Consider the following 280445-nt stretch of genomic DNA (forward strand, 5'->3'; position numbering starts at 1 on the left):
TCTATCACCATGCACGAAACTTAATTCCAAGTGGATCAAAGACCTCAATATAAATCCAGTTACACTGAACCTGATAGAAAGTAAGTGGGATGTAGCCTTGAATGCACTGGCACAGGAGACCACTTCCCAAATATAACAGTAGTAGCACAAACTGAGAACAACAATCAATAAATGGGATCTTCTGAAACTGAGAAGCTTTGTAGGGCAAAGGACATGATCAATAAGACAAAATGACAGCCTACTTAATGGAAAAGGAGAGGATGTGGAGCCATGGGACCACTCCTCCACTGGTGGGAGTGAAAACTTGTACAGCCACTTTGGAAATCAGTATGGTGGTTTCTCAGGAAATTTGGACTCAGTCTACTTCAAACCCAATGATACTACTCTTAGACATATACTCAAGGAATGCTCAATCATACCACAAGGACACTTGCTCAAGTATGTTGTTCATAGCCACATTATTCATAGTAGCCAGAACTTGGATACAACCTAGATGACCCTCAACCAAAGAATGGATAAAGAAAATGTGGTACATACACACAATGGAGTGCTACTCAGCAGTAAAATTCTATGACATCATGAAATTGGCAGGCAAGTGGATGGAAAAAGAAAATATGCTGAGTGAGGTAACCCAGACTCAGAAAGACAAACATGGTATGTACTCATTCATAAGTGGATACTAGAAGTAAAGCAAAGGATAACTAGCCTACAACCCACAGCTTCAGAGAAGCTAGGTAACAAGGAGGTCCCTAAGAGGGTTACAGGGAATGCCTGGGAATGGGAAATAGATGAGATTCCCAGAGTAAACTGGGTTGTGAGAGGGAGCATTGGATTGTAAGGGGTGGTTGATATGAGCAGGGGGAAATGGGGTGGTTTAGGTGGAACATTGGCGGAATGGGAGAGCAATGAAGGAGATTTCTTGATAGAGGGAGATACCATGAGGATAGGAGAAACCTGGTGCTAGGGAAATTCCCAGAAATCCACTGGGATGACTCCAGCCTAGACTACTAGCAGTGGTGGAGGGGGTGCCTGAGCTGGCCTACCCAGGTGATTACATTGGTGAATACCCTCTCATCATAGAGCCTTCATCCAATAACTGATGGAAACAGATCTAGAGAGCCACAGCCAAGCACCAGGCCAAGCTCTGAAGTCTAGTCTAAGAAAGAGATGAAGGATTCTATGAGCAAGGTGCATAGAGACCATGACAGAGAAGCTTACAGATACAAGTGAGCCAAGCTAGTGGGAACTCATGAACTTTGGACTGACAGCTGTGGAGCCTGTATGGTTCTGGACTGGGCCCTCGGCATGGGTGAGACCATTGTGTAGCTTAGTCTGTTTGAGGGGCCCCTGACAGTGGGAATAGAATCTATCCTGGTGCATGAACTGGCTGTTTGGAGCCAATTGCCTATGGTGGGACAATTGCACAGGCTTGATCCAGGAGTAGAGGCTTGGACCTGCTGAATGTACCAGACACCCCATGGGAGGCCATATCTTTCAGATGAGGGACTGCACGGTGGCTTGTCGTGGGATGCCACACCAACTCCAGTGTCGTCCGTGTGACATGAACAATTATGTCAATAATAGCAGACAAGAGATACGTGTCCCACGGGACTAAGCTCCCTGGAGGTCCCTGGCAGAGTGCCCGTGTTATGTCTCCTTCTTGAAGGAGACGTGCTTCACAGATCATGAGCTCCCTGGGCTATGGGTTCTGTATAACTGCTTTTCTGATAATGTTCTAATTAATCTATAAAACACAGCCAAAATTAATGAATGCTTGGGTTGTGAACTGTGGAGGAAATGGGAAGCTGGACATGGACCTTATTTAAATATAGCAGAATGAACTATTCCTTAAGGACCTCAAGCCTCAAGCTGCTAGACCATAGAAAGTATAATAGTTCAGGCACTTCTAGGGAATGAACACTCACCCACTAGGAATCCTTTAGGAATCCCAACTAAAGTGATTTATGGCAGAAAACATTATCTCATAGGAGGCAGATGGTGGGCCCCTCTGTTCAGGAAGTTCAGCATGGAAAACTTAAGGACTACAGCAGAACCCCTTCCCCTTACATGTGTAAAAGTACAAGTGTCCATATTCCAGCAGGTAAAAAGATTTTATATTAGAAGAGATATATGGTAAAGAACTGAAGAAAGACTTAGGGAGGATCTGCAGCATCCAAATTGGCTAAATGGGTCATGAGAACCAGAAAAGTAAAAATGAATAATAAACTAGCGAGCGGCTGAGATAAAGATGAAGGACACAGCTGCAAGAAGCCTACACAAGTCTAGGAACTGTACTAAGTTTAAAAAACACAGACTGCTCTTTGGGTCATAAAGTTCTTGTGAGTGAAGGTATATGTCTAGCACCGATTAGTAACTGTGTGCTTGATGTTTTTTAAAGATGATGTAATTGAATTATTGCCAAGCTCTTGTTGTTCCCTGTATGACTTGATAGTTTTCTTTTCTGTATATAAACTACTGATTTGCAGAAGTAAAATTGCAGCAGATTCAAACCACTTTTGAGTGTGTTGTCTGTCTGTCAGTCACCGAATCCTTGCCTTCCTGACTACCCAAGCCCTGATTCTCCTACGGTCGTGGTACTCCCGGTGGGCTAGTCCTTGGCAGTGGGAGAAGGCTGGGAGGAAGTGGGAGGAGAGATGAGGGAGGATCTGTCATTGGTATGTGGCATGAATAAAAATTTCTTAATAGAAAATGAAAAAAATAAAATAAAGTTGCATAATGTAAATGGATGAACTGTACAGTATGTGAATTATGTCTCAATAAAGCTTGTATTAATAAAGAATTATCTATTGGACCCAGTCCCTGGGACATAGCCAGTCCCCAGGAACCCCCACCCAACTCTGTGCCAGTTACCAGCCAGCAGGGAAAACTCCTGTAGGAAAGTCCCCCCCAACCCGGAAACTCCCCATCAGACCCTGCAATCTACAAGTTCCACACTCCACCCCTATACCCACCTGCCTGTGACCCCAGTAATTTCCCGAGGTGAGAAAACCAAACCGCTAGTTCTCATTGGACCAAGAGAGGCTTCCTGAGACACAGAATCTGTTAGCTCTAACTGGACCAAGAGCCCCAGTAAGACCAAGAGTGGCTTTGTGAGTCACAGAATCAACTAGCTTTGGTTAGGCCAAGTGCAGCTCCTTGAGATATAGAATCTGCCAGCTCCAATTAGACCAGAGCCTAGATTGGATCCAGAGGGGCCCCATGAGACACAGACACAGCAAGCTCAGATTGGACCAATAGCAACTCATTCAGACACATGCACCTCTTATATGTATTAGAGGAGGAGATGGGCAGATGTAAAGGCAAAAACAGATACAACAACATGAAGAGCAATATGGCATCACCAGAACATAGCCCTCCTCCAACAGCAAGACCTGAACATCACAAGGTAGAAGAAGCAGAAGAAAGCAACCTTAAAAATAGCTTCATGAAGATGCTAGAGGCCTTTCCAGAAAAAAATGAAAAATAAAATTGAGGAAAAGACAAACAAAAAATTGGAAGAAATCAATAAAGAAATTGAGGAAAAGACAAAAAAATGGAAGAAATCAATAAATCCCTTAAAGAAAGCCAAGAATACCATGAAAAAACAATTAAACAGGTGAGGGAAACAGTTCAAGACCTGAAAATTGAAATAGAAACAAGAAATACAAATAGAAAATACAAAAGCCAAAAAAGTCGTAAAACAAAATGTCCAGGAAATCTGGGACACCATGAAAAGTCCAAATCTAAGAATAATAGGGATAGAAGAAGGACAAAAATAGCAACTCAAAGGCACAGAAAATATAGTCAACAAAATCATAGAAGAAAACTTTCCCAACTTAAAGAAATGCTTATGAAGATACAAGAAGCCTACAGAACACCAAACAGACTAGACCGCCCCCCACCAAAAGTCCCCTTGCCACATAATAAATAACAACTAAACATACAGAATAAGGAAAGAATATTGAGGGCAGCAAAGGAAAAAGGCCAAGTGATTTATAAAGGCAGACCCATCAGAATAACACCCAACTTCTCAATGGACACTTTGAAAGCCAGAAGGACCTGGACAGATGAAACACACACACTAAGAGACTATGGATGCCAGCCTAGACTAATATACACAGCAAAATTTCAATCACCATAGATGGAGTGAATAAGATATTACAAGACTAAACCAGATTTAAACAACACCTACCCACAAACCAGCCCTACAGAAAGCACTAGAAGGAAAATTCCAACCTAAGGAAGTCAGATACACCCATGAAAACACAGGCAATAGATAACCCCACAGCAGTAAACCCCAAAGAAGGGAAGTACACACACACTACCACCAAAATATAACAGGAATGAACAACCACTGGTCATTAATATCCCTTAATATCAAAGGACTTAATTCACCTATAAAAAGACACAGGCTAACAGAATGGATATGAAAGCAGGACCCATCTTTTTGATGCATACAAGAAACACACCTCAACTTCAAAGATAGATACTACCTTAGAGTAAAAGGCTGGGAAAAGTCTCTCCAATCAAATGGTGTTTGGACACAAACTGGTGTAGCTATGCTAATATCCAACCAAATAGACTTCAAACTAAAATCAATCAAAAGAGATCCAAAAGGACATTACATACTCATCACAGGAAAGATCCACCAAATTGAAGTCTCAATTCTGAACATTTATACCCCAAATACAAGGGCACCCACATATGTAAAAGAAACATTACTAAAGCTTAAAACACACATAAAACCCCACACATTAATAGTGGGAGACTTCAACACCCCACTCTCAGCACTGGACAGATCTGCCAGATCAAAACTGAACAGAGAAAGAAGGGATGCAAATGATGTTATGACTCAAATGGACTTAATCTATATCTACAGAAGATTCCACCCTAACAAAATAGAATATACCTTCTTCTCAGCACCCCATGGAACCTTCTCCAAAATTGACCACATACTCAGTCACAAAGCAAACCTCTACAGATACAAAAAAATTGGAATAACCTCAGATATTCTATCAGACCACCATAGTTTAAAGTTAGATTTCAACAACAACAAAAATTACAGAAAGTCTACAATCTCATGGAAACTGAATAATGCCCAGCTGAATCACCAATGGGTCATGGAAGAAATAAAGAAAGAAATTAAAGGCCTCCTAGAGATCAATGAAAATGAATGTACTACATACCCAAACTTATGGGACACTATGAAAGCAGTGCTAAGAGGGAAATTCATAGCACTAAATGCCCACATAAAGAAGTTGGAGAAATCTCACACTAGTGACTTAACAGCACACCTGAAACAAGAAGAAGCAAAGTCACCCAGGAGGAGTAGATGTCAGGAAATAATCAAATTGAGGGCTGAAATCAATAAATAGAAACAAAGAGAACAATACAAAGAATCAATGAAACAAAGAGTTGATTCTTTGAGAAAATCAACAAGATAGACAAGCCCTTATCCAGACTAACCAACAGGCAGAGAGAGAGAGAGCACATCCAAATCACCAAAATCAGAAATGAAAAGGGAGACATAACAACTGACAACAAAGAAATCCAGAGAATGATCAAGTTATACTTCAAAATCCTGTACTCTACAAAATTGGAAAATCTAAAAGAAATGGACATTCTTGTGGATAGGTACCACATACCTAAGTTAAATCAAGACCAGATAAACTATTTACATAGACCTAAGGAAATAGAAACAGCCATTAAAAGTCTCCCAACCAAAAAATGTCCAGGACAAGGTGGTTTCAACACAGAATTAAACCAGATCTTCAAAGAAGTGTTAATGCCAATGTTCTTTAAATTGTTTCACATAATAGAAACAGAGGGAACTTTATCATACTCCTTTTATGAGGCTACAGTTATTCTGCTTCACAAGCCAAACAAAGATGCAACAAAGAAAGAGAATTACAGACCAATCTACCTCATGAACATTGATACAAAAATACTCAATAAAATATTGGCAAACAGACTCCAAGAACACATGAAAAAATTATCCACCATGATAAAGTAGGCTTCATCCCACAGATGCAAATTTGGTTCAACATACGAAAGTCTGTCAATGTAATACACATATAAACAAACTGAAAGAAAAAAAACCACATGATCATTTTATTAGATGCTGAAAAGACATTTTACAAAATCCAGTACCCCTTCATTGCAAAGGTTCTAGATAGATCAGGAATACAAGGAACATACCTAAACATAATAAAGGCAATTTACAGCAAGCCAACAGCAACAACCAAGTTAAATGGAGAGAAACTCAAAGCAATTCCACTAACATCCGGAAAAAGACAAGGCAGTCCACTCTCCCCATACTTATTCAATATAGTAGTTGAAGTTCTAGCTAGAGCAATAAGACAACAAAAGGCGACCAAGGGGATACAAATTGGAAAGGAAGAAATCAAACTTTCACTATTTGCTGATGATATAATAGTATACATAAGTGACCCCCAAAAATCTACCAAGGAACTCTTATATTTGATAAACACCCTCAGTAAGGTGGCAGGTTACAAGATTAATTCAAAAAAAATCAGTAGCCCTCCTATATACAAATGACAAATGGGCTGAGAATGAAATCAAAGAAACATCACTTTTTTAAAAAAGATTTATTTATTAATTATGTGTACAGTGTTCTGCCTGCATGTATCCCTGCAGGCCAGAAGAGGGCACCAGATCTCATTACAGATGGTTGTGAGCCACTATGTGGTTGCTGGGAACTGAACTCAGGACCTTTGGAAGAGCAGCCAGTGCTCTTAACCTATGAGCCATCTCTCCAGCCTGAAACATCACTCTTTACAATAGCCACAAATAATATAAAATACCTGGTGTAACTGTAACTAAGCAAGTGAAGGACCTGTATGACAAGAACTCTAAGTCTCTGAAGAAAGAAATTGAGAAGATATCAGAAAATGGAAAGATCTCCCATGCTCATTTATAGGTAGGATTAACATAGTAAAAATGGCGATCTTACCAAAAGCAATCTGCAGATTCAATGCAATCCCCATCAAAATCCCAACACAATTCTTCACAGACCTTGAAAGAACAATACTCAACTTCGTATGGAAAAACAAAAAACCCAGGATAGCTGTAGCAGGAATCTTAGAAGGTCTTATTAATAAAATCAAACCTGAGGTCAGTTATTGGGGTGAATACTGGAAGATCAGAGAGACAGAACAAGCCACAGCTAACCTCACCTGGCCAACATCTCAGCTGATTTTGTTTCCTCATCCTGGAAGCCTCTGTGTCCTCATATCCGAATGGCTCTCAGCTGAACTGTGCTGCTCAAAACCTAAAAGCTTAACCAGCCAAAATTCTTCTATTTTCTGAACTTCACACCTTATATACTTTTCTGCTTTCTGTCATCACTCCCTGGGATTAAAGGCTCACTTTCTGGGATTAAAGACGTGAGTCACCATGCTTGGCTGTAACTTGAACAGATGGATTTCTGCCTCTGGAATGCTAGGATTAAAGGCATGTACTACCACTGCCTATCCTAAGTATCTAGTGGCTTTTCTGTTCTCTGACCCCAGATAAGTTTATTAGGGTACACAATATTTTGGGGAACACAATACCACTACTGATAGCTAAAAGAATCATATACAATAAAGCAACCTCTGGAGGCATCATGACCCCTGACTTCAAGTTCTACTATAGAGCTACAGTAATAAAAACAGCTTGATAGTGGCATAAAAACTGATTTGTGGACCAATGGAACTAAACTGAAGACCCTGACATTAATCCGCACATGTACGAACACCTAATTTTTGATAAAGAAGCCAAAACTGTACAATGGAAAAAAGAAAGCATCTTCAACAAATGTTACTGCTATAACTAGATGCCAACATGTAGAAGATTGCAAATAGATCCATATCTGTCAACATGCACAAAGGATAACTGCACTGCAACCCACAGCTCCAGGGAAACTAGCTTGTAAGTAGAATAGACACAAGGATCGCCCAGAGATGGGAAATAGATGAGATCTACATGAGCAAACTGGGGGTAAGGGTGGGTAATGAGGGCAAGGGATGGGGGAATGAGAGCTTAGGGGAGCGGAAGGTTCAAGCTGGGTCAGGAACAGAGTGGGAGAACAAAGTAGCACACATTGAGAGCAATGATTAATAAATGGGACATCTTGAAACTGGGAAGCTTTTGTAGAGCAAAGGACATGATCAATAAGACAAAACAACAGCCTACAGAATGGGAAAAGATCTTCACCAACCCCACATCTGACAGAGGGCTGATATTCAGAATATATAAAGAACTCAAGAAACTAGACATCAAAATACCTAAAAGTCCAATTAAGAAATGGGCTATAGAAGCCAGGCGGTGGTGGCGCATGCCTTTAATCCCAGCACTTGGGAGGCAGAGCCAGGCGGATCTCTGTGAGTTCCAGGCCAGCCTGGGCTGCCAAGTGAGTTCCAGGAAAGGCGCAAAGCTACACAGAGAAACCCTGTCTTGAAAAACCAAAAAAAAAAAAAAAAAAAATGGACTATAGAACTAAACAGAGAATTCTCAACAGAAGCATCTCAAATGGCTGAAAGATATTTAAGGAATTGCTCAACATCCTTAGTCATCCTTAGTCAGGGAAATGCAAATCAGAACAACTCTGAGATACCATCTTACACCTGTCAAAATGGCTAAGATCAAAAACACTGAAGACAGCTTATGTTGGAGAGGATGTGGAGCAAGGGGAACACTCCTCCCTGTGGTTGGGGGGATGCAAACTTGTACAGCCACTTTGGAAATCAGTATGGTGTTTTTTTTTTTCTTTCAGAAAATTGGGAATCTATTTTCTTCAAGAGCTAACTATACCGCTCTTGGGCATATAACCAAGGAATGTTCAATCTTACCACAGGGACACATGCTCAGCTATGTTCATAGCATCACTACTTGTAATTCCAAGAACCTAGAAACAACCTAGATGCCCCTCAATTGAAGAATTCATCAATAAAATGTGGTACATATACACAATGGAGTACCACTCAGCAAAGAAAAACAATGACATCATGAAATTTGCAGGCAAATGGATGGAACTAGAAAATACCATCCTGAGTGAGGTAACCCAGACTCATAAATACAAACATAGTATATACTCACTTATAAGTGAATACTAGATGTAAGCCAAAGGATAACTGCACTGCAACCCACAGCTCCAGGGAGACTAGCTTGTAAGTAGAATAGACACAGGCATCACCCAGAGATGGGAAATGGATGGGATCTACATGAGCAAACTGGGGATAAGGGTGGGTAATGGAGGGCAAGAGATGGGTGAATGAGAGCTTAGGGCAGTGGAAGGTTCAAGCTGAATCAGGAACAGAGTGGGAGAACAAAGAAAGAGATACTATAATAAATGAAGGCACCATGGATCTAGGGAAAAGCAGAGTGCTGGGGAGGTCCCCAGGAATCCACAAAGATGACTCCATCATAGACTACTGGTAATGGTCAAGAGGATGCCTGCGCTGACCTACTCTGGTGATCAGGTGGCAGAATATCCTAACTGACATCATAGAACCCTCATCCAGTGATTGATGGAAACAGATGCAGAGATCTATGGCCTGGTCCCAGGTGGAGCTCCCGGAGTCCAATTGATGAGAGAGAGAGGAGGGATGCTATGAGCAAGAGATATCGAGACCATGAATGGAAAAAGTACAGAGACAACTAGCCAAACTAGTGGAAACACATGAACTGTGGACCAATAGCTGAGGAGCCCCATGGCACTGGGCTAGGCCCTCTGGATAAGTGAGACATTTGTTTAGCTTCAACTGTTTAGGGAGCCCCTAGGCAGTGAGACTGAGACCTGTCTTTAGTGCATGAGCCAGCTTTTTGGAACCTAGTGCTTATGGTAAGACACTTTGTATAGCCTCGGTACAGGGAGGAGGGGCTTGGATCTGCCTCAGCTGAATGTACCAGGCTCTGCTGACTCCCCATGGGAGACCTTGTCTTGGAGGCAGTGGGAATATGTGGTGGGTTAGGGGGAAAGCCTTGGGGGTGGGAGGAGGCAGGACAGGGGAAATCTATGGTTGACATGTAAAACGAATAGAAAGTTTCTTAATAAAAAAAGAAAAAAGTTAAAAGAGAATTATCTATCAATTAAAGAGTGTGAACTCCCATTATATCCTGATATCTAAGCAAAGATCAAACTATTGAAAGTGAAAGTTCAATAAGCATAGGCTGAAATATCAGTGAACTGGAGTATTGCTGGTTTTTATTGATCTGTTTTTAATTGTATACATTTATTGATTGATAGAGTTGTGTGTGCATGTTCCCATCTATGTTTTTGGACATGCAGTGCCAAAGCACTATGTAGAGGTCAGAGGATAAGTTTGAGAAGTCAGTTCTTGTCTCTAATCACATAGGACCTATAGATTTAATGGGGTCATCAGGCTGCCTTTACTTGCTAAGGTCCTTAGTTATTTTTTTTTTGTTGTCTTTTAGGCTTCAATATGGGAATTATGGTTGTGTTAGAAAATTATACTCATCTGTTGGAGTAACAGAGTTTAGAATTTGTCTTCTTACCTGAATATATCTTTTTGGTATGTATAAATTGTGTGTGCATGTGCGTGTGTGTGTATGTGTTAGTGTGTGTTTTTGTGTATGTGTGTGTATGTATGTGCCATGGCTTGTGTGTGGAGTCAGAGGATAACTTTGTAGAGTTGGTCCTCTTCTACCTCTATGTGGGTTCTTAGGATCACACACTGGTCATCAGGTTTGTGTATCAAGTGATTTTTACCTGAAAACCACTGTGGCAGCCTTAGGATTTGTTTTCAAATGACAGAAAAAAGGTCTGTCGCTTGGGAGGATTTCTCATGACTCTACAAAGACATGGATATTTGTTGTTTTCTACTGGTTGTTTGTTTGTATGTCCAAATTATCCATGCTAAACTACTCTAAAAATTCTTTAAGGAACAGCAAAGATCACCCAGAACATAGAGTATGAAAGAAATATTTTACTTCAGTCACTGGGCTATTTGTTTCTTGTACCTACTTGGTTCTCTCTGCAGAACAGTGCCCCGAGGACAGATGATCTTGCAATTGCAAGTCCCACAAGAGACAGTCAGACGTGTTGTTGCCCTTCCTGTAGTCTGCAGATGATGCTCAGAGCTGTGACCTTGAATGCAGAGAGGCCATGAAGCCTCAGGAGAAGGGGATAAAACTTTTCACGTCTCTGGGATTTAGTGGCCACCCACCTCCACCACCTCACAATCAATATTCTCCCCACAGCCTAAAAGCCCAGGATCCCAGTGTGGTCTTAGCCTGAGGTCCTTGATCAAGGCCAGTCTCCCAGATAAAAGCCCCCTTCACTGCTAGCCACTGCCCTATGTGGGGCTGTCCTGTCACTGACTGCCTGGCCCCCAGCAGGCATGTGGCTGTGTACTCTCCTTCCTGTTCTCTTTGGCTGTCTCTCTGGGTCTACCTTTTCTGCACCAAGAACCTGGCTGTTTCCAAGTCAGAGGCCTCGTTTTGATCGTCCTGGAGATGTAATAGTGGGGGGCAGCTTCTCCATCTTTTACCTCTCTATTGGTAACCTGTCTGACTTCACTGCCCCACCATCTGGACTTGTGGCTTCAAGGTAAGAGCTGGGTGTGGGATAGGAATCTCTAAAATCCAGAAGCAGCTTTACAAGCTTGTGTGAAGTCTTTGATAAGGGATGATTCTTATAGTCTCATATAGATGGCCACCACTTTTCTCTGTGTATACTTGCAGTACCTCTGTTTTTCTCCTTTTATATCACCTCTGTGTGTCTGTCTTTCTTATTTGTACCAGACTGAAATATAGGCTGCTCAAGTACTGGCTGTAATGTATGTGCTCCAAAGGTCAGGGGCGATTCTTGATTCTTTTGTATATCCTTGGTTCCTAAAGTGGTGTCTAGGTAGGTGTGGTTGTTGAGTGCTTTAATGTGTAAATAATAGATTTTTCATTATTTATCAGCCTCCCCTGATTCTTCTGTATTATATTCCTTTTGCTTTTTATTTTTTCTAAGCCTCCTAAGCCTCTAATTCACTAGGTAGTCAAAGATGACCTTGCATTTCTGATGCCCCTGCCTCTACCTTCTGAGTGCTGAGATGATTGAATCATATCACCAACTCAGTTTCTTAGGTGCTGGAGATCAAACTTATGACCTGAGCCATCCACATTCCCACTTTAGGATATTTTTCCCCCAGCTTTTCCAAGACACTGTTGCACACAGTAGTATTCTAAACTATCATTTGGGATATTATTTGTTTTTTTATGTTCGTATTTAGCTTTATTGCTTTTTAATTGCTACAATGACTGAGCATAGGGCATATGGCTGCACTCCTACCTTCAGGAAGCTGAGGCAGGAGCATTATTAGTTACAGGCAAGAATGTGGTATGTAATGAGACCTGAGTCATAAAGAGTTGGTAAGAGAGTTTTCTAAACTAAGTACCAACATTTTTTGTTTTTTCTTTTCATTTTTATTAAGACATTTTCTATTTACTTTACACACCAACCACAGATTCCCACCTCTTCCCTCTTCCCATCCCCTAGCCTTCCCTCCCAGGCCACCCCCCCCCATTCCCATATTTTCCATATCAAGGTCTCCCATGGGGAGTCAGCAGAGCCTGGCACACTCAGCTGAGGCAGTTCCCAGCCCCTCCCAGCTGCACCAAGACTGTTCAAGGTGTCACACCCTAGGCACTGGGCTCCTAAAAGCCTACCCATGCACCAGGGAGTAGATCCTGATACCTCTGCCTGGTGTCCCCGAAACAGTTCGCACTCAACAACAGTCTCCCATATTCAGAGGGCCTAGTCTAGTCCTATGGTGGTTCCATGGATATTAGTCCACAGTTCATGGGTTTCCAATAGTGTGGCTGGTCACCTCTGCACATTTTTCTGTCATGATCTTGACATCCCCTGCCCACAGAATCCCTCCTCTCTGCATTCACTTGGATTCCTGAGCTCAGCCTGGTGCCGTGCATCTGCTTCCATCAATCACTGGATAAAGGTTCTATGATGACAGGGTATTCACTAGACCGGTCACCAGAGTAGACCAGACCAGGTTACCTTCTCAGTCATTGCCAGTAGTCCAAGGTGGGCTCATCCTTGTGGATTCCTGAGTGCTTCCCCAGCACTCTGCCTTTTCCTATTCCCATGATGTCTTCATTTATCATGGTATCCCTTTCCTTGCTCTCCCAATCTGTTCCTGTTCCAGCTTGATCCACCCATTTCCTTATGTTGTCATCCCCCATTCTTTACCCTCCATTATCACCCCCCCACTCCCAGTTTGCTCATGTAGATTTCATCTATTTCTCTTTCCCTGGGATATCTATGTGTCTCTCTTAGCGTCCCTCCTTGTTAGTTAGCTTCTCTGGAGCTGTGGGATGTAGTTTGTTTATCCCTTGTCTTATATCTAATATCCACTTATGAGTGAGTATATACTATGTTTGTATTTATGAGTCTGGATTACCTCACTCAGGATGATATTTTCTAGTTCCATCCATTTGCCTGCAAATTTCATGATATCATTGTGGTTTTTTTTTTTTTACTGCTGAGTAGTATTTCATTGTGTATATGTACCACATTTTCTTTATGCATTCTTCAGTTGAGGGTTATCTAGGTTCTTGCTATTACAAATAATGCTGATATGAATATAGTTGAGCATGTGTCCTTGTGGTAAGATTGAACATTCCTTGGGTATATGCCCAAGAGTTATATAGCTGGGTCTTGAAGAAGACTTATTCTCAATTTTCTGAGAAACTGCCATACTGATTTCCAAAGTGGCTGTACAAGTTTGCATTCCCACCAGCAATGGAGGGTTGTTCCCCTTGCTCCACATCATCTCCAACATAAGCTGTCTTCAGTGTTTTTGATCTTAGTCATTATGACAGGTGTAACATGGTATCTCAGAGTTGTTTTGATTTGCATTACCCTGATGACTAAGGATGTTGAGTAATTCCTTAAATGTCTTTCAGCCATTTGAGATTCTTCTGTTGAGAATTCTCTGTTAAGCTCTGTAGCCCATTTTTTTTAAATTGGAATGTTCAGTATTTTGAAGTCTAGCTTTTTGAGTTCCTCATATATTTTGGAGATCAGCCCTTTGTCAGATGTGGGGTTGGTGAAGATCTTTTCCCATTCTGTAGGCTGTTGTTTTGTCTTATTTACTGTGTCCTTTGCTCTACAAATGCTTCTCAGTTTCAGGAGGTCCCATTTGTTAATTGTTTCTCTCAGTGTCTGTGCTACTGTTGTTTTATTTAGTAAGTGGTCTCCTGTGCCTATGCATTCAAGACTACTTCCTTTTTTTCTCTTCTATCAAGTTCAGTGTAACTGGATTTATGTTGAGGTCTTTGATCCACTTGCATGGTGACAGATATGGATCTATTTACAGTCTTCTGTATATTGACATCAAGTTATGCCAGCACCATTTGTTGAATATGTTTTCTTTTTTCCATTGTACAGTTTTGGCCTCTTTGTCGAAAATCATATATTCATAGGTGTGTACATTAATGTCAGGGTCTTCAGTTTGATTCCATTGGTCCACATCTTGGTATTTATGCAAGCACCAAGCTGTTTTTATTACTCTAGCTCTATAGTAGAGCTTGAGGTCAGGGATGGTGATACCTCCAGTGGTTGCTTTATTATACAGGTTTATTTTAGCTATCCTAGGTTTTTTGTTTTTCCATATAAAGTTAAGTTTTGTTTTTTCCAAGTCTGTGAAGAATTGTGTTGGTATTTTGATGGGTATTGCATTGAATCTGTACATTGCTTTTGGTAAGCTTGCCATTTTTAATATGTTAATCCTACCTATCCATGAGCATGGGTGATCTTTCCATTTTCTGATATCTTCTTCGATTTCTTTCTTCAGAGACTTAAATTCTTATCATACAGGTCAGTTTACTTGCTTAGTTAGAGTTACCTGAAGATATTTTATATTATTTGTGGCTATTGTAAAGGGTGATGTTTCTTTGGTTTCTTTCTCAGCCCATTTATCATTTATATGTAGGAGGGATACTGATTTTTTTTAATTAATCTTGTATCCTGCCACCTTACTGAAGGAGTTTATCAGCTGTAGGAGTGCCCTGGTAGATTTTTTTTGGTCACTAATGTATACTATCATATCGTCTGTAAATAGTGAAAGTTTGAATTCTTCATTTCCAATTTGTATCCCCTTGGTCGCCTTTTGTTGTCTTATTGCTCTAGCTAGAACTTCAACTACTATATTGAGTAAGGATGGGGAGAGTGGACTGCCTTGTCTTGTTCCGGATTTTAGTGGAATTGCTTTGAGTTTCTCTCCATTTAACTTGGTTGTTGCTGTTGGCTTGCTGTAAATTGCCTTTATTATGTTTAGGTATGTTCCTTGTATTCCTGATCTATCTAGAACCTTTGCAATGAAGGGGTATTGGATATTGTTGAAGGCTTTTTCAGCATTTAATGAGATGATCATGTGTTTTTTTCTTTCAGTTTGTTTATATGGTGTATTACATTGACAGATTTTTGTATGTTGAACCATCCTTGCCTCCATGGGATGAAGCCTACTTGGTCATGGTGGATAATTTTTTTGATGTGTTCCTGGACTTGGTTAACCAGTATTTTATTGAGTATTTTTGCATCAGTGTTCATGAGGGACATTAGTCTGTAGTTCTCTTTCTTTGTTGCATCTTTGTGTGGTTTGGGTATCAGGATAACTGTAGCCTCATAAAAAGAGTTTGGTAATGTTCTTCTGTTTCTATTGTGTGGAACAATCTGAAGAGTATTGGTATTAGCTCTTCTTTGAAAATCTGGTAGACTTCTGTGCTGAAACTATCTGGTCCTGGGCATTTTTTTTCATTGAGAGAATTTTAATGACTGTTTCTATTTCCTTAGGGGTTATTGGTCTATTTAAATAGTTTATGTGGTCTTGATTTAACTTTGTTATGTGATACCTATTCAGAAAAAATATCCACTTTTTTCAGATTTTTCCAATTTCATGGAGTACAGGTTTTTGAAGTACAACCTTATGATTCTCTGGATTTCCTCATTGTCTGTTGTTATGCCCCCTTTTCATTTCTGATTTTGTTAATTTGAATGCTTTCTCTCTGCTGTTTGGTTAGTTTGGATAAGGTCTTGTCTATCTTGTTGATTTTCTCAAAGAACCAACTCTTTGTTTCATTGATTTTTTGTATTGTTCTCTTTATTTCTATTTTATTGATTTCAGCCCTCAATTCGATTATTTCCTTGCCTTTGTTTCTCCTGGGTGAGTTTGCTTCTTTTTATTCTAGAGCTTTCAGGTGTACTGTTAAGTCACTAGTATTAGATTTCTCCAACTTCTTTATGTGGACATTTAGTGCTATGAATTTCCCTCTTAGCACTGCTTTCATGGTTTCCCATAAGTTTGGGTGTGTTGTACATTTGTTTTCATTGAATTTTAGGAAATCTTTAATTTCTTTCTTTATTTGTCCTTGACACATTGGTGATTCAATTAGGCATTATTTAGTTTCCATGAGATTGTAGGCTTTCTGTAATTTTTGTTGTTGTTGAAATGTAACTTTGTTCCATGGTAGTCGGATAAGACACATGAGGTTATTCCAAATTTTTGTATCTGTTGGGATTTGCTTTGTGACAAAGCATGTGGTCAGTTTTAGAGAAGGATATGTGGGGTGCTGAGAAGAAGGTATATTCTTTTGTGTTTGGGTGGAATATTCTGTAGGTATCTATTAAGTCCATTTGAGTCATAATGTCTGTTAGTTCCCTTATTTCTCTGTTAAGTTTCTGTCTGGTAGAGCTGTTTATTGGTGAGAGTGGGGTGTTGAAGTGCCCACTACTAGTGTATGAAGTTTGATAGGTGGTTTTTGCTTTTGTAACATTTCTTTTACAAATGTGGGTGCCCTTGTATTTGGGGCATAAATATTTAGAATTGAGTCTTTATTTTGTCGGATTTTCCCTGTGATAAATATGTAATGTCCTTCCTGATCTCTTTCGATTGATTTTAGTTTGAAGTCTATTTTATTAGATATTAGAATAGCTACACCAGCTTGCTTCTTAAATCCACTTGATTGGAAAGTCTTTTCCCAGCCTTTTATTCTGAAGTAGTGTCTGTCTTTGAAGTTGAGGTGTGTTTTTTTATGCAGTGGAAGGATGGATCTTGTTTTCATATTCATTCTGTTAGCTTGTGTCTTTTTATAGATGAGTTGAGACCATTGATATTAAAGGATATTAATAACAAGTTATTGTGAATTCCTGTTATTTTTTGGTGGTAATGTTATATGTTTCCCTTCTCTGGTATTTGTTGGATTTTTCTTTCTAGTGCTTTCTATAGAATTGAGACATTCTCAATTCTATAGAAATTATAGGGCTGGATTTGTGGAAAGATATTGTTTAAATGTGGTTTTATCATGGAATATTTTGTTTACTAAATCTATGCTGATTGACAGTTTTGCTGGGTATAATATTTGGCATCCATGGTCTCCTATTGTCTATATATTGTCTGTCCAGGACATTCTGGCTTTTAGATTCACTATTGAGAAATCAGGTGTTATTCTTATGGATCTGCCTTTATATTCATGTTTCTTGGCCTTTTTTCCTTTGCATCTCTTAATATTTTTCTTTATTCTGTGGTTTGATTATTATGTGGTGAGGGGACTTTTTTTGGATCCAGTCTATTTGTTGGTCTGTAAGCTTCATGTATCTTTATAGGCATTTCCTTCTTTAGGTTGGGAAAATTTTCTTCTATGATTTCATTGAATATATTTTCTGTGCCATTGAGTTGGTATTCTTCTCCTTCTTTTATTCCTATTATTCTTAGGTTTGGTGTTTTCATGGTGTCCCAAATTTCCTGGACATTTTGGGTTACAACTTTGTTGGCTTTAGTGGTTTTTTTTTTGATGAATCTATTTCCTCTATTGTACCTTCAATGTCAGAGATTCTCTCTTCCATCTCTTGCATTCTGTTGGTTATGCTTGCATCTATAGTTCCTGTTCATTTACTCAAATTTTCCACTTCCATCAGTTCCTCAGTTTATTTCTTATTTATTTCAATTTTGTTTTTCAAATATTGAACTGTTTCTCTCACCTGTTCAATTGCTTTCTCTTGGCTTTCTTTAAGGGATTTACTGATTTCTTCCAATTTTTTGTTTGACTTTTCCTCTAATTCTTTAAGGGAATTTTTCATTTCCTCTTTAAACATCTCTATCATCTTATTAAAGTTCTTTTTAAGATCGATTTCTTCTGTGTTGGGATGTTCAGGTCTTGCTGATGTAGGCTCTGATAGAGCAATATTGGTTTTTATGTTGTTGAGTATATTTTTACACTGGCGTCTACCCCATCTCTTTCTCCACTTGGTCTTAGCAGTGTGTGTGTCTTAGGGAGCATCTCTTGGTCTGATTGATATTCTTGGTCTAGTGGGAGCTCTTGGTCTATTCGGTGTTGATGGATTCTTTGTCTCAAAGAACAGCTCTTGGTCCAATTGGCGATTGTGGGCTCTGTCTTAGAGAATAGCTGCAATCTCTTAGTCCAATCTGGTGCTGGCCGGCTCTGTATACCATCATTTTATAAAAAGCTACATATACAAAAAATTTTCACTACTGATTTTTCACTTTTATCATCATTTATATTACTTTTTTTTGAGACAGTATCCTACTTTGTTCTCTGACTAGTTTGGAACTCCTTGTGGAGTTCATACTAGCCCTGACACTCAGGATTATAAGTGGGGGACAACACAGTGGCCACAATGACTTATCCTTGAGGTTTTTTGAGAGAAGGTCTTACTGTGTAGATGATGTTAGCCTAGAACTCACTATCTTCCTGCCTCCATAAGCTGATTTCTGGACTCACAAATGTGTGCCACTATACCTGGATCCCATGTTGTATTTTAAGAAAATGCATAGTAATTATATGTGTGTTTTGGGTACAAAGATGTATTTAATGAGCATTTACAATATAGAATATTTCATTAACTCACCAACAAACCCACCACTTTGCATACTTATGTTTTGGTGATGTGAATATTTAAAATCCAACCTGGGAATTGGAGACAGGCGAATCTGTAAGTGAAGCTCTTAGGTTCTGGGGAAATTTCTGTGTTGTTGACTTGTCTGCTGTGTAAGCCTGAAGACCTGAGATTGAATTTCTAGCACCCATGTTTTCACATGGTGAGCCCAGCATGTTGAGAATCTGTAACCCTGGTTAGCAACAGTGAGACAGGCAGATTTCAAAGGTCACTAGCTGGCCAGTCTTACTGAATGGATGAGGTCCAGATTCAGTGATATAACCTGTCTCACAAAATAAGGTGAAGAGGGGCCCTTGAGATACCTTATGGGGTAAAGTGCTTGGCATGCAAGCTTCATAGATGAACTAAGCCCTCTCTGAAACCCACATAAATGAGGAAGGAGAGAACTGACTCAAAAGGTGTTTCCTGACCTCCATATGTTGTTGCATGTTTTGGTCTGCTGACACATCATATACACACATGCACACAGAATAATGTTTTTTAAAGGTGGAGAAGCAATTGTGAAAGATATCCTGACATCCCATCAGCCTTTACCCCCCTCGGCGATATACCCATGCACACACATACTAACTCTGACACACACACACACACACACACACACACACACACACACACACACCCCATGCTTGAAGACAATGCTAGAAGTCTTCTGTCTTGTACATGCATGCATACACATATACAGAAGATGATTGGGGTCATTTTTGGCTAAATAGTGAGTGTGAGGTCAGACTGGGTGTTGTGGAGACTCTGCATCAAAACAAAAAAAATCTACTCTCAACATTAACAACTAGAAAAATTACACCAACATCAGCTGCATGTGGCGGCATTTTCTTTAATCCCAGCACTCAAGATTCAGAGGTAGGTGGATCTCTGTGATGTCCAGGCTAGCCAGGGTTAAACAGAGTCTTTTTGTCTGAACAGCCCCATATTTGTGTATGCACATATATAACTCCCTCTTCTCCTTTCAACACGTCCCATGTGTCAGTTCATGGCACTTTATTCTTTAATTATTTAGTTGCATAAATATGCAAACAAATATATCAATACATCAATGTGACCTGTTGAGTTAGTTTAGTGTTCTGTGTATGTATATGTTTGAAAATTTTATTGCATTTTTTGTTGCTTTCCTATGTTTATAATATGCATTTTGTTTAATTCTCACCCCCCTGCCTTTCTTACCTTCCTTTCACACTTGCCCTTCCTTCCTCCTCTATACAGGTCCCTTACCCACATTCATGGCTTTTTGTTTCATTGACCATTGATTTTTATTCTTATTTTGTTTTTCTTTTTTTTGTTTTTTTCAGACAAGATTTCTCTGGTAGCCCTAGCTATTCAAGAACTCACGTTTGACACCTGGCTGGTCTTGAACCCAAGAAGATTCACCTGCCTCAGGCTTCCCTGTTCAGGGATTAAAGGTGTGTGCCACCACCACCAGGCTGTGACCAGGGCTATCTCTGTGGTTGTAGGTTTGGAACTGTCCTTGGAGTTTGTGGGTTCACCTATTGGGTACATGACTGAAGACAATGAGTGTCTTCTTCACAAAATACATTAGTTGACAATAGTTCAGCAGGGAAGAGTAGGGCCACACAAGGAATTTTCCAGTGCATGATTGGCTGCTGACAGGCTCACAGGTCTGCAATGTCTGAGTCATGTCCTAATGGCAGCATTTCACATCTATTCTCCCTGTATTCTGGGTCTTGGATTCAGTACTTCTGAAATAGATGTTAGTTACTATAAATTGTAACCAGCCATACAATGCAATAGATTTTTACTTTGTTTTCATAACACAGAGTTTCTTTATGTACATTTGGTAGCTGAGTCTGGCTATGTAATCCATGCTGGTCTCTAACTCAGGAAGATCCACCTGCCTCTGTATCCTGAATGCTGGGATTAATAAGTGTTCTACCACACCAGATTATTTAATACATCTTCACTTATCCCTCCTGTCTTCTGAAACTGCCCCTCTGATTACTGTCTCCACAGTCCCTCTGGCTTCCCTTTATGCGTTCTAAACTGTGTTTATCTGCACATCTGTGTACAAGTATTTGTGGAGATGTAGGTTTTACATGTATCCCTTGAGTCACTGTGTTTATTCTTGTTCCATTTACCCCATCATGAATGATGAATGTGGGCTTCTCTTTCCCTCAGAGTTTCCAACTGGGGCTACCGGGTGGCCCAGAGTTTTGTCTTTGCCATCGAGGAGATTAATAGGAGTGCTTACTTGTTACCCAATGTGACCCTGGGCTTCTCTATTCGAAACTCTGGGGACTCAGTGCATGGAGCCCTCCATGAGACAATGAGCTTTCTCACGAGGCAGGAGGAGCCCATCCCCAACTATACATGCCAGCATGGCTCTCCTCAGGCTGCCTTAGTTGGGGACACGCGGTCATCCCTGTCTGTCTCCATGGCCAGACTTCTGGGACTGTACAAGTTTCCCCAGGTGAGTTGCTCAAGCCTTCTTCCTTCCTAAATGTAGTGCAGTCCCTTAATGATGATAGTGAAAACGATGGTGATGGTCACAGTAGTGAGCAGCTCTACTGTGGAGCCAGTCTCCCTGCAAATATTCTCCATGTCCAACATGGTTCTCCTACAAGTGTGGAAATGTTGGAGAGAACTATCCTCCCTCTCATTGATGAGGAAACTGACAATCCTTTTAAAAAATTCTTTAATGGTTTACTTATTATTTATTTATTTTTTAATTTATAATTTGATTTAATTTTACATATCAGCCATGGATTCCTCCGTCCTCCCTACTCCCACCTCCCCGCCCTTTCCCCCAGACATCCCCCATTCCCATCTCCTCCAGGGCAAGGTCTCCCCTGTGGATTCAGCTCAACCTGGTAGATTCAGTCCAGGCAGGTCCAGTCCCCTCCCAGTCTGAGCAAAGTTTCCCTGCATAGGCCCCAGGTTCCAAACAGCCAGCTCATGCACTAAGTACAGGTCCCGGTCCCACTGCCTGGATGCCTCCCAAACAGTTCAAGCTAATCAACTGTCTCACTTATCCAGAGGGCCTGATCCAGTTGGGGGCTCCTCAGCTATTGGGTCATAGTTCATGTGTTTCTACTAGTTTGGCTATTTGTTCCTCCTCTTTCTTGCCAATTGGCCTCCTGGAGCTCTAAGAAATGGGCTATAGAGCTAAACGATTTACTTATTTTTATTTTTTATGTATGTGTGTTTTGGTTTTATGTATACATATGTATTACATGTGTGCCTAGAGTCCATAGAAATTTGAAGAGGGCATTGGATTTCCTAGAACCGGAGTTTCAGATGGTTTTTAGCTGCCATGAGATTCTCAGAATTGAACCTAGATCTTCTGAAAGAGTAGTATGGACTGCTAGCTACTGTACCATTTCTACATATTTATTATTATTATTATTATTAATAGTGTGTGTGTGTGTGTGTGTGTGTGTGTGTGTGTGTTTACCCAACATCAGTACTGTTCTGCTCATCTTTATGTCAGAAGACAACTTTTAAGAGTCAGTTCCTTTCTTCTAGTATGTTGGTTCTGGGGATTAAACTCAGGTTTCCAGGCTTGGTGTCAAACACCTTTACCTGCAGAGACATCTTCCCAGTCCACAGAGAAAACAAAGCAACCAACAAAACCAAAAGCACAACTTAAGAGTAAGCTCTCCTGGCTGTAGGTACTAGAGCTGGGATTTGAGTCTAGGCAGTTGGGCTCATGCCACTTGCTCCCATCTACCCCCTGGATGTTCCCGGTAACCCAGTCATCAGTGTCATTCCCTCAAGGTTGGCCATATATGACAATTATCTCTTCAGTTCATAGGTTTAAGAGGTGAGTTGAGAATAATTTCTCCATTTAAGGTGAAGAATTCAATGACTTTTATCTTAGCGTGATTACCACAATTGATTTAAGAATGTTTTCATCTTCCTGTAAGAGGCTAACCCCTTCAAGCCCATTGGTACCACATCCCATTATTCCTACCCAGAGACAACCTCTATTCTCCTTTCTGTCTCTATGGATTTGACCATTTTGGTCCTTTCAGATGACTAAATCACAGTCTCAGCAGCTATCTGGCCTGGCCTCTTTCACTGAGCATGTCTCCAAGGTTCATCCATGTTGTAACAAGAGCAGCATTTCTTTCCCTATTAATAATTATAACAACTTGTATGCAAAGGCCATGTTTTGCTTATCCACTTATCAGTTCATATACCTTTGATTATGAAATACGTTCATGTGTTTGAAGACTTAGCCCTCACCCCAAACTGTGGGCCTGTATTATAAGGTTATGCAACCTTGAGGAACATGGTCAGTGCACATGGATGGGCCTTAGGGTTTAATACTATGGTCCCACTTCCTGTATGTTCTTTGCTTCCTGCTCCTGAAGAATGAGAATTCCCAAGTCCATATCTACCTCCACGGAACCATCTGCTGATATGTGTACACTGTCACATGGCTTGTACTTTTTTAATCCCTGAGCCTAAAGCTACCCTTCTTCATTAAAATTGCTTCTTGTCAGGTATTTCTCTCACACCAATGAGCAATCACTACTAGAACTGGTTCCTCTTTGGGGCCCTCATGTGTGCTGTTTCTATGAATATTTGAGTATAGGATTTTTTCTGTCCATATAATTTTGGTTATCATAGGAATGTAGATAGAATTGCTGGGTCAAATGGCAATTCTGTTGAACTATTTAATCAACCATTAAAATGTTAATTAGCTTTTCCTTGCTGTGACAGACATACCTGAGAGAAACAGCTTAAGAGAGGAAAGATTTATTCTTGCTTAGTTTCTGAAGTTTCACACTTTTGTGATTTGATGTTATTGTTTGTGGGCCTGTGGTAATCCAGAGCTTCATGGCAGAAGTGTGTAGTGGGACAGACAACCCAGTGGTCAGGAAGCAGAGACATAGGGTGTGGGAGACACACTACATCCACCAGGACACAGCTCCAGAGATCTTGTTCCTCCCTTCTATTTTCCATGTGGTCTATAAAATGCCACCAGTATAACACCATTAAAGGACTAACCATTGATCAGGTCAGAGCCCTTTGGATTCTATCACTTCCCACAGCCCATTGGCTGGGAACTATGTCCCCAACATGTGAACCTTCTGGTAACATTGCAGATTCAAACCATAATAGTCACTTCAGGGGCTGGTATGTGGCTCTGTTGCTAGAGCACTTGCCTAGCACACACAAGGCCCAGGTTCTAAACTCTAGTGTCCCTGTAATATAGCAGTTGGAAGGTGGAAACAGGAGGATCCAGTGTGCCATGCTATCCTTAGCTATACTGAGATTGAGGCCAGTTGAGACCCCCCCCCCTCTCTCTCTCTCTCTCTCTCTCTATATATATATATATATATATATATATATATATATATATATATATATATATGTGTGTGTGTGTGTGTGTGTGTGTGTGTGTATGTGTGTATAAATATACACACATACACACATGTATACATACATACACAAATGTATATATTCATGCTTTACATTAACATAAGTATTGTATGAAGATTCTGATTTAAATCCATTTGCTTTTTGCTATGAAGTCTCTAAATTTGAGTAAATTCCAGTCTCTTTGAATGTCTCACATTTGTTAATTTTTTTTTGTAAGATGGGCTTTCCTCTGTCCTTTGAAAATGGATTGTATAATCCACAGAACTGTATCCAAGGACTTACCTATCACCACTTTAGTGCACATTCTCACTAAAGTGCTTCTGAAGTTGAGGTTTCTATAGTTTGTAATTTTGTTTCTTGAGACACAGAGTCTTACTCTAAAGACCTAGGTGGTTTAGAACTAATTATGTAGAACATGCTGGCCATGAAATTGCATTTACATTCTCATGCCTCAGCCTCCCAAATGTTACATTATAGGTATGTTTCACCATGCCCTGCTGTAAGGCAGAATTATTTTTTTTGAAATTATGGAATAATCAATGTATGTGTATGTGTTTCCATGAGTGTATGCTTCTCTCTCTCTCTCTCTCTCTCTCTCTCTCTCTCTCTCTCTCTGTGTCTTTCTCTCTCTCTACATCTATGTGCATTCATGTGTCTGTGTGTGTGTGTGTTTGTGTGCAAGTGTATGAAGCTCTGCATAGGTGTGGAGGCCATTAGAGGCCATCTAGTGGCCTGCTTCGTCAATCTCTACCTATCATTTTGAGGTAGAATCTCTCCATTAACCTAGGGCCCATGTTTCCTTGGCTAGGGTGGAAGCAAGTAAGTTCCATCTAGCCTCCTACGTGCACCCTTTTTGGAGCTGAGGTTACAGCCATTAAAGGGATGCCCAATTTGTTATGTGGGTACTGGGATCTGAGCTCCTATCCTTATGATTTTGCAGCCAGTGCTTTTAACTTCTGAGGCATGTCTCCATTCCATCTCATTTAGGGATATTTTAATGATTAGAAACCTCATTTCTTACTCTGGGTATGATGACATACACAACATTTATGTCATTGGTGTTGTGTGTGTGTGTATGTGTATGTGTGTGTGTGTGTGTGTGTGTGTGTGTGTGTGTGTGTGTATGTGTGTGTGTGTGTGTTGAGATAATTCTCCATGTAATCCAGGCAGCCTGGAACTCTTGTTCCTTTTTTTGTGATTCCTAAGTGCTGTGAAATAGCATGACCAGAGCAGAAACTTGATGTATTGAACATACCTTAAGAACTTCTAGTTTTTGAACTTGTTGGGCTGCCCGATAAGATTTAGTTGAATTTGAATTTCAGGAACTGTAGAGATGTTTCAGAGGTTAAGAGTACTCACTGGCTGCTCTTCTAGTGGATCCAAATTCAATTCCCAGCACCTACATGGTGACTCACAGTTATGTGTAACTCCATTTCCAGCAATAGTACTCCTTCTGTCTTCCAAGGGCACCAGACACACATGTGATGCACAATCATACATACAATCAAAACATTCATGCATGGAAAAGAGTAAATATTTGAATATCAATGAGACAATGAATTATTTATAGTCAAACTTTATTCTTAATATTTCCATTAAACTATAACTTGTCATTAGTTAAAAATGTGTGTGTAATTGGATATGTTTATAAAAATGATCATTGTTTGTAATCAAACTGAACTGGATATCTTCTATTTTATTGGAGAGCCTGGCAGGACCACCTGCATGAGATTGAGTCAGCCTTATCCCTCCATATGAAGCAACATGATGCTAGGGCCTCTGTGTTAAGACAATAAAACTTTTACAGATCTTGTAGAGGCAGGAGAAGGGTTTGCATTCACACCCTGAGGCTGTGCAGCCACATTCTCTGCCCCTTAAAACAACACAGACATAGGTTCCCTACTTGTCACATCTCCAAGAACTCTCTCTTTTGAGAACATGGTACCATCTCTTCCTTGACAACATGTCAAATCAGAATCCTATTTGTCTGAAAACTGGAAAATCTCACAATGGTGGTGTTATAAGAGCTGATTGTTATTCTTGCAGGTTGGTTCCTACCATGAACTGATTGTTTCATATCAGTGACAGTGAGATGGCTGATGGGGTAAAGCTGCTAGCCAAGCATGATGATGTGAGATTTGGCCTCTGTGATCGACATGGTGGAAGAAGAGACCCGGTTCCCACAATTTGTCTTCTGACCTCTATACATGTACTATCTCACCACAAACTACAACACACACACACACACACACACACACACACACACACACACACACACGAAATTACAAAAGAAGAATATAACAGTTGGTTGCAAAGCAGAGAGTCAGACCAATCCAAGCTGAGGTGCAAGAATGAAATATTAGGGGGCAGGTGAAGGACAGATGTTGAGAGCAGAGGAGGTAAAGCTATGGTTCCGGGCTTCATTGCAGAAGTCACAGGGCTGTGTCAGGAATGATCAGCCAGTGAGGGGCACACAGTTGCTTATAGAACCAGCACAATTCTCAAATCAGGATGCTCAAGTCCTTCCCTGAAAATTATTTAAGTTTTAAAATTTAATACACATTCATGTGTATGTATATGTCTGTGTGAGTCTGTGCTACAGATGCAGGAGGAAGCCAGAAGAGGGTATCAGATTTCCTGGAGCTGAGTTACAGGACAATGTGAGCCCTCTGATATGGGTGCTAGGAAATGAACTTGGGTATTCTCCAAAAACAATAAGGGCTCTTAACTGCAGAAGCATGTGTCCATCCTCTTCCTTCCCCTATTTAAACCAGACAATCAGCCCATGCTTAAGTCCAGATCTCATCCATTTTGCTATTACCTTGCTCTTCCTTGACAGGTAAGTTACTCAGCCTCACTACCCATCCTCAGTGACAAGATCCAGTTCCCATCTTTCCTGCGAACAGTGACTAGTGACCTCACATCCTGCCTTGCAGTGACTCAGTTGATAATTCACTTTCAGTGGTCCTGGGTGATCATTCTGGCCCATGATGATGACTTTGGGCAGCAGGCCAGCTCTCTGGCCACTCAGGAGCTGAGTACAGCTGGTGTGTGCATTGAGGTCATCCTCCATGTTCCTTCCCATGAGTCCCTGGAGAAGATTGAAGACATTGTCCAGAAGATGCAAAAATCCACAGCCAGGGTTGTTCTGGTTTTCCTAAGCAATGCAAATTTCCAGCTCATCCTGTATGGCTTACTGGATGTCCCTGTCTCAGGCCAGATCTGGGTCAGCAAGAACATTCTTCACATGGTGCTCACCATCACCATTCCAGGCATTTCCAAGGTATTGTACAGCACATTTGGCCTTCTGTATCACAGCAGCAGGGCAATTGGCTTCCCTGAGTTCCTTGCTAACCTGCGCCCCAGCCAGACCCCAGAAGACATGTTTATAAAGAAGTTCTGGGAGTTCACCTTTGATTGTACATGGCCCCACCAGAGCAGCACAGTGACAGAGGGTGTCCAGTTGTGCTCAGGGAATGAGAGTCTGAAAAGCAAGCAGTACCCTTTTGCAGAAGTGAGTAAAATTGATGATGCTTACACAGCTGTCTACAGCATTGCACATGCCCTGCAAGACATGATAACCCATGGGCACCAGCATGGGAAAGTTACAGACTCTCAGGACTTCCAGCCCTGGCAGGTGAGAGAGGCATGTGTGGAGTGGGTGATTCAGGTATGTTTGGGGAAGAGGACAACTAGGGTATAGAGGTGAAGCTGACTGCATGCTTCAGCAAGGATGCCTCCTACTTGCAACTGAGAGGCATCTTAGAAGGAACAATGGACAAGGATTCCATGCTATGTGTGTGATCTCAGATGAGTTCTGTCCCTGTGGCTTCCCTAACTTTGCAAATACAGGATGCCTAGTAAAATTAATATTTCACATAACAGTAAATAGATTGTTTAGTGTCACAAATTTAAGCTTTGGTAAACAGTGGATGACTTTTAGCATAGGCATGCTGCAAAATCAGAATTTTTAACAGATATCCAATGCCATTTATTTATTTTTTATTTTTTGATATATGGTACATGTATGTAGGAACATGTGTGTGAGCATGGAGACACATGTGATGGGGAGCACACTCATATGTACAATATGTGGGAAGGTCTAGGATGATGAGACCTTTCAATCCTCTTCTATCTTGCTTTGGGGCAGAGTCTTTTACTCAAACTCAGAACGTGTTGATGTGTCGAGTCTTGCTAGCCACCTTGTTCTGGGCATCTCCTGTCTCCACCTTCTGAGGATGTAAGTAGAGATTGGCTGCCACATTCACCTGACATTTACATGCATTCTGTATATTTGAAGGCTGATTCTCAAGCATTTCTGACTTGTTTTTTAATCATGGAGCCATCTCCTAAGCCCTTATTTATTTTTCTATTTTAGGAATATTGATATTTTCATACATTTATCTATTTTGGCCATTTTGCCCTGAGTCTTTATTTGTCTTTAAATTTGTCTGGTCTGTCTGTCTATCCATTCGTCATCTATCTATCTATCTATCTATCTATCTATCTATCTATCTATCTATCTTCATCATCATCTATCTATCAATCTATCAATCTATATATCTGTTTATCTCATCCAAGGCACTCATGTTAGCAAAAGTCATGATGTGTAAGAGGCCCCCTGGAAGACATGTTGCTCACTGATGAGATAAACAGTGAGAATCATAGCCAAGGAGGGGGTATGGTTTCATTACCGAAACTCGGATGACCTGAATTTCCTCTATGTGCCTGGTGAAGATCCATATAGTTGTAAACCAGAAGGAGAGTGATAGTTGTTGGCATTTTGGCTGTGGGTGACAGACTAAAATTTACAGGAAGCCAGGCTTGGAGGCCCATGCCTGTCATCCTAGCACACAGGATATTGAGGCAAACTTGGATTACAAAGCAAGATTCTGCCACAAAATTAAAATATGTGAGTGTTGAAATGTCTGTGTATACTCTATGATGAAGATATAAAGTAAGTTGAGTGAGGAGCTGGTGAAGTGAAGTGAAAGGCAGGAAAAGTTGTCTTTGTATGGAAATATCTGAGTTTTAGACAAGAGGGTGAGAAGTCTCACCATGGCTAGAAGTGTTGCATTGCAGATGGCAGGGTTAGCATGTGTCAAGACCCTAGAATGGAGGCAAAGAAGAGCATTATGGGTGGGAATGATGCATAATGGGAGACTGTTTGGAGTGAATGGGTGGTCTAGGTGATCTGGAGCCAGTCTGCGGAAGTCCTGCTAGGATTTGGAGTCTACTGAGTGTGATGGGAAAACTGAGGACAGTAGTACACAGCCAAAAGAGACCCTGGAGCAGAAACCACATTGTCATGTTTTTGGGTTGAATTTTAAGGCTGTTGAGGTGGCTCATTGGGTAAAGGCACTTGTCTCCAAGCATAAGTTGGATTCTGAGTCCCTCATGGCAGCAGGAGAGAACATTCCTGAGAGTTGTTCTCTGGATTACTCAATATGAGTGAGCTACACACACACACACACACACACACACACACACACACACACACCATACTAGGTTTAAAAATTATCTTGATTAAAACATTATGTATTATTACTTTATTAAAGCTAAAACATATTTGTGAGTCCCTGAAAATATCACAGGTCCTTGATCTTCCCCATGCCCAATGGGACCAGTCCATGGTTGAAGTGACTCTGTATCATTGCACAGGTGAATGGTATGTGCTATTTTCGACAACACTCCAGACCTGCCCTAGCTAGTGTACAATGTCTCCCTTCTGTTTTCAGCTGCTTCAAGCCCTCAGGAAGGTACACTTCAAGACTCCTGATGGAAATGAAATTATATTTGATGCTAATGGAGATTTGGTGACAAAATTTGACATTCTCCAAGGGCAGAAGACCCCTGAGGGTGTATTTCACTTGGTCCATGTAGGCATGATAGACCCTCAAGTCTCTTTGGGGAACAAAATGAAGTTCCATTTGATGGAGGATATTCATGTGAGTTGCCTGAATGCAGAGATGACTCTTGTCCGAGTCTGTTAAAATCAGAGGGAAAATCCAAGTCTAGGATTCCTCATCTCCATTTTTGCATGAAATAGATGTAGCCCTAGATTGCTCCAGTCAGGGATAGCTGGCTATGCTGTTTACCTCCTAAGAGATCTTGCATGATCTTGATTCACAAACAAAAATGAAAATATAAAAGCTGGTATTGGGAGATGGCTCAGTGGTTAAAGTATTTGTATGTAGGTATAAGAACCAGACTTTGAATCTCCAGGACACTTGTACACGATGAATGGGCAGTGTGGCTCACCTGTAATTTCAGTCTTGGAAGGTGGAGACAAGGAGATGCATAAAGCAAACTTGCTAATAAGACGAGCCATATCAGTGAAGTCTGGGTTTTACTTTGAGCCTCTGCCTTAATGAATACAGTGGAAAAGAAGTTAAGGATGATTCCCAACTTTAACCTTGGTCTTCCACATATATTTGTCATTTAAGAACATGAACCCACATGGATGTACAAGTGCACATACAAATATTTACACCATATACACATATAAAAATAAGGTTGGGGAGAACATAAAAGACATACAAAATAGAATGAGTATCTGCAGCTGGTGCTCCTTTGGAAGTATTTTTAGTGTCTGTGTTCAGGACCTGCTCTGAGATGAGGACGATAGTGACACATTAATTTAAAATCTTCCCATGGTCCATCTGGGACATGGGATCAACAGACACTCAGTGTACTTGTTGTGTTAATATTTTTTCACCCACTATGAAAAATACCTGAGACACAGTTTGAAGTGAGGAAAAGTTTTAATTGTCTCCTGGTTTGAGATATCCAAGTTCAGATGTATCCACTTCTTTGTGTGTATGTGTGCTTGAGGCAGTATGTCATGCATGGCAGCAGGCATGTGTGGTGGAAGAGGTTGCTCTGTTCATGGGGCACAGGTAGGGAAGGTAGGGAGCCAGATAGGTTAGATAGATAAACAAGTTAAATCTTACCAGTGCATAGCCACGGTGTCCCATTACCCCCAACTAGATCCCATGTTCTGTTTCCAATGCATAGAATAATTAGTCAGTTTATTAAACCACTGAGGAATTAATCCATTGATTATGTCAGAGGCATTGTCTTGCTTAGGGTTTCTATTGCTGTGAGGAGACATCATGACCTCGGTATCTCTCATTGAGTAAAAGCATTTAATGAGGTGGCTTACATTTTCCCAGGTTTATTTGGTCCATTATCATCCTTATGGGACATGGTGGCATTCAGGCAGAACTGGTGCTGGAGAAGGAGCCAAGAGTCCTATGTCTTGACCTGTAGGCAACAGGAAGTGAACTGGGTCACTGGGTGTGGCTTGAGCATAAATGAGACCTTAAAGTCCATCTCTATGTCACACTTCCTCCAACAAGGCCACACCTACTCCAACAAAGCCACATCTCCTAATAGTGTCACTTCCTATGAGCTTATAGAGGCCTATTATGTTCAGACCACCAAATTTCACTCCTTACCACTCTATGCTTGTAAAATTATCATAATGCAAGTGCATTGAGTCTAATTTCCAAAGTTCTCACTGTCTATCATAGTTGAAACAATGTTTAAATGTCCAAAGTTCAGAGTCTCTTCTGAGATTCATGCAGTCTCTTAACTGTAATCCCCTATAAAATCAAAGTCAAAAAACAGATCACATTCTTCCAACATATAATGGCACAGGATGTACATTATTGCTCCATATGTATAAAACGTATCATAGTGGGGAAATAGTGGACCAAAGCAGGACAGATGACCAGGTGGGAAAACTCTAAACTCTGCATATTTATGTCAGTTGTTAATACGATCCTCAAACTCCAACTCCTTTCATCTATGTTAACTGCAACACGCTTCTCATTCTTTTGATGGTTCCACTCCCTGTTAGTAGCTCTCAACAGCAGGTGTTCCACGGCTCTGGCATTTCCAAAATCTTGGGGACTTCAAGGCAATTCAGGCTTTATCTTCAAAGCTTCATGCAATGACCTCTTTAGGCCTCCATTCAAGGACTCCCAGGACACATGCCTTGCCTCAGCAGCTTTCCATAGTTTCAGAGGCAATTTCTGTAACCCCTTTCTTCTAGCCTAAGAGCCAGAACCATATAGCCAAACTGCCAAGTTCTGTTGCTTACTGGGACTGGAACATGGCCCTCTCATTCAATTACATCTTCATCAGCTTTCTGTTTTTGATGGTTTTCTTCACTGCTTAACCTAGGCTGTCCTGAAACTGGACCTGCAGACTAGGCTGGCCTCAAAGTCAGAGATCCACCTGCATCTGCCTGCTGATTTCTGGGACTAAAGGTGTGCACCACATACCTGACTTTAAGTTTTTCTCTAATTCTTTTCCACAAGTTGGAAATTTAGCTGAGAGGGGTCTTGCCCTGTGGTCACCAATCCCTTTATTCCATTTCTTAATCTGTTTATCACCCTGAACTCAGGACTTAGCTCCATTCCAGTTCCTGGTGTTCCTTTTCTCCTCAAACTTTACATTTTGTATTTTTCCTTGCTCTGTTTGTTGCTTTTCATTTTAAATCTTTCTTAGAGTTAACACTAACAACCACACAACACAGTCTATATTTGGCTGTATTGAAATTTCTTCTGCCAACGAAATTAATCCAACACACTTCACTTTAGCCTCAGGCAGACCCTTTGGACAAGAGCAAAAAGCAAACACACTCTTCAACTAATTATCACAAGAAAAATCTCTAGGCCACGCATTAGTATTCTTCTCTTCTGAAACTTCTTGAGCAATGCCCACTGTTCATCTAATCACACTTAGCACCTCGGTCTCTCCGCTGCTACTAGAATGGCCCAGCAAGCACCACTTAAAACTTTCTACTGCTTTTCTAATCGACTTTCCCATGGTCCATATTTATTCAAACAATAACATGATCAGGCCTATCACTTCAATACCCCAGTCCCAGTAATCAATTTCTGTCTTAGGCTTTATATTGTTGTGAAGAGACACCATGACCATGACATCTCTTATAAAGGAAAAACATTTAATCTGGGTGGCTTACATTTTCAGAGGTTTAATCCATTACCATCTTGGTGCAGCATGGTAGCTTGCAGGCAGACATGATGCTGGAGAAGGAGCTGAAAGTCCTACATCTTGACCTACTGGCAACAGGAAGTGAACTGGGTCACTGGGCATGGTCTAGCATATATAATACCCCAAAGCCCACCCCCATGATGACACACTTCCTCCAACAAGGCTACAACTACTCCAAAAAGCCACATTTCCTGATAGTGCCACTCCTTATGAGTTTATGGGGGCCAATTACATTCAAACCACCTCAGGCATCAAGATCCAATAATCATTCTTTAAAGACCCACTGTCAGGTAACCAGTGGTCCACACAGGAGACTTTGGGAAACATTTGAGGTCAAGCCCTGACATTTAGTATCACAATTAGAAGCAGTGTTGAGATAGTTATGTCTATGTGTGGAGTGTGGTGCATAGAAATGCCTCAGCTGCCTAATACCAGTGTGCATAGAGTTCTCTCCTCTACAACTTTATCTAACGTTGTTCTGGTGGCATCTCCAGTCCATGGTGGCCTTAAGGCTTTCCACATGAGAATGAGATTCCCTTTGTTAGATTTTTCAAGCATGAAGACACATGCTATGTGTTCCAAGGACTTCTTCGAAGAACCTTTCAATGGCCTTGATCATGGGAGGGTTTTCTGCTGTCTTCTGTTGTGGCAGTGATGTCAGCATGCCACACTTCCATCTTCATAATCCTTACCTGGAGGTAGAGCTCTGCAAAGAAAAACTGAGTCATCCTTGGCAGGTCCAAGGTAAAGGAGAGGATGATTAAGTGTGGTATGAAAGTGTGTGTGTGTGTGTGTGTGTGTGTGTGTGTGTGTGTGTGTGTGTGTGTTGAGGGAGTCAGTACTTAAATTTTTCTCTTATTGAAGCTGGACAATACTTTATTATTAGTGTTTAATATAAAAATTGCATTGCAGTCAAACTGCAGGTCTTAACAGCTTCACCGAGGTAGATGGAGAAAAGTCAGAGAGACCATCATGTCTTCTGAGTTAGACGTGGAGTGCATCAAGCAGCTCCAAGGCTGTGGAGAGTTTCAGAGAAAGAAATTGAAAGCCAGGAGCATCAAGGAAATCATGATTGGGCTGTGGATTTTTGTATTGGCTGCCAATATTTAAAATCTTTTTCAAAGATTTTTTTGCATAAATGGAATTTTCCCTGCATCTATTTTTGTGTACTGTTGTGTGTGCCTGGTGTCTGTTCAGGTCATGAGAGGACACTGGATCCTGTAGAGCTGGAGTTACAGTGTGAATTGATATATGGGGGCTTGGAATCAACCCTGCTCTTTTTGAAGAGCAGCCTGCAATTTTAACCACCAAGCCTTCTCTCCTGTCCCAGTACCTTTAATTGTTGATATAGGAGTCCCAGAGAAACTGGAAAGACAACATACCAAACTGTTTAGCCATGTTTTTGAATCCTTTAGTCAAGTAAGCCAGATGTAGTCATTCCTATATAACATCCAAAGGTACCTCTCCAGTCTGGCATCTGATGGGACAGACATGTGTTTTTCTGACAGTCATCTATCTCATCTAGAGTTATGTGAGGAAACTGTTCTGTTCTGGTTCTCAGGCTGAGTCAAGCATCTGTATTCCTGGAGAGTCCCTGGTGACACTATGCTCACTGTTACTAGGTTCCCACCTCTGTCTGCAGTGAAAGCTGCCTTCCAGGGTTCAGCCAAGTGCCCAGGCTGGAAGCCCCACACTGCTGTTTTGATTGCAGTCCCTGCCCTGAGGGACAGTTTGCAGACCAAAGAGGTAAGGGCATGTGGAGCTGGAATCTGGGGAGGGGGTTCAAGAGGGCACTGTGAGCCTCTTGGATCTGTCCATTGTCTTTGTTACTGTTCTACTGCTGTGAAGAGACACTATGACCAAGGCAGCTTCTGAAAGAAAAGCATTCAACTTGGGGCTCATTTAGAGTTTTAAAGTGCAAGCCCATGACTGTCATGGCTGGAAACTTGGCATTAGGCATGCAGGCACTTCATTAGGCATGCATGCACTTCATTAATAGTTGAAAGATTACATTATGATTCACAGGCACCAGGCAGGAAGGCAGAGAGATGGAGAGTGGGCCTGGTGGGGGAGTTTGATCTTTCAAAGGCCACCCCCCTCTGACACTCCTCATCCAACAAAGCTACATCTCTAAATCCATTCCCTTCAAATCCAACAATTATCAAGCAAACATTCAAATATATGAGTCTATGAGGGTCATTTTCAATCAATCCACCATATCCACTCATTGAGATATTGCACAGTCTTTTATTTTCTGTGGAATACCAGGAGAACTCTACTCCTATAGTTGTTCTTAGGTAAATGCTTTAATGAGACAGATAAGTGTATGAACCATCATTGGACTGCATAATGAATTCTCCTCTAGCAAACACTACATATCTTTGGTCCCCAAACAAGAAATAGGCATAAGTTACTTCTACCAGCTTGTAGTAGTCCTGTAATGGAACCCTGGCTTTTGCTCACACTGATGAATTTCATTTGCTTTTAAAACCTTTGTAAGTGGAATTGCCTGGTAGATGTTCTTTTGTGATTTTTTTACTCCTCTGTATTAGTGGGGTTCATTCCAGAGGTTGAATGGCAGGAGACCACCACATCCCATAGTGTTTGAGCTGCAGAACTTATTCCTTCACCATTCTGAAAGCTTGAAATGCAGAGCAAAGTTATCATCAGGGTTGGTGTTGTGTGTGGCCTCACTCTTGCCCTGACACAGTCATCCCCTCACTGTGTGCTCTCATTTCATTGCATGCGCGTGTGCGTGTGTGTGTGCGTGCGTGCATGCTTGCGTGCGTGCGTGCGTGCGTGCGTGCGTGCGTGCGTGCGTGTGTGTGTGTGTGTGTGTGTGTTGTATCTTCTTGGTTTTGGTGTGTGGTTTGATTTTGAGACACCATCTCACCCACAGCCCTGGCTGGCTTGTCACTCCTCATGTTGACCTGTCTGTCCCCAAACTGATAGAAATCTACCTGCCTCTGTCCCTCAAGTACTGAGATTGAAGCCATTCCAGACACACCCAGCCCCAATTCCCTGTTCTTAACAGGATAGCAGCCCCATTGGAATTAGGGACTAATTCTAAACTAAGGACACCATTTAAACTTTATTACATCAGCTCTAGTTTACTTATGGCAAATTATGTCCCATTTTGAGGTGCTTAGAGACAGGACCTAAAAAAATGAATTTTGGAGGCACAGCTCAGTGCTAAACCTTTTTAATTTGACCAGTTACTGTTACTATTGGAAATAAATGAACCATTAAAAACTCACAGAGGAGACAGGTTGTAGTGGCACATTCCTCTAGTCTCAGCACTCAGGAGGCAGAGACAGGAGGGACTGTGGGGATTTTGGTCTGCCAGTATAGTCAACCCAGTGATGGCCAGGTTCAGTGAGAGATCCTCTCTTAAAACCTAAGGTGAAAAGGGGGCTGAAGTGGTGCCTCAACAGTTAGGAACACCCCCATGGTGGTTCACAACCATCTGTACTTCCAGATTCAGGAGAACTGATGGCAAATTCTGAGTTATGCAGGCACAAGGCAGGCACATGATTTCCATACATAGGTATAGACAAAAGAGTCTACAAGTAAAATAAAGTAAGGAATTACAAAATACTAAGCTTCAGAGTCTGGTGAAATGGTTCATCAGTTAAAGTATTCACTGTCAACCCTGACAGTGTAAGTTCAGTACCTGGGACCCACATGGAAGAAGGTGAGCTCCAAATTCAAGACAGTTGTACTGACCTCCACTTGCACACCTTGGCATGTCTGAGCCCATGCAAACATACATGCATACAATAAACAACTAAGTTAGATTAAAAAAATAAGGAAGGGGAAGTGGTTGAGAAATAATATCTATGATAATTTCTGATCTTGACAAGTATGTGCATCCACTTACATACATGTGTGTACACACAAACCTGCACATACATAGCTCACACAATTTTGGTATAGTGGTGCATGCCTCTAATCACAGCACTGGAGAGGACATGGAAGAAGGCTTAGGAGTTCAAGGTCATCCTCTGTAACTCAACAAGTTCAAGGCCAGCCTGAGTTACATGAGACACTATTTGAAGACAGAAACAAGACTCCTCACATAAAACAGATACTGTGATTTTTTTTCTCTGTATCTCTGCCTCTAATATCAGCCATCTGCCTCATCACCAGAAATAATTTATAAATACATGACTTGATGGAAAGGCTGTAAGAGCAGTTAGTGCTTGGGATGACTTCCTTTCGAGCTGGTGCAGTTCATATAGTGTTGTAGAAATGATGTCTGTCACTTTGCACAGCTTTGGCACAGGGAGGAGGGGCTTAGAACTGCCTCAACAGAATGTGCCAGGCCCTGCTGACTTCCCTTGGGAGACCTTGCCTAGTAGGAGGTCTTAGGGTGGGGAGGGGGTTGGGTGTAGGAGGAAGGAGGACAGGGGAATCTGTGACTGATATATAAGATGATTGGAAAATTTCTTAATTAAAAAAATAATAAAAAACACCTTCAAAAGAAAAAAGAAAAGAAAAGAAAAGAAATGGTGTCTGTGTGTCTCCCATAGACATGAAGAGCTGTCTTCTGTGCCCCAAGGAGCAGTACTCGAGCCACATGAGAGACCGTTGCCTGCCCAGGACAGAGATCTTCCTGGCCTTTGAGGAACCTCTGGGATTCATGCTGGCTTTGGTGGCACTCTTCCTGGCTGGTCTGGCTGTACTGGTTCTGGGAGTGTTCCTGAAGCACAGAGACAGCCCTGTGGTCAGGGCAAACAACAGAAGTCTCAGCTACTTACTCCTGCTCTCTCTTTGCCTCTGTGCCCTGTGTGCCTTGCTGTTCCTTGGGCGACCCAGTGTCTTGACATGCCTCCTCCGACAGACCACCTTTGCTGTGGTGTTCACGGTGGCTGTGTCCTCTGTTCTGGCCAAGACTCTCACAGTGGTCCTGGCCTTCAGGGTCACCAGGCCAGGGGACAGGATCCGGGTATGCCTGAGCCCTGGGGCTTCCACCTCAGTGGTCCTTATTGCTTCCTTCATGCAGGTTGTTCTTTGTGGAGTCTGGCTGGCCACCTCCCCACCATTCCCAGACAGGGATATGGTCTCGGAGCCCCAGCACATTGTCATCCAGTGCCAGGAGGGTTCTGGCACCATCTTCTTCTGTGTGCTGGGCTACTTGGGTTTCCTGGCAGTGGGTACCTTCTCTGTGGCCTTTCTGGCCAGGGGCCTGCCAGATGTCTTCAATGAGACTAAGTTCCTGACCTTCAGCATGCTGCTCTTTTGCAGTGTCTGGACAGCCTTCCTGCCCCTGTACCACAGTGCCCGGGGCAAGTCCACTGTGGCTGTAGAGATCTTCTCCATCCTGGCCTCCACTGCTGGCCTTCTGGGTGGCATCTTCATCCCCAAGTGCTACATCATCTTGCTCAAACCAGAGAGGAACACTGCTGCCTGGCTCAGGCAAGGCCACTAGTCACAGCAGGAGAGGCAGAGTGAGATGCTCCAGACAAGGTGTGTCCCCAGATCCACACCACAATCCTTTATGACCTATTCCTTTGGGAAGTCACCAGGACCACCCTTGTGATTTTGTCTCACTGTTTTTGTGTAGATCAAAAGTTATTTAAAAGACATATCAACAGTAAAGTGAGATACTTTTAACAAAACACTCATGAATATCACTTGATAGTAGGGCCATATAGATGGTTATTTACTATTCCCTCTCTATGTATTGCTAAAATTGATCACAATTGAGATAGTTAGAAAGGGGAGCTGGCAAAATGGCTCAATGGTTAGAAGCACTTACCATTAAACTTGGCAACCTGGCATTGATACAGAGGATCCAGATGTTGGGAGAAGAGAGGTGACATTACTAACTTGTGTTATCTCTGCTTGCTTACAGAAGCACCTCATATTTGCATACAGGCAACATATAAATGTAAATTGTGAAAAGGGTAATGAAGTGATGATGATCTCAAGTGTTGCTGAGGGTTTGAGGAATTAACAGGTTGATCGTTGATCTCTTCTCTTTGTTTTGAGATCATCAGTAGTGGGGACTGAACCTTTCACTTGCAGTTCCTGCACAGACTTACCATGTGATTTAGCAATCTCACTCATAGATACATACCCAAGAAAAATAAAAACATGTCTGCAAGGACTGTAAATGAATATCCAGAGATGCATTATTTAGGCACTAAAAGTTGAAACACTCTAATATTTGTAAGTTTATGAATGTTTGGCATGACTTATTCATCCCTAGGATATTATTTGGCAATAAGAAATAATCATACAAATGAAATAGAATACTGTTTAATATGTGGTTATATACTAAGAATTTTATACTGAGTTAAGGAAGCTAGGTAAAGAAAATAATATATTTTAATATTTTACTCTGTGAAGAAGCAAACCCAGAAAGACATATAATAGCATAGTGTTTTTTTGAGGTATGTGGAGGGGACATTGGAAGTGAGGAGTGTAGACTAAAGGGTGCAGTGTTTCTTTCTGGGGTGATGAAGATCTGAAGTTTCTTTGGTGGGGCTATAGAGGTGGCTCAGTGGTTCAGAGCACTAAGTTCTCCTCCAGAGGCCTCAGTTTGGTTGCCAGAACCCATGCCTGGCAGCTCACACCACCTGTAAGTTCAGCTCCAGTGGATCCAACACCCTGATCTCTGTGTGCACCTGCACTCATGTGCTCATTCTGAACACCATGCCTAATTAAAAAATCACTTGGTAATGGTTGTAAGACTCCAGAATATGCTAATGACCACTAAATTGTCATCTCCTTTTATTTATTTATTTGGGACCGGCTTTTCCACATCAACCAGGCTGACTTGAAACTTGTAGCAATTCTCCTGGTTCAGTGTCCTGAGTGTTGGGATTTTAGATATATTCCCACACCTGGATAGTTGCATAAAGTAAATGTAAAGGGATGAATTGTATACTGTGTGAATTGTGTCTCAATAAAGTTAGTTTTTATAAAAAATCATCCACCAATTACAGAATGTGAATTTCTATTATTTCCTGATTTCTAAGAAAAAAATCAAGTAGTCTTCATCCCAGAGATGCATGGAGCGCTCAACATACAAAAATCTGTCAGTATAATACACCATATAAACAAACTGAAAAAAAAACGCACATGATCATCTCAGTTGCTGAAAAAGCCTTTGATAAAACCCAACACCACTTCATGATAAAGGTCTTGGAGAGATCAGAAATACAAGGAACATACCTGAACATAATATAGGTAATTTACAGCAAGGGAAAAGCCAATATCAAATTGAATGGAGAGCAACTCAAAGCAATTCCACTAAAATCCAGAACAAGACAAGGCTCTCAACTCTCCTCATATCTATTCAATATAATACTTGAAGTTCTAGGTAGAGCAATGAGACAACAAAAGGAGGGCAAGGGGATACAAATTGGAAAGGAAGAAGTCAAACTTTCCCTATTTGTAGGTCATATGATAGTATACATAAGTGTCCCAAAAATTCTACCAGGGCACTCTTACAGCTGACAAACACCTTCAGCAATGTGGTAGGATACCAGATGAATTAAAAAAAAATCAGTTGCCCTCCTATATACAAATGATAAATGGGCTGAGAAAGAAATTAGAGAAACATCACCCTTTACAATATCCACAAGTAATATCAAATACCTTGGAATAACTCGAACTAAGCAAGTAAAAGTTCTCTAGGACAAGACTTTAAGTCTTTGAAGATGGAAATTGAAGAAGATATCAGAAAATTGAAAGTTTTCTGCTGTGGGATGGTCTTTATGCCAAATTACTCTGATTGGTCAATAAATAAAACACTGATTGGCCAGTGGCTAGGCAGGAAGTATAGGCGGGACTAACATAGAAGAGAAAAGAAAGAACAGGAAGGCAGAAGGAGACAGTGCCAGCCGCCGCCATGACAAGCAGCATGTGAAGACGCTGGTAAGCCACGAGCCACATGGCAAGGTATAGATTTATGGAAATGGATTAATTTAAGCTATAAGAACATTTAGCAAGAAGCCTGCCACAGGCATACAGTTTGTAAGCAATATAAGTCTCTGTGTTTACTTGGTTGGGTCTGAGTGTCTGTGGGACTGGCAGGTGACAGAGATTTGTCCAGACTGTGGGCAAGGCTAGGATAACTCTGGCTACAGTTCTCCAATTCTTATGGAAAGGCACAATCAACATAAGAAAAATGACAGTCTTACAAAAAGCAACCCACAGATTCAGTGCAATCCCCATCAAAATCCCAACACAATTCTTCACAGTCCCGGAAAGAACAATACTCAACTTCATATGGAAAAACAAAAACCCAGTATAGTCAAAATAGTCCTATACAATAAAGCCACCTCTGGAGGTATCACCATCCCTGATCTCAAGCTCTACTATAGAGCCATAGTAATAAAAACAGCTTGGTATTGGCATAAAAATTGACATGTGGACCAATGGAATCAAATTGAATACCATGATATTAATCTGCATACCTAAGAACGCCTGATTTTCAACAAAGAAGCCAAAACTGTATAATAGAAAACGAAAGCATCTTCAACAAATGGTGCTGGCATAACTGGATGTCAACGTGTAGAAGATTGCAAATAGATCTGCATATATCAGCATGCACAAAACTTAAGTCCAAGTGGATCAAAGACCTCAATATAAATTCAGTTACATTGAACCCGACAGAAGAGAAAGTGGGATGTAGCCTTGAAGTCATTGGCATAGGAGGCCACTTTCTAAATATAACACCAGTAGCTCAGATACTGAGAGCAACAATTAATAAATGGGACTTTCTGAAACTGAGAGGCTTCTGTAAGGTAAAGGACAGGTCAATAAGACAAAATGACAGCCTACAGAAAAGGAAAAGATCTTCACCAATCCCACATCTGATAGGGGGCTGATCTCCAAAATATATAAAGAACTCAAGTAACTAGACATCAGAATAACAAACAATCCAGTTAAAAAATGGGATACAGAACTGAACATCATTCTCAACAAAAGAATCTCAAATGATTGAAGGCAATTTAAGGAATTGCTCAACATACTTAATCATCAGGGAAATGCAAATCGAAACGACTCTGAGATACTATCTTACACTTGTCAGAATTGCTAAGATCAAAAACACTGAAGACAGCTTATGTTGGAGAGGATTTGGAGCAAGGGGAACACTCCTCCATTGTTGGTGGGAGTGCCAACTTGTACAGCCACTTTGGAAATCAGTATGGCAATTTCTTAGGCAATTGGGACTCAATCTACCTTAAGACCAGCTATACCACTCTTGGGCATATACCCAAGGAATGCTCCATCATACCACAAGGACACTTGCTCAAGTATGTTCATAGCAGCATTATTTGTAGTAGCCAGAACCTGGATAAAACCTAGATGCCCCTCAACCAAAGAATGGATAAAGAAAATGTGGCACATTTACACAATGGAGTATTACTCAGTGGCAAAAAACCAATGACATGAAATTTGCAGGCAAATGGATGGAAAAAGAAAATATCATCCTGAGTGAGGTAACCCAGACTCAAAAAGACAAACATGGTATGTAGTCACTCATAAGTGGATACTAGAAGTAAAGCAAAGGATAACCAGCCTACAATCCACAGCTCCAGAGAAGGTAGGTAACAAGGAGGACCCTAAGAAGTATCATGGAATGCCATGAGAATGGGAAATGGATGAGATCTCCTGAGTAAACTGGGGGTGAGAGGGAGCAATGGAGTGTAGGAGGTGGTGGGTGTGAGCATGGGGGAATGGAATCGTTGATCTGGAACGTGGGCAGAGTGTGAGAGCAATGAAGGAGATTTCTTGATAGAGGGAGCCATAACTGGTATAGGAGAAACCTTCTGCTAGGGAAATTCCCAGGAATCCACAGGAATGACACCAGCTTATACTACTAGCAGTGGTGGAGGGGGTTCCTGAGTTGGCCTACCCAGGTGATTAGATTGGTGATTACTCTGTCATCATAGAGCCTTCATCCGGTAACTGATGGAAACAGATGCAGAGAGCTATGGCCAAGCACTATGACAAGCTCTGAATTCCAGTCTAAGAAAGAGATGAGGGATTCTATGAGCAAGGTGCATCAAGACCATGATGGGGAAACTTACAGATACAAGTGAACCAAGCTAGTGGGAACTTGTGAACTTTTGACTGACAGATTTGCATGGTCTATATGGGACTGAACTGAGCTCTCTGGATGGGAAGTTGTGTAGTTTGGCCTGTTTGAGGGGCCCCTGACAGTGGGAATAGCATCTATCCCTGGTGCATGAACTGGCTGTTTGGAGTCAATTGCCTATGGTGGGACAATTGCACAGCCTTGATCCAAGCGGAGAGGCTTGGACCAGCCTCAGTTGAATGTACCAGACTCCCCATGGAAGATCATACCTTTTCAGATGAGGGGCTATGGTGTGGGCTGTTGGGGAATGTTATGAGGGAGTGGTAGGAGAGATGAGGGAGGATCTGTTGTTGGTATGTGGAATGAGTAAAAATTTTTAATAAAAGAGGAAAAAAGAAAATAAAGTTGTATAATGTAAATGTATAAACTGTACAGTATGTGAATTATGTCTCAATAAAGCTTGTATTAATAAAGAATTGTGTATCAGTTACAGAGTGTGAACTTCCATTATATCCTGATATTTAAGAAAAGATCTAACATTGAAAGTGAAAGTTCAATAAGCATAGGCTGAAATATCAGTGAACTGGAGTATTGCTGGTTTTTATTGATCTGTTTTTAATTGTATACATTTATTGATTGATAGAGTTGTGTGTGCATGTTCCCGTCTATGTTTTTGGACACGCAGTGCCAAAGCATTATGTGGAGGTCATAGGATAAGTTTGAGAAGTCAGTTCTTTTCTCTCATCACCTATGACGTGTACATTTAATGAGGGTCGTCAGGCTGCCTTTACTTGCTAAGGAGTTGAGCCATCGATTGGGCTTCATTTTAGGCTTCAGTGTGGGAATTATAATTATGTGAGAAAATTATACATATCTGTTGGAGTAACAGAGTTTAAAATTTGTCCGGTTACTTGAATGTATATTTTTTGTATGTGTAAAGTGTGTGTGTGTGTGTGTGTGTGTAGTGTGTGTGTGTACCATGGCTTGTGAGTGGAGTCAGAGTACAACTTTGTAGAGTTGGTCCTCTCCTACCTCCATGTGGGTTCTTAGGATCACACACAGGTGATCAGGTTTGTGTATCAAGTGATTTTAACCTGAAAACTATCGTGGTAGCGTTGGGATCTGTTTTCAAATGACAGAAGAATGGCTCAGTTGCTTGGGAGGATTTCTCACGACTCTACAAAGACATGGATATTTGTTGTTTTCTACTGATTGGTTGTTTGTATGTCCAAATTATCCATGATAAACCACTCTAAAAATTCCTTAAAGAATAGCAAAGATCACACAGAACATAGAGTGTGAAAGAAATATTTTATTTTAGCTACTCAGGTATTTGCTTCTTGTACAGACCTGGGTCTTGTCTACAAAAGAGTGCCCTGAGCACAGCTGGTCCTGCACTCACAAGTCCCCCAGGAGACAGTCAGACCTGTTGTCGCCCTTCCTGTAGTCTGCAGATGATGCCCAGAGCTGTGACCTTGGATGCAGAGAGGCCATGAAGCCTCAGGAGAAGGGGATAAAACTTTTAATGGTTCTGGGATTTAGTGGTCACCCACCTCCACCACCTCCCGATCAATATTCTCCCAAAAGCATGCAAGCCTTGAGTTTCCAGTGTGGTCTTAGCCTGAGGTCCTTGATCCCTTGGTCAAGTCTCTCAGATAAAAGCCCCCTTCACTGCTAGCCACTGCCCCATGTGGGGCTGTCCTGTCACTGGCTGTCTGGTGCCCAGCAGGCATGTGGCTGTGTACTCTCCTTCCTGTTCTGTTTTGCTGTCTCTCTGGGTCTACCTTTTCTGCACCAAGAGCCTGGCTGTTGCCGAGTCAGAGGCCTCGCTTTGATCGTCCTGGAGATGTAATAGTGGGGGCCAGTTTCTCCATCTTTGACCTCTCTATTGGTATCCTGTCTGACTTCACTGCCCCACCATCTGGGCTTCTGGTTTCAAGGTAAGAGCTGGATGTAGGCTAGGAATCTCTGAAATCCTGAAGCAGCTTTACAAGCTTGTTTGTAGCCTTCGCTAAGGGTTGATTCTCAGAATCCCAGCTAGATAGCCACCAGTTTTCTCTGTGTTTACATGCAGTATCTCTGGTGCTCTCCTTTTACATCACTTCTGTCTGTCTCTCTTTCTTGTTTATACCAGACTGAAATATAGGCTGCTCATGTACTGTCTTTAATGTATGTGCTCTACCAGCCAGGGGGCATTTCTTGATTCTTTTGTATATCCTTGGTTCCTAAAGTGGTGTCTAGGTAGGTGTGTTTGCTGAATGGGTTAGTGTGTAAGTAATACATTTACATTATTTATCAGCCTCCCTGATTCCTCTGTACTATATTCCTTTTGCTTGCTATATCTTTTTAAGACTCGTAAGCCTTCAATTCAATAGGTAGTGGAAGATGACCTTAAATTTCTGATCCTCCTGCATCCACCTTCTGAGTGTTGAGATGATTGGACCATATCACCAACTCAGTTTCCTAGGTGCTCAGGATAAAACTTACGATCTTAGTCAACCACAGTCCCATTTTAGAATATTTTGGTCTCAGTTTTCTCAAGATAATGTTGCACGCAGTAATTTTTAAAACAAGCATTTGGGATATTATTTGGCTTTTAAATGTTTGTATTTAGCTTTATTGGTATTTTGTTGCTGCAATGACTGAGCATTGGGCATATGGCTGCACTCCTAGCCCTCAGGAAGCTGAGGCAGGAGCATTATTAGTTTTAGCCAAGATTGGGGTGCATAATGAGACCGGAGTGAAAAAGAGTGAAGAGTATTTTCTAGCTTGGCGGCAATGTTAATTCCAGCACTTGTTCGCCAGAGCCAGGCAAATCTCTGTGAGTTCGAGGCCAGCCTGGTCTACAGAGGAGATTCAGGAGAGGCACCAAAATAACACAGAGAAACCCTGTCTCGAAACCACCCCCCAAAAAAGACAAACCCCCTTCCAAAATCAACCAATCCCATAAAACATAACAAAACAAACAAACTGAAACAAAAAAAATCCCAAAATAAAAAACAAAAAAAAAATCTCAGTATTTTCTACAGTAACTACCATCATTTTGTAATCAGCTACAAATGCAAGAGATTTTCACTATTGGTTTTTTCACATTTATCATCATTTTTGTTACTTTTTTTGAGGCAGTATCCTACTTTGTGTTCCAACTAGTCTGGAACTCCTTGTGTTGTTTAAACTAGCCCTTCAAACACAGGATTACAAGCATGAGCCACCAACACAGTGATCACAATGACTTGTCCTTGAGTATATTTTCTTTTTTGAGAGAGGGTCTATTTGTGTAGGTGATGCTAGCCTAAAACTCACTATTTTGCTGCCTCCACAACCTGAGTGCTGGAATCACAAGTGTGTACCATCATACCTGGATCCCATGTTGCTTTTTAAGCCATCAGGTAATAATTTTATGTATGTATTGGGTATAAAGATATATTTTAATGAATGTATACAATATAGAATATTTAATCAATCCACCAGAAACACATCACCTTGCATACTTATTTTTTGGTGATGTGAACATTTAAAACCTAATGTGGGAGTGGAGACAGGAGAATCTAAAATTGAAGGTCTTTGGGGATGAGGAAATTCCTGTGTTGGTGTCCTGTCTGCTGTGCAAGCCTGAAGAGCTGAGTTTGAATTTCCAGCATCCATGTGAAAGCCTTGCATGTTGAGCATCTGTAACCCTGGTTAGGAACAGTGAGGCAGGCAGATTCCAAAGGTCACTGGCCGGCCAGCCTATCTGAATGGATGAAGTCCAGGTTCAGTGAATTAACCTGTCTCAAAAAAGGAAGTTAAGAGGGGCCCTTGAGATGCCTTGTGGGGTAAAGTGCTCGGCATGCAAGTCTTATGGATGACCTGAACCCTGCCTGAAACCCACATAAAGCTGGAAGAAGAGAATTGACGCACAAAGTTGTTTCCTGACCTCTATGTGTTGCAGACACATTATATACACAGAAAACAGAATAATGTTCTTTAAAAGGTGGAGAAGCAATTGAGAAAGATATCCTGACATCCCATCAACCTTTACCCTCCACAGGGATACACCATGCACACAATACAATACCAACTCTGCCACACACACACACTCACACAGACACACACACACACACACACTCACACAGACACTCACACACACACACACACACCGATGTGCAGAGCATGTTTGAAGATGATACAAGAAGTCAACTTCTCTCTTATCCATATGGGCATACTACACATATACATGTAAAAGGAGTTCAATATCACTGTAAGTTATATAGTGAATGTGAGGTTACACTGTGTGATATGAAATCTTGGCCTCAAAACAATAACAAATCTATTCTTGATGTTAAGTTTAAAAATAAATTAAAATATAACAGCATCAATTGGATGTGGTGGTGCTTGCTAATTGTCTTACTACTCAAGAGGCAGAGGCAGGTGGATTTCTGTTCATTGATGGTTACATGCATTTATATAGTTCATTTTGTTTATTCTCATTTCTCCAGACTCTCTTCTCTTCCTTCCACACTTGAAATTCCCTTCTCCTTCTCAGAGGTCACTTTCCCACATTCATGCTATTTTGTTTTGTGACCTACTGATTTTAACCAATTGCCAGTTTGGAACTGTCCACTGAAGCTTGGTGTATTCACCTGTTCCTTACATGACTGAAGGCAATGATTGCCTATTCCTCAAAATACGTTAGTTGGCAATAGTTCAGCAGGGAAGAGTAGGGCCACACAAGGAATTTTCTAATGCATGCTTGGCTGTTGACATGCTCACATGTCTGCAATGTCTGAGTCATGCCCTAAAGACAGTATTTCATATCTCTTCTCCCTGTCTTCTGGCTCTTGGATTCAGTACTTCTGAAATAGATGTTAGTTGCTATAAATTGTAACCAACTATACAGTGCAATAGATTTTTACTTTGTTTTCATGACACAGAGATTCTGTATGCAGCTCTGGTTCCTGGGTCTGGCTATGTAATCCATGCTGGTCTCTAACTCAGGAAGATCCACCTGCCTCTGTCTCCTGAGTGCTGGGATTAAGTTGTGGCTGCATTCCTGCTGAGCTACTCTTGGCCTGGCTCTAGAGAGTAGCACCTAGCCCTAATCCACCCTTTGTTTAATCAACACCTTTTGTTTCTCTTATTGCCCTATGTGAATCTTGTCTGGGAGTCTCCCAAGTATCAAAGGACTTTGCAAAACTTGGTTCAGAAAACTGGTACCTGAGAAATCAAGGAATTTGCAGTTGGCATCTTATATTTGGGAGCTCCTATTCAGGTTGCTTTGAAAGTATGGAAATTAACTGGCTAAAGTGTAAATAGAGAGAAAATAAAAATGCCCTTTGTGAAGAAAAGTGCTTCAGTCCTTTGAGGCTGAACCCTCCTGCAGCCACCAAAGTGTAAATTCATTTTTAAGATGCCTCTGATTCTTCTTTCTATGGTCCGAGTGAACCCACACACCCTTGCCGTAACAAAGAGTGATAATTGGCTCCCAACATGATGCCACCACACTTAGATTGCTTAATACATCTTCACTTATCCCTCCTCTCTTCTGAAACTGCCCCTCGAATACTGTCTCCACAGTCCCTCTGGCTTCCCTTTCTGTATTCTGAAGTGTGCTCCTCTGCATATCTGTGTACAAGTATTTGTGGAGATGGAGGTTTTACATGTATCCCTTGAGTCACCGTGTTTATTCTTGTTCCATTTACCCCATCATGAGTGATGAATGTGGCCTTCTCTTTCCCTCAGAGTTTCCAACTGGGGCTACCGGGTAGCCCAGAGTTTCGTCTTTGCCATCGAGGAGATTAATAGGAGTGCTCACTGGTTGCCCAATGTGACCCTGGGCTTCTCTATTCGAAACTCTGGGGACTCAGTGCATGGAGCCCTCCATGAGACAATGAGCTTTCTCACGAGGCAGGAGGAGCCCATCCCCAACTACACATGCCAGCATGGCTCTCCTCAGGCTGCCTTGGTTGGGGACACGAGGTCATCCCTGTCTGTCTCCATGGCCAGACTTCTGGGACTGTACAAGTTTCCCCAGGTGAGTTGCTCAAACCTTCTTCCTTCCTGAATGTAGTGCAATCCCTTAATGATGATAGTGAAAACGATGGTGATGGTCACAGTAGTGAGCAGCTCTACTGTGGAGCCAGTCTCCCTGCAAATATTCTCCATGTCCAACATGGTTCTTCTCCATGTGTAGAGTTTAGAGAGAACTATCATCCCTCTCAATGATGAAGTAAGTGGAAAATTTCCCTTTTTTATTTAAAAATATATTTTTACAGTTTTTATTAATGTGTATATGAATTTTCCATTCATATATATAATAAATATGTGAAGTATATATGTATATATAAGCACACACATATATTTCACATATATCACATAATCAATATATCGTATGTGTATCATACATATCACACACATATATATCTGTGCATATATGTATCTATACAAATATATATTACACGTGTTCCTGGTTGCCCTTGGACGTTCAGAACAAGGCATTGGATTCCCTAGAACTGAAATTACAAATGTTTTTTATCTGTCACAAGGGAGCTGGATTTTGAACTCAGATCTTCTGAAAGAGCACCAAGTACTGTTATCCACTGTATCATCCTTTCAACCCTTACTTATAATAATGTGTGTGTGTGTGTGTGTGTGTGTGTGTGTGTGTGTATGTGTGTGCACTTAGCACCAGTGCAATGGTGTCCTTGTGGAGGTCAGAAGACATTTTTAAGGTGTCAGTTCTTTTCTTGTACTATGTTGATTTAGGAGATTAAGCTCAGATTTTCAGGCTTGCTGGCAAACACCTTTACCTGAGGAGATATCTTTCCAGCTCACAGAGAAATGAACACACACACACACACACACACACACACACACACACACACACGTATTTATCAATAAGCTCTTCTAGCTGTAGGTGTTTGGAATTTGAGTCTAGGCAATTGGGCTTATGCCACTTGCTCCCATCTACCTCCTGGATGTTCCCGGTAACCCAGCCATCAGTGTCATTCCCACAAGTTTGGCCACATATGACAATCATCTCTTCAGTTCATAGGTTTAAGAGGTGACTTAAGGATAATTTCTCCATTTAAGGTGAACAATTCAGTGACTTTTATCTTGGGATGGGTACCACAGTTGATTTGAGAAAATTTTACATCCTCCTACAGGAAGTCATTCCCCTCAAGTCAAAAGGTACAACACCACATCATTCCTACCCTGAGACAACCTCCAACAATTTGGTGTGATCCTTACATATGCACCATCACACACACACACACACACACACACACACCCCACATGAATTTAAATTTTAACAACCTAATAGCTGTGCGCAAACCAGAGAGTCAGGCCAGATGAAGGACAGATGCTGAGAGGAGAGAAGGTAAAGCTATGGTTCTGGGCTTCATTCCGGAAGACACAGGGCTGTGTCAGGGATGATCAGCCAGTGAGGCGCACAATGCTGCTTGTAGAATCAGCACAATTCTCAAATCAGGATGCACAAGTCCTTCCCTGAAAATTATTTATGTTTTAAAATTTAATATACATATATGATTATGTGTGTATGTTGGAGTCTTTGCCTTGGTCAGGAGGAAGCCAGAAGAGGGTATCAGATTTCCTGGAGCTGGAGTTATGGGCAGATGTGAACAACCTGAGGTATGTGTTGGGAATTGAACATGGGTCCTTTGTAAGAACAACAAGGACTCTAAACTGCTGAGCCATGTCTCCATCCCTCTTCTTCCCACATTTAAACCAGATCATCAGCCTATGCCTAAGTCCAGATCTCATCCACTCTTCTATCCTGGCTTTTCCTTGACAGGTCAGTTTTGGGTCCTCATTACCCATCCTCAGTGACAAGATCCAGTTCCCATCTTTCCTGCGCACCCTGACTAGTGACCTCACATCCTCTCTTGCAGTGACCCAGCTGATAATTCACTTTCAGTGGTCCTGGGTGATCATTCTGGCCCATGATGATGATTTTGGGCAGCAGGCCAGCTCTCTGGCCACTCAGGAGCTGAGTACAGCTGGTGTGTGCATTGAGTATATCCTCCATGTTCCTTCTCATGAGTCCTTGGGGAAGATTGAAGAGATTGTCCAGAAGATGCAAAAATCCACAGCCAGGGTGGTTCTGGTTTTGCTAAGCAATTCTAATTTCCAGCCTATCCTGTATGGCTTACTGGATGTCCCTGTCTCAGGCCAGGTCTGGGTCAGCAAGGACACTGTGCCCATGGGGCTTGCCCTGAACTTTGCAGGCATTTCCCAGGTATTGCACAATACCTTTGGTCTTCTGCCTCACAGCAGCAGGGCATCTGGCTTCCCTGAGTTCCTTGCTCACCTGCACCCCAGCCAGACCCCAGAAGACATGTTTGTAAAGAAGTTCTGGGAGTTCACCTTTGATTGTACATGGCCCCACCAGAGCAGCGCAGTGACAGAGGGTGTCCAGTTGTGCTCAGGGAATGAGAGTCTGAAAAACCAGCAGTATATTCTCCCAGAAGTGAGTAAAATTGATGCTGCTTACACAGCTGTCTACAGCATTGCTCATGCCCTGCAAGACATGATAACCCATGGGCACCAGGATGGGAAAGTTACAGACTCTCAGGACTTCCAGCCCTGGCAGGTGAGAGAGGCATGTGTGGAGTGAGTGATTCAGGGATGGTTGCGGAAGAGGACATTGATTCTGACTATGCTACAGAAAAGCTGACTGTATGCTTAAGCAAGGATTCCTCATACTTGTATCTAAGAGGAATCTTAGAAGGAACATGGACAAGGATTCCCTGTTATGTGTGTGATCTCAGATGAGTCCAGTCCTTGTAGCATCGCTTGTTTTGGCAAATACACAATTCCTAATAAAATTAAAATTTCATATAACAATAAACAGATTTAATTTAGTGTCTTAAAACTGAGCTTAGATAAACAGTTGTTGATTTTCAGTATGGCATGATACAAACCAGAATTTCAAAGAGATACCAAATGCTACTTATTCATTTCTCCTTTTTTGAGTGTGTGGTACATGTCTATGGGCTCATGTGCATTGGCATGCAGGCCCATGTGGTGGGGGTGTACTCATGTGTACATCATCCTTCTATCACTCTTCTACCTTATTCTTTAGGGCAGGGTCTCTTGTTCAGACCCAGAACTTGTTGGTGTGACTGGTCTTGTTAGCCAGCTTTCTCTGGGCTCCTCCTGTCTGCACCTTCTGAGGATGTAATTACAGATGTGCTGCCACACCCACCTAAAATTAGATAGGTTCTGGGGACTTGAGGTGTAATCCTCAAATTCTTTTTAAATTTCCTCACAGACTTTAATTATTGATTGCAAAGTCTTTTCAGGGTACATACATTTTCTAAAGTCTTCCATGATTACAAAAGCATATCAAAGTAAAGAAACAAAAGGAGCAAACAGCAAATATCATGAGAACTAAAATCTAATATTAGGATAAAATCAATTCTTTTAACTCAATATCTTTTCCCTTAGAATTGGTATCATAAAGCCTTATGGTTACAGAAAAATTAGACAGTGTGTCTCTATTTAAGTTTGACTAAATTAAAATAAGTGAAGTTATTTCCTACTACCTGTTATGTCAAGCTTCTCCTGTATTATTCTATTAATCTACTATAATAAATATCTGATCTTTCTATGGAAATTTCATTCCTCAGCCCCTTGTTTAAATTCTTTCTTTTATATCTGTTATAAGACCACCATCCTTTCCCTTGACCCCTGAAATACTGTGCTTTTCTCTGTGTAATCCTCAAATGTTTTAATCCCTGAGCCAACTCAAAGTTCTGTTTTAAAATATTAGCGATTAAGTTCATATACATATATAATGTACTTTGGTATTCTTGGCACCAGCCTATCTGTCTATCTATCTATCTATCTATCTATCTATCTATCTATCTATCTATCTATCTATCATTATCTATCTATCCATCTATCTATGTATCTATCATTATCTATCTATCTATCTATCTATCTATCTATCTATCTATCTATCTATCTATCAGTCTTCTCAAATACATTCAGGGTAGCATAGGCCCAGATATGTAAGGAGGCCCTTGGAAGAAATGTTGCTCACTGGTGAGGTAACTAAAGAGAGTGGTGACCACAGAGAGGGGTATATATATATATATATATATATATATATATATATATATATATATATTGGTTTTTTCGAGACAGGGTTTCTCTGTGTAGCTTTGCGCCTTTCCTGGGATTCACTTGGTAGCCCAGGCTGGCCTCGAACTCACAGAGATCCTCCTGGCTCTGCCTCCCGAGTGCTGGGATTAAAGGCGTGCACCACCACCGCCCGGCGAGAGGGTATATTTTTATCACCTTCACTGAGATGACCCTAATCTCTACTGTGTGCCTGATGAATGTACATGTGGTTTTCAAACAGGTGCACAGTGATGGTTGTAGGATTTTTGGCTGAGAGTAACAGATTACAAATTACATGAGGCCTGGCTTGGTGGCCTATGCCTGTTATGCTAGCACACAGGAGGTTGAGATAATTGAATCCTGAATTCAAGGCCAACCAGGACTACACAGCACAAAACAGATATGAATGGGGTGGTAACTGTGTGCATACTCTATGAAGAAGGTTTAAAGTAGACGGAGTGAGGAATGAGTGAAGAGAAGTGAAAGGCTTGAGAAGTTCCTTTTATGAAGAACTATCTGAGTTCTAGACAAGAGGATGAGAAATCTCACCATGGGTAGAAGTGATTACATTGCAGGTGGCAGGGACAGCATGTGTCAAGACCCTAGAATGGAGGCAAATAGAAGAGCATCAAGGGTGGGACTGATGAATAATGGGAGACTGGTTGGAGTGAATGGGTGGTCTAGGTGGGCTGGGGCCAGTCTGTGGAAGGCTTGTTGGATTTGGAGTCTACTGAGTGTGATGGGAAGACTGAGGACAGTAGTGCATAGTCAAATGAGACTCTGGAGCAGGAACCACATTGTCATGTATTTGGGTTTAATTTTAAGGCTGTTGAGGTGGCCTAGTGGTTAAAGGCACTTGTCCCCAAGTATAAGTTAGATTCCTGTGTCCCACATGACAGCAGGAGAGAACATTCTTAAGAGTTGTTCTCTGGATTACTCAATATGAATGAACTATACACACACACACACACACACACACACACACACACACACACACACAGACACACTGCTAGGATTAATAATTGTCTTAAGTATTATGAAATTTTAATTAATTATAACTAATCATATTTGTTATTCTGAAACTCTCACAGGTCTTTTATCTCCCTTTTAACTAAGGGTGCTGTCCTAGGTTGAAATGACTCTGTATCATTGCAGAGGTGAATGGAATGTTGCATTTTAGACAAGACTCTGAACTGGTCCTTGCCAGTGTACAATGTCTCCCTTCCTTCTTCAGCTGCTTCTTGCCCTCAGGAAGGTGCACTTCAAGACTCCTGATGGAATCAAGCTTATGTTTGATGCCAATGGAGATTTGGTGACAAAATTTGACATTTTCCAAGGACAGAAGACCCCTGAGGGTGCATTTCACTTGGTTCACGTGGGCATGATAGATCCTCAGATCTCTTTGGGGAGCAAAATGATAGTCCATTTGAAGGAGGATCTTCAAGTGAGTTGCCTGACTGCAGTGATAAGTCTTGTCCTAATGTGTTAAAGTGACGGGGCAATTCTAAGTCCAGGGCTCCTCATCTCTACTTGTGTATTGAGTTGATGCAGCTCTGGATGGGCCAGTCAGTTATAACTAGCTATGCTGTTTACCTCACAACAGATCTTTCTCTGAATGGTATTGATTCACCAGCAAAAATGACCTGACAGTACTGTAGCACTTCTTCTTCTTTTTTTTTTTTGGTTTTTCGAGACAGAGTTTCTGTGTGTAGCTTTGCGCCTTTCCTGGAACTCACTTGGTAGCCCAGGCTGGCCTCGAACTCACAGAGATCCGCCTGGCTCTGCCTCCCGAGTCCTGGGATTAAAGGCGTGTGCCACCACCGCCCGGCCTGTAGCACTTCTTAATGTCTGCCAATACTTACTGTTGTTTTTCAAGTTTTGTTTACATGTATGGAGCTTTCCAAGCATGTATATTTGTGTAGTATGTGCATGCCTCGTGCTTGTGGAGGCTGTAGGGGGCACCAGATCCTCTAGAACTGGAGTTACAGTGTGAGCTGCTATCTGGGTGCTGGGAATTGAACCCTGTTCCTCTGGAAGAGCAGCCAGTACTCTGAACCACCAAGCCCTCTGTCCTGCCCAAATACCTTTAGTTGTTGATATAGGAGCCCCAGAAAGTCTGGAAAGACAACACATCAAGCTGTTTAGCTATGTTTTTGAATCCTTTAGCTAAGTAAGCCAGATGTAGCCCTTCCTTGTTTACACTCAGAGGTACATCTCCCATCTGACATCTGCTGGGATAGATATGTTTTCTGAAAGGCATTTCATCTAGAGTTCTGTGATGAAACTGTTCTGTTCTGGTTCTCAGGCTGAGTCAAGCATCTGTATTCCTGGAGAGTCCCTGGTGACACTGTGCTCACTGTCACTAGGTGCCCAGCTCTGTCTGCAGTGCAAGCTGCCTTCCAGGGTTCAGCCAAGTGCCCAGGCTGGGAGCCCCATACTGCTGCTTTGATTGCAGTCCCTGCCCTGAGGGACAGTTTGCAGACCAAAGAGGTAAGGGCATGTGGAGCTGGAATTTGGGGAGGGGGGTGAAGAGGGCACTGTGAGCCTCCTGTATTTGTCCATTGTCTTTGTTACTGTTCCACTGCTGTGAAGGGACACCATGACCAAGGCAAGTTCTAAAAGAAAAGCATTTAACTAGGGGCCTACTTAGAGTTTCAGTCTGTCACTATCATGGCAGGAAGTATGGCCTCAGGCAGGCAGGCATGGTGGCCCAGCACCAGCTGAGAGCTTACCTTATGATCCAAAGGCAGCAGGAAGGCAGGGAGGTAGACATGTGTCCTGGTGTGGGGATTTCAACTTTCAAAATTTCACATCCAACAATGCTACACCTCCCAATCCACCCCCAACAATCACCAACTCCTAACCAAACATTCAAATACACGAGACTATGGGGGCCAGCCTCGATCAAAGCACCACACCCCTCCACTGACGTTGCAAGCCTTTGCTTTCCTGTGGAACACCAGCCAGAACTATAGTCTTACAGTTGTTCTTAGGTAAATGCTTTATTGAGATAGAGAAGTACACAGACAAAATTAGGCAGCATAGTGAATTCTCCTCTAGCAAACACCACATCCTTTGGATCCAGTCAAGAAACAGGCATAAGCTACTTACTCCACAAGCTTCAAAGGTCCTGTAATCACAACCCTGGCTTTTGCTCATGTTGGTGGATTTCAGTTACTGTTTAAACCTCCTGGAAGTGGAATTGCATGGTGGTTGTCCTTTTGTTACTTATTTGTTCTTCTGTATTTGTGGGATTCATCCTAGAGATTGAATGGCAACTGACCACCATATTCACAGTGGCTGTTTGAGCTATAGAACTTATGCCTGTATAATTCTGAAGGCTGAAAATGCAAAGTCAAGTTTTCATCAGGGTTGATTTTGTCTGAGTCCTATTCTTGCCCTGGTGGAGTCATCCTCTTTCTGTGTGCTCTCATTTTGAGGTAATTTATTTCTCTATCTGTTTTTCTATCTATCTATCTAATCTATCTATCTATCTATCTATCTATCTATCTATCTATCTATCTATCTATCTATCTATCTATCTATTTGTCTGCCTGCCTGCCTGCCTGTCTGTCTGTCTGTCTATCTATGTATGTATGTATGTATGTATGTATGTATGTATGTATGTATGTATGTAGCTATCTATCTATCTTTGTTTGTTGTTTGGCTTTGAAACAATGCCTCATTATGCAGCCCTGGCTTGCTTAGAACTCACTATATTGACCAATATTACCCTGAACTGATACAAATCGACCTGCCTCTGCCTCTCAAGTGCTGAGATTAAAGTCATGTGTAGCCACACTCAGCTAAAACTCCCCCTTTTATTAGGTTAGCAGCCATGTTGGTATTAGTATCTATCCTGGTGACCTCATTTAACCTTTATTACATCATCTCCATTTTACTTATGGCAAAATCCAGTTCTTTTTAGAGATGCTGAGGGGTAGGACTTTATATAAATTTTGGTTTCACAGCTCAGTCCAAAACATTTGTGAATATAATCAGTTACTGATACTATTGGGAAGAAATGACCCATTAAAACTCATATAGGAGACCAGGTGTGGTGGCACATTCCTGTATTCCCAGTACTTAGGAGACAGAGGCAGAAGGGAGGATCTTTAGGATTGTGGCGGTCAGAGTAGTCAACTCAGTGATGTCCAGGTTCAATGAGAGATCCTGTCTCAAAAACTAAAGTGAAGAGTAAGCTGAGAGGGTGGCTCAGTGGTTAGGAGTGTTGGATCACACTATCTGTAACTCTAGTTTCAGGGCAAATGATGAAATCTTCTGCAGTCTATGAAAATGTACAGACCACAACTTCAGCAGGTAAAGTAAAACAAGTAACTTTAAAAGAAAATAGTACATTTTTGAGGCTGGTGAAATGGCTCATCAATTAACGCACTCCTTGACTAGCCTGGGAGCTTGAATTCAGTTCCTGAAACCCACATGGAAGAAGGTGAGCTCTAAATTCCAGACAGTTGTGCTGACCTCCACATGCACACCTTGACATACTTGAGCCCATGCAAACATACACATACCAAAATATACAAATAAGCTTGATTAGAAAAATCAGGTGAGGGAAATGACTGAGAAACAATATCTGATCATCTCTGGTTTCCACATGCATGTTCATCCACTCAAATACTTGTGTTCACACACAAACCTGCTTATACACAAACTCACATAAATTAGGTATAGTGGTGTAGGCCTATAATCACAGCACTTGAGAGGTTATGGAAGAAGACTTAGGAGTTCAAGGTCATCCTCTGCTACTCAACAAGTTCAAGGCCAGCCTGAGTTACATGAGACACTGTTTAAAGACAGAAACAAGACTCCTCTCATAAAATAAACATAGACTGTGCAATTTTCCCCTCTGTGCCTCTACCTCTAATACGAGCCATTCCAGCTCTGGTCACCAGGAATAAATCATAAATACATGACTTGATGGAAAGGCTGTAAGAGCAGTTAGTGCTTGGGATGCCTTCCTTCAGAGCTGGTGTAGTTCATTTAGTGTTGCAGAAATGGTGTTTGTGTGTCTCCCATAGACATGAAGAGCTGTCTTCTGTGCCCCAAGGAGCAGTACTCGAGCCACAGGAGAGACCATTGCCTGCCCAGGACAGAGATCTTCCTGGCCTTTGAGGAACCTCTGGGATTCATGATGGCTTTGGTGGCACTCTTCCTGGCTGGTCTGGCTGTACTGGTTCTGGGAGTGTTCCTGAAGCACAGAGACAGCCCTGTGGTCAGGGCGAACAACAGAAGTCTCAGATACTTACTCCTGCTCTCTCTTTGCCTCTGTGCCCTGTGTGCTTTGCTGTTCCTTGGGCGACCCAGTGTCTCGACATGCCTCCTCCGTCAGACCACCTTTGCTGTGGTGTTCACGGTGGCTGTGTCCTCTGTTCTGGCCAAGACTCTCACAGTGGTCCTGGCCTTCAGGGTCACCAGGCAGGGGACAGGATCCGTGTATGCCTGAGCCCTGGGGCTTCCACCTCTGTGGTCCTTTTTGCTTCCTTCATGCAGGTTGTTCTTTGTGGGGTCTGGCTGGCCACCTCCCCACCATTCCCAGACAGGGATATGGTCTCGGAGCCCCAGCACATTGTCATCCAGTGCCAGGAGGGTTCTGGCACTATCTTCTTCTGTGTGCTGGGCTACTTGGGTTTCTTGGCAGTGGGTACCTTCTCTGTGGCCTTTCTGGCCAGGGGCCTGCCAGATGTCTTCAATGAGACAAAGTTCCTGACCTTCAGCATGCTGCTCTTCTGCAGTGTCTGGACAGCCTTCCTGCCCCTGTACCACAGTGCTCGGGGCAAGTCCACTGTGGCTGTAGAGATCTTCTCCATCCTGGCCTCCACTGCTGGCCTTCTGGGTGGCATCTTCATCCCCAAGTGCTACATCATCTTACTGAAACCAGAGAGGAACACTCCTGCCTGGCTCAGGCAAGGCCACCAGGCACAGTAGGAGAGGCAGAGTGGGATGCTCCAGAGATGGTGTGTCCCCAGATTCACACAATATCTAGTTACTAGATATTGTAACTGTAATTCTTTTTTTTTTTTTTTTTTTTTTTTTTTTTTTTTTTTTTTTTTCCGTACGATTGGATGTCGAATGCCGTTTATTGAAAGAGGGAAGAAACCTTAAATACGTACAGGCTTACAGCACAAATGGAGGAACCCCCGGAGGGCAGAAGTTCGCTGTCAATGGTCCACATTCCAGACCCAATGTTCTATATTATTGCATCTAAGTAGTTAACTGCCCAAAATGCAGGATACACAACAAGGAACTTCCCTTAAGCATTCAGAAGGGTGGATACCGGCAGGGAATCCGAATAGGGAGGACACAAGGAACTTCCCTTAAGCATTCAGAAGGGTGGATACCGGTAGGGAATCCGAATAGGAGGACATCTGATCAAGGTCAAGCAAGCAAGGCTGCAGCCACTCCCAGTCGGGGGCCGGGGGCCAGGGCCCATGGCGCCCACAGTTCCCCCCTTTTTATTAAATGAGCTTCTGACTTAGGTTGCGTGGGACCAGCAGACCACCTTACCCGTCATAGAGACACTTGCCCAGGCCACACAAGTGCTCTGTCTTAGGTTGGTGGCAGCCCCCCAAGCATTACCCGTCTCTGAATACTCATTATCATACAGACTCAACCATGTGAGCTGTAGAGTGACTGCTGCCAAAGATTTCAAAGTGGCACTGGGCTTGCAATCTGTGCGACACAGAAAAGACCAACAGAAGTCCGAACCCACCCATAGCCAGGAGGCTAAAGGCAATTGAACCATTCCCTTCTTAAACGAGCCTTACTGTAAATTGGAGTCCTTGTAAGGTGGTATCCCATAAGCAAATGGAACTTGAGTTTTAATAATTTTTTACAACTTACAAAGCCAATTATAATGTATAAAAGTGGAATTAAATTTGTCATGCCCAATAAGAAGAAAGATTAACTAACTGTGGTAGCTACTTTTGTTGCCAGGGTCTCCATTGTGCTAGCTGTAGTAACCAATTATGAAATAGCAATCCCAGAAACAATAGCAGCAGTGGCCACCACTGCTATAACAGCAACAACGGCAACAGCGATGTCAGAGTCTCTTCTGGAGCGTGTGAGCATCATCTGTGTCTAGCTGTCACGGTCCACTGGCATGGACACGGCTCCAGGAACACGAACCACCAAGGCCCATTTTTCTTGATCCCAGCACTACTTAGGCTGGCAGGTCTGCAAGAGAACAACTGTAAAATGCCAGCCGGCCTTCCAAGAGTGTCCGTCAGCTGGTCCTTCTTTCTCGGATCTCGGTAGGAACCTCCATTTGTTGCGGTAACGCCCGCATTACCGATAACCGTTTACCATGTCCGAGCGAAGGGCTGCGGATTAAAAAATAGAGACAAAAGACAGCGGGTCATCCGTACGATTGGATGTCAAATGCCCGTAACTGTAATTCTTGATAGATAACTGTTTTATTATATGTAATTTTACTATGTTAAAGTTAAAATCTTCCTTTAAATAAACAGAAAAGGGCAAGTGCTATGGGATGTGCTGTATGTTGTGAATAAATAAACCTTTATTTATTTACAAATAAATATTTGTAAATAATATAAATTTGTATTTATAGACAAATCTTTATGACCTAGTCCTAGGGTGCATCACCAGGACCACCCATGTGATTTTGTGTCACTGTTTTTATGGGGCTCTAAAGGAATTTAATAGACAAATCAAGATTAAAGTGAGATACTTTTAACAAAACACTCATGACTATCAGTTGATATTGGCCACATAGTTGGTTATTTATTATTCTCTGTGTATTGTTAAAATTTATCACATTTAAGAGTTTAGAAAGGGGAGTTGACAAGATGGCTCAGTGGGTAGAAGAACGTACCATTAAGCATGGCAACCTGGGTTTGATACAGAGGACCAAATATTGGAAGAAGAGAGTTAACATCACTGTTAACTGTTGTGTTACTTCTGCCTGCTAATGGAAGCACCCCCCATTTGCATACACACAAAATATAAATGTAAATTGTGAAAAGTGTGATGAAGTGTGATGATGATGTCAAGTGTTGCTGAGGGTGTGAGGATTTGACAATCTGATCATGGATCTCTCCTTTTTGTAGCTGGAGTTTTCTCCAGCACCATGGACCCTGCAACCACTTATAAAATAATCACTCAGAAACTTATATTAATTAAACTGCTCGGCCATTAGCTCAGGCCTACCACTGACTAGCTCTTGCACTTAACTCAGCCCATTTCTGTTAATCTGTATGTCACCATGTGTTCCGTGGCTTTACCTGCTGCCTTTACATGGATGGCAGGCTGCGTCTTTCCCAGACTTCCACCTCCCAGCCTCTCTTCTCTGTTTGTCCCGCCTATTCTATCCTTCATGCCTGGCTACTGGCCAATCAGCGGTTTATTTATTCACAACATACAGCACATCCCACAGCACTTGCCCTTTTCTGTTTTTTTAAAGGAAGATTTTAACTTTAACATAGTAAAATTACATATAATAAAACAGTTATCTAGTAAGAATTACAGTTACAATATCTAGTCTATTTGTATTTGGCAAAATTGAAGAAGATATCCTATCTATCTTATATTTGTGTGTCTAAGCTTTTATTTCTAACTTATCTCTTATCACAACTAAGGAAATTATAACCATCTAGTCTTTAACTACATCAAAGACCTCAGAAGGAGATAATATTACCTGAGAAATGGGAGAAGGATGCAGGCAACTTTTGAGAGTCTTGTGAGAGTAGACAGAGACAGCTGATAGCTTGGACAGGACAGTCATCTAAAGTGTTTTTTTGTAAAGTTGGGGCATCTGTCTTTAGCCCATAGGCCTAGAGTCTCTCAGTCACTTTTCTCTGTGTCCTGTAGAATGTTTGGTAGTTTTTTCTGTGAAGCAGGGACCTGAAGGACCATTTTGTCAAGCAATGTTTAGTGGTCACCTTCCTATGGGTCCTGCATGTCCAGTTGATACATTTTTTTAAGTAGTCCAGGCAAGGACAGTTTCTTGCTCAAATGGCTATTTTTGTCAAGAAGAAGATAAAATCCATGCAGAGTGTCTTTGATGCCCATCCTCCTCTGTGAAGTAAATTGTTGCTATCAGGAGCAGACATGTCTCACTGTCCAGAAAGTCTAAATTTTTTAAAACATTTAAAATGCCATATTCTGTAGGTCTTTGAAGTGTTTGAAGATTACCTATCTATCTGAAATATATCTATGCATACCTAGAAAACTTACTAACATGGCTACAAGTATGATTATCATAGATGACTAATTATTAATCTATTTTTAATTATCTATTACAATTTTAAATGAGCTGTACAAACATCATACCTTAAACAAGAGTAGAAATGTACACACAGTATAACAAAATAAACTTTAAATTTGTATCAATAAACTAAAATCTATATCAATGTAAAACATTTCAAACAAGTTGTTGCTCTTTAAAAGTAGGTTCATTGCTGTGGGATGGTCTGTATGTGCTCTGATTGGTCAATAAATAAAACACTGATTGGCCAGTGGCTAGGCAGAAAGTATAGGCAGGACTAACAGAGAGGAGAATTGAGAGAACAGAAAGGCAGAAGGAGACACTGCCAGCCACCACCATGACAAACAGCATGTGAAGATGCCGGTAAGCCAAGAGCCACATGGCAAGGTATAGAATTATAGAAGTGGATTAATATAAGATATAAGAACAGTTAGCAAGAAGCCTGCCATGGCCATACAGTCTGTAAGCAATATAAGTCTCTGTGTGTTTACTTGTTTGGGTCTGAGCTGCTGCTGGACTGGCAGGTTAGAGAGATTTGTCCTAACTGTGGGCCAGGCAGGACCAGAAAAACTCTAGCTACAGTTCATTAATCTACTCTTTCATCCTATCATATCTATAGGATAGCCCTGTTTTCTTTAGAAAGAGATTGTATTTATAATCAATCTGTTGAGATCATTAATAGTGGGGATAGAACCTTTAACTGACAGTTACTGCACAGACTTACCTTGTGATTTAGCAATCTCACTCGTAGATATTTACACAAGAAAAATAAAAACATGTCTGCAAGGACTGCAAATGAATCTTCAGAGAAGCATTATTTAGGCATTAAAAGTTGAAACACTCAAAATATTTATCAGTTTATGAATGTTTTGTATGACTTACTCATCCCTAGGACATTATTTGGCAATAAGAAATAAATATAAAAGAAATAGAATACTGTTTTATATGTGATTAAATACTGAGAATTTTATACTGAGTTAAGAATGCTAGATAAAGAACATAATATATTTTAAAGTTTGAATCTATGAAGAAGCAAACCCAGAAAGATATATATTAAAATAGTGTTCTCTTGAAGTTTGTGGAGGGGAGATTGGCGGTGAAGAGTGTAGCCTAAAGGGTGCAGTATTTCCTTTTGGGATGATGAAGTTCTCAAATTTGTTTGGTAAGGCTCTAGAGGTGCCTCAAAATTTCAGCGGACTCACTCCTCCTCCAGAGGACTCAGTTTGGTTGCCAGAACCCACATCAGGCAGCTCATAGCCACCTCTAATTCCAGCTCTAGATGATTCAACACCCTGGTCTCTGTGTGCACCTGAACTCATGTGCTCATACTGAATCCCATGCTTAATTAAAAAATGACTTGGTTGTAAGACTCTACCAATAATCTAAAGACCACTAAATTGTCATCCTTTTATTTATTTATTTATTTATTTATTTGGCACAGTCTCTTTCCACATCAACCATGTTGGCTTCAAACTTATATCAATTGTCCTGCTTCAGCATTCTATTCTGAGTGTTGGGATTTTAGATGTCATCCCATACCTGAGTAGTTGCATGAAGTAAATGTTAATGGAAGAGTTGTACACTATGTGAATTATGTCTCAATAAAGTTTGTTTAAAAAAAGCCTTATCCACAAATTACTGAGTGTGGACTTCCCTTATATCCTGATTTCTAAGAAAAGATCAAGTAGGCTTCATCACAGGGATGCATGGACGGCTCAACATACGAAAATATGTCAGTATAATACACCATATAAACAAACTGAAAGAAAAAAACACACTGAAAGACCCTAACCCTTCAGGCTTACATCCCCCAAGCCCCAGGAAAATGAGGAACTAAAAATCTAGTTCCAAGGGCAAGCTGACTCAACCATTGCTCAATCACCCCTGCCACAATGTAACAATGTAAAGAGATTTCTATTAAGAGATGCGCTCAACTGTGACTGGGATAATTGCAAGTGTTCCAGGAAAGACCACTGTAACCTTTGTGTAACTCTCACTCCCACCCTGATATCCCCCTTGAGGTTTCAGGAAGAATGTGCATGCGGACTTGACTGTACCCTCTCTGTGATCAGACCATGATCTTGAGAAATTAGCCTCTAGACATAAATCAATCGAAACAAAATTGTATGGGAATTGTAATCTTGTGGTTTTTGTGGGTTTTTCCTTTAAAAGTACCTATGTGGCTGTAGTAGGATGCGACTCTTGCTCTCAGGACAGGAGTGGCCTGACTGTATAGCTGCATCAATAAACCTCTTGCTGTTTTTATCAACTGGACCGGAGTCTGGGTTCTTGGGGCGCCTACTCGAGAAGGTAGTACCCTGGGTCTGGGGTCTATCATAACGATCATCTCATTAGTTTCTGAAAAAGCCTTTGACAAAATACAACACCTCTTCATCATATAAATCTTGGACAGATCAGGAATACAAGGAACATACCTAAACATAATAAAGGCAATTTACAGCAACCCAACAGCCAACATCAAATTGAATAGAGAGCAACTCAAAGCAATTCCACTAAAATCAGGAACAAGACAAGGCTCCCACTCTCCTCATATCTATTCAATATAGAACTCAGAGTTCTAGCTAGAGCAATAAGACAACAAAAGGAGATCAAGTGGATACAAATTGGAAAGGAAGAAATCAAACTTTCCATTTTTTGCAGGTGATATGATAGTATATATAAGTGACTCAAAAATTCTACCAGGGAACACCTACAGCTGATAAACACCTTCAGCAATGTGGTAGGATACAAGATTAACTAAAAAAAAATCAGTAACCCTCTTATATATAAATGATAAATTGGTCTAGAAAAAATTTAGAGAAACATCACCCTTTACAATAGTCACAAATCATATCAAATACCTTGGAGTAACTCTAAGCAAGTGAAAGAGCTGTATGATAAGAACTTTAAGTCTTTCAAGCCAAATATTGAAGAAGATATCAGAAAATGGAAAGTTCTCCCATACTCGTGGAAAGGTAAAATCAACATAACAAAAGTGACAATCTTCCAAAAAGCAATCTACAGATTCAGTGCATTCCCTATCAAAATTCCAACACAATTCTTTAGAGACTGGGAAAGAACAATACTCGACTTATTATGGAATACAAAAAACCCAGGATAACCAAAATAAACCTGAACAATAAAGCCACCTCTGGAGGCATCACCATCCCTGACCTCAAGCTCTACTATAGAGCTATAGTAATAAAAACAGCTTGGTACTGGCATAAAAACTGACATGTGGACCAATGGAATTGAATTGAAGACCCTGACATTAATCTGAATACCTATGAACACCCGATTTTTGCCAAAAAAGCCAAAACTGTACAATAGAAAAAAAGAAATCATCTTCAACAAATGGTGCTGGCATAAATAGATGTCAACATACGGAAGATTGCATATAGAACCATGTCTATCACCATGTACAAAACTTAATTCCAAGTGGATCAAAGACCTCAATATAAATCCAGTTACACTGAACCTGATAGAAAGTAAGTGGGATGTAGCCTTGAATGCACTGGCACAGGAGACCACTTCCTAAATATAACAGTAGTAGCACAAACTGAGAACAACAATCAATAAATGGGATCTTCTGAAACTGAGAAGCTTTGTAGGGCAAAGGACATGATCAATAAGACAAAATGACAGCCTACTTAATGGAAAAGGAGAGGATGTGGAGCCATAGGACCACTCCTCCACTGGTGGGAGTGAAAACTTGTACAGCCACTTTGGAAATCAGTATGGTGGTTTCTCAGGAAATTTGGACTCAGTCTACTTCAAACCCAATGATACTACTCTTAGACATATACTCAAGGAATGCTCAATCATACCACAAGGACACTTGCTCAAGTATGTTGTTCATAGTCACATTATTCATAGTAGCCAGAACTTGGATACAACCTAGATGACCTCAACCAAAGAATGGATAAAGAAAATGTGGTACATACTCACAATGGAGTGCTACTCAGCAGTAAAATTCTATGACATCATGAAATTGGCAGGCAAGTGGATGGAAAAAGAAAATATGCTGAGTGAGGTAACCCAGACTCAGAAAGACAAACATGGTATGTACTCACTCATAAGTGGATACTAGAAGTAAAGCAAAGGATAACTAGCCTACAACCCACAGCTTCAGAGAAGCTAGGGAGCAAGGAGGTCCCTAAGAGGGTTACAGGGAATGCCTGGGAATGGGAAATAGATGAGATTCCCAGAGTAAACTGGGGTGTGAGGGGGAGCATTGGATTGTAAGGGGGGGTTGATATGAGCAGGGGAAATGGGGTGGTTTAGGTGGAACATTGGCGGAATGGGAGAGCAATGAAGGAGATTTCTTGATAGAGGGAGATACCATGAGGATAGGAGAAACCTGGTGCTAGGGAAATTCCCAGAAATCCACAGGGATGACCCGAGCTTAGACTACTAGCAGTGGTGGAGGGGGTGCCTGAGATGGCCTACCCAGGTGATTACATTGGTGAATACCCTATCATCATAGAGCCTTCATCCAATAACTGATGGAAACAGATCTAGAGAGCCACAGCCAAGCACCAGGCCAAGCTCTGAAGTCTAGTCTAAGAAAGAGATGAAGGATTCTATGAGCAAGGTGCATAGAGACCATGATGGAGAAACTTACAGATACAAGTGAGCCAAGCTAGTGGGAACTCATGAACTTTGGACTGACAGCTGTGGAGCCTGTATGGTTCTGGACTGGGCCCTTGGCATGGGTGAGACCATTGTGTAGCTTAGTCTGTTTGAGGGGCCCCTGACAGTGGGAATAGAATCTATCCTGGTGCATGAACTGGCTGTTTGGAGCCAATTGCCTATGGTGGGACAATTGCACAGGCTTGATCCAGGAGTAGAGGCTTGGACCTGCCTCAGGTGAATGTACCAGACACCCCATGGGAGGCCATACCTTTTCAGATGAGGGGCTGCACGGTGGCTTGTCGTGGGATGCCACACCAACTCCAGTGTCGTCCGTGTGACATGAACAATTATGTCAATAATAGCAGACGGGAGATATGTGTCCCACGGGACTAAGCTCCCTGGAGGTCCCTGGCAGAGTACCCATTTTATGCCTCCTTCTTGAAGGAGACGTGCTTCACAGATCATGAGCTCCCTGGGCTATGGGTTCTGTATAACTGCTTTTCTGACAATGTTCTAATTAATCTATAAAACACAGCCAAAATTAATGAACTGTTGTGAACTGTGTGAACTGTTGTGAACTGTGGAGGAAAGGGGAAGCTGGACATGGACCTTATTTAGATATAGCAGAATGAACTATTCCTTAAAGACCTCAAGCCTCAAGCTGCTAGATAATAGAAAGTATAATATAGTTCAGGCACTTCTAGGGAATGAACACTCACCCACTAGGAATCCTTTAGGAATCCCAACTAAACTGATTAATGGCAGAAAACATTATCTCATAGGAGGCAGATGGTGGGCCCCTCTGTTCAGGAAGTTCAGCATGGAAAACTTAAGGACTACAGCAAAACCCCTTCCCCTTACATGTGTAAAAGTACAAGTGTCCATATTCCAGCAGGTAAAAAGATTTTATATTAGAAGAGATATATGGTAAAGAACTGAAGAAAGACTTAGGGAGGATCTGCAACATCCAAATTGGCTAAATGGGTCATGAGAACCAGAAAAGTAAAAATGAATAATAAACTAGCGAGCGGCTGAGATAAAGATGAAGGACACAGCTGCAAGAAGCCTATACAAGTCTAGGAACTGTACTAAGTTTAAAAAACACAGACTGCTCTTTTCTTGTGAGTGAAGGTATATGTCTAGCACCGATTAGTAACTGTGTGCTTGATGTTTTTTAAAGATGATGTAATTGAATTATTGCCAAGCTCTTGTTGTTCCCTGTATGACTTGATAGTTTTCTTTTCTGTATATAAACTACTGATTTGCAGAAGTAAAATTGCAGCAGATTCAAACCACTTTTGAGTGTGTTGTCTGTCTGTCAGTCGCCGAATCCTTGCCTTCCTGACTACCCAAGCCTTGATTCTCCTATGGTCGTGGTACTCCCGGTGGGCCAGTCCGTGGCAGTGGGAGAAGGCTGGGAGGAAGTGGGAGGAGAGATGAGGGAGGATCTGTCATTGGTATGTGGCATGAATAAAAATTTCTTAATAGAAAATGAAAATAATAAAATAAAGTTGCATAATGTAAATGGATGAACTGTACAGTATGTGAATTGTGTCTCAATAAAGCTTGTATTAATAAAGAATTATCTATTGGACCCAGTCCCTGGGACATAGCCAGTCCCCAGGAACCCCCACCCAACTCTTTGCCAGTTACCAGCCAGCAGGGAAAACTCCTGTAGGAAAGTACCCCCCAACACGGAAACTCCCCATCAGACCCTGCAATCTACAAGTTCCACACTCCACCCCTATACCCACCTGCCTGTGACCCCAGTAATTTCCTGAGGTGAGAAAACCAAACCGCTAGTTCTCATTGGACCAAGAGAGGCTTCCTGAGACACAGAATCTGTTAGCTCTAACTGGACCAAGAGCCCCAGTAAGACCAAGAGTGGCTTTGTGAGTCACAGAATCAACTAGCTTCGGTTAGGCCAAGTGCAGCTCCTTGAGATATAGAATCTGCCAGCTCCAATTAGACCAGAGCCCAGATTGGATCCAGAGGGGCCCCATGAGACACAGACAAAACAAGCTCAGATTGGACCAATAGCAACTCATTCAGACACATGCACCTCTTATACATATTAGAGGAGGAGATGGGCAGATGTAAAGCCAAAAACAGATACAACAACATGAAGAGCAATATGGCATCACCAGAACATAGCCCTCCTCCAACAGCAAGACCTGAACATCACAAGGTAGAAGAAGCAGAAGAAAGCAACCTTAAAAATAGCTTCATGAAGATGCTAGAGGCCTTTCCAGAAAAAAATGAAAAATAAAATTGAGGAAAAGACAAACAAAAAATTGGAAGAAATCAATAAAGAAATTGAGGAAAAGACAAAAAAATGGAAGAAATCAATAAATCCCTTAAAGAAAGCCAAGAAAACCATGAAAAAACAATTAAACAGGTGAGGGAAACAGTTCAAGACCTGAAAATTGAAATAGAAACAATGAAGAAGACACAAACAGAGGGAATGCTAGAAATAGAAAATCTGAATAAATGAACAGAAAACATAGATGTAAGCTTAGCCAACAGAATTCAAGAGATAGAAGAGAGAATCTCTGGTGTAGGGGATACAATAGAGGAAATAGTTTTGTCAGACAAAGAAAATACAAAAGCCAAAAAAGTCGTAACACAAAATGTCCAGGAAATCTGGGACACCATGAAAAGTCCAAACCTAAGAATAATAGGGATAGAAGAAGGAGAAAAATAGCAACTCAAAGGCACAGAAAATATAGTCAACAAAATCATAGAAGAAAACTTTCCCAACTTAAAGAAAGAAATGCTTATGAAGATACAAGAAGCCTACAGAACACCAAATAGACTAGACCGCCCCCCCCCCACAAAAGTCCCCTCGCCACATAATAAATAACAACTAAACATACAGAATAAGGAAAGAATATTGAGGGCAGCAAAGGAAAAAGGCCAAGTGATTTATAAAGGCAGACCCATCAGAATAACACCCAACTTCTCAATGGACACTTTGAAAGCCAGAAGGACCTGGACAGATGAAACACACACACTAAGAGACTATGGATGCCAGCCTAGACTAATATACACAGCAAACTTTCAATCACCATCGATGGAGTGAACAAGATATTACAAGACTAAACCATATTTAAACAATACCTACCCACAAACCAGCCCTACAGAAAGCACTAGAAGGAAAATTCCAACCTAAGGAAGTCAGATACACCCATGAAAACACAGGCAATAGATAACCCCACAGCAGTAAACCCCAAAGAAGAGAAGTACACACACACTACCACCAAAAGATAACAGGAATGAACAACCACTGGTCATTAATATCCCTTAATATCAATGGACTTAATTTACCTATAAAAAGACACAGGCTAGCAGAATGGATATGAAAGCAGGACCCATCTTTTTGATGCATACAAGAAACATACCTCAACTTCAAAGATAGATACTACCTTAGAGTAAAAGGCTGGGAAAAGTCTCTCCAATCAAATGGTGATTGGACACAAACTGGTGTAGCTATGCTAATATCCAACAAAATAGACTTCAAACTAAAATCAATCAAAAGAGATCCAAAACGACATTACATACTCATCACAGGAAAGATCCACCAAATTGAAGTCTCAATTCTGAACATTTATACCCCAAATACAAGGGCACCCACATATGTAAAAGAAACATTACTAAAGCTTAAAACACACATAAAACCCCACACATTAATAGTGGGAGACTTCAACACCCCACTCTCAGCACTGGACAGATCTGCCAGATCAAAACTGAACAGAGAAAGAAGGGACGTAAATGATGTTATGACTCAAATGGACTTAATCTATATCCACAGAAGATTCTACCCTAACAAAATAGAATATACCTTCTTCTCAGCACCCCATGGAACCTTCTCCAAAATTGACCACATACTCAGTCACAAAGCAAACCTCTACAGATACAAAAAAATTGGAATAACCTCAGGTATTCTATCAGACCACCATAGTTTAAAGTTAGATTTCAACAACAACAAAAATTACAGAAAGTCTACAATCTCATGGAAACTGAATAATGCCCAGCTGAATCACCAATGGGTCATGGAAGAAATAAAGAAAGAAATTAAAGCCTTCCTAGAGATCAATGAAAATGAATGTACTACATACCCAAACTTATGGGACACTATGAAAGCAGTGCTAAGAGGGAAATTCATAGCACTAAATGCCCACATAAAGAAGTTGGAGAAATCTCACACTAGTGACTTAACAGCACACCTGAAACAAGAAGAAGCAAAGTCACCTAGGAGGAGTAGATGTCAGGAAATAATCAAATTGAGAGCTGAAATCAATAAATAGAAACAAATAGAACAATACAAAGAATCAATGAAACAAAGAGTTGATTCTTTGAGAAAATCAACAAGATAGACAAGCCCTTATCCAGACTAACCAACAGGCAGAGAGAGAGAGAGAGAGAGAGAGAGAGAGAGAGAGAGAGAGAGAGAGAGAGAGAGAGAGAGAGAGAACATCCAAATCAACAAAATCAGAAATGAAAAGGGAGACATAACAACTGACAACAAAGAAATCCAGAGAATCATCAAGTTATACTTCAAAATCCTGTACTCTACAAAATTGGAAAATCTAAAAGAAATGGACATTCTTGTGGATAGGTACCACATACCTAAGTTAAATCAAGACCAGATAAACTATTTACATAGACCTAAGGAAATAGAAACAGCCATTAAAAGTCTCCCAACCAAAAAATGTCCAGGACAAGGTGGTTTCAACACAGAATTAAACCAGATCTTCAAAGAAGTGTTAATACCAATGCTCTTTAAATTGTTCCACATAATAGAAACAGAGGGAACTTTATCATACTCCTTTTATGAGGCTACAGTTATTCTGCTTCACAAGCCAAGCAAAGATGCAACAAAGAAAGAGAATTACAGACCAATCTACCTCATGAAGATTGATACAAAAATACTCAATAAAATATTGGCAAACAGACTCCAAGAACACATGAAAAAATTATCCACCATGATCAAGTAGGCTTCATCCCACAGATGCAAATTTGGTTCAACACACGAAAGTCTGTCAATGTAATACACATATAAACAAACTGAAAGAAAAAAAAAACCACATTTTATTAGATGCTGAAAAGACATTTTACAAAATCCAGTACCCCTTCATTGCAAAGGTTCTAGATAGATCAGGAATTTGAGGAACATACCTAAACATAATAAAGGCAATTTACAGCAAGCCAACAGCAACAACCAAGTTAAATGGAGAGAAACTCAAAGCAATTCCACTAAAATCCGGAACAAGACAAGGCAGTCCACTCTCCCCATACTTATTCAATATAGTAGTTGAAGTTCTAGCTAGAGCAATAAGACAACAAAAGGCAACCAAGGGGATACAAATTGGAAAGGAAGAAATCAAACTTTCACTATTTGCTGATGATATAATAGTATACATAAGTGACCCCCAAAAATCTACCAAGGAACTCTTACATTTGATAAACACCCTCAGTAAGGTGGCAGGCTACAAGATTAATTCAAAAGAATCAGTATCCCTCCTATATACAAATGACAAATGGGCTGAGAAAGAAATCAAAGAAACATCACTTTTTTTTTTAAAAGATTTATTTATTAATTATGTGTACAGTGTTCTGCCTGCATGTATCCCTGCAGGCCAGAAGAGGGCACCAGATCTCATTACAGATGGTTGTGAGTCACCAAGTGGTTGCTGGGAATTGAACTCAGGACCTTTGGAAGAGCTACCAGTGCTCTTAACCTATGAGCCATCTCTCCAGCCCGAAACATCACTCTTTACAATAGCCACAAATAATATAAAATACCTGGTGTAACTGTAACTAAGCAAGTGAAGGACCTGTATGACAAGAACTCTAAGTCTCTGAAGAAAGAAATTGAGAAGATATCAGAAAATGGAAAGATCTCCCATGCTCATTTATAGGTAGGATTAACATAGTAAAAATGGCGATCTTACCAAAAGCAATCTGCAGATTCAATGCAATCCCCATCAAAATCCCAACACAATTCTTCACAGACCTTGAAAGAACAATACTCAACTTCGTATGGAAAAACAAAAAACCCAGGATAGCTGTAGCAGGAATCTTAGAAGGTCTTATTAATAAAATCAAACCTGAGGTCAGTTATTGGGGTGAATACTGGAAGATCAGAGAGACAGAACAAGCCACAGCTAACCTCACCTGGCCAACATCTCAGCTGATTTTGTTTCCTCATCCTGGAAGCCTCTGTGTCCTCATATCCAAATGGCTCTCAGCTGAACTGTGCTGCTCAAAACCTAAAAGCTTAACCAGCCAAAATTCTTCTAGTTTCTGAACTTCACGCCTTATATACTTTTCTGCTTTCTGTCATCACTCCCTGGGATTAAAGGCTCACTTTCTGGGATTAAAGGCGTGAGACACCATGCTTGGCTGTACCTGAACAGATGGATTTCTGCCTCTGGAATGCTAGGATTAAAGGCATGTACTACCACTGCCTATCCTAAGTATCTAGTGGCTTTTCTGTTCTCTGACCCCAGATAAGTTTATTAGGGTACACAATATTTTGGGGAACACAATACCACCACAGATAGCTAAAAGAATCATATACAATAAAGCAACCTCTGGAGGCCTCATGACCCCTGACTTCAAGCTCTACTATAGAGCTACAGTAATAAAAACAGCTTGATAGTGGCATAAAAACTGATTTGTGGACCAATGGAACTAAACTGAAGACCCTGACATTAATCCACACATGTATGAACACCTAATTTTTGATAAAGAAGCCAAAACTGACAATGGAAAAAAGAAAGCATCTTCAACAAATGGTACTGCTATAACTAGATGTCAACATGTAGAAGATTGCAAATAGATCCATATCTGTCAACATGCACAAAGGATAACTGCACTGCAACCCACAGCTCCAGGGAAACTAGCTTGTAAGTAGAATAGTCACAGGGATTGCCCAGAGATGGGAAATGGATGAGATCTACATGAGCAAACTGGGGGTAAGGGTGGGTAATGGAGGACAAGGAATGGGGGAATGAGATCTGAGGAGAGCGGAAGATTCAAGCTGGATCAGGAACAGAGTGGGAGAAAAAATTAGCACACATTGAGAGCAATGATTAATAAATGGGACATCTTGAAACTGGGGAGCTTTTGTAGAGCAAAGGACATGATCAATAAGACAAAACGACAGCCTAGAGAATGGGAAAAGATCTTCACCAACTGTAGGGAGCAGCTATTCAAAGATGGCGCTGGCTTCCTGGTAGCCTAGCTGTAAACAACTCCATATTTGGCTATGATGCACGAGTATGGTAATTGGCCTTATGTCCTCAGCCTATCCCGTGGCTCCCCGTGCTAGCATTCTGGTGGGACCCAATCACAGTATGGCACGTTTGCCTGATTCCCTATATAAGCAGCTGCAGTTTAGTCCTTGGGGCCCCTCACCTCCCGCTCTCCCTTAATCAAGAGGCGCTCCAATAAAGTGTGTTCTGAGAAGGATCCTCGCATGGTGGTCGTTCTTCCTCGCTGGCCGAGGAGTGCGCCGCAACTGGTGCCGAAACCCGGGAAGGAAACTTCGGACACCAACTGGTGCCGAAACCCAGGAAGGAAACTTCGGACACCAACTGGTGCCGAAACCCGGGAAAGGACGGAAACCCGGGAAAGAAACCTGGGACGGGACGGAAACTTTGGACACCAGGTGAGGGGTCGAGGAGGATTCAGAACTCAGCACACGGAGCGGTGACGTCGGTGAGTTCTCCAGGAACGGTGACGTCGGTAAGTTCACCAGGAACGGCGAGGACGTCGGTAAGTCGCCAGGAACGGCGAGGACGTCGGTAAGTTCTCCAGGTATGCTGATGGTTGGGATAAATCCGTTTGTGCTTGCTTTTGTGTTCATTCCTGTGACAATTGTTGCTCTTCTTTGCTGTTTCATATATGCATGTCTTAAGGAAGGACGTAATGTGGAAATCATGAGAGAGGGACGCAAGGCATTAATTAAGCACCAGGATAGTCTATCAGAGTCAGACTCTAAAGGGGAGAACTTAAGTAGGCCTAAAAAGAAGAAAGAAAAGAATAAAGAAAAGGAAAATAAAGAAAATAAACCAGAAAAGGAAGAAAATTCAGAAAAGAAAGGGAACCCTTTGTATCTAGTATTAGAGAAATTTGCAAAACTTGATTTATCTGATAATGAATTAGATTCAGATGAGGAGGAAAATTTAGAGAAAGCCACTGCTGAATATGAGGAAGAGAAATACGGGTGGCGGTGGCGGCCTCCTCCTTATAATGTTTCTGCTGGGGTGAATGTGGAACCAACGGCGCCGTCGGGACCACATCCACCCCCGGCAATACCTTCGTATCTGCAAACAGGTGGAGGTTGTCATTTTATCAGGAGAGACACCTGGGCGTGGCTAGCGTCCGCGTTTCCAGTGTTTGAAGATCCACAAACAACAGATATCATGAACCTGTGCCTTATAAACAATTAAAAGACTTGGTAGAGGCTGCTCGAGCCTACGGAGTAACAGCCAGTTATACCTTAACATTATTGACTAGGCTCACTACTCAGGCTATGACACCAACAGATTGGTTCAAAATAGCCAGAGCATGTTTAACTACAGGACAGTATCTGGATTTCAAATCTATGGTTGCAGATGGAGCCCAGGTACAGGCTAGAGTTGATCTTCAGGGTGGTCGACCACAGTGGATGGCTGACATGCTATTGGGTCGGGGACAATGGACCTTGAATCGGACGGCATATCCTATTGAGGTTTATCAATGGATGAATGGGATTTATTCTGGGGCTTGGAGATCATTGCCAAGTAAAGGAGAAGTATCAGGGAATTTGACTAAGATCATTCAGGGCCCGAATGAACCTTTTTCAGATTTCGTAGCTAGAATGATGGAGGCAGCAGGAAAGATATTCGTTGACGTAGAAACAGCTATGCCTCTGGTTCAACAACTAGTGTATGAGCAGAGCACTAAAGAATGTCGTAGAGCTATTACCCCGTGGAAAGGAAAGGGATTAGAAACTTGGCTAAAAGCCTGTCGAGAAATTGGGGGACCGTTAAGTAATGCTGGTCTAGCAGCGGCAGTTCTCGCGGCCACACGAGCTGCACGAATGGATGCTAGCTGCTCTGACGTAGCTCCTTTAATTATGCTCCAAGGAGGGAATTATGGTGTTCACACATTACTTGTTATTCTAATCATTCTCAGAAAGGTTATGGGGAATCCTTGTGCTGGCTGGGGGCCAGGTGCTAGGCATCACCTTTGCAGTGGAGGTTCAAACTGCTGCAGCTGGTCCCTGTCTCCAGAGATGCAGGCTTGGCCATTTCAGCCTCTTCAGGTGGAAGGAGTTGATGGCTCTAAACCATCCTTCATACCTCTACTTCTCTAAATGCACAGTTGAAAGGTGGCCTTATGGTGCTTAACCAGCGCATTGACTTGGTACAAGAACAAGTTGACATCCTTTGGCAGCTGGCCCAATTGGGCTGTGAGTGGAGGATGCCTGGTTTGTGTCACTAGTGTGCAGTTTCAGAATGGTTCCCGAGCAGCAAATTTGTCTAAACAATTGTCTAGTTATCTTATAGGAAATTGGTTCGGAGAAGTTGAAGAGACACTGGAAAAACTGAGAGTGGCAGTGGTGACCATCAACTCCACAGGAGTGGATCTCAGCATGGCAGAGGGACTGTCCTCCTGGATTGCTTCTACCTTCTCCCTGTTTAGAATGGGTGGGGGTAGGGTATATTTTTGGCAAGCTGCCTTGGAGGATGCGTGTTTTGTCTGTGGTTGGTCTGCCGTTTGTGAGCACGTACTAAAAAGGACAAGGTCATTATCACTCAAGCATTAGCCGCTTTGGAGTGTGGCTCCTCCCCTCAAATCTGGCTTTCTGCCTTAAAGAATACCTAATATCCACACAGCCTTTGCACCTCCAGGACTGGTTAGTCCATTGCACTCGGGAAGGTGTGTGGACAATTGTTGCACGCATAGCCTTTGCACCCCTGGGACTGGCAGTCCATTGCACTCGGGAAGGTATGTGGACAGCTTTCACATATTACTTGTATTGAGCACAGGATGCCAGGCTTGTGCACTGCACTTGAAGTGTAGGACATTTTCCTTCCTTCAAGGAGAGCAAGTCTGACTGCATATGGAGTCACATAGCCTTTGCACCCTTAGGACTGGTTAGTCCATTGCACACAGGAAGGTATGTGGACAATTGTTACATGCATAGCCTTTGCACCCCAGGGACTGGTTGGTCCATTGCACTCGGGAAGGTATGCAGGCAATTATGCACAGTTAACTCATCCTCGATCGGTCAACACATCATGAGGTGGGGACCTGATCGGATGAAATACTTGTGCTGCAGAAATCAGACCTATACTCGCTCCTGCTGCTTAATTAATAAAGAGGGGGGAGATGTAGGGAGCAGCTATTCAAAGATGGCGCTGGCTTCCTGGTAGCCTAGCTGTAAACAACTCCATATTTGGCTATGATGCACGAGTATGGTAATTGGCCTTATGTCCTCAGCCTATCCCGTGGCTCCCCGTGCTAGCATTCTGGTGGGACCCAATCACAGTATGGCACGTTTGCCTGATTCCCTATATAAGCAGCTGCAGTTTAGTCCTCGGGGCCCCTCACCTCCCGCTCTCCCTTAATCGAGAGGCGCTCCAATAAAGTGTGTTCTGAGAAGGATCCTCGCATGGTGGTCGTTCTTCCTCGCTGGCCGAGGAGCGCGCCGCAACCAACCCCACATCTGACAGAGGGCTGATATTCAGAATATATAAAGAACTCAAGAAACTAGACATCAAAATACCTAAAAGTCCAATTAAGAAATGGGCTATAGAACTAAACAGAGAATTCTCAACAGAAGCATCTCAAATGGCTGAAAGATATTTAAGGAATTGCTCAACATCCTTAGTCATCCTTAGTCAGGGAAATGCAAATCAAAACAACTCTGAGATACCATCTTACACCTGTCAAAATGGCTAAGATCAAAAACACTGAAGACAGCTTATGTTGGAGAGGATGTGGAGCAAGGGGAACACTCCTCCATGTGTGGGGGGGATGCAAACTTGTACAGCCACTTTGGAAATCAGTATGGTGTTTTTTTTTCTCAGAAAATTGGGAACCTATTTTCTTCAAGAAATGACTATACCACTCTTGGGCATATAACCAAGGAATGTTCAATCTTACCACAGGGACACATGCTCAGCTATGTTCATAGCATCACTACTTGTAATTCCAAGAACCTAGAAACAACCTAGATGCCCCTCAATTGAAGAATTCATCAATAAAATGTGGTACATATACACAATGGAGTACCACTCAGCAAAGAAAAACAATGACATCATGAAATTTGCAGGCAAATGGATGGAACTAGAAAATACCATCCTGAGTGAGGTAACCCAGACTCATAAATACAAACATAGTATATACTCACTCATAAGTGGATACTAGATGTAAGCCAAAGGATAACTGCACTGCAACCTACAGCTCCAGGGAGACTAGCTTGTAAGTAGAATAGACACAGGCATCACCCAGAGATGGGAAATGGATGGGATCTACATGAGCAAAATGGGGGTAAGGGTAGGTAATAGAGGGCAAGAGATGGGTGAATGAGAGCTTCAAGCTGGATCAGGAACAGAGTGGGAGAACAAAGAGATACTATAATAAATGAAGGCACCATCTAGGGAAAAGAAGAGTGCTGGGGAGGTCCCCAGGAATCCACAAAGATGACTCCATCATAGACTACTGGTAATGGTCAAGAGGATGCCTGAGCTGACCTACTCTGGTGATCAGATGGCAGAATACCCTAACTGACATCATAGAACCCTCATCCAGTGATTGATGGAAACAGATGCAGAGATCTATGGCCTGGTCCCAGGTGGAGCTCCTGGAGTCCAATTGATGAGAGAGAGAGGAGGGATGCTATGAGCACGAGATATCGAGACCATGAATGGAAAAAGTACAGAGACAACTAGCCAAACTAGTGGAAACACATGAACTGTGGACCAATAGCTGAGGAGCCCCATGGCACTGGGCTAGGCCCTCTGGATAAGTGAGACAATTGTTTAGCTTCAACTGTTTAGAGAGCCCCTAGGCAGTGAGACTGAGACCTGTCTTTAGTGCATGAGCCAGCTTTTTGGAACCTCGTGCTTATGGTAAGACACTTTGTATAGCCTTGGTACAGGGAGGAGGGGCTTGGATCTGCCTCAGTTGAATGTACCAGGCTCTGCTGACTCCCCATGGGAGACCTTGTCTTGGAGGCAGTGGGAATAGGGGGTGGGTTAGGGGGAAAGCGTTGGAGGTGGGAGGAGGCAGGACAGGGGAAATCTATGGTTGATATGTAAAATGAATAGAAAGTCTCTTAATAAAAAAAGAAAAAAAGCTAAAAGAGAATTATCTATCAATTAAAGAGTGTGAACTCCCATTATATCCTGATATCTAAGCAAAGATCAAACTATTGAAAGTGAAAGTTCAATAAGCATAGGCTGAAATATCAGTGAACTGGAGTATTGCTGGTTTTTTCCTTTTTTTTTCTTTTCTAGAGCTGAGGATCGAACCCAGGGCCTTGTGCTTGCTAGGCAAGCGCTCTACCACTGAGCTAAATCCCCAATTAATTTTATACATTTATTGATTGATAGAGTTGTGTGTGCATGTTCCCATCTATGTTTTTGGAATGCAGTGCCAAAGCACTATGTGGAGGTCAGAGGATAAGTTTGAGAAGTCAGTTCTTTTCTCTCATCACCTACGACCTGTAGATTTAATGAGGGTCATCAGGCTGCCTTTACTTGCTAAGATGCTGAGCTATTGATTTGGCTCCATTTTAGGCTTCAGTGTGGGAATTATGATTATGTTAGAAAATTATACTCATCTGTTGGAGTAACAGAGTTTAGAATTTGTCTTCTTACCTGAATATATCTTTTTGGTATGTATAAATTGTGTGTGCATGTGTGTGTATGTGTGTTAGTGTGTGTTTTTGTGTATGTGTGTGTATGTATGTGCCATGGCTTGTGTGTGGAGTCAGAGGATAACTTTGTAGAGTTGGTCCTCTCCTACCTCTGTGTGGGTTCTTAGGATCACACACTGGTCATCAGGTTTGTGTATCAAGTGATTTTTACCTGAAAACCATCGTGGCAGCCTTAGGATCTGTTTTCAAATGACAGAAAAAAGGTCCGTCCCTTGGGAGGATTTCTCATGACTCTACAAAGACATGGATATTTGTTGTTTTTTACTGGTTTGTTGTTTGTATGTCCAAATTATCCATGCTAAACTACTCTAAAAATTCTTTAAGGAACAGCAAAGATCACCCAGAACATAGAATATGAAAGAAATATTTTACTTCAGCCACTGGGCTATTTGTTTCTTGTACCTACTTGGGTCTCTGCAGAACAGTGCCCCAAGGACAGATGATCCTGCAATTGCAAGTCCCACAAGAGACAGTCAGACCTGTTGTTGCCTTTCCTGTAGTCTGCAGATGATGCCCAGAGCTGTGACCTTGGATGCAGAGAGGCCACGAAGCCTCAGGAGAAGGGGATAAAACTTTTCATGTCTCTGGGATTTAGTGGCCACCCACCTCCACCACCTCACAATCAGTATTCTCCCCACAGCCTAAAAGCCCAGGCTCCCAGTGGGTTTTAGCCTGAGGTCCTTGATCAAGGGCAGTCTCCCAGATAAAAGCCCCCTTCACTGCTAGCCACTGCCCCATGTGGGGCTGTCCTGTCACTGGCTGTCTGGCCCCCAGCAGGCATGTGGCTGTGTACTCTCCTTCCTGTTCTCTTTGGCTGTCTCTCTGGGTCTGCCTTTTCTGCACCAAGAGCCTGGCTGTTGCCAAGTCAGAGGCCTCGCTTTGATCGTCCTGGAGATGTAATAGTGGGGGGCAGCTTCTCCATCTTTTACCTCTCTAATGGTAACCTGTCTGAATTCACTGCCCCACCATCTGAACTTGTGGCTTCAGGGTAAGTGCTGGATGTGGGATAGGAATCTCTGAAATCCCGAAGCAGCTTTACAAGCTTGTGTGAAGTCTTTGATAATGGTTGATTCTTATATTCTCATATAGATGGCCACCACTTTTCTCTGTGTATACTTGCAGTACCTCTGTTTTTCTCCTTTTATATCACCTCTGTGTGTCTGTCTTTCTTGTTTGTACCAGACTGAAATATAGGCCGCTCAAGTACTGGCTGTAATGTATGTGCTCCAAAGGCCAGAGACGATTTTTGATTCTTTTGTATATCCTTGGTTCCTAAAGTGTTGTCTAGGTAGGTGTGGTTGTTGAGTGTGTTAATGTGTAAATAATTGATTTTTCATTATTTATCAGCCTCCCTGAATCTTCTGTATTATATTCCTTTTGCTTTTATTTTTTCTAAGCCTCCTAAGCCTCTAATTCACTAGGTAGTCAAAGATGACCTTGAATTTCTGATCCCCCTTCCTCTACCTTCTGAGTGCTGAGATGATTGAATCATATCACCAACTAAGTTTCTTAGGTGCTGGAGATCAAACTTATGACCTGAGCCATCCACATTCCCACTTTAGGATATTTTTTCCCCCAGCTTTTCCAAGACACTGTTGCACACAGTAGTATTCAAAACTATCATTTGGGATATTATTTGGTTTTTTATGTTTGTATTTAGCTTTATTGCTTTTTAATTGCTGCAATGATTGAGCACAGGGAATATGTCTGCACTCCCACCTTCAGGAAGCCGAGGCAGGAGCATTATTAGTTACAGGCAAGAATGTGGTATGTAATGAGACCTGAGTCATAAAGAGTTGGTAAGAGAGTTTTCTAAACTAAGTACCATCATTTTGTGTTTTTTCTTTTCATTTTTATTAAGACATTTTCTATTTACTTTACATACCAACCACAGATTCCCACCTCTTCCTTCTTCCCATCCCCTAGCCTTCCCTCCCAGGCCACCCCTTCATTCCCATATTTTCCAAATCAAGGTCTCCCATGGGGAGTCAGAAGAGCCTGGCACACTCAGCTGAGGCAGCTCCAAGCCCCTCCCAGCTGCACCAAGACTGTGCAAGGTATCACACCCTAGGCACTGGGCTCCAAAAAGCCTACCCTTGCACCAAGGAGCCTGATACCTCTGCCTGGTGTCCCCGAAACAGTTCACGCTAAACAACTGTCTCCCATATTCAGAGGGCCTAGTCTAGTCCTATGGTGGTTCCATGGATATTAGTCCACAGTTCATGGGTTTCCAATAGTGTGGCTGGTCATCTCTGCACATTTTCCGTAATGATCTTGATGTCCCCTCCCCACAGAATCCCTCCTCTCTGCATTTGATTGGATTCCTGAGCTCAGCCTGGATCAGGCTGTGGATCTCTGCATTTGCTTCCATCAGTCACTGGATAAAGGCTCTATGATGACAGGATATTCACTAGACCGGTCACCAGAGTAGACCAGACCAGGTACCCTCTCAGTCATTGCCAGTAGTCCAAGGTGGGGTCATCCTTGTGGATTCCTGAGTGCTTCCCTGGCACTCTGTCTTTTCCTATTCCCATGATGTCTTCATTTATCATGGTATCTCTTTCCTTGCTCTCCCAATCCGTTCCTGTTCCAGCTTGATCCACCCGTTTCCTTATGTTGTCATCCCCCATTCTTTACCCTCCATTATCACCCCCCCCACTCCCAGTTTGCTCATGTAGATTTCATCTATTTCTCTTTCTCTGAGATATCTATGTGTCTCTCTTAGGGTCCCTGCTTGTTAGCTAGCTTCTCTGGAGCTGTGGGATGTAGTTTGGCTATCCCTTGTCTTACATCTAGTATCTACTTATGAGTGAGTATATACTATGCTTGTATTTATGAGTCTGGGTTACCTCACTCAGGATGATATTTTCTTGTTCCATCCATTTGCCTGCAAATTTCATGATATCATTGTTTTTTTTTTTACTCCATTGTGTATATGTACCACATTTTCTTTATGCATTCTTCAGTTGAGGGGTATCTAGGTTGTTTCCAGGTTCTTGCTATTACAAATAATGCTGATATGAACATAGTTGAGCATGAGTCCTTGTGGTAAGATTGAACATTCCTTGGGTATATGCCCAAGAGTTATATAGCTGGGCCTTGAAGAAGACTTATTCTCAATTTTCTGAGAAAAAAGTGGCTGTACAAGTTTGCATTCCCACCAACAATGGAGGGTTGTTCCCCTTGCTCCACATCCTCTCCAACATAAGCTGTCTTCAGTGTTTTTTTTTTTTTTTTTTTTTTTTTTGGTTTTTTTTTTTGAGACAGGGTTTCTCTGTGTAGCTTTGCGCCTTTCCTGGAACTCACTTGGTAGCCCAGGCTGGTCTCGAACTCACAGAGATCCGCCTGCCTCTGCCTCCCGAGTGCTGGGATTAAAGGCGTGCGCCACCACTGCCCGGCTGTCTTCAGTGTTTTTGATCTTAGTCATTTTGACAGGTGTAAGAGGTATCTCAGAGTTGTTTGAATTTGCATTACCCTGATGACTAAGGATGTTGAGCAATTCCTTAAATGTCTTTCAGCCATTTGAGGTTCTTCTGTTGAGAATTCTCTGTTAAGCTCTGTAGCCCATTTTTTTTTTTTTAAATTGGAATGTTCAGTATTTTGAAGTCTAGCTTTTTGAGTTCCTCATATATTTTGGAGACCAGCCCTTTGTCAGATGTGGGGTGGTGAAGATCTTTTCCCATTCTGTAGGCTGTTGTTTTGTCTTATTTACTGTGTCTTTTGCTCTACAAATGCTTCTCAGTTTCAGGAGGTCCCATTTGTTAATTGTTTCTCTCAGTGTCTGTGCTACTGTTGTTTTATTTAGTAAGTGGTCTCCTGTGCCTATGCATTCAAGACTACTTCCTTTTTTTCTCTTCTATTAAGTTCAGTGTAACTGGATTTATGTTGAGGTCTTTGATCCACTTGCATGGTGACAGATATGGATCTATTTACAGTCTTCTGTATATTGACATCCAGTTATGCCAGTACCATTTGTTGAAGATGTTTTCTTTTTTCCATTGTACAGTTTTGGCCTCTTTGTCCAAAATCATATATTCATAGGTGTGTACATTAATGTCAGGGTCTTCAGTTTGATTCCATTGGTCCACATCTTGGTATTTATGCCAGCACCAAGCTGTTTTTTATTACTATAGCTCTATAGTAGAGCTTGAGGTCAGGGATGGTGATGCCTCCAGAGGTGGCTTTATTGTTCAGGTTTATTTTAGCTATCCTAGGTTTTTTGTTTTTCCATATAAAGTTAAGTTTTGTTTTTTCCAAGTCTGTGAAAAATTGTGTTGGTATTTTGATGGGTATTGCATTGAATCTGTACATTGCTTTTGGTAAGCTTGCCATTTTTAATATGTTTATCCTACCTATCCATGAGCATGGGTGATCTTTCCATTTTCTGATATCTTCTTCAATTTCTTTCTTCAGAGACTTAAGTTCTTATCATACAGGTCATTTACTTGCTTAGTTAGAGTTACCTGAAGATATTTTATATTATTTGTGGCTATTGTAAAGGGTGATGTTTCTTTGGTTTCTTTCTCAGCCCATTTATCACTTATATGTAGGAGGGATACTGATCTTTTTGAATTAATCTTGTATCCTGTCACCTTACTGAAGGAGTTTATCAGCTGTAGGAGTGCCCTGGTAGAATTTTTTGGTCACTAATGTATACTATCATATCGTCTGTAAATAGTGAAAGTTTGAATTCTTCATTTCCAATTTGTATCCCCTTGGTCACTTTTTGTTGTCTTATTGCTCTAGCTAGAACTTCAACTACTATATTGAGTAAGGATGGGGAGAGTGGACTGCCTTGTCTTGCTCCTGATTTTAGTGGAATTGCTTTGAGTTTCTCTCCATTTAACTTGGTTGTTGCTGTTGTCTTGCTGTAAATTGCCTTTATTATGTTTAGGTATGTTCCTTGTATTCCTGATCTATCTAGAACCTTTGCAATGAAGAGGTATTGGATATTGTTGAAGGCTTTTTCAGCATTTAATGAGATGATCATGTGTTTTTTTCTTTCGGTTTGTTTATATGGTGTATTACATTGACAGATTTTTGTATGTTGAACCATCCTTGCTTCCCTGGGATGAAGCCTACTTGGTCATGGTGGATAATTTTTTTGATGTATTCCTGGATTTGGTTAGCCAGTGTTTTATTGAGTATTTTCACATCAATGTTCATGAGGGAGATTAGTCTGTAGTTCTCTTTCTTTGTTGCATCTTTGTGTGGTTTGGGTATCAGGATAACTGTAGCCTCATAAAAAGTTTGGTAATGTTCTTCTGTTTCTATTGTGTGGAACAATCTGAAGAGTATTGGTATTAGCTCTTCTTTGAAAATCTGGTAGACTTCTGTGCTGAAACCATCTGGTCCTGGGCATTTTTTTCATTGAGAGACTTTTAATGACTGTTTCTATTTCCTTAGGGGTTATTGGTCTATTTAAATAGTTTATATGGTCTTGATTTAACTTTGTTATGTGGTACCTATTCAGAAAAAATGTCCACTTTTTTCAGATTTTTCCAATTTCGTGGAGTACAGGTTTTTGAAGTACAACCTTATGATTCTCTGGATTTCCTCATTGTCTGTTGTTATGCCCCCTTTTCATTTCTGATTTTGTTAATTTGAATGCTTTCTCTCTGCTGTTTGGTTAGTTTGGATAAGGTCTTGTCTATCTTGTTGATCTTCTCAAAGAACCAACTCTTTGTTTCATTGATTTTTTGTATTGTTCTCTTTATTTGTATTTTATTGATTTCAGCCCTCAATTCGATTATTTCCTTGCCTTTGTTTCTCCTGGGTGAGTTTGCTTCTTTTTATTCTAGAGCTTTCAGGTGTACTGTTAAGTCACTAGTATTAGATTTCTCCAACTTCTTTATGTGGACATTTAGTGCTAAGAATTTCCCTCTTAGCACTGCTTTCATGGTTTCCCATAAGTTTGGGTGTGTTGTACATTTGTTTTCATTGAATTGTAGGAAATCTTTATTTTCTTTCTTTATTTGTCCTTGACACATTGGTGATTCAATTAGGCATTATTCAGTTTCCATGAGATTGTAGGCTTTCTGTAATTTTTGTTGTTGTTGAAATGTAACTTTGTTCCATGGTAGTCCGATAAGACACATGAGGTTATTCCAATTTTTTTTTTTGTATCTGTTGGGATTTGCTTTGTGACCAATCATGTGGTCAGTTTTAGAGAAGGTTACGTGGGGTGCTGAGAAGAAGGTATATTCTTTTGTGTTCAGGTGGAATATTCTGTAGGTATCTATTAAGTCCATGTGAGTCATAATGTCTGTTAGTTACCTTATTTCTCTATTAAGTTTCTGCCTGGTAGAGCTGTTTATTGGTGAGAGTGGGGTGTTGAAGTCTCCCACTACTAGTGTATGAAGTTTGATAGGTGGTTTTTTGCTTTTGTAACATTTCTTTTACAAATGTGGGTGCCCTTGTATTTGGGGCATAAATATTTAGAATTGAGTCTTCATTTTGTCGGATTTTCCCTGTGATAAATATGTAATGTCCTTCCTGATCTCTTTCGATTGATTTTAGTTTGAAGTCTATTATATTAGATATTAGAATAGCTACACCAGCTTGCTTCTTAAATCCACTTGATTGGAAAGTCTTTTCCCATTCTTTTATTCTGAAGTAGTGTCTGTCTTTGAAGTTGAGGTGTGTTTTTTTATGCAGCGGAAGGATGGATCTTGTTTTCATATTCATTCTGTTAGCTTGTGTCTTTTTATAGATGAGTTGAGACCATTGATATTAATGGATATTAATGACAAGTTATTGTGAATTCCTGTTATTTTTTGGTGGTAATGTTATATGTTTCCCTTCTCTGGTATTCGTTGGTGTGGGACTATCTATTGCCTGTCTCTTCATGGGTGTATCTAACTTCCTTATGTTGGATTTTTCTTTCTAGTGCTTTCTATAATGCTGGATTTGTGGAAAGATATTGTTTAAATGTGGTTTTATCATGGAATATTTTGTTTACTAAATCTATGCTGATTGACAGTTTTGCTGGGTATAATATTTGGCATCCATGGTCTCCTATTGTCTATATATTGTCTGTCCAGGACCTTCTGGCTTTTAGATTTGCTATTGAGAAATCAGGTGTTATTCTTATGGATCTGCCTTTATATTCATGTTTCTTGGCCTTTTTTCCTTTGCATCTCTTAATATTTTTCTTTATTCTGTGGTTTGATTATTATGTGGTGAGGGGACTTTTTTTGGATCCAGTCTATTTGTTGGTCTGTAAGCTTCATGTATCTTTATAGGCATTTCCTTCTTTAGGTTGGGAAAATTTTCTTCTATGATTTCATTGAATATATTTTCTGTGCCATTGAGTTGGTATTCTTCTCCTTCTTTTATTCCTATTATTCTTAGGTTTGGTGTTTTCATGGTGTCCCACATTTCCTGGACATTTTGGGTTATAACTTTGTTGGCTTTAGTGTTTTTTTTTGATGAATCTATTTCCTCTATTGTACCTTCAATGCCAGAGATTCTCTCTTCCATCTCTTGCATTCTGTTGGTTATGCTTGCATCTGTAGTTCCTGTTCATTTACTCAAATTTTCCACTTCCATCACTTCCTCAGTTTATTTCTTATTTATTTCAATTTTGTTTTTCAAATATTGAACTGTTTCTCTCACCTGTTCAATTGCTTTCTCTTGGCTTTCTTTAAGGGATTTACTGATTTCTTCCAATTTTTTGTTTGACTTTTCCTCTAATTCTTTAAGGGAATTTTTCATTTCCTCTTTAAACATCTCTATCATCTTCTTAAAGTTCTTTTTAAGGTCGATTTCTTCTGTGTTGGGTTGTTCAGGTCTTGCTGATGTAGGCTCTGATAGAGCAATATTGGTTTTTATGTTGTTGAGTATATTTTTACACTGGCGTCTACCCCATCTCTTTCTCCACTTGGTCTTAGCAGTGTGTGTGTTTTAGGAGCATCTCTTGGTCTGATTGATATTCTTGTTCTAGTGGGAGCTCTTGGTCTATTCGGTGTTGATGGATTCTTTGTCTCAAAGAACAGCTCTTGGTCCAATTGGCGATTGTGGGCTCTGTCTTAGAGAATAGCTGCAATCTCTTAGTCCAATCTGGTGCTGGCCGGCTCTGTATACCATCATTTTATAAAAAGCTACATATACAAAAAATTTTCACTACTGATTTTTCACATTTATCATCATTTATATTACTTTTTTTTGAGACAGTATCCTACTTTGTTCTCTGACTAGTCTGGAACTCCTTGTGGAGTTCATACTAGCCCTGACACTCGGGATTACAAGTGGGGGACAACACAGTGGCCACAATGACTTATCCTTGAGGTTTTTTGAGAGAAGGTCTTACTGTGTAGATGATGTTAGCCTAGAACTCACTATCTTCATGCCTCCATAAGCTGATTTCTGGAGTCACAAATGTGTGCCACTATACCTGGATCCCATGTTGTATTTTAAGAAAATGCATAGTAATTATATGCGTGTTTTGGGTACAAAGATGTATTTAATGAGCATTTACAATATAGAATATTTCATTAACTCACCAACAAACCTACCACTTTCTATACTTATATTTTGGTGATGTGAATATTTAAAATCCAACCTGGGAATTGGAGACAGGCGAATCTGTAAGTGAAGCTCTTAGGTTCTCGGGAAATTTCTGTGTTGTTGACTTGTCTGCTGTGTAAGCCTGAAGACCTGAGATTGAATTTCTAGCACCCATGTTTTCACATGGTGAGCCCAGCATGTTGAGAATCTGTAACCCTGGTTAGCAACAGTGAGACAGGCAGATTTCAAAGGTCACTAGCTGGCCAGTCTTACTGAATGGATGAGGTCCAGATTCAGTGATATAACCTGTCTCACAAAATAAGGTGAAGAGGGGCCCTTGAGATACCTTATGGGTAAAGTGCTTGGCATGCAAGCTTCATAGATGAACTAAGCCCTCTCTGAAACCCACATAAATGAGGAAGGAGAGAACTGACTCAAAAGGTGTTTCCTGACCTCCATATGTTGTTGCATGTTTTGGTCTGCTGACACATCATATACACACATGCACACAGAATAATGTTTTTTAAAGGTGGAGAAGCAATTGTGAAAGATATCCTGACATCCAATCAGCCTTTACCCCCCTCGGCGATATACCCATGCACACACATACTAACTCTGCCACACACACACACACACACACACACACACACACACACACACACACACAGACACACAGACACACACACACACACACACACACTCACACACGCACACCATGCTTGAAGACAATGCTAGAATTCTTCTGTCTTGTACATGCATACATACACATATACAGAAGATGATTGGGGTCATTTTTGGCTAAATAGTGAGTGTGAGGTCAGACTGGGTTGGTGTGGAGACTCTGCATCAAAACAAAAAAGTCTACTCTCAACATTAACAATTAGAAAAATTACACCAACATCAGCTGGATGTGGCAGCATTTTCTTTAAGCCCAGTACTCAAGATTCAGAGGTAGGTGGATCTCTGTGATGTCCAGGCTAGCCAGGGTTAAACAGAGTCTTTTTGTCTGAACAGCCCCATATTTGTGTATGCACATATATAACCCCCTCTTCTCCTTTCAACACGTCCCATGTGTCAGTTCATGACCTTTTATTCTTTAATTATTTAGTTGCATAAATATGCAAACAAATATATCAATACATCAATGTGACCTGTTGAGTTAGTTTAGTGTTCCGTGTATGTATATGTTTGAAAATTTTATTGCATTTTTTGCTGCTTTCCTATGTTTATAATATGCATTTTGTTTAATTCTCACCCCCCGCTGCCTTTCTTACCCTCCTTTCACACTTGCCCTTCCTTCCTCCTCTATACAGATCCCTTACCCACATTCATGGCTTTTTGTTTTATTGGCCATTGATTTTTTTTCTTATTTTCTTTTTCTTTTTTTTGTTTTTTTCCAGACAAGATTTCTCTGGTAGTCCTAGCTATTCAAGAACTCATGTTTGACACCTGGCTGGTCTTGAACCCAAGAAGATTCACCTGCCTCAGGCTTCCCTGTTCAGGGATTAAAGGTGTGTGCCACCACCACCAGGCTGTGACCAGGGCTATCTGTGTGGTTGCAGGTTTGGAACTGTCCTTGGAGTTTGTGGGTTCACCTATTGGGTACATGACTGAAGACAATGAGTATCTTCTTCACAAAATACATTAGTTGACAATAGTTCAGCAGGGAAGAGTAGGGCCACAAGGAATTTTCCAATGCATGATTGTCTGCTGACAGGCTCACAGGTCTGCAATGTCTGAGTCATGTCCTAATGGCAGCATTTCACATCTATTCTCCCTGTATTCTGGGTCTTGGATTCAGTACTTCTGAAATAGATGTTAGTTACTATAAATTGTAACCAGCCACACAATGCAATAGATTTTTACTTTGTTTTCATAACACAGAGTTTCTTTATATACATTTGGTAGCTGAGTCTGTCTATGTAATCCATGCTGGTCTCTAACTGAGGAAGATCCACCTGCCTCTGTATCCTGAATGCTGGGAAAACAAGCCTTCTACCACACCAGATTATTTAATACATCTTCACTTATCCCTCGTGTCTTCTGAAACTGCCCCTCTGATTACTGTCTCCACATTCTCTCTGGCTCCCCTTTTTGTGTTCTAAACTGTGTTTCTCTGCACATCTGTGTACAAGTATTTGTGGAGATGTAGGTTTTTCATATATCCCTTGAGTCACTGTGTTTATTCTTGTTCCATTTACCCCATCATGAATGATGACTCTGGCCTTCTCTTTTCCTCAGCGTTTCCAACTGGGGCTACCGGGTGGCCCAGAGTTTCGTCTTTGCCATCGAGGAGATAAATAGGAGTGCTTACTTGCTGCCCAATGTGACCCTGGGCTTCTCTATTCGAAACTCTGGGGACTCAGTGCATGGAGCCCTCCATGAGACAATGAGCTTTCTCACGAGGCAGGTGGAGCCCATCCCCAACTACACATGCCAGCATGGCTCTCCTCAGGCTGCCTTAGTTGGGGACACGAGGTCATCCCTGTCTGTCTCCATGGCCAGACTTCTGGGACTGTACAAGTTTCCCCAGGTGAGTTGCTCAAGCCTTCTTCCTTCCTGAATGTAGTGCAGTCCCTTAATGATGATAGTGAAAACGATAGTGATGGTCACAGTAGTGAGCAGCTCTACTGTGGATCCAGTCTCCCTGCAAATATTCTCCCTGCTCAACATGGTTCTCCTACAAGTGTAGAAATGTTGGAGAGAACTATCCTCCCTCTCATTGATGAGGAAACATTGACAACCTTTTTAAAAAATTCTTTAACAGCTTACTTATTATTTATTTATTTATTTATTAATTTATAATTTGATTCAATTTTACATATCAGCCATGGATTCCCCCATCCTCCCTACTCCCACCTCCCAGCCCTTCCCCCCAGACCATCCCCCATTCCCATCTCCTCCAGGGCAGGGTCTCCCCTGGGGATTCAGCTCAACTTGGTAGATGTAGCAGGAATCTTAAAAGTTCTTATTAATAAAATCAAACCTGAGGTGAGTTATTGGGGTTAATGCTGGTAGATCAGAGAGACAGAACAAGCCACAGCTATCTCACCTCGCCGGATCCTCAGCTGGTCTTGTCTCCTCAGACTGGAGGCTTCTGTGTCCTCATCCCAATTGCTCTCAGCTGAACTGCTGCTTAAAAACCTGAATGCTTAACCAGCCAAATGCTTAACCAGCCAAATGCTTCTAGTTTCTGGTCCTCACACCTTATATATCTTTCTTCTTTCTACCACCACTCCCTGGGATTAAAGGCTGGCTTTCTAGGATTAAAGGTGTGTGTCACCATGCTTGGCTATTTCCAATGTGGTCTTGAACTCACAGAGATCCAGAGGGATTTCTATCTCTGGAATGCTAGGATTAAAGGTGTGAGTGCCACCATTTTCTAGCCTTTGTATCTAGTGGCTGTCTGTTCTCTGACCCCAGATAAATTTATTAGAGTACACCATATTTTGGGGAACACAATACCACCACAGGTAGATTCAGTTCAGCAGGTCCAGTTCCCTCCTCCCAGGCTGAGGAAAGTTTCCCTGCATAGGCCCCAGGTTCCAAACAGCCAGCTCATGCACTAAGTACAGGTCCTGGTCCCACTGCCTGGGGGCCTCCCAAACAGTTCAAGCTAATCAACTGTCTCACTTATCCAGAGGTCCTGATCCAGTTGGTGGCTCCTCTGCTGTTAGATCATAGTTCATGTGTTTCTACTAGTTTAGCTATTTGTCCCTCCTCTTTCTTGCCAATTGGACTCCTGGAGCTCTAAGAAGTGGGCTATAGAGCTAAACGATTTACTTATTTTTTATTTATTTATTTATTTTTTTGGTGGCACCTGCCTTTATTTTTTTAAATATATATTTTATTTTACAATACCATTCAGTTCTACATATCAGTCATGGGTTCCCCTATTCTCCCCCCTCCCACGCCCTCCCCTTACCCCAGCCTACCCTCCATTCCCACCTCCTCCAGGACAAGTCCTCCCCTGAGGACTGCGATCAACCTGGTAGACTCAGTCCAGGGAGGTCCAGTCCCTTCCTCCCAGACTGAGCCAAGTGTCCTTGCATAAGCTCCAGGTTTCAAACAGCCAACTCATGCAATGAGCACAGGACTTGGTCCCACTGCCTAGTTGCCTCCCAAATTGATCAATCCAATCAACTGTCTCACCTATTCAGAGGGCCTGATCCAGCTGGGGGCCCATCAGCCTTTGGTTCATAGTTCATGTGTTTCCATTCATTTGGCTATTTTTTTTCAATAATTGAGTAAAACTGAAATTTATTATAAGCCACAGTCGTCCTAGGGACCTCCATGCTATATATATAGCCTCTATGGTTCTATGGGTTGTGGTCTGATTGTTCTTTATTTTATATCTAGAATCCACCTATGAGTGAGTACATACCATAACTGTCTTTCTGGGTTTGGGTTACTTCACTCAGGATAATTTTTTTCTAGTTCCATCCATTTGCCTGCAAATTTCATGCTTTCATTGTTTTTCTCTGCTAAGTAGTACTCCATTGTGTATATGTACCACATTTTTTTCATCCATTCTTCCGTTGATGGGCATCTAGGTTGTTTCCAGGTTCTGGCTATTACAAATGGTGCTGCTAGAACATAGCTGAGCATGTATCTTTATGGTATGAATCAGCATTCCTTGGGTATATGCCCAAGAGTGGGATGGCTGGGTCTTGAGGTAGTTCGATTCCTAATTTTCTGAGAAACCGCCATACTGATTTCCACAGTGGTTGTACAAGTTTACATTCCCACCAACAGTGGAGGAGCGTTCCCTTTGCTCCACATCCTCTCCAACATTGGTTGTCATTGGTGTTTTTGATCTTAGCCATTCTAACAGGTGTAAGGTGGTATCTCAGAGTCGTTTTGATTTGCATTTCTCTGATGATTAAGGATGTTGAACATTTCTTTAAATGTCTTTCAGCCATTTGTAGTTCTTGTTTTGTGAATTCTCTGTTTAGCTCTTTAGCCCATTTTTTAATTGGACTGTTCAGTACTTTGATGTCTAGTTTCTTGAGTTCTTTATATATTGTGGAGATCAATCCTCTGTCAGATGTGGGGTTGGTGAAGATCTTTTCCCAATCTGTTGGCTGTCTTTTTGTCTTATTGACTGTGTCTTTTGCCCTACAAAAGCTTCTCAGTTTTGAGAGGTCCCATTTATTAATTGTTGTGCTCAGGATCTGTGCTGTTGGTGTTTTATTTAGGAAATGGTCTCCGGTGCCAATGAGTTCAAGAGTGCTTCCTATTTTCTTTTCTATTAAGTTTAGTGTAACTGGATTTATGTTTAGGTCTTTGATCCACTTGGACTTGAGTTTTGTTCATGGTGACAGATATGGATCTATTTGTAATCTTTTACATATTGACATCCAGTTATGCCAGCACCATTTGTTAAAGATACTTTCTTTTTTCCATTGTATAGTTTTGGCTCTTTTGTCAAAAACCAGGTGTTCATATGTGCATGGATTAATATCAGGGTCTTCAATTCAATTCCATTGGTCCGTATGTCGGTTTTTATACCAGTACCAAGCTGTTTTTATTACTATAGCTCTATAGTAGAGTTTGAGGTCAGGGATGGTGATGCCTCCAAGGGTTGCTTTATCATATAGGATTCTTTTAGCTATCCTGGGTCTTTTGTTTTTCCATATAAAGTTGAGTATTTTTCTTTCCAAGTCTGTGAAGAATTGTGTTGGGATTTTGATGGGGATTGCATTGAATCTGTAGATTGCTTTTGGTAAGATTGCCATTTTTACTATGTTAATCCTACCTATCCACGAGCATGGGAGATCCTTCCATTTTCTGATATCTTCTTCAATTTCTTTCTTTAGAGATTTAAAGTTCTTATCAAAAAGGTCCTTCACTTGTTTAGTTAATGTTATCCCAAGGTATTTTATATTGTTTGTGGCTATTGTAAAGGGTGATGTTTCTCTGACTTCTTTCTCAGCCCTTTTATCATTTGTGTATAGGAGGGCTACTGATTTTTTTGAGTTGATCTTGTATCCTGCCACTTTACTGAAGGAGTTTATCAGCTGTAGGAGTTCCCTGGTAGAGTTTTTGGGGTCACTTATGTATACTATCATATCATCTGCAAATAGTGAAAGTTTGACTTCTTCCTTGCCAATTTGTATCCCTTTGATCTCCTTTTGTTGTCTTATTGCTCTTAGCTAGAACTTCTAGTACTATATTGAATAAATATGGAGAGAATGGACAGCCTTGTCTTGTTCCTGAATTTAGTGGTATCGCTTTGAGTTTCTCTACATTTAATTTGATGTTTGCTGTTGGCTTGCTATGAATTGCTTTTATTATGTTTAGAGATGTTCCTTGTATTCTTGATCTTTCTAAGACCTTTATCATGAAGGGGTGTTGGATTTTGTCAAATGCTTTTTCAGCATCTAAGGAGATGATCATGTGTTTTTTTTCTTTCAGTTTGTTTATATGGTGTATTACATTGACTGATTTTTGTATGTTGAACCATCCTTGCATCCCTGGGATGAATCCTACTTGGTCGTGATGGATAATTGTTTTGATGTATTCTTGGATTCGGTTTGCCAATATTTTGTTGAGTATTTTTGCATCAATGTTCATGAGGGAGATTGGTCTGTAGTTCTCTTTCTTTGTTGCATCTTTGTGTGGTTTGAGTATCAGGGTAATTGTAGCCTCATAAAAAGAGTTTGGTAGTGTTCCTTCTGTTTCTATTGTGTGGAACACTTTGAAGAGGATCGGTATTAGTTCTTCTTTGAAAGTCTGGTAGAATTCTGCACTGAAACCATCTGGTCCTGTGCTTTTTTTGTTTGGGAGACTTTTGATAACTGTTTCTATTTCCTTAGGGGTTATTGGTCTATTTAAATGGTTTATCTGGTCTTGATTTAATTTTGGTATGTGGTATTTATTCAGAAAATTGTCCATTTCTTCCTGGTTTTCCATTTTTGTGGAGTACAGGTTTTTGAAGTATGATCTGATGATTCTCTGGATTTCCTCGTCTGTTGTTATGTCTCCCTTTTCATTTCTGATTTTGTGAATTTGGGTGCTCTCTCTTTGCCTTTTGGTTAATTTGGCTAGGGGTTTGTCTATCTTGTTGATTTTTTCAAAGAACCAACTCTTTGTTTCATTGATTTTTTGTATTGTTCTCTTGTTTTCTATTTTGTTGATTTCAGCCCTCAATTTGATTATTTCCTGGCGTCTATTTCTCCTGGGTGAGTTGTTTCTTTTTGTTCTAGAGCTTTCAGTTGTGCTGTTAATTCATTGGTATGGGATTGCTCCATCTTCTTCATGTGTGCATTTAGAGCTATGAATTTTCCTCTTAGCACTGCTTTCATAGTGTCCCATAAGTTTGGGTATGTTGTACTTTCATTTTCATTGAATTCTAGGAACTCTTTAATTTCTGTCTTTATTTCTTCCTTGACCCATTGATGTTTCAGATGGGCATTATTTAGTTTCCATGAGTTTGTGGGTTTTCTATAATTTTTGTTGTTGTTGAGGTCTAACTTTAAGGCATGGTGGTCTGATAAGATACAGGAGGTTATTCCAATTTTTTTGTATCTGTTGAGATTTGTTTTGTGTCCAAGCATGTGGTCAATTTTTGAGAAGGTTCCATGGGGTGCTGAGAAGAAGGTATATTCTTTTGTGTTAGGATGGAATATTCTGTAGATATCTATTAGGTCCATTTGAGTCATAACATCTGTTAGGTTCTTTATTTCTTTGTTAAGTTTCAGTCTGGTAGATCTATCTTTTGGTGAGAGTGGTGTGTTAAAATCTCCCACTACTAATGTGTGGGGTTTGATGTGCGTTTTAAACTTTAGTAGTGTATCTTTTATGATGTGGGTGCTTTTGTATTTGGAGCATAAATGTTTAGAATCGAGACTTCATCTTGGTGGATTTTTCCTGTGATAAATATGTAATGTCCATCCTGGTCTCTTTTGATTGATTTTAGTTTGAAGTCTATTTTATTAGATATTAGGATAGCTACACCAGCTTGTTTCTTAGGTCCATTTGCTTGGAAAGCCTTTTCCCAGCTCTTTACTCGGAGGTAGTGTCTATCTTTGAAGTTAAGGTATGTTTCTTGTATGCAGCAGATGGATGGGTCCTGTTTTCTTATCCATTCTGTTAGCCTGTGTCTTTTTATAGGTGAGTTGAAACCATTGATATTGATGGATATTAATGACCAGTGATTGTTAATTCCTGTTATTTTTTTTGTGGTTGTGTTGTGTTGTCCTTCTGTGGTGTATATTGGTATGGGATTATCTATTGCTTGATTTTTCATGGATGTGTTTAGCTTCTTTGGGTTGGATTTTCCCTTCTAGTGCTTTCTGTAGGGCTGGGTTTGTGGACAGGTATTGATTAAATCTGGTTTTATCCTGGAATATTTTGTTTACTCCGCCTATGGTGATTGAGAGTTTTGCTGGGTATAATAGTCTGGGTTGGCATCTGTGATCTCTTAGTGTCTGCATTCGATTTGTCCATGATCTTCTAGCTTTCATAGTCTCTATTGAGTAGTCTGGTGTTATTCTGATGGATTTGCCTTCATATGTTACTTGGTCTTTTTCCTTTGTGGCTCTTAATATTTTTTCTTTGTTCTGTGTGTTTAGTGTTTTGATTATTATGTGGCGAGGGAACTTTTTTTTTGGATCCAGCCTATTCGGTGTTCTGTAAACTTCTTGTATCTTCATAGGTATTTCTTACTTTAGGTTAGGAAAGTTTTCTTCTATGATTTTGTTGACTATATTTTCTGTGCCTTTGAGTTGGTATTCTTCTCTTTCTTCTATCCCTATTATTCTTAGGTTTGGTCTTTTCATGGTGTCCCAAATTTCCTGGACATTTTGTGTTATGACTTTTTTGTCTTTAGTGTTTTCTTTGACTGACAAATCTATTCTATCTATTGTCTTCAGTGTCAGAGATTCTCTGTTCCATCTCTTGCAATTGGCTGGTTATGCTTGTTTCTGTAGTTCCTGTTCGTTTAGTCAGGATTTCTATTTCCAGCATTCCCTCAGCATGTATTTTCTTTATTGTCTCAAATTCATTTTTCAGATCTTGGAATGTTTCTTTCATCTGTTTAATTGCTTTTTCTTGGCTTGATTTGATTTCTTCGCATTTTTTTGTTCGTTTTTTCTTCCATTTCTTTAAGGGAGTTTTTTATTTCCTCTTTAATGGAGTTTTTCATTTCCTCTTTAAGGGAAGTTTTCATTTCCTCTTTAAGGGAGTTTTTCATTTCCTCTTTAAGGAAAGATTTTATTTCCTCTTTAAGGTAGTTTTTCATTTCCTCTTTAAGGAAAGTTTTTATTTCCTCTTTGAGGGAATGTTTTATTTCTTCTTTAAGGGCCTCTATCATCTTCTTAAAGTCATTTTTAGGGTTGATTTCTTCTGTTTCTTCTGTCATGGTATGTTTAGGTCTTGTAGGTGTAGAATCACTAGGTTCTGATGTTGCCATATAGGTCTTTATGTTGTTGCCTGTATTTTTGCACTGGCGTCTACTCATCTCTTCCTCTGTGCGGTGCAGGTGGTATCTGTGTCTGAGAGTGCCTCTCTTGTTCTAATTTTTTTTTTTTTTTTGGTTTTTCGAGACAGGGTTTCTCTTGTGTAGCTTTGCACCTTTCCTGGAACTCACTTGGTAGCCCAGGCTGGCCTCGAACTCACAGAGATCCGCCTGCCTCTGCCTCCCAAGTGCTGGGATTAAAGGCATGCGCCACCACCGCCCGGCTTATAATTTTTAGTCTTGGTTTAGTAGGGGTTCTTGGTTAAATTGGTGCTATTAGGGTATTTCTTCAGTGGCAGCTGATTTCGATCGGTGAATTATATACTTATGATTCTGGTGATCTGGTTTGGTGTCTGGGTAGCACCTTCTTCTGTGTTCCCAGGTCACGTTTTGTTCATTTGTCAACTCCTCAGCTGATCTTGTTTCTTCAGACTTTAAACTGTAGGCATCTGAATCCTCTCCCAGATGGGTTTCAGCTGAGCAGGGTAGTCTCACCAACACCTCCAAGTTGTTGGGTTTCACAGGATCAGCAGCTGGGCCCTGGGTTTTCCTCAGAGGGCGTGTTCAGATTCGTTCTGGTTCCGACCCATGGAGATAGCTTCTTCCCCAGGTGTTGGGGTTAGGCGCCGGGTCTGAATGTCCCTGTCAGCCGCTGCCGCTGGGCCTCTCTACCTCCGGGGGCCGCTGCCACAGGCTTACCTGTGTCTGCTTGTCTCTGCCGCCGGGCCAGATTTACTTATTTTTATTTTTTATGTATGTGTGTTTTGGTTTTATGTATACATATGTATTACATGTGTGCCTAGAGCCCATAGAAATCTGAAGAGGGCATTGGATTTCCTAGAACTGGAGTTTCAGATGGTTTTTAGCTGCCATGAGACTTCTTAGTATTGAACCTAGATCCTCTGAAAGAGTGGTACGTACTGTTAGCTACTGTACCATCTCTATAGATTTTATCATTATTGTTATTATTATTAATATTTTGTGTGTGTGTGTGTGTGTGTGTGTGTGTGTGTGTGTGTGTACCCAACATCAGTACCATTCTTCTCATCTTTATGTCAGAGGACAACTTTTAAGAGTCAGTTCCTTTCTTCTAATATGTTGGTTCTGGGGATTAAACTCAGGTTTCTAGGCTTGGTGTCAAACACCTTTACCTGCAGAGACATCTTCCCAGTCCACAGAGAAAACAAAGCAACCAACAAAACCAAAAGCACAACTTAAGAGTAAGCTCTCCTGGCTGTAGGTACTAGAGTCTAGGCAATTGGGCTCATGCCACTTGCTCCCATCTACCCTCTGGATGTTCCCTCAAGGGTGGCCATATATGACAATTATCTCTTCAGTTCATAGGTTTAAGAGGTGAGTTGAGAATAATTTCTCCATTTAAGGTGAAGAATTCAATGACTTTTATCTTAGCGTGATTACCACAATTGATTTAAGAATGTTTTCATCTTCCTGTAAGAGGCTAACCCCTTCAAGCCCATTGGTACCACATCCCATCATCCCTACCCAGAGACAACCTCTATTCTCCTTTCTGTCTCTGTGGATTTGACATTTTTGGTCCTTTCAGATGACTGAATCACACTCTCAGCAGCTATCTGGCCTGGCCTCTTTCACTGAGAATGTCTTCAAGGTTCATCCATGTTGTAGCAAGAGCCAGCATTTCTTTCCTTATGAATAATTATAATTGCTTGTATGCAAAGGCCATGTTTTGCTTATCCACTTATCAGTTCATATACCTTTGATTATGAAATATGCTCATGTGTTTGAAGACTTAGCCCTCACCCCAAGCTGTGGGCCTGTATTAGAAGGTTATGCAACCTTGAGGAGCCTGGCCAGTGTAGATGGTTGGGCCTTAGGGTTTAATACTATGGTCCCACTTCCTGTATGTTCTTTGCTTCCTGTTCCATAAAGAATGAGGATTCCCAGGTACACATCTATCTCCACGGAGCCATATGCTGATATGTGTACACTGTCTCATGGCTTGTACTTTTTTAATCCCTGAGCCTAAAGCTACCCTTCTTCATTAAAATTGCTTCTTGTCAGGTATTTCTCTCACACCAATGAGCAATCACTACTAGAGCTGGTTCCTCTTTAGAGCTTTCATTCATGTTATTTCTATGAATATTTGAGTATAGGATTTTTTCTGTCCATATAATTTTGGTTATCATAGGAATGTAGATAAAATTGCTGGGTCAAATGGCAATTCTGTTGAACTATTTAATCAATCATTAAAATGTTAATTAGCTTTTCCTTGCTGAGACAGACATACCTGAGAGAAACAGCTTAACAGAGGAAAGATTTATTCTGGCTTAGTTTCTGAAGTTTCACACTTTTGTGATCTGATACCATTGTTTCTGGGCCTGTGGTAATCCAGAGCTTCATGGCAGAAGTGTGTAGTGGGACGGACACCCCAGTGGTCAGGAAGCAGAGACATAGGGTGTGGGAGACACACTACATCCACCAGGACACAGCCCCAGAGATCTGGATCCACCTACCTACTTTCCATGGGGTCTATAAAATGCCACCACTATGACTCCATTAAAGGACTAACCATTGATCTGGTCAGAGCCCTCAGGATGCAGTTACTTCCTAGAGGCCCATGTACTGGAAACCAAGTCCCCACATGTGAACCTTCTGGTACTATCTCAGATTCAAACCATAATAGTCACTTCAAGAACTGTGATGTGGCTCTGTTGCTAGAGCACTTGTCTAGCACACACAAGGCCCTGGTTCTAAACTGTAGTGTTCCTGTAATATAGCAGTCAGGAGGTGGAACAGGAGGATCCAGTGTGCCATGTTATCCTTAGCTATATACTGAGTTTGAGGCCAGTTGAGACCCCCTTCTCTCTCTCTCTCTCTCTCTCTCTCTCTCTATATATATATATATATATATATATATATATATATATATATATATATGTGTGTGTGTGTGTGTGTATAAATATATACACGTACACACATGTATACATACATACACAAATGTATATCTATATTCATGCTTTACATTAACATAAGTATTGTATGAAGATTCTGATTTAAATCTATTTGCTTTTCGCTATGAAGTCTCTAAATTTGAGTAAATTCCAGTCTCTTTGAATGTCTCACATTTGTTAATTTTTTTTATAAGATGGGCTTTCCCCTCTCCCTTGAAACTGGATTGTGTAATCCACAGAACTGTATTCAAGGACTTACCTATCACCACTCTAGTGCAAATTCTCACTAAAGTGCTTCTGAATTTGAGGTTTCTGTAAAGTTTGTAATTTTGTTTCTTGAGACACAGAGTCTTACCCTAAAGACCTAGGTGGCTTAGAACTAACTACGTAGAACATGCTGGCCATGAAATTGCATTTACATTCTCATGCCTCAGCCTCCCAAATGTTACATTACAGGTATGCTTCACCATGCCCCGCTGTAAGGCAGAATTAATCAATGTATGTGTATGTGTTTCCATGAGTGTATGCTTCTCTCTGTCTCTGTCTCTGTCTCTGTCTCTGTCTCTGTCTGTGTGTGTCTCTCTTTCTCTCTCTCTACATCTATGTGCATGCAAGTGTGTGTGTGTGTGTGTGTGTGTGTGTGTGTGTGCAAGTGTACGAAGCTCTGCATAGGTGTGGAGGCCATTAGAGGCCATCTGGTGGCCTACTTCATCAATCTCTACCTATCACTTTGAGGTAGAATCTCTCCATTAACCTAGGGCCCATGTTTCCTTGGCTATGGTGGAAACAAGTAAGTTACATCTAGCCTCCTATGTGCACCCTTTTTGGAGCTGAGGTTACAGCCATTAAAGGGATGCCCAACTTGTTATGTGGGTACTGGGATCTGAGCTCCTATCCTTATGATTTTGCAGACAGTGCTTTTAACTACTGAGGCATGTCTCCATTCCATCTCATTTAGGGATATTTTAATGATTAGAAACCTCATTTCTTACTCTGGGTATGATGACATGCACAAGAGAAAGCTTCATTTATGTCATTGGTGTTTTGTGTGTGTGTGTGTGTGTGTGTGTGTGTGTGTGTGTGTTGAGACAACAATTCTCCATGTAATCCAGGCAGCCTGGAACTCTTGTTCCTTTTTTTGTGATTCCTAAGTGCTGTGAAATAGCATGACCAGAGCAGAAACTTGATGTATTGAACTTACCTTAAGAACTTCTAGTTTTTGAACTTGTTGGGCTGCCCAATAAGATTTAGTTGAATTTGAATTTCAGGAACTGTAGAGATGTTTCAGAGGTTAAGAGTACTTACTGGCTGCTCTTCTAGTGGATCCAAATTCAATTCCCAGCACCTACATGGTGACTCACAGTTATGTGTAGCTCCATTTCCACCAATGGGACTCCTTCTGTCTTCCAAGGGCACCAGACACACATGTGATGCACAATCATACATACAATCAAAACATTCATGCATGGAAAAAAGTAAATATTTGAATATCAATGAAACAATGAATTTATAGTCAAACTTATTCTCAATATTTCCATTAAACTATAATTTGTCATTAGTTAAAAATGTGTGTGTAATTGGATATGTTTATAAAAATGATCATTGTTTATAATCAAACTGAACTAGGTATCTTCTATTTTATTGGAGAGCCTGGCAGGACCACCTGCATGAGATTGAGTAAGCCTTATCCCTCCATATAAACCAACAAGATGCTAGGGCCTCTGTGTTAAGACAATAAAACTTTTATAGATCTTGTAGAGGCAGGAGAAGGGTTTGCACTCATACTCTGAGGCTGAGCAGCTACATTCTGTGCCCCTTAAAACAAACAGACACAGGTTCCCCACTTGTCACATCTCCAAGAACTCTCTCTTTTGAGAACATGGTACCATCTCTTCCTTGACAACATGTCAAACCAGACTCCTATTTGTCTGAAAACTGGAAAATCTCACTGTGTTGGTCTGATATGAGCTGATTGTTATTCTTGCAGGTTGGTTCCTGCCAGGAACTGATTGTTTCATATCAGTGACAGTGAGATGGCTGATGGGGTAAAGCTGCTAGCCAAGCATGATGATGTGAGATTTGGCCTCTGTGATCGACATGGTGGAAGAAGAGACTCAGTTCCCACAATTTGTCTTCGGACCTCTATACATGTACTATCTCACCACACACTACACCACACACACACACACACACACACACAAAGACACACACACACACACACACACACACACACACACACACACGAAATTACAAAAGAAGAACATAACAGTTGGTTGCAAACCAGAGAGTCAGACCAGTCCAAGCTGAGGTGCAAGAATGAAATATTAGGGGGCAGGTGAAGGACAGATGCTGAGAGCAGAGGAGGTAAAGCTATGGTTCTGGGCTTCATTGCAGAAGACACAGGGCTGTGTCAGGGATGATCAGACAGTGAGGGGCACACAGCTGCTTATAGAACCAGCACAATTCTCAAATCAGGATGCTCAAGTCCTTCCCTGGAAATTATTTAAGTTTTAAAATTTAATACACTTTCATGTGTATGTATATGTCTGTGTGAGTCTGTGCTACAGATGCAGGAGGAAGCCAGAAGAGGGTATCAGATTTCCTGGACCTGAGTTACAGGACAATGTGAGCCCTCTGATATGGGTGCTAGGAAATGAACTTGGGTATTCTCCAAAAACAATAAGGGCTCTTAACTGCAGAAGCATGTGTCCATCCTCTTCCTTCCCCCATTTAAACCAGACAATCAGCCCATGCTTAAGTCCAGATCTCATCCATTTTGCTATTACCTTGTTCTTCCGTGACAGGTCAGTTACGCAGCCTCACTACCCAGCCTCAGTGACAAGATCCAGTTCCCATCTTTCCTGCGAACCGTGACTAGTGACCTCACATCCTGCCTTGCAGTGACCCAGCTGATAATTCACTTTCAGTGGTCCTGGGTGATCATTCTGGCCTATGATGATGACTTTGGGCAGCAGGCTAGCTCTCTGGCCACTCAGGAGCTGAGTACAGCTCGTGTGTGCATTGAGTACACCCTCCATGTTCCTTCCCATGAGTCCCTGGAGAAGATTGAGGAGATTGTCCAGAAGATGCAAAAATCCACAGCCAGGGTTGTTCTGGTTTTCCTAAGCAGTTCTAATTTTGAGCTCATCCTGTATGGGTTACTGGATGTCCCTGTCTCAGGCCAGGTCTGGGTCAGCAAGGACATTCTTCACATGGTGCTCACCATCACCATTCCAGGCATTTCCAAGGTATTGTACAGCACATTTGGCCTTCTGTATCACAGCAGCAGGGCAATTGGCTTCCCTGAGTTCCTTGCTAACCTGCGCCCCAGCCAGACCCCAGAAGACATGTTTATAAAGAAGTTCTGGGAGTTCACCTTTGATTGTACATGGCCCCACCAGAGCAGCACAGTGACAGAGGATGTCCAGTTGTGCTCAGGGAATGAGAGTCTGAAAAGCAAGCAGTATCCTTTTGCAGAAGTGAGTAAAATTGATGCTGCTTACACAGCTGTCTACAGCATTGCACATGCCCTGCAAGACATGATAACCCATGGGCACCAGGATGGGAAAGTTACAGACTCTCAGGACTTCCAGTCCTGGCAGGTGAGATAGACATGTGTGGAGTGGGTGATTCAGGTATGTTTGGGGAAGAGGACATTGGTTCCAACTAGGGTATAGAGGTGAAGCTGACTGCATGCTTCAGCAAGGATGCCTCCTACTTGCAACTGAGAGGCATCTTAGAAGGAACAATGGACAAGGATTCCATGCTATGTGTGTGATCTCAGATGAGTTCTGTCCTTGTGGCTTGCCTAACTATGCAAATACAGGATGCCTAATAAAATTAACATTTCACATAACAGTAAATAGATTGTTTAGTGTCACAAATTTAAGCTTTGGTAAACAGTGGATGACTTTTAGCATAGGCATGCTGCAAAATCAGAATTTTTAACAGATATCCAATGCCATTTATTTATTTTTTATTTTTTGATATATGGTACATATATGCAGGAACATGTGTGTGAGCATGGAGACACATGTGATGGGGAGCACACTCATATGTACAATATGTGGGAAGGTCTAGGATGATGAGACCTTTCAATCCTCTTCTATCTTGCTTTGGGGCAGAGTCTTTTACTCAAACTCAGAACGTGTTGATGTGTCGAGTCTTGCTAGCCACCTTGTTCTGGGCATCTCCTGTCTCCACCTTCTGAGGATGTAAGTAGAGATTGGCTGCCACATTCACATTTACATGCATTCTGTATATTTGAAGGCTGATTCTCAAGCATTTCTGACTTGTTTTTTAATCATGGAGCCATCTCCTAAGCCCTTATTTATTTTTCTATTTTAGGAGTATTGATAATTTCATACATTTATCTATTTTGGCCATTTTGCCCTGAGTCTTTACTTGTCTTTAAATTTGTCTGGTCTGTCTGTCTATCCATTCGTTATCTATCTATCTATCTATCTATCTATCTATCTATCTATCTATCTATCATCTATCTATCAATCTATAAAGCTATATATCTGTTTATCTCATCCAAGGCACTTATGTTAGCAAAAGTCATGATGTGTAAGAGGACCCCTGGAAGACATGTTGCTCACTGATGAGATAAACAGTGAGAATCATAGCCAAGGAGGGGGTATGGTTTCATTACCGAAACTCGGATGACCTGAATTTCCTCTATGTGCCTGGTGAAGATCCATATAGTTGTAAACCAGAAGGAGAGTGATAGTTGTTGGCATTTTGACTGTGGGTGACAGACTAAAATTTACAGGAAGCCAGGCTTGGAGGCCCATGCCTGTCATCCTAGCACACAGGATATTGAGGCCATCTTGGACTACAAAGCAAGATTCTGCCACAAAATTAAAATATGTGAGTGTTGAAATGTCTGTGTATACTCTATGATGAAGATATAAAGTAAGTTGAGTGAGGAGCTGGTGAAGTGAAGTGAAAGGCAGGAAAAGTTGTCTTTGTATGGAAATATCTGAGTTTCAGACAAGAGGGTGAGAAGTCTCACCATGGCTAGAAGTGTTGCATTGCAGATGGCAGGGTTAGCATGTGTCAAGACCCTAGAATGGAGGCAAAGAAGAGCATTATGGGTGGGAATGATGCATAATTGGAGACTGTTTGGAGTGAATGGGTGGTCTAGGTGATCTGGAGCCAGTCTGCGGAAGTCCTGCTAGGATTTGGAGTCTACTGAGTGTGATGGGAAAACTGAGGACAGTAGTACACAGCCAAAAGAGACCCTGGAGCAGAAACCACATTGTCATGTTTTTGGGTTGAATTTTAAGGCTGTTGAGGTGGCTCATTGGGTAAAGGCACTTGTCTCCAAGCATAAGTTGGATTCTGAGTCCCCCATGGCAGCAGGAGAGAACATTCCTGAGAGTTGTTCTCTGGATTACTCAATATGAGTGAGCTACACACACACACACACACACACACACACACACACACACACACACACACCATACTAGGTTTAAAAATTATCTTGATTAAAATATTATTTATTATTACTTTATTAAAGCTAAAAAATATTTGTGAGTCCTGAAAATATCACAGGTCCTTGATCTTCCCCATGCCCAATGGGACCAGTCCATGGTTGAAGTGACTCTGTATCATTGCACAGGTGAATGGTATGTGCTATTTTCAACAAAACTCCAGACCTGCCCTAGCTAGTGTACAATGTCTCCCTTCTGTTTTCAGCTGCTTCAAGCCCTCAGGAAGGTACACTTCAAGACTCCTGATGGAAATGAAATTATATTTGATGCTAATGGAGATTTGGTGACAAAATTCGACATTCTCCAAGGGCAGAAGACCCCTGAGGGTGTATTTCACTTGGTCCATGTAGGCATGATAGACCCTCAAGTCTCTTTGGGGAACAAAATGAAGTTCCATTTGATGGAGGATATTCATGTGAGTTGCCTGAATGCAGAGATGACTCTTGTCCGAGTCTGTTAAAATCAGAGGGAAAATCCAAGTCTAGGATTCCTCATCTCCATTTTTGCATGAAGTAGATGTAGCCCTAGATTGGGCCAGTCAAGGATAGCTGGCTATGCTGTTTACCTCCTAAGTGATCTTGCATGATCTTGATTCACAAACAAAAATGAAAATATAAAAGCTGGTATTGGGAGATGGCTCAGTGGTTAAAGTGTTTGTATGCAGGTATAAGAACCAGACTTTGGATCTCCAGAACACTTGTACACGATGAATGGGCAGTGTGGCTCACCTGTAAGTTCAGTCTTGGAAGGTGGAGACAAGGAGATGCATAAAGCAAACTTGCTAGTAAGACGAGCCATATCAGTGAAGTCTGGGTTTTACTTTGAGCCTCTGCCTTAATGAATACAGTGGAAAAGAAGTTAAGGATGATTCCCAACTTTAACCTTGGTCTTCCACATATATTTGTCATTTAAGAACATGAACCCACATGGATGTACAAGTGCACATACAAATATTTACACCATATACACATATAAAAATAAGGTTGGGGAGAACATAAAAGACATACAAAATAGAATGAGTATCTGCAGCTGGTGCTCCTTTGGAAGTATTTTTAGTGTCTGTGTTCAGGACCTGCTCTGAGATGAGGATGATAGTGACACATTAATTTAAAATCTTCCCATGGTCCATCTGGGACATGGGATCAACAGACACTCAGTGTACTTGTTGTGTTAATATTTTTTCACCCACTAAGAAAAATACCTGAGACACAGTTTGAAGTGAGGAAAAGTTTTAATTGTCTCCTGGTTTGAGAGATTCACTTTCAGATGTATCCACTTCTTTGTGTGTATGTGTGCTTGAGGCAGTATGTCATGTATGGCAGCAGGCATGTGTGGTGGAAGAGGTTGCTCTGTTCATGGGGCACAGGTAGGGAAGGTAGGGAGCCAGAGAGATTAGATAGGTAAATAAGTTACATCTTACCAGTGCATAGCCTCAGTGTCCCATTACCCCCAACTAGATCCCATGTTCTATTTCCAATGTGTAGAATAATTAGTCAGTTTATTAAACCACTGAGGAATTAATCCATTGATTATGTCAGAGGCATTGTCTTGCTTAGGGTTTCTATTGCTGTGAAGAGACATCATGACCACAGTATCTCTTATAAAGTAAAAGCATTTAATGAGGTGGCTTACATTTTCCCAGGTTTACTTGGTCCATTATCATCCTTATGGGACATGGTGGCATGCAGGCAGAACTGGTGCTGGAGAAGGAGCCAAGAGTCCTATGTCTTGACCTGTAGGCAACAGGAAGTGAACTGGGTCACTGGCTGTGGCTTGAGCATAGATGAGACCTTAGAGTCCATCTCTAGTGTCACACTTCCTCTAACAAGGCCACACCTACTCCAACAAAGCCACATCTCCTAATAGTGCCCACTCTCTATGAGCTTATGGAGGCCTATTATGTTCAGACCACCAAATTTCACTCCTTACCACTCTATGCTTGTAAAATTATCATAATGCAAGTGCATTGAGTCTAATTTCCAAAGTTCTCACTGTCTATCATAGTTGAAACAATGTTTAAATGTCCAAAGTTCAGAGTCTCTTCTGAGATTCATGCAGTCTCTTAACTGTAATCCCCTATAAAATTAAAGTAAAAAAACAGATCACACTCTTCCAACATATAATGGCACAGGATGTACATTATTGCTCCATATGTATAAAATGTATCATAGTGGGGAAATAGTGGACCAAAGCAGGACAGATGACCAGGTGGGAAAACTCTAAACTCTGCATATTTATGTCAGTTGTTAATACGGTCCTCAAACTCCAACTCCTTTCATCTATGTTAACTGCAACACGCTTCTCATTCTTTTGCTGGTTCCACTCCCTGTTAGTAGCTCTCAACAGCAGGTGTTCCATGGCTCTGGCATTTCCAAAATCTTGGGGACTTCAAGGCAATTCAGGCTTTATCTTCAAAGCTTCATGCAATGACCTCTTTAGGCCTCCATTCAGGGACTCCCAGGACACATGCCTTGCCTCAGCATCTTTCCAGAGTCTCAGAGGCAATTTCCATAACCCTTTGCTTCTCGCCTAAGAGCCAGAACCATGTAGCCAGACTGCCAAGTTCTGTTGCTTACTGGGACTGGAACATGGCCCTCTCATTCAATTACATCTTTATCAGCTTTCTGTTTTTGATGGTTTTCTTCACTGCTTAACTTAGGCTGTCCTGAAACTGGACCTGCAGACTAGGCTGGCCTCAAAGTCAGAGATCCACCTGCATCTGCCTGCTGATTTCTGGGACTAAAGGTGTGCACCACATACCTGACTTTAAGTTTTTCTCTAATTCTTTTTCACAAGTTGGAAATTTAGCTGAGAGGGGTCTTGCCCTGTGGTCACCAATCCCTTTATTCCATTTCTTAATCTGTTTATCACCCTGAACTCAGGACTTAGCTCCATTCCAGTTCCTGGTGTTCCTTTTCTCCTCAAACTTTACATTTTGTATTTTTCCTTGCTCTGTTTGTTGCTTTTCATTATAAATCTGTCTTAGAGTTAACACTACCAACCACACAACACAGTCTATATTTGGCTGTATTGAAATTTCTTCTGCCAACGAAATTAATCCAACACACTTCACTTTAGCCTCAGGCAGACCCTTTGGACAAGAGCAAAAAGCAAACATACTCTTCAACTAATTATCACAAGAACAATCTCTAGGCCACACATTAGTATTCTTCTCTTCTGAAACTTCTTGAGCAATGCCCACTGTTAATCTAATTACACTTAGCACCTAGGTCTCTACGCTCCTACTAGAATGGCCAAGCAAGCACCACTTAAAACTTTCTACTGCTTTTCTAATCGACTTTCCCATGGTCCATATTTTTTCAAACAATAACATGATCAGGCCTATCACTTCAATACTTCAATACCCAGTCCCAGTACTCAATTTCTGTCTTAGGCTTTATATTGTTGTGAAGAGACACCATGACCATGACATCTCTTATAAAGGAAAAACATTTCATCTGGGTGGCTTACATTTTCAGAGGTTTAATCCATTACCATCTTGGTGCAGCATGGTGGCTTGCAGGCAGACATAATGCTGGAGAAGGAGCTGAAAGTCCTACATCTTGGCCTACTGGCAACAGGAAGTGAACTGGGTCACTGGGCATGGTCTAGCATATATAATACCCCAAAGCCCACCCCCATGATGACACACTTCCTCCAACAAGGCCACCCCTACTCCAAAAAGCCACATTTCCTGATAGTGGCACTCCTTATAGGTTTATGGGGGTCAATTTCATTCAAACCACCTCAGGCATAAGATCCAATCATTCTTTAAAGACCCACTGTCAGGTAACCAATGGTCCACACAGGGGACTTTGGGAAACATTTGAGGTTCAAGCCCTGACATTTACTATCACAATTAGAAGCAGTGTTGAAATAGTTATGTCTATGTGTGGAGTGTGGTGCATAGAAATGCCTCAGCTGCCTAATACCAGTGTGCATAGAGTTCTCTCCTCTACAACTTTATCTAACGTTGTTCTGCTGGCATCTCCAGTCCATGGTGGCCTCTTAAGGCTTTCCGCATGACAATGAGATTCCCTTTGTTAGATTTTTCAAGCATTAAAGATACATGCTATGTCTTCCAAGGACTTCTTTGAAGAACCTTTCAATGGCCATGATCATGGGAAGGTTTTCTGCTGTCTTCTGTTGTGGCAGCGATATCAGCATGCCACACTTCCATCTTCATAATCCTTACCTGGAGGTTGAGTTCTGCTAAGAAAAACTGAGTCATCCTTGGCAGGTCCAAGGTAAAGGAGAGGATGATCAATTGTGGTGTCAAAATGATTGTGTGTGTGTGTGTGTGTGTGTGTGTGTGTGTGTGTGTGTGTGTGTGTGTTGAGGGAGTCAGTACTTAAATTTTTCTCTTATTGAAGCTGGACGATACTTTATTACTAGTGTTTAATATAAAAATAGCATTGCAGTCAAACTGTAGGTCTTAACAGTAGATGGAGAAAAGTCAGAGAGACCATCATGTCTTCTGAGTTAGACATGGAGTGCATCAAGCAGCTCCAAGGCTGTGGAGAGCTTCAGAGAAAGAAATTGAAAGCCAGGAGCATCAAGGAAATCATGATTGGGCTGTGGATTTTTGTAATGGCTGCCAATACTTAAAATCTTTTTCAAAGATTTTTTTGCATATATAGAATTTTCCCTGCATCCATTTTTGTGTACTGTTGTGTGTGCCTGGTGTCTGTTCAGGTCATAAGAGGACACTGGATTCTGTAGAGCTGGAGTTACAGTGTGAATTGATATATGGGGGCTTGGAATCAACCCTGCTCTTTTTGAAGAGCAGCCTGCAATTTTAACCACCAAGCCTTCTCTCCTGTCCCAATACCTTTAATTGTTGATATAGGAGTCCCAGAGAAACTGGAAAGACAACATACCAAACTGTTTAGCCATGTTTTTGAATCCTTTAGTCAAGTAAGCCAGATGTAGTCATTCCTATATAACATCCAAAGGTACCTCTCCAGTCTGGCATCTGATGGGACAGACATGTGTTTTTCTGACAGTCATCTATCTCATCTAGAATTATGTGAGGCAACTGTTTTGTGCTGCGTCTCAGGCTGAGGTCAAGCATCTGTATTCCTGCAGTCCCTGGTGACACTATGCTCACTGTTACTAGGTTCCCACCTCTGTCTGCAGTGAAAGCTGCCTTCCAGGGTTCAGCCAAGTGCCCAGGCTGGGAGCCCCTCACTGCTGTTTTGATTGCAGTCCCTGCCCTGAGGGACAGTTTGCAGACCAAAGAGGTAAGGGCATGTGCAGCTGGAATCTGGGGAGGGGGGTGAAGAGGGCACTGTGAGCCTCCTGTATTTGTCCATTGTCTTTGTTCCTGTTCCACTGCTGTGAAGAGACACCATGACCAAGGCAGCTTCTAAAAGAAAAGCATTCAACTGGGGGGTTATTTAGAGTTTTAAAGTGCAAGCCCATGACTGTCATGGCTGGAAACTTGGCATTAGGCATGCAGGCACTTCATTAGGCATGCATGCACTTCATTAATAGTTGAAAGATTACATTATGATTCACAGGCACCAGGCAGGAAGGCAGAGAGATGGAGAGTGGGCCTGGTGGGGGAGTTTGATCTTTCAAAGGCCACCCCCCTCTGACACTCCTCATCCAACAAAGCTACATCTCTAAATCCATTCCCTCCAAATCCAACAATTATCAAGCAAACATTCAAATATATGAGCCTATGAGGGTCATTTTCAATCAATCCACCATATCCACCCATTGAGATATTGCACAGTCTTTTATTTTCTGTGGAACACCAGAAGAACTCTACTCCTATAGTTGTTCTTAGGTAAATGCTTTAATGAGACAGATAAGTGTATGAACCATCATTGGACTGCATAATGAATTCTCCTCTAGCAAACACTACATATCTTTGGTCCCCAAACAAGAAATAGGCATAAGTTTACTTCTACCAGCTTCTAGTAGTCCTGTAATGGAACCCTGGCTTTTGCTCACACTGATGAATTTCATTTGCTTTTAAAACCTTTTGTAAGTGGAATTGCCTGGTAGATGTTCTTTTGTGATTTTTTTACTCCTCTGTATTAGTGGGGTTCATTCCAGAGGTTGAATGGCAGGAGACCACCACATCCCATAGTGTTTGAGCTGCAGAACTTATTCCTTCACCATTCTGAAAGCTTGAAATGCAGAGCAAAGTTATCATCATCAGGGTTGGTGTTGTGTGTGGCCTCCTCACTCTTGCCCTGACACAGTCATCCCCTCACTGTGTGCTCTCATTTCATTGCATGCGCGTGTGCGTGTGCGTGTGCGTGTGCGTGTGCGTGTGCGTGTGCGTGTGCGTGTGCGTGTGTGTGTGTGTGTGTGTGTGTGTGTTGTATCCTCTTGGTTTTGGTGTGTGGTTTGATTTTGAGACACCATCTCACCCACAGCCCTGGCTGGCTTGTCACTCCTCATGTTGACCTGTCTGTCCCCAAACTGATAGAAATCTACCTGCCTCTGTCCCTCAAGTACTGAGATTGAAGCCATTCCAGACACACCCAGCTCCAATTCCCTCTTCTTAACAGGATAGCAGCCCCATTGGAATTAGGGACTAATTCTAACCTGGGGACACCATTTAAACTTTATTATATCAGCTCTAGTTTACTTATGGCAAATTATGTCCCATTTTGAGGTGCTTAGAGACAGGACCTAAAAAAATGAATTTTGGAGGCACAGCTCAGTGCTAAACCTTTTTAATTTGACCAGTTGCTGATACTATTGGAAATAAATGAACCATTAAAAACTCACAGAGGAGACAGGTTGTAGTGGCACATTCCTCTAATCTCAGCACTCAGGAGGCAGAGACAGGAGGGACTGTGGGGATTCTGGTCTGCCAGTATAGTCAACCCAGTGATGGCCAGGTTCAGTGAGAGATCCTCTCTTAAAACCTAAGGTGAAAAGGGGGCTGAAGTGGTGCCTCAACAGTTAGTAACACCCTCATGGTGGTTCACAACCATCTGTACCTCCAGATTCAGGAGAACTGATGCCATCTTCTGAGTTCTGCAGGCACCAGGCATGCACATGATTTCCATGCATAGGTATAGACAAAAGAGTCTACAAGTAAAATAAAATAAGGAATTATAAAATAATAAGCTTCAGAGTCTGGTAAAATGGTTCATCATTTAAAGTATTCACTGTCAACCCTGACAGCGTAAGTTCAGTGCCTGGGACCCACATGGAAGAAGGTGAGCTCCAAATTCAAGACAGTTGTACTGACCTCCACTTGCACACCTTGGCATGTCTGAGCCCATGCAAACATACACACAAACAATAAACAAATAAGTTAGATTAGAAAAATAAGGAAGGGGAAGTGGTTGAGCAATATCTTGACAAGTATGTGCATCCACTTACATACATGTGTGTACACACAAACCTGCACATACATAGCTCACACAATTTAGGTATAGTGGTGCATGCCTCTAATCACAGCACTGGAGAGAACATGGAAGAAGGCTTAGGAGTTCAAGGTCATCCTCCGTAACTCAACAAGTTCAAGGCCAGCCTGAGTTACATGAGACACTCTTTGAAGACAGAAACAAGACTCCTCACATAAAACAGATACTGTGATTTTTTTCTCTGTATCTCTGCCTCTAATATCAGCCATCTGCCTCATCACCAGAAATACTTTATAAATACATGACTTGATGGAAAGGCTGTAAGAGCAGTTAGTGCTTGGGATGACTTCCTTCCGAGCTGGTGCAGTTCATATAGTGTTGTAGAAATGATGTCTGTCACTTTGCACAGCTTTGGCACAGGGAGGAGGGGCTTAGACCTGCCTCAACAGAATGTGCCAGGCTCTGCTGATTTCCCTTGAGAGACCTTGCCTAGCAGGAGGTCATCTTAGGGAGTGGGTTGGGGATGGGGTTGGGTGTAGGAGGAGGGAGGACAGGGGAATCTGTGCCTGATATGTAAGATGAATGGAAAATTTCTTAATTAAAAAAATAATAAAAAACACCTTCAAAAAAAAAAAAGAAAGAAAAGAAATGGTGTCTGTGTGTCTCCCATAGACATGAAGAGCTGTCTTCTGTGCCCCAAGGAGCAGTACTCGAGCCACACGAGAGACCATTGCCTGCCCAGGACAGAGATCTTCCTGGCCTTTGAGGAACCTCTGGGATTCATGCTGGCTTTGGTGGCACTCTTCCTGGCTGGTCTGGCTGTCCTGGTTCTGGGAGTGTTCCTGAAGCACAGAGACAGCCCTGTGGTCAGGGCAAACAACAGAAGTCTCAGCTACTTACTCCTGCTCTCTCTTTGCCTCTGTGCCCTGTGTGCCTTGCTGTTCCTTGGGCGACCCAGTGTCTTGACATGCCTCCTCCGACAGACCACCTTTGCTGTGGTGTTCACGGTGGCTGTGTCCTCTGTTCTGGCCAAGACTCTCACAGTGGTCCTGGCCTTCAGGGTCACCAGGCCAGGGGACAGGATCCGGGTATGTCTGAGCCCTGGGGCTTCCACCTCAGTGGTCCTTATTGCTTCCTTCATGCAGGTTGTTCTTTGTGGGGTCTGGCTGGCCACCTCTCCACCATTCCCAGACAGGGATATGGTCTCAGAGCCCCAGCACATTGTCATCCAGTGCCAGGAGGGTTCTGGCACCATCTTTTTCTGTGTGCTAGGCTACTTGGGATTATTGGCTGTGGGTACCTTCTCTGTGGCCTTTCTGGCCAGGGGCCTGCCAGATGTCTTCAATGAGACTAAGTTCCTGACCTTCAGCATGCTGCTCTTCTGCAGTGTGTGGACAGCCTTCCTGCCCCTGTATCACAGTGCCCGGGGCAAGTCCACTGTGGCTGTAGAGATCTTCTCCATCCTGGCCTCGACTGCTGGCCTTCTGGGTGGCATTTTCATCCCCAAATGCTACATCATCTTGCTGAAACCAGAGAGGAACACTGCTGCCTGGCTCAGGCAAGGCCACCAGGCCCAGCAGGATAGGCCGTGTGAGATGCTCCAGAGAAGGTGTGTCCCCAGATCCATACCACAAAGCTTCATGTCCTAGTCCTAGGGGGCGTCAGCAGGACCAACCATGTGATTCTTGTCTCATTGTTTTTGTGTGGTTCAAAGGTATTGAAAATACAGATCAAGATTAAAGTGAGATACTTTCAGCAAAACACTCTTGACTTTTGGGTTGGTAGTGGCCACATAGATGGTTATTTTTTATTCTATCTCTATGTATTGCTAAAATTTATCACAATTAAGACAGTTAGAAAGGAGAGCTGGCAAGATGGCTCTATGGGTACAACCTTGGTTTGATTCCCAGGACCCAGATGTTGGATGGAGAGAACTGACACCACTAGTTGTTGCGTGACCTCTGCTCTCCAACTGTAGCACCCCCCCATAGGTGTACACAGTAAATATAAATGCAAAATTGTCACAAGGGTGATGAATTGATGACAATGTCAAGGGTTGGTATGGATGTGAGGAATTGACAGGCAGACCATTTATCTCTTTTTTTGTTTTGTTTTGAGAGAAACAGTACTAGGGATTGAACCTTTCACTGACAGTTCTTTCACAGACCTACTTTGTGATTCAGCAACTCTATTCTTATATACATATGTCTATCTATCTATCTATCTATCTATCTATCTATCTATCTATCTGAAAAATGAAAACATGTCTTCTAGGACTGTAAATGAATCTTCAGAGATTCATTGTTTTGTACTAAAAGTTCAAACAATGTAAATTTTTATGGTTAATGAATGTTTGGTATGGCTTACTCATCCCTACGATATTATTTGGAAATAAGAAATAAATATAAAAAGAAATAGAATACCATTTAATATCTGGTTAAACACTGAGAATATTACCTTGTGTTAAGGGATCCAGACAATGCATATATTTCAATATTCCTTTTTATGAAATATCCTGAAGAATTAAATCCATATAAACATATATGTGCCTAGTGGTTTCTTGAGGTTTGTTGAGGGTAAATTGGAAGTGATGAGTGTAAAATATGCAGCATTTCTAGGGTCTACTGAAGATCTAAAATTTGTTTGGTGAGGTTCTAGCTCAATGGTTCAGAGCACTCACTTCTCCTCCAGAGGACCTAGTTTGGTGGCCAGGACTCATATCAGGCCGCTCACAGCCACCTGTAATTCCAGCTCCAGTGGATCCAACACCCTGGTCTCTGTGTGCACCTGCACTCATGTGCTCATACTACACTACATGCTTAATTAAAAAATGATTTGGTAATGGTTGTAAGACTCAAGAATATGCTAATGACCACTAAATTGTCATCTCCTTTTATTTATTTATTTGGGACAGGCTCTTTCCACATCAACCAGGCTGGCTTCAAACTGGTAGCAATCCTCCTGCTTCAGCATCCTGAGTGTGCTCCCACGTCTGGCAGGTTGCATAATGTAAATGGATGAATTGTACACTATGTCAATTTTTTCTCAATAAAGCTCTTATTAAAAAAGAATTATCCATCAATTACAGAGTGTGAACTTCCAATATATTATTATTATTAAGAAAAATCATACTATTGAAAGTGGAAGTTAAATAACTATAGGTTGAAATATCAATGAACTGGTGTATTGCTGTTTTATTTTATTTACTTCTTTTTAATTGTATATATTTATTGATTGACAGATTGGTGTGCATGTGTCTGTCCATGTTTTTGGACATGCACAACCCAAAACACTATGTGGAGGTCAGAGTGTAAGTTTCAGAAGTTAGAGTTCAGCAGAGACCTTGAGATTTCATGAGTATCATCAGTCTGCCTGTACTTGCTAAGGAGCTGAGCCATTGTTTTGGCTCTATTTTTTGATTTCAATATGGGGATTATGTTCATGTTAAAAAATTACACTTATCCATTGAAATAATGTTGTTTGGAATTTGTCTTCTTACTTGAATGTATCTATTGTTTGTAGTGTGTGTGTGTGTGTGTGTGTGTGTGTGTGTGTGATGTCTTGCATGTGGAGTCAGAGGACAACTTTGTAGAGCTGGTCCTCTCCTTCTACCTCTATGTGGGTTCTTGGGACCACACACAAATCATCAAGCTTTTTATCAAGTCAATTTACCTGAAAACCATCTTTTGCATTCTTTGTCTGATCCTTAGAGGTGGGGCTTGATTTCTCCCATCCATATATTGTTATTTTGTTCAGTTCTATATTTGTACCCAAGCTCACCTTCCTGTCCACTCAGGGTTCATGTCAGTGCCTCAGCCCTTTTATATCACCTAGTAGGCTCCCCTCAAATAACCTTCCCTCCTTAGTTCTGCACATGTTGGGAAATTTTCCAGCTAAGGTAGAAGATTTCATTTCATTTGCTCCCTCCACATGCCTCACTCTAGACTGGTCAGCATTGCTTCTCCTCCTCATGCACACAGTGACACAGACAAGGTCCTGCTCTCTCTCAAGTTCCAGAAGACATAAGGATCCACTGCCTTGTCCCCAATTCCAGAAGAATGAGGTTTCACCCCACAAACTTTTCTCTTTGGGGTTCCCTCTTCTAATTAACTACTCAGCTAATTGTTACAGGATCACCATAGAGCTGGAGTCCAAGGACCATTAAGTATATACCCAGGTGGTAAGGAACAGTAACAGTTAAAAGGCATTTACACCCCCAGACTCCAAAGTGTCTGTGCTCTGCAAAAACAGATTTTAATATAACAATCTATTAATCTATATAATATAATGATCTAATTAATATATATAAGCAGAGAACTAAAACATTACAATAATATGGTCACCAGCTCAAGATTTTAAATTTCCCATGGCTGCTTCTTTTTTTTTGGTTTTTCGAGACAGGGTTTCTCTGTGTAGTTCTGCGCCTTTCCTGGAACTCACTTGGTAGCCCAGGCTGGCCTCGAACTCACAGAGATCTGCCTGCCTCTGCCTCCTGAGTGCTGGGATTAAAGGCGTGCGACACCACCGCCCGGCGGCTGCTTCTTAATATGTTAAAAAATTTATCTGAGCTCCAGAAAATCCACCTAGATAGGTCAGCGAGTTTTGGAACCAGCTTAAATCCTTCTGGGCAGATTGGATCTGCTTCAAATAGTTGCAACCCAAACTTTCCTGGTCTCAGGACTCCCTCTCTCACTCTGGGGACCTCCCAAAAGGAAATAATAATAATAATTCTTTTTTTCTGAGCTTTTACTCTGTTTCACTAGCATCCTGTCAGACACAAGCAGCCAGAGTCCCAGGCCAAGAGGAATGATGGACAGGTCTGAGGCAGCAGACAATAGCCCACCATCCCAGGATGCCCATCATCCCAGGATATTTGTCTACTTCAGAAACCCCCTTCTCTACCCCCCCAAGAGTCAACCAACGCCCACCAAGTCTGCTGGAAGCAGTTTTTCAGGAGAAATGACACCCCTATTCCTGTTCATCTGCTTTTTTCTCACAAGCAAAAAGTATGGAATGTTAGGATTCTGCTCTCTCCTCCAGCTGCATGACCAGTAGCTAAGTAAGGGGTCTTACGTCTTACATCATTTGTGCACTGCGTGAATTCATAATGCATGTGGTATGGTCACGCAATCTGTGCATGTGTGGTGTAGCTCCATAAGCCCACATGTGCATGTATAGGGAAATCCTTAAAAAGTCAGTCCCAGACTCCTCCCCTCTCTTCTACTCTCACCTCCCCCCTACTTTCTCTCTCCTATACATGTCTTTTATAGGCCTGGTCACTCTCTTCTGTTCTCTCCCCCAATAAAGCTCTGATACTGGGTTTTGTTGTGCCTTGTGACCTTTCCTCGCAGAGTAACAGCACCACATTTAAAACCAACAGGGAGGCTTGCTCCTTTTTTGCCTTCCCTTTGAGTGCCAATATTACCCTTACCAGCCCAATATTACACACAAGACCTTCTTTAAATGATCTTCCATCTGGTTTGGAACTGTGTCTGAGTTATGCCTTGCTCATAGCTCATTGAGTTCCAGAATTATAAATGAACCCCTGAATTTCCATCTTTATAGCAACTAACTAACTCATTAAACATACACACACAATGTCACCACTTCCCCACATAAACTTTTCAGTGCTTCCCTCAAACTCACAACAAAGAAGCTGGACTTCTTGGCTATGGATGCAGTTCAGTTGATATAGTGCTTGCCTAGCATGACCAAAGTCTTGAGTTGTATTCTCAGCATTGCATAAAACTCATCATGCCTATAATCCCTGCACTCTTGAGGGGCATGCAGGAGGGTTAGAAGCTCTAGGTCATTTCCTCTTCCTGCCAATCTTGGACACTCTCTAATCTTACAACTTTACGCCATTCATCTTATAACTTGCTCTTTAGCTTTCCCATACTCTTCCCTCTTAACACAGAGAACCATTCTAAGCATCTTTCATTGGTTAATGTGTTTTCTGGAGCCATAATTGCTTCTCTGTGATTCCTAACTTCATGTTGCTAGTGCATGCCTAAACCACCTTTACTTGCATTTCTTCAGTGTGGTCTTGCCCTCCATATATGCAACTTCACGTGCCATAAACAGGTCTAACTTGGCAGAAGTTTCTTGGGCTGTTTACTGTTCTATCCTCAATTGCTGCTCAATAAATGCTGATTCAAGGAAACACCACAGAGTAATTTGATGATTTAAACTCCCATAAGGTTTTGCCACCTCGAAAGAGAGTGTTGAGACAATCCTTGATGTTCTTCATAGGCAAGTGGGACTTCATAGGCAGGGGACACTCAGAATTAGGTTCTTCATCTAAAAAAATAGGTATAATAACAATCACGTTCTCAATCTTTTCAAGATTGAAGGAGATGCTTCCAAGAGATCATTCACCATCACCAACCTCTGACTTCCAAAGTGGCTACCCTGAAATGCAGTTTTACTGAGAGGCAGATTGAGCTTCCTAGCCGCCCAATCTATTCAAGCTCTTAGGTTCCTAGAGGTGGCAAGTGAGAGAACCACCCACCCTTCTGGGCCTAGGAAAGACGCGGTACCTAAGAGTCTTGACTTTGGATGGGGCTGCTCCGAAAATGGCCTCGGCTGACTTCCGGTAGAAGCTCGGAAGCGCGACTCCTTGAAACTACAACTCCCAGTAGTCCTCGCGTTGCTCCCTGGTTGCCTCCGGGGGGTGCGGCCGCCATTGTCCGCTGCCGACACAAGCCCTTATTCTGGACCGCAGGGGTGCCGATGTCGTTGTCGCCGAGAGACTGGCAAGTCTTCGGAACGCTCACAGAGAAGCGGCGCCTGCGGTCAGGGCTGGCTCACTGCCGGGGTGCGTCGGGAGCCTTCTCTTTTCTCGCCGACTCGGTGCCCCCGTTGCCCTCGACCCTCCGGCTCCCGGGTCTGGGTGCCGGGTTTCTTCAGGCTGGGAAAGGCCGGCCCGAGTGAGCCGAGTAAGCCAGGCCTGGGACGTTGTCTCCGTGCAGGACGGAAGCCGGCCGCCCCGTGCAGCAGCCCCGAGCCCGCTAAGCCGCCCCGCAGGGTCGGGGCCGGTGGCTGCGAGCCAGGTAAGGCGGGCAGCTCGCTGGAGCGACCCGGTTGCGGAGGCCAGGGAACGAGATAGCGGCCAGCAAGCTCTTATTCCTTCCCTTCCCAGCAAAGATGCACGAACGCAGGCGTCAAACCTGACTTGGGAACGGCCCGGGTTCTTTTAAACTTGAAGTGACACGGAGGTGTGTGTGGCGTGTGGTGTGCGCGCGCGTGCAAGGTTCTTGCAACTTGCTTGCGCTCAGTTTTCGGAGTGTGTGTTTGGAGGATTCTTGCAACTTGCTTGCCTTGAGTTTTGGCTCAGATCCTGGGGTATCCGAGTCTCTGTGAGCGTGCAACTGGTTAGTACCAAGTATCTCTCCGAGAGGTTCTGGACCTCTCAGACAAAGACCCTGCATCTGAGCATTTGTAGAGTCTGACTCTGGACTTTTGTCTCTGACGCGACTCCAGGAGAGATAGATAGGCATGAGTCTGAAATGTCTTGCAGGTGGTTTTTGTTGTTTGGCTTTAACATTTGCATAACGATCACACTTTATCCTAAAGTGTGGGGTTCAGTGGATTTGTTGTATATACGGTGTGCAGCTGTAAACCTCCGCCCCCATTCTAGAACTTTTAATTACCCTCCCCTGCGCCCCCCCCCCCCCCGACCTTCTGGCACACATTTAGGAATCACTCGGTTTCTCCCTTCCTCCAGCTTTAGGTTATTAATGTATGAGCATTGTATGCAGGTTTTACAGCATTTTTTTTTTTTTTTTTTTTGTTTTTCGAGACAGGGTTTCTCTGTGTAGCTTTGCGCCTTTCCTGGAACTCACTTGGTAGCCCAGGCTGGCCTCGAACTCACAGAGATCCTCCTGGCTCTGCCTCCCGAGTGCTGGGATTAAAGGCGTGCGCCACCACTGCCCGGCAGCATTTTTTTTTTTTTTTTTGTTACATCAACCGAAAAGTTCCATCTAAGTGGAATGGCTTTCTTGGTAGTGGATTGACATACACATTTTCACCCTTAACCAGGATTGGTCAATCCCCCCCCCCCCACAATCCCGCCCTATGGCATTCATTTCGCTCCAGTTTTGTTCTTTTTGCTTTTCTTGTGTGTGTCTGTGTTAACTGTGGGGTTGGTGTTGGGTCTCCATCTTGGCTTTTCAGAGAGGGTCTCTTACTAACATTTCTGATTCCACTCTATTGACTGGTCAGAAATCCCCAGGGATCCTCCTGTCTCTGCTTTCCCAGTGCTGGTATTACTTGCTCTCCACTCACTGCACCAGGCACATGTATTTAACATGTGGAACTCAGATCCTCTTGCTTATGGCAAGCTCATCTCTCTAACTCTGCTTTGTTATGTTTGAAATGTAAATTAAAAAAAAAAGCCATGCTTCTCAGAGGTCTTTTGTTACCTTTATGGGTGGGTTCTCTTTGTTCTCACTGGTTCCTGTGTGAGAAAGGACCAATTTTGTCTTTTTTTTTTTCTTTTCACTTTGTCTCTAGGTTGGTAATTTCAGTGCTGGGCAGCACCCTGTTTGATCCTCAGGGATGGCAGCCATCAACCCATGGCCCTCCTGGGGTGAGTTCATATCTTGGTTTTTCTGTATCTTCCTTACAAGAGATTTCTTGTCACTGTAGGTCAGGGCTGAGAGGGACTGCTGGCTTTGGGAGATAATAGAAGGTCTAGTTGTCTTAGTACAAAATTAGAACTGATTAGTGGTTAAGGGGACGTTTATTCATAAAACACAACATAAATATTGTATATTTGATAGTCTGCTTCTAAAAAGGGCCTCTATGAGATACTCTAGTGATTTATGGGACTCTTTAGATGACTGTCATATAATACATGCAGTCAAAATGTTTTTTTTTTACTTCTGTGTTTTTTACCTTTAGTATTGTATTTCACTTATATAACATTGATCTGTTTTTTTTAATTATGTTTATATTACATATACAGTGTTCTGCCTGCATATATACCTGCATGCCAGAAGAGAGCACGAGACCTAATTATAAATGGTTGTGAGCTCCCATGGTGGTTGATGGAAATTGAACTTAAGACCCATGGAAGAGCAGCCAGTGCTCATAACCGCTGAGCCATCTCTCTAGCCCCATTGATTTTTTTTTTTTTTTAAAACAATGTTAATAGTGCTATGTGAATGTTTTATCTTTAAGATTTCACATAGCTATCTAGGTAGTATCCTATGTACATAAAAAGCTGATAATGTTGTATCTTATCAGATACTTAATGAGCCATTTAAAGGGTTCTGTTTTTAATTGCCTTGTTGTTAAATCATATTCCATAGGTAGGTGTATCCTGTACAAATCCAGGTTGTGTTAGATTTGTCATATGCCCTTGTGTTATGGAATAATCATTTTGTACATTGTGAAGCTGTGTCTTTTCCAAGGCACTTTCTGATTTGTTTAATAAAGGAGCCAACTGGTGGGTAGCTAGACATAGGTATAAGCGGACAGCCAGACAGTAGACCCTGGGAGGAAGAAGGGCAGAGTCTCTGGAGTCAGAAGAGATACCATGAGATGCAGAGCATGCAGGATGAGAAGTATGTACATGAGGTAAATGAGCCTTGGAGCAGCGCATAGATTGATAGAAATGGATTAATTTAAGTTATAAGAGCTAGCTAAAAAACGAGCCTAAGCTATTGACTGAACATTTATAATTAATAATAAGTCTCTGAACGGTTATTTGGGAGCAGCTGCCGAGACACAGAGAAACTCTGTATAGGACTCGGTCATGTTCCTTTTTTCTTTTGTTAGCTTTAGTCACTGGGTTTTAGTCACAGTCATAACCTGATCCTTCTCTGCAGGTACCCTCATGGACCAGTCTTGGGGGATGGCGGCTGCTGACTCTGCTATTTCCTGGGGTGAGTCACCAACCTGTACCCTGAACTGTGTTGTCTGCTGTGTAATATCTTCTTCCTTCAGGGATCTGCGGTAGCTGGGGTCAGAGCTGGTGACCCAGCAGTTCTTCAAAACGGGAGCTTGTGGTCTATCTCTCACTCTACAGAAAGAATAAAGAGGGATCAGAAAACTGTTTGTAGGGGGAAGTGATGATGACATCTCTAGGACAGATAACATGAGAATTAGTGTTGAGACACTTAGGGCTCAGACCCAGAAAGGCTGTGAAAAGTGCTTCTCAGGATGGTGCCTCATAGCATAGGTCAGTGAGGAGTCACATGTTGCCACCTTCTGAGTCCCCTTTCCTTCATCTAAGTAGCTTTCTTCCTTACCTGGGATGGTAGGAGCAAAGGCAGGGCATAGCCTTCCTCATTTCCATAGGGTACATGAACTTCTGATGGGAAGAGGTGCCTCTATGACTTCTCTTTTCTTTCCTAGCTCTGTGCCCTCAGGATCCAGCATGGTACATAGAGGGAAGCCCTGAGGACGAGGGAAGAAGGGCGGCTGGGCTCCTAGCAGCCCAAGTCCAGGTGAGATGGCACTTGTGCTTTTTCTTTTACACGTTCCCAAAGGATGAGTGTCCAGGCTTTCCTCAGCCATCTTCGTTGATGTGGTTCCTAATGTACAGCAGCAAGAGCATAGGTCAAGGAGGCAGTCAGTTAGCAGTTCCTGAATGGGGTAGGGGAATCCAGTCAGTTCTCCATGATACAGAGCTTTGCTGTTGTTCTGCCTGTTCACAGAGCTGAGGTACAAACTATGTCATCACTGGTTTGGGAGAGATGAACGATAGCCATTTTGACTGGCACCCCCTATCCCTTTACCCCCTGTTCTTAACTCATGTACTCAGAACCAGATTCAGGCTGATGTTGTGTAGTATACTCTGTGCTTGCTGTGAGAACAAGAACAGATGTGAGTCTTTAACCTGAGGACCTAACAGGCTACTTTCCAAGGTGGTTCACTCAGGTAATGACACTTCACAGCTCCCTTGAGGCTACACATGCTCTGTAGGATACAAGAAGCCCAAGACATGGAGGGAAACCCTAAGTCCTCTTGCAGCTCAGTCCACTGATGTCTTGGGAGATGAGACAGAGTCTGCAGAGAGGTCAGTAGGGGTACAGGATTGTGGAGGTGAAGGTTATCTTGAATAAGTCAAGAGGTAAAAGGAAGGCATCAGATGGGTGCATCCTGATAAGCAGGGGTCTGGCCTGCCTGTTGCCCCACAGGTGTGCTTGAGAGCCGGGGTATACTGTATGACTGGTGTTTGTATGCAGACTGATTTTAGGTAGGAGAGGCTAGGAAGAACCCAGGTGGACTTGCATGCCTGCTGCAGAGCTAGGACCCTCAGAATTGTTGGCAGCAGGAGGGGCTATGATCCAGACTGTGGCTGGAAAGGTGTGTGGAGTGGAGAGGCCATGAGAGGCAGGCTGCTGTCAGAGCTGCAAGGGAGTCCAACAGGGGCTTGGGGACTATGAGAGCGCCTAGGGCAGCTCCTCAGAGAGAGGACAGGAGGACAGTACTGTTGTGTGGCAGTAGTGCCACTGCTTTACCTTCTTACCCAGGCTCTTCATCAGAAGCACCCACTTGTCTTTTTTTTTTTTCTTTTAAGAAGTATAATAACTATTGAGACATCTACATACTAGAAAGTTGATCTACATACTTAAAAAGTTGTATAGTTCATTGATTTTTAATATAGTCACAGAATGGTGCTTCCAACCTCTAATTCTGGAGCATGTTTATCACCCCAGGAAGAAATCTTTTATCTATTAGTAGTCATTCTCTTTCTCCCTACTTCCAGTCCTGGCAACCACTAATCAATTTTCCAACTCTGGACTTGCCTCTTCTGGGTATTTAATTTAAATGGAATCATAACATATGACATTTTGAATCTGTTTCTTTCACTTGGCATATTTTAAGAGTTATTAACTTAAAAAGCCTTTAAAAAATTACATTTATTTATTTTTGTATGTGTGTGGGTATACCCATGGAGGTGTGCTTGAGGGTCTGAGGACAACTTTGAAGAGTTGATTGTCTCTTTCCATCACATGGGTCCCAAAGATTGAATTTAGATTATCAGGTTGGGTACCAAGTGCCTTTACTCACGGAGCCATCTTACCAACATCTCCCCCTCTTAAAAGATTTATTTATTAATAAAAAAAGTTTTTTATTTATGTGTATGGTTGTATGTCTGTACACTCTGGTCCATTGGTAGAGGAGCCAGTGCTCTTTATTACTGAGCTATCTCCCCAGCCTCTTAAAAATTATTTTGAGAGAGAGAGAGAGAGAGAGAGAGAGAGAGAGAGAGAGAGAGAGAGAGAGAGAATGAATATGTATGTGTGTGTGTACACCCAGGTACCAAAGGATGCCAGTAGAGGGTGTTGAGTCTTTTGTAGCTGGAGTTAAAGTATTTGTGAGTTTTTGTGAGTTGCCCGATATGGATGCTGGGATTGGAACCTTGGTCCTCATGATAGAACAGCAAGTGTATTTAAATGCTAAAGTGTGTTTAAACTCTAAGTGTCTTGGCAGCCTCCATGCGTCAGTTCATATTTCAGAATGCCCTAGAGTTTCTTTTCATGGTTCAGGCACAGTTATTTTTTCTTGTTTTCAGTTTCTTAAATCTTGATGTTTCTGAATGATAATTTTTAGAAATTTATTTTTTAAAACTTAGTCAAATTTGCACATATTCTGTTTGCTCCCTGCTATGAAAGGTAGGAAAAAGTAGTTTGACTATTTAGGTCTTTTACTTGTGAATTAAAATAATGAAGCAATGAAGCAAGCAAAGGTGAGATACTAAGATTTAAATGTTTGAAAGTAACATCTCTATTTAACTTTATGCCTTCCCTCAAATTAAAAAGAAAATAATAAAACCTCCTACAGTTTCAAAGCTGACAGGTGAGCTGCATTGAACACGTGCTGTCACCACATGGCAGTACCGCTGTCCCCAAGAAGCAGAAGGGCCTGGATGGAGTGATGCAGGGTGATGGTTATCTGGCATCAGAACTTTGGGGGCCAAGGCTCACTGCTGTCACAATGTGAACACCATTTTCAGATCCTATAAGAAAGTCACCAGCAGTGAAGATAGGCTAAGGTAGATGGGTCCCGAGTAAGGGTCAGGGGAACAGTTAGCCAGAATCAAATGCTACGAAGAAGCCTGAATAATCACTGTGCTGTACTCAGTGGTTCTTATGTGAGAGTTTCTGAAAATGACTAGTTATTGCTGAGAAAAATAAAACAATTAAAATAACAATACCTTGTAATGTCTGAAGAGTTGTGATTTCTGAGAACATGCTTCTGACCCCCTTCCCAGGTCATTGCTTTGGAATTCTCCCTGTTGGAAACTTGGACTTGAATTTTGATTGTTTTTGTTTTTGAGATCAGGTTTCACTGTGTAGTCCTGGTTAACCTGGAACTTTCTATGTAGACCAGACTGACCTTGAACTCAGAGAGATCCCCTGCCTCCCAAGTGCTGCGATTATAGGCATTCATACCTATCATTGTGGCCAGCTATGACTTTTTAATTAAGCAAGATCTTGAGGAACGCAGTGCACCTCCTGTCTCCATATGGCTCTTTCCAAGTTAAATAATTACTGAAATAAAACATTCACCTGGTGAAAATATCAAAAGCTGCCATCTCTCAACTGAATTCATTCTTGGGAATACATCAGTAAAATTTCATCCAGCCTGACCCTAGATCCTGTTCTTTCAAGAAATAGAGGAAATAATATTAGTGAAATATCCCAGTTTGCTTGAAAATTTCCAGCAAATAGGTAATGCTCTCTGTACTGATCCACTGAGAATTTCTGCATGACTAATATTATGCTTGGCAAACACGAGTGGTATGTATTAATCATTCATGTGTGAAGGTTGACTTTTTTTTTTCTTTCTGCAAAGAGCTTGTGTTAAAATGCTAATAATAGCCAGGGATGGTAGTGCATACCTATAATCACAGCACTTTGGAGGCAGAACTGTAAGTTTGAGGCCCTGTCTTAAAAAAAAGTGGTTGGGGCTGGAGACCTGGCTCCATTCTTAAGAGCACTTACTGCTCTTTAGAGTACCTGAGTTTGAGTCCCAGCATCAATAATAGGTGTTTCACATCTGCATGTGACTTCAGCTCCAGAGCATCTCTGGATTGGCTGGCACTGGCACACAGTGGCATACATTCACACAGGCACACATGCATAAATAAAAATAAATATTAGTCCCTAAACGACAACAACAAACAAACACGGCTGGCTGGTGAGATGGTTCAGCAGGTGGAGTGCTTGCCATCCAACAGTCCTTGGTGGATGGAGAGAACTGATCCACAAATGTGCCATGGCATATGTCCCATATCATACGCACACAATAATAACAAATTAAAAATGCAAAATAGCCCCAAACAAAATAGAAAGTATTAATAATGAAAGGCCATTTGGGAGGCCTTTGAATGCCACAGGTTCCATGAAGGAGCAAACTTGAGTTCAGATTATTAGCATCCTTTCTAGAAGAAAACTAAGACCTAGCTTATCAGCCTTAGGCCCATGGTTTAAATGTGTGGTGAGTGTGTAAACACCCTAGGAAGTGTTTTAGAATGCCTGGGTAGAGGCACATGGTACATACAAAATAGTATATGCAAGGATGTTTGTAAGAATTTGAGTTCGACATCTCTGCAAGTCTTTCCACCATATGGAAAATATAAGCTGGGCCTGTGAGCGTTACCTGTGTTCAGCAGTCTCACCCTAGTGCCTCAGCGAACACTGAACCCTATTTCTTCCCTGATCTTGGTGAGGGCTTCATTGGAAACTGGTGCCTACTGCATAGTATCCTTTCAGCTTCTGTGTTTTTCATTTACAGTTCTAGACTGAAAATGTTTGTCTCCTTACCTATCCCTGAGGTTGGGCCTCTTGTGGTTTTGTGACCCCTACATGGTATATTCACCAGGAGGGCTCACTGTCTTTACAGACCTAGTTTGATATTTCTTTTTTAATTCTGGATTTTTTTTTGACAAGTTCTGCAATTACAGAAAAGAGTAAAGAGTTATTCAAACACCATCTCTGAACAAATAGCTCCTGTAGCCGGGTGTGGTGGCACATGCCTCAAATAATGCAACCAGAGAGGCAGAGACAGACAGATCTCTTATGAGTTCAAGGCCAGTCTGTTTGTATATTGAGCTCCAGGTCAACCAGGGATATACAGAGAGACCTTGTCTCAAGGAACAAATGAAAAAACAGAACCAGAACAAAAACCCTTCCCCAACAAAACCCAGTAGTTGTTTTACTATATTGGCTCTATTTTCACTCTTTACATAGTCTACAATCTGTCAGAGCAACTGAACATGGATGGATTCCTTGTATACACAGAGTTCATTTTTATAGGTAGAATATATAGATAATACAACCTATAATTCTACAAGTAGCTTTGAAAGATTTTTTTTTTAATCTTATTTTATGTGTATGGGTGTTCTATGTGCATGCTTGTTTGTGTACCATGTGCATACAATGCCTGTGGAGGCCAGAAGAGGGCAGTGGATCCCCGAAGATGAGTGACAGCTGGTTGTGAGCTGCTATGTGGATGCTGGGGATTGAAACCAGGTCCTATGCAACAGCAACCAGTGCTATTAACCCCTGAGCCTTGCCTTCAGCCCTACATGTAGTTTTGAAAAAGCCTACTTGGATAAATTTTGAGGTCTATTCTCATTTGTTTTTTTTTTTTTTTTTTTTGTTTTTCTTTTTTCCTGTGCTGTCAGGTACTGCCCTTCAGCGAATTGCAGCCTAATTGTTTTATGGATGGGCTTCTAAGCCCTCTACATCTATCATCCTTGCCATTTTAGCCAAAACTGCCAATGTTTCTGTTATTTCACTTTGTGTACACATGTGACTGCTTGCTTATGTATGACCTGTATGACCCTAGAAGTAGAATTTTACTGGGTCTTGGGTTTTTGATCTAAGCCATTCTGAGGGTGTAAGATGGTATCTCAGAGTCGTTTTAATTTGCATTTCCCTGATGATTAAGGATGTTGAGCAATTCCTTAAATGTCTTTCAGCCGTTTGAGCTTCTTCTGTTGAGAATTCTCTGGTTAGCTCTATAGCCCATTTTTTTTTTTTTTTTTTGGGTTTTTCAAGACAGGGTTTCTCTGTGTAGCTTTGCGCCTTTCCTGGGACTCACTTGGTAGTCCAGGCTGGCCTCGAACTCATAGAGATCTGCCTGCCTCTGCCTCCCGAGTGCTGGGATTAAAGGTGTGCGCCACCGCCCGGCCTATAGCCCATTTTTTAATTGGACTGTTATTTTGATGTCTAGTTACTTGAGTTCTTTATATATTCTGGATATCAGCCCTCTGTCAGATGCGGGGTTGGTGAAGATCTTTTCCCATTCTGTAGGCTGTCGTTTTGTCTTGTTGACTGTGTCCTTTGCCCTAAGTGAGACAGTTGATTAGCTTGAACTATTTAGGAGGCCCCCAGGCAATGGGACTGGGACCTGTCCTTAGTACATGAGCTGGCTTTTTGGAACCTAGGGCCTATTCTGAGGCATTTTGCTCAGCCTTGGTATAGGGAGGAGGGGAGTGGACCTGCCTCAACTGAATCTACCAAGCTGAGCTGAATCCCCAGGGGAGACCTTGCCTTGGATGAGGTGGGAATGGGGGTGGATTGGAGGGAAGGCTCGGGGGTGGGAGGAGGGAGGACAGGAATCTGTGGCTGATATGTAAAATTAATTATAAAATAAAAATAAAAAAAGTAGTCTAGTGCCAGGCGGTGGTGGAACACTTTTTAATCCACTCAGGAAGCAGAGCCAGGCAGATCTCTCTGTGTTCGAGGCCAGCCTGGTCTACAGAGTGAGATCCAGGAGAGGCACCAGGACGACACAGAGAAACCCTGTCTTGAAAAAAAACAAAAAACAAAACAAAAAGTAGTTATATCCTTTATATTCTTTCTGAGTCTTCTGCTGGATATTGGGTTTCCTAGATAAACTGCTGTCTGATTTTCTTCCTATGGGTCATATTTTTTGTAGAGGAATCTCTTTCCACCACTACAGAACTCTTTCTATCCATTCATTTCTGTCCTGTCTCTTTTTCACAGTCTTTGAATCCTTTTTTTCTAAAAAAATCTGTCCTGAAGCTTCCTGTTCCATTTTGTATTATAACTGCTCCAGACTGAGAGCCTGAGAAGAGGCCTTACAGTTGTTTGAAAGCTGGCTCAATCTGCTGTCTGGATTTCTGTCCCCGTGTCCACCCTGTTGTGTCTCTACCTGTATGGCCGATGTTCCTACTTTCTATCTATTGTCACCAAGAAAGGTCTGTGGGACTTCTTGAGATGCTTGCTGGGCTACTGCCCCATAGTTTTGCCTCCTGATTGCTGTTTCCTGCTTTCCTGCCAGTTTCACTGGTTCCATGGGCCTGTGGGCTAGAATCAGTTACTTAGTTCTACCTTCAGTTTCCTTTTTGCCAGACTGAAGATGTTTCTGCTCATTAGTCAGTCTGACAACCTCCCACACTCTTAAGCCTAGGGGGCCTGTGGAAATTTTGCTCATGTGTCTTAAGTGCATTGCTGCTGGTAGCACTACCCATGGGGTAGAGTGGCTGGTCAAGCTGTCCTGATAATAATAAGCCTCTGCCCCATCTGTTCCCAGATTTCTGATTTCTCCTGTCTTTGCTTGTAGCCAGAAATTTACTTTGGTCCTGCGGAATCTCTCCCACCTGCGTCCTGCAGCTGCTTGGTCCCACACTCAGGCTTATATTATTTTTAAACTATGGCCATGGCAGGCTTCTTGCTAGCTAGCTCTTATATCTTAAATTAACCCATTTCTATAAATCTGTACTTTGCCACGTGGCTTGTAGCTTACTGGTATCTTTACATCTTGCTTCTCTTGGTGGCAGCTAAGCAGCATCTCCTTGCCTCTCCTTTTTCTTCCTGTTCTTATTTCACGCCTGCCTCTAAGCTGCCTCGCCATAGGCCAAACAACTTTATTTATCAACCAATCAGAGCAACACATATTCACAGCATACAGAAAGACATTCACAGCACTTCCCTCTTTTCTTTTTAATCAAAAAGGAAGATATTAACTTTAACATAGTAAAATTACAAATAATAGAACAGTTATCAAGCAAGAATTATAATTACAATATTTAGTCTATTTGTATTTGACAAAATTAAAGAAAATATTCTATCATCTGTCTTGTATTTGTGAGTCCAAGGTTTCATATCTAACTTACCTCTTATCATAACCAAGGAAAACAATAATTATAACTATCTAGTCTTCGACTACATCAAAGACCTCAGAAGGATATAGTATTACTTAAGTAAACAGGAAGAGCATTGTAAGAAACTTCCAAAAATCTAGAATGACAGAGACAGCTGTCTGTCTGGACAGTCATCCAAAGTTTCTCTGCAATGTTGGGGCATCCATATTCAGCCTACAGGTCTAGAGTCAGTCACTTTTTGTGTGTCCTGTAGACTCTATGGCAGTCTCCTCTGTGAAGCAGGAACCTGAAGGACAATTTTGCCTTGCAAAGTTCAGTGGTCACCTTCCTATGGGTCCTGCATGTCCAGTTGATACATTTTGTCAAGCAGTCCAAGCAAGAACAGTTTCTTGTCCAAATGGTTATTTTTGCCAAGAAGAAGATAAACTCCATATGTAGTGTCTTTGATGCCCATCTTTCTCTTGGAAGTAAATTGGTGCTGCCAGGAACAGATGTGTCTCACTGTCCAGAAAGTCTTAAGTGGGCTGCCATTTTGTCCTGTTGATGGTGTTCTTTGTCTTACAGAAGCTTTTCAGTTTGATGGAGTCCCAGATATTAATTGTTGATCTTACTGCCTGTGCTATCAGTGTTCTGTACAGGAAGAAGTCTCCTATGCCAATTCATTCAAGGCTATTCCCCACTTTCTTTTCTATCAGGTTCAGTGTATCTGGGTTTATGTTGGAGTCTTTGATCCACTTGGACTTGAATTTTGTGCAGGGCGATAGATATGGATCTATTTGCATTCTTTTACATGCCATCCAGTTAGACCAGCATCACTTGTTGAAGAGGCTTTCTTTCTTCCATTGTATATTTCTGGTTTCTTTATCAATAATCAGGTGTCCATAGGTGTGTGGGTCTTTGATTCAATTCTATTGATTAGTGTATCTTTTTATGTCAATACCATGTGTTTTTTTCTTACTAGAGCTCTGTAGTAGAGCTTGAAATTAGGGATGGTGATACCTCTGGAAGTACAGCAAGTGCTGTTAATCACTCAGCCCTTTCTTCAGCCCCCTACTTAAAACAAACAAATGAACAAAAAACAACAAAAGATCTTTAAGTAGAAAAATAGAACATAAACTGAGGATTACCTTTCTGTTGTTGCTGCAGCACATTAATATAAGCTTAGGTGCTTAGAACAATTTTATTCCCTTGTTTTGAACTCAGAAGTCTCCAGTGGGCCTACATAGTTGGAAGTACTACCATAAATAAGCTTGTAACCTCGGCACTAGGGGAGGTGGAGGCAAGAAGATCAAGAATTGAAGACCAGCATCAGTTACCTACTGAGTTCAAGGATTGAGTTTGAGGCTAACCTGAGATACATAAGATCCTATTTGAAAAAGAGTAAAAACAAACTCTGCAAACCAAACAAGACATCACTACCACCAAGTGTCCAGGATGCAGGGCTGTGATCTTTATGAATCTCCAGGAGAGATTTTTTCCCCCCTGCATTCTTTGGCTTGAATCCTTCCTTTCTTGGACAGTGAAGGCAGTACTGGGAATTTTGTCTAGTGCTTTGTGCATGTTAGGCAAGCACTCCATCACCAAGTAGCATCTTTACCCTTTGCCTTTCTTAAAACAAATCTTTCCCACTTCTGCTTCCATCATTACATTTTTGGTCTTCCTACCTCTTCCTTCTTCACATATATGACCTTCTGATTACAATGGATCCACCCAGACAGTACAGGATACTCTTTGTCTCAGCATCTTTACCTTAGTTACATATGTAAGTCCTTCTGTTGTTAGGGTAACAGATTTTGAGGGCTAGGATGTGGATCATTTTTCTGCTCTTTTTTTTTTTTCATCCTTCTCCTATTCTGCCTTCCATATACACTCATGTTCATCCACCTTCAGCAACATCTGGCTTTCAGTTTCTGCCTTCGGCTTGTTCTAACATAGCCTTTTTGTTAAGCTATAACATTTAAAAAGCAAATCTCAGAATTGTATGATATACCTGTATTTCTAGGTATTTGTTTTAGGATATAATTAACAATACCTTTATCTCACAGCACACCCAGCAAATGTACCTAATGCTTGGTTTACATTTCATTTTTTTTTTCTCACTGGTTCCCACTTACAGTCTTATAGTTGGTAAAAATCAGGGTCAAAACAAGGCACTCACGTTGCTTATAGTTTTTATCTGAAGAAACTGGATTTCCTTGGCTTCTTACTTTGCCTGATTTTGCTTTCGTGATGTCAGTTAAGTGTCATCTCTTCAGTCCTAGGTAGTTGGAGTAGAGGCCAAAGTAGATTCATTTGGCATTTTTAAGAAGAATACTTCTTGAGTGCTCTTTAGTCCCTCGTGTGTGTGTGTGTGTGTGTGTGTGTGTGTGTGTGTGTGTGTGTAAAAAGCTTTTGGGAATTGGTTCTTTGCCTCCACCCCATGGGTCATAGGAACAAGCTTGTAGGCTTAGTGGTAAAAACCTTTACTTGCTGAGTCATTTCACCAACTTTGTGTTCATTGTTGATTTTTAAATAAAAATTATTTCCTTGTAATGACCTCATAAAAACATCACACAATATTTAAATAAGCACTCACCCAGTCCCAAGCTCTCTATATTCTAATGAATAGTTAGAATAGCTATCCTGAAGCATTAGAGCTTTGCTAAGGGTAAAACATGACTTATTTTTGAAACGGGTTCTCTCACTGTCTGGGGCTTGCTGATAGGTTAGGCTAGTTGGCCAATTAGCTCCAGGGATCTGTCTATCTCTGAATCAGTTGTCACACTGATATCTTTGTTACACATCTTTCAGTCTTCTATCATCTGTGACTCGGTGGTGTTTGATAGTTGTCACCAATGGCCACTGTTTTATTAACATGGTTTGTGAAATCCTCTAATGATTTAATTTGTCTATGTCTAATTATTAGATATTCTTCTCTTCACTTTTGAACATATTTAAAGGGGTAGGAGGTAAATTTGTGGGAACCTACAGGGTTGACAGTTGCTAGGGTGTGGGTGTTGACTTTGTTAATTATGTTGAAGCTATTTTGGAAGACATTCCTCCTCCACCCTGCTGGAGCCCAGCTTTGGTTGGTTCAGGTCCAAAAGAGAAGATGTGGAGTCAGCAAGTGTTGGGGGTGAGGGTGGATATAGACACGATCTGGGGGTGAATTGGGATGACTGTCCAAGTGTTTATTGAAAAAAGGTTACTCCTTTTATACTCAATAGTTTAGCCATAGGCAAGACTGAAAGCAGACTCAATGATTCAGGGATAGAAAGTGGCCATTAACTTCATGACAGCATTTTTCCTGAGACAAAAGCAATAAGTTCAGCAAGTATCTAAATGCCTGTTATTCTCAAAGGTTCACTAACTCCACTAGGACCCCTCTTACATCAGTGAAAGGGCCACAAGTTCTTCCTGCCATAGATAAGAAGAATGACTGCTTTTAGCAAGCAGGAACTTTTCTCAAGCCACTGAGGAAATGGAGGCCTTTATCCAAATGCCTGACCTTGGAAAAAGGACTTCTGGGCACCACTCACTACAATTTAAGAGCAATTTTCATCCCTCAAGTGATACGATGGAGTGTAAACACTGATTTGTACCCTAATTGCCTTCCCTTGTGTCTTAGTGTTATTCTATGGGCCTATTCTCCCCATACACTCCCAAAAGGGAAGGTCCTGGTGTCTTACTCTTTTCCCATTATGTACCATTCTGATTTTTCAATGCTTACTAACTTCCGATGCAAAACAGAAGGTTTCTTTATTCAAGCCAAGCCCAGGCAGGGACTTTATCCAGCACTCCAAGCCCTTACAGTGAGTGAAGGAGGAAGCCTTGAGCACTCATTACAATGAGTTTATATAGAAAAGGTTTACATGCAGTGGGTTGCATTTCTCAAGATTAGACAAGGTGTTTAGGGGTGAGGTAGTTCTTTGAAGTTACTGGCTGAACTGTAAGCGTGAAATAACTAATGGCTGACAGGATGCAGAGTATCTATAGAGACATAAACTTTTACTCCCTATGTCCTGTTTTGCTGAGCCCAGGTTATTGTCCCAGTCCTGTTTTCACATGACTCCAATCTCTCTGATCAGCTGGGTTCATTACTCCCTATATCCTGTTTTGCTGAGTCCAGGATATATACATTTAGGTTTATTGTTCCAGCCCTATTTTCACATGAGTTTAATCTCCAGTCAGTTCTAAATTACTGGTTAGCTTTTAGATTCATTTATAGATCAGCAGATACCTTCAGATGGGGGCTGACTCTCAAGAGGGCTACTGATTTTACCTTTCAGGGTCAGATGTGCCCAGTTAGTAAATCTCCAATTTTCCCGTTCCTAGTCTAACCAGGAGGGCACTGGGTACAGAGTCATCACACCATGTGGTTTCATGGTGGTGGGGAATTTTTTTCCAAATAATTATTTTGTTTAAGGAGACTGCCATTGTATACGTTTTCATTCTTCAAAGCCCACACAAAATTTCCCAAAGGAAAAGGCATAAGGGAACTCTCAAAACACATAATGAGAATCATTAAAAATGAAAGTTAAAAGGTACTAGAGAGTTGTGGTCTGCAATGCCGAAATGCTGGAATTTTGTTAAACAGCCATGCTCACCATGTGGTCCACACCAGCACTCCATAGGGGTTAGGTTGTATGAGACAGGCAAGGGCTGGAAGCCCTAGGGTAGTAAGCATGGCCTCTCAGCTTGTCCGTTTTATGACTATGTTAAAGTTCATTGTGCTTAGATTTTTATACTTCTCTGTCAATTTGTAGAAACAACAGAATCTTTGAAGGAAACAGATTTGGAAAGATCAACAGCAAGAAAAGTAGAGAAATTAACCTTGTCACCAAGGTTGGGGAGGGTTTCTGAGAAGGAGGTATGGTATGTTCAGCACTTTTAGGTGCTTCCTGTTGGAAAGGTGGAGGCAGAAATCCACATTCAGGCTTATCAGTGTCAAAGTAGCAGGGATCTTGGTGAGAGCTTGCTGAAAAGAAGATTCGTCAGTGTATGTTTACCATCCCTAGGTTGTCAGTATAGATCAGCAGTAGTCATGAGCTACAGTAAGACAGAATGTGTCAGGGTGTCTGCAGGAGTTGAGTTTTGAGGTTATAAGGACGTCTGCACCAGAATCAGACAAGAGTTGGGTTTTGAGGGATAAGGTGGTCTTTGCAACAGAATCAAGTTCTTGTGTTAATACAGTCATCTTGTGAAGGTAGAATAAATGCAGTTCTGTTGGTTGGGGTAAAAAAAAAAGTCAATATATTGAAGAATAGGCAGCAAGGGCTAGCTTAGATCAGAGGTTTATAAGACCAGGGCTTTTTGTTTTTGTTTTTGTTTTTTTGTTTTTTGAGACAGGGCTTTTCTGTGTAGTTTTGGTGCCTGTCCTGGATCTTGTTCTGTAGAACTCACAGTGATCCCCCTGCCTCTGCTTCCTCAGTGTGGCGATTAAAGCGAGTCACCACATCTTGTTGGAATCTTGATAACATCTAGTAAGTCCTTTATATCTTGTCTCTTCTCCTCAAAGGCTGTCAGCCTCATTTCATCCCTAGAAAATTTGGAAAGGTTTGCCCCAGGCTGAGAAGGATCATATATGCTCTTTTAGGAACCAGTGACTTTCAAGGATGTGGCTGTGGCCTTCACCCAAGAAGAATGGGGGCAGCTAGACATTGTTCAGAGGACTCTGTACCGTGACGTGATGCTGGAGACCTATGGACACCTACTCTCTGTGGGTAAGGCAGAAACTACTCAAATAAATACAGTTATTTCCTCTGCAGTGTCTTCAGCTATAATGTGAAAGTAGTATGTTGTGTCTCTAAAGGGCTGAGATGATCTTGAACTTTAAGATTCAGAGATAAAATTCCTAATACTTATGAAATACAAAGGGAGAAGGATATGCATATTCCACTTAAGTGAGCAGTCATAGGAGCAAGAGGCAAGGGGAGATTTCTTTGGCAACTCAAAGCTTTGTCACCAAAATTACATGTCTTTCCTCCATCTGTAGGGAATCAGATTGCTAAGCCTGAAGTCATCTCCCTGTTGGAACAAGGAGAAGAGCCATGGTCGGTAGAGCAAGCATATCCTCAAAGCACTTGTCCAGGTGAGGTGAAGCCTGGGCATTGAATGAGGAACTTTTCTTGAAGTTCTCCTTTTTGATAAATGGGCTAAGGGTAGAGGAGTTCTCTAATACTTCCAGAATCTCCTCCAGGGAACTTTCTTTCTACTCCTTTTTCTTCCTTCTTCCTCCTCCTTCCTTTTTCCTCTTCCTTTCTATCTTCTCTTCCTTCTTGTCCTCCTCCTCTTCTCTTCCCTCCCCTCCCCTTCTCTTCTCTTCCCTCCCCTTCTCTCTGCTCCTCTCCCTCCCCTCCCCTCCCGCCCCTCTCCTCTCCTCCCCTCCCTTGATTGAGAGCAGAGCCTCTCTCATAAGGTTGCAGTTGTGTGCTGAATTTCCCTCCCTTTCTGTCTGCTTTGTGCTTGGTGTTCATATTTGCTATACTTTCTCTAAGATAAGTTTTCATTTATTTACCTACTTAAAAATTTGCTTTTTCAGTTTCCAAATTGTCTATGGCTTCAAACATTTAGAAAAACAACAAATAAACAAAAATAGTTTTTGAATATTAGCCAATGTATTCACATGATTAAAAAAGTCAAAGCTACATTAAAATGTTTAAGTTGAAATTTCATGTATACTCACTGTTCTTTACCTATATTACTATTACTTCCCAATACAGATAATCTTTTATTCTTTTTTTCCTCTTTTACCAAGTTGTTGTTATTGTCTTAGTGGTTGTGCTGAGGATTACAGTTAACATCTCTATAATAGTCTTACCTGGATTAATACTACTTTAATCTTGTTAGTATTAAAAAAATTCTGCTTTTGTATAGCATGGCTTCTTACATATTTATGCATTTTATGTTATCAGCACACATCTGTAATTAATGATGTTTTATTTTTTTCATTTTCAATTGTTAGAATTCTAAAAATTTTAAATTGTATTTATTTGTGTGGAGGTGGGGTGGGGTGGGAATAGGTGAGCACTCATGTGGAGGTCAGATGATTTGTAGGATCAGTGTTTTCCTTCTATCATACGAATGTTTCAGGTTGTCAGGTTTGGTGCCAGGTATCACTGAGCCATCTTTCTAGTGCTGTTTTATCTTTAAAATCAGATAAAGAGATGTTATAAAGAAAAAATGTAATTTTGCTGGGTGTGGTGTCACACACCTTTAATTCTGAGCACTTGAGAGGCAGAGGCAGGTGGATGTCTGTGAGTTTGAGGGAACCTGCTCTACATAGCAAGTTTCAGGACAGCCAGGACTACATAGTGGGGAACTCTGTCTCCATAAAACAGGAAAAAAAGAAAAAAAATGTGATTTTGCTGTGTGTTATGTAATTTCATTATTAGTGTTCTTTGAGTTATTTGTGATTTTTTTCCATGTCAGACTAAGGAGCTTCTTTTAGCATTTCTTTTTTAAAATTACTTTTATTTTTATTTTTGTGCATGTGTGTGTGCATGTATGCACTATCACAAGTGAGTCCAGGCGCCCAGAGTTATAGGTGGTTTTGAGCTATCTGACTTGGGTGCTAGAAACTGAACTTGGGTCATCTGCAAGAGCAGTATATTTTCTGAACTGAAACCATCCCTTCAGCTCCTGTTAGCATTTCTTTCCTGCTTGCTTAAAAATATTTTGATTTTTTTACGGGTATGTGTGCGTGCCTCGTGTATATGCATTGCCAAACTCTGTGGAGGTCAGAAGAGGGTATTTCATTCCCTGGAACTGTAGTTATAGATGGTTGTGAGGTAGGAATTGAACCTGGGTCTTCTGCAAGAGTAGTAAGTGCTCTCACCTGTGAACCATCAGCTTTGTTAGCATTTCTTGTGGGGCAGGTTTGTTAGCAAGGTTTTATCTGGGAATCATTTGATAATTTTAATGGGTATAAAGTTCATGGTTGACTGAATTTCTCATTTTAGCTTCCATAGTTTCTAAAGAGTAATAAGTTGTAATATTATTGAGGATTGCCTGTGTGAAGAGTTGCTTGTCTTTTGTTGCCTCCTGGATTCTTTTTTTGGATTTTGACAGTTTCATTAATTATATTCATGTGACCTAAGTTGTCATGCTATTTTTAATTAATTAATTTATTTTACATCTAATCACAGTTTCCCCTCCCTCCTCTCCTCTAAGTCCCCCCCCCCTCTACCCTCCCCCCATCTACTCCTCTGTTTCTGTTCAGGAAAGGGCAGGTCTGCCATGACCATCAAGAAAACATGGCATATCAAGTTGCAGTAAGACTAAGCACTTCCCCATGTATTAAGGCTGGGCAAGGTGGTCCAGTATGAGAAGCAGGGTCCCAAAAGCCAGTAGAAGAGTCCAACACAGAGTGCCTAGATCAGTTCCACACAGGTTCTGTGGTTGTCAGTTCAGTCTCTGTGAGCCCCTGTGAGCCCAGGTTAGTTGATTCTGTGAGTTTTCTTGTGGTGTCCTTGATCCCTCTGGCTCCTACAATCCTCTCTTCCCCTCATTTGCAGAATTTCCTGAGCTCTGCCTAATGTTGGTCTGTGGGTCTGCATCTCTTTCCATAAGTTGCTGGATGAAGCCTGTCTGATGACCATTGGACTAAGCACCAATCCATGTGTATAGTAGAACAATGTTAGGCATCATTATATTGACATTTTCCCCCCTCCAGTCATGCTTGGTTCTACCCAAGTCTCTTGGTCATCAAGTCTGTGGATCCTGGTGCTCCAAGCAGTATCAGGGGTGGGTTTACTCTCTGGGCATCATTTTTAGTCTAGACTGATCATTGGTTGGCCACTCTCTCAATCTTTATGCCACCCTTACTCCAGCACATTCGATAGTCAGGACAGACTATAGATTGAAGGTTACTTAGCTGGGTTGGTTTCTCACTCCCTCCTCCTGATGTCCTGCCTGGTCATAGAAGATGGCCAGTGGGCTACGTATGTGCTATTGCTATGAGTCTTAGTTGTAGTCATTCTTGTAGATTCCTGTGAGATTCCCTTGCACCTGGTTTTTACCTGACCCTGAAATGCACCCCCTCTTTCAGTACTCTTCCCTCCTTCCCAACCTGATTGCTCATGTTTCTATCCTCACCTGTCCATAGTCCACTCGAAATCCCTTCTGTTTCCCCTTCTCAGGGAGATCCAGGCACCTCCCCTCCCACAAACCCTCCTTGTTATCTAGTCTCTGAGTCTGTGGATTGTAGCATAGTTATCCCTTATTTTACAGCTATAGCCACTTATGAGTGAGTACATACCATGCTTGACTTTCTAGGTTTGGGTTACTTCATTCAGGATGATTTTTTTTCTAGTTCCATCCATTTTCCCCTCAAATTTCCTGGTGTCCTTATTTTTAACATCTGAATAGTATGCCATTGTGTAAATGTACCACATGTTCTTTATTCATTCCTTGGTTGAGGGACATCTAGGCTATCCAGCTATTACAATAAAGCTGCTATGAACATAGTTGAGCAAATGTGAATCTTGAGGTTTTTATGTACTCACAGCTCCCCTGCTTCTGTTTCAGAGTGGATGAGAAATGTTGAAAGCAAAGCATTGGTTCCAGCACAGAGTGTTTTCGAGGAAGAACAATCCAATGGAATGGCATTACAAAGATATATATGGAATGACCCTTGGCTCTCCAGGCTAGGAGTTTTGGGGTGTAAAGACCAATTAGAAATGTATCACATGAACCAGAGTACAGGTATGAGGCAAATGGTCTTCATGCAAAAACAAGTACTTTCTCAAAGAGGTTCTGAATTCTGTGATCTTGGCACAGAGTACAGCCAAAGCTTAAACTTGGTTCCATCTCAGAGAGTTCCTCAATTAGAACATTTCTATAAACCTGATGCACATCTTGAAAGTTGGAGATGTAATTCAGCCATAATGTATGCAGATAAAGTTACCTGTGTAAATAATGATTATGACAAAGCCTTCTGCCAGTCTCTTCAGCCTGTTTACCCCGTCGGAATGCAAACTGGAGATCATCTGTTCAAATGTACTGATGCTGTGAAGTCTTTCAATCATATTATACATTTTGGCGATCACAAAGCAGTACATACAGGAGAAAAACTCTATGAATATAAGGAATGCCATCAAATCTTTAACCAGAGCCCATCAGTTCCTGAACACTCAAGACTTCAAATTGGAGGAAATCAGTATGACTATAAAGAGTATGAGAATATCTTTTACTTCTCATCTTTTATGGAACATCAAAAAATTGGTAGTGTAGAGAAAGCATATAAATACAATGAATGGGAGAAAGTCTTTGGGTATGACTCATTACTTGCCCAACATACAAGCACTTATACTGCAGAGAAGCCCTATGAATATAACAAATGTGGAACATCTTTTATTTGGAGCTCTTACCTTATTCAGCATAAGAAAACTCATACTGGAGAGAAACCCTATGAATGTGAGAAATGTGGAAAAGTTTTTAGGAATCGCTCAGCCCTCACTAAACATGAACGGACTCACACTGGAATAAAACCCTATGAATGTAACAAATGTGGGAAAGCCTTCAGTTGGAATTCTCATCTTATTGTACACACAAGAATCCATACAGGAGAAAAACCTTACGTTTGTAATGAATGTGGGAAATCTTTCAACTGGAACTCCCATCTTATTGGACATCAGAGAACTCATACTGGAGAGAAACCTTTTGAGTGTACTGAATGTGGGAAGTCTTTTAGCTGGAGTTCCCATCTTATTGCCCATATGCGAATGCATACTGGAGAGAAACCCTTTAAATGTGATGAATGTGAAAAAGCCTTTAGGGATTATTCAGCCCTTAGTAAACATGAAAGAACTCACTCTGGAGCAAAACCATATAAATGTACTGAGTGTGGAAAGTCCTTCAGTTGGAGTTCCCATCTTATTGCTCACCAGAGAACTCACACGGGAGAGAAACCTTATAACTGTCAAGAATGTGGCAAAGCTTTCAGAGAACGCTCAGCCCTTACTAAACATGAAATTATTCATTCTGGAATTAAGCCCTATGAATGTAATAAATGTGGGAAATCTTGTAGCCAGATGGCTCATCTTGTTAGGCATCAAAGGACTCATACTGGAGAAAAACCCTATGAATGCAATAAATGTGGAAAATCCTTTAGTCAGAGCTGTCACCTTGTTGCCCACCGGAGAATTCACACTGGTGAGAAACCCTATAAATGTAATCAGTGTGAAAGGTCCTTTAATTGTAGCTCTCACCTCATTGCACACCGGAGAACTCATACTGGAGAGAAACCATACAGGTGTAATGAATGTGGGAAGGCATTTAATGAGAGTTCTTCCCTTATTGTACACTTGAGAAACCATACTGGAGAGAAACCCTACAAATGTAATCACTGTGAAAAAGCTTTCTGTAAGAATTCTTCTCTGATTATCCATCAGAGAATGCATAGTGGAGAGAAACGCTTTATATGCAATCAGTGTGGAAGAGCCTTTAGTGGTCATTCAGCCTTACTTCAGCATCAGAGAAATCATAGTGAAGAGAAATTGTAACTGAATTGGTCAGAGACATTTCTTTTACTGTGTTTGACAACAGACAATAAAAACAAGCAACATTGGGAGGGGATAAAAAGCCTATAAGTATTACCAACAAGGAAAATTTTCACTAAGAATTCAGTAAGACTGTCTTTATTATTATACGACAGGAAATCTCTTCCTGGAAGAAACCTTATGAGTGACATGAGTGAAAAGACTAGGGAAAACCTTTCGGCAGTTATGTAACCCCTATGCAGTGTCAGGAAATTATAGATAAAAGCTCTTAAGCTTCTTATATGGTCCACAAGGAATCCATATTTGAGGAACATGATTGGGGGAATGAGGCATTCTAACCAAGTTCTTATTTGTAGATCAGTGTGCATTATTTAGGGCAAAGTCTTATGCCAAGAATAGTGTTTTGACTGGAAAGATACTGCCTAGAATGTTAGATGGAAAGCTTTACGTTAACATTTTGTGCATAATTATAGAAACAGATTTTGCTATTACAAGGGGAGGGTCTAGGTGCTCTTTAAGGGATAGAATGTGGAATAGTAAATCTGAATCTAAGAAAAAAACTAGTGCAGTATTGAGTGGAATATTTACTGTTGATCAAGGTTAACCTCTTTAGAAAAGATTAGTAAAGGAGATCACTAATGATAGAAGATAGAAAGGCTGTTGCCTAGAAAGATGAGACTGAGTTTTGAAACAGAAAGTATTTAGCTAATAATCTAGTGTGTCAGTGTCCATTGGCACTTATCAATGAATTGTTGGGCAGTTAGTTTATAATTCTTTTAGGCAATCACTATAAATTATAATTGTGGACACTGGCAATGTATGTAACAGAATGAACAACCATAAGAAGGACCCAATTGTATATAAATATCTATTGTAACATCAAAAAAAAAGTGTTTTTGGAGAAAGACCTCTTAGATCTATGGAGAAATTAATCCAGTTAATTTGTTTTTTATTTATTTATTTTTAGTTTAGTTTTTGTTTTGGTTTTACAAATACATAAGCACTTACAATGTGCTAGGCTTCATTTTAAATGCTTTTAAAAATATTAACTTGTCCAATTCCCTTAATTCTATAAAGTAGGCATTGTTATCCCAGTTTTACGAATGGATAAGTAGAAGCAGAGATATTGAGTAACTTACCCGAGGGACACATCTAGTAGGAGTACAGTTGAGATGGTTTGACTCTAGAGTTTGTGTTTTTAACCACTGTGTTTTCTCACTCACTTTTGTTCAGTGTTTTTTATAAAGATTTAACAATAAAATTCAAGAAAATCCTAAGTAATGAAAAGTGAAGTTTCCTGGTTCCTGTGTCCTGAGGGAATTTCACTAACATGTGAACCCAGATTTCTTTGGAATATGAACAACTCTGAGAAGGACATGGGACACCACTGGATCCTGGGTTCCATAGAATTCCATGGCTCACAGCTTTGAGGGTTACAGACAGCAGGGCATTGTGAACTTGAGTACCTGTAAGGACTGTCCCATGTGGGTTCAGAAATTCTCCTGATAAAGCAGAAGCAAGGCTATTTGTTCTTTGACATGTTGGAAATTAGCACCCATTAGGACACCAGTTTTCAAGGTACCCTCTGAGTTCATTGTTAGCCTTTTCCTTATCTTCTCTACATGAAAAGATTGCTTGATAGGAGGGAGGATTCGGGAAGAGAGTTCTGCCTGAGTCCATTACCGGTAGTGAGGAAGTTCCTTTAAAGGAGAAAAGGAGCAAATGGAATTCAAGGACTCAGGCAAGGATCATTTCTGGATATGCTTCAAAGGTATTGGGTAGAAGTTTGCAGCACATAAGATTCATCTAGCCCTCAAGGGTCCAGGACTTCCTAGTGGTGAGACGTAGTGTTAAAATTCTGTGTTCACTTCTGACTCTTACAGCTTCAGGCAACTTGGGATGTAACATTTAGTGCTCTCCTTTGCTGGGTTTGATAGTCTCTTAATAAATACTATAGGAAAAAGTAACTGATGGCTTTTATTGTGATTTTTGCAATGACTCTTGGAGAAAATAGTAATATGGCCTATGTAAGAGAGTGGAAAAAAATGTATTTAGAATCATACTGTCAAAATGATATGAATCTTGCATTTTAATATCCCAAAGAAGCCCCATTTCTCAGATTTCTAGATTCCCAAGGAGTTCCATATATTGTATGCAACAGTCCATAAGCACTCTGGCATCTTATTTTATAACCTTATTAGCAAGCAGTATTATCTCATAAAAGTGTTTTTAAATGGGCCTTCCATGGTGAGTCTACACTAGGAGTCGAAAGAAAGTTCTAGGGCTAAGAGTGTAGTACAGGATGGAGGACTTGCTTAGCTTGTGCAGGTGCAAGGTCTAGGTTTTAATCTCCAGTACCTCCTTCAAAGTTCCCAGACTACTGTCCCACCTCCTGGAGGGAGTCTCTATCACTTCTTACATATGCTTACATGACACTGGAGAGTCAGGACTATTGGTGGTAGTTTGTCCAGCACTCCCAGGATACCTTTTATTATCTTGATTCCAGATTATTTATAAAGTTCAGATCACTGCCCTTCTGACTTGTCTTCCATTCCTCCCCAACTCAAACCTGCCCAGTTCACTTCCATTCAGTTATGTGAATTGCTGCTTCAACTTCCTACCTACAGGTCTCAACTGTGCCCATTGTGTCCTGTCCAAGGTGACAGCTTTTTTCCTCTTCTTACTTTCCCTCATGTAGACTGCCCTCTGTCCCTTCCCTCTGAAACACAGCTTTGACTCATTGTTTCTAGCTATAGTCTTACACTCTGGGCTTATCATCTGCAAATCTTAATGTGTTTTTTCTGCCTCTGCATCTACATTATTTTGTATCACACTTATTTCTGATTCTAACACATTTTGATAAATCTATGTTCTGATCTTGAAATTCTGGTTGCTGCCACTGACATTTATGCCCTCCATCTCCCACAGTGCCTTCATTGTTGTTCTGGGAACCCTCTACCTTGTGCTGAAATATCCCTTACTGTTCTTATTGACTGTTGTTTTAGTGTCCCATTGATGTGACAAAATACCCAAGGAAAAGGCAGACAGATTTATGTTGGCTGATGGTTTCAGTCTATGGTCACTTGAGACTCAAGGTGTCATTTGATAAAAACCTGAACATTTGACTCCTATTGGATGCTATGCTGTAAAAGGGAGGTGAACCTAAGGGGAAGAATGAGAAAGGTAGGGACAGAGAAATGAGATGAAGGGCTTGGCAGCAAAAGAGAATGAGGAACAAATGGACAGGGAAGGTCGAGTTGTGTGGGGACTCGACCATCCTTGAACACAGTTAACCTGGAGATGATTCCTTCACAAGTTTCTTCCTCCCAGCACCACCTTTGCCCTCTTCCCCACTGGACTCTGTTGGTCCCTGCTTTCCCACCACAGTCACTCCAGCTAGACTGAAGTATTTTAGCAATAACACTTCACAAGGAAGGTGGTTTTTCATCAGTGTCAGGACAGATAAGACTTTTCCTCTCATCTGGTCAGCTGAGCTAGAGCACCTACTAGGTGCATATGTTGTGAGACATGGAACATGGTCATCATTAAATATCATCCTTGCCATGGAAAACTTGGTAAAGGAAATACTAAATGTGAAAAAGTGTGTGATGCCACCAAGCCTGATGACTTGAGGTCAGTATCTGGGATTGGTATGGTGGAAGAAGAATTGACTCACACAAGTTGTCCTCTGACCTTCAAATATATGCAGACATACCAATTCAAAAATTAAAGGTAAGTAATGAGTTCTCTGAAGGGAAATACAGTGAATAGTATATATTAAAGATCCGGTACCAAGGTCATGAGAGAAGCATTCACATGGAGAAAGATGAGGTTCTATAGGATGACTGACTAGGCAAGAAAGGAGTTGGCAGAGCCGGTGAAGTGGAAACTGGTAGCAACTGGTGGCCTTCCACATATGACACAAAAGGCTGGCATCCTTCATGGGGGCAGAATATTAGTAAGGAGTGTTTCATATCATTGGAATCAAGAATCACGTGAAAGCAATGAGAGTAAATTTGAGGTGAGGTTGAACCCTGAACAGGTTTGACTTGTCCTCAAAACAAAAGGGCTCTGCAGAGAACACTTAAACCTGAATATGTAAAGATGTGTCTCTCATCACTCCATGACGAATGCCCCACAACATTTGATGAGATGACTGGAAATGTCTTCAAGCTGGTGAAAGACAGTAAATCAACTATGGAAAGCAATGACTAAAAGTTGGATCATAGCAAAGAACCAGAGCAATAAAAGTCAGAAGAAGGTGACCATATCCCCTTGTAGGCAGGATGTGGAGTCATGGATGATTGTGAGCTACTTTGTAGGAGCTGGAGACAAAACTCAGGTCCTCTGGAAGAGCAGAAAATGTTAATTTCTAAGCAACCACTCTAGTCCCAACTGATGCATTAGGAATGTCCTTCAGAGTTTCCAGGTATGGTGTCTGTCTCATAATCCTACTCTTCCAGAAGGTTGAGGCAGGATAATCTCAAAGAGAAAATTCTGCCTTGGGAAAGAATACCTTTCTGGAAATGAGGAAATATCCAGGTGAACTAAAGGGGATCTCTACTGAAATAAATTGAGATGATTCTTCAGGAAGAAGGAAGACAGAAACTTGCAAATGCAGGAGACAGCGAAGAGAAAAATATGTACACTTTCACTCTGAGTGATCAAACATTTGGTTGGGCTACCCTTCCCCCTCTCATTTGGGCCCCAGCTCTAAGTTATTTGGCAATCCTCTCTGATTTTCTAGCCAATTCACTTTTATCTCATTGCCATGCTTAAAAATTGTTTCATAGTACAAGCTGCCATGTAACATGCCTTTTATTTTTGGTTCTTTATTGCTGGCTCTCTTCCTCTATTAATAGCATACAAGGTTGTGAACTCCTAAGAGAGTTGAGGCTTTCTTAGCCCTGTGCTCTGTTAGCCAGCATAACAGCTGTTATGCTGTGTGGGTGTTTGGTGGCATACCATAGCATAAGTAGATTGTTTGGTTTGCATTTGTAATTCTAGGGATCAAACCCAGAGCCATTAGGGTGGTAAATGTTCTACCACCTAGCTACACTCCCAGTTTGCACTGAATTCTTGACTAGGTTTTGTGCAACCTGAACTCATTAGATCAAAACTCATGTTTTCGCCCTGTCTGCTCCTGTTGCCTATGGGGAGGAGAAAGTAGGGTTGAATGTAAAGCAGGGCCACAGGAAGAGGAGGTTGCAATTTTAGACAGGTGTTCAAATGGTGGAAGGATTAAGCAGTCACTTCAGAGGAGAAGCAAATTACCTTGGCCTTGCAGACAGATGTGAGAAGTAGAAGTGAAACATGGGCAGTGTATGTGGGGTTTCCTCAGTTGCATGGTCTTCAGTCTGTGAGGGCTAGAGAACCTTGGCTTCTGAAGATACTCTTACCATGGCAACCACCCTGCCTTGTGACATCACACAGAGAAAAACTTTATGCAGGTAGAATAGACAGCAGTCAAAAGGGAGCATCTGCTCTCTGGTGCACCCTTCTTGGAGGAGATTGGAGGAAGGTTTGTGCCACAAAGAGGAAGGGTCTGTGCAGGAGAATTGGGTGCCTGTGCAGATATTCTATCCAAATTCTAAAACAAGCCCAAACCATCAGTTCTGTTTTTCTGAGCTATGAAGGATTGCACTGTTTAACTCACTAACCCTGTGAACTAGGTACTGTTTTTTTTTTTTCCCTAGGATTTACACATGAGCAAACTGAAGCTGAGGGGATTTAAGTAAATTGATGAAACTCAAAAATATTGCTTTAGAGTGCCTTGGGGTATCTACAGGTAGAGAGGTCATAGACCTTAGTGAGGAACCTATTATAATTATTTTACTAAATGGACATGTCAAAATCTCTTCTTATATCCATATTTTTATATTTTTGTATTAGTGTACTCTCAGCTTTTATCAAAGAAGCTTATACAGGCAAGGGTTAATGCAGAGACTCATAACTGGTCAAAGTACTGAGAATAAGTAATGGTGGAATGCTTAGTCCTAAATGGAATATCTACATCACTTCCTCCAAGGCTGAAGAAGCATCATAGAAGACAAATGGAAAGAATCTAAAAGTTTGAGGATGGGGAAGTATGTTTTGAAAGGATGTCTTCTGGACATAACATGGTCATTGTACTCATGAATTCACAGTGTCTATGATTACCCATACAGGACCCACACAGGATTGGGTCTGAAGGCATTTCATCATTGACTAGGAGAGAGACTCATGAGGTTCTACTCCTTCCTGAAGAGCTAGAGGCAGTGAGTGGCTGCTTTGTATATGTGTAGAGTTGTGTTGGTTGGTTTTTTGTCAACTTGACAAAAACTTAGATATATTTGGGAAGAGAGAATCTTAACTGAGAAATTATGTAAGATTGGCCTGTAAGCAAGTCTGCGGCATTTCTTTAGATTAATGATTGATGTGGGAGGGCCCAACTCACTACTGACGGTGTTAGCCATGGACAGGTGGTCCTGGATAGTATAAGAAAGCAGGCTGAACAACTCATGAGGAACAAAGTTAGTAAGCAACATTCCTGTATGGCTTCTGGTCCAATTTCTGCCCCCAGGTTCCTATGTTGAGGTCCTGCCCTGTCTTCCCTGTCAGTCCTTATTGATGATGACATTGTATACTTAGGGCACAGGACTTGAATGATTCAAGCTGTATAATCCAAAAGCTCCCTTCCTGAGGTCTAGCTTCCAATAGTTCTAGAAAGGATTATGCAAGCTACCAAGGGAGGGAAACAATTAATAGTCTTTTCTTCACTTACTAGCTGTGAACCACAACAATGGTCAGCATGGAAAGATATCCATAAAGGTGCAATAGTGGCCCTCACATGTTGGTAGTAACAAACAGATGTCTAACTGGAATTAAAGCTGATTAGACACTCAACAGGAAGAAAAACATGTCTGGTACTAGAATTCTAGCCAACTACCTGGGGCTAGTGAGGTCATGCATCTTAGATGTACTACTGCCATTTTGCTAGGTCAGCATAATTCCTAACTACATTCTAAATATTGACCTTATACCCATAGATGATTGTAGTTATCACCTCGACTCAAGGAAGATTTTCTTTACAGCCAATAAAGACCATTACAGAAAATCACAACTGGACACACTGCAGAGATCAATGAATGGTGAGGATTCCAGTTCCAGTAGATACATCTATACCACAGTCCTTGCATCTATGGCTCAGGAAAAATCACAGAATAGGAACAGAGAATTTGTAACAGGCAAGATATCAAGAAGCCTGCTGTGAGATCATCTCTCCTAGAAATGATAAAAACATAAACAAGACATGAACAATGGCATTATCAATAGACACACTGACAAGGAAGAGAGAAAAATCTCACAGGATCCTGTCCCTAACAAAGAGCTATAGGTAGCTAATGACTACTGAGAGAAGGAGAATTAGCCAGGGATGAGCCCCTTAATTGTTTTATCTGATTCATCTAGCATAGCTCCAGGGACAGATCTGATTGGGATCAGTGAGGGAGTGAAGGAAAGACAGACAGATACAGGGACATGCAGGGAAGCTGGCATTGGTATTGGCATCCTCTGCTCTTTGCTGGAGACACCTAAACACCCTGGAAGCTAAGTGTGCTTATTATGTGGAGTTGAAATGAGAGGTAGTATTACTGCATACAGCTGAACAAGGAAGAGGCAGGACTATCATATATGGTTATGGAGTCATGGTTTGTGTTATATGAATGGATCGAAGAGACATATTTTTCTGATCTTGGTAGGAGCAGTCTCTGGAGGAGAGCAGTCTTCAGGTCATAAACATCTGGGTGAAGAAAGCTTTGGCAGACATTTTTCTGCATATACAGTCAACATCCACACTTGGACCAGAGGAAGGCTTTGCCATGTCCTTGAGCCTCACCTTCCTGGGCAGGGGTTGTGTGTGTGTGTGGGAGGGGGCTTGCCATTCCTCAATAGGTTTGAGGCTCTGAGGTCCTTGAAATGGGCATGCCTATGTCAAGAGCATATATTCATTCACTCAGATCTTCACTAACTTAGGGCTTTCTTCTCTCCCTACAGTTATCTAATACAATGTGGTCAGCCCCATTGTATGATCATAAGCACAATAAAACAGACTGAACAAGTTGTACTTGTATATTGGTCTCTCTATTGTCTGTCTGTCTGTCTATCTATCTATCTATCTATCTATCTATCTATCTATCTATCTATCTATCATCTGTCATCTATTTATCGTCTGTCATCTCTATCATCTATCTGTCTATCTGTCATCTGTCATATCTATCTATCAATCTATCTATGTGTATAACATGTATGTACATATATATATAACAGTAATACATTATATGTAACAAGAAAACAGGATATCAGTTTGAGGGTGGCGGGACATGGGAGGGAAGAACGGGAAGGGGGAAGTGATATAATTATATTTTAATTTAAAAATGTATTAAGTTTAAAAAAGAGGGTTGGCGAAATTATGATCAAATATTTATTTGTGTATTTACATATTATATAGTTCTGTAAGTATAAGAATTTGTGAAAGAATAAATAAAAAATAAGGTTTAGAATTGAGACTTTTTTTTCAAAAAGTGAGCCTCGACTACAATCCAGTCTACTGCTTTCTAGCAGCCTTCTAGGTTTTATTGTTGTGATTTATTTTGAGACAAGGTTTCATGCAGCCCAGGCTGGCCTTGAACTTTCTAACTTGTTATATAGCTAAGGATGACCTCAAACTGCTGAACCTTCCACCTGTACCCCCTAAGTGCTGGGATTATACATGTGTGGCATGGCAGCTAGCATCTGTCACTTTCTTACAATTTATCACACTGAATCAAGACTCTTGACCACCTCCTCCCTAATCTGCAATCTCCCTGAAGTCGGGAGCCTGGTCTCTTTCCTGTCTGCCTTACCATAGGACACCTGGCTCATTTAGTCAGTCTCCTTGGCTGCTCTGGTTCTAGGAAGGAATTCCAGGGCCACAAGGTAAGCTGACCTCATACTGAGCTCTAAATCAGAACCCAAACATTCCATGAGCGGCCGAGTGTCTCACTGCTCCAGTCGCTGGGCTGTTAGATAAGTATTTCTTTCTCATGTATGAAAAAGAACTGATAATTTTAGAATAATGAACAAGGTTCAGAGTTCTATGTTTTTATTTTGGTGTTTATTGGAATGCCTACTTCATGTCTGCTTGCCTTATGTAGATGAGCTTTATTCTTTTGGGAAAGCAGCAGGCTTACCAGGTAGCTTCAGCAATGACCTTTCTTGTTTCAGGGGGACTAAAGACTTGTTTCTAGGGAAATAAAAGGAAGTTAATTACATTTCACTGCTACAAGTTTTCTTTTCAAGGGAGTGTACAGTTACCAACACCAAAAGCACCTGTGGAAAAACCCGGAGGCCCCAGTCCAATAGCTCGAGAAAACGCGATAACCCTAACACCTACAAGTAAGTCATTGCCTTACTTATTGAGGTGAGGATAAGAACTGGATGGTGTGTGTGTGTGTGTGTGTGTGTGTGTGTGTGTTATGTGTGTGTGCATGTGCATATGTGGGGTTTGTGTGTGTGTAGTGTGGTGTGTGTATGTGGTGTATTGTATATGTATGGTATGTGTGTGTGTGCATGCATGTGTGGCATGTATTGTGTATATATGTGGTGTGTGGGTGTGGTATATATACATATGTGGTATATATGTGTGTGTTGTAGTATGAATATGTCTTGAGTATTTGCTAGTAGTGAAGTCTAGAGAGAGTTAGACAAACATTTGAAAGGAAATTAAATACTCTGTGCCTCAGTGTGCTTCGTGTTTCTCATGAAGGGCTACTGTTTTCTTCCATTGCCTTTCACTTTAATTAGTGTGCAGAGCAAACGAGTCTATCTTGATTCTATGAATGACTTCAGTTGTAATTTGCTGTACATGTTTCATTGGTTTATCGAGCTCACAGGTCCAGACACAGAAGCTTTGCGAAGATCCTGCATTATTTATAATCCTCTGCACTTTCTGGGCTCATTTTTAAAAATTCACTATACAGCCCAGGCTGGCCTGCAATTCAGAACCCTGTCTTGTCAGCCTCCCAAATGCTAGAATTATAGACATGTGCCATTTGTCTCCTAGGCTGTGGTTTTTAATTTAAGAAGAAAGATCATGGCCCTGGGTTTGGTCCTTAGCTCTGGAAAAGAAAAGAACAAAAACCATTTATCTTTTAAAATTTAAATTTGTATTTCTTTTCTAAAAGTTTTATACATGTATACAATGTTTCTTAATTATATCCACCCCTCTTTCTGTTGCTCCTTCTCTGTACAGTACCCTCATTACATCTCACCCCAAAGCTTTGTTTTTATGTCTTCCATTTATAATTTGAATTAATTTTTTCCAACTTCAGAGTCCAGTTAGTGCTCATGTGGTGCAGGGTCATTTACCAAGGCATTGGGAACCTAACATGGGCAACAATCATAAAGAAAAGTGACTGTTCACCTCCTAATGAATATCAACTTCCAATAAAATCCTTAGTTGGGGTGGGGCCTTGGAAGCCCTTCTTCCTCCATGCTGGAAGTTTGAATTGACATGATTGTGTACAGATAATCACTGCTGCTGTTCATGAGTGCAAGAACCATGTTATGTCCAGAGGATAACATTTTACAACATGCCTCCCATCTTCTGGTTTTCTTGCCCCCTTCTTCCCCAGTGTTCTCTAAGCTTTAAGGTGTGTGTGTGTGTGTGTGTGTGTGTGTGTGTGTGTGTGTGTGTGTGTGTATGTGTATAGTTAATAACAGATATATCATTGTTGTTGTTGGTTTTACTCTTTTGGGGGCCCACCACCCATCTCCAAATAAATACACACATAGACCATAGACTTATTATTACTTATAAATGCCCAATCTTAGCTTTGTTTGTTTCTTGCCAGATTTTCTTAACTTTAGCCCATCTACCTTTGCCTCTGGGCTTTTACCTTTCTCTATTTCTGTATACCTTTCTTTCTTACTTCATTGCTGGTTGTGTAGCTGGGTGGCTGGTCCCTGATGTCCTCATCTCCTTATTCTCTTGCTCTCTCTTTCTCTCCTCCCAGATTTCTCCTTCTATATATTCTCCTTGCCTGCCAATCCTGCTTGTTCTTTCTCCTGCCTTGCTATTGGCCATTCAGTTCTTTATTAGACCATCAGGAGTTTTACAGTAACACACTTCACAGAATTAAACTGTGAAGTTAAACTGCAAATACAACATAAACAAAAATAACACACATTAAAATAATATTCTACAACATACCATCTATAGCTGAGCACCTACAGGCATATATTTCTATCAGTTTGAACAGTAATGCATCTATGCATTAACCACTGCTTACTGCAACAAGAAGCTTATTTGACTCAGGTTGTGGGCAGCACAAATATATGGGTATACGCATAAGGGCGGAACTAGAGAGATAGATCAGTGGTTAAGAGAGCTGGCTGCTCTTCAGAGGACCCAGGTTTGACTTCCAGCACCCACATGATGGCTAATAACTGTAACATAAATTCCAGGGGACCTCTTCTGAACTCCTTGGGCACCAGGCATGCACGGGGTATACCTACATCTTTGTCACTGTCATACCAGTGGGCAGATCTTGCCTGGAAGATCAATATTGTAGCATGCAGGGTCCAGTGCTGGGTGTCCTTCCAATCCCATCAGTGTACATAGCACCTTCCAGCACTTTGAAAGCCAGTCAGCAGCAAGAGAGTTTCCTGTTCAGTTCAAAGTTATAAGATATCATTTGGCCAGACTTTGTGGTTCACATTTTAAGACCCAGTACTCAGAAGGTCGGGGCAGATAGATGATTCTCTTCAGTTCCAGACCCTCTAGGGATACTTAGTGGCACTCGTTCTTAAAAAACAAAAACAAAAACAAAAACCAACAACGACTACAAAAAAGATAAATAATTTATCTTAAAACAGTGGAACTGAGCCTGATGATCTTTGAAGTCATGTATGTCTCCCCATAAGAGAAGAATGGAATTTCACTTCTATACAAGGGAGAGGCTATGCCAATGATACAGTCACATCTCATCTGTGTCCAAGAAAAGGCTATTTATTATTGATGGCTTCACTGGCCCTCATTCCCTGTCTTTGTGATAAAGCACAACAGCTTTCAACTCTGTCTTTTCATGTCCTTATCCTGGAAGGGAGTTTCTCAGGTAACATGACTGTAAAACCTCACAGTCATAAAATAAAGCAGGAGATATAAATGGGATACCATGATTTTGGCAACCTTATATGCCTGCAAGATACTGGGATGGATTTATTAACATATTTTTCACTATCTGGAAACCCTGTGTTGACATCCTTGTCTATTACCAAATTATTTCCCCATTTTCCTAAATCTGTCTTAAATTGGTATCTTCTCTTGGGTCCCCTTAAATGGCCTTCTAGGTGGATCAACTCCGAAGTCCTCAGAATCCCAGACAAGTAAAGGTGAGTGAAGGAACTGGGAGTAGAGGTGGGATCCATGACATTGCCCAGGCTGGTACGATGTGGAGCTCTGGAGGGTACTGGTATGTATGATCACTAGTGTAGACAGTACCTAGGTGCAAAGTAGATAAAAGCCACGCCCTTTGAAGAGTCGATTCATGATGGTGCCACTTGATACTCACTAGGGATTAGCAGAGAGGCTGTAAACTACAGAGCACAGGCTGGGTAAGAGCTCCAGCTCTCTTTGGGTGGCATAGAATATGCAAGCATCCCTCACAGTCCTGTTGCTGATTTTCCAGGGCTTCTTTGCTCTTGCCTTTTCTGCTTGAAACTTTCTCAAGACCGCTTGCCACAGAGTTCTCTTTAGATGAAAGGCCACCTTTCTGCCTTGCTGTTTTCCCACCTTAGAAGTTCCTTCTGGGTCTTTTCATATCTGTTAAATAAATGCCTGCCAGGAGTTGATTCCTCACCCAGCATTCTTGTTTTGTATTTTTAATTTTTATTTTTTGATAATTTCATACATGAGTACTGTTTTTATATAATTTTCACCCCTCATCCTCTTTAATTCCTCCCATCCCCCCATCACTCCCTATAAAATTCACTTCTTTTAAAATTATTATTGTTATTGCACACACACACACACACACACACACACACACACACACACACACACACATCCTACTGAGTTCATTGTGCTGTTGGCATGCACATCTCTCTAAGGCTGACCACTTGAGATTGGATGACCAATATGGGGACTGGTCCCTGGAAAATTCAGATTCTGCCTATCTCCACAACCATTGATGGTCTGCAGCTCTTCATCTATGGGCTGGGATTCGTGAAATGTCTCCATTCCAGGTTGGCATGTCAACTGGCATTGTCATTATGCAAGTATTGTTTAGACAACCATAGTGTTGAGTCTTTGAAGAAGCATCTTCTCTGTCATGCCTAGAAGACACTATCTCCCAGCAGCATCCTGGTTCTTTGACTCTTACTAGTTTTTCTACCCCATCTTTTGAGATATTCTCTTTGTCTTGTGTGTAGTTGTTGCATTGTATATGTACCAGTTCAGATTGAACACCCCTAGTCCCCTAACCTTTGTATTTTGACCAGTTTGGATCTCTGCAATAGTCTTCTCACTCCTTATTTGTAGCAAACTTCACATAAAAATTCCCCAAACTCAGCATCTCCAGCTCTTTCCTCTTGTTTCTCAACCCTGCTTTAGTCATTGCCTCTCCCCAAGACTACTAATGCCTCCTTTGCCCAGGTCTCTTAGGCCTTCCCTCATGCCCAGGCTAGTGGGCAGTTTTCAGTTCTTATTATAATTAAACTGTCAAGAGCCCATGCCTCCCCCCCCCCGCAGTGTTTCATTGTGAAGAGTTGAAGGTGTATAGATAGGAAATCTGGCAGGACTACAGAGTGGACCCCATGCACCACACGTCCCATGTGTGTAGCTAGTGCTGTACATTCCTGTTGTTTTCTTAGGCTTGGTTGACTCCTTCCACCGAGGTCTAAACATCAGGGCATTGTTCAGTTGTTAGGAAAACTCTCCTTTCAGTGGAGCAACAGGAAGAGAGAAAAGACCAAGTGTGGCACAAAAGGTAGTCACCTCAAGTGGTCAGGCTTCACAGGTGGCTGTCCAATATACATGCTTTCCCAACTGCTTTTGTTTAAAGGTATTTTTGTATAAAATAATATTTTGTACAAAATGATTCTTTTTATTTTTAAATTTCAGGAACATCACAGAATAGTGATACCCCCGAGCCGACAGAGATCTCTCATGAGTTCTTGGCACGTTCTGCAGTCCCCAGGTTCAACTCTTGGAATGCAGGTATCTGGGATTACACCATGAATTGCCCTGTAGTTTCTTCTTATTATAGCATCTTACACCTTGAGACCATTAGGGCAATATCTTGATCATAAGCCAAGGTGACACATGGTAGGTGCCTGGTGACAAGAGTTACTATCAAGGGTTAGAATATCTATGGGCAAGGAGTCAGTTTATCTACAGATTACAGGTTGCGATGGGTCGGTAAATTTATAGGTGATAGGTGTTGTTGTAGTGACCAGTACATCCATAGTGTAAGAATGAGGGCTCCAGTAGGAGGTGACCACAAGAAGAAAGTCTGGGGGTTGGGGAAGCAAAATTGAAAAAATTAAAATTATTGCATCATTAAGGAATTAAAATGTGTCTATGTGTCTCTGTGTGTATGGTGCCTGTGGATAGATGAACATCCGAGGACATCTTCCATACTTGATTCTCTCCTTTCACTCTGTAGAGGGATCAAACGTAAGTTGTTAGGTTTGGTGACAGGTACTTTTTTTTACCTACTGAGCCATCACTCCAGCCTCACAATTGTTTCTGTACATATGGGCTCTGCAGTTTCACATTAACATTTTCTTTTAGACAGGATCTGACTACGTAGTCTGAGCTGGCTCTGAACTCACGAAGATCCCCTTGTCTCTCTCTGCTTAGCGCTGAGATTAAAGGCATGTACTAGAATGCCTGGCAGTATTTTTTCTCCTTTAAAAATTGATGCTCATTCAAAGACTAAGAATATGAAGAATAAGAATAAGAAGAAGAAGAGGAAGGAGGAAGAGGAGGAGCAGGAGGAGGAGGAGGATAATGCCCATTCTTTGGGTCCCTTCTCTCTATTCTTCAGTTATTTTTCAGGATTCCAAGACTGAAATACTAGCTAGGGCTAGGTAGCAGGACAGACCCTCAAATGAGGTCAGCAATGTTGCAGGGCATCTCCTCAATGGAGGTGTTGTAGAAAGTATCAGTGTCTTGAAGAGTTCTCTTGTCTTCTTTTATTATGTATATTACTTTTCTGTTGCTGTGATACGATACCATGATCCAAATCAATTTATAGGAGGAAGAGTTTGGCTTAAGGCTCCAAAGGAGAGTCTGCAATGGCAGGGTATACATGATAGCTAACATCCAGGACAGGAAACAGAGAGAGAGAGAGAGAGAGAGAGAGAGAGAGAGAGAGAGAGAGAGAGAGACAGAGACAGAGAGACAGAGAGAGAGACAGAGAGAGACAGAGAGAGAGACAGAGAGACAGAGACAGAGACAGAGAGAGACAGAGAGAGACAGACAGAAACAGAGACAGAGAGAGATGGAGACAGAGAGACAGAGAGAGATAGAGAAAGAGAGGGGTCTTTGACTGCAAATGTGATACAGAGCTAGCCTCAGAATTTGTTAAAAATTAATTTTTAACTAAAAATTACACAATATATTTTGATCATATATCAAACTTCCTCCCAACTCTTCCTAGATCCTCCCCATCTCTGTACCCACCCAATGTTACAATCTCTTTCTCTAAAAATATTCCAAGCCCTCAAAACTAAAACTGAAACTCAAAACTATCAACAACAACAAAACAAAACCAGATAAGACAAATAATACCTAAACAAAAAGCACATCAAAAAGAACCCCATGAATTATGTCTTGTTTTGGCCAGCTTCTCCTGGGCATGGGGCCTGCCTTGGAGTGTGGTTGATATACAGTGACACTTCATAGGAGAGAGCTGATTTTCCTCTCCCAGGAAGTATCAATCACAAATAAATTCTTGGATAGGGATGGGATTTTGTGTTCACTTCCTATTCTCATTTCCTGAGATTTTTATCTGGTATAAACTTTGGTAGGTCTTGTGCATGCTGTTATGGTCTCTGTGAGTTCATATGTGTATCAACTCTATTGTGTCTGGAAAAGGCTTGTTTCTGTGGGTCATCCACCACTTTTGCCTTTTACAATCTTCCTGCCTCCTCTTCTGCATAATCATTAGTATCACTCAGCTACAATAACTACAATACTACTTGTAACAGTGATGTACTTGCAAGATATGCTGGTGTAATAGTGGCAGAAATATCATGGGAGTAACCAACTACCTTTTGATTGGATTTAAGTTCCACTCCGTGAGATGGAACCATACTTGACACTGCTCATGTGGCCAAGGACCAGATACTTAATAGGTCATGAGTCCCAGTGGAAAACCTGCTACTGTTATTCTGCTAACAGAACAGCAATAAAATGATATACTACTCTACCCGTCGATTAGAGCATCACTTAACTCTTATCAGAGAGGTTTCTTGTGATAGATTGGAATTAACATGGGGACCTACAACTGGACAACATACAGAGACTGAGAGACTTGGGAGCAGTCAGTCCTAAATGGGAGATCGCTAACCTCAGTATTTTTCAAAATTAGGGATGTCATTTGTAAAAGTATTGGCAATTTAGTGTTTGTTTCCTTTTTATTTTGTAACAAACTTCTTTTCTTTCCATTTTTAGTAATAATTCCACGTAGACCTGGTCTTGTTCATGTAATTTCAGTTTCAAGTATAGCTTTTGCTGTTGCCCTGATATGTGGACTCATAATCTCCTATATGATACAGTAAGTATATGCCTCCCCCATTCTTAACCAATAAGGCAGGAAATACACAAGGAAATTATTTAGTGTCAGAAGATGGTGATGATGATGATGATGATGACATTTCTTCTAATTACTAAATTATTATGATCATACTACATTTCCAGACCAGTGTATTCCAAAGTGTGGATTGTTGGTTATGCTATGGAAGGAGGAAGAGGAGGAAGAGGAGAAGGAGAAGAAAAGTAGGCCAGATTAAAATTTAGTGGAACTGAAATATCAGAACCTCCCCAGTGTTGGGGTTACAGGTGTATACCAACACACGTGGCTTTTTATGTGGGTCCTTGAGATTTAACTGAGGTCCTCAGGCTAGAGTGACAGTCACTTGGCTGACTGACTGGTTTTTAGAATTTAGATATTGGGGTGAAACTTTTTTTTTCTGAGACAGGGTCCCTCCGTGTAGTTTTGGTTTCTGTCCTGGATCTCACTCTGTAGACCAGGCTGGCCTCGAACTCACAGAGATCCTCCTGGCTCTGCCTCCTGAGTGCTGGGATTAAAGGCGTGTGCCACCACCGCCCGGCTGGGGTGAAACTCTTAGCTTTTAAAAATATTTACAATGTTTTTATTTCTTCATTGAGAGTTTCACACCACATACTTTAATCACATTGGTTGGAGCTTTTTCAAAGTGATGTGGTCATTTTGAAACTATTAAGCCAAAGTGGCATCATGCTATTTAGACCACATTCTGATTCAGTCTAGAATTCTATTACATCCTCCCGAAACAGCCAAAGAAAGTACAAACTTCCTTTAAAGTTGGTGGCCACCTGACTATAGCAAATGAAGACATTTATAAGAAAGAAACTTAATTAAAATTTTTTTATTTTATAATTTAATTTTACATATCAGCCACAGGTTCCCTTTTCCTCACCCCCCCCCACCTTCTCCCCAGCCTACCCCCCATTCCCATCTCCTCCAGGGCAAAGACTCCCTTGGGGGTTCAGCTCAACCTGGTAGATTCAGTCCAGGTAGGTCCAGTCTCTTCCTCCCAGTCTGAGCAATCCATCTTGTTATTTGAGATCTTCTGGGATCTAGAATTTACCAATTAGGTTAGATGGGCGGCCAATGAGCTGTAGTAATATGCCTGTCTCTGCCTGCTCAGTGTTGGGTTACAAGTGTGTACCATCACATCTGACTTTTTAATGTGGGTATTGGGGATTGAACTCAGGTTCTCAGCCTTGTATGACAAGCTCTTTACTGGCCAACCTGTCTGCTTAGCTCCAATTAAGTACAGGATCTATACTGGGCTAAGCCAGGGTTTTAGAGGCCCTGGAAAATGAACTATCAGTAATATCCTACATTTATTTAAAATCTTGACATTTTGTTCATTGTGGCTTTTTCAGCATTAATTTTGTTTTATATCATATTGCATTGATAGTAATTTCTGTTGTAAATTCCTTGAATTTTGTAGCTAGTCAAGTATGTCACTCACATCCAGCCCTGCTTTAGTTATGAGGTTTGGGACTGTCAGAGTATTTGTTGACATGAATCAACTAGGCCAGATAAGAAATTTGAAGTCTCACATAAATGTATTTTTCTGCCTCTGTTCTCAATCTACCAGCATGTATTAGCAATTCCTCTTGAGTCAAAAAATTCTATGATCTTGGCTGTAGTGATGACTGAGGGTTAAGAGCACTCTAGGTCCTTGCAGAGGACTGGGGTTTAGTTTCCAGCATCCTTGTTGGGTGGCTCACAACTGCTTGTAACTTCAGATCTAGGGAATCTGATGTTCTCCTCCCTGGTCTTCACAGGTACCTGACACCACCTCCCCTCCACATTATAAACACACATATAAATAAAACTTTAAAACCTTCAATATAAAGAAGGATGATTCACTCTAAAAAAAATCTGCCCTAACATTCATCTCTATGCTTCTTCAGTCGGCTGGTAAAAGCTGAGGAAAAACAGCAGCTTGCAACGTTGTATGAAAATGTCGAGATTCCACTTTTAGATGAAAAGGAGGTCTCTGAAGGTGATGTCCAGGCTGAGACTGATGAACCACATCCAGAGAATGAGGAACTGGGGAAGTTCATCGGTTCAGGTACTTTGTCCTGTCAGATCAAGGATGAGAATGAATGGTGGCTTAGTTTTTCAAAAGAAAATATAACTGGGATCAAATGGAGTCTGAGTTAAGGAAGATGGATGTTCATGATGTAGAAATGAAGCATTTTCATCACACCCCAGCGATCAGTGGGTAGCTGTCTAGTTGCTTGATCCTCAATGTGGGCCAATTCCAAGAATCCATGACAGTGTTTAGGAAAAAAAAAACAACTTTGTTTTGAATGAAACTTTCCCTTGAACATATTGGTGCATTATTCCTGTATCTAGAACATCTACAAGCAGACATTTCATTTGCCTCAGGCTGGTGTAGAAATGGGTTCCAGGTCCATACAACAAAAATCATTTCTCCCAGTGGAAGAACCCTATCTGAGACACAGGCATATTATAGATGCCTACATGTCATTGTGAGGAGAAGATGCCATAAATATTTCATATGCTTGATTTTGTAAAAGCTTTCAGGTTCAACATGTAAAGCTCAGTGTCTGGTCCCAATGCAGCAACATCCTCCACTTCATTCTTAAACAATTCTAGATGTGCCCAACCCAAAAGAGGCAGAGACTAAGAGCAGAAGTCATGATTGTTGCATACTGAGGCTGACCACCTTTGTAAGCTGTGGAAAATATTTTCTAATGTCTTTTTATTACATTGGGTTACTGTGTATTTTAAAAGTTTGAACATAGAATGTAATAATTTTAAAATTCAAATTTCAGCTGAGGGTTGGTGGTTCACACATGAATTCAGAGTGCTTGTGAAGTGGTAGCAGGAAGGTGAATCCAAAGTCAGCAAGAGCTTGTTTCAAAAAACCAAACCAAACCAAACCAAACCAAACCAAAAACCAAAGTAAAATCTTAAAAATTTTACTATCCTTCTTAGATCAGTAACATTTATTATTCTCTGATAATGGCTTTATTTTTTCTATGATTCCCCCCTCACTGCTTTGTCTTCATATCTATCCTCCCATTACTCCAACCTTGATAATATTGTTTCTATATTTCAGTTATTAGAACAAAAAGAAGGGAACACATTTTGAAGAAGAAAATGAAGGGAGAGCAAAATCTACCCACAGAGAATCCATTGGAGAGTTCAAATTATGCTGATCAAGTGGAGAGTCATGACAACGTGGAGAGTCATGACAGCATGGAGAAAGATGAAGAAGAGGAGAATCTATGAAAACAGAAGAAAGCTGTAGCATGTGCTAGACAATGTGGAGACCAGACTAAGACCAGATCACAGATGACTAAGAACATGAACAGGACTTAATTCCAGAGAACCTTGTTTCTTAGCTGTGATAGTCCATGAATAATTATAACTTAAGTAGAATATAGAAAACAACCTGAGTTCATTAATGATGAAGACAAATTGTCAAGGATTTTCTTCTTTGGCTTCAGACCAGAAATAAAGCTTATTCCTTTATTTGAGGGAGCCTTCTTGACTGTGATAGCAAAATATTTTTTATTAAAAAAACTTTTCTAAGGGATGTTTCTATCAGATTCAGTCATTTATCTCAATGTTACACATGAAGGCACTGAGGATATCTTAATAAATATAGCACTAGATTAAGACATAAAGAACCTCAGTTGGTTCTCAGCTCTAATGAGGGAACTGAGGAGCTATATATCCAGTAAACATATGCAGTAGGCTGTGAGTAGCCAAGAGCTGTGGGAAGACAGAAGAGGCAAGTCTCATATAGGTCCAATCTTTTGACCTTTCAACACAATATTGTCATGTACAAAGTTCATGCTGGAGAATCAAGCAACAAAACAAAATATCACCAAAAAAACCCATCAGTGTTGAAGTACAATTATTAGTGCATTGTACATTTTAGTTAGTACATTGTAGGTACATTGTTAAGTACAACCCAACAGTTTTGTGTTGGTTCCCATTCATTGCCATTCTGAGTGCAATTGCTTTGGAAAACAGTCTAGTCAGTCATTCCTATGAACACTGAGTTACTACATGAGCCAGCATATGTACTTCTACATATATATGTCCATACAAAAATTTGTACATGTTTAAAACAGCATTATATAGTCAGGCATGAGAGAATATGCCTGTAGTCCCAGGACTTGGGAGGTGGTCACAGTAAGATTGGGCTATGAACAAACTCCAACTTATCCATATGATGGAATATTTCTCAGTAGTTAAGGGGGTGAAGTACTGATGTATACTCCACATATGTGTGTTCATAGTGAAAACATTGTACTGAGTGTAAGAAACTAGACACCTATCGTGTGATTTTGTTACACAAAACACCCATAAACGGCAAAGCCTATAGTTACAAAGAGTAGATTTGGGGTTCTAGGGAACTGCAGATGAAGGTTGTATAGGCTTTATGGTTGTAAGTTCCTGTCAATCAGTGTGGAGATTTGAAGACTTTTAGAAGTCTCCAGTGGTTTCTCACAGTCCCCAACTCTGTAGGCAGTCTTTTTACTGTGGCGATTGTTTCCTTTGCTACATACAAATACAGTCCTTGAAGGGCAGCTGTTCCATTTTCAAATTTTCTTGGGCCCAGAATATGTCAGTGGAAGACAATATCCTGCGGACCAGTAACATGTATTGATCCAGTAAACATATGCTGTAGACCCTATTCCTGTTTTTGTATTCCATGGCTCTATTTCTTGAATAAAGCAAAAGTTTCTAGGCAACTCCATCCTGAATCAGAACCCAGATCCCTGATTCTGTAAACAGTTTCATGTACTCAGTTCTTCTGTTTATCAGTCACACATTTTCCTGTGGGCTATCTTCTCCCACAAAACGTATCAGACACTTAACTAGCATTTCCTTTCATGTGGTTGGCATGGAACAGAGGTGGAGAAGACCACATTTTTTTTGGGCCGGGGTGGGGCAGATATTTCTGCACATCTTGACAGTTTGGATCTCTCAAGGGGTATTCTTCATAGGAAGCCCTCCTTGTGTGAAATGTAGCTTAGTCTCAAGAGAAATTTTGTACTTGGCTGAGAACCAGCATCATGGACTGGAACTACACATTGATGGAACATTTGGGAAACAATTACAGTTCACTACATATCTTCATCAACACTAAATGCAGCAGATTTGAGAAAAGAACTTCAGAAGCAAGGTGGACAAGGACTCTTTGCTGAACAGTTGCAGATTCCAAGTGTCTGAGAAGTCACCTAGCAGAGAGGCTGGGAAGGATTTCCTCCTCAGCTCAGAACTTTTCTGACAACAAGTTACTCATACAGGGATGAAGTCCAATAACACAATTGAGAGAGCACTGGCCTTTTCCACTGTGAAAGAGTCATTACAACTTGGGAGAGTATGTAGACATTCAGAGTATGTAGACATCATATTCAGATGATGATATGTCATCAGCAGGGAAAGATGTTTGTAGCACGAATCTTAACAGGTCTTATTAATAAAAACAAACCTGAAGCCAGGTAATGGGTGAGCACTGGAAGATCAGAGAAGCAGAACAAGCTACAGCTATCTCACCTCGCCAATTTCTCAGCTGATTTTGTTTCCTCAGACTGGAAGCTTCTCAGTCTTCATCCAGAATGAATCTCAGCTGAACTGCTACTCAAAAGCCTAAAAGCTTAACCAGGCCAAAAGCTTCTAGTTTCTGGTCTCTACACCTTATATTACCTTTCTACTTTCTACCATCACTCCCTAGGATTAACAGCTCACTTTCTGGCATTAAAGGAGTGAGTCACCATGCTTGGTTGTATCACACAGAGATCCAGATAGATCTCTGCCTCTGGAATGCTAGGATTAAAGGCATGTGCTACCACTGCCTATCCTCTATGTTTAATGTTGTGGCCGTTCTGTTCTCTGAACCCAGATAAGTTTATTAGCGTGCACATAATTTCAGGGAACACAATACCACCACAGATGTTACAGTACAACCTGTAGCCTCAATGGTTATCCAAGAATTCATACTTCAGAAAAGCTATATGAATATGGAAAATGCATCAAATCCTCCAAGCAAAGGCCTAGTCTCATTACCCACAATGAAGTTCACATGGGAGTAAGACCCCATCAATGTTATGAATATGGAAGATTATTTAGTAGGAAGTATGACATCTTTAGATAGAGAATTCACATGGAGCTTAAGAGTGAAGTGAATGTGGGAAATCCTTTGTCTAAAGCTGCTACTTTTATTTTCTATTATTTTTTATTTATTCTTCTCTCATATATTTTATTCCACTTCAGATTTCCCCTCCTTCCTCTCCTCCCAGACCCTCCCCAACTTACTCTCTCCCCTAGATCTACTCCTCCTCCATTTCCCATCAGAAAAGAGTAGGCTTCTCAGCAATATTAACCAAACATGGCATAACATGTTACAATAAGATTAGTACATACTCTCATATCAAGGCTGGACAAGGCAATCCAGTATGAGAAAAAGGTTCCCCAAAGCAGGCAAAAGAGTCAGAGATACCTCCACTCCCACCATTAGGAATCCAATAAAACCACCAAACTAATAGCTGTAACATATTTGGAAAGGACCTAGGTCAGACCCATACAGGCTCCCTGATGGTCACTTCAGTCTCTGTGAGCCCCTTTGAGCCCTGGTTAGTTGATTCTGTGGGTCATGTTATTGTGGTGCTCTTGATCCCTCTGCCCCCTATAATCCTTCCTCCCCTTCTTCCATAGGATTTCTCATGCTTAGACCAATGTTTGGCAAAGTGGTTACTTACTAAACACCAGATAGTTCATACTAGAAAATGACCTCATGAGTGTAACAAATGTGGGAAAATTTTCACATAGAAGTCCCACCTCTTCTAACAACAGAGAATTCATAATGGTGTAAGATTTCATGAGTGTGATAAATGTGGAAAATTATTTAACCACAAATCCATTCTCATCATAAATGAAAGGGTTCATGCTGGAGACAGGCCTTATGAGTACACTGGATGTGGGAAGTCCTTTAGCAAGTGCTTTACTCTTGCTAGTCATTGGAGAAGTTGCATGGGAGAAAGGCTTTGTGAATGCAGTGAATGTAAGATATCCTTTAGCTACTACTCTAATATATTAAACATGAAAGAGTTCACACTGTAAGGTACAAGAAGCATACAGAACACTATATAGACTGGGTGAGAAAAGAAATTCTCCATAGTACATAATCAAAACATTAAATGTACAAAGCAAAGAAATAACACTAAAAACCTGCAAAAGAAAAGGACCAAGTAACATATGAAGACAGACTTATTAGAATTATACCTGGCTTCTCAATGGAGACTCTAAAAGCCATAAGGGCCTGGACAGATGTTCTACAGACTGTAAAAGACCACAAATGCTAGCCCAGACTACTATGCCTGGCAAAAGTTTCAATCACAATAGATAAAGAAAATAAGATATTGCATGACAAAACCAATTTAAGCATTATCTATCTATAAACTTAGTCCTAAGAATGTCCTGGAATGAAAACTCCATCATTAAGAGGTTAACTACATTCAAGAAAATACAAGGAATAAATAATACCAGACCAGCAAATTAAAAGAGAGGAATTACATAACACCTACCCTCCCCATGCCACTACCATTGCAATGACAGAATAAGAGGAATCCACAAAAAAATGCTTATTGAGATTTTTCAGTGTCAATAATCTGAATTCCCTAATAAAATGACATAAACTAACAGAATGGATGAAAAACAGGATCCATCCTTCTGCTGCTTCCAGAAACACATCTTAATATTAAGGATAGACATAACCTCAGAGTAAAAGGATGGAAAAAAATTTCCAAGCAAATGGACCTAAGAAAAGGCTGGTGTAGTCATTTTTATATCTGACAAAATAGACTTCAAACCAAAACTAATCAGAAGAGATAGGGAAGGACACTATATACTCATCAAAGGAAAAATCCACCAAGAGGACATTGCAATTCTCTCTCTTTTTTGTTTTGCCTTTGGTTTTCTAGACAGGGCTTCTCTGTGTAACAGCTCTGGCTGTTCTGGAAGTCACTTAGTAGACCAGGCTGACCTCAAATTCACAGAGATCTACCTGCCTTTGCTTCCCAAATATTGATATTAAAGGCATGTGCCGCCACTGCCCGACTGACATTGCAATTTTTAACATCAATGTCACAAACACAAGGGCTCCCAGGTTCATAAAAGAAACATTACTATAGCTGAAATCACACATTGGCCCTCACACACTGATAGGGGGAGACTTCAATACCCCACTTTCACCAATATATAGGTTATCCAGATAAATACTAAACAGACAAATGCTAGAGCTAATTGACTATAAACCAAATGGACTCAATAGATATTTACAGAACATTTCACACCCAGACAAAAGAATATATCTTCTTCCCTGCACCTCATGGAATGTTCTCTGAAATTGGCCACATACTCAGACATAAGGCAATGAGACATAAGGCTATACAAGAAAATTGAAATAACACCCTGCATCCCATCTGACAACCACAGATTAAAGCAGGATATCAACAATAGAAACAACAGAAAGCTTTTCAGCTCATGGAAACTGAACAACTTTCTACTGAATGAGAAATGAGTCAATAAAGAAATTAAGAAAGAAATTAAAGACCTTCTGGAATTGAATGAAAATCAATATACAAACACTCCCAAACATATAGAACAAAATGAAAGTGAGGCTAAGAGGCAAAAATCATAGCACTAAGTTCCTACATAATTAAAAAATAAGAGCAATCTCATACTAGTAACTTAACAGATCACCTAAAAGCTCTAGAACAATAAGAAGAAACCACACCCAAAAGGAGTAGAGGCAAGATATAATCAAACTCAGGGCTGAAATCAATAAAATAGAAACAAAGGAATACAAAGTATCAATAAAATGGTTCTTTGAGAAAATCAGTAAGATTGACATACTTTTATCCAAATTAATTTAAAGGTAGAGAGAGAACATCTAAGTTAACAGAATCAGAAATGAAGACAGGGGCGTAACAAGAGACACTAAGGAAATCTAGAGAATGATAAGGACATACTTTAAAAACATGTATTCCACTAAATTAGAAAATCTAAAAGAAATGGGTAATTTTCTTGATGCATACTACTTACTAAAGTTAAATCAAGATGAGATAAGCAATTTAAATAGACCTAAAACGCCTAACGAAACAGAAGCAGTCATTAAAATTCTTCCAACAAAGAAAATCCCAGAAGCAGATGGTTTTATTGCAGAATTCCACCAAAATTTCAAAGAGTTAATGCCAGTTCCCTTCAAATTATTCCACAAAATAGTAACAGAAGGAACATTGTTCTATTCATTTAATGAGGCCACAGTTACCTTGATACTCAAACCACATCAAGACCCAACAAAGAAAGAGAATTACAGACCAATTTCCCTTATGCCAAATTCTTTTTTTTTTTTTTTTTGGAGATAGGGTTTCTCTGTATAGCTTTGCGCCTTTCCTGGGACTCACTTGGTAGCCCAGGCCGGCCTCGAACTCACAGAGGTCCTCCTGCCTCTACCTCCCGAGTGCTGGGATTAAAGGCGTGCGCCACCACCACCCGGCAGATGCCAAATTCTTAATAAAATGTTTGCAAACCAAATCCAAGAACACATTCAAAAGATCATCCACTGTGATCAAGTAGACTTCATCTCAGAGATGCAGAAATTGTTCAACATATGTAAATCGATAAATATAATCCGCCATATAAACAAAATGAAAAAGAAAAATGACACTATTGTTTCATTAGATGCAGAAAAGGTCTTTGACAAAATCCAACACATCTCCATGATAAAAGTCTGGGAGAGATTAGGGATACAAGGGACATGCATCAACATAGTAAAGCAGTTTATAGTAAGCCTATAGTCAATATTAATTTAAATGGAGAGAAACTCAAAGAAGTTTTATTAAAATCAGGAACAAGACAAGGATGTCCACTATCTATTCTATATAGTAATTGAAATCTTAGCTAGAACAATAGGCAACTGAAGTTGGTCAAAGGGATATAAATTGTAAAGGAAGAAGTCACAGTATCTTCATTTGTAGATGATATGATAGTATACATAAGTGACCCTAAAATATTCCAGTGGGAAACTTTTACAGCTGATAATCACTTTCAGCAAAGTAGCTAGATACGGAGTTATCTCACAAAAATCAGTAGCCCTCCTGTATACAAATGACAAATGCTGAGAAAGAAATCAGGGAAACAAAGTCTTTTACAATAGCCACAAACAATATAAAATACCTTGGGGGTAACTCTAATCAAGCAAGTGAAAGACTTGCATGACAAAAATTGTTCTTCAAGTCTTGAAAGAAAGGAATTGAAGAAGATATCAAAAGATGGAAAGATCTCCTATGTTCGTGGGTTGACAGGATTACCATAGTAAAAATGGCTATCCTACCAAAACCAATCTATAGATTCAATGTAATCCTTATAAAAATTCCAACACAATTCTTTACATATCTTTAAAGGACAATTTTCAGCTTCATATGGAAACACAAAAACCCAGGTTAGCTATGATAAATCCTGAACAATAAAAGAACTTCAGGAATTATCACTATTCCCAATTTCAAGTTGCAATACTAAGCTATTGTAATAAAAAAACAACATGGGATTAGCACAAAAACAGACATACAGAGCTAAACAGTTCTCCAATGAGGACATTCAAATGGCTGAGAAGCACTTAAAGAAATGTTCAACATCCTTAGCCATCAGGGAAATGCAAATCAAAACGACTTTGAAACTTCCTTTTACACCTGTCAGAATGGCTATGTTCAACAAAACAAGTGACAGCTCATCCTGGAGAGGATGTGGAGCAAGGGGAACACTCATGCATTGCTGGTGGGAGCTCAAACTTGCATAGCCACTATGGAAATCAGTGTGGCAGTTCCTCAGGAAGATGGTTATCAATGTACTCCAAAATCCAGTTACGCCGCTCTTGAGAATATACTAAAAGGATGCTTCATCTTACTACAGAGACACTGGCTCAACCGTGCTCATTGCTGCTCTAATAATCATAGCCAGAAATTGGAAACAATCTAGATGTACCTTAACAAAAGAATGGGTAAAGAAAATGTGATTCATTTATATAATGGAGTTACTTTGTTAAAAAATGACATCATAAATTTCATATGTAAATTGATGGAACTAGAAAAAACCACCCTGAGTGAGGTATCCAAGATGCAGAAAGATAAATATGGCACGTGTTTGTTTATATGTGGATATTAGCTGTTAAGTCAGTGATAACCAAGCTACACCTAGTAGCATCACAGAGGCTTTGTATAGTAATGGACTAGTGGGTAAAGATAGATCTCATTAGGAAGGGAAATAGAACATGTACTTATGGATGGTTGGGGGTAGTGGAATAGAGGACAACCCCCACACAACTCATTGAACATTGAGAAGCTGAACTGGTGCCTACACAGAGCCCTCACCCCTACTTTCCAGCATCTTTGATACAGGAAAGTACTGTATATGCTATCAAAAGAGAAGCACACCAACCCAGCACAAACCCTTTGAGCTACAATGGTGTCCTCCCTTTAAGATATAGTAGGGCAATTATGGCACAAAGCTGTGGGAGCAACCAATTAACTAATCTAATTTGACTTAAGGCCCATTCCATGATATGGAATCAGTACGCAGCACTTATTGGATGCTCCAGAATCAGAAGCTATATAGCCTAGGAACCTAGGGTAAAACCAAATACTACTTTTCTAAAAAAAGTAACAATAAAATGACTCCTCATGATATTCTGCTATACTCATCAGTCAATGCCTTGGTCAGCCATCATGAGAGAAGCTTCCTTCTGCAGCAGATAGGAACAAATACAGAGACCCACAGCCAGATATTATATGGGGAGTGAGAGACCTTAGATCATTCAACCCTAAATGTGATGTCTCCATTAAATTCTTCTGTTCAGGGACCAGGGAACCATGCAGAATAGGAGATGAGAGGAGTGTACGACCCAGAGGGGATGGAGAACACAAAGGAAACAATGTTCTCTAAATCAACATGATGAAGATTCATATGAACTCATATACTGAAGCAACATGCATAGGGTTGCATAGATCTGTACCAGCTCTTCTTGGTGTATTTTATGGTTTCCAGTTTAGTGTTTTTTTTTTAAAATAGCATTCCCGAGTGTGTGAACAGTGTGTCTCTAATTCCCATGCCTTCTCTCAGGCTCTTTGTCTTCTGTTTGTCTCGTCCAAGCCCAATGCAACAGTTTTTGGCTTTCCTTATTGTTACATTTTATTTTGCTATATATTTTTTTACTATTATCCCTTAGTAGCCTGTGTGTTTTCTAATGAGAGAGTGAGAGTGAGAAACTTTGGAATACTTGTCATTAAATGTGATGTCTCCATTAAATTCTTCTGTTCAGGGCCTATAGAACCATACAGAAGAGGAGGTGGAAAGGGTGCAAGACCCAGAGAATCTGGGATGGATCTGGAAGGAAGGGGAAGGATGAAGAACTTGTAGGAGTAGTGAGAGGGGAAATTATAATGAGGATATAGTATGTGAGAAAAAAACATGTTTAATAAAAGGGAAAAAATGAGGATAAATATCACAAGGTGATCACATATAAGCTGGATTTTATTCCAGTTTCAAGCATACATGGAGCTGAACCAGATTCTCTCACATGAGATTTTGTTCTCTAGCTGAGACTCCTGTTCTTAGGGTTCTCAGATACTTTCCTTGACATTTGTGTCATTCTCTCTAGACAAACCTTGAAGCTAATAACTAACTCACTCAGTAGACAACTGTTTTCCAGAGATACTCTCCAGTACTTGTTGTCTATGCTGCTACTGTTCTTACTGGTGAAACTATCACTTTTCAGCAGGGAGAACAGATCATGGGATCCAGACTCTTCTCAGTGTTCATGTGGCGTGCTGGAATTCTGACATTGGAGCACCATGTTGGCAGCGGTGTCAATTTAGTAAGTAAATACTATTCACAGAGAAACATCACCATTTTAGAAGAAAGGATTTCCCTCAGCAGTACTGAACATCATTTCATAATGTTTGTGGACTAGATTGCTGGTTTGTCACAAGTATAGTGTCAGCCCCTTGAAAAAGTCCTACAAGCTCTAAGAGACCACAGATGCCAGTCCAGATTACTATACCCAGAAAAACTATCAATCACTATAACAGAGACAGAAAAACGTTTCATGATTTTAAAAAAAATCTAAGTATTTCTTCCACCATTCTAGTTCTACAGGAGGCACTAGAAGGAAAAATTCAATCTGAAGAGGTTAACTGTAGCCAAGAGGACACAAGGACTAGACAATCCAAGAAGTTAATCAAAAGAGGGGAAGAAATCTCATACCACAATAGCAAAAACATGAATGAATCAACACTGTGAATTTATAACTCCCAATATTAATAGTCTCAACTCTCTTCCCAAAGACATGATTAAAATGTTGGGTGAGAAAGCATGATTCATCTTTTTGCTGCATCCAAGAAACACATTACTCCATCAAGGATAGACATCATCTTAGTTTAAAAGGCTGGAAAAAGTTATTCCAAGAAAATGAAATCAAGAAGCAAGCAGGTATAGCTATTTTAATATCTGGCAAAGTAGACTTTAAACCAAAACTAATCAGAACAGATAGGGAAAGACACTACATACTTATTAAAGGAAAAAAATCCACCAAAAGGATATAAGGAATCTGAACATGTCTACACCAAACACAAGGGCATCTAGTTCATAAAAGAAACACTACTACAGCTTATACCATGTGTTGACTCTCTCACAATGACAATGAATGACTTTACTATCCCACTGTTGCTCTGTCTGAGGATTTGAGTTTAGCCCCTAGCACCTACACCAGGCAGCTCACAGTTCCTGGAACTCCAACTGGTGGCCCAATGTCCTCTTCTGGCTAGAAACTTTTGCTGCTCAAAGAGGCTCCTCATTACCACCCATTTTATACTGCAGTCTTTCTCCATGTCCTCCTTGCCCCTCTAACTTGACGCTTTCTTTCCACGTAAAGCACTTACTGTCCTACAACACTTTGAATATCTTGTTTATCATTTGTCATTTTTCCATTTTTCTTGACCGTGCTATCCACAAAAAAGGAGGCAGACTCTTTGCCAGCTTTTAAATCTTTATTTATTTATGTAGTTGCTTATTTATTTTCTGTGTGTGTACATATGCCACATGTGTGGAAATCAAAGTGCAACTTGTGTGAGTCTGTTCTTGCCTTTGACTCAACAGGTCCCAGGGAGTAAACCAAGGTTCTCAGTCTTGGAGGCAAGTTGCTTTATCTGGTGAGCCATCTCCCTGGTGCCAGTCTTTTTCTTGCTGCATCTTGTAAACCCAAAGCGACAATGAGACACACATTAGGTGTCTAATCACGCCCGTAGAAGCTGTGGATGAAAGTTTCTCCAAATTCACTTCTGACAGTCAGACCATCACTTCTTGTCTTTTTGGTTAAGATCAATTGTCATACTCAGCAGCTCACTCTTACCCACTGGTTCTCATCTTCCCCTTCTAGGTATTCATGGTGTAGATTTCACAGGACTGAAAAATAATCACATAAGAAGTAAAGCCCTAAAGTTGGTAGACTACACAGCCCAACTTACTCTCACTTCCTAACCTCAGTGGCCTCATCTCCCTTGTCTTTTTCACTTGGTGTTTTTCAGCCATCTCAGCCGGTGTTTTCCTCCGGAATCCCCCTGCCCTGCCTGGATCCATCACTAATTACTCTAATCCCTTTCAGGGATTTGAACACGGTGCAGATGTTTTTCTGAGATGATTCCTAATCTCCATGCAGACTCTGTCACTGCACTGAAGGGTGAAATGATAATCACCTCCCAGGAGGATGACCTCACTGTGTGCCAAGCCTTTATCTCAGGGATAAAATGCCCTCCTGTGCACACACCCTGTGTGTGACTGAGGTGGCTACTGCCCCAGCGAACACACTTGGTAAGTTGTCTCCTTGTTTTCTGATAGATTTTTTTCCTCTGGAAATGTTTCAAGAAATATGATGTAGAACCACAAAATTTTTGAGACACATTCTAGGAATGTTGTCCAGAACTGACCAGGAACCTGTGAGCTCATATGATTCACTTATTTTAGCCTACATGTGTGCATGGCTAGCTAGGCTAACTAAAACTTTTGTGGCAGCATGCTGTCTTCAGTTGGATCTGTGAACATGCCTCTCAGTGTTTTCTGTAAGATCCACACAACAATACACTCTCTTTTTCTTACTAGCCTTTAGCTGCAGGATGAATCGTATTATGTCATTAATTTCTTTTTATGGACCCTTTCACAAATGTGATAAAAAATGTCATTAAAAATTGACTAACACATTTCCAGGATTCTGGGGCAGGAAGAATTACAGTCCTTAGATACATTACCTGTGACTCTAACATGTCACCAGAGTGGCAGCGCCTTGATAGCCCTCGATCCCCTGAACCTATCTCCTGCCCAATGAGATTCCAAGGCTGTCACCCAATCCAGTGTCCAGGCAATGGAAACAGAGTTTGCTCTGGACCGGCAGACTTGAGAAGGAGCATTTTCCTGTCCTTATTCTAGAATTAAGATATGTCCAGCTTATTTCTTACTTGTGTGTCCACAGGGAACATTTAAACACAGAAAAGGAGGAAGCCATTTGTCTTTCAAGGAATGACTTCAGTTGTTAACTGGTAGCTAAGATCTGGCATCTTAGCAGGTCTGGGATTGAGACAGTGTCTTGTTTTGGTGTGTTATTCTAGTGCCCGGACTTCATTCCTCAGGATAGCATGACAAGATTTTTGTGCACACACTTGAGACACTTGAGTGTTCTTTTCCTTCTCATCCTACACTTTTACCCAATTGTTGGTAACAATGGAAATAATGTTGTTTTACTTATGAGGAATAGGTTTCCTTTGCAATACCAGGAATTGATACTGAAGTCTTGTACATGCTGGATAAGCATTTTAACATTGAGCCACATGCTTAGCCCTTTAAGAAATTCTGTTACAAGCATCATGTTTTATTGTTTAGCATTTCCTACTTTATCTCCTCTGTCCTTTATCCAGATTGTAGTATTTTCCAAAACCTAATGACTGTTATGTAAGGTATTAGTATAATAGTAGCAATTTTTGAACACATGAAAATTTCTTACAAAGATATTGATTTTGAAAATTTTGGATTTATTGATTTTACTTCACATGTATGAGTGTTTTGCCTGCATGTATGTCTGTGTACCATGTATGTTCTGAATTTTTACGGATGTTAGAAGAGGTCACTGGAGCCTCTGGAACTAATCTCTGGCCTGTTGTGACCCACTGTTTGGGTTCAGGAGCTGAGGATGTGACCTCTGCAGGGACAACAGTGTTCTTAACTGCTGACCTGTCTCCTCTGTCTCTAGTTATAGTTCTTTTTCTTTAACTTGTTGTTGCTATTATCATTTAATTAACATATTTTCCCCTTCCTTTCCTCCCTCCCAACCATCCTATGTTCCCTCATTACTACTCTCCTTCACATTAAATGGCCTCTTTCAGTGTTGTTTTGATGAAGGTGAATTTGGGAAAAAAACATTACATTTTAGGTGATGTTTCTATCATCTTCTTTTTTGGTGGGCATGCTTGCTCCTTTAATAGTTCATTTATTTTGAGACAGGGACTCACTGTATGACCTTGGATAGCCAGAAGTTACTGTATAGCCCAGGCTAGTCTCTATCTCAGAGATTCACTGCCTTTGCCTCCTCAGTGGTGAGATTAATGGTACTCTTGATCATGCCTGGCTGGTTATTTTTTAAGATTAACCTTTAGATTTATGAGTTACATTTCACACAAATTTTAGTATTACATATGTTTAAGAAAAAATTACTATTTGCATATTAATATACTTATTTCTTTGAATTTTTGTTTGTGTTCATTTGTGTGCATCTGTGTGTGGTTTGGTGCAGTGCCTATGAAATCAGAAGAGTGCATTGGATCCCTAACAGCTTAAGTTACATGATGTTGTGGACTGCCTAAAGTGAGTCCTGGGAACTGAACCCAGATCCTCTGGCTGAGCATGACGTGCTCTTAACCACTGAGCAATCAGTCCAGTCCCACTTTTATATTTTAAGTGTATTTGTGTTCATGTGTGTACGTATGTATGTGCCATGTTTTGAATGTGGAGGTCAGAAGAAAACTTACAGGAATTTGTTCTCTTTTTTTCACTCTATGGATCCCATAGAATAAACTTCAGGCTTGGCAGCAAGACCTTTGCCTTCTGATCCATCTCCCCATTCCCCCCAAATATACTTCTAATCTAAACAAGAAGTAAGATAGGCTGTGGTGACCTGGCTTTGTGTTGTCTTCTTTGCATTGTTTAGAGGCTCACACACAGGATAATTTTACTTAAAATTATTATTTTTTATTTGTGTGATGCATGTTTACCTGCATGAGTTTATGTGCACCACATACATTCAGGAGCTCATGGAGGTCAAGGACATTGCATCCCCTGGAGCTGGAGTTGCAGGTAGTTGTGAGACACCATGTGTGTACTGGAAATCAAACACAGATTCTCTGCAAGAGCAGTCACTTCTCGTAAGAACTAGTTTTAGAGACTCTAGTTTATCCTGATCTTTTAAAGATACACAAATAGAGGTGCATACCTGCAGTCCATGCTTTCTTGGTTTTGTAAACAATTGTATTTCCTCAAAGGGAAGCAGCAAACAAGGTCTCCTCACCAGGCAATGCCAGTTCATTCAATCTTTCAGTGACCAAGGTGGAGAGCTTCCAGTTTTTGTGGTGGTTATAAATAATGCTGTAAGAAGACCGTGTGCATTTACAAATGATGTTTTTTTTTTCTTTCTGAGACAGGATTTCTCTGTGTAGTTTTGGAGCCTGTCCTGGATCTTGCTCTATAGACTGGGTAGGCTCTGAACTCACAGATCCACCTGCCTCTGTCCTGGAGTGCTGAGATTAAAGGTGTGCACCACCACCACCACCACCACCACCACCACCACCACCACCACCACACCACCACCACCTCGTTTAAATGGTATGTTCTTCTTTTTTTTTTCAAGACAGGGTTTCTTTGTGTAGCTTTGTGCCTTTCCTGGAACTCACTTGGTAGACCAGGCTGGCCTTGAACTCACAGAGATCCACCTGCCTCTGCCTCCCGAGTGCTGGGATTAAAGGCATGCGCCACCACCGCCCGGCTTAAATGGTATGTTCTTAATTCACATTTAAAATGTATTTTGTGAGAAAAGTCATTTCTAATTGTCTTAAAGCAGCATATTAGTTATTTTTCTGTTTGCTGTGATAAAATATCATTACAATGCAATTTAGAGGAGAAAAATGTTTATTTTGTCTTGTAGGTCCAGAGAAGCTGAGTCTGTAGCAAGTCTTTCTCTGTCCTACTTGCCAGTTCCCAAATAACCACATGAAGACTTATTTATTATGAATGCTCGGCCAACAATTTAGGCTTGTTTTTACTTAGCTCTTATAACTTGAATTAACCCATTTCTATTAATTTACTTGCTGCAACAGCACATGGCTTCTTACCTCATCTCCTACATGCCATGCCTCCTCCACACCCAGTTGGAAACTCTGCCTTCTTCTTTCCAGCATTCCCTCTGCCCTGAAAATCCTGCCTAGCTATTGGCTGTTTAGCTTTTCATTAAACCAATCACAATGACATATCTTCACACAGTGTAAAGGAATATTTCACAACATTTCCTCCTTTCTGTCTAAATAAAAAAAGAAAGGATTTTTAACTCTCACATAATAAAACTATAAACAATAAGAACAATTATCAGGTAAGAACTACATTTACAATGTGCAGTCCATTTGTCTTTGCCATATTTGGAGAAAATACTCCATTATTTATTCTATCTTGATGAGTCTAAAGCTCTACACTTAATTTACCTTTTATCATACCTAAGAAAAACTGCAAGTATAACTACCTAGTCTTCAACTCCATTAAGACTGCAGAAGGATATAATATTATCTGAGTAAACAGGAAGTACAGTGCAAACTCCTTCCAAACCTATAGAAATGACATGTACCTGGCTGCCTGGACAAGGTTCCTCTGCAGTGTTTGGGCATCCATTTTAGGCCTACAGGCCTAGAATATCTGGCAGACTCTTCTATGAAGCAAGAGTTTAGAAGGGTTGCCCACCTAGTCTTGGCAAAGTTCAGCAATTGTTTTCCTGTGTGTCCTGCAGAATGTCTGGCAGACTTTTCTATGAAGTAGGAATTTTGAAGGACTGTTCCATCTTATCTTGGTAAAGCTTGACAATCTTTTGCTTTTATGTCCTGCTTGTTCAGTTTGTATAGCATACTATCAGCAGTCAAGGCAAGAGCAGTTTCTTTGATCAGTGGCCAACCTTGCCACAATGAAAGCAAACTCCATATGGAGTTTCTTTGATACCCATCATCCTTTTATGAAGTAGACTGGTGCTCACAGGACAGACATGACTCTCTGTCAGGAAAAGCCCTATGTTATTAAACATCTAAAATTCCATATTCTGTAGGTCTTTGTAGTGTTTGAAGACCATTTATCTGTCTAAATAAATCTGTTTAGCCTTGAAAACATACCTACTAGGACTAGAGGTTTGATTATTATAGATGACTAACTGCTAACCTGCACTTCTTAATTATACTTTACATATTTAAATGAGCTGCATAAGCACAATACCCCAAATAGGAGTAGAAATAGACATTTAGTATAACAAAAATTACTTTAAATTTGTATCAATATACCAAAATCCATACCAATGTAAAATATTTGAGGTTAATAGTTGTCTTTTATCTTATATTAAAGTTTTATATGCCCTCTAAACATTCACAAACATCCATAACTCACCAAATAACCAAACAATGTACCCTATCTCTTGGGAATATGGGTGTTGTATTCTCCAGACTGCTTCCTGTTGTCTGGGGATGATGGAACCTTTCAGGGACTCTGAAAGTTTTAGAACAATGGTCATGTCTTGGCTAGAATATTCTGTGAGGCTGGATCATCTCAGCCAGTGGCCTTGAAGCTGTTCTTCAGGTAGAGAACTCTGAAGAATCTGTGAGAGAGGCACTCTGAGAGCCTGGATCACCAGGGTCACCCATTTTCACTGGTGTCTGGTTCTCTTGAACCGAAAACATATAAACTTTTAAAGGTAACAGACATACCTGCATTAATACAAGTATATACAGTGTGTTATACACAAGCCAGCCAAAGATGATTTTTTCATTTTATGTTTGAGCAGGTAAACTATTCATCACATATCTTGTAGTTTTTCTAAGTTTATTTCTTATGTGTATAGCCAGGATTTTCAAGGGCTCTTTCCTGACCAAATTTGATCCTCTTTAATCTTGAATGGATCTACAGCCTTTCATTTTCTGTGGAAACAAAAGCATAACCTCTTTTCCAACCCAACATATATTTTGACTTTCATTTTGAAGCTAAGACATTTTTAAAATATATAGGTTGCCTTAATTCAGCAGTTTCTATAATCCAATGCCTGCCAGCAGCTATTATTTGTTCATTAGCAATAAAAAATTCAAAGATAACACAATAACATACAAGACTCAAACTCTCTGTATATTTCTCATCTCTACATGACTTATTCTTTTTTATTACTTCATTCTTTCTTTAAAGACTTTATTTAACTATTCATTTACTTATTTATTTTTATGATTGTCAATATACTCTTTTTCTTATTTTTTTAAGACTGCACATAATATTAAACATGCTGCAACCTGTTTAGAGTTTTTTTTAACCTGAACCTGATTTACTGCATATCTGTAACCTTTTCTGTTTTCATGAGAAAAATCTTAACCTGCCACATAGTTTTTAGCTCATGGTAAGATGGCAGCTCAAGCCAGCAGAGGATGGCTGGGAGATATGTGTCTGTACTGTTGCCCACCCGAGAGAATGCAGTATTAGGAAGCCCCATATGTCCCCATTCTTGTGTGTTTGTAATCTTTTGATTTTAAGGTTTCTCGGGTCTTATATAAAAATGCAGGCCTGGAACTTGGAAATCATTTGCAGCAAGTCTTTCTCTGTCCCACCTGCCAGCTCCCAAATAACCACACAGAGACTTCTTATTAACTATGAAATTTCCATCAACAGCTTAGGCTTGCTTCTCACTATTTCTTAAATTAACCTATTTCTATTAATTTACTTCCTGCCACATGACTCATGGCTTGTTACCTCACCTCCTTCATGTCATACTTCCTCCATGCCCAGCTGGTGACTATGCCTTCTTCTTCCAAGCATTCTCTCTGCCCTAAAAATGCTGCCTAGATATTTGGCCATTTAGCTTTTTATTAAACCAATCAGAGTGACAGATCTTCACACAATGTAGAGTAATATTCCAGAACGTAAGTCTGTCATGGGGTGGAGAGTGGAGTCAGGGTAACAGTCAGAGGAAAGCATGAAGGGAGGAGAAGGAAAATGGTTGATTACATGTTTATACACACAGGAAGAAGAGAGAGAACAGCAAGAAGGGCCAGTCTATCCACAAAGTTGGCTCTCTCCCTCCCAGTGATGGACTTCATCCAGTAAGTCTCCACCTCCCAAAGGTTCCATAAGCTTCCCAAACAGCTTCACTAATTGGGAGAAACTGTAAAAATACCATAATCTATGAAGGACATTTTTCATTCAAACAACCACAAGTAGCAGTACATATCCAAATTTCCCCGATTCAAATAAAGGAAAATCCCAGCCCCTCTTGGCAATGGATGCATTAGTTTCCATTAACTTAAACTGGGGAATGATGTTCCTCATTCAGACCACTGCTGGAATCCTTGCCAATTCCTTCCTCTTTCATCAGTATAACTTCCCATTGTTTACTGCACAAGTACTGAGACCCACTAACTTGATTGTCAATCAGCTGGTCATATCGAACACTCTGGTTCTTTTCTCCAAAGGGATCCCTCAGACAGTGGCCACTTTTGGGTTGATATCTTTCCTGGGGGAGGCTGGGTGCAAAATTACCCTCTATTTTCACAGAGTAGCCAGAGGGGCCTCCCTCAGTACCACCTCCCTCCTTAGTGGCTTTCAGGCCATTAAGCTTCACCCCAATACTTCTGGGTGGCTGAACCTCAGAATTAGATCCTCAAAATGTATTGGTACTTGCTGTTTCCTTTGCTGGACTCTGCACCTCCTGCTCAACTTCCATGTTACTATGATTGCAGGTGGTCCAAAGAATAGCAAAAACTTGAGTGCTAAAGGAATACACAGATACTGCTCCTCAACCTTTCCTGATAGACCGACTTTCTTACTAGCGGGAGTGATTCTGTCCTTAAGTGATATTATGTGTCTGGTCCTCATGGCCTGGGCCAGTGGTTCCATGGTCCTTGTCCTGCATAAACACAAGCATCAAGTCCAGCACATCCATAGCCACAGCCTCTCCCAAAGGCCTTCCCATGAGGACAGAGCCACACGAACCATCCTGATCCTGGTGACCATGTTTCTCTCCTTTTATTCTTTGGCGTCCATCCTATCACTTTGGATAACCCAGACTGTGACCCCAAGCCATTGGCTGCTAAACACCTCTGTGCTGATGTCATTGAGCTTCCCCACACTCAGCCCCATTGTGTTCAGTTTCAGTAATATGTGTGTCCCTCATTTCTGCTCTTTCTTTTGGACAAAGAAAACAAACAGTCCAACTGTGGTCTCTGGGGTTTGAGTTCCCTCCATGACATGTCAACTTTAGTGTAATTACTTTCTCTTGATATTTTTAGGTATACATGCTTGTTATTGTGCTTGTTTCTCTGTAAAAACTTTGAGATTTGATATTATTAAAATGATAATTATTGTTTCATTCTTCTTGTTAGATTATCATGTAAACCTAAACAAATGCCTATTCAGTTTTTTTAAATCTCATGCAATTACCATACAAATCTCTGATATTCACACTCTGAAGACTAAGGCCATTGGATTTTGAGGTCAAGTACATCCTCTGCTACTTAGTCAGTTAGATCTCAGCCTAGGCTACATAAAACACTGCTTTTAAAAACCTTACCATTTGTTGGACAGTGGTGGCACATACCTTTAATCCCAGCACTCGGGAGGCAGAGGCAGGTGGATCTCTGAGTTCGAGGCCAGCCAGGTCTACTGAGTGAGTTCCAGGACAGCCAGGGTTACACAGAGAAACCCTGTCTCAAAACACTTGATTCAGGGGGTAGTGGCTTGGTCCTGCCCCAATATGGTATGCCAGCCTGTGTTGACTACCCAAGGGGGGACTTTCCCCCTATGAGGAGTGAATGGGGGGATGGGATGAGGAGAAGTTGGGGGGATGGGAGAAGGGGAGGGAGAGAGAACAGTGGTTGGTAGGTAAAATGAAAAAAATTTAATTAAAAAAAACATGAAATGTAGTACTTAGCCAATTTTGTTCAAACTGAGTTGCTTTAAGTACATTCATTTTACCGTAGACTCATCACAGCCCTCCAGCCCTTGAACTCCTGATACTCCTGTTTTTTTCTCTGGAGAGCTGGAATTATTGTGTACATGCCAGCACAACAAGAAATAACTGAGTTGAATAGTAAAGTTTTTTTTTGTTGTTGTTGTTGGTTTTTTTTTTTTTTTTTTTTTTTTTTGGTTTTTTGAGACGGGGTTTCACTGTGTAGCCTTGGCTACATACAATAGGGAATGGTCTCTAAAAAGCCAGTTCATATACCCAGTAAAGGTGCTAGTCCCATTTCGAGGGGCGCAACAAACAGATCAAGCCACACAGCTGTCATTCTGAGTTTGGGGAGGGACAGAGAGGGCAAGCGATGAAAGAGATACCTTGACAGAGTGAGCCAGTATGGGGTTAGGGAGAAACCTGGTGCTAGGATAATCCCCAGGAACCCACAAGGATGTCTCCAGATAAGACTCCTAGCAATAGTGGAGAGGGTGCCTGAACTAGTCTTCTCCTGTACTCAGATTGGTGACTACCCTAATTGTCATCACAGAACCTACATCCCATGATTGATAGAAGCAGATGCAGAGACCCACAGCCAAGCACTGAAGAGTTGAAGTTGAAGAGAGTGAGGAGAGATTATAGGAGTAAGGGGGGGTGCGTCAAGATCATGATGGGGAAAACCACAGAGACAGCTGACTTGAGCTGGTAGAAACTCACGGACTCTGGTCTGACAGCTGGGGAGCTGGCACGGGACTGAGCATTATGTATATTTTACCACAGTAAAAAGGCCACCAATTAATATCAGTTACTTGAAAATTGAATGGAATCATCTGTTGGAGAGGGACTAAGCTTCTAATCACAGCATTATCATGAGGAGCTTGGAAACGACTTTCAATGTAAATGAAATCATTGTCACAACTCTATTATTACAGAAACTGCTGCTGATTTTGGTCACTCAACTTGCTGTTCAAAACAGTTTATTCTAGGTCTTAGATCCAGAAGGACATTGGAGAAGAGACAGAAGTCTCATTCTTTCCTTTGGCTTCAACATTCCCAAAGGCCAGGACTCCTTCAATGCAGATTCTAGCACAGCCTGTGGTGATGCAAACTTGCCATTCTCCATTTCTCTTTATCCTGCCACCAATTTTCCCTCATGTTTGGGTCTTCTAGCTTGTTCATTGACCATTGATCTGCTTTTGTGACAGTACCATGCTGGTTTTTGTTTTCTTTTCAAAATAGCTCTGTAAGATTGACATCTTTATGCAGAGATCCACAGCCAAGCACCAGGCTGAGCTCCAGGAGTCCAGCTGAAGAGAGAAAAGAGCGATTTTATGAGCAAGGGGCATCAAGATCATGGTGGGGAAACCTACAGAGATAACCAAACCAAACTAATGGGACCAATGGCTGTGAGCCTCCATGGGACTGGACTAGGCCTTCTGCATAGGTGAGACAGTTGTTTAGCTTGACCTGCTTAAGCAGCCCCTGGCAGTGGGATCAGGATCCATCCCTGCCTGGTGCATAATGGGCTTTTTGGAACCCAGCGCCTATGGTGGGACACCTTGCACAGCTTTGGTGCAGGAGGAGGGGCTTGGACCTGCCTCAATTGAGTGTACCAGGCTCTGCTGACTCCTCATGGGAGTCCTTGCTTTGAAGAAGGTGGGAATGGGGAGTGGGTTGGGAGGAAGGCTGGGGACAGTGTTGGGGGAGTGAGGAGAGGGGCATCTGTGGTTGGTATGTAAAATGAACAGAAATTTCTTAATAATAAAAAAGAAAGAAAAAAATTTACGTCTTTAATGGTAATCCCTCTAGCATCATTCTTTTTGCTCAAGATTACCTTGTTAACTCAGGAACTGTTGTGGTTCCATATGAATTCTGGATTTTTTTCCTGTTTCTGTGAATAGTGTTGTGGTGATTTTTATTAGGATTGCATTGAGCCTGTAACTCTATTTTGGTAATAGGGTCATTTTCACAGTATTTTTCTACCTATTCATGACCACTGAAGGTTTTCTAATTTCTAGTGTCTTCTACTACCTTGTTCTTTAGAAATTTGAAATGTGACTGTGAGAGGTCTTTTACCTCCTTGGTTAGGATTATTCTCAGAATAACAGAAGCAAAGCAGCACAGAAGCCGTGTTCAGCAGGGTGGATCAGTCAAAAGACAGGGCAACCCATTAATAATTCTTGAAGATGGGTCTCAATATATATCCCTAGGAATACTGTCAAGGGAACACAGACACAGCTTCATTTGACAATCTTTGACAGCCTCAGGAGTTCCCCTAAGGGACCTGTACTCAGGCCAAACTGAGAGTTTGGGCTGTAGGGATGAAAGGAATTTTAGGACTGGTTTATGTGATAAAAACACTTTTTGTTTGTTTATTTGCTTGTTCTTGAGACAGGGTTTCTCTGTATAACAAACAGCTCTTACTGTCCTGGAACTCGCTTTGTAGACCAGGCTGGCCTCATATTCACAGAGATTCATGTGCTTTTGCCTCCTGAGTGCTGGGATTAAAGGTGTGTGCCACCACTGTCTGGCCAATAAAATGACACTTTTTAATATATGCATGAGAGTGAAAACAAAAATGCTGCTCAAAATGATATGATAGACAGATGTAAGGAAACAAAGTGAGAGAATGAAAAGAGCAGGGAATCATTTTAGTATTTATCTTTAGGTTTGACTAAACTCTATAAAAATTTTAACTTTTTTATGTTACTATTTAACACATTTCTTATTTGATGTACTCTTTATTATGAATTAGTTATTTCATCAGGCATTTTGAAGATCCTTTTACGCTTTATTAAAGTAGGCTATCTATTTGATTGTTAAGAATTATTGCCTAGGACTTTGTTAAATATTTGAAAGGTTGCCACCCCTGATACATGGCTACTTCGCTGATGCAGTAAATCAGATCATGCCGAATTAAAGTACAGGTTTTAATGGGAAGAGCATTCCTGGGTGGTCACAGGGGAAGAGAAGAAACCATGAGGGGAAACCACAAGGTTGCTCCTGAGGAGGGGGCTTTAAATATCCTCCAGAGGAGGAGCTGCTGCTTGGTGGGCTTTCTTTGGGTGGGGTCTGGAGAGGGCAGCTCCAGGGGAGATCCCCAACAGTATTCAAGATAAACCTGTTTGAAGGTAATAAATGTTTCTCCCCACTTCCCCAAATACTTGTTAAGTTACTAGTTAAAACACATAATGATGCCTAAAATACCAAACATTTTCTCCCTTTTGGAAAACTTGTGTGTATGTGTGTGTGTGTGTGTGTGTGTGTGTGTATGTGTGTGTGTGTGAGAGAGAGAGAGAGAGAGAGAGAGAGAGAGAGAGAGAGAGACAGAGAGAGAGAGAGACAGAGAGAGAGAGACAGAGACAGAGAGAGACAGAGACAGAGAGAGACAGAGACAGAGAAAGAGACAGAGACAGAGAGAGGAAGATGGTGAGGGGGAGAAATAAGTGTGTGTGTGTGAGGGGTGGAGGGAAAAAGAGGGAAAAGGATCTCAGGGAGAGAGAGAGAGAGAGAGAGAGAGAGAGAGAGAGAGAGAGAGAGAGAGAGATACAAAGAGAGACAGAGACAGAGACAGAGAAAGAGACAGAGAGAGAAGATCATGAGAAGGGAGGTCTTCTTGTTGGTGGGAAATAAAGAGAATGCCATGAGGGAAAAGCAAAGTTGGGGACTAACAGGGGGAACAAAGAGACCATGCTGAGAGTGAGGGACACTGGAGGGCAGGAACAGGAAGAAAACAAAACATAATAATACATATGTACGAAGCCAGCTATTTTGCATGCTAACCCAAAAAACATTTTTTTTTGGTGGGACATCCATACAATGGGTAAAAATTTTTCGTGAAAACATTTGAAAGAAATAGGTATCAAAGAATGGCTTGTTCACAGTGTTGAAGAACTCAAAATTGTGAAACAATCCTACAACACTGATATGGACTGACAATAACATATGCCAATAAAGTAAAATAAGTATAAAATTGTATAGCTCCACTACCAATGTGTCAAAAGCAGAGAATACACACACAGAATGATTACTTTTCTTCTCCGTTAGTGTAGATAGAACTCCCCTGCACTGTGAAAGTTATCCAGTAGGAATGAAGCTTCCAGGTCAACACAACCTGATTTCTCTGTCACATTCTGGAGGCCAGCCACGAGCAATGGCCATCCCAAGTTCTATTTTTTTGAACTAGTACAACTTTTGATTATTAGTCCTCAAAGATTTTGTTGTTGTCAGTGGTGGTTGTGGGTTTTTTAAAAAATGTTTTCAGTTGCTTGGGTCTCACATGGTAGCCCAGGCTAGCCTTAAACTTACCATTGTGTCCAGCCTGGCCTCAGATTGACAGCAATTCTCCTCTCTTAGCTTGAGAGAGTGGTAGAATTATTGTTTTACAAGACTATGATAGACAGTTCTCAAATTTCCACTAAATTCTTCTCTAAATGATACTTTATATAGATTTCTACTATCTGTGAAACCATGGAACCTATTAATCTCAATAACCATCCCATTCTTTCATATAATCCAACTATTCAGACACAAACACATGGTTCAGTTTTCCTCAGAAACATAAATTATTGAAAAGGAGAAGTGGAAAAAGGAAAAAGTAATTCAATAGTCTTAAATATGATTAGATGAGATCTGCATAAATCTTTCTTTTTTTATATTGGGTAAAATTGTTTATTACTATTGATTTCAATGAGAATGGTGCTTATTTAAATTCTTATTTCCTTTATTTCAGAGGATGAGAAATAGATTTTGTCTTCTCAAGGTTACGTACCTATTTCTCATGTATATACTGCTGTTGTAAGATCAGTCTTTAGCAGCTCAGAAATTGGAGGGGAACCATGGAGTCAGTGACTAATCACTCAATTAACTTTTCTATCTGAGGGAGTTAAACTTAATTCTCTGGATGGAGAGTGGGGGGGAAAACTTAATTCTCTGATCCAGTAAAAAAGGGAAACACACACACACACACACACACACACACACACACACACACACACACACCTTTAGGGTCTCTCTATTATCTCTCTATCTTTACTTTTCTTTTATGTCTTATATATTCCAGTAAAATCTTTTAAGCAATAAACAAATTACAATGTGATTACAATCTAATTTTCAAGTGAATAATTGTAATGAATAGAGATAAAAAGCAACATGTTTCTCATTTTCCTTACATGATTAAACATTTTATGTATTACATATGAAAAGCCAATTATCCCCAAGAACCCACGTGCATTCACGTCCAACTTGTTATAGATTAACAAAATGAAAGCCAGCAAGGTATTTTCTCAGCCAGTTCTTTTATTGCCAGGCTGAATTTTGTAGTTCCAAGGAAAGGATAGATAATTTTATTACTTATCTCAAAAAGTAATCACATAAAAAATCTTAAAGGATCACAAATATAAACTTTTATATATGAAAATCAGTCATTTGGACTTTAAGTCCTCAGGGTGCATACCAATTCATCAACAGTTTTTTTATTAAACAATATCAGGAAGCTGAGGGCAGAAATGGATACAAAGAATTAATCATCACCTTTGATCACTTACCCATCCTGGCAATGACAGCCAGGCTGTCATTGTTTTTGTTCCCTGACCTCAATGAATCCCTTGCTCAGCTATTAAAAGTGTGTCTTTCTAAACTTTACATTGTTTCCTAAGATGTTTTTATCCCAAAGCCATTAACAAAAACATCTTAACCTAATCTTGAGTCATTATTTAAAGCTTTGTTTTAGCTATGATGCACATCGACACCTGTGAACACATCTCTCAATATTAAGATTTAAAGAACTTGAGCTAGCCTAGCCTCTGGGACTCAATTGTTTTTCTTAATCATTAACCTAAGCCATAGTCTATATGGCTCATCAAGAGAAACACATTAGTGTGACACTGCCTTGTTCCTATTTTCTACCTTCTGTAGCCCCTGCTCTACTAGGGACAGGGACAACACAGTATCCTACCTTTACCTGTATTAATTTCCCCACTAAACTAACCTCTATCATAATCCCTTTCTGCACCTGTTAAAACCCTTACTTATCAAAATTCTAATTAAACTAACACCATTAGTATATAAAATCATTACTTCAATTAAACAGTACAGCTTAAGAGGAAATCATCTTCATAATAATCCACAGGTTAAAATGCCCAGTAGAATGGGATATTTCCATGAGATAATCACTTTACATTAAAGGCAGTGGGGATCCCAGAGCTGAAGCTTGGGATCCTTGGGGCCTTGCCTAGTTGAGATTCACCCATCAGAGCTTTACTTCCTGGTGGGCCAAACACCCGAAGCAAACTTGCCACCTGCTGCTCCTCTGACATGGTCTCTGGCAATATGCAATGTTGAAATCCTAAGCATGTCTTATCATCACCTAAGTTAGAAAAATGATTACCCCATGCCCACATAATATTGAAAGCCCTGGAGGAGCAGCCTGAGTTGAGAGCCTCCCACAAATTGTATTATTTACCATCATCTGCCACCAGGCATTGTAACGCTCATGTCACAGCAATGTGAAGAGAAAAAAATGTCTCCAGAACTTTACTCCATTTATGATGTAGTCTCTATGATGGTCCATATGATTTTTCTCACTATAATTCAGGATGCTATTGAATTACTTGTCTTAGTTAATTTTCTCATTATTCTGACAAAAACAACTTAAGGTGGGAGGGGTTTATTTTAGCTTGCAGTTTGAGGGAAGAAATCATGGAATCAGGAGGTTGAGGCAGCTGATCACATGGTATCTTTAGACAGATAAGCAAAGAGAGATGCATGCCAGTTCTCAACTTGTTTTCCCTAGCTTATTCAGCCCAGGAATCTAATCAGAGGATTGATGGTTGTGCAGAATTAGATTGGTTCCTCTACCTCCATTAACCCAGCTTAGAAACTCCCTCAAAGATGTATCCATATGTTTGTTTCCTGGGACTCTAGATCCTGTCAAGTGGACTATCAACATTAACTATCACATTACCTAATACTTTCTGGCCCACAATGAGGCTAAGAATTGCAGGAAGAATAAAAGAACATATGAATATATTAACGAACAAGAATCAACAGAATTTGGGGCACAGATAAAAATGTATTTTCTCATGGCAGGGAAAAATTGAGTGTGGAGAACACTGATGAGTACAATGAGACAGCATGGAGACATGTTGTAAAAATGTAGAGGTTAATCTCCATAGCCTTGAGTTGTGATAGGCTGCCATAGGGAATACTAGGGTACAAGCAACTGAATAGGAGGTGACAATGGTGCACAGCAGGATTGGGATGGGCTGGGAAGTGTGGCTTCTGTCAGAAGTCAAGGAAACAATGGGCATAGCAAATAGGCATTGCTTGACTCTTCTTCCCATAGAGGAACCTGGAAGTAGAGCCACAAACCCACATCATAAGATCAGATGCAGAATATCCGTGAAGCCAAAACATGAACAAATACAGTGTAGCTGGTCACACAAATATGCTATTCTCAATATGCCAGAAATCTTGGATTATTCCTTGCCTTTCTGTTCTCTCATTCAGTTGAAGCAGTAGAACAAGAGACCAGCCTGTGCCTGCAGAGAAATTCATACCTCAACAGCTGATTGGATATCTTGAAGCAAAGATACTCTTCAGTACATGATGATTCCTAATTTCATAGATTTTGGAATGAAAACAGAGAGAAATTTTAATATCACGGAACTGTTTAGCCAGCATTACATAGCTGTAACAACTGTCAATGCTTAATTTACAGAGTCACTGACTTCTTTAATAACACTTGGTCATGTGTGAGGCCAAATTCAATAAAGAATGAGAGAATATTTGATTTTATTATAACACACAAGTCACCATGTTAAATTACCTTCTCCTACAGCAGGGAAAATGATTCTTGGGAGCTGATTTGTTATTATGGATGAGGATGAAAGGGCAAAATGTGGGGAAGCATGTGTCTAGGAATGTAAAAATGTTGATTATCCACAGCCTTGGATTGTCAAATGCCACAGTATAGATAACTAATATGAAGGACGTTGAGTAGGAGAGGACAAAGGTACAGACAAGGGTCAAGATAGTTTTTGTGGCTCTGTCTTCAGGTGAGACTCTGGGGGTGTGTTGTGCACTGTGGATGTGCTGTAACTGACTCTTGTGCCTACAGAGGATGCTCACCATGAAGACACTGGCCCAGATCATGAGACATAAATACAGACCATCAGTGAAACAAAGCAAGGACAGATGTAGTACAGTTACAGTATTGCCAAAAACAATTGCTGAGCAGTGCCCCAACTTGATTTTCTTAGTAACGTTATTGTTGTTATGAGGACCAATTACACCTATAGCTGCTCTGCTGTTTAGAAGAGGATGCACAAGCCAGCTGAGGGAGCAGGACAGAACCATGCACTTTGAGACTGAGTTTTTAAGTTTCATCCACCTGGAGCTGCTGGAGCTGATTGTGATTGCTTGGAAGCAACTCAAGAGGCAGGTGCAGTGCAGGGAAATGGCCCGAGACACTCGATTACTGTAGAGAGTGAGTTTACATAAAAGGTCACCCAGGAGATATCCCAAGCCCAGCTGTACCATTATGTGAGGAATTACTCTTGAGATAATAACCAAGGAATTGGCTAAAGTCAAATGCCTTAAAATCTGGTCTTTGGGCATCAGACTTTTCCCAGTGAATACAGATGTGATATAAGGAAGAAGAATTGACCAATTGCCAAGAATCCCAACAGCAGTTTGAGAAAAGAACAAAATCCCCATTGGCAAGTTCTCAGGAACCATGTTCTTTTCACCTGAAACAGACAAATTTAACCTCATCAGTACACTCAGGAAGAAAACATTTAAATGTATATTAATTTTTAGTATCTCAAATTGCATCACTATCTCACCATCGTTTCGCTTATTGTTTCCTCCACTGATAAATTTCTAGAAGGATTTTTTATATTGATGTATATTTATAGTGAGGTCAGTCACACTTTTGATGACTAGATAAGAAACTGTGATGATAGAGTTCCTTAAGTAGCCTCCAGTTTCCAAACTTCTCACCACAAATAAAAATGTATCATCTATCTATATCTCTATCTATCTATCTATCTATCTATCTATCTATCTATCTATCTATCTATCTATCTATCATCTATTTCATTATTGTTGTCTTTGTATGTCTCATTCTTGATGATGATTCTGTGAAGAAATACCTGCGTATCTACCACAATATCAATGAGATTGCACCAGCCTGGATACTGATCAATAGATCAATGGATACTGAAAATGTGGTACATCAATCCTGGAGAGGTGGCTCATCAGCTAAGAGCATTTGCTCCTTGCTGGTGGCCATGTCAGAGGAACAGCAGATGGCAACTGACTTCAGATGATCAGTCCATCAGAAAACAAAACCCAGATGGGTGAGTCTCAGATAGGCAAGGCCTCAAGAGCCTCGACACCAGAATGTTTCTTACTACTGCTGTGTCTTTGCATGTCTGTCACACTGGCATGGTGTGAATGGGTGTTGGGGGATCCCCACTGCCCTTAATACAGTATGATCATTTCTTGGAAATATCCCATTCTACTGGGCATTTTGCCTGTAGATTATTATGAAGATGATTTCCTCCTAAGTTGTACTACGTAACTGAAACAATGATTTTATGCAATAATATTGTTAGTTTAAATAGGATTTTGATGATTGAGGGTTTTTAATAAATATAGTAAGGCATTATGATAGAGGTTAGTTAAGTGGAAAAATTAACATAGATAAAGGTAGAATAAAATGTCTGATAAAGCAGTGGTTGCAGAGGCTATAAACTAAAACAAGAAAGTGTCACACAGCTAGAACACATGACTTTCTCTTGAGGAGCCATATGGACTGTGGCTTAGGTTAATGATTAAGAAAAACAATTGAGTTCCAGTAACATAGCTACTTAAATTCTATTAATCTCAATAATGGGAGATGTGTTCACAGGTTTCAGATTGCATCATAGCTGAAACAAAGTCGTAAAATGACTTCAGGTTAGGTTAAGACATTTTGAAAATAGCTGTGAAGTGAAAAACCCAAGAAGACAATCTAAAGCTTTAGAAAGGCACACAGCTGAGTGACAGATTCATTAAGGCTAGAGATAAGAAACAAAGCAGCCCAATTATTATTAGGTGACATACTTTTCTGGCTAGGATGAGTTATTGATCAAAGGCGATCATTAATTCCTTGTGCCTATTTCTACCCTCAGTTTCCTGATATAAAAAACTGTTGATTAGTGGGTATGCACCCTGAGGATTTAAAATAGAACTGACTGATTCTTTTTCATATATAGAAGTTTATATTTGTGATTCTTCTATCATTTCTTATAAGATTGCCTTTTGAGATAAGTAATAAAATTGTTCCTTTTTTGTAACCACAAAATATAGCCTGCCAGTAAAAGAACTGGCTGAAAAAAATACCTTGCTTGGTTATACTCTGTTAATCTATAACAAGTTGCTTGGACATGAATGTATGTGGGTACTTGGGAAACTTGTTTTTCACCTGTAATACATAAAATGTTTAATCATGCAAGGAATATGGAAAACATGTTTTTTACATGTATTAACTATAATCATTCACTTCAAAAATAGAATGTAATCACATTATAATTTTGATAGTGCCTGAAATATTTTGTTAGGGTGTGTATATAAGCTGTAGAGGAAAAATAAAGACAGAATACAGAAGAAAGAAACCTTCAAGACAGCATGTGTGTGTGTGTTTTCCCTTACCCCCTCAGGTAAAAGTCTTAGTATGCTGATTTTGTGGATCCCCTTTATGTCTGGTACTGTTGCAGACTGGTTCTCATGGCATCTGTAGCTGCTCTTGTAGAGGACCAGGCTTAGTTCCCAGCAACCATATGATGCCTGCAGTTGCCTGGAACTCCAATTCTAGGGGATCTGATGCCCTCTTCTGATCTCTGAGGGCATAAGGCATGCACATGATACACAGACACACATAAATAAAATAAATAAATCTATAAAAAGTAAAGTGTAGTAATTGTATAGAATAGAATGTTATTCACCTGTAGATAGAAATGATATTATGAAATTTGTAAAGAAATTATTGGACTTGGAATTTATTATATTATACAATGTAACCCAGATTCAGGAAGACAAATACTGCATGATCTCTTTCATTTGCAGGTCTTAGCTTTTTAATATCTATTAGTGTGTGTGTGTGTGTGTGTGTGTGTGTGTGTGTGTGTGTGTGTGTGTGTGTGTGTATTTGTGAAAATGTAGATATAGGGCTTGAAATTAGAAAGATAATCTCAGGAGAGGAAAAACAGGTCTTGAAGACATGATGGTGGGCCAATAGAACACACATGTATAGTCAAGGCAGAAAAACAGCTGCTGAAGGTAGAACAGTGCAAGAGGGGAGTGCAGAGAGGGAGAGGAGAACCATCAAAAACTAATTACAATTTTTAAAGCATAGCAAGAGCACACTGGCTAGTACATGAAGGAACCTTGCTCCGCTGCATCAGTGGAGCGCTACTGTGATGATGATTATGTGGAAATGATACAGGCTTATGGCAGTTAGTGGTAAATGATTGAGAGTCACAGGGATCAACTAGTTTTCTTCCTGTTGGTGAAAAACTATAAAGGTCATACTACATGTTTTTTTGTTGTTGTGTGTGTGTGAATTCTGAAGCTCTCTTAGTAATGACAGCTTTTGATAGGAGATTTTTCTTTTGAGAGTGGCTGAAACCCTGTGTTATGGCAACGACAATAGAGTTGGAGAATCCCAAACATACTCCAGTATACTTTTCAAAAGTGGGGGATACAACTGTTCATCCACAGTTACTATTGGTGTGTCTCACACATGACAAGTTAACACATATATCTGTGCAAGCCTAGGTAGGAATTTTTCCTGGAAAAAGAAATCATAAGACTAAGCATCTGTCTTATCTCAAATTACCTAATCCACCAAGATACAAGGCCATGTTCCAACACGTTGTGGGTTGTCATTTGTGAGAGTGGAAAAAAATTGAGTGATAAAAATGCTTACTTTCATTGGTTTTTTAAAAATTAGTCCTTTATGGTCATATTTCATTAATATAAAAGGGGTGAAAAAGATTTTGCTTCCCACAGGTGTCTGATGTTTTTCCAGCACACACACTATGAAGTTTATAAGTAAGTTGGGGTCACCCATCTAGAAAATATAAACCATATTCCACATAGTGTCATCAGTTGCCAAGTGTCTGTCTGAATGCAGTGCCTCCTACAGACAGAGTTATTACAATGACCTGCTGGTGTATATTATAATATCAGTGTCTCCACAATGTGAAGATACAGCATGAAATGTTAGCCAGACAGATCTAACCATCAGTTAAAGAGACAGAGTCAGAAATTGTACTACAAAGGTTAGGGTTTGAAATTGTATCAATGCTTGCACAACTCTGTCTTTGAGGAGCTAGCTGAAAAATTATAACAGAGAAAGAGGGGAATAAGAGGGAGGAAGGAGAGGGCTAAAGTGGGACTGTGAGAGTATCTATCAAGTTAAAATCTTTGAAAGACCAATCCAAAACCATCTCCCTAATTAACCAAGGAACATCTCTGACCTGAGCCAGCAGAGGTTGTTCCTTGACAGAATCCCGAGGAGGAAAAGTCCAGGGGATCAGACATAAAGAAGACAGAACAGGTGGGTGTAGGAGGTCTTGTGCAGGCAATGTCTTATGCCAAGCAAGCTTATTAAGAAGTACAGCATCTTGTATGATAATTTCAGGGGAGAAACAGAATAAAATTAGAAGAAAGCTAATCAAGCAGAGGGAATCACAGAATACCTCAAAAGCACCACATATCAAGCACACCATGGCCCTAGACTGATCTCTCCAGTTTATTTTTCAGGGGTATAAACCAAGTTCCTAGGATCCTCAATCTTAACTCTTTAAGGCCCTGGTTCCAGCTCTAGACTGGCCTTGCCAAGTCTGCTCCTCTGCATAGAACTAGCTTTCTTTTGCTCTTTCATCAGGGCTTCTGAGAGGTCTTGAACCAGTTTACCTTTCAATATATCTCATCATGATGCCTTGAATACATGCACACAAAGAAGATTCCAGTATAGGAAGATGTTTCTTATGGTTCTGGTATAAGAAGACACTCCTCGTGGTTTCTTCTTCTATCTTTCTTCTACTCATAGAAGTATATATTAAGTCGTACACTTGCTTAATAGAGCTTCTGGGGTAATGAGCTGTTATGAGGTAGGAAGAGAGCAATCAAATACACTGTGTAGAACGAAACTTAACACAGCACACTAGCATGAAATTAGACAAGCAGAAAAAAATATATTGGTTCACAGGGTAAAAACTGTCAGGCTATTGAGCAATGTGGGAAAATCCAATAAGGTAATAGACACTATTCAAACAAGACAGCTCTAATGAGTCAGATTTTGTGATAAATACCATATTTGGGTTCAGTCATTTCACTAGCTGCAATAATAAGCAATTAATTCAGAAGAATGGGAAATAGAATATTTAAAGAGAAAATGAAAACTCTAGGAACAAAACAGTTCATCAGTAGGCATACGGCTCAGTACAAAATTTCTTCAACAATATGGAGGAAATGTGATAAAAGGCCCATTCCAGAAGTTGAATGCCAGTAGTCTACCTGGCATACTTCCAAGGAGAATTCTCCATAAATTTATTTTGCAAAGTCAGGAAAGTGTCTTTCAGCCTGGGCATCAGATAGTTGGAGAAGCTTTGTCTGCATTTGTAGTGGATTCACATACAGAGGGAAGCGCTCAGAAGCACCAGTTCCCAGAATGCCCCGCCCCCTGCTCTGCTCCCCTTGCAGTGTTCTTTGCTTGAGTCTGGCCTGTCCAGCCCATGATGCTCTTTTTGGGGTTCTGGAAGCGACAGGACTCTCCATGACTTTTTTTACTTGAACCCTGGGTTCATGTCCTAAAAGTCTCAGACTACACCAGGAATGGTCAAATCTGTACCAATCAACAGTTAACTTTCCCCTTTGGTTTTCAATCAGGACTCGTCTTCACAGTTCTCATGATGAGTGCTGAGGGCAGCAGTAGCTGTGTTTTCTCTGCCACCCCCTAAACTGATGCAGAAGGGTATTTATTGTCTCAAACTTTTGAAAAAGTAACTGAAAGAATTCTCTGTTGCTATGTTATTTTACACAGGGATTCTGATTTAGTCTGCAAGGAGATGAAACAACCAATCACACTGTATGTGAGCCTGCCTGCCTGCCTGTCTATCTGGATGTTTTTGTTTGCATGTATATTTATATTATATATAGCTATGAACAGTGTTGATGTATCACAAGATAGGAAGGGACCCTTTGGAGTTTGTAGGAGGCATCAGTTTGCACAGCGTGGGAAAGGCAGGAGACAGTCCATCCTTTGTCAGCAAGAATAGCTCTCATTTCATGTAAAAACCTTCTTACCATCTTACTTCAATACTTAGCAATAGTGGCTTTCCCTTATTCCCTTCTACCTATAGATTCTCCAGTCACCTGTGACTTGGTGTAAAGAGAAAATGTACTTACCATGTGCTCTGTGAAATCACAGTGGAAGATTGTTGTAGTGAGTGACTGAGTCTGTCTTGTTGAGATGAGACTCTGGTCCCTTACTTAGAGGCTTATAATTCCCTGGTCTTCTTCCCCATAGGAGTCGTGGCTTTCAACTCTAGATCCATAACAGCCTCTACATGGGGGATTAAGAATACCCTTTGGACAGACCTGCTCCACTTACCTGTAAATGAAAAAAAATACAGATTAAGACAGCAAATCCACAGAAGCAATTATAGAGTTGGGAAAAAACTTTTCTGTGAGCCCTTAGAGTACACAGGATGTCACAAGGAGAGCCACACAAGTCCCATGCTTGGGGTTGGGGGAGGCACAAGGCGGCTATATGGTTCTGTCTGGAATTAGACAGACTTGACAGCTTTTCTTTAACACCTAATATCTTGGGAGAGCTCAGAAGTTAGTAACTATCATTAAGGGGCATTAAAATTGGAGATTCCACAGATCTTTTGTATCTCACTTTCTTAAAGTATTTTTTTATTGAAAATAGATTCTTTTCTCATACAATATATCCTAATTATAGCTCCTCTCTCTCTACCCCTCCAAGTTTCCCCACCCCCAGATCAACTCTCTTTCTGTAACTCATTAGAATAGAACAGGTTTTTAAGAGATAAAAACAAAACATAATAAGATAAAACCAAAACCATCCCATCAAAGTTGGACAGCTAAGCCACTAGTTAACTAAAGCTCCAAGAGAAGGTACAAGAGCCAGAAACCCACTCATTTACATATTTAGGAGTCCCATAAAAGTACTGTGCTAATTAGTTATAATATATACACAGAGGACCTGGTGTGGACCCATGCAGACCCTGTGCTTGATGCTTCAGTCTCTGTGAGCTCATATGCCTCATACTTGGTTGATTCAGAGGGCCTTGTTCTCCTGGTGTCCTCCATCCTCTCTGGAACGTACAATGTTTCTGTCTCCTCTTCCGCAGGGTTCTTTGAGCTCTGATTGGGGGTAATCGATGGAGACCTCCAATTTAGACTCTCTCTCAGCATGTGAGTCTCTCCATCCTTTTCCATTTGCTGCTGAAGGAAGTTTCCTTGATGATGGCTGGATAAGGCACTGATCTGTGAATATAACAGAATATTATGAGAAATCATTTTATTAATATTTTTATACCCATAGTGTTTGGTTTTACCTTAGGACTCGGGGCTATCTAGTCTTTGGTTCTTGGATTCCCAAGCAGGGTTGGGTATGGGTTCCTTCTCATGGAGTGGGCCTTAAGTCAAATCAGACACTGATTGGCTACTCCAAAAAGGTCTGTGCCAGTGTTGTCCTAGCATATTTTGCAGATAGGACAGATTGTAGGCCAAAGGTTTTGTGGCTCAGTTGGTGTCCATGTTTCTGTTTTGGTATCCTACAGAGTACCTTCCCACCCAAACAGACTAGAATATAGGGCTGAAAGTTCCATGTAGGCACTAGAATGTCTCTCCATGTTCAATGAGTTGTGTGAGTGTTGTCCTTGGCAATGAGGCCCCACTGGCAGTTTTTGAAGAGCAACAACTCTTTGTATTAATAACAGCTTGGGTTGTTTGGGGATTTCCACAGGACCCCCCTTGGCCAACAACCCACCTAAAGTTTACCCAGTTCTGCCACTGGAAGCCTCCTCTGGCTACAAGAGAGGGCCCGTTGAAACTCCATATCATCCATTACTTGGAGTCCTTATTAGGGTCATCTTCATACATTCTAGAATGTTTCTACTGCACTAGGTTTCCACAACACCCCCGAATTCCAGCTGTCTCTCTCCACACTCTCTTCTTCTACTCCATCTCACCCCCAACCTGGTACCCCACCCCAATCCTGTTCCACCATCTTCTAGTCTGCCTAAAAAATCTATTCTATTTCCTTTTGCCCCTTGCAGAGAGATCCGTATGTGCCCCCCATTAGACCTCTCCTCTTTACCTAACCTCTCTGGGTCTACAGATTGTAGCTTGGTTATAATGTACTTAATGGCTAACATCCACTTATAAGTGAATACATGTTATATTTGTATTTGTCTTCCTGGGTCACCTCACTCAGGATGATTTTTTTTTCTAGTTCCATCCATTTGCCTGCAAATATCACAATGTCACTGTTCTTTTTCCCCCACTGCTGAGTAATATGCTATTGTATAGATGTACCACATTTTCTTTATCTATACTTCAGTTGAGGGATATCTAGGTTGTTTTTAGTTTCTGGCTATTATGAATAAAGTCTCAATGAATATAGTTGAGCAAACATTCTTGTGCTGGATAGAGTGTCCTTTGGGTACCCAGGAGTGCTATAGCTGGGTCTTGAGGTAAATCAGTTTTCATGTTTTTGAGGAACTGTCATATTAAATTCCATAGTGGCTGTACAAGTTTTTACTCTCACCAGCAATGGAGAGGTGGTCCCTTTACTCCACATCCTCTTCAGCATGAGCGGTCACTTGTGTTATTGATCTTAGCCATGTTGACAGGTATAGGATAAAATCTCAAAGTAGTTTTGATTTGCATTTTCCTTCTAGCTAAGGATGTTGAACATTTCTGCAAGTGTTTCTTAGCTATTTGAGTTTCTTTTATTGAGAATTCTCTGTTCAGATCTGTACCCCATATTTTAATTGGATTGTTTGTTTTTTAGTATCTAGTTTCTTGTGTTCTCTATACATATACATACATACTATATCTCTATCTCTATCTATCTCTATCTATCTATCTATCTATCTATCTATCTATCTATCTATCTATCATCTATCTATTGATATTGGCCTTCTATCATATGTGGAGTTGGTAAAAAAAACCTTTTCCCATTCTGCAGGCTGCTGCTTTGTCTGAATGATGGTGTCTTTCTCAGTTTCATGAGGTCCCATTTATTAATTGTTGATTTTAGTGCCTGTGCTAACAGTGTTGTGTTCAGAAAGTCTTCTCCTGCATCAATGTGCTCTAGGCTATTCCCCACTTTCTCTTCTATCATGTTCAATGTGTCCTGTTTTATGTTTAGGTTTTTGATCCACTTGGAGTTGATGTTTGTGCTGGGTGATAGGTCTGGGTCTGTTTTCATTCTTCTACATTCTGACATCCAGTTTGACCAGCATGATGTTTTGAAGATGCTGTCTTTTTTCCAGTGTGTGTTTCTGACTTCTTTATAAAAAATCAGGTGTTCATAGTGTGTGGACTTATGCCTGGTTCTCCAATTTCATTGCATTAATCAATGTGTCTGTTTTATGCTAATATTATGATTTTTTAAATATAGCTATAGTTTTATATTATGACTTGAAATTAGGAATGGTAGGACCTCTAGCAGATCTTATATTGTTCAGGATTGTTTTAGCTATATTGTGTTTTTTTTTTGCTTTCCATATGAAGTTGAGAATTGTCCTTTTCAAGGTTTGTAAAGACTTCTCTTGGTGGAGGCTACATGGGTCTGAGCTAGGTCCTCAACATATATTTTACGGTTTTGTAGTTTAGTGTTCTTGTGGGACTCCTAACAGTGGGAATGGGAGTATCTTTGGCTCTTTGGACTGCTCTTGGGAGCTTTTCCTTCTACTTGGATTGCCTCATTCAGCATGCATATGAGGGTTTGTACCTAGTCTTACTGTAACATGTCATGCCATGTTTGGTTGATTCCCTCAGAGGCCTGCTCTTTTCTGAAGGGAAATGGAGGAGGAGTGGATCTGGGGAAAGGTGAAGGCGTGTGTGCAGTAACTGGGGAAATGGAGGAGGAGTGGAGGGAAGGGAAACTGTCTTTGGTATGTAATGTATGAAAGATTATAATAATAATAAAGAGACTTGTGTTGGAATTTTGATTAGGATTACATCGAATGTGTAGATTGCTTTTGGTAAAATGGCCATTTTTACTATGTTAATCCTACTGATCCATGAGTGTGGGGGATCTTTCCATCTTCTTCAATTTCTTTCTTCAAAGACTTAAGTTTTTATCATACAAGTCTTTCACTTTTTTGGTTAGAGTTACCCCAAGGTAATTTATATTATTTGAGGCTATTGTGAAAGATCCTGTTTCCCTGATTTCTTTCTCAGTCCATTTGTCATTTAATATAGGTGGGCTACTGATTTTTGGGAATTAGTTTTGTATCCAGCTACTTTGTTGAAAATGTTGATTATCTGTAGAAGTTCCTTGGTGGAATTTTTGGGGTCACTTATATATATTATCATATCATCTGCAAATAAGGATATGTTGACTTCTTCCTTCCCAAATTGTGTCTCCTTGATCTCTTTCAGTGATCTTATTGCTCTAGTTAAGACTTCAAATACTGTATTGAATAATTTGGAGGGAGCAGGCAGCCTTGTCTTGTTCCTGATTTTAGTGGAACTGCTTTGAGTTTCTCTCCATTTAAGTTGATGTTGGCTGTGGGCTTGTTGTATACTGCCTTTGTTATATTTAGGTATGGTCTTTGTATCCCTAATCTGTCCAGAACTTTTACTATGAATGCGTGTTAGGATTTTGTCAATGGTCTTTTCACTATTTAGTGAGATGATCATGTGATGTTTTCTTTTAGTTTATTTATATGGCGGATTACGTTTATTCATTTTCATATATTGAACCATCCCTGAATCTCTGGGATGAAGTCTACTTGAAAATTGTGGATGATCTTTTGAATGTGTTCTTGAATTTGGTTTGTAAGAATTTTACTGAATATGTTTGCATCTATGTTTATAAAGGAAATGGTTCTGTAATTACCTTTATCTGTTGGGTCTTTATGTGGTTTGAATATCAGAGTAACTGTGGCCTCATAGAATGAATTGGACAATGCTTCTACTATTTCTGTTTTGTAGAATAATTTGACAAGTATTGATTAATTTTCAATTAATTGATTAATTAACAATTGGTTTATTGTCCTAGGAGTTTGTAATTTTTTTTGTTGTTTTTTGTGCTGTTGATATCCAACTTTAATTCATGGTTTTCTGATCAGATTTAGGGAGTTATTTAAATTTTCTTATATCTGATGAGATTTGCTTTGTGACTGAGTAAGTGGTCTATTTTGGAGTAAATTCCATGAGGTGCAGAGAAGGATATATATTTAGGTGTGTTTGGATGAAATATTCTGCAAATATCTATTAGGTCTATTTAGATCCATTCTGTTAGTCTGTGTCTCTTTTTTTTTTATTGGGGATTGATTTTGTTGATACTAAAGTATATCAATGACCAATGACTGTTGATTCTTTTCATTTTATTGTTGCTGCTGGTGCGTGTGTGTTTGTGTTTGAGTGTGTATGTGTGTGTGCCTCCCTTCTTTTGATTTTGTTGGCATGAAATTTTTTATTCCCTGTGTTTTCTTGGTTTCAGTTAACTTCTTTCAGTTGTAGTTTTCCTTCTAGCACATTCTGTAGGGCTGGATTTACAGATAAATATTACTTAAATTTTCCTTTATAGTGAAATATCTAATTTCCTCCATCTATGGTGATTGTTTTTTTATTAAGAAAATTTTTTATTCATTTTACATACCAAAGACCCCCCTATTCTCTCCTCCTGCCCCTCCAGCCTCCCCCTCCCAAACCACCCCCCCATTCCCTCCTACAAGAAGGTAAGGCCTCCCATGGGAAAGTACATTTAGTAGAGGCAGGTCCTAACCCCTCCCTCTGCCTCAAGTCTATGTGAGGTGTCCCATAATAGAAATGGGCTCCAAAAGTCCTGCTCACATACCAGGGATGAATTCTCATCCTACTGCCAGGGGGCCCCTTAAGCAGATCATGCTACACAACTGTTTTGCTATGCAGAGGGCCTAGTCTAGTCCTATACAGGCTCCAAAGCTGTTGATATAAATTTCATGCATTCCCACTAGTTGTCTCTGTACGTTTCCCCATCATGACCTGGAACAGAGATGGAGTTGGAGAGCAATGAAAGAGATATCATGATAAAGGGAGACATCATGGGAATAGGGAGAAACAGGGTGCTAGGGAAGTTCCCAGGAATCCACAAGGATGACCCCAGCTTAGGCTACTAGCAACAGTGGAGAGGGTGCCTGAACTGGCTTACCCTGGTAATTAGATCAGGGAACACCCTAACTGTCATCATAGAACCTTTCTCCAGTAATTGATGGAAGCAGATGCAGAGATCCACAGCCAAACACCAGGCCGAGCTCCAGGAGTCCAGCCGAAGTGAGAGAAGAGGGATTCTATGAGCAAAGGGCATCAAGATCATGACTAAAAGTTTTGCTGGGTATAGTAGCTTGAGCTGGCATCTGTGGTCTCTTAGAGTCTGCAGCACATCTGTACAGGCCCTTCTTACTTTTAGAGTCTCTATTGAGAAGTCAGGTATAATTCTAAAAGTTCTGCTTTTATGTTGGTCTTTTTCCCTTACAGCTTTTAATATTCTTTCTTTGGTCTATATGTTTAATGTTTTGATTATTATTTCGCAAGGGGACTTTCTTTTCTGGCCAATCTATTTGACATTCTGTATGCTTCTTGTACCTTTATAGGCAAAATTTTATAGGAAAATTTCTGCTGTGATTTTGTTAAAAATATTTTCTGTGCCTTTGACCTGGGTTTCTTCACCTTCACCTATTACTATTATTCTTATTATTCTATTATTCTTAGATTTGGTCTTTTCATAGTGTCTCAGATTTTCTGGATGTTTTATGACAAGAGTTTTTAGGTTTGACATTTTATTTAACCAATGTATCCATTTCTTCTATTATGTCTTCAAGGCCTAAGATTCTCTCTTCCATCTCTTGCATTGTGTTGGTGAAGCTCACCTCTGAGCTTCCTGTTCTAATTTCTAAATATTCAATTCCCAGATTTATCTCAGTTTCAGTTTTCTTTTTTATTCTGTTTTCATTTTCAGGTCTTGAACAGTTTTATTCATTTCCTTCCACTGTTTGTTTGTGTTTTCCTGGTTTTCTTTAAGGGATTTATTCATTCCATCTTTAAGGACCTCTGTCATCTTCATACAGGCTGTTTTAAGGTCTTTTTCTTGTGCTTTAGCTATGTTGGAATATTTAGGGGCTGTTGAGGCAGGGTTGCTGGGCTCTGGTGGGTACATGCTGTCCTGATTGTTTTTGATTGTGTTTTTATGGTAGTATCTATGCATCTGGCTCTGGGATTGGAAATTACAATTTTAGGTGCTGATATCTGGTTTTGTCTTTGTTGGGTTTTGTTCCTTGGTTCCTGTTTCTTCTCTAGTTCTTAGGAGATCATGGTGGCTGTGTGTTGCCTGGAAGGAAAATTTCTGTGGACCTGATAGGTGTGGCAACCTGGGGTTCCCGGTAAAATGTGTTTCTGTGTAGTGGGAGCTGACACATAGGAATGGGAATAGGCTAGGGGTCTGAAGGTGTTTAGAAGATGGGAGAGAGCAGTGTTCCATCAGGGCCTGCTTATTTAGTCTCCTTGGAATAGGGGTAAAAGAGAGTGAAGGGAGTTCATCCTAGAAAGTCTGAAATAGAGCTTCTGGGATGACAGTTGGGCATTGGATCTGGAGAAATGGAAGGGGAAGGCAAGATCTGTGCTCAGTCTACCCTACCTGCTCTTCTGGCAGAAATGGCCTATGTGTTAACAGGAAGTGTCTGTTGGAGTTGGGGGCTGGGGTGAAGCAAAGAATGGGAGTAGGGAGGTTATGAGGGGAAGGTCTGTGGGATCTACATGAGATATGGATGGGTGGGAGAAGGCTGAAGCAGGTGTTCTGTTGCAAAGCATGGAATGAGACTCGGGATTGGATTTGGAGAAGAGGAGGGGGTGGTAACTGTGTTCAGTTAGCTTGCCTATTTCCCTGGCTTGGGCAGTTGGTGTGTTCTCAGGGAATGCCTGCTCCTATTGGAGGCTGGGATAATAGGATGAGATGGGGGAAGGAAGGTCCAAGAAGATTTCTGTGGTCCATTGCAGATGGGGTCAGAGAGGAAAGGGAGACCACAGCAGGTGTTCTGCTACAGAGCTGGAAATGGGACTGGGGAATTAATCTGGAGGAGCAGAAGAAAAGGTGAAAATCTTCAGTTTACCTACTTCCCTGGTAGGAGTGACCTATGTTCTAGCAAGGAGAGCCTGTTAGGAGTTCAGGCTGGAAATAAAGCAACAAGGGGAGGGGAGGGTGCTAGGAGGGGAGTGTCTGCAGGATCTAGGAGAGATCAGGATTGAGGATGCTTACACAAGTGTTCTGCTGCAAGCTGGGGATGAGACTGGAGGACTGGATCTGAGACACAGAGGGAAAGGGAAAGATTTGTAGTCAACCTCCACAGTTCCTTGAAAGAAATCCCGTGTTCATTTTTTTTGACAGTCTAACAAGAAGTGTGAAGCAATAATTGTCATTTTTATTGAATTGCCGAATCCCAAAGATTTTACAGATTAACAAGCAGAACAACAAGCATGTAATCCTACGAATATAGGGGAAAAGTAAGTTTATTAAAGTTTGCATGTCCTGGAGGGAATTCAAACCCCGGAGACCACAGTTGGACTGTTTGTTTTCTTTGTCCAAAAGAAAGAGCAGAAATGAGGGACACACATGTTACTGAAATTGAACACAATGGGGCTGAGTGTGGGGAAGCTCAATGATAACAGTACAGAGGTATTCAGCAGCCAATGGTTTGGAGTCACAGTCTGGGTTATCCAAAATGATAGGATGGACGCCAAAGAGTAAAAGGTAAGAAACATGGTCACCAGGATCAGGATGGTTCGTGTGGCTCTGTCCTCATGGGAAGGCCTTTGGGAGAGGCTGTGTCTATGGATGTGCTGGACTTGATGCTTGTGTTTATGCAGGACAAGGACCATGGAACCACTGGCCCAGGCCATGAGGACCAGACACATAATATCACTTAGGGATAAAATCACTACTTTTAGTAAGAATGCTAATCTCACAGGCATGGTTGAGGAACAGTATCTGTGCATTCCTTTAGCACTCAAGTTTTTGCTATTCTTTGGGCCAGTAATTGTAGAAACAGGGATATTGAGCATAAGCTGTGGGATCCAGCAAAGGAAACAGCAAGTACCAATACATTTTGAGGATCTAATTCTGAGGTTCAGCCACCCAGAAGTATTGGGGTGAAGCTTAATGGCCTGAAAGCCACTGAGGAGGGAGGTGGTGCTGAGGGAGATCCCTCTGGCTACTCTGTGAAAATAGAGGATAAGTTTGCATCCAGCCTCCCCCAGGAAAGATGTCAATCCAAAAGTGGCCACTGTCTGAGGGATCCCTTTGGAGAAAAGAACCAGAGTGTTTGATATGACCAGCTGATTGACAATCAAGTTAGTGGGTCTCAGAACCTGTGCAGTGAACAATGGGAAGTTATACTGATAAAAGAGGAAGGAATTGGCAAGGATTCCAGCAGTGGTCTGAATGAGGAACATCATTCCCCAGTTTAAGTTAATGGAAACTAATGCATCCATTGCCAGGAGGGGCTGGGAGTTTGCTAGATTTCAATCTGAGAAATTCGCAGATGGATTGTTAGTTGTGTTTGTCTGAATGAGCTATGTCCTCCATAGACACGGTATTTGAACAATTCCTCCCCACTTAGTGGCACTGTTTATGACTTTTATGAATCCTTTAGGAGACGGAGCCTGGCTGGACGGAGTCCATCAGTGGAGGGAGTGAAGGAGCCTTGAGTGTGGATGGCCTGGCTCCTCTTACTGCTGCTTTTCTTGTTTGTGTTTAGTCCTCCAGTTTCCTGCTCCTCCCTCCCTACTGTCCCTCACTGTTTTGGTTCCTTCTCCCTCAAAATATACTTACTATCTGTCTGGAACCATAGGGCAATATATAAGCTCCTTTCTTTTCTAAGCTGCTATCTGTTCTAGTATTTTATCACAGCAACAGGCAAAGCAACTTAACTTACTCCTATCACATATAGAATGTCTTTTCTCTCAAAACCAATTTTTGTTGTGAATATGAACATTAAACAGATCTTTAGTCAGTGCACAGTGACTTGGAACAATATTGTGGCGACACACTGGGAGCTCTCCACTCTATTCACTGAAATATTCAGTGTCAGGCGTTGCCTCGACAGTTCTGTGCCGCTGTGGAAGAAGTCCTGTCAACTGCTGCCCTTGGAGGAAACCACAGTATTTACAAAACAGAGAAATTATAGATTACACAGGCGTGTCTCTCTTCTTTTATCTTTAAAAAGTGAAAGTGAAGCAGAAAATCACAAATACCTTGGTGAGAGACAGTAAGCAATGCAGAGAAGATATCATGGAGCCAGGCTGCCACAAGGTATCTTACTTCTTGTTTGCATTTAAATGTGGCTCAGTGGGTAAAGTTGATGCCAAGCCTGACGATCTGAGTTTGATCCGTGGGACCTACCTATGTAGCAAAATGAAACATTACAAGTTGTCCCCTGCCCTCCAAATGAACAACATGGCATATGCACACACAACCATGTCTATTAAAAATGTAAAATGAGGCTTGGTGTTTAAGAATACTTCATACATTTCCAGAGGACCGGAGTTTAGTTTCTAGCACACACCTTGTTAAGTTCACAAGTCTCTGCAATTCCAGCTACAAGGGTTTGTCTGTCTCTTATGGACTCCATGGGCACTGCACTCAGGTGTACAAATGTGTGCATGCACACACACACACACACACACACACACACACACACATAAGAAGAGAAGAAATACATCAAAGTGCATTTTTCTTAAACATATATAATGCCAAAACTTGTGTCAAGAATAAATCTTAAACCTAAAATTAACCTAAAATATAAAGAACCAGCCAGATACCAATCCTGGTGTGTGGGAGGCAGAGGCATGCAGATCTCTGAGTCTGAGGCTAGCTTGGTCTACATAGGGAGTTCCAGACCAGCCAGGGCTTCATTGTGGGACCCTGTCTCAAGAAAATACATCAAAGAGATAAGCAAGCCTAATCTTATAGAAGAATTCAGCATTAATCTAGTAATGAGGTGTTATTTATATTGAGTTTAAGCAGAATTATTTTAGCATACTTCCCTAGCATTCAATAATTGAATAAAATAAAAGTAAAATTTTAGGTGATAATATTGTAAATTATTTCACAAGTACATGTTATATGTTCTGTATGTATCATATACATATAGCTTTTAAATACCTTCCTTTTTGCCTTTTAGATTTTGAGATCAGGTCCTACTTTATAGCCTAGGCTGACCCCAAGGCCTGAGTAATCTTTGTCTCTACCTCCAGAATGGTGGGATTACATGTGTGGGCCACAACACTCAGCTTAATTACCCATCTTACCAAAAGCAATCAGAACATCTGAAAAATAAAAAAGTTGACTGTGCATCTAAGTTAGGAGGTGGAGGAATACATACAGAATCTCTGTACAGGAAACCAAATACGGCACAAAATTCTCTGTATGTGTGCATATGAAAAATCAGCACAGAGGAATCCCAAAAGCAGCAGATGAGATATTTATGTATTAAATAATATTTGAAGTCTATTAAAAGAAATTAATGTATATGAACTACACATTTTGATACTATTAAGGCCAACACCTAGGGCTGAGATATAGCTCAGCAATTGAGCACTCGCTTAGAATGCACAAGGCCCTCGGTTCAATCTTATTTATCACACACACACACACACACACACACACACACACACACACACAAAACAAAACAAACAAACAAACAAACAAAAAAAACCTCCAATAAGCACTGAATGACAAAAGTAAAGTCAAGAAACTGACATTGAAGGAGTGATAAAGAACAAATAATGGGTAAATTATGGTTCATTTTGTATAGTAAATTCTTCTTTTGTGTTAACGTCTGAGACAAAATTGAAGAATTTAGTTAGGGCTGTTCAGCTGGCATTATTTAAGGTAGAACCAGATCAATCCATGAAATTCAATATACAATATGTATATAATATAATATGACGTTAAATATATGATGTTATTAAAATAGAAAGTTTGGCCAAGTGGGGTGGAATCTGCCTTTACTTCTAGCATTCCTGAGGCAGAGGCAGCAGATATCCACTGGCTCAAAGCTGGCCTGATCTGCATAGGGAGTTTCAGGCTGGTCAGGGCTACATTGTGAGAACCTCTCTCAAACCTAACAATTCTCACCCAAATGAATGATAGGAAAAAAAAAATCTCTTAAAAATAGTGGTTTTCCACAAAATTAAAGTTAGGATCTATCAAAACAAGAATTTTCTTTCTTTTGGTAACAGAATTTCACTTGTTTAAAAATTAATGCTATTACATTATAATCAGTTATATAACTAGCACTAACTTTTGGAAAATATGAAAATGTAGATAAAGCACAGGTGGGTTAAGAGAAGGAAATGCTAAAAACTGAAATGTTTCCAATAGATACACAAGCTTTCTGGGACAGGTTCTATCCAGGCACTGTCACTCGGGTCACAGGTGATGTATCTAAGGACTTCCCTGCCCCAGAATCCTGGAAATTAGTCTTAGTCAATTTTTAATGACATTTTAATTATATTTGTGAAGGATGCATTTACCTTCATCACAAAGGTCCTAGGAAGTTTCCATTGAAATGGAATCAGTGGTGTCATAAGGTTCATCTTGCTCCCTAGAGCCAGTAAGAAAGGAGCGAGGATGTATGGTTGTGTGGATGGTACAGAAAATGCCCACAGTTGGATTTTCAGATCTATGGCAGCATGCTGCCACAAGTCTTTAAATCTCCTGGCCAGCCTGGCACACTTGTAGGCTGAACAAAGTAGATTATTTCAAACCCACAGTTCCTGGCTAGCTCTGGGCAATTTTGTTACAGCCTATCTCAGAAAGTTTGCATATTCATACTATATTTTTAAAGATTTACAGAGAAATCAAACTATCAGAAACAAAGGAGACAACTTACCAAGTGTGTTCGCTGGGGCAGTAGCCACCTCAGTCACACACAGGGTGTGTGCACAGGAGGGCATTTCATCCCTGAGATAAAGGCTTGGCACACAGTGAGGTCGTCCTGCTGGGAGGTGATTATCATTTCACCCTTCAGTGCAGTGACAGAGTCTGCCTGGAGATTAGGAATCATCTCAGAAAAACACCTGCACCGTGTTCAAATCCCTGAAAGGGATTAGAGTAATTAGTGACGGATCCGGGCAGGGCAGGGGGATTCCGGAGGAAAACACCAGCTGAGATGGCTGAAAACCACCAGGTGAAAATGACAAGGGAGATGAGGCCACTGAGGTTAGGAGGTGAGAGTAAGTTGGGCTGTGTATCCTACCGACTTTATGGCTTTACTTCACGTGTGGTTATTTTTACATCCTGAGAAATTTACACCATGGACACCTACAAGGGAGACGATGAGGACTGGGGAGGAGCGAGTTGCTGGGTCTGACATTTGGCCTTAGCCAAAAGGAATGGTGGTCTGACTGTCAGAAGTGAATTTGGAGGAACCGTCATCCACAGATTCTCATGTGGGTTGCGTATTATTTTTGGTATGTGGGATTGATCAAGAAAAAGACCAAGGTCAGAGAGATGGCTTAGCCTGTGGAGACATTGCTGCCCAGCGTTATAGTCTGAACTTGATCCCTGGAACTCACACAGAGGAAGGAAAGAACTGACTCCCCAAGCTGTTTTTTGACCAGTATATATGTGTGTGTGTGTGTGTGTGTGTGTGTGTGTGTGTGTGTGTGTGTACTTCTCACATGCACTTAAGAAAGTGCCTCACAAGCATGTCTGGTGCCTGCAAAGTCTAGTTGAGTGCATTGATTCCCTGAACTGGAGTTATAAGTGTTTGTTGGTGCTGGAAATTTGTTGGTTCTCTGAAAGAGTAGCAAGTGATCTTAACCACTGAGCCATTTCTCTGGCCTCTGAATCTGTCTTCTTTCTTTTTTAATTTTTTTTAAAACTCATTTTATATACCAACCACAGATCCCCCTCTCATCCCTCCTCCCACTGCCCCAATCCCCAGAATCTGTCTTCTTTAAGACAGTCAGTTACTTACATGATAATCTGGCAGTTTTGGAACTTGTAGTTTTGTATTTATTGGGTGGAATAATCTAGGTCTAAAAGTAAACACTGGGCAATAATTTAGTAATGATAACCCCACCTACCTGGCTAGTTTTTTCTGGGGAGCGGTTCAGAAAACGTTGTGCTATGTAATGCAGAGATTTCCAAGGTTGGAGATATCAGGAAAGTCTCTCATTTTCCTGTGGGTGTTTCCTAAGATTTTATGGCTCATAAAAATATTCTGGGGCCAGGCCAAAAGGAGAACAGTGGGGGGGATGGGGTAAAAAATATTCTGTACAAATAGCGTACTTTTGGAGCATGTATGCTCATTCTCTCTCTGCTCTTGACTATGGATGTGATTAGCTGTTTCAGGTTCATGTTTTAAGTTGCTCCCAATGTTTGACCATAAACTGGAATTAGTGACAAGATCTCCATTTAAAGGACTAAGCATCTGGCTGGAACTTTGGACAGGAACTCTGTCATTGGCTGGTTGAGGAAGATGGGATGGAATGTCTGTATTGTTACGCCTTCAGATGACTGGTGAAGCATCCCTCACAATGTTTATGAGCACACCTCTGTCTGTGTAATACAGACTAAGCAAACAGGCGTTAGGTCTTATCGATGCGGACACTGCACTCCAGATGGCCTGGAAGCTGGGAGTTCTGAAATATTGAAGAAACTCTCAGAGCACCAAAGTCCCAGGTTCCTTAAAAAAAAAATCTGTGAAAAAAGTGTTTGCTTGCATGTATGTATGTGTACCATGTATGTGCAGGTGCCCATGGAGACCAGAAAAGGTGTTAGATCCTCTTGAACTGCAGTTACAGATGGTTGTGAATTGCCATTTGGATGCTGGAAACTAAACCCAGTCCTCTGCCTTTAACTGTTGAATTAGCTCTCCAGGCCCCAAAGACAAATATTTTAACAATTATTACATTGTATTTTTTAACTAAGAATTAAACTGTGTAAGCATAACCTTATGAGTCATTTCATCAGGAATATATACCAAGCCACATCTGACAATGAATTCCAATTTATTTTTTAATTTTAATTTTATGGGTATGGGTATTTTGTATGTCTGTGAATCGTTTTTTGTAGGTCTGGTGCCTGCAGAGGTCAGAAGAGGGAGTTGGAACTTCTGGAACTGGAGTTACAGAAAGTTGTGAGCCACCATGTAGGAATTTGGAATTGAGCATGGTTACTCTGCAAGAGCAGCCAGTGCTCTTAACTGATGAGCCCCAAATCCCAATTTCTTGATCTAACTGTATTTGGGGTAAATGTGAGTATATGTACAGTGAGTATATAAATTCTTAAGGCAACTGTTTCTTTGGATGTTGAGCAAGGAATATTAAATGCAAAAATCAGTATGGACCTATGCATTGGATACAATCACTAGAAAATAGGCAAGAAAGCCTCTGTCTGAGGAAACAAGAGGCAAAGATGTTCCCTCAGCTTCTGCTCTAGGGTAATCTAAACATCCCTCTTTATCTTCCATGTCATATACCCAATTGACATTGTTTTTTTTTTTTTTTTTGTCTTGTCATTACAAAACATACAGAGAGTTACAAATTTTGTCACTAATGCTTTCATTTGAAAGCATTTAAACAGCAATAAGAAAATGTTCATTATAGCCTAGTCAACAGTTTGTGCATGCATACACACACACACACACACACACACACACACACACACTCTTATGGATTTCCTTCCAGAGCACTTACTTGTGAGGGGTACTTATAGGTGCATGGGTGCACCACAAGTATCTGAATCACCATAAAGTCCCACTCCATGTGAGGTATGTATGTATACCAAAGTGTATACTGCATCTAAATTACTCTATGGAATATATCCTTTTGAATTTGTTTCCTTTGTAGCCTCTTGGTGCCCAATGGGCTTCATGGTTTCTGAAATAAGTTACCAGTCATATAGATGATCAGCCATACAACTGATCCCAGAAATCCGGGGACAGATTTATTTAAGTATCTCTCCCTCTTCTGGAAGCTGTAGTCACCAACTCCCCGCAGCATGCCTGTTTTCTTTCAAACTAAGTCCACAGGGGTCAAGGTGGGGGGTGGGGTGCCTTCCTGGGGAGCTGTGGAAACTACATTTCCCGGGATGCAATACGCACGCGAGATGTTGGGGGCTGGATTGAACCAATGAAAATTTGGCATTTATTTTTATTATTATTTTTATTTTTGGGTGCGCGTGTGGTTTGTGCTTGGAGCTGCACTTCCAGCGTTTTCCTCCTCTTGGCTGTCGTTTTGGCGTTTCTGGGGTTTGTTTACCTAGCTGGAAGCTCGGGGCGAGGTGAGCGGTCCGGGCTGGCGGAGCGCAGCGAGCTACACTGCGGTACAGAGGCCCAGCTGAGGCCCAGCGACTCTGCCCACGTGAGCCGCGCCGAGCCGGCGGAACAGACCTCGGCGACCCGGTCCCTGCTCCCGCTGCAATGGCTGTGGCCACATACCGGGACGCGGCGCAGGTGAGTGCTGCGTCCTGCGGGTCTCACCCGAGTGCTAGAGCCCGGAGAGAGGCTCCATCATGACCCCGCAGTTCATAGCTGGTGTCCCGGGGGTAAGATGTTGTGGGTGGGGGCGCGTAGCCCCCATTCCCAACATCTGTGTGCTGGGGTTGTGACTGTTGCAATGTGCAAAGGCCTGGAAGGGGCGCCTGGGCAGAGTCCTGGTGTCCGAGTGCCTGCAGAAACAGTTGTGAAGGCCGCGTGGCACCTGTGGAATTTGATTTTAATTCTTAGGACCCTGGAGCCAGTGAGAATTGTGAACAGTGACCATGTCCGGAAATAGAACTGTAAATTTTCCAAAAGTTACCCAGAGGAAGAACAAACAGGAAGAGACATGATAGGAGAGAGTTGAGTGCTTGTCACAACTGAGATTCAGCACTGTGGACTGCAGCTTAGACAATCTTTAGTCATCACAGCCCATCTAGCCCCAGGGTGGGCAGGGCCACCCAATGACTGAAGCCTGTGAGATGAAACCTTCATGTGGCCGTCTTTTATCTATCTATCTATCTATCTATCTATCTATCTATCTATCTATCTATCTATCTATCTATCTATCATCTATTTATCTATCATCTATCTATCTTTATTTATCTATTTATTTTTTATTTTTTATTTTAAGGTTCCCTTGACTTCAGAACCAGTTATGGGGCCAGGCCTGGTAAGTGGAACCTACCACAATCCCGATCCTACCTATACAGATTTTGACTTGCCATGTCCTTAGTCTATTCGGTCAGTGCTCGCTAGTATAGCCCTTGGGCCTTGCAGACTTGACAGGTTAGGTACACAAACCAGAGTTTTGTGTGTAGGCTGAGGGTTGTATGAAATTGTTGGCAAGCATGAACGAAGGTGTAGAAGGTTGCTTCTCCCACATGTGCCAGTATATGCCTAAGCCTGAAGGGGAGATTGAATTCGTTCAGGATGTGCAGGCTTTCTTTCTCCTTGGAATAGGGGTCAGTGGGGAGCAGGAGTCAGACCCAGAATCTCTCTCTCTGAAAAACCAGAATGTATGCTTTGTATGTGAATATGGCGATGGGAGATTTGGATGTGGAGGAAGCTGGCAAGCCAACCCATTCTCCTCAGGCTCCTTGTGGCCACTGCACAGGAAACCAACTGTGGAATAAGGGAGATAGTACTGTGTTGACACTCATCCTTTGGAGACCTGAACAAATGTCTGTACATTCCAGATAGGGAACCCAAGGAAGGATACCACCAAAGTCCAACTTGGTGAAAGATTTATTGGGGTTACTTACAGGAATGTGGGTCAGGGGTTACTTACAGGTGTAGAAATGACTCAAAGATGAGTTGTGTTAACAAAGCCCACCCAGCATGGGTTGATGACTCATGAAAGCTGGATCCCTGGAGCACACTGTACAGCTTGTAGGTGGCATGAGAGGTTGTAGTGTCTATTCCAGGCTTCACAGCTGATCTGGTTTCTTCAGCAGTTTTTACTCTTTGTATAAACTTGGGCTGAAAGGGGCAAGCATGTCACTATGTAGCACAAGCTGGCTTTGAATCTGTGGCAGTCTTCCTGCCCCAGCCTCCCAAGTGCTGGAGTTATAGGCATTAGTCAACATACTTGGCTTCTGGCTTCTAGTAGTGATGGTTGGTGGGTGAGGTTGAACCAAGGAATAGCATACGGTAGGATACCATCGTTACCGGGTGGGGGCTGCTTTGTAGTGGGGTCTGTGAGAGGTTTGGAGGGTATGTTGGATCCTATTTGAATTTCCTAAGGACTCTCTGAATCCTACGGGCTGAGTACCCAGTGGGTCGGCCAAGGAGCTGCACTCAGCGTGTAGCTGTCGTCGTCGTCATATGTGAGCAAGGAATGTATGTGAGAGATATATGGTATGGAAATGTCAACTGATGACCTCAGAGCCCCCACATTGAGGACATAGGAATGCAGGTTGCAAATCTTGTTTAGTTGTTTGTAGGATGAAGGATGTGGAGGACTTCAGGCCAATTCTATGGAAGTAAAGCTTGCAGCTCTATGTCAGGGCTGGAGTTAGGCGATGCTTATTGTCCTTCTACCTGTTGGTGCTGTGCATGGGTGATCATTGAGACTGAGAGAGACTGGGAGTAAGTGGTGCTCGGGCCTGATATTTCCTCATGGCAAGATAGGATTGGATGGGACATATACATCACCTTGGAGGCTTCAGAAGGAAATGGATCATAATGTTTTTCCTATCATGCAGGGCTGTGTGATCTTTAAGGCTGTAGCTGTGGGAATATAGTCATACAAGAAAAATACGATTCAAAGTGCTGGGTATGAGTCTGGGGAGGTGGCGCAGTGGGTAAAGTACTTGCTTTTAATGTAGGACGACCTGAGTTCAGATTTCCAGCACCCATATAAAGTGGGCATGCGGGGTGGGGGGTGGGGAGGCACGGGGACTGAGGGTGGGGAGCAGAAACAGGGGGATCTCTGGAGTTCACTGGCTAGCCAGTCTGGTTGAACTGGTGAGTTCCAGGTTCAGTGAGAAGGCTTGTCTCAAAAGATAAGGTAGAGAGTAATTGAACTGAACGTGACACCCGACATTGACCTCTTGCCTCCACGAATGAATGTCTACTTGTGTACAGAGTGCTATGTGCAGAGGTGGTGTGAACTGATTGCCCAGGAGCAGTAAGAAGTCATAGGATAAAGAGGGAGCCCATGTTCCTTGGGTCTGAGGACTTTTAGGGTCCTCAGGGATATTGTCTGACAAGTCAAAATTCAAGTTATCTTTTCTATGACCATTTTTCTCCCCAGCCAGTATCTGTGACAGCCACAGCACTGGCAGGAGAGGGTAGTGGCCTTCATCTTAGGCCTAGAGGTTAGATTTCAGCTCTCTGTTTATATCCCCATATTTCTGTGTAAGGGCACAATATCAGTGAGCTGAGTGGACATCAGGGGCATTGGGTTGAGTGTCTCCTCTGATATGAGGTGGAAAGGAGAGTCAGCAAGTGATGTATACTGGGGCAACAGGATGTTCTTGGATTTCTGAAAGAGAAACTGATCATATGATGAATTGTTTTCGTTGTGATAGGGTGTGACCTTTGAGGATGTGGCCATTCACTTCTCCCAGGAAGAGTGGGTGCTCCTTGATAAGGCCCAGAGGCTCCTCTACTGCAGTGTGATGGTGGAGAACCTTGCACTTGTGGCTTCTCTGGGTAAGATGCTCGCATCCCTCCCACTGTCCTAAGTGGTTTCTAACTTTACTTTCTACCTGAGAGTGACTGCTCTCTCTGGAGTCATAACAACTCAAAATTTCTCTCTGTTAGGGTGACTGTCCACATCGATAGCAGCCTATGCCTTGGTCCCTGCCTAATTACAATAGCTATCATTTCTTTCTTTTCTTTTTCCTTTTTTTTCCTTTCTCTTTTCTTTCTGTTTTCTTCTTTGAGACAGGGTTTCTCTCTATAATTCTGGATATACTGGAACTCACTATGTAGACCAGGCTGGCCTCGAACTCCTCATAGAGATCTGCCTGCCTCTGCCTCCCAAGTACTGGAATTAAAGGTATGCCCTAGGCTTAGTTGTTATTTCCTTATGGCTGCCTTTGTGAGGAATTGCCAGCATTGTAATGTTTATTTTTAAATGAATCATGGGCTATTCTTAAAGGACCCTTCAGTGTTTAGTTCTGTTTTCTCCCCATATATGATTTTATGTTAAATTGCTATAAGTTAGTACTGGTACTCACTTGCTTTTTCTTTTCTTCCTCTTCCTCCTCCTTTTTTTTTTTTAATATTTGTAATTTTTTTATGTCCCTTATAATTAGGGTTGCAGGGAGGGTCTTGGTTGCCTCATAGCATTGACATTACAAGATTGTCTTAGAGGAGACCTGGACCTGTAATAGGCACCCAGGGGAAGGCATGATCCCATCATACCAGGAACCAGTAGAGTGCCCCACAGTGTTTGCGTAAAGGGGTCACCCGTCATGTCTCATTTCTACCTTTACTTCTCTATGTTTACTACTTTGCCAACTTGTGATTTCACCTGTGACTTCTGGCTCTTGGCTACCTTGATGTTATTGCATTCTTAGTTTTGACAAATGGTGCCATGAGGCACTTACGTAGCTTGAATTAGCCCTTGATCACTAGCTACTTAGTTTCATTTGAGGACTTTTACCCAGTGTAGCCACATCCTCAATAGGAAAGGACCTCCTGAAGGCTGCTGGCTGAGGACTTGCTTGGAGACCCTCCTTATCCTTTCCTGCATCCCATCCTGGGTCCTCTGTCTAGTGTGATGCACCCTGTCTATATTTGAAGCAGTTCCCTAAGACTGTCTGCAGCTCTTTTGTTCTTAGAATAGTCCAGTGGTTTCATTGTTTCTTCTCCTTTAAAATTTTTTTTTTAAATTTTTTTGGTGATAAGCTCTTAGCTATGTAGCATGGACTAGCTCAAACTTACAAGCCATCGACATCTTGCCTTAAATTCCCAAGTGCTTAGAGAGCAGGTGGAATCGAAGTCCAGCTGTGTCGTTGTTTTCTGTGTCTAACTCACCTTTGTGATGGGCTTTCTCTCTCTACCAATGTCAGCATCATTTCATGAGCATTTCAACATGTATTTCTCTGATTTCAGGATCCAGGCCTGGAATGGGAGATGAAGAGGTATCTTCTGAGCATGCTGAACCTACAGATGGAGTGATGTCTAAGACAAGTCCATCTACACAGCAGACTCATCTTTTTGAGACACCTGTCCCAGCTTTGGAAGACGTTTTGTTCCAGGCTGAATACCTAAGCACACACCCGGTGCAGACATTCTACTCGGGCCGAACAGGTGTGAAAAGCTCCGGTTTGAATGAAGATATTAACCAGCACCAGAAGAGGTCCAGTGGAGAAAAGCCCTGCGACGGGAAGGCTGATGTGGCTTCATTTATGTCGGGCTGCAGACCCCACGTGTTGTCAAAGCCATTCATCTCTGAGAAGGATGGGGAGAAGGCCCTTGCCTCCATGGGCTGTCATCAGCAGCAGGCCACTTGTCATAGTGAACAGCTTCACAGTAGTGGCAAGTGTGGGGAAGCACTTTTGAGTGGAGAAAAACGTAAGTCCAGTGAATGCCAAAAAGGTTCAAGCCACAAACATACACGTGTCCAGGGTCAGAGTGCCTCCACTGAAAAAAGGCCTCATGAGTGTAGCAAGTATGAGAAAGCCTTCTCCTGCAGTTACAAACTTGCTCAGCACCAGGACAGTCGCACGGGACAAAGGACGTATGAGCGTAGCCAGCAGGAAAAATCCTTTAGCAAGAAGTGCCACCTCATTGCCCACAGTAGAACTCAAGAAAGGCCCTATAAATGTACCGAATGTGGAAAAGCCTTCATCTATAAATCTGAACTCATTTACCACCAGAGACGCCACAGTGGTAGAGTACATTACGAGTGTGTGGAATGTAGAAAGTCCTTTACCTACAAATCCAACCTCACTGAACACCAGAGAATCCACACTGGAGAGAGGCCTTACCAGTGTGAGCAGTGTGGGAAATCCTTCAGACAAAACTCTAGCCTCTTTAGACACCACAGAATTCATACTGGAGAAAGGCCTTATGAGTGCTATGAATGTGGCAAATCTTTTAGACAAATCTTCAATCTCATTAGACACAGAAGAGTCCACACTGGAGAAATGCCTCATCAGTGCAGTGACTGTGGGAAGTCCTTTAGCTGCAAAGCTGAGCTTACTCAACATGAGCGAATTCACAGTGGGGAAAGGCCTTATGAGTGTAGTGAGTGTGGAAAATTCTTCAGGCAGTTCTCCAACCTCATTCGACACCGGAGAGTCCATACTGGTGACAGGCCTTACAAATGCAGCGAATGTGAAAAATCCTTTAGTCGCAAATTCATCCTCATCCAACACCAAAGAGTTCACACTGGAGAAAGGCCTTATAAGTGTGGGGAATGTGGCGCATCCTTCACCCGGAAATCTGACCTCATCCAACACCAGAGAATTCATACTGGCACGAGACCTTATGAGTGTGAAGAATGTGGGAAGTCATTTCGACAGTGCTCTAGCCTCATTCAACACCGGAGAGTTCATACTGGAGAGAGGCCTTATGAATGTGTCGAGTGTGGGAAAGCCTTTAGTCAGAGTGCTAGCCTTATTCAACACCAGCGACTGCACACTGGTGAAAGGCCTTATGAGTGTAGCGAATGTGGGAAGTCCTTTAGCCAAAGTGCTAGCCTAATTCAACACCAGAGAAGCCACAGTGGAGAAAAGCCTTATGAATGTGGCGAATGTGGCAAACTTTTCACCCACAAGTCTGACCTAATTCAGCATCAAAGAGTTCACACTGGAGAAAGACCTTACGAGTGCAATGACTGTGAGAAATCATTTAGCCGTAGGTCTAATCTCGTTCGACACCAGAGAGTTCACACCTAAGAAACTTCTTTCTCATGTAAGAAATGTGCTGTTCAGTGAGTTAGTGTAGTAACACTGGAGGAGACTAGCAGCCCTCTCTGAGTTTAAAGATAATTCATATGGGCTTCAGAAGTGTGGGTTATTTCAGATATGTGGGAAATTTTGAGGAGATTTCATTCAGTTTCTAGTATGCCCCAGGGCCATATCCTGATTTATGCCATTGGCAGTGTCTGTGGTAGAAACCCTATCACCACTGGAAGTTTGATATTGTGAGGATAAGTACCCTTCCTGAGTGCTCAGAGATGCAGACTTCTGTACTTTGCTGTGGCCTTCGCTTTGGAGACCCCTCATTTCCTTTTAGGGCAGGACTCTTGTTTGGAAGGTGTGGTCTGAGTTGTGCTTTCAACTTTGCTAAGAAAGATTACCTTGTTCAGGGGAAGTTTCATACTATGCTAGTGATGAATATTTCCAGGTTCGAATTCGCCAACTTGGAAGATGCTTGCTGCACATAACCTCTGACTTATCTTTTTGAAAATATAGTTTATTTATGCACCTTTAATCTTGAAGGTTCTGTTCATTCTGTGGTGTGACTTCTCAACTGACCTATGATGTCAGCATTAAGGGGTGGATCAGTTTCAGAGATATCCTCACTTTCTATGTTTTAGAAGGTATGGTACAGCTGCAAGAAGCAGCTGTATGGAGTATTGGTCTGATTTTCATCGCCGCCCCTGCCCTCACAGGTAAGACTGTTGGGTTTTCTGTTCCTGACTTACTGAAGGTGCTGTGATTTGTAAGGTTAAAAAGTCCTGATGAAGAGGAGAATTATGACAATCCCAGGTGCTTCTGTAAATCACGTGAACAATTATACTCACCTTTCCACTGGGATGTCATATAATTCCTAGCATTGTTGAGGGTAATCTCTTCTGTAGGCCTTGCATTGGAGCCATTTGCTATAATGTGTTGACTAGTGTGCAGGGCAGCAGTTTGTGACTGGGACAGGAACTGAGTTCATAGATATGGAAATAATCTCACATTTCCTTTATCGTGAGTGTTTGTGTGTTGGTGTGCATGTGCCATGGCACATGTGTGGACGTCAGAAGGCAGCTTTTCGAGATAATTCTGTTCTACCATGTAGGTTCCAGAGATTGAATTCAGATCATCAGGCTTTTGGTAAATGCCTTTACCTGCTGAGCCATCTCTCTGGCTGTGGACCAAGCCTCTACTAAAACTTCACCCATAGATGTTTCAATGACTTTGTGTGAGTAATATTCTCAAGATCTGTGTGGCCATTTCCTGTGGCTGTGGTTATTGTAAGAGAAAATGACGAGACATTTTTGTGGATTCCTGTATTCTTTCTTCTCTCCCTAGGACTAAAGCTGTACAGGCCCGAAAACAAGAGGGGAGAGATGGTTTTGTGGGGTGGGGTATAATTCTTACCTATTTGTGATTCAAGGGGCAGTAACTTTCCTGCCAAGATTGGCTGCCAGGGGAGCAAGGCTGCACCTCTGGGTTCTGAGAAGAAAGATGGTGGAATCCATATTAGTTTGTAAACAAATTTTGAGAACAGTAGGACATCTAGGTATATTGTTTCGGGCTGCTTTTTATAGCTTCTTTTATGTATCATTTATGTAAGTGATACTTAACAAAGTACATGGCATGGCACTGTGGCACGTACTGTAGTTCCAGTTTCTAGGAAGGCTGAGGAATGAGGAGTCTGTGGGCCCCGGAGTTTGTGGCTCAGTGACGCCAACACAGCACGACTGGCTCAAAAAACAAAATCCCAATTGGTAAAGTCTTGAAATTATTTCAGTTATGAAAACAAATTTATTTGTCATCTGTATATTTATAGCATGCACATTTATTATCTTAGATTTCCTACCTCTCCTGGCAACCAGTGATTTTGTTTTTATTTTAAACTATTTCATGTGTATGTGTGTTCTTCCTGCATGTATGTCTGTGCACCACATGCATGCTTAGTGCCTGTGGAGGCCAGAAGAGGGAGTAGGCCCTCTGGGGGCTGGCATTCAGATGGTTGTGGGCCACCATGTAGGGGCTGGGAACTGAACCCAGGTCCTCTGGAAGATCATCTAATGCTCTTAACTGCTAAGGCATCTCTTCAGGCCCTGATTTTTCTTAAACAACAGATTAGTTTACATTGTTTGGGATTTTAAATTATTATCATTGTAACATGTATACTTGTGTATGTGTAGATATGTTGTATAATTACTTCAAGATTTAACAATGATTCCTATATGAAATGTTGTTATTGTTGCTGAGTAACATTTTGTGTGGATCAACTGTTTGTTGAATCCATTAATTTCTTTAGAAAGTTTCTTTACAGATTTTACATATTATAAATAAAGCTGCTGTGAATATTTCAGTTTTTATATGGCTGTGCATTTTAATCACTTTGTGTTAATAACTTGAATGTAACACCAGAGTTATAGATGAATATTTTAAGAAGAGTTCAGGAAACGCTGGCTCTGATGTGTTTGCTCCCTATTGCATTCCACCAGCAGTATGTGAAAGTGGCTGTTCCTTTCCATCCCGGCGTGTACACCATGGGGCTAATCCTTGAAGATTTTACCATTCTCCTGGGCGTATTGTGACATTGCACTGTGCATTGCATTGCATTTCCTTAAGTATTCTGAAATAAAACACCTGTTTCAGATGTTTAATTGCCACTTGTACATCTCTAATAAAATGACTGTTCACATATTTTTCTTATTTTCCTTCAGTGAGTTTGTTGTTGTTGTTACTATTATTATCATTATCATTATTTTGAGATAGGGTCTCTCTATGTAGTCCTGGTATTCTGAGCTTGCTATGTAGGCTGGGCTGGCCTAGAACTCACAGAGATCCTCCACCTCTGCCTCCCTACTTCCTGACTGCTGGGATTAAAGGTTTGTGCCACCATGCTATGCCCAAATTTATTTTAACAGATGTGACAGAGTGTGACACCCCAGTAAACTTATCTGGGGATTGTAGAACACAGCAGCCACTATATTAAACATAGAGGTTAGGCAGCGGTAGCACATGCCTTTAATCCTAGCATTCCAGAGGCAGAGATCCATCTGGATCTCTGTGAGTTTAAGGCCACACTGGAAAGGGCCAGTCATGGTGACACACCTTTAATCCTAGCACTTGAAATCTGTCTTGCTAGGGAGAGGCACATAGCTTTAATTCCAGAAAGCAATGGCAAGAAGCAGAAAAGTATATAAAGCATGAGGAATAGGAACTAGAGGCTTTTAAAGCTTTTAGGCTTTTAGCAGCAGTTCAGCTGAGATTCAATTTGGATGAAGACTCAGAGGCTTCCAGTTTGAGGAAACAGGATTGGCTGAGAAGTTGGTGAGGTGAGGTTAGCTGTGGCTTGTTCTGCTTCTTTGATCTTTCAGAATTTACCCCAGTATCTACCTCTGGGTTTGTTTTTATTAGTAAGATCATTTAAGATTCATGTTACATGTTTTTTTCTCTTTTTTTTGGTGGGGAGGGTGAAATACAGGCTTGTGCCTGGTTTAGTGGCCCATACCTTTACACCCCAGCACTAGGGAGGACGAGGGAAGAGTTTGTGGTGGTTTGAAAGAAAATGGCTCCCAAAGGGAGTGGCATTATTAGGAGGCGTGGCCTTGTTGGAGGAAGTGTGTCACTGTGGGGGTGGGCTTTGAGGTCTCTTTTCTCAGTCTTCATTCAGTGTGACAGTCAGTTGACTTCCTGTTGCCACTGAGTCAAGATGTAGGACTATCAGCTCCAGCACCATGTCTGTCTGCATGCCACCATGCTCCCTGCCATGATGATAATGGACTGAACCTTTGAAATTATAAGTGAGCCCCCTCAATTAAATGTTTTTATTTATAAGAGCCATGGTGTCTCTTTACAGCAATAAAAACCCAAACGAAGACAGACGTGGATACACAGCAAGACACTTACAAAACGAGTTTTTTGAGGCTGAGCAGGTAAAGTGCTTCCCATGCAGCCAGATGACCTGATTTCGATCTCAGGGCCCTTGTGGTTGAAGGAGAGATGCATCTCCTGTAAGTTGAGCCCCAGCAGCATGCTTTGGCACATGCAGTCCCCATGAGACAAATGCATATTCTATAACATTGGACTAAAAAATCGGTTTATAATGAAGAATTCCTTCAGTTAGATTTTACTGAAATGATTTTTGTTGTTGTTTTCTACAGGTACACATACTCTTCCTTTAGGTGCAGAGAGAACAATGGAAGGGGCAGTTGCTATTATTTGAGCCTCCAAATTAGAACCCCGAAAAGAGTCAGTTGAAGTCCAAATGCAGAAAGTCACCACTGACTAATTATCATTCCTGCTGTGGGAGCATTCTGAGGGGGAGTTTTAGGAAGCATAGCCCAGGATTCACAAAGTAAAGCAATGGAGTCTTAGTCATATGTCAAGACCGCCAAAGGTGTACCCCTGCCTTTCCCCAGTTTTTCCAGAAATATAAATTCCTGAGTTGTCCCCAAAGGCAGGTGGCATGGAAGAAGTAGTGCCAGGCTCAGAGCTGGAGGCATGGGACCGAATGAGTATTGTGAGCACACAGTACGGTGTTCCTGGGTGTGCTGTTTAGCTAGGTGGCTCTTGGTCTGTAAATCCATTCTGCTCTTTTTTTGTTGTTGTTGTTCGTTTGTTTGTTTTGTTTTTTGAGACAAGGTTTCTCTGTGTAGCCCTGGCTGTCCTGGAATCCACTTTGTAGACCAGGCTGGACCTGAACTCACAGAGATCTGCCTGTTTCTGTCTCCCAAGTGCTGGAATTAAAGGTGTGCGCCACTGCTCTCTTGGCATCAGGCCTCAGGGCACTTTTGACGTAGCAAAACAAACCATTGTTAGTACCATGCTGTAATAATTCTCCACTGGAGTCCATCTCATTGCACTTACATTGTCAGTTGCCAGTATTCAATTTGGGGGAGATAGATGTATCAGGTTCCCCCCCCCGCCCCCACATATTAACAAGGATTCTTTTCCTAACAAGAAAAAAAAATATTTTTAACTTTACGTGTATGAATGTTTTGCCTGCATGTCCGTCTATACACTATGCTTGGTCAGTGCCCTCATAGGCTGGAAGTGGGCATTGGATCCCTGTGGTGATATTTTATCTGTGTCTCCCAAGGAACTTTAGGATCAGAGGAAAAAGACAGCCAGTATATTGAACATAGAAGTCAGGCAATGGTAGCACATACCTTTTTTTTTCATAATTTTCTATTTTATAATTTAATTTAATTTTACATATCAGCCACGGATTCCCTTGTCCTCCCCCTTCCTGTCCCCCGCCCCCGCCTTCCCCAGCCCACTCCCTATTCCCATCTCTTCCAGGACAACAACTCCCCTGGGGATTGAATTCAACCAGGTAGATTCAGTCCAGGCAGGTCCAGTCCTCTCCCAGTCTGAGCAAAGTGTCCCTGCTTAAGCCCCAGGTTCCAAACAGCCAGCTCATGCACTGAAGACAGGTCCCGGTCCCACTGCCTGGGTGCCTCCCAAACAGTTCAAGCTAATCAACTGTCTCACTTATCCAGAAGGCCTGATTCAGTTGGGGGCTCCTCAGCTATTGGTTCAAAGTTCATGTGTTTCCATTAGTTTGGCTATTTGTCCCTGTGCTTTATCCAACCTTGGTCTCAAGAATTCTTGCTCAACAAACCCTCCTCTTTCTCGTCAATTGGACTCCTGGAGCTCCACCTGGGGCCTGGCCTTGGATCTCTGCATCCGGTTCCCTCAGTCATTGGATGAGATTTCTAGCACAACAATTAGGGTGTTTGGCCATCCTATCACCAGAGTAGGTCAGTTCGGGCTTTCTCTCAACTATTGCCAGTAGTCTATTGTGGAGGTATCTTTGTGGATTTCTGTGGACCTCTGTAGCACTTTGCTTCTTCCTATTCTCATGTGGTCTTCATTTATCATGGTCTCATTTCTTATTCTCCCTCTCTGTTCTTGATCCAGCTGGGATCTCCCACTCCCCTAAGCTCTCTTTCCCTTGAACCTTGCCCTTCATTACTCCCACTCAGGTCCAGGTTGTTCATGTAGATTTCATCCATTTCTCTGTCATTGGACGATCCCTGTGTCTTTCTTAGGGTCCTGTTTTTTAGGTAGCCTCCCTGGAGTTGTGAGTAGCAGTCTAGTCATCTTTGTTTTACATCTAGTATCCTCCTATGAGTGAGTACATACCATGTTTGTCTTTCTGAGTCTGGGTTACCTCACTCAGGATAATTTTTTCCAGATCCAACCATTTGCCTGCAAAGCTCATGATGTCATTGTTTTTCTCTACTGAGTAGTATTCCATTGTGTATATGTACCACATTTTATTTATTCATTCTTCAGTTGAAGGGCATCTAGGTTGTTTCCAGGTTCTGGCTATTACAAACAATGCTGATATGAACATAGCTGTGCAAGTGCCCTTGTGGTATGATTGAGCATTCCTTGGGTATATGCCCACGAGTGGTATAGCTGGATCTTGGGGGAGATTGACTCCCAATTTTCTAAGAAAGCGCCATATTGATTTCCAAAGTGGTTGTACAAGCTTGCATTCCCACCAGCAGTGGAGGAGAGTTCCCCTAGCTCCACATCCTCTCCAGCATAAGGTGTCTTTAGTGTTTTTGATCTTAGCCATTCTGACAGGTGTAAAGTGGTATCTCAGAGTCATTTTGATTTGCATTTCCCTGATAATTAGGCATGTTGAGCAATTCCTTAAATGTCTTTCAGCCATTTGAGCTTCCTCTGTTGAGAATTCTCTGTTTAGTTCTATAGCCCATTTCTTAATTGGACTGTTGATCCTTTTGATGTCTAATTTCTTGAGTTCTTTATATATTCTAGATATCAACCCTCTGTCAGATGTGGGGTTGGTGAAGACCTTTTTCCATTCTGTAGGCTGTTGCTTTGCCTTGTTGATCATGTCTTTTGCTCTATAAAAGCTTCTCAGTTTCAAGAGGTCCCATTGATTGATTGTTTCTCTCAGTGTCTGTGCTACTGGTGTTATATTTAGGAAGTGATCTCTTATGCCAATGCGTTCAAGACTACTTCCTACTTTCTCTTCTAGCAGGTTCAGAGTATCTGGATTTATGTTGAGGTCTTTGATCCACTTGGACTTAAGTTTTGTGCATGGTGACAGATATGGATCTATTTGCAGCCTTCTACACATTGATATCCAGTTATGCCAGCACCATTTGTTGAAGATGCTTTCTTTTTTCCATTGTACACTTTTGGCTTCTTTGTCAAAATTATATGTTCATAGGTGGGTAGCACATACCTTTAATCCTATCACTCAGGAGGCAGGGATCTGTCTGGATCTCTGTGAGTCCAAGGCCACACTGGGAACAGAGCCAGGCATGATGGCACACACCTTAAATTTCAATACTATTTAACCATAAAAGTCTGGAGGTCTGTACAGACAGACAGGAAGTGACAGAGCTGGGCAGGAAGAGGAAGTGATATAGCTGGGCAGAGAGGAAATGAAATGGCAGAACAGAAAGGCATATAGGTGTGGGTATACAGGAAGTAGGTCTCCTTGCAAGCTGTTCAGTTGGTGAGGTGAGGTTAGCTGTGGCTTTTCCTATTCCTCTGATCTCTCAGGTTTGAACCCTGATATCTGGCTGCAGGTTTTTTTTTTTTTTGATTAATTAGACTGTTTAGCAATTCATCCACAGATCCCCTGGAAAGTGGCACTGTAGATGGTTGTTAGCCACCACGTGGTGCTGGGAATCAAACTTAGGTCATCATGAAGTGCAACCTGTGCTCTTAACCATTGAACCACTGCTGCAGACCCATGGGAAAGGGCTGTTCATCACATATCAGCTGTCTGTGAATCCAGATTTCCATAAGTTTTGGTTTCAGCATCTCTGTTCACAGCTTTTACTCCATATTTAATCAGCTGCTTGTCTGTAGACTCTGTAAATAACTGGGTTAAAATATCATTTTATCATAAAATGAGCCATTCCTGTTTTTTTTTTTTTTTTTGTTCAAAACCAACATCTATTACCTTGGTGATCCGATTTCTGAAATTGTGTCACTTTCTTACATTTAAAAAAATCTGAGATCTCACATGGTTCATATTCCTCCTCTTATTTAATAGAGATGTACTGGGTTAGTCTCCTTGCTTTACACGATGTGTTTTCTATTGCCCTAGTCTATGGTCATAACACACAAGGTTTATAAATTGACTGTGTGAACCTGTAATAAACTTTCATGAGGGAGAACCCAGGGATGGCTTTCTAATCTTCTTAATGTGTTGCTGTTCATGGAAAGATGAGGAAATATTCTTCATTTGAATTCAAAAGGAGATTCCCTAACTTTAAGTTTATATCCTCACCCTCATTCCATCATCTCTTTTTATCTCTCCCTCACTCTCCCCTCATTTTATTCTTGGCTTCTTAAGAAAAGAGTTATGCTCAGTCCAGGCAGGTCCAGTCCCCTCCTCCCAGACTGAGCCAAGCATCCCTGTATAAGTCCCAGGTTTCAAACAGCTATCTCATGCAGTGAGCCCAGGACCTGGTACCACTGCCTAGATGCCTCCCAAACAGATCAAACCAATCAACTGTCTCACCTATTCAGAGGGCCTGATCCAGTTGGGGGCCCCTCAGCCTTTGATACATAGTTCATGTCGATCTCAGTCCTCGGGGGTGGTCTTGATCTGGAGATGGTGGGAATGGGGGGTGGGCTGGGGGGAAGGGGAGGGGGGCAGGAAGGGGGAGAACAAGGGAATCTGTGGCTGTTATGTAGAACTGAATAATATTGTAAAAAAAAAAGAAAAGAGTTATGCAAGCTTCGATATACTTGTTAGACTTCATCTTTCAATGCAGTTGCTGATTATATTTGTTCTTTTATTTGGCCTTTCACCTTCTTGTGTGTGTGTGTGTGTGTGTGTGTGTGTGTGTGTGTGTGTGTGTGGTGTGTATAGGCCAAAGGTTGATGCTGACTGTCATACTTCATCTCTCTCTACCTTGTATTTTGAGACAGGGTCTATCTAACTGAACTTGGAGCTCTCCCATTCTGCCAGAATTGCTGGCCAATGATGTCAGGGTTCCACCATCTCTGTACTCCATTAACTCTGGGGTTTCAGACTTGTACCACAATGCCAAGCTTTTATGTGGGTGCTGGGGATCTTAACTCACGTTCTTATGCTTTCTGCCAGACACTTCACTGGTAGAGCCCTCTCTAGGTCCCATTCCACTTACCATGTTAACATATTATGGAGTTTCTCTTCCCTCAGCTATACCTATAATTAAAAAATTTGGTCTTTTCATTTTGTTCCATAGTTTCTCTCTCTTCCTCTCTCCCTCTCTCCCTGTCTTCTTTCTTTTTCTTTCAAATTTAATATTATTTTTCTTGTGTTGTCTCATTCCCCTACTTTGTCTTAAAGACTTCATATTCTATGTTTGACTTGGTCCATTCTGCTTCTAAGGCTTTGCTCTTGAGTTTTGAGATGGAGTTTTTCAATTCTATCTTCACTTCAGCTTAAGTTCTCTTCAGTGTTTCTATCTTTGTTTTGAATTCAACTTTAAATACTGGATTGTGTTTATCATTTCATTTTGCCTAATATTTGTGGGTTTTTTTGGACATCACTCTGCATGTTTATTATCTTTAAGTTCATTTAGCTGTTGGTTTGTCTTCTTTAAACTCCTTGAGTTTTTTTTTTTTTTAAATAAAGTTCCTGGTTGTCCCTTTAAAGATCTGTATCCTGCAGATCAACTAGGTGATTCTCAATGAAGGACATTTCTATAAAACTGGTGGATGTTGAAGGCACATGCTGTTTTGATCACATATTGTTTGTACTTTTGCAATGAGCCCTGTGCATGAGTAGTTTTTGGTTTTTGGGTGCATGTCTGATGTGGACATAGGAAACTGGGCTGTACATAGCATGTGCTTCTTGTCTCAAGCCTGGAAGCTGGGAAGGGACTCACTAGCCTGGGCCAGTGGACTGGGTGTGGGACTCAGGCTTGTCTGAGGGTTGGACTGATTGAAGGATGCTTAGGGATAAGATGACTGACTAGAGTCTGGGCTGGAGCACAGGATGTGCTTGCCTGGTTGGACCTAGAAAATGGCTATGGCCTAGGAGAAGGGAATATGGTCTGGCAGAGGAGGAGGGAGTTTGTGTTTACAAAGGTAAGTTAATGATGTGGGGACTCATGTAGTTAAGGCCGGCCTAGAGCTCACTATGTAGTTGAGAATTACCACGGACGTCTGAAGCTCCTGCCTCTACCTCCCAAGGGCTGGGATCACAGGTATGTTCCATTATATCAGCTTATGTGGTGCTGCAGTTCAAGCTCTGTCCTTGTATATGCTATGCACTCATTCTACCAACTGAGCTATATCCTCATCCCTGCTAATGTTCTTCTATTAATTCCAACTGTGATTTACTCAATTGAAGATTACAGCCAAATTACAGCTCTGTTATCACAAACAATTCTTGTGTTATTTTAAATTCTCTATATCATTGGATACATGATAGCTCTTTTTCCCTAAATTTGAGATTTATATTTGTAATCCTCACATAAGAACACTGACTCATTGCAGATTCAAGACCAGGATACATCATTGGTGCACAGGATCTACAATGACATTTTTATGGAAGCATTGGATTGTTTTGGTGACTGATTTGGAGCCAGAACTGGCTTGAAGATAGACCTGCAACCTAGGTGTGGGATTTGGTTTGATCCTTGATCCTAGTATTTGACCTGCAGGGTGGAATTACAGGCAGCCAGAAACATGCTCCCTGAGCCTGCAATAAGGGATGTTCAAGACTGCTTGGTGTCATATCTGTAGAATCGTCAGGACTGGGTATGTGTGGTGTACCTCTTGGACTTGGACATGTTTGTACTTGTAACTCCTCCTTATGGAGGTGCTTGGGAGCAGACATTATGATAGTTTTGCACAATTGTGGTTTCAGTAACTATTGTGGTCTTATTTCTGATGAGTGCAGATCACTGATTTGCTTCAGAACTTAGATTTGGAACACTTCCAGCATATGTATTTCTTTTGTCAAAAGATCATTTTACAAATACTGTAATCAGTTTGTTCATGTTCTGAAAAAAATTGCACTTCCAGCATATGTATTTTTTTTTGTCAAAGGATAGTTTTGCAAATACTGTGATCAGTTTGTTCACGTTCCCCGGAAAATATTGCATCATTACATTAAAAGAGATGAGATGGCAACAGTAACCTCACAAGTCCACATTGTCAACTCACACCCCCCAAAAAGACGTTAATTATGACAATAATTTCACAACAGTCCATATTTTGAATGGTCAAAATAGAAAATGTTACCCAATTTTAAAATGCATGCTTAACCACTAAGAGATAAATTCATATCTTACAACAGTTGACATAAAATCTCAACAGAGAATTAACCCTTGATTGGCATAGTGAGATATACCCACAGGTACAATGGTAACACAAGGGTAATCTACCAATTTCCGGTTGGATTTAGGGCTTGCTTCTCAAGAAGAAATGCATGCCTGATAATGCAAATCTGGCCAAGAGCTCACAGGCTTCATGGATGAAATTATTGCTATTATTTTTCTAAGTGGACATAGTGTCAAACTGCCCTTTAACTCCATATATCTATATTCCTAGATTAGTTCTACATTCAGAACTCATCACAGGGGTTTCTTTGTACTGTGAAGGTGGTTATTGCACTGACCAAAGTGCAAAAATAAGTGCTTCTGTAATGATCTGTCACAAATGGGATATTTGTATCGTCCTCCTCACTGCAAGGCTCAGGTAATGTCACGGAAAAGGGGTTGGAAAGACTGCAAGAGGCAGATGTCAGGAGGGATCAGAGAAAAACAGGATCTGCTGTCTATGACGGGACCACAGCGCTCATGAAGCGACAACAACTTGGTTGTCTGCATGAGATCTGTACATGATCAGGCTACTCAGCATTCTAGCATAGGAAGGGGTTCCTGAGAGTCCACCACTAACTACTGAGGCACTAATGACAGTTCATGGCTTCTTGGCTGAGAGAGATAGATTTCCTTAAGGATGTGGTCCCTAGTAGATCAAGCAAGCTCCAGTGGATGGACTTGTACACCTATGAGTATATGGAGAACAAAAATTGGATTTGGTGGGTTGTATAACATGGAGGACATGAAGTTGGGAGAGGTTGGGAATGAGGGGTAAACTAGAGGACTTAGGAGTGAAGGTAAGGTGGTGAATATGATCAAAGTGAATTGTATGTATATATGATATTCAAAGAATTAATAAAATTTGCTCTAATAATCATAATTTATTCTGAAGTTTGTTCCAGCCAACATATACATATGTGCACTACACTCCACTTACAAGGAATTTCAGAGCAAAGACTCTAAATAAGAGGCTACAGATTTAACTATCCACATAAATTATTTTATAAACATGAAAAGAGGTGCAGTATAATTCATAAAAAATGAATGACAACTGTACAGTAAAAATTAATCTTTTAAGAAATATAGTTTAAAGAAAGGAGATAAAGATTATCTACTGCATCTGCTTTTTTCATATGCATTAATTCAGTTGTTCTTCAGAGTTAAAAAATCTCCAAGGATGTCTGGGCATTGGGAAAAGCTCTCAGCCTGTCCCATATACATCAAGGTCATGCAACCAACTTCATAGTCTTCGCATTGGCCCTTTGTGTCTTCTGCATCCCTTGTAGCACTGGAAGCTCACTGTGATGTTTTCTTCCTAATTACTTCTAATTGCTTCATTGGATTTTCTCTGGTGATGTGGACACTTTTGCACTTACATGTAATTGGTTGAAAGTCATTTAAAAGTTTTCTCTGCCCCCTATGTAGATGGTGTTATGGATCTAGAGTTGAGCTGGAAATCACTCCTGTAGTAGAAAAGGAGACCCGGGAGTAATAAACCTATAAACTCAGGGCCCAGAATCTTATCTCAACACAGGACAGACTCAGCCTTTCAGTCCAGCACTTGCTATTCTGTCATCACACAGCATGCAGATGACAATTGTTTTCATGTCAAGACACGGATAATCATAAACCTGAGGCTTACATGGCTAGGGGACTTGACTATATTGCTGTGACTAGAATTATTTAACAAGAATTGGAGGTTGTTTACTACGGGTACAAAAGAGCCCATTGTCCACCCCTTCCTATAAAAATCTAATCACTTCTAGAAGATCCCAAAGATTATCCCCCATTAAGTTGGAATTGTTTTCCTTACTTATTCATTCTTTCCTTTATTCATTGCTTCCTTTATTCTTGCAGTTTCATTCTACCCTTAATGAAAATTTGTTAAATTTCTACCCCTAACCAAGAAGCTATTTACAATTGAAACTTTCTAGGAGAAAAAAAATCAACTTTCTTCAATGGAGTGACACTGTGTATTAACCACACTCAAGGGCAGGCTTCATATCAGGAAGAGTTGGCCAATACAGATTGGACACTATTATTTCAGTATTTTATCCCATTTGCTTTTGTTGTTTCTAAGAAGCAGAAAGAAAATAAAGTACAGTGGTAAGAGAGTAGGAGAGGATTAGAAAGGAGTTGAGGAATGTGGCAGATTATATGAGAAGCCTTCTGGAAAGTTGGGAATGGATCTACCTTAAGATCCAGGTATGCGACTCTTGGTCATATAAAGACAGGATTATTCATCTGACAACAAGAATACTTGCTCAACCATATTAATTGTGGCTTTATTCATAATAGCCAGAAACTGGCAACAACCTAGTTCTCCTTCAACAGAAAAGTGAGTACAGAAACTGTGGTACATTTACACAATGGTATATTACACTGCTCTTAACAAAATGACATCAAGAAACTTGAAAGAAAATGGATGGAACTAGAAAAAAATATCATGCATGAAGTAACCCAGACCTAGAATAATAAACATAATATGTAATCCCTTAAAAGTAGATATTAGCCAATAAGTAAACAGCAATCAAGCTACAATTCATAAACATAGAGATGTTAGGAAAAGAGGAGTAGTCTCAGAGTGACACACGGAGCTCCCTGGGAGGAGAAATGAAATAGGTTTTACATGCAGACTGGGTAGGTGGGAACAAGAATGGGGTAATCAGGTGGGGAGGGAAATGGGGTGCAGGGAGAGAGTGCAGGGAGAGACTTGGAATTGTGGGCATTTGGAGATAGTATGGAAAACTAGTACAGTGGAAACATACTGGAATTTATAGTCAATCCTTTGAGGACTCCTACTAAGGAGGGATTCAGAGGATCAACTGGCCATCTTTTGTCACCAAGCAGGGCTCCCAGAGGCAGGACAAGGTTATATTTAATTGAGTTGTTGGCCAAGGGGGTCCCATGGAAATCCCCAAACAACCCAGGCTCTTGCTGACACAAAGGGCTGCTCTCTGCAAACTGACTGTGTGGATGAGGACAACAGCCACACAAATCATTGAACGTGGAAAAGGAGAGCTGGTGCCTACATGGAGCCTTTACCCCTGCATTCTAGACTCTTCGGTGCAGGAAGGTACTCTGCAGGAGACAAAAAGAGAAATATGGACACCAGCAGAGCCTTGACCTATAATCTGTCTTGCCTGCAAAATACTCTAGGGCAATTGTGGCTAAAACTTGTGGGAGTAGCTAACCAATAACCTGACTAGATATAAAGCACACTCTGAGAGAAGAAACCCATACCCAACACCGCTTGCGTAAGCAAGAACCAGAGACTAAGTGGCCAGAGACCTAGGGTAAAATCAAACACCAGTGGTTAGGAAAAAACAGTTTCAATACACATGACTCCTAATGATACTCTGATATTCTCATAGAGATTTCAACAGTCAAAATTTTCAGTGTTGTGGTTTTAGAGGACTTCAGATTTCAGAATTTTTAATCACTGAATTTCATGCCTTCTTTGGGATTATGGCATTTAGGGTTCTGTCTTTTGTGCTGAGGCCTGGAAGTTTTTGAAATCAAACCACAGTCTTTGTGGTTCAAACTTCAAGACATTAATTTCAAGGTATACAGTTTAAACTAACCAATAGAGTGCTTGTAGAAAACCAGTCAGGTGGCTGTGGTAGTTTGAATGTAATTGGCCCCCATAATCTCATGAGGAGTGGCACTATTAGGAGGTGTGGCTTTTTTGGAGGGGATATGTCCTTGTTGGAGGAAGTGTGTCATTGTGGGCTGGGCAGCCTTTGAGGTTTCCTGTAACACAAATCTTAAAAGGTCTTATTAATAAAAACCCAGACCCAGATATTAGGGTAAATTCTGAAAGATCAGAGAGGCAGAGAGCAAACCACTAGTTCTTACCTCTATGAAATCCTCCACTGAAAGAAAGCAAGTTCCTATTTCCTCATGCCTTATATGCCTTTCTGTGTCCTGCCATATTACTTCCCGTTATGAAAGGCGTGTGTCCTTCCCAAACAAAGACATGAGATCTTAAGTCCTGGGATTAAAGGTGTGTGCCACCATTGTGTGGCTTGTTTGCAGTGTGGCCTTGAACTCACAGAGGTCCAAGTGGATCTCTGCCTTCCCGAATGATAGAATTAAGGGTGTGTGCCACCACTATCTGGCCTCTATGTCTAATGTAGTGCCTGGCTCTGTCCTCTGATCCCCAGATAAGTTTATTAGGGTACAATATATCACCACAGTTTCCCATGCTGAATATACCACCCAGTGTCAGTTGACTTCCTGTTGCCGGGAAGATGTAGCACTCTCAGCCCCAACACCATGTCTGCATGCATGCCACAATGCTCCCCGCCATGATGATAATGGACAGAACTTCTAAAGCTGGAAGTGAACCTCCCCAGTTAGATATTTTCTTTATAAAAGTCATGGTGTCTCTTCACAACAATCAAAACACTAAGACAGAAGTTGGTACCAGGGACTGGGGTATTGTTGTGATAGGCCTGACCATATGTTTATTTTGAGTAATATGGACTTTGGCCCAGTATTTCCTCACTTCTGCTTTCCTATGTTTTAGAATGGTAATGTATATCCTGTGCTATATATGTTGGAAGTATGTGATCTGTTTTTTTATTATGGTGTTATGGGGTATTAAATTTAAGAGCTTTTATGAATCTCAAGAGACGGAACTTTGGGCTTTTAACATTGTTGAGACTGTGACAGACTATTGGGACTTTAGAAGATGGACGAAATGCATTTTACATTATGATATTGTTATGAGCTTATGGGGTCCAGGGAGTGCAATGTAGTAGTTTGAATATGATTGTCCCCACAATCTCATAGTGAGTGGTACTATTAGAAGGTGTGGCTTGGTTGGAGTGAGTATGGCCTTGTTGGAGGAAGTGTGTCATTCTCGAGGAAAGCTTTGAGGTTTCCTATGCTCAGGATACCACCATTGTGTCAGTCGACTTCCTGTAGCCTGCAAGATGTAGCACTCTCAGATCCAGTACCACATTTGCCTGCATACCTCCATGCTCTCTGTCATGGTGATAATGTAATGAACTTCTGAAAGGGTAAGGGAACTACTCCAATTAAACGTTTTCTCTGGAAGAGTTGCTGAGGTCATGGTGTCTCTTCATAGCAATAAAAAGTCTAACTAGGACAGTGGCACAGAATTTTAATTTCAGCACTTGGGGTACAGAGGCAGGTGAATCTCTGTAAGTATGAAGCTGTTCTGGTCTACATAGCAAGTTCCAGGACAGCCAAGGCTATATAGAGAGACACTGCATCAAAAAGACAAAATGAAACAAAATAGACCAACACAAACGAGGTTGCTTGAAGTAGCAGAAAAACCCTGGAACCCCAGAACTGTGGATGTAGAAGCCATAGAATTAGAGTCCAAGGTCATTCTCAATTACTTAGTGAGGTTGTAAGCAGACTAGCTTCAAGACACCCTTATGCAAAAACAAGCAAACACCAAAAAAAAAAAAAAGAAAGAAAAGGAAAGAAAAAGATGAAGGAATATAAAACCACCCATCTTTGGCTACACCATTTTAATTTTTAATTTCTCCCAGGGTAGAGTCCTCAAATCATATCTATCAAACACTGTCTTTTCCCAAAATGAAATACAGTCACCTCTCTGTGCCTACAATGCTGAACCTGGTCCAGACTGTCTTTTCTATGTAGGGCTGCAGACACCAACTGGGAACTGCCTTCTGTCTAATTCCACTTCCAGAGGTTTTCTCCTGTTCATTCCAGCACATGGGATCAAAACTATGGAAATCAGGAACTTCTGACAGGTTTGGAATGAACACTATATGAGAGCACAGGATCAGAATTCCTGGAGATGGAAGTCAGTCTTAATGCTCCCTCAATGTGGTATTGTCCCCTTTCACTACAATGACTTTCAATGCTTGCTTAGGATGCGATCTCCTTCCAGAGAAGCCTCAAGCATTGCATATGAGACACAGAGCTGGGCCTGAGTTAGAATTCCATCTGAGACTGAACCATCTGGAAAGGTTAATTTCTGCTGTTATGTTTCCTTGCTTGTTTTTGCTGCTGTTATTTATGCATCTGTCAGGTAACAATGAAACCAACTATAACGGTTAATTTTTAGTGTTTTTTTTTTACTTTAATCACGTGTCTCTTCTCTTTTTAATTCATAGATTTTATACATCCACAAATTGTTGAAACAGATCCTTAAGTCACAAGGCAGATACGGAACTGTCATGGTTGACTTTTTCTGAGGATCCTCACTAGAATGGCTTCACTGTTCAGAAAATCTTTTAAGCCAGAGTCACTAGCACATGACCTTGAATTAGACAATGCAGAGTTCTTTCCAAGCCAGTCTGGAGAAGAAATCTCTAACTCCTCAGGTACACAGCTCAACTTTCCCCCAAATAATTGTGCAAAGCAGGGGCTGCAAAGATCCTGGGAGATGTTTCCCTCATGGTTGCAGCCAGAAAAGCAGAGCAAGCAGCAGGTGATTTCTCAACTGGTCTTGGAGTTTTTTTCTCAAAACTGGAAACTGTAGCAGGAATCTTAAAGAGTCTTTATTAATAAAATCAAACCTGAGCCAGGTATTGGGGTGAACAGGTAGATCAGAGAACCAGAACAAGCCACAGCTACCTCACCTCACCAGAGGTCTTGTTTCCTCAGACTGGAGGCCTCTGAGCCCTTATCCAGAATGGCTCTCAGCTGAACTGCTGCTCAAAAGCCTGAATGCTTAACCAGGCCAAATGCTTCTAGTTACTGATCCTCATGCCTTATATACCTTTCTGCCTTTTACCACCACTCCCTGGGATTAAAGACTCGCTTTCTGAGATTAAAGGCATGAGTCACCATGCTTGGCTGTATCCTTGAACACATGGATTTCTGCCTAGCGCTGCCTCCCAATTGCTGGGATTAAAGGCGTGTGCTACCACTGCCTCTCTCTTTGTTTAATATTGTGGCTGTTCTGTCTCTGACCCCAGATGAGTTTATTAGGGTGAACAATAATTCTGGGAACACAATACCACAACAGTAAACTATAAGGACAAATTTGCCTTAAAGATAAGTGGGAATCAAGTGGCAGGAACCCTGGGAGTTTCACAGAGGGCCTCTTTGTTGAGTGTTAGAGCCTCCTGTCAAGAGAAGTTCCTGGGGTGAGAGATGGCTAACTCAGGAAGACAGTCATTTTGAGAAGAAGTACTGAGAAGGTGTTGTAGTTTTTATTATTCATGAGAATGTACTGCCCCCAACAAAACCCTTACCAGGGAAAATATCCAGTGCCCTAAATTAGCATGAATAAAGCAAAATGAACCCTTTGCTAGTTTGATGGACACACTTAAATGCAATTTATTTACATGGTGACAGAGAGACTGTGGAATTAATATTGGGGAACTTAATTCTTTAGAGGAGATACCCCAGTCTTAGAGATGGCTCAGTCAGGGAGGTGCTTATAATGTAATCATGAGGTCTGAGTTGCAACCTCAGCACACACTTAAAAATATGGCTTGAGACATGTGATATGGCATGTGATCCCAATACAAGGGATGCAGAAACTGGGGATCAAAGAAGTTACATATCTTTCCAAATTTGCTAGTACATTTCATTAAGGGACTCTGTCTACAAAGCTGAGTTGGCAGAATGACAGAGTAAGGTTTCTGCTGTTGAAATCTGGCTTTCCCATGCATACACAGCAGTGACAAACACATAAGAAATGTCTTCAGGATTCCTGATTCATCAGTTCAAATTTTTGAATCTGGGGAGGCTTAATATAGAGGTAATTATATTGGATCCTTTTTCAGGGTCTAGATTTTTATAATTCTCAGTCAGTGACAGAAATGGCCAATGTAGTGAAAACTTTCAAACACCCAATATACACAATTCCAGATACTATTGTACAAATCACTTCTTAGGGTTTTAGGATGTTTGTTTAAATATTTGTTTGTTTTGTCAGATTTTTGTTATTAGAAACTTGGTTTCATTGTGTAGCCCTGGATGGCCAGGAACTCAGTGAAATTATACATCCTCTGCTTTTCAAGTGCTGGAATTAACGATGCTGACCAGCATACACTACTATTTATTTGAGTTTCTTGCTCTTCACTGTTCAAAAAAATCTTTTAAGCCAGAGTCAATAGCACATCACAAGTTGACATTTCACAGTTTGTTTAATTCCACATTTAACTCTTTTGAGCTTTGTTTTAAATTGAGAATTCCATAACTGGAACCAATTCCAAGTTCATTGCTGCCATATTGTCCTGTCATGTGCTTAAGAGCAGAGGCAGTATGCATCTGTGGAGACAATGTATGTGAGGAAGGATCAGATGAAGTTAGGCCCATGTGGTAAACAGAGGCTGGCCCCTTAAAGAAAGGCTCCCTCCTTCAATGACTTGACTAGTGGAAGACAGCATTGTGGCCAGAGCTCATAAGAAACTGACTTTGGATCTTGGGGGAGATTGATTCCCAATTTTCTAATAAAGTGCCATATTGATTTGCAAAGTGGTTGTACAAGCTTGCATTCCCACCAGCAGTGGAGGAGAGTTCCCGGAGGTCCACATCCTCTCCAGCATAAAGTGTCCTCAGTGTTTTTGATCTTAGCCATTCTGACAGGCATAAGGTGGTATCTCAGAGTTGTTTTGATTTGCATTTCCCTGCTGACTAGGGATGTTGAGCAATTCCTTAAATGTCTTTCAGCCATTTGGGTTTCCTCTGTTGAGAATTCTCTGTTTAGTTCTATAGCCCATTTCTTAATTGGACTGTTGGTCGTTTTGATGTCTAATTTGTTGAGTTCCTTATATATTCTGGATATCAGTCCTCTGTCAGATGTGGAGTTGGTGAAGATCTTTTCCCATTCTGTAGGCTGTCGCTTTGCCTTGTTGACTGTATCCTTTGCTCTACAAAAGCATCTCAGTTTCAAGAGGTCCCATTGATTGATTGTTTGTCTCAGTGTCTGTGCTACTGGTGTTATATTTAGGAAGTGATCTCCTATGCCAATGTGTTCAAGACTAATTCCTACTTTCTCTTCTAGCAGGTTCAGAGTAGCTGGATTTATGTTGAGGTCCTTGATCCACTTGGATTTAAGTTTTGTGCACGGTGACAGATATGGATCTATTTGCAGCTTTCTACATGTTGATATCCAGTTATGCCAGCACCATTTGTTGAAGATGCTTTCTTTTTTCCATTGTACACTTTTGGCTTCTTTGTCAAAAATTATATGTCCATAGGTGTGTGGGTTAATGTCAGGGTCTTCAATTCGATTCCATTGGTCCACATGTCGGTTTTTTTTTTTTTTGCCAATACCAATCTATTTTTATTACTGTAGTTCTATAGTACAGCTTGAAGTCAGGGATCGTGATTCCTCCAGAGGTTGTTTTATTGTACAGGATTCTTTTGGCTATCCTGGGTTTTTTGTTTTTCCATATGAAGTTGAGTATTATTCTTTCCAGGTCTGTGACTATTTGTGTTGGTATTTTGATGGGGATTGCATTGAATCTGTAGATTCCTTTTGGTAAAATTGCCATTTTTACTATGTTGGTCCTGCCTATCCATGAGCATGGGAGATCTTTCCATTTTCTGACATCTTCTTCAATTTCTTTTTTCAGGGACTTAAAGTTCTTGTCATACAGGTCCTTCACTTGCTTGGTTAGAGCTCAATCATACCACAAGAGCACTTGCTCAGCTATGTTTATATCAGCATTGTTTGTAATAGCCAAAACCTGGAAACAACCTAGATGCCCTTCAACTGAAGAATAGATAAATAAATTGTGGCACATATACACAATGGAATACTACTCAGCAGAGAAGAACAATGACATCATGAGGTTTGCAGGCATATGGATGGATCTAGAACAAATCATCCTGAGTGAGGTAACCCAGACTCAGAAAGACAAATATGGTATGTACTCACTCATAGGAGGATACTAGATGTGGAACAAGGATGACTGGACTGCTACTCACATCACCAGTGAGGCTACCTAGCAAACAGGACCCCAAGAAAGAGACAGGGATCACCCAATGATGGAGAAATGGATGAGATCTACATGAACAGCCTGGACATGAGTGGGAGCAATGAACGGTGAGGATCGAGGGAAAGAGAGCGGGAGATCCCACCTGGAACAAGAACAGAGAGGGAGAACAAGGAATAGGAGACCATGGTAAATGAAGACTACATGAGAAAAGGAAGAAACAAATTTCTAAAGAGGCCCACAGAAATCCACAAAGAATCCCCCACAAAAGACTGCTGGCAATGGCCGAGAGACAGCCGGGACTGACCTACTCTGGTGATGGGATGGCCAAATACCTTAATAGCTGTGCCAGAAACCCCATCCAAGGACTGAGGAATCTGGATGCAGACATCCACGGCTAGGCCCCGGGTGGAGTGCTGGGAGTCTAATAGTGAGAAAGAGGAGGGATTATATGAGCAAGAATTGTTGAAACCAAGGTTGGATAAAGCACAGGGACAAATAGCCAAACGAATGGAAACACACTAACTATGAACCAAAGGCTGAGGGGCCCCCAACTTAGTCAGGCCCTCTGAAATAGGTGAGACAGTTAATTGGCTTGATCTGTTTGGCAGGCATGTAGGCAGTGGTACCAGGTCCTGGGCTCGCTGCATGAGTTGGCTGTTTGAAACCTGGGACTTATACAGGGATGTTTGGCTCAGTCTGGGAGGAGGGGACTGGACCTGCCTGGACTGAGTCTATCAGGTCAATCTCAGTCCTCGGGGGTGGCCATGATCTGGAGGTGGTGGGAATGGGGGGTGGGCTGGGGGGAAGAGGAGGGGAGCAGGAAGGGAGAGAACAAGGGAATCTGTGGCTGTTATGTAGAACTGAATAGTATTTTAAAATAAAATAAAATAAAATAAAATAAAAAAGAAACTGACTTTGTTTTGTTGTACCCAGAATCCCCCAAAGACCATCAAGAGCCCGAATCTGATGCAAAAGCATCTTTTTACTGCGAGTTAACTCGGTACTCTCTATCCATCTGATGGAGCAGCAGAGTAGGAGAGACCCTGAGGAGCAGTGAGGCAGGGATTTTAAAGCAAAAGGGGCTTGGAGGTCTACAGACTACATAGGAACAGACTCAGGATGGTTTTTGTGAGTGTCGATCATGTTAGGAAGTTTTAATTGGCTAGGGTTAATTGGGGGTTACAGTTACCATTGTTGGACAGCCTTATGTTGTCCTATGCCAGCATGGAGGCTGGCTGGCCTTTTCCGTACTGACTGTGGGGCTGACTCAGTGGCCCAGGCTCTGTCCTTGACTTATGCACACAGCTCTAAGTTGGTGAGGGTTCCCCGTCATTAAACAATTGGCTTCACCTTGAGCAGCCAGAGTAAGTGCAGAAAAGGAGCTACAGCAAGGACTACGTCTTTTGTTGAAGGCCCTCCCAGAACCTGATTGCTCCAGTCTCAGGAAAATGACATTGAAGCCTGATCTTCTGAGAGAAGACTGAGCAGGTTGTTATGGTGTCTGCTTGGTCCCATCAGTTTTTTCCTTAGGAACAGTGACTCAACACTTGGCAAACACAGTGTGAATAGTGAGTTAGGGGAGAGAACCTGGGAATGCCAGGATGACATCTTTAGAGATGAGGCGTAGACAGATGAACCAACCCACACTCTGGAGATCCTGTGCAAGCAGGTTGAGGGCAGTTTTTCTGTCTTCCATAGATTTATTGACAATGGTCATCTGATCTCCTCTAGAGGTCCCTTTCTCTATACAGGAACAGGAAGCTTGTAATTGTTTTTTTTCCTTTACTCTTTGGGGGCTAAGCACCAAGCTCCCAAATAAATACATGGAGACTTATTCTTACTTAAGTATGCTCTGCCTGAGTGTGGCTTGTATTGAGAAGTTTTTCTAACTTAAATTATCCCATTTCTCTTTAACTATGTTTTGCTTCTGGGCTTTTTACTTCTCTTTATTCTATATATTTTGCTTCTCCTCTTACTCCCTGGCTCACTGTGTGGCTGTGTGGCTGACCCCTGGAATCCTCCTCTCCATTTCCTTTTCTTGCTCCTCATTCTTTTCTTCTATCCAGCCTAGATTTCCCCTCCTATTTATTCTCTCTGCCTGGCAATTATGCTTACCCCTCTCTCCTGCTTAGCTTCCTTCTGTTCAGCTCCATATTAGACTAATAGAGTGTTTTAGACAGGCAAAGCAAAACAGCTTTACAGAGTTAAACAAATGCAACATAAATGAGTGCTGTAGCATGAATTTAAATGGTCTTATTTAATAAAACAAACCCAGAGCCAAGTATTGGGGTGAACACTAGAAGATCAGAGAGACAGAATAAGCCACAGCCACCTCACCTTGCCAGTTCCTCAACTGGTCCTGTTTCCTCAGACTGGAAGCCTCTTTTTCCTCATATCTGAATGACTCTCATCTGAACTGTGCTTGTCAAAACCTAAAAGATTAACCATCCAAATGATTCTAGTTACTGTTCTTCATGCCTTATATACCTTTCTGCTATCTGCCATCACTCCCTGGGGTTAAAGGCTCCCTTCTTGGGATTAAAGGCTCCCTTCTTGGGATTAAAGGCGTGTGTCACCAAGCCTGGCTGTATCCTTGAATAGATGGATTTCTGCCTCTGGAATCCTAGGATTAAAGGCGTGTGCTACCGCTGCCTATCATAAGTATCTAGTGGCTTTTCTGTTCTCTGATCCCTGATAAGTTTATTAGGATAGACAATATTTTGGGCAACACAATACCACCACAGAGTGCAACATATCTTTGCATCATTAAACAAATATTTCACAGCATAAAGGAATGTAACACATCTTCATCTAATATTCCCCAAGAGAAGCCTCTTTTCTCAGAACATGTCCTCAAACTAGTCAAGAGGCCTTTGAAACAGCAGAAATCAGCAACAACTCCAGCACAAGAGAATGCAAGAACACTCTTGCAGATCCCACAAGATATATTCGGGACAATTATCAGTATGGAACCTGGATGGCAGAGGGGTATCTTGTGGGGTTCCATTCCCAAACACAGTTTCATAGGCTCTCTTATTTCCACAGGGAATGAAAAGAGAGACTATGACCACAACTCTCTATGCAATGCTGAAGGAAATGGCTGTGTTAGTAGTCTCATACATGAGATGGATTCCCTTCCTGTTATCCAGAGAGGGCGGTATCCTATGCCTGAAAATGTGGGTGTTTCTTCTGGAGTCCCTCAGGAAGTTAGAAGGGCAAGTCAAAATTCATCCAGCTGTAAGAAGAGTCCCTCTGGGACCCTGTTTACCAAAATCATGAGATAATATCCACATATGCAGGTCAAAGGTCAAGAACCCAGCTAAACCTCAAAACTACAAATTCCAGGAATGTCAGCAAATCTTTATATATCCCTGTAATCTTTCAGCCCACCACAGAAGACACAGCAATGAGAGGCTATTTGTCACTCCCATTTGTTAGAAAGGCTTCTATCCAGTCTCAGACTTCCTAGTCATGAGGTCTGATATAGACCGGAGAAGCCACAAGACCAACCTGAAGGTTCATGAGAGAATTCACAAAGGGGAGAAACCCTACACTGATCCCTGTATAACTGTAGTTTCCACCAGTCATCCACATCCACTGTCAAATGAGGAATTGCCACAAATCAGACTGAACCATGTACTTCCTCACCAGAGGTTAGGAGGGTTCCAGTTGAGTGTCTCATCTGCTCATGAAGAAGCGTGTAGTTTCCAAACAGCAAACAGATGTGACATGTTAACTTCTGGATTGTTCCCTCTATGTGTTGTCATATTCCAGTGCCATGTGTGGGTAAAGAAGATGAGTCATTTGTGTGTTAACTAACATTTTTTAAATGTCTTAAGGTATCTTATAATTTGTGCCAGAGATGTATTAAATACATGGATGGAACTGTAATAGAATTGCCTCTTATGTACATTTTGTGTGGTGTGTGTTTGTGATTTTGTGAGTTTTTATCTGTTTTTTTTCCCTGTAGTCTTGCAGAATGAGTGGCCAATGGAGGACTTAGTTGTCAGTTTTTATTTTTGAGACAGGGTCCTTCTTATTTGGAGCTTTGTACACCAGCATATCCGGTACTGCAGATTCTAAACATTCTCTGTTTTCCAGCTCTCATCATTACAGGGGTTCATGTCAGTGCCCTGCCATTCTATCGGACTTTTTTCTACCATGTTATGGTCACAAATCCAAGTCTTAGGCTTGCATGGTAAATGCATCATTCTTTCAGCCATCTCCAATCCTGTGAGTGCTCACAGCTCAAGAATATACCCCCATCTGTGTGGACAGGGTTCCAAAGTAGTATAAAAATATTCATTCAATTGCAGTGGTTCAGAGCAGCCTACCATACTTATGCCATTAACACTATACTCTTCATGGGTATAGTCACAACACCTAGAAATTAGGGAGTAGAGATGATTATATGGAAGCTGGCCAGAGAGGTTGATAAATAGATTACAAAATGCAGTGGTTGTCCATGAATAAACACCAAAAACTGCAGTAAAGTAAGGAAACTTGAATAATAGCTATATTGAGAAACTGGAACTCTGTGCATAGTTGAACCCAGCATGCATAGGGTCACTGAGATGTTGGCATCTTTATGTGTTTAATTTAATTGAGGAAGCTGAGCTGAGTTCCAGTGTCATGTAGAAATGTTGAGGATGAATTATGACTTTCCCCTGATGTCCCTGGTTCAGCCTAAGAGTAGGAAAACAGGAGGCTTTAATTGTTAAAATCAGAATTTATTCAGCTGACATAAATTCCAACAGAATTTATACATTTTCACATTGAAGTTCTTTACTGTTGGTGTACTTATGGCTGATTTCTCCCCAGCTTTTGCCTTCAAGCCCTCTGCGTATGGTGGTGTGTTCTCTAGTCTTTCTTTTCTTGTGAGACTTTGTAAGTTGGATGATTTAGGCTGCAAGATTTCAAGAGCAAAGTTTCATAGATTGTGGTTGGGCAAATATTTCAGTCTTTATAATCTTTCAAGATTCTAGCCTTCTGGTGATTACAGAACTTTGGATTAGGATCATAATGTACCTTATGTATCCAAATAAAGTCATAGCCTAAAGACGATGGTTAAGTCATGTACACCTGAACACCAGAGGACAGAACTCAGCTGATAGCAATGAGATATCCTGATGGCATGAAGCACTCCTGCCATCTCAGCACCTGGGAAGTGTGATCCGGGGCATCAGATGTTCAACCATTCTCTGATACAAAGTGTGTTCAAGGCAACCCTGGCCTACCTTAGGGCATTTCTAGAGAACAGCAAAATGTGGTTGGTTATTAAAGTAGAGGACATGCAGTCTCAAGGGCTTGGGAAAGAGAGGGTGGATTTAGAGGACTTGAGAGAACGAGTAAATGGTGAACGTATTAAAAGTGCATTGTATTCATATATGGTACTCTCAAAGATTTCATAAAAATGCATTATTAAAAACTACAACAATAATCATTATTCTCCCTTAGTATGTGCAGAGAAACATGCAGACAAACAATTTAAAGGAGCTTCAGAGTAAAATAACACTAAATAAAGAGCCATGCATTGCCTATCCATTTAAATTACTTCATGTGTGAAATAGAGTACAGCATAGTTCAAAAGTGATGAATGACATTTGCATAGTGAAATTAATCTGACTTTAAACAAAAGTCTCTTGAAGAGAGGGACATAAAGATTATCTACTGCATCTCCTTCTTTTACACATATTCGTTCAGTTGTTCTTCAGAGTTTAAAATTATCTGTTAAGGATGTCTGAACATTAGAAAAGGCTCTCAACTTGTCCTATTGAAAAGACCTGTTCGGGAGGCATCTAGGCAGTGGGAACGGGTCCTGTGCTCATTGCATGAGTTGGCTGTTTGAAACCTGTGGCTTATGCAGGGACGCTTGACTCAGTCTGGGAGGAGGGGACTGGACCTGCCTGGACTGAGTCTACTAGGTGGATCTCAGTCCTCGTGGGAGGCTTTACCCTAGAGGAGGTGGGAATGGGGGTGAGCTGGCGTGAAGGGGAGGGTTGCAGGAGGGGGGAGAACAAGGTAACCCGTGGCTGATAAGTACAACTGAATGGTATTGTGAAATAAAATTAAAGGAAAAAAAAGAGAAAAGAACAAGCAGGTGCCATAGCGGGGTGCTCAGTCTTCTGTAGCAGGACTCTTAAATGTTCTCGCCAGTTCTTTTGCTGATCCTGTTTCCTCAGACTGGAAGCCCTTGAGTCCTCATATCTGAATGGCTCTCAGCTGAACTGCTGCTCCAAAGCCTGAAAGCTTAACCAGCCAAATGCTTCTAGTTACTGGTCTTCATGCCTTATACACCTTTCTGCTATCTGCCATCACTCCCTGGGATTAAAGGCTCACTTCTTGGGTTTAAAGGTGGGAGTAACCATGCCTGCCTGTATCCTTGAACACATGGATTTCTGCCTTTGGAATGCTAGGATTAAAGGTGTGTGTTACTTACCACTGCCTATCCTAAGTATCTAGTGGCTTATCTGTTCTGTGACAACAGATAAGTTTATTAGGGTACAAAATATTGTGGGGAACACAATACCACCACATTTCTTCTTTTTTTGTCTAAAATTAATTAAAAAAATTTTCATTACTTATCCTATGTAAAACAGTAGTTCCTTTTTAAAAGTGTTTTGCTTTTTATAATAGATTCAGTAATCTACCTTTTGTCATTTTTATATCTTCCCCCTTTCTTTTTAGAGTAGATTCAATTGTCTGCCCTTTTATCTTATTACTTCTTTATCTTTTTTCCTTAGGGTAGATTCAGTGATTTTCCTTATATCTATATTCTCTTCTTTATTTTTCCTTTTTTTAAAAACAAAACCTCTGAATCTAATCTCCATAATTAGCTTTTTCCCTGACCATTAACAATTAACAACTTGTAACCAACTATCATAAACAATGACAATATTCATAACTCATAAACCAACCCAAAACCTCCCATCCCACCGCTTGGGAATGTGGGCGTTGTTTTCTAAAAATTACTTTCTGCTTTCTAGGGGTGAAGATACCTTTAGGGAATCCTGAAAAGAAAATTTTTTGGTTAATTGTCAAGTCCTGTATCATTTGTCCAGTCGCTGCATAGTGAGAAAGCTCAGGGCTTGTCTCACGTCCTTGCTCATGTAGTCTGTCAGGCTGAAGCATCTCAGCTAGCCATCTCAAAATTGTCCTGAGCAGTTTGTAGTCCAAAGGTGATCTTTCCTTGGTGTTAATCAGCTTAATGGCTTTACCATAGTCGATGTGGATTCATTATTGTGGGATCCTATCATCCTTTGAAGATTCCAAAGTCGCTGTTAGGTGTGGTCATGGTTCCCTTTAGAGTGTTTTTTTGTCTCTTCTCTGTGGTTTGGAGCAAACATAGTCTCATAAATGTCTGTTTCTTGGAACCATGAATGTTCCTCCATAGAAGAGAAAATCTTCACATCAATTTTCTTGCCAAACTTTCCCAAACTGACCTTTGTCAATGTTTTCTTGTAACACAATGGTCCTGGCAATTCTCTGAACAAGCATCAGTAAGCCCTTCATCCCAGGTAGCAGCATCACCACAGTCACCAATAAGATGAGAAGGAGCCAGCAACTTAGAGCAACAGCCACTGCCTGTATGGTTCCACTACTGTTTGTGGCTCGGCCACAGCCAAAGCTTCTCCTAGGTTGGCCTCAAACTCAGGATCCTCCTGCCTCTGCCTTCTTCAGTAAATCCTACTGATGTATGCCACTGCAACCAGCCGGGTGTAGCTAGGGTCTGAGCTGGGGCCCACAAAGCCACAAACAAGTGACTTGTTCGTGAATTCGTAGCACAAACATTGTGCACCAGATGTATCAGGAATCTTAAAAGTTCTTGCCAGTTCCTTTGCTGATCCTGTTTCCTCAGACTGGAAGCCTCTGAGTCACCATATCTGAATGGCTCTCAGCTGAATTGTGCTGTTCCAAAGCCTGAAAGCTTAACCAGTCAAATGCTTCTAGTTTCTGGTCCTCAAGTCTTATGTACCTTTCTGCTTTCTGCCATTACTCCCTGGGATTAAAAGTTTGATTTCTGGGATTAAATGCGTGTGTCACCATGCCTGCCTGTATCCTTGACTCATGGATATCTGCCTCTGGAATGCTAGGATTAAAGGCGTGTGCTACCACTGCCTATCCTAAATATCTAATGGCTTTTCTGTTCTCTGACCCCAGATATGTTTATTAGGGTACACAATATTTTGGGGAACACAATACCACCATAGTCTTCTCTCTGAGATCTGGCTTCAATATCAGTTTCATAGATTTAGGTATTAGTTTCTGGGAGGGCCATGAAAAAAGACAGTTAATCACTGATGCCCCTGCCAGCAGGACCAGGACATAGGACACACCAAGTCTGTGCCACTGAGCCAGCCCCTACAGTCAGCACTTGCTAGGCCAGCCAGTCTCCACAGCAGCTCAGGGACAAAAAATGGGACTGGTCCATCCCCGCCAAAATGGGTAACTGTAACCCCAAACTAACCCTAGAGTATCAAGTTCCTAGCATAACTGTCACTCACATAAACCAATCCCAAGTCTGTTCCTATGTAGTCTGAAGACCAGAAGAACCCCTTGCTTAACCCCTATGAAATCCCTGCCCCATTGCTTCTCTGGGTCTCTCCTGCTCTGCTGCATCAGACAGACAGAGACACCAGGCATTTCCCAACAACAGTAAAAAGACTTTGCTCTTTTTAATTTTTTTTAATCAGATTTGGTTTCTTGGTGGTCTTTGAGGATTCTGGGTACAACACTATATTCAGCAACTTCATATTCTTAACATAGGCTCTTTGATATTCTGCATCCCTTCAGAAACTGCTGGCTCACAGAGATGTTTTCTTCCCAATTCCTCCTAATTGCTTCATTGGATTTGCTCTTTTGATTTGTTCACATTTGAACTGAAAGCTAATTGGTGGAGAGTCATTTAAAATTTCCTCATTTCTTTATGTACATGATATTATGGATTGAGAGTTGAGTGGAAATCCACTTCTGTAGTAGGAGAGGGGACCAGGGAATAAGAAAGCAATAAATCAGGGCCAGAGTGTCATCTCAACACAGGCCAGAATCAGCGGGTCAGCTCACCAATTGCTACTGTGGCATCACACAGGATGCAGGCGAGAATTACATTCATATGTCCATATAGATAAAGATAAACTTGATATTTTCCTGGGTAGATTGAATTCACTATATTGCTGTGACTAGAATTGAGTTTAAAACTATTTTAACAGGAACTGTTGGGCATTTACTACTAGAGGTAAAATGAACTGTATCCATCCCTTCTGGTGAAAATCTAATTATTTCTACCAGGTCCCAAAAGTAATCCTTAATAACATTGTACCTTAAAGTACAATCTTGTGATCTTCTCTGCATTTCTTTTTCTTTCCTTTTTTATTTATGTAATCCTTCATTCTTCCTTCCATTTTCAATATACTTTTGATAAAAGTTGTTATATTTACATCAGTAACCAAAGAGCTATTTGTGAGTGATTGTTGCCATGAGAGGTCAAATCAATTGTCTTCAATCTAGGGGACCATTGGCACTGGAATGAGACAGAAGGCAGGAGGCAACTAAGAGAGTCTGAGACACAACATAAAAAACCAGAGGCTAAAGCAGGTTCATTTCTGTTGGCGGAGAGAGTGGCATGTATTTTCTCTTTGGAAAACATGAGGTTTGATAGACATGAAATGAAGACTGTGGTCTGCAGAGGAATTAAAATTGGGTGACCAAAAAGGGCAAGGTGATTTTTGGTCTCTCTTCATTTTTCCTATGATTACTTTTTTCTTTCCTTTGTTTACATTTCTATCTTTGATTTTGTTGTTGCAATATGTTTACTTTGAGTCCATTCTTCTTACAAATTCACAAAGTCCTTGTGGATGGCCTTGCACTACAATTCTATGGCTTCTACTCCTTGGATCTGTGGTTGAAGATTGCCTCCCTCCTTCCGGCATCCTTTGTGTTTGTTTTTCTCTTTAATTCTGCTTTGAGAGACTTTCTATCTCTGAAACCCCAGCTGGAATCCACTCTGTAGTCTGAGATGGCCTCAACTCAGATATGTACCTGCTTGTGTCTATTTAGTGCTAGGATTAAAGGTGAGTACAGGGATTAAAGGCACCTGACTTTCTCCAAGCATTAGAATTGTAAGGCGGAATTGTGTCCCCTGCAATTCTCATGAAGGAAATGCATAGTGAAACTAAGGGGTATGCTTATGATTCGCTGGAAAGAAATGTTTTCATAGGAATGTTTCTTCAGGCCAACATTGCTTTAATTACTTAAAACATAGATATCATCAACAAACTGAAGATTCAATCATTTTCACACCTTTTGGCTAATCCATTTGCATACTTGGATCATTTTTCCCTATTATGTGGATTTTTTTATTCTTCCAGAAGAATTGAGGTTTGAGGATTAAACATTCAAAATTTTAGTATTATGGTTTTAAAGGACTTCAGACTTCAGAAATATTAGTCACTGAGTTTTGAGGCTTCTTTGGGATGATTGCATTTGGGGTTTTGTCAATTTGTTGGGATTAAACACATTTTGATAAAAGACCACAGTCTTTAGGCATAAGACCTCAACATGTGGCTATCAGGGGAAACAATTCAACCTAACAATCATCATGCTTGGAGAAATTCATTCATAGTAACACAAGCATTTAATCCCTGCACTTTAATCCCAGAGCCAGCATCTGTGAGATTGAAATTAAACCGGACTACATAATAGTTACAGTACAGCCAGGGATACATCCGGAGATAATGTTTTATAAAACAGAGGAGCAGCAACTTCAAGACAGTAAAGAATAGAAAGAAAATGAAAATGGATTCTTGAAGTAGTGAGACAGCTCTGGGCCCCCAGCACTGAGTACTTTGAAGCCATAGAATTATAGTGCAAGATCATTGTCTACAACCTAATGAATTTGTGAGTAGACCTGGCTAACAAGGCAGCCATTTGCAAAAACAAGCAAACACCAAAAAAATTAAAAAGCAAAGAAAAAAAGACAGGAAAATGTAGACAAAATTCTAAACAGTCTTAATAAATAAGAAACACAAGCAAATTGAGGGGTAATAGCCAAAGAGAATAGAGAATTAGTAAAGAGCCACTGACTACCCTTTAGCTTACCATCAAGTTGTAGTTTCCTACACCAGAGAGCTTCATCCTGCCTAACCTGGGATTTTTATTAACCAGAACTTTCCTGTTCTGCTTTCTCATTGACTCTAAGACCAGCCACATGTCTTCTTAGTCACTGCCTGTCTATACATACATCCAGGTCTCTAAGGTTTTTACTGGGATTAAAGGCTTGTGTCACCAGGCTTGATGTGTCCTTGACCACACAGAGACTCTGCCTGCCATGTCATCAGATTAAAGCCTTGGACTACTACTGCCTGATTTCTGTTCCAGGCTCCCTATGACCTCTGATCTCCATGCAAACTTTATCTATTAACATACAAATAAAATCACTTTTCAGCACAATTAAAATATCATCACAGGAAAATCCTCATTTTGTATATACATTTGAATTCCACCCTATACTACAATCCTTCTCACATATCTATCATACCTCATGTAAAACAAGTCAAACACCGTCACTTTGACCCTAGAGATGAGCCCAGGAAAGCCTGCAGTTTCTGTGTTGTGCTTCAGGCACCTCCTGAGCTCTTCTCTCTTGTTTCATTCCACTGCCAAGAGCTTTACCTTGTTCACTGCAGCATTTGAATTCCAATCCCTATGGATATCTGAAATTTTTCACCAGTTTGGAATGAGCTATATGTCCGAAGTCATAGTAGATGAATGACAATCTTTATATTCCCTTTCAGATTGGTACTGTCCCCTTTCACTGCAGTGACTGACTATATGCTTTGGATGTGTTCTCCTTCCATGGTATAATCTAGGATTTCATAGAGATGAGGGGCTGGGGGTTGAGGGAGGTTTCCAACTGTAATTCAATTAAAAGGACAAGTGTCTTTCCCCTGTTTATTTAGCTTGTTTTTTTTTCTGCTCTAGTGAGGCTTTGCACATTGGCCAGGCTGAACTTGGTCTTCCTAGGCTACTAGGCTGTTCTAGGACTGGAGACCCTCCTGCTGTACTCAGTGATTAATAGGATTAAAGTGTTGACTGCCACACCCACACACACAAGAGGTGTGGTTCAATCTCATCAAATGATTGGCTTCTCAGATTGAATCACTGAAGCCAGGCACTATAAAAGGGAGACAACTTGAAGAGAACCTCAGATGAAGAAGAGCAGTGACCTGGAGACACATTAGATCCTAGTGCTTGCTGGAATCACTGGAGAAATTCACTGTAGATGTAAGTAACTGTAGAATAGGAACATTTGACTTCTTTGTTGTCTAGTATGTGTGTTTTGTGAATATTTGTGGGGTTTGAGAGATGCTGTTTCACAATCTTGGGAGATCTCACAGATGGAGTGTGGTCCTTTGGACCTTTCTGATCAAGGGTTTAACCATTAAAATTCTGAAGGATAGCAATATGCTTTTTTTATAGACTTGCCTTGGCTGTCCTGTGAGTTGAAGGCTGTTGGTCATTCAGTTTCAAAGTTTTTCTTATGAAAGTTTAGCTTTGTGGCTCTTTAGAATGGGAGACAAGGGTGAAACTTAATACTGCAGGTTCAGCAACTACAACTTCACCTTTGATAAGGAGGGAACAGACAGCCTTGTGCTACTGAATGCCTTGCTGTTCTCTTCTTTGAGGTCTTCCCATCCTCAACCCAGGATGTTTCTCTCTGATAAGTCATGTACTGTTACACTCACATCTCTCGTTCTGGTCTTTAGAATAAATTGTGTAGGACTCTGTTTAAGTATTTACTGTCAAGATATAATGGAACTGTGGTTATTGGAATGTATCTGGGCCCCATAACTCCTAGGGAGTGGCACTATGAGGAGGTGTGGCCTTGTTGAAGAAGACTGAATGAAACCTGCCTGGAATCCAGACCTTGATGTGGAGGGCACACCTTTAATGTGGCCCACACCAACTGGAGTAATTGAGTCACTATTGGAGTGGGATTTGAGGTCTTTTTCTCAAGCTTCAATCAATGTGTAAGATTGTATCTGTTGATGTACCATGTATCAGTCTCAGCTCCAGCACCATCTCTGACTTTCTGAGGCCATGCTCCCCAAAATGAGGGACTGAACCTCTGAACTGTAAGTGAGACACCAAAATGAGATGTTTCCTTTATTAGAGTTGCTGTGGTTATGGTGTCTTTCACAGCAATAGTAAATGCTCAATAAAATAGAAACCATCTGTGATAAGACTCTTAGTTGTTATTATTTAATTATGTCTGTTTTAATTTATAGCTTTAACATATTCACAAATTTTTTAAACAGATCTTCAAGTCACAAGACAGATACTTGACTGAACAAGTTGAATTTTTTGAGGATTCTCAACAGAATGGCTTCACAGCACAGCAACTCCTTGAAACCCCAGTCACCAGAAAGTAGCCTGGTATTAGACAATAGGAAGTTTATTCCAACCCAGGATACTTCTCTACAGTGGGAAGAAGATATCTGTAACCCTTCCATTGCTCAGATCAACTTTCCCACAAATGACAATGGTTCCTGTGCAAAGCAGGAGCTGCAAGCAATCTTGGAGACTTTTACCTCCTGGTTGAAGCCAGAAAAGCATAGCAAGGAGGAGATGATTTATCAGGTGGTCTTGGCTCAGTTTCTCAAAATTGGGCACCACAAGGACCAGTCTGTCTTGAAAGAGAAGTGGGAATCAAGTGGCAGAAACATGTGGAGATTCATGGAGGGTATGACTGATGAGTGCTTGAAGCCTCCTAGCATGGTGAGTACCTTGGTTGAGAGATGGTTAAGTTAGCAATCAAGACAGTCATTTATATTTGGGGAAAAGTAAGAAGATGGAGTTATTTTATATGTGAGCCTGTCCCACTCCAACAAAATATTTACAATGGGAGATTATCTACCACTATAAATGTGATATAAATTTAATGGGCTTAAAATACAAGAAGGCCATGGCTCTTTTAATGGATACATTTAGATTTAAAATATTTACATGGTGATAGGGAGACTGGGAGATGATATTTGAGCAAAGCTTGGAAGGGTTTAGAATAGAGACCCTGGGATTGGAAGACTGCTCATTTATGTATGTGATTTATTGTAATTTTGAGTATTTAGTTGGACTGCAGTACACACTTAAAGGGCTGGCTCTCAGACCTAGTCTGTTATTCCAGGAACTGGGCTTTGGATACTGGGGATCTAATTGGCTTAATGGTTTTCTAAATTGTCTACTACATGTCATTAAATTCCTATGTATAAAACTGAATGTGCAGGAATGAAGAATATGGATTCTGATGCTGAAATATGGCTATTGAATGCACATTCAACAGTGACATACCCCTAAGAAAAGCCCTGATGAATAATAGTGCTGCAATTCAAAGTTTTAGAACTGAAATTCTTAATTTAGATGTAATTACATTGAAACTTCTTTAAATGTCTAGGTTTGCATAATTCTCAATTACTCTCAGAAATGGTCAAGGTGGTGACATTTTTCAAACACTCCATACATACATTTCTAAATGTCATGGTTGAAATAACTTCTTATTGCATTAGACTTTTAAATTTGGATATTAGTTGGTTTGTTTGGTTGCTTGGTTAGGGTTTTTTTTTTCAATTTGGGACTTGCTTTTGTTCAACTGGCTTAAGTAGGATTCAGAGGAGTTATACTTTCCCAGCATTTCAGGTACTGGATTAAAGCTGTACACCCCCACACCCTAATGTTTATTTGACATTTTTACTCTATGCACTTGTTGTTATTTCAGTTTGTTTTACCCCACATTTCACTCCTTTGATTTTGTTTTGAACTGATCATTTCATGATTGAAACTGAATTCCAAATAAAATGCTGTCATGTTCTTAACTGCAGAGACAACATGTTTAGGTAGAGACAATATATGTGTTAGAAGTGTTTCAGTCAGATGTGAGTTTTATTAAGGACATAATAATAGAAAACAATACCCCTTCAAATATAGCTATGATACTAGGGACATCATCAACCAAGGGTTTTTATCTAGAGTTCGCAGATAAATTTAGCAACCAATAATATAAGTATTGGAAGTAAAACCCACTCCCACAGCAAAGTGAAGTGACATTTAAAGAGATAGGGACCACTGACAGACTAATGGCTGGAAGTGGGGGATGGGAAATCTTCAGCTATATGGAATGAAAATGTCAGAGTCATGGGCATGAAAGCAGAAAGTTACAATTGCCAATGTGACACCAGGACACCAAAAGGACATCAATTACAAAGTTACGTTAGACATCCAAAGATTTTCAGAAAGAACTAACTATTACTAATCAAAGGCCGAATTAGGAGATTCTAGCATAGCAGCCATCTGTCAGACAAAGAATAGAGAAATGGTAAGGGTTCTGGGCCCTGAGTAATGACTATAGATCCTGGGTGCAAGAGAAGGAGGAAAAATAAGGAGGTACGAATTAAGAAGATACAGAGAAACTCTAGCCATACAACACTTTGTTAAACAGAAAAAAAAATTATTAGAACAGATAACTCCCATCAATTAACAGAAGAGGCCCCAGAGGTGCAAGACCCACAGGCAAGTCTATGTCAGAATTTTTCCAGGCTCCTTTGGGTCTTCTCGATCTTCAGACTCCCTCCCACCTGATATGTCCTCCCTAGCCTTTGGGTCTTCTTAGTAAACCAGCGATTTCATTATGGTTGCCCTAGACTGGGTGGAATGGGGACAGTCCTGGAAAACAATGAGAAGCCTTTTTTTGATGGAGTAATTCTCTATTTTCTGGATTGGAACAAGAATTCCTTTCGTTGTTCAATGCATTGAGCAGGTGAAGAAAACGTTGTGGCTAGACATTGCAGAAACCCATCCTTACTTTTCTATTGGAACAGTGACTCAACACTTGCAAATACATTGTGAATAAGGACTTTAGAGAATATAACTTGTGAATGACAGAGTAACACCATTAGAGATGAGAGATAGACAAATGACCTAAGTCACAGTTCAGTGATCCCATGCAATCAGTTAGAGGACAGGTTTTCACTCATCCTCAAATGCACAGATTCATTGGCAATGGTCCTCTGGCTTTGTTTACAGGTTCACGTCTCCATGCATGGGCAGGAAGCCCTCTTTTCTGAGAACATGTCCTACAAAGAATCCATGAACCTTCTGAAAGAGCAGCAATCAGCAAGAAGTTCAATACAAGATAGTACAAGGACACCCTTGCCAATCTCCCAAGACATGTTATTGACAACAGGTAAGTGTCAGGAAGCTGCACGGAGGAAGGGTGTGGTGTCGGGATGTTTTCTTGGGCACAGTTTCATAGACTGTCTTATTTACATAGGACAAGAAGACTGTGAATATGGCCAAAACAATGCCTGGAGCACTAGTGATGTAAATGGTGGGGATAGTAGTCCTGGAAATGAGATGGACTCCCTTTCCCTTACCCAACAAGGTCAGATTTATGATCCTAGAGACAGAAGTGTTTCTGATGGAAATCCTCTGGATTACAGCAGATCAAGTCAAGTCACCTCTAGGTACCAGGAAGATTTTGAGGGAGGAACTTCCTCTGAAGATGTCCCTATGGAGGTAAACCCAGAGATTATCTCCATGCCAGTGCAGACAGAAGACTGCCAGAATCATGATGCAAGCTCCACACGTGGGGATCGCCAAAAGAGATGCCTCAGAGTCCCAAAGACATACAAATGTGAGGAATGTCCCAGAACCTTTAAATATCCCTGTAGACTTTCAGCCCACCAGAGAATACACAAGAAGCAGAAGTCTTTTTTCTGTAACACGTGCCATAAGGGCTTCTATACTCACTCAGACCTGAGAGTACATAAGTTCATACACCAGAAAAAAAAAAACCTTTCAAATGTAGTACATGTCGAAAGTCTTTCAGCAATCAAACAAATCTGAAAGCTCATGAGAGGATTCACACAGGAGAGAAGCCCTACACCTGCTCCCTGTGTAACCGTAGCTTCCGCCAGTCATCCACATACCATCGTCACCGGAGGAATTGCCACAAATCAGACTGAACTGTGTACCTTCCTCACCAGAAGACAGCAGGGCTCTAGGTTACTGTTTCATCTGTAGATGAAGAAGCATGTAGTTTTGAAATAGCAAGTAACCATTGAAGACAGGACTTGTAACTTCTGGATTGTTCCATCTGTCTGGGTCGATAAAGAAGATGGGTCTCTTTTATGTTTAGTAATATTTTTCTAAGGCCTTAAATAGCTTATAATTTCTTCCTGATATATATTAAATAAATGATTGGAATTATAATACAATTGCATCTCATATATATTTTGTGTGGCCTGTGCTTGTGATTTTGTGAACTGTTGTCTGCTTTTTTTTGCCTCAGTTCCACAGTACGAGTGGACAATAGAGGTCTGCTTTGTCAGTTCTTTATTTTTGCCTTGTTTGAGACAGGGTCTTACTTGTTAGGAGCTTTGTACATAAGTATGTCTGGTACTACAGATTCCAAAACATTCTCTGATCTGCAGCTTTTATATTTACAGGTTCATGTCAGTGCCCTGCCATTTCCTATGACTTTTGGTACCCTGTTAAATTTTCAATCCCAAGTCTCAGGCTTGCAATGTAAATGCATTGCCCTCTCAGTCATCTCCCATCCTATGAGTGATTACTGCTTAACATTCAAGAATGTGCCCCCACAGGTGGGACAGGGTCCTGATGTAGAGTAAAAAGCTTCAGTTGCTCACAGTGGCTCTAACACTTTATCAGTTCATTATAGTCCCACTGTGATCTTCATAGCTCTATCCATAGGTCCCTAGAAACTTATGGAATAGAGGGGGCTGTGTGAATGCTGACCTCTCATAATGAAAAATAGTAGGCAATTGGCACATGTTTTCAATGAATGAACTCTAAAAAGTATCTTACAGAGGGCAAAAGGAATAATATGCATATTGTAAAACAGGATTCTCTGCAGAGTTGAAGACAAGCATAGGCTGATTGAGATGTTGGCATCTGTGGATGTGTTGGTGATTTCCATGTGGAAGCTGAGCTGAGTTTAAGTACCCTGTAGACATGTTGTGACAAGCCATGATATCCCCCTGAAGTACATAGTACAGCCTCACAGCTAGCCACCATGAGCCTTCAATTTATTAAAATACAGAATGAGCTGACATGAATACCAATACAATTTATACATTATGACATTGAAGTTCTTTGGTTTTTGTTTTTGTTTTTTAAAGACAGGTTTCTCCATGTGGTTTTAGTGCCTGTCCTGGATCTTGCTCTGTTGACCAGGCTGGCCTCAAACTCAAAGGGATTTGCCAGGCTCTGTCTCTCGCTGTGCTGGGATTAAAAAGGTATGCCATCTCTACCTGGCCTCTTTGAAGTTCTTATTGTTGGCATACCTTGTGGCTGATCCTTTCCCCTGCATTTGACTTTCTAATCCCTTTCCTTATGATGTGTTCTCCAGTCTTTTTTTTCCTCATGAGACTTGTAGATTGGGGGGATTTAGTCTCTCAAGATATCAGTATTATAGATTCCTGGATTGTGATGGTGGGGACTTCTTAGCCTTTGCATCTTTAGAGATTGTAGCCTTTGTGGGATTAGAGAATTTTGGAATAGAACCACAATCTTCCATATGTTTCTAAATGAGGTCATATCCTAGGTTTGGGGTTTAAGACTGTACATGTGAGTGTCAGAAAAGAGAATTCAGCTGATAACAATGAGATATCCTGATGGCATGGAGCATTCCTGCATCATAGCACCTGGGAGATATGGTCAGGATGATCATAAGTTCAGTCCTTCTCTGATACATAGTGTATTCCAGGCCACCCTTGCCCATATGAGAGCCTCTCTGATGACAACAAAATGAAAAAATCACACACACCAAGTAAAAGCAAAGCTTCAGTTTTTGATGCCCATTGTGGCATATGTGTGTAATCCAACATTCAAATGCAATGGTTCTCAACCTGTGCGTCTCAACTGCTTTGGAGGCCAAGTGAATATTACACAGGCATCCTATATCCTGCACATAAGCTGTTTATATTACAATTCATAAAATATGAAAATTACAATTATGAAGATGCTACAAAAATAATTTTATATTTGGCTGTCACCAACAACATGAGTAATTGCAATAACAAGTTAGTGTATTATGAGTAAGAGAGAGAATCTGTGTTCAAGCAGTTGAGGCAGAAGGATCCAATTCACAGTGCTAGTGGGGACACATGCCCTAATCCTGTCTAATCAAACCAACAGTAATATTTGTCAAGAAATATACAGGTGTACAATACGGCTATCTCAGAAAGACCTTTTTAGGACTGAAAAATCAAACTCATTAATCTGGTCTGCCACAAGTGCCTGTAATCATAGGAACATTTAAAGAGAAACATATGCAAAATTTCTTGAAGATTAACCACACAAGCACATCTTTGTAACATAAAGTGTATCAGGACAACCATGCTGATTCCACAAACTGGGATCAGAAGGAAGACTTCGTTCTTCATTTTGTAAGAAAATCTTAACTCTCGGAGATAAGCAGATGGAGGTGGATGGGACCGGCGGCGGCGGCCGACAAAGACATTCAGGCCTGGCGGCAGCCCACAGAAGTAAACAGGTCACGTTGCGGAGACAGGCGGACGCAGGTCGGCGACTCGCGGAGGTGGAAGGGCCCAGTGGCAGCGGCCAACAGGGACATACAGGCACAGCGGCGACCAGCAGAGACATACAGGTCCGGTGGCGGCCCGCAGAGGTGGATGGGCCTGGCAGCAGTGACGGGCAGGGGTAGGTAGGCCCGCGGTGGCAGCCTGCAGAGACATACAGGCCTGTTGGCCACCCGCAGAGCAGACAGACCCAGTGGCAGCTGACAGGGACATATAGCCCTAGCGGCAGAGACAAGTGGACGCAAGTGGGCCTGTGGCGGCGGGCCACAGGAGTGGACAGGCCCGGGGACGGAGAGGGGCGGATGCAGCTTGGAACGGGGACGCCCCTAGCCCCAACACCTGGGGAAGAGGCTATCTCCGTGGGTCGGAACCAGGGCGAGTCTGGACACTCCATCTAGGGACAACCCAGGGCCCAACTGCTGATCCTGTGAAACCCAACAACTTGGAGGTGTTGGTGAGACTACCCTGCTCAGCTGAAACCCATCTGGGAGAGGATTCAGATGCCTACAGTTTGAAGTCTGAAGAAACAAGATCAGCTGAGGAGTTGACAAATGAACAAAACGTGACCTGGGAACACAGAAGAAGGCACTACCCAGTCAACAAACCAAACACCAGAATCATAGGTATATACTTCACCGACTGAGATCAGCTGCCCCTGAAGAAACAGCCCAATAGCACCAATTTAACCAAGAACCCCTACTAAACCAAGACTAAAAATTAGAACAAGAGAGGCACTCTCAGACACAGACACCACCTGCACCGCACAGAGGAAAAGATGAGTAGATGCCAGTGCAAAAATACAGGCAAAAACATAAAGACCTATATGGCAACATCAGAACCTAGTGATTCTACACCTGCAAGACCTAAACATACCATGACAGAAGAAACAGAAGAGATCAACCCTAAAAATGACTTTAAGAAGATGATAGAGGCCCTTAAAGAAGAAATAAAACATTCCCTCAATGAGGAAATAAAAACTTTCCTTAAAGAGGAAAAGAAAAACTACCTTAAAGAGGAAATAAAAACTTTCCTTAAAGAGGAAATGAAAAACTCTCTTAAAGAGGAAATAAAAACTTCCCTTAAAGAGGAAATGAAAAACTCCATTAAAGAGGAAATAAAAAACTCCCTTAAAGAAATGGAAGAAAAAACGAACAAAAAATGGGAAGAAATCAAATCAAGTCAAGAAAAAGCAATTAAACAGATGAAAGAAACATTCCAAGATCTGAAAAATGAATTTGAGACAATAAAGAAAACACATGCTGAGGGAATGCTGGAAATAGAAATCGTGACAAAACGAACAGGAACTACAGAAACAAGCATAACCAACCGATTGCAAGAGATGGAACAGAGAATCTCTGACACTGAAGACATGATAGAGAAAATAGATTCGTCAGTCAAAGAAAACACTAAAGACAAAAAAGTCATAACACAAAACGTCCAGGAAATATGGGACACCATGAAAAGACCAAACCTAAGAATAATAGGGATAGAAGAAGGAGAAGAATACCAACTCAAAGGTACAGAAAATATATTCAACAAAATCATAGAAGAAAACTTTCCTAACCTTAAGAAAGAAATACATATGAAGATACAGGAAGCTTACAGAACACTAAATAGGCTGGATCCAAAAAAAAGTCCCCTCATTTGAATATCTTCTGAGTGCTGGGATTACAGTCATGTGCCACCACTGCCTGGCCTGGAAGAGAGAATTTTATGTACTGAAGACACTATAGAAGAAATAGATACTTCATATTTTGTGAAAGAAAATGTTAAATCTCACATATTCCTGACAGAAAACATCCAGGAAACCAGAGAATGTATAGAAACAACAAGCTTGTTCGTTTTTCTGTTTAGTGCTGAATTGAGAGACTTTCTGTTTCTGTATCTCTGGACTACTGGAACTCATTCTGTAGACCTGGGTGGCCTCAACTCAGAAATCCACCTGCCGGTGTTTACTTAGTGCTGGGATTAAAGGTGTGTGCCAGGATTAAAGGCCACTGACTTCCTCCAAGCATTGTAATGGTTAGGATGAGTTGTATCCTCTGCAGTTTTCATGAAGAAACTAAATACTGACACACAGTGGCATATTTATTATTCTCATGAAAACAAATATTTTCGTAGGAATGCTACTTTTTTTTTTTGGTTTTTCGAGACAGGGTTTCTCTGTGTAGCTTTGCGCCTTTCCTGGAACTCACTTGGTAGCCCAGGCTGGCCTTGAACTCACAGAGATCCGCTGCCCGGCCTAGGAATGCTTCTTTTAACATTGTTTTAATTTATTAAAATCCAGATAATCATCAACAGGAATGAATATTAATGCTGAAAAAATGATTTTTTTTTACTGAAGATTCAATCATTGTTGCACCTTTTGGCTAATCCATGTACAGAATTTGGAATTTTTCCCTAGCATATGACATTTTTTTTATTCTCCCAGGAGAACTACAGCTTGAGGATTAACATTCAAAACTTATAGTGTTATGAATTTAGAAGACTATAAATTTTAGTCACTGAGCATCTAGCTTGTCTTGGAAGATGGCAATTTCAATTTTGCCTTTTGAGTGCATGTTAAGCACATTTTGCTAGAAGACTAAAATCATAGGTAATAAGACCCCAACTTGTGAATTTCAGGTGACACAATTGAACCTAACAATTAGCATGCTTGGAGAAAGCCATTGATAATGGCACACAGGTTTAATTCCAGCACTTAGGAGACTGAGGCAAGTGTATGTGAATTTGAGGTCAATGAGTTCTACATATTAGTTTCTGTGTAACCAGAGACACATAGGGAGACAATATTTCAAAAAGCAGAACAGCAGCAGCAGCAACAACAACAACAAAAATAAAAACAGACAAATAAACTACAAAAAAGGATCCTTCAAGCAGTGAAGCAACTCTGGAACCCTAGACCCGAGTAGTTTGAAGCCATAGGATTGTAGTTCGAGGTCTTTCTCAACCAACTAATGAACTTGTAAGCAGACTAGCCTACAAGGCACTCATTTGCAAAAACAAGCCATACCTGTTGTATGATATTTTGTTTGTGTTCTGACAAATAAAGCTTGTCTGGGCATCAGAGCACAGAACTAGCCAAAAGTAAACAATAAAGGCCAGACAGTAGTGGCACACACCATTAATCCCTGCACTTTGGGAGATGAAGCAGCAAGATCAGGAGTTCAATGCCACCCTGTGTTACTGCAGATTGATTCATTCCAAAAGAGAGAAAGAACCAGGTGGTGGAGGCAGTAGCCTTTAATCTCAGCAATAGGGAGGTGGAGACAGGCTTATAAAGCAGATGGAGATAGGATCTAAGTGCCAGTTTACTCTGAGGATTCGAAGAGACAGGATATCCTCCACTCAGTCTAAGGATTCACTGACACAGGATCTCCTCACACTCAGTCTGAGAATCCACAGAGGTAAGGAGTGGCTGGCTGCTCTGCTTCTCTGATCTTTCAGGTTTTACCCTCAATATCTGCCTCTGGGTTTTTATTGTTAAGATGATTTAGGATTGCTCTTCAACACCAAAAAAAAAAAAAAAATTAAAAGAAGAAACAAAAAGGGATGGAAAGAAGGACAACAAAAACCTTCTCATTTTGGATATACATTTTAATTCTTCCCTGGACTATACTCCTCACAACTTATCAAGTATCATATATTTCAAAAGTGATACACCTTTGCTTTACCCATAGTGATGAACCCAAAAAAGCCTGTCTTTTCAAGGCTGTGCTTCAGACACCTCTTGGGCACTTCTCTATCTCTCTCTGCCTGTCTCAGTCTGTCTCTGTGTCTGTCTGTTTCTGTCTGTCTCTGTCTGTCTCTATCTCTGTCTGTGTTTGTCTGTCTCTATGTCTCTCTGTATGTCTCTGTCTATGTCTCTGTCTCTCTATGTCTCTGTCTATGTCTCTGTCTCTCTCTGTCTCCCTCTTTCTCATTTCACTGCCAAGGGTTTTACTTTGTTCACTGCAGCATTTGGGATCCCAAACTTTCTGGATTTCAGAAAATTTTAACAAGTTTAGAATGAGACATATGTCAGCAGTCATGGGACTAAATTGCCAATCTTGATATTTCCTTTCAGTGTGGTATTGTCCCCTTTCACTACAGTGACTGACTATGCTTGCTTAGGATGTGTTCTCCTTCCATGAAAGCCTCAAGCATTGCATAGTGGTGCAGAGTTGGGGCTGAGGTAGGATTCCATCTCTGATTCAACCAGAGGGAAAACTGGGTTTCCCCTGTTTTGTTTGCTCACTTGATTTTGCTTTTCTAATTAGGCACCATTTCTTCTAATAGGCTTGGGTTACCATGGTCTTTCTAGGTTACCAGTCTGTGCTGTGACTGGAGACCTTCCTGCTCTTCTGTGAGAGTAATATGAAGAAAGTACTGGCTGCCACACCCAGGCACAGGAGGTCTAATGTAATCTCATTCTCAATTCAATTAACTTCATAGATTGATTTATTCAAGCCAGGCACTATAAAAGGAAGTCAACTTGAAAAGAACTTCAGATTAAGCAGAGGAGAGGACTATAAACACATTCTACCTCCTGCTGCTTCCTGGAATAATCCTTGAGATTTATCCAAGAAAGAGTTAAGTTTGGAGAATAGAAATATTACACTTCTTCATTACCTTGAGTATGTAAGTATGTATATGTGTGTGTACGCATAATTAATTGTAGGTTGTGGGATATTCTGCATCACAATTATGGGAATATTTTAAAGGGATAATGTGGTTTTTCTGAAAACCTTTCTTTCTTTTTTCTTTCATTTTCTTTGTTTTTTTTTTGAAACAGGTGTTTTTCATGAAACATACTGGCTATCCTGGAAATTACTATGTAGACCAGGTTAGCCTTGAACTCATAGAGATCTGCCTGCTTTTCAGATATCTGCCTACCTCACAGAGATCTGTCTGCCTCAGGCACCTAAGTGATGGAATTAAAGGCACATGTCAGCACTCCCTGGCTAGGACACCCTTTCTGATCAAGAGTGTTGCATTTAAAATTCTGAGGGCTACTCAAGAATAGACATGTGCTTCTTTTTATGAACATGCTTTGTTACCCTGGGAATTGAGGTTTATTGTTTATTGACTTTTGTCATTTTGTAATAAAGTGTTGCTCTGGGGCATTTAGAATGGGAGACAAGGGTAAAACTGAAAATTTTAGGTTCAGCAACAACAACTCTACATTTTACAAGGAGAACAGATATCCCTGTGCTACTGCATACCTTGCTGTTTCCTTATTGCAGTCTTGCCATCCTCAACAAAGGATTTTTCTCCCTGCTGAGTCAAGTACTGTTACACTCACATCTTCTCTTTGTTGTGGTCTCTAGAAGAATTTGTGTGGGCATACAATGAAGTATATACTCTTAAGAAATAATGAAAACATCTGTGTCAAGACAGTTAATCATTACCTAATTTTGTGTCTTTTCTCTTTTTCACTTATATAATTTACACATCCACAAATTGCTTAAACAGTTCTTCAAGTCACAAGACAGATACTTGACTGACAAAGTTGAATTTTTGAGGACTCTCAACAGAATGGCTTCACACCTTGGAGACTCCTTTAAGCCCCAGTTACCAGAAAATGACCCTTTATTAGACTCCATGGAGTCTATTCCAACTCAGGTTTCTGCTGTGCAGGGGATAGAAGGTATCTCTAACTTGCCAATTGCTCAGCTCAACTTTCCCCAAAATGACAGTGTCTCCTATGCAAAGCAGGAGCTGCAAGCACACTGGAGGATGTTTAACTCCTGGTTGCAGCCAGAAAAGCATAGCAAGGAGCAGATGATTTCTCAACTTGTCTTGAAGGAGTTTCTCATTACTGGTAAATTCAAGGACAAGTTTGCCTTTAAAGAGAAATGGGAATCAAGTGACAGAAACATGGGGAGATTCATGGAGGGTCTGACTGATGAGTGCTTGAAGCCTCCTGTCATGGTGAGTACCTTGGTTGAGAGATGGTTAAGTCAACAATCAAGACAGTCATTTTGATTTGACGAAAAGTAGAAAAATGTTTTAGTTTTTTTAATTGGTAAGACTGTATCACTGCCCACCCAACATGTTTCCAAAAGGGACTATCTACTGTTCTATATTACTATGAATAAAACAGAAAGGAGCTTATAACTAAATTATGATCAAAGTGCATTGTATGTATATATGATATTCAAAGAATTAATAAAATTTGCTCCAATAACCATAATCTGTTCTGAAGTTTGTACCGGCCAACATATGCATGTGTGCACTGTATTCCACTTATGAGGAATTTCAGAGCAAAAACTCTAAATGAGAGCTTATACATTTAACTATCCATATAAATTATTTTATAAACATGGAAATGAATAAAGTATAGTTTGTAAAAAAAAAGGAATATCAACAACATTTATCTATCTAGGTAGATTAATCTGTCTTTTCGAAAATATTATTTAAAGAACGGGAGAGAAAGGTTATCTACTGCATCTACTGTTTTCAAGCCTATTAATTCTGTTACTCTTCAGAGTTAAAAAATTTCCAAGGATGTCTGGGCATTGGGAAAAGCTCTCAGCCTGTCCCACATTCATCAAGGTCATGCAACCAACTTCATAGTCTTCGCATTGGCCCTTTGTGTCTTCTGCATTCCTTGTAGAACTGGAGGCTCACTGTGATGTTTTCTTCCTAATTAAACCTAATTGCTTCATTGAATTTGCTCTGGTGATGTGGACACCTTTTCACTGACATGTAATTGGTTGAAAGTCATTTAGAAGTTTTCCCTGCCCCCTATGCAGATGGTGTTATGGATCTAGAGTTGAGCTGGAAATCACTCCTGTAGTAGAAAAGGAGACCTGGGAATATTAAACCTATAAACTCAGGGCCCAGAATCTCATCTCAACACAGGACAGACTCAGGCTTTCAGTCTGGCTCTTGCTATTCTGTCATCACACAGCATGCAGATGACAATTATTTTCATGTCAAGACATGGATAATCATAAACCTGAGGCTTACATGGCTAGGGGACTTTATATTGCTGTGACTAGAATTATTTAACAAGAATTGGAGGTTGTTTACTACTGGGTACAGAAGAGTCCGTTGTCCACCCGTTCCTGTAAAAATCTAATGTCTTCTACAAGACCCCAAAGATTATCCCCCATTAAGTAGGAATTGTTTTCCTTATTTATTCATTCTTTCCTTTATTAATTTATTCATTGCTTCCTTTCTTCTTGCAGTTTCATTCCACCCTTTATGAAAATTTGTTAAATTTCTACCCCTAACCAAGAAGCTATTTACAATTGAAACCTTCTAGGAGAAAAAAATCAACTTTCTTCAATGGAGTGACACTGTGTATTAACCACACTCAAGGGCAGGCTTCATATCAGGAAGAGATGGCCAACACAGATTGGACACTATATTATTTCAGTATTTTTTCCCATTTGCTTTTGTTGTTTATAAGAATCAGAAAGAAAATAAAGTATAGTGGTTATGGAATGGGAGAGGATTAGAAAGGAGTTGAGGAATGTGGCAGATTATATGAGAAGCCTTCTGGAAAGTTGCAAATCAATCTACCTTAAGATCCAGGTATGCCACTCTTGGTCATATAAACACAGGATTATTCATCCGACAACAAGAATACTTGCTCAACCATATTAATTGTGGCTTTATTCATAATAGCTAGAAACTGGGAACAAACCTAGTTCTCCTTCAACAGAAGAGTGGGTACAGGAAATGTGGTACATTTACACAATGGTATATTACACTGCTCTTAACAAAATGACATCAAGACATTAAAAAGAAAATGGATGGAACTAGAAAAAATATCATGAATGAAGAAACCCAGACCTAAAATAATAAATATAATATGTAATCCCTTAAAAGTAGATATTAGCCAGTAAGTAAACAGCAATCAAGCTACAATTCATACACATAGAGATGTTAGGAAAAGAGGAGTAGTCTCAGAGTGACACATGTATCTCCCTGGGAGGGAGAAATGAAATAGGTTTTACATGCAGACTGGGTAGGTGGGAACAAGAATGGGGTAATCAGGTGGGGAGGGAAATGGGGTGCAGGGAGAGAGTGCAGGGAGAGACTTGGAATTGTGGGCATTTGGAGGTGGTATGGAAAACTAGTACAGTGGAAACATACTGGAATTTATATAGTCAATCCTTTGAGGACTCCTACTAAGGAGGGATTCACAGGATCAACTGGGCATCTCTTGTCATCAAGCAGGGCTCCCAGAGGCAGGACAAGGTTATATTTAATTGAGTTGTTGGCCAAGGGGGTCCCATAGAAATCCCCAAACAACCCAGGCTCTTGCTGACACAAAGGGCTGCTCTCTGCAAACTGATTGTTCGGCTGAGGACAACAGCCACACAAATCATTGAACGTGGAAAAGGAGAGCTGGTGCCTACATGGAGCCTTTACCCCTACAGTCTAGACTCTTTGGTGCAGGAAGGTACTCTGCAGGACACAAAAAGAGAAATATGGACACCAGCTGAGCAACAAAACCCTTGACCTATAATCTGTCTTGCCTGCAAAATACACTAGGGCAGTTGTGGCACAAACTTGTGGAGTAGCCAACCAATAAACTGATTAGATATACAGCACACTCCAAGAGAAGAAGCCCATATCCAACACTGCTTGAATAAGCAAGAACCAGAGACTAAGTGGCCAGAGACCGAGGGTAAAATCAAACACCAGTAGTTAGGAAAAAACGGATTCAATACACATGACTCCTAATGATACTCTGCTATTCTCATAGAGATTTCAACACTCAAAATTTTCAGTGTTGTGGTTTTAGATTTCAGCGTTTTTAATCACTGAACTTCATGCCTTCTTTGGGATAATGACATTTAGGGTTCTGTATTTTGTGCTGAGGCCAAGGGGTTTTTGAAATCAAACCACAGTCTTTGTGGTTCAAACTACAAGACATTAATTTCAAGGTATACAGTTCAAACTAACCAATAGAGTGCTTGTAGAAAACCAGTCAGGTGGCTGTGGTAGTTTGAATGTAATTGGCTCCCATAATCTCATGAGAAGTGGCACTATTAAGAGGTGTGGATTTTTTAGAGTGGATATGGCCTTGTTGGGGGAAGTGTGTCATTGTGGGCTAGGCAGCCTTTGAGGTTTCCTGTACACGAATCTTAAAAGGTCTTATTAATAAAAAACCCAGAGCCAGATATTGGGGTAAATTCTGAAAGATCAGAGAGGCAGAGAGCAAGCCACTAGTTCTTACCTCTACGAAATCCTCCACTGAAAGAAAGCAAGTTCCTATTTCCTCACACCTTATATGCCTTTCTGTGTTCTGCCATATTACTTCCTGTTATTAAAGGTGTGTGTTCTTCCCAAGCAAAGACATGAGATCTTAAGTCCTGGGATTAAAGGTGTGTGCCATCATTGCCTGGCTCTGTTTGCAGTGTGGCCTTGAACTCACAGAGGTCCAAATGGATCTCTACCTCCCAAATGATAGGATTAAGGGTGTGTGCCACCACTATCTGGCTCTATGTCTAATCTAGTGCCTGGCTCTGTCCTCTGATCCCCAGATAAGTTTATTAGGGTACAATATATCACCACAGTTTCCCATGCTGAATATACCACCCAGTGTCAGTTGACTTCCTGTTGCCTGGAAGATGTAGCACTCTCAGCCCCAACACCATGTCTACATGCATGCCACAATGCTCCCCGCCATGATGATAATGGACAGAACTTCTAAAGCCGCAAGTGAACCTCCCCAGTTAGATATTTTCTTTATAAAAGTCATGGTGTCTCTTCACAACAATCAAAACACTAAGACAGAAGTTGGTACCAGGGACTGGGGTATTGCTGTCATAGGCCTGAACATGTGTTTATTTTGAGTAATATGGACTTTGGTCTAGTATTTCCCCACTATGCCCACTTTCCTATGTTCTAGGATGGTAATGTATATCCTGTGCCATTATATGTTTGAAGTATGTGATTTTTTTTATTATGGTTTTATAGGGGATTAAATTTAAGAGATTTATGAATCTCAAGAGACTGAACTTTGGGCTTTTAACATTGTTCAGCGTGTGAAAGATGCTTGGGACTTTTGAAGATGGACTAAATGCATTTTACATTATGATATTGTTATGAGCTTATGGAGGCCAAGGAGTGCAATGTAGTAGTTTGAATATGATTGCCCACATAATCTCATAGGGATTGGTACTATTAGGAGGTATGGCTTGGTTGGAGTGAGTATGGCCTTGTTGGAGGAAATGTGTCATTCTAGGGGAAAGCTTTGAGGTTTCCTATGCTTAGGATACCACCATTGTGTCAGTCAACTTCCTATTGCCTGCACGACATAGCACTCTCAGATCCAGTAACACACTGGTCAGATTGCTTCCATGTTCTCTGTAATAATGAACTTCTGAAAGGGTAAGCTAGCTATACCAATTAAATATTTTCTCTGTAAGAGTTGCTGAGGTCATGGTGTCTCATCATAGCAACAAAAAGTCTAACTAGGACAGTGGCACAGAATTTTAATTTCAGCACTTGGGGTACAGAGGCAGGTGAATCTCTGTAAGTATGAAGCCTGTCTGATCTACATAGCAGGCTCCAGGACAGCCAAGGATATATATAGAGAGACACTGCATCAAAAAGACAAAAATAAAACAAAATAGACCAACACAAACGAGGTTGCTTGAAGTAGGAGAACAGCGCTGGAAGCCCAGAATTCTGCTGGGGAGGTAGAAGCCATAGAATTAGAGACCAAGGTCATGCTCAATTAGTGAGTTTGTATGCAGACTGGCTTATAAGACACCTTTATGCAAAAACAAGAAAACACTAAAAAAAATAGAAAAGGAAAAAAAGATGAAGGAATATAAAACCACTCATTTTTGGTCACACAATTTTAAGTTCTCCCCAGAGTAGAGTCCTTAAATCATATCTATCAAACATCGTCTTTTCCCAAAATGAAATACAGTCACCTCTCTGTGCCTACACTGCTGAACCTGGTCCAGCCTGTCTTTTCTATGTAGGGCTGCAGACACCTCCTGGGAACTGCCTTCTGTCTAATTCCACTGTCAGAGCTTTTCCCCTGTTCATTGCAGCATTTGGAATCCAAACTATTGAAATCAAGAACTCCTGACAGGTTTGGAATGAACACTCTATGAGAGCACAGGATCAGAATTCTTGGAGATGGAAGTCAGTCTTGATGCTCCCTCAGTGTGGTACTGTCCCCTTTCATTATGATGAGGTGCAATGCTTGCTTAGGATGTGATCTCCTTCCAGAGAAGCCTCAAGCATTGCATGTGAGACACAGAGCTGGGCCTGAGTTAGGATTCCATGTGTGACTGAACCATCTGGAAAGGTTAATTTCTGCTGTTTTTTCCTTGCTTGTTTTTGCTGCTGTTATTCATGCATCTGTCAGGTAACAATGAAACAAACTATAATGGTTAATTTATAGGTTTTTTAACTTTAATCACATTTCTCTTCTCTTTTTAATTCATAGCTTTTATACATTCACAAATTGTTGAAACAGATCCTTAAGTCACAAGGCAGATACGGAATTGTCATGGTTGACTTTTTCTGAGGATCCTCACTAGAATGGCTTCACTGTTCAGAAAATCTTTTAAGCCAGTCACTAGCACATGACCTTGAATTAGACAATGCAGAGTTCATTCCAAGCCAGTCTAGAGATGAAATCTGTAACTCCTCAGGCACACAGCTCAACTTTCCCCAAATAATTGTGCAAAGCAGGGGCTGCAAAGATCCTGGGAGATGTTTCCCTCATGGTTGCAGCCAGAAAAGCAGAGCAAGCAGCAGGTGATTTCTCAACTGGTCTTGGAGTTTTTTTCTCAAAACTGGAAACTGTAGCAGGAATCTTAAAGCGTCTTTATTAATAAAATCAAACCTGAGCCAGGTATTAGGGTGAACAGGTAGATCAGAGAACCAGAACAAGCCACAGCTACCTCACCTCACCAGATCTTCAGCTGGTCTTGTTTCCTCAGACTGGAGGCCTCTGAGTCCTTATCCAGAATGGGTCTCAGCTGAACTGCTGTTCAAAAGCCTGAATGCTTAACCAGGCCAACTGCTTCTAGTTACTGATCCTCAAGCCTTATATATCTTTCTGCCTTCTACCACCACTCCCTGGGATTAAAGACTCGCTTTCTGAGATTAAAGGCATGAATCACCATGCTTGGCTGTATCCTTGAACACATGGATTTCTGCCTAGCGCTGCCTCCCAAGTGCTGGGATTAAAGGCATGTGCTACCACTGCCTCTCTCTATGTTTAATATTGTGGCTGTTCTGTCTCTGACCCCAGATAAGTTTATTAGGGTGCACAATATTTTGGGGAACACAATACCACCACAGTAAACTATAAGGACAAATTTGCCTTAAAGAGAAGTGGGAATCAAGTGGCAGGAACCCTGGGAGTTTCACAGAGGGCCTCTTTGATGAGTATTAGAGCCTCCTGTCAAGAGGAGTTCCTGGGGTGAAAGATGGCTAACTCAGGAAGACAGTCATTTTGAGAAGAAGTACTGAGAAGGTGTTGTAGTTTTTATTATTCATGAGAATGTACTGCCCCCAACAAAACCCTTACCAGGGAAAATATCCAGTGCCCTAAATTAGCATGAATAATGCAAAATGAACCCTTTGCTAGTTTGATGGACACACTTAAATGCAATTTATTTACATGGTGACAGAGAGACTGCGGAATTAATATTGGGGAACTTAAGGCTTTAGAGGAGATACCCCAGTCTTAGAGATGGCTCAGTCAGGGAGGTGCTTACAATGTAATCATGAGGTCTGAGTTGGAACCTCAGCACACACTTAAAAATATGGCTTGAGACAGTAGCATTTGATCTCAATACATGATATGCAGAAACTAAGGATCAAAGAAGTTACATGTCTTTCCAAATTTGGTAGTACATGTCATTAAGGCACTCTGTCTACAAAGCTGAGTTAGCAGAATGACAGAGTAAAATTTCTGATGTTGAAATCTGGCTTTCCCATGCATACACAGCAATGACACACACACAAGAAATGCCTTCAGGATTCCTGATGCATCAGTTCAAAATTTTGAATCTGGGGAGGCTTAATATAGAGGTAATTATATTGGATCCTTTTTCAGAGTCTAGATTTTCATAATTCTCAGTCAGTGACATAAATGACCAATATAGTGAAAATTTTCAAACACCCCATATTCACAATTCCAGACATTAATGTACAAATCACTTCTTAGGGTTTTAGGATATTTGTTAAAATGTTTGTTTGGTCATATTTTTGTTATTAAAAACTTGGTTTCATTGTGTAGCCCTGGATGGCCCAGGGACTCAGGGAAATTATACATTCTCTGCATTTCAAGTGCTGGAATTACCGATGCCAACCTCCATACACCACTATTTATGTGAGTTTCTTCCTCTTATACACTAGTTCTCATTTCACAGTTTAATTCCACATTTACACTCTTTTGAGCTTTGTTTTAAATTGCGAATTTCATGACTGAAAACAGTTCCAAGTACATTGCTGCCATACTGTCCTGTCATGTGCCTAAGAGCACAGGCAGTGTGCATCTGTGGAGATAATGTATGTGACGGAGGATCAGATGAAGTTAGGCCCATGTGGTAAACAGAGGCTGGCCCCTTAAAGAAAGGCTCCCTCCTTCAATGACTTGATTAGTTGAATACAGCATTGTGGCCAGAGCTCATAAGAAACTGACTTTGGTTTTGTTGTACCCAGAATCCCCCAAAGACCACCAAGAGACCAAATCTGATGCAAAAGCAGAGTCTGCTTACAGGAGTTAACTCCGGTACTCTCTGTCCATCGGAGACAGCAGCAGAGCAGGAGAGACCCTGAGTAGCAATGAGGCAGGGTTTTTAAAGCAAAAGGGGCTTGGAGGTCTACAGACTACATAGGAACAGACTCAGGATGGTTTATGTGAGGGGCAATCATGTTAGGAAGTTTTAATTGGATAGGGTTAATTGGGGGTTACAGTTACCATTGTTGGGCAAACTTGTGCTGTCCTGTGCTATCATGGAGGCTTGCTGGCCTTTCATGTACTGACTGACTCAGTGGCCCAGGCTCTGTCCTTGACTCATGCACATAGCTCTAAGTTGGTGAGGGTTCCCAGTCATTAAACAATTGGCTTCACCTTGAGCAGTCAGAGTAAGTGCAGAAAAGGAGCTACAGCAAGGACTACGTCTTTTGTTGATGGCCCTCCCAGAAACTGCTTGCTCAGGTCTCAGGAAACTGACATTGAAGCCTGATCTCTGAGAGAAGACTGAGCAGGCTGTTATGGTGTCTGCTTGGTCCCATCAGTTGTTTTCTTAGGAATGGTGACTCAACACTTGCAAACACAGTGTGAATAGTGACTTAGGAGAGAGAACCTGGGAATGCCAGGATGACATCTTTAGACATGAGGCATAGACAGATGAACCAACCCACACTCTGGAGATCCTGTGCAAGCAGGTTGAGGGCAGTTTTTCTGTCTTCCATAGATTTATTGACAATGGTCATCTGATCTCCTCTAGAGGTCCGTTTCTACATTCAGGGACAGGAAGCTTGTAATTGTTTTTTTTCCTTTACTCTTTGGGGGCTAAGCACCAAGCTCCCAAATAAATACATGGAGCCTTATTCTTACTTAAGAATGCTTGTCCTGAGTGTGGCTTGTATCGAGAAGGTTTTCTAACTTAAATTATCCCATTTCTCTTGAACTATGTTTTGCTTCTGGGCTTTTTACTTTTCTTTATTCTATATATTTTCCTTTTCCTCTTACTCCCTGGCTCACTGTGTGGCTGTGTGTCTGATCCCTGGAATCCTCTGCTCCATTTCCTTTTCTTGCTCCTCACACTTTTCTTCTATCCAGCCTAGATTTCCCCTCCTATTTATTCTCTCTGCCTGGCAATTATGCTTACCCCTCTCTCCTGCTTAGCTTCCTTCTGTTCAGCTCCTCATTAGACTAATAGAGTGTTTTAGACAGGCAAAGCAAAACAGCTTTACAGAGTTAAACAAATGCAACATAAATGAGTGCTGTAGCATGAATTTAAATGGTCTTATTTAATAAAACAAACCCAGAGCCAAGTATTGGGGTGAAAACTAGAAGATCAGAGAGACAGAACAAGCCACATCCACCTCACCTCGCCAGTTCCTCAACTGGTCCTGTTTCCTCAGACTGGAAGCCTTTTTGTCCTCATATCTGAATGGCTCTCAGCTGAACTGTGTTGGTCAAAACCTAAAAGCATAACCAACCAAATGATTCTAGTTACTGGTCTTCATGCCTTTTATGCCTTTCTCCTATCTGCCATCACTCCCTGGGATTAAAGGCTCACTTCTTGGGATTAAAGGCTTGTGTCACCAAGCCTGGCTGTATTCTTGAACAGATGGATTTCTGCATCTGGAATCCTAGGATAAAAGGCTTGTGCTACCACAGCCTATCCTAAGTATCTAGTGGCTTTTCTGTTCTCTGATCCCATATAAATTTATTAGGATAAACAATATTTTGGAGAATACAATACCACCACAGTGTACAACACATCTTTGCATCATTAAACAAATATTTCACAGAATAAAGGAATGTAACACATCTTCCTCTAATATTCCACAAGAGAAGCCTCTTTTCTCAGAACATGTCCTCAAACTAGTCAAGAGGCCTTTGAAACAGCAGAAATCAGCAACAACTCCAGCACAAGAGAATGCAAGGACAATCGTGCAGATCCCACAAGATACATTCTGGACAATGATCAGTATGGAACCTGGACGGCAGAGGGGTATCTTGTGGGGTTCCATTCCCAAACACAGTTTCATAGGCTCTCTTATTTCCACAGGGAATGAAAAGAGAGACTATGACCACAACTCTCTCTGCAATGCTGAAGGAAATGGCTGTGTTAGTAGTCTCATACATGAGATGGATTCCCTTCCTGTTATCCAGAGAGGGCAGTATCCTATGCATGAAAATGTGGGTGTTTCTTCTAGAATCCCTCAGGAAGTCAGAAGAGCAAGTCAAAATACATCCAGCTGTAAGAAGAGTCCTTCTTGGACCCTGTTTACCAAAATCATGAGATAATATCCACATATGCAGGTCAAAGGTCAAGAACCCCGCAAAACCTCAAAACTACAAATTCCAGGAATGTCCCCAAATCTTCATATATCCCTGTAATCTTTAAGCCCACCACAGAAGACACAGCAATGAGAGGCTATTTGTCACTCCCATTTGTCAGAAAGGCTTCTATCCAGTCTCAGGCTTCCTAGTCATGAGGTCTGATATAGACCAGAGAAGCCACAAGACCAACCTGAAGGTTCATAAGGGAATTCACACAGGAGACAAACCCTACACTGATCCCTGTATAACTGTAGTTTCCACCAGTCATCCACATCCACCCTCAAATGAGGAATTGCCACAAATCAGACTGAACCATGTACTTCCTCACCAGAGGTCAGCAGGGTACCAGTTCAGTGTCTCATCTGCACATGAAGAAGCATGTAGTTTCCAAACAGCAAACAGATGTGACATGTTAACTTCTGGATTGTTCCCTCTATGTGTTGTCATATTCCAGTGCCATGTGTGGGTAAAGATGACGAGTCATTTTTGTGTTCGCTAATATTTTTAAATGTCTTAAAGTATTTTATAATTGTTGCAGAGATGTATTAAATACATGGATGGAACTGTAATAAAATTGCCTCTCATGTACATTTTGTGTGGTGTGTGTTTGTGATTTTGTGAGATTTTATCTGTTTTTTTCTGCAGTCTTGCAGAATGAGTGACCAATGGAGGACTTAGTTGTCAGTTTCTTATTTTTGAGACAGGGTCCTTCTTATTTGGAGCTTTGTACACCAGCATATCTGGTACTGCAGATTCCAAATATTCTCTGTTTTCCAGCTCTCATCATTACAGGGGTTCATGTCAGTGCCCTGCCATTCTATCTGATTTTTTTTCTACCCTGTTATGGCCACAAATCCAAGTCTTAGGTTTGCATCGTAAATGCATCACTCTTTCAGCCATCTCCAATCCTGTGAGTGCTTACAGCTCAAGAATATACCCCATCTCTGTGGACAGGGTTCCAAAGTAGTATAAAAATATTCATTCGATTGCAGTGGTTCAGAGCAGCCTACCATACTTATGCCATTAACACTATACTCTTCATGGGTATAGTCACAACACCTAGAAATTAGGGAGTAGAGATGATTATATGGAAGCTGGCCAGAGAGGATGATAAATAGATTACAAAATGCAGAGGTTGTCCATGAATAAACACCAAAAACTGCAATCAAATAAGGAAAAGTGAATAATAGCTATATTGAAAAACTGGAACTCTGTGCATAGTTGAACCAGCATGCATAGGGTCACTGAGATGTTGGCAACTTTATGTGCTTAATTTCATTGAGGAAGCTGAGCTGAGTTCCAGTGTCATGTAGAAATGCTGAGGATGAATTATGACTTTCCCCTGATATCCCTGGTTCAGCCTTAGAGTAGGAAAACAGGAGGCTTTAATTGTTAAAATCCAGAATTTATTCAGCTGACATAAATTCCAACAGAATTTATACATTTTCACATTGAAGTTCTTTACTGTTGGTGTACTTATGGCTGATTTCTCCCCAGCATTTGCCTTCAAACCCTCTGTTTACGGTGGTGTGTTCTCTAGTCTTTCTTTTCTTGTGAGACTTTGTAAGTTGGATGATTTAGGCTGCAAGATTTCAACAGTAAAGTTTCATAGATTGTGGTTGGGCGAATATTTCAGTCTTTATAATCTTTCAAGATTCTAGCCTTCTGGTGATTACAGAACTTTGGATTAGGATCATAATGTACCTTATGTATCCATATAAAGTCATAGCCTAAAGACGATGGTTAAGTCCTGTACACCTGAACACCAGAGGACAGAACTCAGCTGATAGCAATGAGATATCCTGATGGCATGAAGCACTCCTGCCATCTCAGCACCTGGGAAGTGTGATCGGGGCATCAGATGTTCAACCATTCTCTGCTACAAAGTGTGTTCAAGGCAACCCTGGCCTACCTTAGGGCATTTCTAGAGAACAACAAAATGTGGTTGGTTATTAAAGTAAAGGACATGTATTCTCAAGGGCTTGGGAAAGTGAGGGTGGATTTAGAGAACTTCAGAGGACAAGTAAATGGTGAACATATTAAAAGTGCATTGTATTCATATATGGTACTCTCAAAGATTTCATAAAAATGCATTATTAAAAACTACAACAATAATCACTATTCTCCCTTAGTATGTGCAGAGAAAGGTACAGACAAACAATTTAAAGGAGCTTCAGAGTAAAATAACACTAAATAAAGAGCCATGCATTGCCTATCCATTTAAATTACTTCATGCGTGAAATAGAGTACAGCATAGTTCAAAAGTGATGAATGACATTTGCATAGTGAAATTAATCTGACTTTCAGCAAAAGTCTCTTGAAGAGAGGGACATAAAGATTATCCACTGTATCTCCTTCTTTTACACCTATTCGTTCAGTTGTTCTTCAGAATTTAAAATGATCTGTTAAGGATGTCTGAACATCAGAAAAGGCTCTCAACTTGTCTATTGAAAAGACCTGTTTGGGAGGCATCTAGGCAGTGGGACTGGGTCCTGTGCTCATTGGATGAGTTGGCTGTTTGAAACCTGTGGCTTATGCAGGGACGCTTGACTCAGTCTGGGAGGAGGGGACTGGACCTGCCTGGACTGAGTCTACTAGGTGGATCTCAGTCCTTGTGGAGGCTTTACCCTAGAGAGGTGGGAATGGGGGTGAGCTGGGGTGAAGGGGAGGGTTCAGGAGGGGAGAATAAGGGAATCCGTGCTTGATAAGTACA

At 41.1% G+C, this 280445-nt stretch overlaps 8 protein-coding genes and 1 long non-coding RNA gene across 10 annotated transcripts; 7 read left to right on the plus strand and 2 right to left on the minus strand.

Moving 5' to 3' along the window:
* The first annotated feature begins 11363 nt into the window (after positions 1-11363).
* On the plus strand, positions 11364-38762 carry LOC114703882 (vomeronasal type-2 receptor 26-like). Of its 2 annotated transcripts, none has more exons than XM_028884872.2 (6): positions 11364-11572; positions 21092-21383; positions 27144-27941; positions 30043-30282; positions 34954-35077; positions 37864-38762. In XM_028884872.2, exons 1-6 carry the CDS (start codon positions 11364-11366, stop codon positions 38760-38762), a joined length of 2562 nt encoding a protein of 853 aa, XP_028740705.2. The 2 variants fall into 2 exon arrangements, with proteins under 2 accessions (XP_028740705.2, XP_037057995.1); XM_037202100.1 differs by having other exon boundaries at positions 30043-30252.
* Positions 38763-45119: 6357 nt separating this feature from the next.
* On the plus strand, positions 45120-64828 carry LOC114703938 (vomeronasal type-2 receptor 26-like). Its single transcript, XM_037196702.1, is given in 8 exon segments — positions 45120-45328; positions 49110-49401; positions 51184-51981; positions 54751-54960; positions 55883-56006; positions 58556-58954; positions 58957-59491; positions 64789-64828. Coding segments are annotated over 8 exon segments (2607 nt in total).
* Positions 64829-81021: 16193 nt separating this feature from the next.
* Positions 81022-126273, plus strand: LOC114703937 (vomeronasal type-2 receptor 26-like). Its single transcript, XM_037202097.1, has 7 exons — positions 81022-81323; positions 91085-91376; positions 104038-104835; positions 106937-107176; positions 111851-111974; positions 114741-115679; positions 125385-126273. The coding sequence occupies exons 1-7, from the start codon at positions 81115-81117 to the stop codon at positions 125462-125464; spliced, it is 2682 nt and encodes an 893-aa protein (XP_037057992.1). The 5' UTR covers positions 81022-81114; the 3' UTR covers positions 125465-126273.
* Positions 121035-125460, plus strand: Znf606 (zinc finger protein 606). Its single transcript, XM_037202103.1, has 4 exons — positions 121035-121120; positions 122583-122658; positions 123902-123958; positions 124431-125460. The coding sequence occupies exons 2-4, from the start codon at positions 122628-122630 to the stop codon at positions 124736-124738; spliced, it is 396 nt and encodes a 131-aa protein (XP_037057998.1). The 5' UTR covers positions 121035-121120; positions 122583-122627; the 3' UTR covers positions 124739-125460.
* On the minus strand, positions 123836-149041 carry LOC119087296. Its single transcript, XR_005090719.1, has 3 exons — positions 148917-149041; positions 124325-124661; positions 123836-124095 (listed from the first exon to the last, which is right to left on the minus strand). It is a non-coding gene; the product is annotated as an uncharacterized LOC119087296 (long non-coding RNA).
* LOC114703880 (zinc finger protein 606) lies at positions 124443-144541 on the plus strand. Its single transcript, XM_028884869.2, has 4 exons — positions 124443-124522; positions 137738-137864; positions 138137-138232; positions 141670-144541. The coding sequence occupies exons 2-4, from the start codon at positions 137831-137833 to the stop codon at positions 143643-143645; spliced, it is 2106 nt and encodes a 701-aa protein (XP_028740702.2). The 5' UTR covers positions 124443-124522; positions 137738-137830; the 3' UTR covers positions 143646-144541.
* A 3282-nt stretch (positions 149042-152323) lies between the features above and the next one.
* C1H19orf18 (chromosome 1 C19orf18 homolog) lies at positions 152324-164011 on the plus strand. The gene is made up of 7 exons (XM_037202102.1): positions 152324-152854; positions 152961-153056; positions 156012-156053; positions 157783-157878; positions 160342-160444; positions 162358-162518; positions 163536-164011. Exons 1-7 carry the CDS (start codon positions 152737-152739, stop codon positions 163706-163708), a joined length of 789 nt encoding a protein of 262 aa, XP_037057997.1. The 5' UTR covers positions 152324-152736; the 3' UTR covers positions 163709-164011.
* Positions 164012-191579: 27568 nt separating this feature from the next.
* Positions 191580-192530, minus strand: LOC114703929 (vomeronasal type-1 receptor 4-like). The gene has a single exon (XM_028884977.1). The coding sequence runs from the start codon at positions 192528-192530 to the stop codon at positions 191580-191582; it is 951 nt and encodes a 316-aa protein (XP_028740810.1).
* A 21853-nt stretch (positions 192531-214383) lies between these two features.
* Positions 214384-223604, plus strand: LOC114703935 (zinc finger protein 551-like). Its single transcript, XM_028884982.2, has 4 exons — positions 214384-214513; positions 215172-215210; positions 217573-217696; positions 219107-223604. Exons 1-4 carry the CDS (start codon positions 214481-214483, stop codon positions 220894-220896), a joined length of 1986 nt encoding a protein of 661 aa, XP_028740815.2. The 5' UTR covers positions 214384-214480; the 3' UTR covers positions 220897-223604.
* The last annotated feature ends 56841 nt before the right edge of the window (positions 223605-280445 follow it).

Source organism: Peromyscus leucopus, chromosome 1 (genome assembly GCF_004664715.2).
Source record: "Peromyscus leucopus breed LL Stock chromosome 1, UCI_PerLeu_2.1, whole genome shotgun sequence".
In the NCBI taxonomy this organism is placed as follows: Eukaryota; Metazoa; Chordata; class Mammalia; order Rodentia; family Cricetidae; genus Peromyscus; species Peromyscus leucopus.

Coding starts and splice junctions, on each gene's coding strand:
- LOC114703929 (XM_028884977.1), bottom strand. CDS start 192,530: ATGAGGTTAAATTTGTCTGTTTCAGGTGAAAAGAACATGGTTCCTGAG.
- LOC114703880 (XM_028884869.2), top strand. CDS start 137,831: ATGCTGGAGACCTATGGACACCTACTCTCTGTGG. Junction 137,865..138,136: donor TGGACACCTACTCTCTGTGG/GTAAGGCAGAAA, acceptor CTCCATCTGTAG/GGAATCAGATTGCTAAGCCT. Junction 138,233..141,669: donor TCCTCAAAGCACTTGTCCAG/GTGAGGTGAAGC, acceptor CTTCTGTTTCAG/AGTGGATGAGAAATGTTGAA.
- LOC114703937 (XM_037202097.1), top strand. CDS start 81,115: ATGTGGCTGTGTACTCTCCTTCCTGTTCTCTTTGGCTGTCTCTCTGGG. Junction 81,324..91,084: donor TCTGAACTTGTGGCTTCAGG/GTAAGTGCTGGA, acceptor TCTTTTCCTCAG/CGTTTCCAACTGGGGCTACC. Junction 104,836..106,936: donor AGGACTTCCAGTCCTGGCAG/GTGAGATAGACA, acceptor TTCTGTTTTCAG/CTGCTTCAAGCCCTCAGGAA.
- LOC114703935 (XM_028884982.2), top strand. CDS start 214,481: ATGGCTGTGGCCACATACCGGGACGCGGCGCAG. Junction 214,514..215,171: donor CATACCGGGACGCGGCGCAG/GTGAGTGCTGCG, acceptor TTTTATTTTAAG/GTTCCCTTGACTTCAGAACC. Junction 217,697..219,106: donor TGCACTTGTGGCTTCTCTGG/GTAAGATGCTCG, acceptor CTCTGATTTCAG/GATCCAGGCCTGGAATGGGA.
- C1H19orf18 (XM_037202102.1), top strand. CDS start 152,737: ATGAACAAGGTTCAGAGTTCTATGTTTTTATTTTGGTGTTTATTGGAA. Junction 152,855..152,960: donor GAAAGCAGCAGGCTTACCAG/GTAGCTTCAGCA, acceptor TTTCTTTTCAAG/GGAGTGTACAGTTACCAACA. Junction 157,879..160,341: donor GTTCAACTCTTGGAATGCAG/GTATCTGGGATT, acceptor TTCCATTTTTAG/TAATAATTCCACGTAGACCT.
- Znf606 (XM_037202103.1), top strand. CDS start 122,628: ATGGCAGCCATCAACCCATGGCCCTCCTGGG. Junction 122,659..123,901: donor CAACCCATGGCCCTCCTGGG/GTGAGTTCATAT, acceptor CCTTCTCTGCAG/GTACCCTCATGGACCAGTCT. Junction 123,959..124,430: donor TGACTCTGCTATTTCCTGGG/GTGAGTCACCAA, acceptor TTTCTTTCCTAG/CTCTGTGCCCTCAGGATCCA.
- LOC114703882 (XM_028884872.2), top strand. CDS start 11,364: ATGTGGCTGTGTACTCTCCTTCCTGTTCTCTTTGGCTGTCTCTCTGGG. Junction 11,573..21,091: donor TCTGGACTTGTGGCTTCAAG/GTAAGAGCTGGG, acceptor TCTTTCCCTCAG/AGTTTCCAACTGGGGCTACC. Junction 27,942..30,042: donor AGGACTTCCAGCCCTGGCAG/GTGAGAGAGGCA, acceptor TTCTGTTTTCAG/CTGCTTCAAGCCCTCAGGAA.